Source organism: Halichoeres trimaculatus, unplaced genomic scaffold (genome assembly GCF_033239565.1).
Source record: "Halichoeres trimaculatus isolate MK-OKI-2021-1 unplaced genomic scaffold, fHalTri1.1 fHalTri1_scaffold_16, whole genome shotgun sequence".
NCBI lineage: Eukaryota > Metazoa > Chordata > Actinopteri > Labriformes > Labridae > Halichoeres > Halichoeres trimaculatus.
Window position 1 is genome coordinate 6,670,327 of NW_027437194.1, and position 208,230 is coordinate 6,878,556.

Sequence of the window (208,230 nt, forward strand, 5' to 3'; positions counted from 1 at the left end):
TTATTGTTGGGATTTTTTTCAGAGTGGACATGACCAGAATACAGACTTTTAAATCTAATGGTCAGGTCATTGTTTATCTATATTTTCAAACAGCTTATCTATTACCTCCTAATGGTTTTCATGGTCCCAAACCAATCTCAGATTCCCGCACTGTGTAACTCAAAGAAAAGCTCCAGAGAAGTTATAAATCAATTAAACTATTTTAGAAAAATGAGCCCTGGCTCTTTTAAGATGATTCCCTGCTGGAAAGTGCAGTGCAGCTGTGTGTGTATGTTTATCACTCTGCCAGTTGCTGTTCAAGTTGAACCAGCCTGTAGTAATTGGTCCGTTCCTTTTTGATGGGAACTTCCAGCTTCTGATGTACTTTATCAAACTGGGCTCTTGACGTCCTAAAGTTGTTTTTCTCCAGATTTTTCTCTGCTGTGGGTTCACTGAGTGAAACTTTTCCTGTCTATTTTTCATCTCTAAATTGAGGAGATTGTCACTGCTTGAGGTCTGCTTGTTGCTGAGGGGAATACAAAGCAGAAAAACATTTCTGAGGGGAGGTTTTGATGTAAAAGTACTTCAAATGAAAATTATTTACAAATGTTTGATTGTAACTTGAACTTTTAATTAAATTCCAACCCGAAGAAAACAGACAAAAGACTCCAACCCTGACTGTCGATTGTAAATCACAGGATGAATATACATTTTGCAGGGCGGGACATTAGCACAGCATTATTAATTGTGTTTATCTGTTAAAAGTATAAATCTAGCTGCTACATACATTTTTGACAATTGAAACTTTGCCAATTTGAACACAACAGATAAGTCCAGGGTTTCATTGAACAGTTTACTGAAGATTGGTCTGGACATAAAAAGAAAAGTATAAAAGAAACAAGCACATTATGAAAAAAAATAATCATATTTAATTAACTTCTTTTTGAATAAACATTCAGAACAACTGAGGATTTCTCAAGAAAAGTCAGTGCTTTTTAAGGATTACGCCTCAGTAGATGAATAGGTTGCAATTTATCCACAAAAGCACCAAACATTCAGTCACAAGTATCTGCAACTAAACACTGAAGTATTTTACTCGACAATCAAATTAACTTGTCAGGGTAAGGGAAACATTTTTACTTTACAGTCATCAACAAATCTGTCAAATAATCCTGCCCATTTTTACTGACACACTAAAAGCTAATCAAAGTGGGGTCTATTCAGGAAGAAGTTATCGTCATGCCTTAAAATTGTATAAAATGTATACAAAAAAAAAAAAGGAAATACATTTAAAGAAGTAGGTCAGTGCAGGAACAAAGGGTTTTCCCAAACCAAACTCTTCTTGCAGAAGTCATGCCACAGGTCGGACTGGACCCCTTGATGGGTCAGTAGTGGCTAGGGATAGGTACCTTTCACATCTGAAACCATACAGTACCGATGCCCAGTACCTGGCAATCGGTACTGGTATCCAGTGGTACCAATTTTCGGTACTTTTTTGTGTTTTTGTGGTTAAAAATGTCAATTTGTGTAATAATTAAATATAAATTATTTCGATTTAACATTTCTTCAGTATATAACACTGCAACGTTGTGTTCATGTCCAGCATGGAAAATCTCCTACTCTTCCACTCCTTCACAGTCACAAGGATACATTTAGGTGCCTAAACATGGTACCTTTTGATTATACATGAATCAGTACCCAGTACTTTTGACAGAATTTGGCCGGTACCAAAAAAAAATACCTGATTTGGTACCCATCCCTGGTTGTGGCCCTTGGGCCGTATGTTTGACACTCCCGTTCTAATTGTTTGAAGACACTTTGAATCTTGACTAAGGTTTGAAACAGTCTGAAAACAGCCAAACTGGGCAGAATGTATGCAACACTGCTTAACAAAGGATTCAAGGAGTTTAAAGCACCGTTTCCACCAAGCAGTTGAGTTCAGTTCGTTTCAGTACGGCATGCATTTTGTAGCATTTCCTTCGACTAAAACCAGGACAGGTCTCCAAATTACTGACCCGTACCTTTCCAACTTTGGTACTCCTTTGTTGGGGTGCCAGACACACCAATCTGACCCCAGTAAGTGGATCTAGAAACACTGCAGTCTGTTGATTGGTTGAAAGAATTGTCACTTTCTGTGCAGCAGAAGTAATAAAGACACAAAACGTGATTGTACATTGTAACAGAGAGTCACATGCCAATCACAAAGAAGATGATTTGCTGGATGTCTTCCATCACATTATTATGTAACCAATGCGGCTATTGGCATTTAGCTTACACACTGCCTACCAAGAAGGGCATAGTTGGTGGTGGGAACGCAAACAGGATCAGGCTTTACCAAGGTTTCCTTGGTGGAAATGGGGCTTAACAGGCCCTTTGACCCCCCTGCAAGTTAACCTCCACATGCCAGTGCTGGGTATGCTCCACTTTGGTCAAGCTAACCAAACACAATCCAAACACAATTTTATCTCCATTTAAAGATCAAAAACTGCCAAACTGCAGTGCACTAAGTGATACCATTCATCATCTGTTTACAAAGAGAAAGCAGAGCATTATGGCAGTATAGCCAGAGCAACATTCAGCAGCTAGTTGAATGCTGCATTTAGACATGACTTATGACTGTTATTTCAGGCCAACAATAATAAAAAATATGAATTACTTCATCAACTGACAAGAAATTCTGGAGCCTTATAGCAAGAATTATGAGGGTTTTGAATATTTAGTTGACGTGATGCACACAGTCTCTGTTGTTAAGTCTTAAAAGATATTTGAATATGTTAAGGGGAAAAAAAAAACAATAGAAAACTGTTAAGCAGGCAACAGGTTAATTCTTTTTGGAGTCAAAGTCTTGAAAGAGCTCATAAGAAATCAGAGTTTGACCAAAGAGAAAGCAGCTTCCTTAAAGATGTTATGAGGAGGATCTGTTTTAATTGGACTGCCTCCTCACCTTGTGGCCCCAGAATCTCACGTTAACTGTCATGAATTACTTGTAGCAAGGTGTATTTGTTTTGGAATCGAGTGGAGATCGGATCAAAACAAATTTTCTTTGTTCAAGACAACTTTTTACTGGATACAGTTATGTAGCGCTACGGTTTGAAACGTGACATTGAGCAAGCATTGTAGTTGCTGGCTATACGTAGTGCTATCGGCAGCCTGGTGCTCCGACGTATCTGTAGGCTAACGAGACAACAAGTAAACACTGTCAGTTTGTATGCAGTTCAGGAGCTGTCTCTATTTAGCACAGCTAGCAGCTTGGGGCTCTAAGACAAGTCTGTAATGTGTAACGTTAGCGAATCCTGGTAAGCTATGTCCTGCCAGTCACCTAGCAAGCAGAGCTAACATAACCTCGCTCTTCGTTTTATTGATAGACTCTCAAGTTTGAACAGACCACTGCAGAATAACTGCTGCACATGAGTTGGAATGGACGTTAGCACAAACAGCTAGCCCCTGTGTTAGCCTTTAGCTCAGGCTGTATCACTCTCTACTGTTTAGCTTTCTCCTGCTCTTCTGTCCTTTTTCTGTCTGACAGTTAAGCCGCGTTTCCACCAAGCAGTCCGGGTCGGTTTGTCTCGGTACGGTGCGCTTTTAGCTGCGTTTCCACAGACTCATCCCGGGACGGATCCCTAAAAACCGAGACGAGCTGTCCCACTTTTTTGGGACCCTTTCGTATGGGTGCCAGACTGAACCGATCCGCTCTCGGGAGGTGGAGCAACACACTGCAGACCGTTGATTGGTGTAAAAGAATCGTCACTCACCCCGACAGCGGCTGCATTTCTCCTGGCGGCACACAGACTTCTCTGAAACGAAGCTTGATTGCACTTTGTAACAGAGAGTTACATAAAAATCACAGAGAGGACGAAATGCTGCATGTCTTCCATCCATGCTCTTTGTTTACTGTGTCGCGTTTTCTTCTTTGTTGGATTTAATCGCGGGGAAAGCTGCTACGGCGTCGCACTATTGTTTACCAGTTGTGGCTTCCGGCATGCGGCTTACACGCCGCCCACCACGAGAGGGCACAGTTTGCGGTGGAAACGCAAACGGGATCAGACTTAACTGTCCCAAACCGTCCCAAACAGTACTGAACCGACCCGTACTGCTTGGTGGAAACGCAGCTTTAGGCTCCTGCGTCCACAATTTGCTGATAATTCCACTATTAAGTGTGGATTACAATCAGGCATATATCTGGATGGGATACTTTCTCAAGATCACTTAGAAACTCCTCACTGCCCCTTTAAATGAGGAAAGTCTGCAAAACCTCAAGAGGAATCTCATTTTGGCAACCTGCATCCATGGCCTCATTCTGTTGATCATTACACAAAGCTTATGTCAATGATCGAATTAGTGTCTTGTTTGTGTCTCTCGGCTATGTACCAGCGTCAGTTTTTCTTGCATTAATTGGTTCTTGAAGTGCATTAATCCCTTTAAGATAGCGTTATAGTGTTCTAAATTCAGTGGCAGGAATTAGAGAGCAAGCAGCAGCACCTTGCCTCCTCCCCTGGGACGGGGAGAAACAGTGGGTGCTTTCTCCAGGGAACAGACAGCCGTATTCATTAGGATATTCACTGCTTCAGAGGGACAGCCAAGAGTATCTCCGCAGCATACAGTTTACAAAGCAACCACACAGAAACATGACGTACCTCATCCTCACACTCATTTATTTCTCCACCTGAAAGAGTTTTAGGTTTTCATCCAATGACTGTTTTTTAACCCATGCTCACAATACCTTATCCTGATGTGAATTTTACTTAAGCCAGTAGTCTTTCTGCTAAACTAAAGGTATTCTCTTGAAATCCTCTTGATATTCAGTCAGTAGGAAACACTTTGTGAGTCTCCATGTTTCTCTAACTGCCAGAGAGAAACTGTGGTTTTCACACAGAGTTTCTGTAGATTCATTCTGCGTCCTCCAGCTTATGCACAGCAGCAGCTCAAAACACTGTGAAGCCAAAACAAAAAAAAGAAAAACTGTACAGCACGCTGCTTGTTAGCACCTCCGCCAGTGTAGCCTCTGTGAGAGGATTTCTCTTATTTTTTTACTGGATCGAAACTGAATTCAAGGAGATGTCCTCAATCCTCACAAATGCAGGCACATTAATGCATGTAAGCGCACACACACCCACACACACACGCCATCATCCCCTCCTACATGCCCTCCCCCCCGCAGAAAGTGCCATTGTGGAGTTAGAGCTGCAGCGTGAGTTAAATTCATCCTGGGAATCTAGTACACTGTTCACTAACAACCATCAGCTGCCTGCTGAGAAGAGCGGGCGTGATGACTGTGCATGTGTGTGTGTGTGTGTGTGCAGAGGAAAGAGGTCACACAGGGAGATAACCGTTACTTACTGCATCTGTGAGAGAATTAAAAGAAGGAAAGTTAAGAGAGCAGACACCAGGAGACAAAAGAAGAAAAGGTCAAGAGAGAAGCTTGTTAAGAGAAAGAATGGTTTGATTCAATAAGACTCATACTCAAAAGAAATCTCATCACGTATTCCAATTTGAAATCCTTCAGGGTTAACCACCGAGGTGACTCTGTAAGTGAAAGTCTATCAGGAGTTTAAGTGCTCTGCCAACTTTTATAGGAGCAAAAAAAAGAAAAACTTCTTATTTTAGAAAAATTGGGATCTTGGTGTATCATTGAAAGATGTCAAATGTTTAATTCATTTAATTTGTAAGAAATATTTGGAAAGCAGATTTTGAATACCCAGTTCTGAATCAAACATGGCTTGAATAGGGACCAGTTGTGCAGCCAGAGTCTGCACAGTAAAGACTGTGAGGGATTCTGGGAGAATCTGAGAGGAGCCAGGGGACAAAAATAATAATTTCTTTCTTTCTTTCTTTAGAGAGTCTTATCACTTCTTGGCTCTACCTTCCAACATATTTTACAATCCTCCCAAAAAATACACCACAGCAGCTGTCAATAATCGTTAAACGTGATGTAAAACCTTGTTTTTATCCCCTCTCAACTAATCAAAAAGAAATTTTTCAGAAAAAAGAGGACTTGAATTCAAGGTAGCCAATCTTCAAATTACATCAAAAATTAGATGTAAGACACATTTCTACGAGGTGTTTTAATTTTTTAAATTTTGACTAAAGCCAATCTGGAATGCCTGGAAAGACAGATTTTTTGACCTATACTGCAGCCAGCCACCAGGGGGAGCAGTTTTTGTGGCAACCTCACTTCGAGCCGAGCAAGATGACATCCATTTTATTTACAGTCTATGGCGCAAACTTGTGATCGTCGTGGACTACCGTGTTGTTCTTGTGCTGCTCAATCTGCTGCTCCAATTCTGCTCTTAGCATTCACCAATACACCAGATGACTGGCCCAACTCTACTTCAGTGGAGATCTACCAAAAGCAACTTCTGGACAAGACAGTTACAGAACCAACTACAGGCCTGGCATGCTTACTACAGTCTTCTCAGTCCCTCAGCGTTTCGGTGTAAACGCAGATTTTTTTCACTTCGTTTTCAGATGAAACGTTGTGTAAACAGGGCCTTTCACAAGAACATAAAGACTTACACAAGGTCAATATTAAAGGTCAAATAAAAATAAAATTAATTTTGAATGAATAAAATAAATACCATAATTCCCAGACTAATGGGCGCACCTGAAAATTATCCACACCAACTAATTTAGAAAGAAATAAAAAAAAAGCTACATATATATGCCGCACTTGACTTTAAGCCACACGTTGTAACAAGAGATATTCACACCCATTGTACTTCGTCCCCCGAAATGTAAGGATAATAGACCCGTGCTGATATCTGGCTCCTTTTTTTTTTATCACTGAAACAACGTCAATACATTCCTGTGCAGACGCCAGATGAAACTCGTGGGAGAACTATATCAGAGAGCCCAAGTCCACAAGTGTAGAGTAAATTATCTTAAAAATTTACGCTGTAACTTTCCTAACCTGGGTACTGGGTTATGGCTGCCAAAACTTGTTTATTTTGTGTATAATTACACCTTTGGAACATTAAAGATGAAGTCTTGTGGTTTTTGTTTTTGCTAATTTATTTATTTATTGAAATGTTAAGCAAAATGAAGCAAAAGGGTGATACTGGGTCTAAAGCTCTTTTTTTTTTTAAATTATTTTAATAAGGCATATATGCATTCTGTAGGCTAAAGATAAGCCCTTAATTAGCACCATGCCCAAATACTAATGTCCAAAATATTTTTGTTTGTTTTAAACAAAGGGCCCAACATGAAAATGAAATAGGTTTATGTCTTTTTCCGTAGATTTGAAATAAACTTGCTCAATGAGTACAACCCAAAGATCGCCCCCTGGTGGCCGTAAAAAAATTACTAAATAGACGCACCATTGTGCAAGCTGCAGGGTTCAAAGCCTGAGAAAAAATAGCCTCTATCTATCTATCTATCTATCTATCTATCTATCTATCTATCTATCTATCTATCTATCTATCTATCTATCTATCTATCTATCTATCTATCTATCACACCCCCATCCTTCAGTTCGAACGTTAATTCAACATCCGTTCAACTATTCATTGGATCATTTTTCTCTCCACCATGCATCTTTAACCTATCCATTCCTCCAGCCACCCCTCCATCTATCTATCCAATAATCTATCTTTCAGTCCTCCACCACTCTACCTTGCAGCTTTCATCCCTCCACCCCTTATCTATCCATTCATACAGCCAGCTCTCATCCTTCCATTAGCCCATCCATACATCCATCTCTCAGTCCGCCACTGACCAATTTCCAATCGACCCCCTACCATCTCATTATCCATTCCTCTTTGAAGTGATTCACCCATCATCTATTCATCTACTTGTCCATACATCAGTCCATTTGTCAATCTATCCGTCTCTTCATCTTTAAAGAAATTTTCGAATACCTTTTTTCCATCCGTGTTGTTCTGGATGTCACAGCAACCTCTTCACTAACAGAACCGAGGCGGTCCAGACCTTTTCTGTTCTGAAGTTTCATGACAGAACCTCTTTTTCTGACTTGACAGTATGGTGTTTACTCTGTGGCTGTGGCTTTGAGGGTAGAAATTGTTGAACTGATAAGAAGACTGGAGGTTCGATCTCTGCCTTTTCTTATCCACATGTTGATGCATCCAAAGATACCGAGACCCAAACTGCTCTCACACACACCAAACCATCAGTGGGAGTGTGTGTCTGTTAGATCACATCTTGATTGGCAGGTTTGCAGCCACCACCAGCCGTCAGTATAAAAATGTGTGTGGGATGGGTGAATACTGGCATTTAGTGCAAATGAGAGCAGACCAGACAGGTGGTTGATAATTACCGTCCTTTGACCATTTGCTGTGGAACAAAGCTCTGGACAGATGCTGATTTTTTTTTTTATAATTTCTGGACGACAAACATGGGAAAAATTCAACACTTTGCATTTTCTTAATTCTATCTTCCTCTTAACACCCTGTGCGTCTTTAAAAAAAGGACATAACTTGGTGTGTGAATACATTTTTGCCAGCATCTATTACTTGAACACAGATCAACAACACCTGAATGAGGAAATCAATCTGTTCAAAAAAAGTTTTTTTTGTATTTAATTATCAACCTTGGGGCCTGACTGTTATTGGCCTTAAGTGTTATTGTTGCAAAGAAACCCAGTCAGATGTACAGAAATACTTGTGCAAATCCACATTAGTGGTTAAAACTGTTGTTTGACTAATGAGTCTGTCTGACCTTTAGCTGCTGCCAACCTCTCGAACAAAGTTGTCGGGTGTAATTAGAGTTTCTAGTTCAACTGTACAGCCTCTTAAAGCCTAGGGTTCATGAACACCAGGAATTTGCTTAGAACTTTACCCTAATTATTATCATTCTTGAGAAGCCATGTGTCACTTCCTGTTTTACATTAATAAGGTTATATGGTATGTTACTTAACTTATCTTATCTGTATGACTGTATCCATGGGACAGCAATGTATAAAGAATGACAGTTCATGCTCATTAACTAGGATGAGAACAGGTTGTCATCAGAGAAACATCTCTGTCACTTTAATTTCAACACTTTCTGTCATCACCAGTCCACAGTTTATCATCAGGTCTCACAGGAAAGGTTGGACACCACTGACATGTCAGTGTCTCATGTTAATGAGTAAAAATATCAAGATGTAGCACTGCAACCTAAATGCCATGATTTGACACATGTCTGCATAATCTTAAGCCGCGTTTGCACCAAGCAGACCAGTTCGGTTTGTCTCGGTATGGCCCGCATTTTGTGGCATTTCCACTGACTCATCCCAGGACAGATCCCCAGATAACCAAGACGAGCCGTCCCACTTTTTGGGACCCTTTTGTATGGGTGCCAGACTGAACCGATCCACTTTCGGAAGGTGGAGCTACAACACTGCAGACCATTGATTGGTCAAAAGGTTCGTCACTCACCATGCAACAGCAGCTGCATTTCTCCTGGCGGCACACAGACTTCTCTGAAACAAAGCTTGATTGCACTTTGTATGAAAGAGCTACATGCCAATCACAGAGAGGATGAAATGCTGAATGTCTTCCATCTGTGCTCTTTGTTTACTGTGTCGCGTCTTTCTTCTTCGTTGGATTTATTAGCCGATAACGGTGTCGTGCTGCTATGGAGTCACGGTATTGTTTAACAGCGGCTTTCCGCATTTGGCTTACACGCCACCCACCACGAGAGGGAGCCGTTTTGCTATGGAAATGCTAACGGGATCAGGCTTAACAGGCTTAACTGTACCAAACCGCGCCAAATCGTACTGAACCGGACTGGACTGCTTGGTCGAAACGCGGCTTTATTCTGTGCTGTCTTTTAACTTAAATATGTATATGAAGAGTTCATTTGCAAAAACAGATAAACGCCATTTTGGAAAAAAAAATGAGCTGATGCTTGTGATTTACTGTTTGTGTTGCATTGTTTACGAAGCTGAAATCCATTTTGGTGCAATGCAGATATATCCTGTTGGAAATCGGATCAAAACTCATGTTTTGTTGCAGAAACCGCTATACACCACAGCTGTTTCTTTTAAAAACGTTTTTTTTTTTTTTTTAAACAGAGTTATCTGCTTTTGCAAATGAACTCTTCATATATATTTCTTATTACTCTCTGTAAAAAGTTCTGTTTTATTATCATCGTTACTGATAATAATAATAATAATAATAATAATAATAATAATAATAATAATAATAATAATAATAATAATAAAAATATTTTTTCTCACCACTTGAGATCTATATTTTCTATTTTTGTAGCTGCGTTTATTTACAACTATTGTACAGAGAGAGTCTGATTCTGATTCTGTGGTGAAGGAAATGAAGATGTCGCCAATTTAACATATTCATTCAAGTTGTAACAGAAGATTTGTAAAAGAAACAGGTTTAATCTACAAATTAGAATGTCATGATTTATAAAAGAGAGGATTCAAATTGTAAGATTGACAGTTATTAAAGAGCCCTTGAAGAGACAGACATTTACTAAATACAGACTCTCTGATTATTAACTGGCCATCGAAACTGGTCGATATAGAAATCGGTGGTTAAAGAGATCTTAAAGAGACGGTAGGCTCTGTAACACAGGACAGGTAGACACTGTCATCCATTTTTCTCATTACCTGTCCAAATTGTAAAAAACATTACAGACATGTTTTCCCAAAATGTATAAACATATGCCCTGAATTTCTTAATTTCCCTGAAGAGGAACAGATCCAGGAGATTCTGGGTGATGAGCGCTACTGTTCGGCTGTCAGCCAAATATGTGACAGCTTGTCACAGAGTTAGACAGGCTTCTGTGAAAGACAGATAATCAAGATATTAGGTTAAAAAAAAATAAATAAATAAATAAAAATAAAAATCTTTGACAATGATCTCTCTATAAATCATTGTTGGTTATTTTTTTGTTTCATTATTTTATACTTTTTTTTTAACTAATCTATAATTGAATCATGATTGATGTCACTGTTTTTGCTCTTTATATGTGTTTTTTTTAATTATTATTCTTTCATTTGAACATTGGTTTAAGAATTGTGCTTTTTTCTTTTGAAAGAAAACAACAAAAAAGAGAATTACAAAAAAACTTCATGCTAATGCAGCTTATTTTGAATTTGAGTTTCTTAAGAGTGGACTAAAATATGGACAACTTTCTTTCTGTGGAATCTGAGTGATTCTCTGAGTGGTACAGTTTGAAGTGGAAAAAAAACAGAGGAGAAGATGCACTTGAGGTGCATTAATACCTAAGAATACAGAGCATGAGACAACCATAAGGCTGTGAAAAAAAAATAGAAAAAACATTAAATAGATTTTGTCACATTTCTTCTTATATGATGACTTCTGGAGTTTTAATTCAATTTCACTTTCACTAAGGACACAATTTGAAGCTGAACTGAAAGATTGGTTTTGAGTCTTAAATATTTTCATGAAGAAAGAAACAAGTTGCAAGGTCAAGTTGCATGAAAATCTTGTCTGTTGCAGGTTGTGGGTTTTGCAGCTTGTTTTCCAAAGAGTATTTCTTTATTTGGGCTTGATTCACTGCCTATGTGTACCAGCCTGAATCTCTCCCAACTCTCCACAACAACCAGAAACATGACCACTCAGAGTCAGTAATGATCTATGAATTTTTGTCAATTTGCTGTGATTTATGCAGGATGTTTATGTATTTCCTTAAAATCAAAAGTTCAAAATGAAAATGAAAACAAATGTATTGTTTATAGTGTTATCAAGAGGCCTCTCATTTACTACATCATAGCTCATTTTGGCTTTTTTCCTGAGAGATAGTTGATTTTTTTTTATTGTGAGATCTGGTAACACTGCTTATGCCATGTCCTTGAAGAAAGGAAGTATAAGAAAGACAGAAACCTTCCATATCCAATCCGCAAACATATAAAAAAAGAAATCCTTGCACATCAAAGAGAATCAACCGTAAAATGCTGTTTTGAATCAAACATCAGGAGGTCACACCCTTTTGGTTATTTTCCTTCAATGCTTCTATGGTTAACGGAGAGACAGAATGTACCGGACACATGGAGAACAAAAACAGAAAAGAGAAAGACTCACAAGAGCTTAAGTATAAAAATAACATTCAAACAAAAGGGGGAAAACACAGAGGCAGGGAGAAAATTCTTGTTTCAAGAGCAAGGAAAAAGGAGAAAATCAATCTGCAAAGTATAATTGGAATTGAAATGCAATGCAATTACAAAAATGCTATGTATTTGAACATAACTAGAAAGATTTCTTCGGTAAAACACTGCTGATCCTTGTGCTGTAAATTTGAGCCTGCTAAGCAAAGCTAATGTGTGCCAGGGGTAAAGATCTGTTGGTCTCACACTGTGGTTGAAATGTTGCTCCCCTCTGCAAGGAAACTCTCCAAGAGCAAGATTTTCCATCTGAATAACACAAGACTCTTGGTTCAATAAAGGTTTTGAAAGACCGGCTGATATTGATTGACAAAAAGTCATTAGAACACCAAAGTAGGAATCCCCCGCTGAGATAAATCAACCAACAGCAAAGCAACAAAAAGAAAAATCATTTTAGCAAACAAATGAAAGAACAAATGGTAAATACTTCACAGCAGATTTTCTCCTGGAGAATTGTCTTGTTTGTCTGACAGTTCTGATCTAATGTTACAGATTAATGATCTCAATCACTCTCATTTAAATCTTGTTTCATTGACATTTGTTGGCAAATTTCAGCTGAAGCAAAGAGAACGAAATGCCCAACTTAAAAGACATAAACTAGAATAAAAAAATTAAAATAAAAAAGTCATGTTTTCTTCAGTTCACAACCAGCTGCCCATTAAGTGACCATGATTTCTGTTGCAGATGGTTTATTGACTTGTACTGGAAACTATTTGAAGCTTAAAACCGTAAGGTAGGTAGTTTTTAGTCTCTGCATGAAACATTTTGGGTTTTTTTCTAATGATAAAAAGAAAGACATGTATTGGTACTGCTTTTCACACAGCTTACATTTTATGTAATGACCCCAAATGTATGCCTTACAGATTTGATGCAAAACAGTAGCACCTAGGCTAGCTTTATTTATTTATTTATACATATGTATTTATGAATTTATTTATATTTTATCTCTTTTATTTCATTTTATTCTAATTTAATTAATCATCATCAATGTCATTTTATTATTATTATTATTATTATTATTATTATTATTATTATTATTATTATTATTATTATTATTATTATTATTATTTTTATTTTTTTATTTTTTAATATTGTTTTATTTGAAGGTGTACTTATAAGCATCTTTTTGGGAGATGTTATGGGGACTTTTAAGCAATTAGAGCAACAAACAGGCAAAATAAAAAAAAATAAAAATAAAAAAAAAACAACTGCAGCATTTAAATAAAAAATAAAATAAAATAAAACAATAATTATAGTAAAAATGAATAATAATAATAATAATAATAATAATAATAATAATAATAATAATAATAATAATAATAATAATAATAATAATAATAATGTCCATTGGTTGCCTGTTTTGGAACATTTTGTTCCAGTGCCTTGAAATAAAATGTCATTGAACCTTGAAAACTTCTTCTGCCCACGCTGCACAAATGCTGAATGCTTTTAGAAAGTTCACATATTTTTGTGTTGACTACCAAGTCTTCAGAAAACATGTGTGCCACAATACTCAATGTAATATTTCATTATGCATTCAACAACTTCCACCACTGTCAACATTCCTCACACCATGCTTCCTGTATTTTCTCTTCTTCTTTTTTTTTAAACTCACCTGGAGAGCAGACAACTGCAGAAGGATGTGAGGCGCATAAAGGACAAGAAGGCACAGGCAGAGAATAAACACTGATCCAGCAATGAAAGGAGATCCTGAGGGAAAAGTAAAGAAAGAATAAACAAGAATAAAATATAAAACCCACACAGATAAACACAGTGTTTCGAGACAGTCCCTCCAAACTGTGGTGCTTCTCATACTCAACAGGTTGAAAGTATGATTGAAAGAAAAAGTGTTTGCATTTCTGATGGAAAAAAATATCTGATTAGAAATTTTTAAGGGGGAAAGTTTAAAAGGTTGGTACTCAACTCTTACAAATACCTGACGGGTAAATGAAGGAGGCCTTTAGTGTGCTCATTGGCTCCTTCAGTCACAGTGTTAGTCTTTCCGTGATTAACATGGTGCCACAGTCAAAAAGACTATTCTTGTATAACGTGCCAAGAAGTCGATGCAATAAAGAAGTAGATATGTCACATTTGATCCAAGCTGGCAAGTCATCGGGTGCAAAGAGAGAACAGGAAGAAAGAGAATGAAGTGTGAGCGTTGCCACAAAGAAAGCAAGGCCACAGAGGAGCGCACTGACACATGCGGCTGATGCCTTTATAACTGTTATTTAACATTTGGAGTGCTTTTGAGCTGAGGATTTGTTGTTTACGACAAGGCAAAATCACAAAGACAAAGAAGAATATCTGCCACAGTGGCGATCACAGACTCTTTTCTTCCACTTAAATGGTGACATGAAGCGTGAAAGCAATCTTTGGAGGAAGGATTTATAAGTAAACAAACGCCAGAGGTATTTTTCTCTTGCTTTAAAAGGATGCCTGGCCACTTTAGTTTAATGTACAATTATGCTTTCTATACAGTGGAGAGTTGTGTAAAAAAAAAAAAGGATGAACCGCTGACAAAATTATGTGCCGTCTAGATACTGTCTTCCACAGGAACATAAAGGAAAGGGAAGCTTCTTTTACCATCTGTCTGCCATCTGTGGGGAAGTTGGCCTTGTGTCTGTGCAGCTGTTCGCTAGGATTCCTGTCTGGACTTTGAGAGCGAGAGAATATTCTCAGCAGTTCAAAGTCCAAGAGACCTCGCTTGGCATTGAGAGCATCAGGGCACCCTCTGTGACTGTCAGCACTAAACAATAAACTCTGCCAGACTTGCAAAAAGACAACTCAGAATTCAAAGCAGCGGGTCTGGGACCAGGGCCACAACTAACAAACATTTTGACATGTGAGTAGTCATCAGATACTGAAATGATTGTCCATTCAGTCAGTGATTTAAATCCCTCCTGCAGCTTAAAGATGCTATGAGGAGGATTTGTTTTAAATGGACTGCCTCGTCACCTTCTGGCCCGGACTCTCACACACACTGTTGAAAATTACTTTTAGTGAGGCGTGAGTTAAATGGAGATCAGATCAGGACAAACTTCTTTTGTTCTAGACAATTTTTTATGCGTTGATGTAAGGTATTTATCAGTACAGTTAGCACTCCGGTTTGAAACAGCATTGAACAAACGTAGTAGCTGGCTATATGTAGTGCTATCGGCAGCCTGGTGCTCCGATGTATCTGTAGGCTAACATGACAACAAGTAAACACTGATAGTTTGTTTGTAGTTTAGTAGATATCTATATTTAGCGCAGCTGGCAGCCCGGTGCTCTAATGGCCCTTTTCCACTGGCACGCCTTGGCCCTGCTCTACTACGCCCTACTCGATTTGCAGCGCATTTCCACTGGCCTGCTACCTCCTAAAACAAGCTAGTTTTAGTACCTACTCCGCTCTGGTTCCAAGTGAGCTGGGATGATACTAAAGGATGACGTCATTGACTGCCTGCTACTGATTGGTCAGACAATGTCATCATCAAAATGAGTCATGATTTAAACAACAAATGCAAGAATGGTGTCCCGTCAAGTTTCTCCTCTTTCGGTCGGTTTGCAACAAAAAGCTACAGACCGAGCAGCAAGTATACTATCGCCTCCAAGTCCTCCATTTTTTTGTCGATTGTTTTGTCGCGCTCGAAATGTCGCCCAGCCGTTTTATGGTGACCCCACCTCCCCGGGTAGTCAAAGAACCTATCTGAAAACCATCATAAAATTAGTAGAGTAGGGCCAATGAGTGCTAGTAGAAAAGGGCCATAAGACATGTCTGTAATGTGTAACGTTACTGAATCCTGGTTATTTCCTGCCAGTCATCTACCAAGCAGAGCTAACATAACCTCACTCTTCATTTTATTGATAGATCCTCAAGTTTGAACAGACCACTGCAGAATAACTGCAGACTGTGGGTTGGAATGAACATTATCACAAACAGTTTAGCCCCTGTTTTAGCCTTTAGCTTGGGCTGTATCACTCTCCCGTTAAGCTTTCTTCTGTCCTTCTTCTGTCTGAGGATGCGGTCACACTGGCCATCCAAACCGTGCTGTGCTTAAGCATGATTGCCCCCCGCAGTGCTGTTCCCCAGCTGGAGAGTACGGCCAGCAGTCACACAACCCCTATTTGGACCAGACCTTAGCAGGTATCACACACGGGCATGGCCCTCCTACAACATCGTGAAGCATCTGTTTACATGAAGCGCGATCTCACCAGAGTCAGCACAATAAGACACAGAGTGCACTGCTACAACTTTAGAGACTTTTGGACTTATGGTAAGTCCTGACACAGTCCTCTAACAACCTCGCTTCATTTAAAATGATTGTCGAGATATGTACTCGCAGAGATCACAGGCCATGGATCACATGCCCTGTCCGCATGCTTGTGCTCGTGCATGAAGTAAACCATGCCAAAGCCCATCTGTCCGAAGCGTGCCAAAGCAGAGAAGTGAATTGTGCTCAAGCAGGGCAAGGTTGCGGTTGAACTGGCCGTTCCAAACGTGCTTTGGACTAAAGCGTGCTTAAGCACAGCACAGTTTGCCAGTGTTACCGCGTCCTAACAGTTAGGCTCCAGTGTCAACCATCACTACAAAATTAATCACAGGAATTGTTTTTAGCAGAGAAAAACACAGATATCACTTCTCAATGCTAAACTTTGTCAGCTGGTGTGGTGTTGTAACTTGCATAAATAACTTGTAACCAGTAATATTGGTGCTGATAATCACATTTTGAAGTATGGATTATGATCAGGCATATATCCAGAAGGGACACTTTTTAAAGATCACTTTTAAACTCCTCACAGCCCCTTTAAAAAAAATGGAATTAAAACCTTTTAGGTTTGATAAAGCATTATTTTGAGCAGCAAAGTGTTTAATTTATTTGCCCCAAACATCCCAAAATCAGCCTCTTTAAAAGTTGTGCTGCTTTTCAGTTTGTGACCTCCTGTGTTTGATGATGATGATGATGATGATGATGCACTGCTTTGAATAGCTTCCTGAATTCTTTCTGAAGCAAATGCAGAGACAGAAAATATTGAAGGCCATGTTTTATGCCATGTACCAAACCACTCACATTGTTAACTGTTGCTGTAATTCATCTGGCCACTGAGAAAACATTTAGTTGTGTATTTTTATTTATTTTATTTTATTTTTTTCTCATAACTAGCTGAAGAAAGCCATATGGTATTTCTGAAGGACATTAATCAATGGATGGGCTTGAATGGGGATGAATCGTCACTGAACAGGTCTCTGACTCACAAACTAGACTCTGTGTCGTTCAGTTCGTGCATCTGTTACACACAACTGGGAAGGCAGCAAGCATGGCACAGAGAGAGGACACGGCTGTTACTGCAACTGGGACAGGGTGAGCCTGCACACAAACCCTCTGCAGACTCTTCAATACTGGAGGGAGGGAAGAAGAACCTTGAATTTGCTTGATACTTGACCTGAAACTTAATTACGAGTTTGGTTTGGTCACCTAACTATTCCACCCTTTTCTTTTGCTCAGATAGGGAGCATAGACCTGCGTGAAGCTGGCACCCCACACAAAGTTTCAGGAAAATAGTCTGTTTTCTTTGTGCTTCATTTGTCCTGGTTTGTGCTGTAAAAATTGTCGCATGTGCTGCTACGGTTGTTAGGTTATTGCATATTATTTTATAGATCGCCAGAGTTTACCTAGCCCCCCATTTGCTCCAAAAGGACCTGAAATGGTTCAGTTTGTTTGTGCTGGTTTGCGCTGTTGAAACTTTCATTTGTGCCACTATGATTTTAAAGATATTACACACTTTATTTTCTGGAGATGATGTCACTGCCAGAAATGCTTTGGCGCTATTCTTCTTCTTGTGCTCTTCATTACCTCCGCCAAGGAAGTTGAGTTTTAGGAAGAGTTTGTCAGTCTGTGAACAACATAACTCAAAAAGTAACGAACAGATCTAGATAAAAGTTTCAGGAAATGTTCAACATGGGATAAGAAAGAAGTGGTTAAATTTTGGTTGATCTGGATCACTGTCTGGATCCAGGACTTTTTTAAAGAATTCTTTATCATTGTGAGATGGGGCCATTTTCACCATATGTGTATCTAACTCCATGATAAATGGTCGGATTGCTTTGCAAAACATTACAAGACAAGGTCACCATTATTTCTGACGGATGTAAAAGTACGATCAAGATCCCTCCAATATTCTGGATACTAAGATCTGGAATATGAAATATGTACTGGGTCATCATAATTTTCAACACTGTTAGGTAACAAATTATGGTACAAACCTGCAACTAACACCACATTTTAGCAGACAGTCTGCTAAAGGCAGTATAACATTAAAGTAAGACTGAAGTGTTCACAAAATGCTCGGCGGAGGTCTACGCTTTTTGATTGTTTTTCTAGCTTGTTTTGGCTGCGGTCAACCAAGGTTGGCCTGATGCTACCACGCTGAGTAAAAAAACACACAGTGTAACATGTTCACCTGAAGTTTCCAGCAGTGAAGTCATCTCCAGATAACAAAGTGTGTAGTATCTATAAAACCATAGTGCCACAAACATAAGTTTGTACAGCACAAACTGTGCCATTTCGGGGCCATTTGGAGCAAACAGGGGGCTGGATGATGTCATCGCCAGATATTAAAGTGTGTAATAACTTAAAAACTGTAGTAGGGGAATTGGGCAACACTGAAGTACACTTAGGTTGGGAAAGATGGCACTATCTCCTGCCCAGATAATACTTTTTTGTGTGAACACTTTTCTGTGTACAAATGTGCCAGTGTCTATGATAGTACAGTATATTCTCCAAAATAGAATAATACAACTACTGTAATTGTTGGCTGTATATAATGTACTCTTGCCATGTTTTTTCAGTATAATAAATATAAATTTAACAGAAATATGTAATGTCTGGTGTATGAGAGGATAAAAAGAGGAAGCGTTCCTTCATCCACTGAGACGCTCAGATTCTGACTGTAAACACAGGCATGTGTGAGACACTAGCTGTGTGGAAGTGTGATTTATTTGTGCTACCGGCTGTGTGTGTATAGAAACGTCTGGTAGTGTGATCGTTCAGTATAAAACTGGGTGTGTGATCTAGTTAAAGAAGTTGTACTATAGCATACAACATCCAAGGTCTTTAATAATGGAAACAAAAATAAAAGGGAGAAAGTCGAAGTAGCTTAGAATAAAAGGTTTTAGGGTTCTTCTCACAGCAAATCACAGAATAGATAAACACATAAATAAATACATAATTGTAAAAGTCTGCGAATCCATTTAGCTTGAAAACACTGTTGAGGGGAATTTTCTGATGTGCTTTGTGTCTGTCTGAAACTATCTGATCCAGTCGTCTCTGAGACATTTTGTCAATAATTTCTCTTTGATGGGTTTCTTGCCTTGAGAAAAATAAAATAAAAACAAAATGTGTATTTTGCTAAACATTGTCTCCTTCATTGAAACCCAGACGTGGCAGCTACAGAGATAACTCCTGCTAAGATTCCAGGTGTCAAATATTCAGCAAAGAAAGACAGTTTAAAGAAGATGTCTGAAAGATTGGAAACTGAACTGAGAAAGGGATTCTTGTCGGCCAAGTGGCAAAACTTTCTGTGAGTTTGGATGAGAAAATGAGCTGGCTGTAGACTGCCGTGTAGATCAGAATGTGTCTCTTAGGAGAAAGGAAGTAGATTTATGGCATTCACTGTTCAGATAGCAATATGACATGTTACTGGGAACCAATACATTTTGTTGTAGACTTCTGATGTACTGGGGCTGATGACCAGGGTGCCTGATGTAGATGAGTAGGCCAGCAGGTGGATAAGAACAATAGAAGGGGAATCTATGAGGAAAAAGGGTATTTTGGACCCAAACAATGGGGATAATGAAAATATATATGAATATACACTGCACAATCAAAATGACCGTGTAATGAACTCAGATGTAGACTGCTTTATCTAAAGGGTAAAAAATAAAAATTTAAAAAAAAAAAAAAAACAGCAACAAGCTTCAAGCTTCAACTGTGGTCAGCCAACCATCACCAACCCAGCCTGTCACTCAGTAAATATGCAGCAGTCTAACCAACAACACCAATCCCCTTTGCTGAAGAAACCACTCCAGTCGGGGCATGTAGATGTCAAAAATGAAAATAAAAATGAATAAATATCAGTCATCATATTTTCCATATAGGCAGTGAATAGCTGATGGAGTCTTAGGCTTTATGAAACTGAAGGAAAATGACGATGATGACTGTATTTATTACTGCAGTGACTTTTCCAGTACTAGAGGGACCCCTTATACATTTAGTAACAGACAATGTCAGTTTGATTACATCTGTTCTTTGAAACAACAAACATGCTTGTTTTGGTCAATTAAGTCAGTCAGATGTTAGAAGCAATACCATCTCAACTGATAAATAAATGAATAAATAAATGAATGAATAAATAAATAAATAAATAAATAAATAAATAAATAAATAAATAAATAAATAATAATAATAATAATAATAATAATAATAATAATAATAATAATAATAATAATAATAATAATAATTAGAACAAAAAAAATCATTAAATCAGATGTTTCAAAAGGTGAAAACTCATAATAAAGAAATAATTCCATATACCATGTACCTCTTAAACCAGATTAAAAAATTCTGTGTTAAAAAAAATAGATAGAAAAAAATTCAATCACTAGATAAGATGTTTAAAAAGGTGAAAATTCATGATAAAGAAAAAAAATCATCAAAATGTGTAGCTCTTAAACAAGATTTAAAAAATCTGTGCTGAAACAGAAATAATGAAATAAAAAGTTAAAAAGAAAAAAAAAATGAAAAAAATGAAAAGGTTAAAAATTAATAATAAAGAAATAATTCCATATTATATGTACCTCTTAAACAAGATTGTTAAAATCTGCACTAAAAATAAATAAATAAATAGGAAAGTAACCCACCAACACATCTTCAGTCGTCACATGCAAAGAAACAGAAATGCCTGAAATGCTGTGAAAAGGATCCCCAACTTGGGCAGCTTCAAGCAAAGTTTAAAGAATATGTAAAACAATTACTGCCAAAAAAGGTCTGTGTGTGTGGGTAGGAGGGCAGAGAGCCAGACAGACGGGTCATTCAGTGCCAGAGGATAAGGTCTGCATCGAGGTCTTCAGGTAGACATGCAAAGAACCAAGGCCAGAGGGACCTGATGAGACGGTTTGTGACCGCTGCAGTCGTATTGGTGGAAGGGAGCACAACCTGGCTTCACCTCAGGGGTGCTAAAAGGCACAGCTGATATGAAAATGACCACATTCTACCTGCTTATGGTCAGGTACAGTGTGGTGTTGATGCCACCTGACTCAGCTGATGGAAAGGGCACCAATAAAAACAGATGAGGTTTAGCTACACGTTACACAGAATGGGCCAGGTTCCAGCTTAAACACCTTATTCAGTGTATAAATTTGAGGCAAAGACATGTTGAATACAGAGGCATGAAGAGCAATTAAAAATTTGAAAAAATTGTAGGTATATACGTAAATCACTTCATCAGTTATTCTAAAATCTTTGCCATCTCTTGGTGGTTGTGATGAGACCAAAACATCAGAAGCAGGTTCCCGAGAAAGGCTCCAACACTTCTATTCTGATAAGTGTTAGGGGGGAAAAAAGAGAGGACGCTGCTGAGGAACAGAAAGGACATACAGTGAGTAATTCTGCCAATTCATCAAACATGGTGTCTTTCCCCTGTCCTGCCCCAAAGTCACTAAAGTTGGCTTTATGAAACATCAAGAGTTTGGCAGGGAAAAAAAAAATGAATCACTGATTTTATGAGCATTAAGTTGATTTTATGTTCTTATCTGATACTTGGTTGAATGAGAACATTGCAGCTGTTCTTAACAAGTAGACTAAGGAGCTAAGTGGGGACGTGGACTTTCGGCCTTGTTAATGACTCAATCAAATGCACACTAGTAAAGTAATGTAATTCATTTTGGTGAATTTAACATTCATGTTGATGAAGCCTCAGAACAAAGGGACCAAAGAACTGTGTTTGATCCTTGATAATTCAGAGTGTGACCGAGCTGTTACACAATGAAGGCCACATTCCAGACTTACTTGTCCTCAAACATTTGAACATTTCCAAGGTTGCTGTGACCAGGTTTGTCGTGTCTCATCATTCCTTTTTTTCCTCTGAGAGCACAAGCCCAGATCTAATACAGATACAATTTTTATCTCAGATATTTTTTTTTCACAAGCCTCAGAATCGGCTGTCATCAAGCTATTGTTAAAAAGGAACAATTTAGACAAGACAATTATGAAAATTAGAAACTTTTGCTCATTTTATAAAATATTGAAAAAGCAGTTTTTCAACAGTGAGATGACTTTCTTGCACTGAGCGAACTGAACTGTTTTGATGTTTCCCAGGCAGATTTTTAATCTTATCTCAGCACTGAGACTCCTTTTGCCGAGGTGCATTATGACACCTACTCAAAAACTGACAGTCATAGGCCCCGTTTACACAACATTTAATCCGAAAACACTTCAACATGGTGAAAACGCAGTGCAAAAAAAATGGTTTTACACAGAAACGCAGAGGGACTGACAATGCTGTACCAGGCCTGTAGTAGGTGCTATGACTGTCTTGTCCAGAAGTGGCTTTTGGTGGATCTCCACCGAAGTAGAAGTGAGCTGATCATCTGGTGTATTGGTGCTGAGAGCAGAAGTGGAGCAACAGATGCACATTTCGTTAAAAGACAATCAGCAGATTCGGCAGATTGAGCAGCACAAACACAACATGGTAGTCTGCAACGGTACTTTTGTCCTGTTGTATGCACTCACGCAGAGCGTGACATCAGTATTTCTACTGCAAACTCCAGCCCGCTGTTTACACGGCAGCTTTTCACTCTGCAGGCTGTTTTCATAAGTTTGCGTTTTGGGTCAGCTAAAATGCTGTTTCTGTGTAAATGCAAGGCTGAAACCCAACAAAACTTTTGTGTTTTCCCCTAAAGCTGTTGACGTATAGACGGCCCCAAAGTGCTGCCGGATCTCAGTGCTGCTTTTGACACAGATGACCATGATATACCAACTGGAGAAATGGGTGAAACTATCTATACTAAACTAGTTTAAATCTTACCCTCCCATGTTTTACCACTGATTGCAATATACCTTCTGTTCCCTGGGGTCTGAATGACCCTGGCCTGGTTTGACTGTTATTTTAAGCATGTAGAATACATCATCATCGATTCTGTATCACACATTTAGTCTTAGTCTCTAGTCCAACAAAGTGTCCTTAGATGTTTGTCTAACATGAGTCTGGTTTTGTCCGTGGTTTCTGCCCATTAAAGGGAAGGGTTTTTTTTTTTCCCTTTTTATTGTAACATGCTAATTGCTGTGAAATGCTGTACTCATGGTGGGTTAAGATATGATAAGAATCCTTATCTTGTCTTGATGTTGAGTTTCTGCTAATAAAACTGTATTAACACGAACAAGTCAAGACCTGTTAATTTTATCTGGAAAGTGTCTTGAGATCACATTTGTTATGATTTGGCGTTATATAGATAAAAATTGATTGAATAATTTCTCCAGTCTAACCTATTACCATGTTTGTCCTTTCTTTTTCGCCAACAGACTTCATTAAAAAAGTGGAGCTCACCAAGGCTCCCTTCTGGGGCCTCTTCTGTTTATCATCTATTTGCTCCCTCATAGCCTAGAAAACAACAAATAGATGCTACAATCATGCAGACGACATACTAACAGGCAACCATGGACTCATTAAAACTAAAAGTAAATGTATTAAATCAATGAGTGGATGTGACTCCTTTTTTAAGCTGGACAAAGACAAAACTGAGCCTGTTGAATCCCACTGAATCCTTCAAGGATTGAAAGACTTGCGTTGCGTTAGCAGGACCTGGGAAAACTGGTCCGTGGGTTTGTTTTCAGTCGACTTAATCTACTAGAACACTGACTTTACAGGTTTCTCTGATAAAAAAAATTGAACAGCTGAAGCTGGTCAAGATTGATAATGCTTAAGTCCTCACTAAGACCAAGAAAGTGGAGTCTGAAGTAGTTGCACTGGCTCCCTGAGTGTCAGACAATAGTTTTTAAAATACTGCTGCCAGTTTCTAAAGCTCTGAAAACTCAGAATACACCAGTGATCATCTCATCCAGTGTGCTCGAGTTGTCTGGGACAGGTCTGCTTTCTGTGCCCAGGATCACGACCAAACATCACCTAAATATCTGGAACAAACTCCTAGAAAATACCAGATTGATTTTACATTCTCTCTTCAATGTGTGTTGTTGACCTTTGTAACGGTTACATCCATGAACTGTATGAGGAATCAGATTCGCCTCGTTGATGAAATGTGCTGTATAAAAAAACCTGCCTTGCCTTGACCTTGCGTTATCCTATTACAGATTCTACCTGGTGAAATAAATGTATAAACCAGCAGCATCTCACTCATAATGCCAGACTGAAAAACCTATCTTGAGATTGGTTTTTACTTGAAACTCAAAACTTTGGGAGCTTTTCTGGCCAAAATTGGATTTGTCGAGTCATACCCACTTGCAGAAGTGCACTCACAATCGTTCTCCTGTGACGGATGACTGTGATAGCAACCAATGGGAGGGCAGAGGCTCAAATAGTGGAGATGCTAAAACATCCTAACCTGTAACCCATCCCCTGCTACCTCACAGGAGTGGACACTAAAGGCTGGTACACATTGCAGGATTCTTCAAAATTTCACACATTTAGAGACCACACACTTGTCTGCACTCCGAGGACACCACACAGTAACAGATTCTTCAGCAGAGCTTCAGCTGCTTCACGCTCAATATTCCAAATCTTGCGTGGTAAAACGTGAGTTTCATGGAAACAAACATGACGGATGTTCAGGAAAAAGCAAAGAGGTTTGCTTTCGGACTCAAGAATTAAAAAAAAACCAAAAAAAAAACACAAAAGCACAGGGCTTATGAAAAAGGTTGTGGAGACGGCAGGGACATGGGCTGTATAAATAACAATATGAGTTGGAGGTGAGTAAAGTCGTTTTAATTATTACAAATAGATTTTTACTTCCTCTTTGGTCAGTCAGCTGTGTCAGCTCGCATCTTGATTGGCTTTGCTCTGGTACACGTGACATTACACGCTGTACCTGCTCGACTCCTCTCAGAGCGCCCCACACGCTACAGGATTTTTAGTCGCAAATATTAAACATCTTTATTTTGTCTGATCTCTGAATACGAGGCCTTCTGAGCAGCTCCGACCAGCAAAAATCACTCTTAAAGGTCCCATATTATACAAAAATCACTTAATTAAGTCTTTTCGTGAAATGTGTAGGTGTTTGGCTTTCCTCCCAGCCCACAAAATGTGATATTTAATGACAAAACCTGTACTTAGTAGTGCATGTTAATGTAAAATCCTGACCTAAAACGAGCTGTTTGGATTCTAGGGATTTGCCGACGTCAGCGATTCCCTTTTTGACCAATCAGGAGCAAGTCTGACCTGATTGGTCTACCGGAGCAGATACTCCCGAACCCCCTGAAATTTCTCCAGCAGCAGGGAGGAAAATGCCAAAGTTGAAGAGCCATCACTGCTCTGTTTTTGGCTGTAAACAGCCACATAGTTCCATGCACAAGCTTCCCATCTCAGAAGAAGACAAGACTAAGAGGCTAAATTTCATTTATCAAGGAAATGTTCCAGCTACACTCAGTAAAAATGTGCATGTGTGTGCTAGTCACTTCACGGCTGACTGCTTTTCCAACTTTGGACAGTCCAACAGAGGGCTAGCCAATAGACTGGTCCTGAATCCAGGCGCATTACCAACCATCCACCAACAAACCTGGGACCCTGGAAATGTGAGTATTTGTAAGCAGATGTAAGAGCTTTTCCTCAGTGTCCCCCCTGTCTCTGTGTTAGCTTCAGGATGCTAACTTTACCTGCGGTTAGCCTGTTGTTTTAGCCTGTAATGCTACGGTAAACGAGCTTTGCTGTTTTCTAAACATTGTGCACTCGTGAGCTCGTGGCGCCGCTCTCTGTGATGTGGAAGAGCGGGGCGGTATCAGCGGTGGCTAATTTACATATGAAGGCCACGCCCACTAAATCAGAGCGTTCTGAACAGAGGGGCTATGAGAGCCTGGAAACAATGCTGCTGTGCTTGATTTATTGGCTTTTTGGACCAAAACATGTTACTACCATTTCATGAAGACATCAATGATCCATATTAAACTGCAGAAAAGGAGCAGAATATGGGACCTTTAACTTGGAGGATGTGGGTAAGACGTTGGGAGCAGATTGTTGAGAAGGAAGCAGAGAATTTAAATCTGAAATAAAGATTCAGGAAAAACACCGCCCATGCCAGGAACTTAATTTTGACTTTGATTGCCTATAGAGAGTCTGGGGCTGAAGAAGTGACATTAAGAGTTTTGAAGTGAGCCCATCTCCAGTTATGAAAAGTCATTAAGCTTTGTACTTATTCAATAAGTTATTGATTGAAGAAGATAAAATGATACACTGGTATTCATCTGGGAAATTATGGTCTAGTTAAGTCATCTGAAGTACCAGCTGTTATATTTGGGTTCTGGGACATTATGATGCTGTAGGGACACTTGATTAGTGATTATTTCATTTAGGTTTTATTGTTTCTTTTTTTCTTTTTTCTATTCTCTTGTGCAATCTCTCACTGAGTTCTAAGAAGATGATGGGAGATCACCATGGTAATGCTGAAACCTTAGCGTGCACATGTGCTGGTTATTTTCAGTATAAAAGATCAGTTGAGAAAAAACTCCATCTGCATTCCAATCATTTGCACCAGAGTGAAGAATGAAGGTATGAGGGACAGTGACCAGTAATTACTTAACGCTTGTATGCTTTTCCCACAATGCACTTGAAGAAAGACTACTTCTACTTAATGGTAATGGATGTTTAAAACATCAGATTCAACTGCTGAAGACGAGCATCAGCCTCTCAGTTTTAACCCCGCTGTCTATGAGGGGTGAAGGGACGCCATGGTAATGAGGCATTGTGCTGATAGGCTGCCTAAAGAGCTGTCTAAGAGGGAAAGGTAGCACACCAAATCCAAAGAAAACTGCCCTGGTGAACCAGATCATTTGCCTAACTAGGAAGCTTTGGGCTGCTCGTGAAGGAACGGGTAGAGGAAGAGAAACTTACTGCAGCTGAAGTGTTACATCAAAAGCTTTCATGCAGCCATCAACAGTAAATTAGAGCTAAAGATCAGTATCAAAGATACATACTGCCATTTTTTCACAAGCTCTAATCCACACTGACGGGAAATTGACTAAATAAATTCTAATTTGCACATTGACTTGCATTTATTTTTTTGTCTTGCCAAGGTATCGCTCAAGGAAACAGAGCACTCAAAAAAAGATTTTATGCGAATGCTGCTCCTTCCACCATCATTTGGCCACATTTAGTTTACCCATCACTCTTCGCTTGTTGTTTCACTTGCAAAGCTCCCAACTGAGATTTTAATGATCCAGTGTGGCTCACCCGTCAGCAACAGCTGCTCACAACACAGAGTCTGACTCACTCTCAACATGAAAAGCATCCGTTTATACTATTTTATTTAGCCCTACATTGATTTTTACTTATCTTTATTTTTTTAACACACTGCCAACACTCATAAATAGTAGTTCCTATTCCCCACTATGTTATCAGCTCATATATCCACAGCAAAATGAATAAACAAGAATAAATGTTCAAATATGATCATTATCCTGTTCTCCCAGAACTGTGACCCTGCAAGATAGAGGATATAAGATCAATTTCAAGCATACTACTGGCCAAGATAACCATGTAAACTAGATTTCAATCTGCATGTAATAAGAAAATTACCATTTTATCATTTTTTATCAAATACAAAAAAAAAGGAAAAACCAAAAACAACATAGCACAACAACAGCATAAACCAGCTGTGTGCCCTTTAATTATTGGCATCGGAGCCAGCCACCGAGCAACAGATGATTATTTGGGGCCAGTTGTTCAAAGGTAATCCAATCGGATTTTGGTTACCGGATTGGATCAAATTCTGAAAATGGGTTGTTCAAAAGGAAAAGAAGGATTTCAAAATAGGATTACATCACATAATCCAATCCTAGTTTTAGGATAACCTTCAGTTTGTGTTGTTCAATACTTTTCAGTAGGACTTGGAAAAAGAAAACTGGATCAACCTGATCCCAACAGGAGGCAGGATTTCAAGGTGGGTTTCAGAAAGTAAATGTGGTTAAACTTTAAAAAAATTGTTAAATAATACAACACTTGTAAAATTTAACGTTGATACCTTTGTTTGTATTTTGCACTTGACTGGTTTAGCCATGACGATGGTAAAGTAGATAGAGTTAACTTACGCTACCAATGAAGCCTTTCAGTACAGTAAAGTAAAAACTAAGAGAAACTGAAAGAGCAGAAGAACAGATATTCCTTCAAAGATGAAGAAGAACCCTGAACTTTTTTAAAAATTATTTTTATTATTTTGCTAACTACTGAACAGCCTATTTATTAAATGTATTTATTCATTTACATTTTAGACATTTTCAAAATATCTGCTTTGTTTTTTTTTTTGTTTTTGTTTGTTTTTTTATGTATATTTGTTATTCATTTGTTGTGGCTCAGATGAGGGGTCATAAAAGAAACTAAAATGGAAGTAGATGTTTATTTTATTTTTATTTTTTTCCCATAATAATAATAATAATAATAATAATAATAATAATAATAATAATAATAATAATGATGATGAAGATGATGATGATGATAATAATAATAATAATAATAATAATAATAATAATAATAATAATAATAATAATAATAATAATAAAAATCTACAATGACCCCATGTTGGCTCTTCTAACTGTTGTTCTTCACAGAGCTGGTAGCCCACATTATGATATGCTGTCCCATTTAGAGCACTGGTAATCCAGATTTGGTCATCTTAAAAACTTTGTATCTGGATCAGGGTGATCCAATCCAATGTTGCTTTGAAAAAAAAAAACGGCATAAAACTGAGACGGATTACCTTACCCTGGGTAGCAAGAAATGGGATTTCCAAATCCGGATAATTTTGATCTGGATTAAGTTCTTTGAACAACTGGCACATGGACAAGTCCGAAAATTACAACGTGTGTTTATCAACTGTAGAAGTAGTGAAAGACGCGTTTATTCAGCAAACCAAAAAAAAGAAAAAAAAAAGCGTTGTGAAAAACACCTGAACACCGTCTAGTAGGTTTGATGGTGGATCCAAAGCAGAGCGTTAATTTGTTCAAGAAACTTGCCAAGAATACTTTTGCCGGACAATTTTTGGTTCAGCCTTTTTGGGGAGTAACCACTAACTGATTGCGAGCAGTCTTCTGTCTTTAATCTTAGATAAAGCTACAATTACCTCTGACTTGACTTTGAGGTATCATCCAGTCTTTTTATTTACAGCACATCACTTCTTCTTCATCATGTCAGACTGTTTGGCCATCTTCATATCACATCCTTCCAGAGGCTGGTGCTGGCAAGCAAGGTCATCATCTTGGGACTCTCTACATAAACATAAGTTGGATGTTGCCAGCTTCTGCTTCTTCATGGCTGACTTGCACTGCCCCTCTCCATCGGGCAGGAGGTCCAGGATTTTCCAGACAGACCAAGGTTGGTCGTGGTCAGTAGCGAGGCATTCAATGGGGTGATGATTGAACCAAGGATGGTCCATCGCCTCTGCCATTCAGTGGTCCTGGTCGCAGCTGGAGTGGTCTCCAGGACTTTTGTAGTGTCCAGGAAGCATTTCCTGGAAGAAAGATGTTTCCGGGTGGCAGAGTGCTCATGAAGTAGATGCCAGTTGTCATAGGCCTGGCTTGTGTGGTGACCGCTCTGTGTGAAGGGTGTAGAGACAGTGAACAGGGGAAGTCTTGTTACACCTGTTCAATATCCCATAGGCCTTGATAAGGATGGGGTCAAGTTCATAGGTGCTGGTTTATGTATGTGCTGGTGGGTGCTCAAAATGTTCATGACTGTCACTTTGATAAAGCCGCTAAGATGGGTGTTTAAGCATCGCAAGCGCCTAGGCTGGCACGCAGACAATACAGCAGCAAACCAGCATAAATGCACACACACACACACACACACACACACACACACACACACACACACACACACACACAGTCAACAAGTTTTTTTTTTCCCTTTTTCTGGTGCTATTTAATAAATGAAGGCTATAAGAAAAAATCGGACTTCCCAGAGACTACATTGCTGAACAATGCGCTGCTCTTAAAGCCTTCATTAGGAGCTGTCTGTGTTTCTTAAAGTTAAAGATGCAATGAGGAGGATCTGTTTTAATTGCACTACCTCCCGACCTTGTGAAGTCTTCATACACTGCCGTAAATTACTTTTAACGAGGTGTGTGTTTGTTTTGGAATTAAATGGATATCGGATCGAAACAAGTTTTCTCTGTTCAAGACTTTTTACTTTTTACTGGATACAATGTATGAAAAATAAGGTATTTATTGATCCAGTATGTTGCAATACGGTTTGAAACGTGACATCAAGTAGTTGAGCAGCTGTCTACATTTAGCGCAGCTGGCAGCCTGGTGCTCTAAGACATGTCTGTAATGTGTATCATTAGTAAATCCTGGTTAGCTATGTCCTGCCAGTCATCTACCAAGCACAGCGAACGTAATCTCACTCTTCATTTTATTGATAGACTCTCAAGTCTGAACAGACCACTGCAGAATAACTGCTGACTGTGGGTTAGAATCAACATTAGCACAAACAGTTTAGCCCCTGTTTTAGCCTTTAGCTCGGGCTGTGTCACTCCCCTGTTTATCTTTCTTTTGCTCTTCTGTCTGACAGTTAGGCTCCCGTGTCAACCATCACTACAAAATTAATCACAGAAATTGTTTTTAGCGGAGAAAAACAGATCTTTGTGTTATATCTGTTCTCACTCCTAATCTTTTTCAGCTGGCGTGGTGTTGTCATAGAGACCTAGACATGCCATTTAGACGACCCCAATTGGAAGCTAACAAGTAGCAATTTGATATAACATATAACTAGTAATATTGGCACTGAAAATCTCATTTGAAAGTGTGGATTTTGATCAGGCATATATCTAGAAGGGAGACTTTTCAAGATCACTTTCAAACTCCTCACAGCCTCTTTAATGCCGTAAATCATGAATTGCCATCGTGGAGCTTTGAAAAGAAAGATTAATAAATAAAGTTTACAGCGACACTAAAAAAGTAATGACTGCTGCATTTGCATGATTGGCACACATTGGTGGTTGGGCCTCAAAGCATCCATGGAATCAACGCCTTTAGTCTAGTTAGTCTCCCAACAACAAGCCACAATGTTTGTGTTGGTTGCAACCTCAATCAGCACAAAAGGGCGGAAAATATGAAACATGTCAAACAATTTAACAGATGCTGATATCCAGTTGCAACAAATTCTGTGTGAAACGGCCAAAAGCAAAATAATACGTTATCTTAAATGTTTCCCCAATATAATACTGAACTAGCTAATGACTCAGACGCAAAACAACAACAAAACAGACACACCGCAGCCAGGAAGGCAGGAGGAAAAAAACATTTAGCACAAATGTGTAAACAGGCTTATCACTGCCTGTCATTAAGGCACATTGGGGAAAACTGGCCATTCATACAACTCTGTGTCACACTGAGCCTGGGAGAAAATCTCCTATTCATCTCATATCCTGCAGAGCTGAAGTGAGGGGGATACGAGGACAATCTGTGGCATCAATCACTGTGGGGAATCCAGTGATGAACCTTCAGCACATTAATATGCAACAGTAAACTACATCCATGATTGATAACAGCCGTCAGGCTACCTGAGATTCTAAAAATGTGACCAACATTTCTGATTCAGAGTTTATGATACTATCAATCATTTGGTAAAACAAACAAGCCATGAACTCAGCAGCCTGCAAATAGAGTTTCCCACACAGTTCAAAGGAAATTCATCTTCTTTACTTACTGTATATGAAAGGTTGGTCGTACCAATAACTTAAGGCTCCTGCTGTCTTTGCAATTAAGGCTATTTGACTATTTCTTTTCTTTATTGCTTTAATAACGTTCTGAAAGGGTTCACTGGTCAGGTCGAAGGTCATCACTTCTCTGAAAGATTTCCTTTATAGGGCTTAATGAGGGCTGCACTGTGGTTAAGTTTTATTGTGATAAATCAGTGAATTTCAATAGAGACTGTGCTTTACATGTGTTTAAAATTAAATTATTTTGCATTGAAAAAATTAGTTTTATGAGTCCGTATTCACAGAGTAAAACAGTACATGCAAACCTAAGGACCTCTCTTCTTTACAGCACTGTAGTTAAAGAGAGGGTATGTGGTAACCCTGCAGTAGCTTGAAGTAATTACAGCTTGAAGAGACAGTGAGGAGTTTATATATGATCTTGAAAAAGTCTTCTTTCTAGATCGTAGTCCACACTTTAAAATGAGATTATCTGCACTAATATTGCTGGTTACAGGTTACTTTAAATTGCTACTTCTTAGCTTCCAGTTCGGGTCGACAAGCACTGGATTGATTTACGGCACCTCTAGATCTCTATGACAACACCACAACGGCAGACAAAGTTTAGTTGTAAGAAGAGATAAAATACAGAGATCTGTTTATTTCTCTGCTGAGAATGATTTCTGTGAATAATTTTGTTACTAAATTTGCTAATTTTGCTACTAAACTACTTGCAAACTGACAGTGTTTACTTGTTGTCACGTTAGCCTACAGATAGGTGGGAGCACTGGGCTGCCGATAGCGCTACATGAAGCCGGCTACTACAACCTTTGCTTTATGTCATGTTTCAAACCGTAGAGCTATGCAACTGTACTGATAAATACCTTACCTTGGCGTGTTGTATCCAATAAAAAGTTGTCTTAAAAAGGAAAGGTTTGTTTTGATCCAATCTCCATTTAATTCCAAAACAAACACACGCCTCACTAAAAGTAATTTACGACAATGTGCCGAGACTCTGGGCTAGAAGGTGGGGAGGGAGTGCCATTACAAAAGATCCTCCTCATAACATCTTTAAAAAAAAAAAAAAAAAAAAAAAAAAAAAACTACTTTATCTCAGAAAAACATTATTTCACATTTTGTCTGCTTCATTTTGACAGCCTCCTACCTTAAAACCCCACTTCCCTCTGATTGGTAAGCTCTCTAGATGCCTGGCAAGTGGCAGAGCTAAGGGCAGATTTTGGTGTTTCATTTGATTTCCATTTGATGCAAAGTGTCTATTACTTTTGACCAGTCAAATCAGCTTTCTTGCAGGTTTTTTGAAGTAAAATGGGTGATTCAAAAACTCAGTGGTGTCTCTCTTTATTTCAAATGTGTAATTAAAATGCTTTAAATAGGAGACTACAATGGTATAGTCTCATTGCCCATCTAAACCATAAACTGTATATAGAGTGAACAATGTGGCTTCCCCATTTATTGTTATACAGTTCTGCCACCATTTGCAGCCATTGTGCAGCCAGAGTCAGTGCAGTAGAGGCTATGAGAGATTCTGAGTCAAGCTGGATGACCAAAAAAAAAAAAAAAAAAAAGTCTTATCTCTTTTGGCTCTACCCACAGACATATTTTACAACCCCCAATAAAAACACCCAAGAATGGCAGCTGTCAATCATCAATAAACGTGACACAAAATGTCTTTTTTTAACCTCTAATAACTAATGAAAATGAATCTTAAAAAAGAAGACCTGAATACAAGGCAGCCCAACAATGTCTTCAAATCACCACAACAATCAGATGCAAGAAACATTTCAACAAGGTATATTATTTTCTAGAAAGTTTGACCACGGCCCATCTGGAATGAGTGGGGAGAAGAATTTTTTTACCTTCACTGCAGCCAGCCACCAGGGAGAGCAGTTTTTATGGTGAACTCACTTCGAGCCAAGCAAGATGACGTCCATTTTTTTTACATTCTATGATCCAAATTGTGCCCAATTGTCCTCCTGAGGTGCTGTTACCCAGCTAGAGAGTCACACTACTCCAATATGACTTTAGCAGGTATCACACACACACACACATGGCTCACCTACTTCATCGTGAAGCGTCTGTTTACACGAGGCACCATCTCATCAAAGTCAGCACAATGAGACACAGACAGCACTGCTACAACTTTAGAGACTTTTTGACTTAAGTTAAGTTGCTTTGGTCTGACACAGCCCTCTAACACCCCTGGTATTGTTTAAATTTATCGTCAATATAAGCGGTTGCGGTGATCATGTGTCATGGACCATTCACGCACGCTTGTGCTTGTGCATGAAGGGAACCGTGCTGAAGCCCAACTCCTTGAAGTGAAGGCCTCCTAAAATACACAACAGGTTAAATTCAGATCTTAACCTTATCAAAGATGAAACAACTATGCCGACAGTGATAGTTCATACTTACAAAAGCAAACTTTTTCCTCTCGTCAAAGAAGAAAAAAACACACAAAAAAACCAAAACATGTGAGAAGTCTTCATGCTGCTATTTTTTTCTGCCAAAGGTATGAGAAGAAATGTGTTTGCTCTAAGTGGTCAAATGCCTCTTTTCTCTTTTCAAACTTGTCATAAGAAATTACAAGGTTCAGCAGTGCACATCTTGGCAGGAAAAGGTTATGAAAGTTTTTGATAAAAACAACTCAACTGTGGAGATAAGAACACAAAAAGAAGGTCATGACAATGTTCTTGATGGGAACAAGAGTTTCGATGCTGCACAATGCCTGCTAACCATGCTAACCAACCCAGCCCACTCCCTTTCTTGTATTGTCTTTAATATTAATAGCACACATATATTTTTTTTTATTAAAAAGATAAGTTTTTAGATGCAGCCTCTAGTATCTGCATGATTTAAAGGTACTGTAAAAGAGGAGCAGAAATACATGGCAGTGCAGCAGGGAAGTTATTAATTAAAGTGTCTCAGCTGGGTTCACAATCTTTCCCTCTGAAGAAGTGTTAGACACATATGTCGTTTTGGTTCACACAGCTGCTCTGCTCACCGACTTTAACTTTTCCTTAATTGTAGCTGGATCTCTCAAGGAAATTTGCACATCTGAAGAAGAACAAAATCCCATTTATGATATTGTCAAGGGCATTTTTGTTGTCAAGATCAAGTTCCTTCAATATGAAGAAGTTTAGTACTAGAAGTCTAAAATTAACAAGATAATACAGAAGTGCATTTAGCACAGAGGATAACCTAATAATTCTGATAACAATGTTTTCATAGGATTGTGCTGAAGAGTTTCAGAGTTGTCTGACACTACACTCGATAAACTACAAAGCATTTAGAATCAGACTTGGAGGCAAAGCCCAAAAAATGTATCTGATACAGAGTTATTCAAACAGCTACAGGCTGTTATTCTGATTGTATAATATGCAGAACCAATGATTATTATCTAGAAAATATCAAAATTATAAAAATCTTTCTTTGTGTGTTCATCCCCAACACAAGAGTGTCCTGGGAGAAAGGAAGGACATGTAATCTCCTTATCGATGCTGAGCAAGGCAGCACTTATTGCCTGATAAGACTTTCAAGGAACTGTATGTGATGATGAAATTTCCTGCCCTCCACAGTACAAACCAAAAAACCCAAAAATATAGTTCACCAAAGCAGTTTGGAGAAGATTCACACCATTCCTGGGTACATGTTGCTTACAAACAAGGATCAGTCAAGAAAGATATGACAACACATCAGCTGCTGGAATCTATCAGCATCACTGCTCAGAGCACAATGATGTCTAAAAACACCAAGCAGCTCAGCTAAAACATTTCATTAGAAGGCAGGCCACTTGCTTTCTGGGTAGCCCACATCCAAGGGCATCTATTTGAATACAATCAGTATTAGTGTCTTCACCCCAACCTGCTCAGAGCACCAGGGGTCAGAAATGACAGGGTGTGCTCATGTCCAGCAGTTATAATCAGATAATCATCATAATTGTTAGGACAGTTTAACCGAACTGAAGCTTGGAAAGCTAAGCCGGTCAGTTATTAGAGCATAATATTGTGAATATTCATGACTTAATTTACAATAATTGGAGTGAAAAATTTATCCTGAAGTGTTTTTTGTCAAAGTCAAATCCTAATTTCTGCGCACGTGTACATGATCAGGCCTTTTTCAAACCCCATTTTCTTCTGAAAGTGTCGTGATGGGGCATTGAAAAGGGCAAAAGAAGGCACCTCAAAAAAAAAAAAAAAAATTCAAAGTCTTAAAAGACTGGCATTGGTTATAATCATACTTATATTTTACCCTTCTGGTTTCAATTGGAAGGTCGAGTATGATGAATAATCCAGAGATCGTGGACTGTAAGTACCATTTAAGCGTGAACACAAAGTATCTCACAATCACTTTAATGTGTTTGAATGCCAAAAGTTCATTAAGTCCAAGGCATCTCTCTGTACTTAATCTTTCTGTTACCGTCTCTTTATCACTTTGTTCTGGTCAAGCAGTAACCTTCAAACTTGGCAATATACAAAATAAAATAAAAATAAAAATAAGTATATTACAAAACACCAATAAGGAGTATTATTTTGAAACTCAAAGAGAGCCTTATACACAAATAGCTCCTCTTAAAAAAGCTAAAGTGTTCTGCACAATACAGCAGCCCCCCAAAAAAATTAGAAAAATGAAAAAGAGCCAAGGCATCATAGGTTACAGCAGAAAATAGCTCAAATCATCCTTTTGTATGGAGTTATAGAATAAATAGATAAATAAATTGATAAATACATGAAAAAAATTATGATATTATTATTAATTTTATTATTATTATCATTATTATTATTATGAATAATAATAATAATAATAATAATAATAATAATAATAATAATAATAATAACATCAAGCAAAGAACAAAGCATTTTGAGCAAACAATAATCAAGCTCAAGTAATTATTTTTCGTGCTTACAGAATACTCATACAGATGCTTTAACATCATGTTTTTCCCATATGTTTGCTAACAGTACACCATTCTTGCTTAGCCTTGTTGTCCCCGTGTGCTCAACTCTGCCTCAACATGTCACGGTTATAATCTGCCACATAATCAACCAATCAGGAGTCAGACAAAGCAAATTCTACTTGCCTGTTTTGTATCCAATGGACCATGGAAAGCACAACACGCAACAAAGATACAAACACAAAACTAACATTAAAATCTACATATTCTAAACTGCATAGTCTGTAATTCAAATTAGAAAACCAAAATTTACCAATTCTTTTGTTTTCTTGTATTGTTATGTTTTTCTAAATGTTGTCCGATCTAACTCTTCTAGATTCCCTTCTCTCTTCTTGATTTGTTTTTCTCACTTACTAGATAGGCATGCTGACATTTTTGTTTTTTGAAATGTCTCTAAAGTAGAGATTCTCAAAGTATCAGTGTCTTCAAACCACAGCTTTAATTCCATGGAATAATTTAAAAAATGTGAGTTAAGTCATGCTTAATTGAAAAAGGATATCAATAAACTGAGATCACTTGCAACAATAAAATCTTTTTTTTTTCTGCCCAGTTTAGTTTTGTGCCAGTTTCTGATATGACAGTTACATGTCTATTACTTCATAGTGTGCAATGATATTTAAAAGAACAAAAAAATCTCAAAAAAAAAAAAGACACACAGAAGAAGAAAAATTATTTAAGTTAACAAAGTGAATTACTTGGAAAGTAGAAATGTAGCCAACATTTAATCATGCTAATCAGTGTTAAGATGAGAGAAGGTCCCTTGAAAAAATGTCTCCTCTGAAACGTGTCCATGGTCTAAAAAAGTTTGATAACCCCTGCTCTAAAGGCACTTTCCTCCAAACAAGTAGAGAAAAACGAACAACCAAGTGTCTAAATTTGTCAAAAGTACACTGCAGTTTCTGCCTCAAACTGCTGAGAAATCCTTGAGCGACTAATGGTCAATCAGCTCTGCTATAAAGTTGCAGCCACGGGCTGAGTTCCAGCTGTGGTGTATGTGTTACAGCCTCTCAGACGTATCACCCTGAAAACGGTGTGCATGTGTTTCTACATCTATTTGCTTGCTAGCAGAAACACAAAACAATAACCTCTATAGCAGGTCTATGAATAAACTGATGTATTCTATGAAATTGCCATGTGCCTGATCTGCTTTGCTGGTTTCATCCTCTTAGGAGACAAAAATAGATGAATTCAATGTTAAGTATCCAACAAAGGCTTTTAAATGGAATATGTTTATCCAGATTAACTACAGAGATTACAGCAGTTTTGTCTTTAGTGGTGCGAGCATGTTGCATGTATGAAAAACAATATCTCTGAACAAATCCTTGATTTTTCTTCTTGTATTTTTATAAAAAAGGAAAAAGGAGAGAATCAGTTGCTGTGATGTGTTTCCCACTGATCATCTGATTCCTGGTTAACAGTAAGAGTCGAAATGAGGTCAAAGCATGACTCAGTGTAGTGGATAAGGTTGCCTTAAAGTGGGAATAAATTACCAGGTGGAGAGTTGAAAGTATCACTTCAATGTACATCATACTAGCTGTTGATTCTATAATAGGGGTACATTTCAGGTATACTAACAAGTAAAAAAAAAGTCCTTTTTTTTTCTTCATATTCTGTTTGATTGTAAAGGATATACCTGGAATGTACTAAATTCATTAGTTGGCAAGCTTGAGCTCTAATGAATTCTTGAATATTTAGGTATTGAAATAAAATGTGGAGCATAATTTTGTCAGCCGTGTTATGGACAAAAGTTATATATTGAATGAATTTAGAGTTATTCAACATTTCTATGCAAGACTACACTCCCTAGAAATGTCCCTCGTCATTTCTGTCACAGTTTTGACAAAATTTAAAAGAATTATGGCACAAAAATCTCAGTGACACAGTTGACAACACATGGTAACACGGTTGACATTTCCTCCGTTGTTTGGCCACATGGCTCTATTTTCTTCACAGTTTTTTTTTAAATCTTTTTTTCCAAGTAAGAACAGCAGAACTGTGTCGGTAACACAGTTGACGAACAATTAATGCGCCCCATGTACAGACAATCATTCTGATAAAATATTGATGAGGAAGAGTTAAAATATGCTAGACTTTTTCCATGGTTCACAACAAAAAAGGGTGTGATTTTATTTGATTTAAGTCATGTGACTTAGGAGCAAACCATTTCTGATTTATAGGTTTTTATTTGAGTAGGTAACACAGTTGACTCATATTTCTTGGACACACACAAAGCGAATTATTTAAGCCATACAAATTGATAAAACAGTTTTTAAAACACCTTGGTCATGTTCTAATGATTATTTCAAACAAATAATACTAGACGTGCATAAGGATGGGTACCTTTCACATTTGAAACGATATGGTACCAATCCCCAGTACCTGGCAATCAGTACCGGTACTTAACTGTGCTAATTTTCCGTACTTTTTGTGTTTATGTGGTAAAAAAAATATTGATTTGTTTAATGATAAAATTTTTTTTTTTTTTCAGTTCAACGTATTTGTTCTTCAGTATGTAACCTTACAATGCTGTGTTCATGTCCAGCATGGAAAATCTCCTACTCTTCCATTCCCTCACAGTCACAAGGATGGATTTAGGTACCTAAACATGGTACCTTTTGATTTTACATGAATAGGTACCTGGTACTTTTGACAGAATTCAGTTGGTACTTGATTGGGTACCCATCCCTAGATGTGCACTGATCAGTGCAGATTTCCTTAATTTTGGGGGATCGGTGATTGGCCCATCCTTACAAATGAAACTGATCTTATCTACATCCAGGAAGGTCTAACAGCCAGCCATTGTTACTTTTTGCTTTGGGACCTAAAACTCAGGACACTTTATTAGTTGTTTAAGTTCAACAGATTTTATAGTTTCACAGGTATTGTTCAATGATTTTCAATAAAATAAGATTGGAAAATTAAAGGTATATGCTGTCAGTTATAAACAAAAAAAAAAGTAAAAATTGTTATCGGCCCAAATCGGTAAATTTCAAGAGCAAACTTGACATTTGAGAAATCGCACAGCATAAAAACTGCAAATTTCAACACGATTTGCAATTTTAGCTAAATTAATTGTGAAACCTGGTCACTTTCTGTATTGAATGAAAGTGATATGTCACTCAAATGACCCACTGTAAAACTGGTCATTTCTTAAAAATTAGTATTTAGTAAAATTGATAAGTATATCCCATGGACTTAAAATGTACCCCTAATTATAGAATCACTCAGCTCATACCCTATTCATATGCCACACAGTAAGACCTAACACGGTTTCATCAGGGCATGGTTCTCCTTTCAGCCAATGTCAAGGGGTGAAAAATCAATGCCTGTTCATCCTGGCACTCCTGCTCCTTTCACACCACGGTGACAGCAGTCAGAAGTGTGCCTCCACACACAGCCGCTGAAGCACAGCAGGCTGGGAGTTTTATACTGCAGGGTGTCTGGTCAACGGATTTACTCACCCCCGCAGCACGTGAGATCATTAATGGTTAAACCTCACAAGACAGAGGCAGCACTGTCATTCCTGCCGTCTCCCTCTCGGTCGTCTCTCCCTGAGTCAGAATCAAAGAGAGGCATCGCTGTAGGGGAAACATGAATGAATCACACTGAGCTTAACGAGAAGAGACGTTCCAGGTTTGGGTGACAGTTGAAATGTTGTGGGCACAGCTTTGAGTAGAAGTATGCCTTTAGGGATTTTGCAGCTTGACAATTACCTGCCATTTCGCTGGCTAGTCATCCAGCGTCTCTTACAAAGAAGGAGATATTGAGGATAATGAGCTTAGGATATGCAAGCTGTCTTTCATCTGGTTATAAACAGAGTGACCCAGGCTTCCTCCCACACAGACGGTGATTTAACAAGGTGCTGAGATCACACTATCAATCCAGCCAAAATTATCAGTGTCATCAGCAAAAACTGTCCATCCTCTGTGCAGCTGAATTCAACTATTCTCTTTTTCCTGACATTTTGCTGAAAACTGTAATCTTGTCAAGTGTTTTTGTCTTATTTTATGTAAAGACTGTCTTTATACCTGGTATGAGCAACATTCCACTAGTCAATCCAGAAAAAAAAGTTTTGTTTCAAGTTATTTGAAGGCAAAAATTAGGTCTGAATTTCTTGTAACAAGTAAAAAAAATATCTGCCAATTGAACAAGAAAAAAAAATTAACTTAAATCAGAATAGTATCCTAAAATAAGTTACTATGCCCTTTTTCCTTTAGCATATATATTAACTATACATTCATGTTACAAGCAATTCAGAGCTCATCTTGGTCTTCAAAAAACTTGAAATAAGATAAAAACACTCGGTAAGATTTCTTTTTTTCTTTTCCAGTGTAAGAAGGATTTCTCTTAAAAGCAGCAGGAAAAGCTCTTTTCTCCATGCTATATAAAAAAAACAATTTCTACACTGAACTGAAATCTTAGCAAGTGTTTTTGACTTTTCAGATGAAAATGTTTTTATAGACTTTGAGTCACATTTTACCTGTCAGTCCAGAAAAAAAAAATCTTATTTCAAGTTGTTTAAAGACAAAAATAAGGTCTGAACTGCATGTTACAAGTAAAAAAAGATCTGCAACAGGAGAAAAGATACTTGTATTAACACATCATCTAGTTTCAAGCATATTCTTCTTGTTCCATTGGCAGATTTTTTGATTATTATTTTTTATTAATTAATTAATTATTTTTTTTTATTTTTTTTCTTAGCGATGCAGGATTGGTGTCAATATCATTTCACCTCAGGCGCTCTTTGATCCTTTTTTTCATGATCTCCGTCATCTTTTCTCACGATCATGCCACTCTTTCTGAACTACCTTAACACATCATCTGTGTGGATATATGTATATTTTTTTATTTGAACAAATGTCGATATCGGTAAATGTCGGTTATTGGCCATAGCAGGAATATTAATATGGGTGTCAGCCGATTTTCTTCCTTTTGGTGCATTCCCATTTTTTCTGCTTGCAAGCGATTCAAACCTCATTTCCGTGTCTAAATTACTTGGGGGAGGGGGGCATTTTTCTGGACTGACTCGTTTAATGTGGCTCATATTTGGTAAAATAAAACAAATTTTACTTAAATTTAGACATAAACATTTAATAAGATTTCTTAATTTCTTTTTTTTTTTTGCAGTGTATTCCAAAGTTAATCCAAAAAAATGAAAAGCACACAGAAGGTATCATAAAGTTTCAAAAATACCATGTTTTTTTCATTTTTTTTTTTCTTTAACCTCTTGAAATGCTTTAATTCATTGAGAAATAATATTTCTGTCTGACTTGTAGTAAACACGCAGCATTTCTTTTCAATCCGGTCTTGCATCTGGGTCCCATGAATGATCAAAGAAATTCTTTATATTTCCTTTCACACTTCTTTCTAGCTTTAACTGAAGAGCCAGACATCTAATAAGTGATAAAAGCTGATCAGACAGTTGCTGCAAGAGAGGATAAAAGTGAATTTGATCAGATCCTCACACAGCAACATGCAAACAGACTCTGTTGAGTGCAAATCACATGAAGCCAGAATGAATCCAGCTGCCCCCTAGAGGTGGAGCCTCATAATGACTCAGCCAATCAATGCAGGTCTGAGGTCACTGTGGTTGTATCTGGGCAGTGATGCCATCAAGCAGGTGGCGTGACTGCAACACGACAATAACAGTATCATAAATTTCATCTGTTGGTTCCATGGTTTCTTTGATTTTTTTTTTTTTTTTTGATGTGGTTTTAACAAAAAAATTGTAGTCTTATTTTGCCTTTGTTTCATGGAACATTAAAAGAAACATAGGGAGCAAAGTGAGAAAGTTGGGTTTAGGAATCACAGTCAAATCCTACTTTTTCTTTTGGCGGTCAGTCATGGCACCAGATCTAAAAGGTTTTTATTCATGTTGATGTGTCGACTCACAATGGCTGCGCTCCATTGCTTTCAGGCTGTGTCAGATCCAGCACGCCGGCAACAACGCATCACTTTGCACAAAGCAGGGCAGGAAGTCAGGCTCTGAAATAAAACAAAAAACATCTGGTCGATTTTCAACATAAAACACACAGTGACAAAACCAGATCATGTTTCACTGCATTACAAATACCAACAAACCGACATAAAGAGCGAAGCCAGGCCAGAAGTCAACTGGCTCAAGGTTTAACAACCCAATTAAAAGAGGAGAATGAGGAAGGGCTCAAGAGCTTGCTGTCAAAACACAACAGAGACAGAATCAACACTGACCTGGTGTGAGTCTGGCGTCAGTCTCATGACCAGCTCAGTGCCTGCTCTGCCAACTTAGCTGAGCTGAGTGTTTGATGCTCTTCACTATGCAACCATAAAGTGCTCGAATAAAACTGACACTCATCATTGTTTTTGTTTTTAATACTGACATCTGTCCTTTAACACTTCCATTTGCATCACTGATCTTTAATTTCACATCAGCAGCTCACCCTACATTACGGATGGCAGTAATCACATCCTGCTGAGTATAAACCTTTGCTTGGCAGAGGTAATCTGTGAGGTTTTTACAGTGCAAATGATTCAGAGCTAACCTCATTGAAGGGAGTGGAGTACAGAAAGTGTTACTGGAGTAAATGTAAATGGTCTACGTTTAAAGCACTTTCTCTTGTCTGAGCACTTAGAGCGCTTTAACATTTAGCAAGAAGAAGTGACCATCTCTACAACCAAGCCACGACTATTTGTCAACACATACTGTTGTCTATAAAACTCTCTACTGATCATAAAGGGATTGATACATTTCTCTGAGTCTTGTCACCTTTGCCTTAACAGCAAACTGGAATCCAAAAACTAGTCTCACTTTCATGAACTAGCCATCACACCATCTGCAACTTTCACTTTCGAATGTCAACTACTTAACAGGTAGATAAACACATGTGATGGGTCTTAAAAGGTTGCAATAAAGACTCAGACGTTAAAGTAAAGTTGAGGCTGTTTACTTGTTTGTCTTTGTCGTACAGCTTTCCTTAAAAGTTCAATCCACACACTATCTGTGACACTGAAAGAAGAATACAATAAAAAAGTATTCATAATGCAATAAAGAGCATTGAATATTAGTTCCGTACGTAGGTAAACGTAGAGCAAAGCTGTACACATTACAAAAAAGTTTGAAAGCGAAATCCTTTAAATCTCTTCTATCAAAAACTAAACATCAAAATATATTTCCATATGCGTTCCATAGGACTATGTCAAAAAAACTATATTAAACTTACAAACAAAGCTTTCTTGCGCTCTTCCGGACACAGCCGGATGCAGCGGATTGTGTCAAGATGTTCTCCTGAGCCATATGTCAAATGGAAATGGCTGAACTGTGCTACGGACTTGTCATGTGACATGTCACAACCAATGAGGAGTAAGCAAATCAAGCTGCACCTTACTTCCTTCATGAACAAGGCCCATTACACAAAGAATATCAAGGACAGACTTTTTCTACAGATCTGTGTTTCACAACCAAAAACTGATATATAATCCATACAGTTTTGATATCCAATTCATAAAAAAAAAGAAAGAAAAAAAAAACAAAAACAAAACTTGACTGCTGCGGTTATTAGTGAATACCATATTTATTCATTGTGAACATTATAACCCTAAATCATTGTCCTCTGCACTGGGCACGTTTGTGATCTTGTAAATAAAGACACACAGGGCGTCTGACAAAATACCAGCCGTTACAGTACACCTCTGAAGTTACAGAGCCGATATACTGCCTTCACTCTGAGGATGCTATGCAAGGAAATATTGTGAGATGACAGGAAGAAAATTTGTTCAGAAATTTTGGGAAAATACCAATGTGTATTTGTGGAAATCAATCTGTTGAGTCCCACACAGCTTTGGTGAATCTAGAATCAATATTTGTACAAATATTGGAATTGGAATTTCTTGTTTGTTTGTGCCCAATCCTTCAAAATATTATGAAGGACCTCTTGGAGCCAAGTGGATAGTTGAAATGACTTCTTCATTCAATTTCTGTATCAAATATCAGCTAACGTGCCCACTGATGTTGCCAGGTTTTCAATGAAGTGAGTCCCCAAAGCCCACAGGTGATTTCAGTGGTTTCCGACTGAATTGGTCCCTGATTACATTTTTACCTGAGAAATTGTGATGTTGTTGATGCTGTGTGTTATGCTAACAATTAAAAGATAAAATTATTTATGTGTTACCGTAAACCTAAATTACCTAAATCAGCTGCCCACCTGCTCACCCACACCCACTCCACATCTGTAACAGTCTCAACCTCTCCACGTTCAAAACACCCACTGAAACTCACCTTCTTAGAAATGCTGTATGATTGCCTCTGAACGTACATTGTTTCTTTCTTTTTTTTCATTTATGTTTCATTATTGATTTGACTTCATTTATTTCATGCTGTCAAAAGACAAAACATTTAATATAAAATAGAAATTATAGATATGAATGGAAAAGGAGCAAAAAGAAGAAAGGTTCTTGTTATGCCTCCCCTTTCTCTTACAAAATATTATTTACAAATCACCTTATGCAAAATTTTAAAAGGCTGCAGACCAACATTCCATGTTAAACTTCATTTTTCTTGTTCCACAAAAAAAAAAAAAAAAAAAATCAAACAAAATCAGCAGCAAAAAAAATCTTGCATGCATAAAAGATTACTATGTTGACATCCCTTATTTCCACAAAACAAAATGCAATTGTGTTTCTTTACATGATCTTTTCATTGTCTGTCAACTGTATTGAAGTGTTAAGAAAAGAGCTGTATAAATAAAATTATTATTGTTTGAAACCTTGAAAAAACAATGGTTGTATTTGCACAACATGTTTCTGCAACATAAACAGCACCATAGTAAGGTGACAATTAAAACTGAGAAAACCTTGTCATGACTAATTATTCTTTTTTCTTGAGTAGTTTGTGCACAGTCTGTTTTTCAAGGCTTTGCCACAAAGAACAGGCTCTCACTGGTGACAGGATAAGGTGATGGATTTTTTAAACTTTTGATAAAACAGGAGAGATAAGACAAATTATTTTCTGGGACCGCAAGAATCAAGAATATTTCAGCTTTATGTAGAGGACCTCAATCTGGGGTCCACTAAAGGTTATTGTTCTGTGAACTGACAACAGAGCTTCTGTGAACAGTATCTGTGATAGTCATCCTGATAACCATTAGCACTTCACCTCAGAAAGGTCAGGTTGACAGGAGTTGCCGAGTAACGCAATGAATTATTTACTTTCATTGTGTACTATGACAAAATTGTAGAATGATAGGGCCAAAGTTTATTCTTGGTGTTTTTAAGTTCACAGAATTTGCACCTTTACTTACTTTAACCTTTTAACTGCCTCTCCCTTTAACTTTTTGACTTTCATATTTTGAATGCAAGAGATATGAAGTCTATACAGTCTGAACCCTTCAATGTTCCATCCAAGGAAAATACATAAATAGATTTAAAAAAATAGATACATAGAGAAAGAAAGAAAGAAAGAAAGAAAGAAAGAAAGAAAGAAAGAAAGAAAGAAAGAACTGAATAAATGGATAATAAATAAATAAATAAATAAATAAATAAATACATAAATAAATAATATATAAATAAATGCATTAAGACACAAAATGAATAAAAAATAAATAAATAAATAAATAATTAAATATTTTGAATTTTTTGTTGTTGTTGAAACACTGAGATTAGAATCCACAAAATTCAGAAAAAAAATGTTTCAAGCTGTAGAGACAACCCAGTCAGGTTTTACACAGTTTAACATATTTTCAAGAAGATAAAGTTGCTTAAAAATGCTCTACAGAATGCTTGAGTAGAAAGTTAAAGGGTTAATATGCCTTACCATTACAGGAGGTTAGGGAGATAAAGTTAACTTGAGAGGAAGCAAACTACAGTTTTAATTTAGCACTTTCATGCAGGTTCCACTAATATGGTGTAAGCTAAGTACAGGAAGCAAACCAAAAAGAGCACGTTAAAGACAGCTGTGGTGACATTTCAAATCATTATCTCACAGTGGGCCGACATGAATCATTCGAGCTTATTATATTAGGCCGAGAGTGCACGACAGTCTGGAAGGAAAGGTTTTCCTGTCGTGCTCATTTGCTTGCTCATTTTGTTGAATCCACAGGTTAATCATGAGAGCTAAATACCCCAGAATAATTCGCAACAACATGGTCACTACACCTGCAATGAATAAACACACACACACACCCTGCCCCTAAATACAGGTAAAGAATTTAGACTATGTGATGTCAAACCTATCTACATTACAGATAGAAATCTGCTGCAGTTCAAACCTGACTCTGAACGTGGCATGGCTGTTGGTGCCAGACAGGCTGGTCAGAGTATTTCAGAAACTGCTGATCTACTGGGATTTTAACCCACAACCATCTCTAGAGTTTACAGAGAATGGTCCCAAAAAGAGAAAATATCCAGTGAGCAGCAGTTCTGTGGGACAAAATGCCTTGTTGATGCCAGAGGTCAGAGGAGAATGGACAGACTGGTTGGAGCTGATAGAAAGGCAACAGTAACTCAAATAACCACTGGTTACAACCGAGGTCTGCAGAAGAGCATCTCTGAACACACAACACGTCCAACCTTGAGGCAGATGGGCTACAGCAGCTGAAGACCACACCGGGTGACCCTCCTGTCAGCTAAGAACAGGAAACTGAAGCTACAATTCACACAGCAACACCAAAACTGGACAATAGAAGATTGGAAAAACGTTGCCTGGTCTGATGAGTCTGGATTTCTGCTCCACATTCAGATGGTGGGGTCAGAATTTGGCATCAACAACATGAAAGCATGGATCCATCCTGCCTTGTATCAACGGTTCAGGCTGCTGCTGCTGGTGTAATGGTGTGGGGGAGATTTTCTTGGCTCACTTTGGGCCCCTTAGTACCAACTGAGCATGGTTAAAAGTCCACAGCCTACCCGAGTATTGTTGCTGACCATGTCCATCCCTTTATGAGCACAGTGTACCCATCTTCTGATGGCTACTTCCAGCAGGATAACGCTCCATGTCATAAAGCTGGAATCATCTCAGACTGCTTTCTTCAACATGACAATGAGTTCCCTGTACTCAAATGTCCTCCACAGTCCCCAGATCTCAATCCAATAGAGCACCTTTGGGATGTGGTGGAACGGGAGATTCTCATCATGGATGTTCAGCCGACAAATCTGCAGCAACTGTGTGATGCTATCATGTCAATATGGACCAAACTCTCTGAGGAATATTTCCAGTCCCTTGTTGAATTTACGCAACAAAGGATTAAGGCAGTTCTGAAGGCAAAAGGGGGTACAACTTGGTACTCGCAAGCTGTACCTATTAAAGTGGCCGGTGAATGTATATTTTGGTATCACGGGCCAGTAGTTTTAGTTGTCTATAAAAAGTATGTTTATTGCTTTTTGACTTCACCCATTAAATGTTATATGAACGATTTAACTACTGTTTGACTTTGATTTGACTGTGTAGTTAATTGGTGCATAATGTTAAAGACAAATGAAATGTTTTTTAGACTTATTGAAGAAAAGAGCAGTGGTCAGGAAAGCCATGGTAGAGATTTGAAATCACAAATGCATCAGGTCATATGTTTGCACCACTAAAGTGGACTTCCATGTTTGTCTGGGGAGCCTGCAGAAACAGAAAAAATGAAAATAAAAACTGTCTTTTGCTCCATCTTGAGTGCATCTCCAAAGGTCACTTCGCTTTGCACTTCAATCAAATGTTTTAATGGTCTCGAGGGAAGCTGCGGTGTCTTTGTGAAAACAGGTGAAGCTGTCCTGAGGTTGGGGGCTCTGCTGCATTCAGCATGACGTTAGCTGAGAGTGAGGGCTGCAAGTCAGTCAAGTAAAACCATGACAATTTTCCCCCTTTGGAGCCACTTAGCAAATGGCATTGACATAAAGTACTTCTCAGAACAGGAAGTGCTATGGGGTGCACTGTTTGTTGGATAAAGAACTGTGTTGTGTAAAAATGTTCCTCCATTAACATACCTTTCTGCTTACAAAACAAATATCAAGTCGACAGTTGTTTTAAGCTGGACATGCTTTGTGTGATTGTCGGCTGGTTTTGAGCTAGTTTTCTACTCGTGGGTCTATTATTTGGATTGGGCTGAATTTCAGCTCGAAAATCGCAAGAAAATCAAATATGTTTTTGTGACATCTAAAGGTGGAAGAAGTTAGTCTGAAGTTCAATTTAGGTGCCACTGCAAACCTCCTGTTCTCACTGAAGAATTGAAAGGTGTATTGCCCACGTCTGCCCAGCTAATTCCTTGTCTATGCACGTCATCCTTTTTTTTTTTTTTTTTTTTTTGTTTGTTTCTTCACACAGAACGGCACAGATTGCCAAGGCAGGGGTTTTGTTGAGAATCTTCAGTGTGCGACTCTCACTTCCGTTTTTTTTTCTTCCCCTTCTTTTTATGTTTCAGAGCTAGATACAAGAGTCCAGCTCCCAAATGCCATAGAAGAAGATGGATATGGAGTCCGACGCATGGACGTATGATGTGAGCAGTGAAGTCGCATAAGAGCATCAGGTCGTATCGTGTGAGAACATGATTCATGGGACTGTGATCGTGCTCTTCCTGTGCCCTCAAAAGAAAAACTCAGTCACATAAAAAGGTTTCATTTATCCCTGAAATATGCTCTGAGTGGATAGCTCAGGAGCTCAGAGGTAAAGTATAATGCCAAGGAGGTCCATTATCCAAAAATTATAGATGACCGAGAGTCAATAAATTTCAGATTGTGGACACCTCAAAGGGCATTGTCTCGGGTGTACAGTGGAAAAGACAAAAGAAAGATTTTAATATCCAAACCACTGGAGATCCCTGCAGAACTGATTGTAGAGGAGATGTAAGCCGTGTTTCTGCTCTGTTAGCATGGGCAACGCAACATGTTATAAACTAGTGTTATAAACAACAGTGTTCACATCTTCATTGTGGGATTTCCCTTCAGCTGCTTTACCATACACTAAGAAATGCAAAGGTCTCTCATTGCTGTATTTAGATCTGATCTTAATGAGTTGCATTAATCTAAATATGTGGTTTTGATGGTGACTGACTAGTTTTTACCTTGACGTTTCCACTACAAATGTCCTGAAGTCTTTCATCCTGGTTTTCCTGCCACTTGAGGTAGGATGACAAAAATATCAATAAATCGGCTAACAGCTTAGTCACGACAACATCAGGTGACTCTTCTGAGGAATTAACACTACTCTAGTTACAACAGCTGTCCAACCTCTATAGTACCTTGAGCACGTTTTTTTTTTTTTTTTTTAAGTCTTCCATTGCTTAAGGCTGATTAATGCTTGGCGTGCTCATGGGATCTGCTCAGCTGTCCAGCTACGCCCCCTCGGGTGGTCCTTTTCATGAGGAAAATTTCCGGGCTGCACACACTCGAAAACTTCTAACCTGCGGAGCGGAGATGAATGGACAAGATTGTGGAAGGAGCGATGGTTGAAGTGCAGAAATACAGGCACATGTCTGACTCCTCACACAGAGATCATCGCGATAACCAAGTGGCGTGAAATTGTGGCAGAGAAGAGGAATTGTCTGAAAGAACCTGGGAAAATCTCTTGGATAGATATGTAAATAGATTGTAAACAAAGGCAAACTTCTTCGACTCTTGTTTAATACTCTGGTAGACGTACGTTTGTGATACATTGCCCCCTGCAGTTTGGGAATGGACACTAACAGATACGGCCTGGGGTGCCACGCGCATCCTGTGCGTCGCATTTCCCTGCATCACATTCAAGTAGAAAATATAACACAGCCTTAAGACTTCAGGAATATTTTGACTGAGCATCTCCCATTTAAAGTGAGTGACTATAATTAGACTTCAGTAATACAGCTGTGTAAATACTGGTTGGCAAGCCAGGACATCAATTCACAATGGGTGTACTGGATCTATTTGTGTACATTGAAGCGCAATACATACTCTCTGACTGAGAGCTCTGACACAATAACTACATAATGTTTTTGGGTGAGTTTTTCTGTGAACATAATCCAAAAATAATGAACGGATCTTGATGAAATTTTAAGGAAATGTTCAAATGAGATAAGGAAGTAGTGATTAAATTTTGGAGGTGATTCAGATCACTGTCTGGATCCAGGATTTTTTTAAGGATTCTTTGTCACTGTGAGATAGGGCTGTTTTCACCGTATGTGTATATAACTCCACCATAAATGGTCAGATTGCTTTGCAAAACAATACAAGACAAGGTCACCATAATTTCTGACAGATGTAAAAGTACGATCCAGATTCTGGCAATAGTCTGGATACTAAGATTTGGGAAATGAAATATGTACTGGGTCATCATAATTTTCAACACTGTCAGGTCACAAATTATCGTACAAACCTGCAACTAACACCAAATTGTAGCAGACAGTCTGCTGAAAGGGAGTAAAACATTAAAGTAGGACTAAAGTGTTGGTGACAAACATAATATGCTTGGCAGAGGTTTGCGCTCACTGAGTGCTGTAAACAAGTCCTGAGTCAGTACTAAATATTCCATTAACAAAGATAAATGCAGAGATTCCTGATACCAAAAGCACAGGGTTTCATTAACTCATGTAAGATGTGACAGTTACCAACTTAACACTTGGATACAAAAACAGAGGAATATGACATCAGAAAACTGTACCTCATTTGCATGACTCATCTATCTTAGGGAAAAACTCACAAGGTAAACTGTTGTTGTTTTCTTACATAGCATCCAAGCTTAAGTCAGTCATGGAATAGAAAAAAGTACTTCAATAAGAAAAGAGGGCAAAGATGAAGGGGATTGGGATTGTATCCTCACTTTAAACCTTGTGAGACTCACAGCTTTCCTGGTGCTCAGCTCAGCTGTAGTCCTGACACACTGCAGGGGGGCGAGGCATGGGGGAACAGTGGGACTCCTACCTGCCGACACCCTGTAATCAACAACCTCTGTGATCACTGATTACAGACAGAGGTAACACACAAATATTTAGTCCGTCCTATGTTGGCGTTTTTCTCAAAGATTCATATCGAGGCAGTTTGAGGCAGTAAGATGGTCTTTTGTTGGTCCTAAATACATCATGTTTCTACTCCTTACCATGTTTGCATATTCAACTAGAAAATCTAGTGCATCATTTACAAAAAGACATTTAATTTAAAGCACACATTGGAAGATAATTTGTCTCCACTGAGGGCAAAAATTTAGTGTATGCTTGCAAGGACAAGGACTCCAAAAGAACCTTTCCTGCTGCTTTTGCCATTTCTCTTCTATGTGTAGGGCTGCACACTTATATAAATCAGAAACCCAGCAATCAGAATTGCTGCTCATGCTTCTACTTCATGAACAAGACACACACTTGGGTGCCAGATTAGATGAGCAGTGTGCCTTTGTCAGCCTTTTTAGTCTTCTAAATATAACAGCTTACAGCTCTAAGTTGCAGTCCTTCAGTCGCTGCTTTTCTTTAAGAACAAAGTCTGTTTTTTTCTCACTCAACCAGAGAGAGAAAATAAATGACTTTACAGCTGACCTTTGTGCAAACAGCAAAAGTCAGATATGATGTTCAGCTTGATTGTTAAACTGCACTTAAACAATTTGCCAACGGGGAGCCAAAGAACACACTTTGATGTCTGTCAGCCACAATGATGAGAAGAAGTCTCGATTTCCTTTTCTCACCCCGTGTTCCTCTCTGTTTCAGCTTTTTTAAACACACAAAGAGGAAACGAGCGTACAGTCTGTCTTTTTCCCTAAATGCTCTCTTGCTCTCTGTCCCTTGCACACACACACACACACATGCACATGCACAAACACAAGAGATCCTATTAAGATTAACCTGTGTGAAAAGGTACAAATTGAAAGCCTGAAACTTCATTTTCAGCGACAAATAAAGTACTCTTAGTGAGAGGTTATTTTCTTATCAGTGAGCTGAAAAGTTGGTCCTTGATTCTTTATCCTGAACAGATAAAAAAAAAAGACAAAAAGGAAAAAGAAAATCTTAGCAATCTCTACTTGTTAAAAGATTTACGAATAAGATGTTGTTATTTCATTTATTGTTAAAAAAGCAACAAAAGCATGCTGCAAACCTGAGACTACATTGATGATACACCAGAACAAAGTCAAGGTCAAGTCAAGTCAAGTCAAGTCAAAGTTTATTTATAGAGCACGTTTAAAAACAACCTTGGTTGACCAAAGTGCTTTACAGGGGTGCAAAACAATCTCTCATACACTTTATATCAAGGAGTCAAACATTGAAATATGCATAAAAAACAGAAATAAAATAAGATAAGGATAAAAACAATAAAAGTAGAGTAAAAGATAGAAAAGGGAATAAAATGTAGGGGGTAAAAGATAAAAAGAGATAAAAAGAGAGATAAAAAAGAGATAAAAAACAAGATTACTCATTGCAACTCTAGGTGAATGAGTGAGGTTTATCATTGAACATCCTTAACCAAGAAATACACAAGTAATATCTGCAGTAAAAAAAAAGAAAAAAAAAAACAAAGAAAAAAAAAACAAATAAAATATAATAATAATAATAATAATAATAATAATAATAATAATAATAATAATAATAATAATAATAATAATTTAAAAAATGAAAATAAAATATTTTTACTGAAAGTTGAATAAGTTATTCTCCACAAAGAAAATTGCTTTTCAAAACAAGTATTGAACATTTAACTACCTCTGCTCTGCCTGCTATGACTAAGGTCTGTGGTGGTATTGTGCCACAGCGTGCCTTGAGTTGCATCATCTTCACTACAAGGTCTTGCTTGATTATAGTTCAACAGAACAAAGGCGTTGAAGTGTTCCCGGACGAGTGGTGCTCAAAAAAGGCTGATAAGTCTCATCTAACTTGAGTGGATTTACCAGGAATGGACTGTGGCTGCTAGTGGCACTAAAATAGATCAATCACCCCAAGTTTACTGTCTACTCCACTGGAACACAATGTCTCGTTCAAACAACAGCGGTGTGGACTTACTTTTTTTTTACCAGAGCACTCCAGGTTTATCCAATAAGGTTTTCTCTTCCTTAAACCCAAAGTCCTTTCGAATTCACTCAAAGAGCCTTGAAGTGTATTTCCTGGCTTCTTTGTTTTCTTTCAAATGCCCCTCAGCCTAAAACTGCTTTTGGATTTTGTTTATTTTTCAACTCTTTCTTTTTCTCCATACTTTGTGAGTGCCAGAGGTGCTGCTGCCTCTATGAGGTGCAGAATCTACAGCTCAAGCATCAAAGCACCAAACTAAACTTTAGAATCTTCACAATTGTCAGTACCCAAAAGTTAGACTGTATATCACAATGTACGTCAGCATATTTATTTGAGTATCCCAGGTTATAAAAAAAAAAGTAATTTGTGGAGAGTGTAGGAGCTAATACATTTTCAGTCTGGGGAAAAAGCTTTTATTTGTCCAACACAAACATTTAACTTGACAGCTCCTTTTGGCCTGCGTCCTGTTCCCCCAGTCACAAGAGAATTCTTACACAAAGGGTTTTTGGAGGGAAAGTGCCAAGTAAGTAGAAAGAACAGACACATTTTCGCATGGGAAGAAAAAAGAAATGGGCTTTAAAAGATCTCCTAACTGGTTTATGACATGTAAGGCCTTAAACACCAAGGTCTGCCCATAGCTCTGGCTCTTGACAGGCTCCTCTGGATGCTGGCAAGTAAAAGCAGGGTATTTATGGAATGGATTTCATGAGGAATGGAGTCTTGCGGGCTGAGCGTCCATAGAGGCTATGGCGGTGGAGTGTATTGCCTATTGTTTTCTCTGTAACAATTGTACCTGCTGCCTCCAAGTCTTTCTGGAGCACTTTCAGGGTGGTCCTTGGCTCGTTGAGTACTCTTCTGACTATCTTTCTGACTCCCTGGTCAGAAATCTTCCAAGGAGCTCCTGTGCGTGGCCTGTTGATGGTAAGGTGGTGCTTCTTCCAGTTGCGAATAATGGCCCCAACGGTGCTGACTGGAATGTTCAGGTGCTTTGATATAAGTCTTTAACCAGTTCCATTCTGATGCTGAGCAACAATCAGGTTGTGAATGTCTTTAGAGAGCTCTTTGCCTTTACCCATCATGAGGTGTGTCGTATTTAACAGCTTGATGAAAAAACGACCTTTTATATAGGACCATCAATTTGCTCTAGCCCAGCTGATGTTGGTTTGCTCTAATTGGAAGTTCAAGTAATAATTACTGACAGATTTCAGGTGGTATGGTGTATTTCCTTGCCAAAGTATACAGCCTTACCATGGTGTGTTCAATACTTTTTTTCCTGTGTTATCGTACTTAATTCCACATAATTATTATTTATGGACCTGAACGTTGTGATTTCTTTTCATGTGTGGATTATTTGAGTTAATACCAATGTCTGGTAGAAATTTTGTTTAAATTGTAGCTTTGGAAATTAATATAATGAGAAAAAAGATGTGTGTTTTAACATTGAGCCATCAGCAATTTGTTTTCTTAACATTTTTAACGAAGCTTCTTATTCACTCGATAGTTCTATCCTAAAGGTTAAATCACTAACAGTGTCCATTTTGGTGGATTTTTCATCTCCAAGAACAAAAAATAGTATTTCACATCACTTCAAACTAATGCAGGATCCCAGGTGCTTCAGTTCTTCTTTTGGTCTTGAGTTTTGTCCACACTGCCTTTGAAGCTTACACATATGATTGCCTCAGGACAAACAACAGTGCATCTGTTGTTATTTGACCTGTGATTTTTGAGTGTGATCCCAGATAGTTTTGACAGGTTTACTTTCTATCTTCTCCCAGCATGGTGTGCTTATCCTGGGCACTGTTTGCTTGCCTCTCTCCAAGCTCAAGATGGCCAGGATAGATGCTGCCTTTGTCTTGGTATTGATCTTCTTTTCAGGCAGTACCCAGGGTGCATACATGCACTGCAACGACTGAGTTGGGCTGGTTTGAGAGCGAAACAAATTCAAGACATGAAATAAAGAGCTGTATTTTTAGTCAAGTATGTACAAACAGCAAGTCTGGCCTCAAGGGCAGATACCCCTGAATCAATCAGACTAAATTTTTGCAGCACTTTTCAAACAGTAAAAGCGAACACTTAGTGCTGCACATACAGAAAAATAAATAGAAAGATAAATAAAAAATAAGGACCAGACAATACCCTCCTTTCTCGACACATGTACTCACAGACAGGCACAAACCTCCATCCCCCAAAATCTAAGTTTATATAAAGAACATTAAATTAAAAAAAAAAAAACAGCACTGTCAAACTAAGGAAGCACTATTTAGAGATCTTAATGAAGAAACACTAGATTTGATGCATCAACCCAAAACAAGAAAATAACTCAACAAGATGAACATTTAGAAAAAAAAAAAGTGATCATAATATACTAAAAGATTAAAACAGTAAAAGATTATAAGATTCTACACTTAAGTTTAAAAATAAGGTGTTATAGACCTGAAAAAAGTGGAGTTTGTAAGCCCTCCACCAGCTTCCAGCCACAGTCCAAAACTAGAAAAGCACTCAGAGAGCGCAGAGCTCCTCCAACCATATTGTCATGCAACACTTTAGTCCTACTTTAATGTTATACTCCCTTTCAGCAGACTGTCTGCTACAATTTGGTGTTAGTTGCAGATTTGTATGATAATTTGTTTCCTGACAGTATTAAAAATTATGATGACCCAGTACATATTTCATATTCCAGTCCTTACTATCCAGAATATTGTCAGGATCTGGATCATACTTTTCCATGTGTCAGAAATTATGGTGACCTTGTCTTGTATTGTTTTGCAAAGCAATCGGACCATTAATTTCAATTTCAATTTAGTTTATTTGATAAGGAGGGACAATGTACATTCATACAAACTTTAAAAATATAAAATGTAACTGTACCCAAATCTAGCTACCAAGCTAATTTATTGTGGAGTTATATACACATATGGTGAAAACAGCCCTATCTCACAATGATAAAGAATCCTTGAAAAAAATGCAGGATTCAGACGTTGATCTGGATCACCTCCAAAATTTAATTACCGCTTCCTTATCCCATTTTGAACATTTCCTGGAAATTTCATCAAGATCCTCAGCTCCAAATCTCTAGCCAGACTCTTCTCCTCTGTTGTGCCCAAATGGTGGAATGAATTACCAAACTCTATACGATCCACAGAGTTCCCTTCTCCTTTTAAGAGATGCCTGAAAGCTCATCTGCTCAGGGAACACTTAGGCCTTTAATCTGACCCTTTTCCTCTTTTTCCTCAGGGGCAGAATGAGTCAGAAGATCTCGCACCCAGCTCTTTTAATTTCTTAATTTCAGCACCATTTACTGTTTATTGTTAAAGGTTGAACTACATTGCTGCAGCAATTAATTGTGGTTTGTTGGCTAGATTATTCCACATGGAAAAAAAAAATCTTGCAGCACCTGCAGCCAAATAACTGGTAGCACTTGGTTGCACTAACTAGGCTTCCCCTTCTGTCTAAATTATTGCTTGTGTTGAACGCCCCATTGGAAAAAAAGAGTCTGCTAAATGAAACTTTAGAATGAATAAAAATAGTAAAAAGACTTAAATCAGAACTTGTCAAATAAAAAAATTAGTTGACAAGAGCTGAATTTTAAAGTAAGTGAAGCTGCTATATGTTTTATTTTTTAGGGAGAACAGAAATATTAGTGTTACAATTATTCTGCATATGATAAATGCACAGATTTTACACAGTGATGTTTGGGGTTCAGTTTCTCTTGCTGTGCTCCAGTTCCAATGACTGAAATCTGTATAAATGGGCTCTTGCATTTGTATTTCTGCATTAAGTATCAAGCTTATGGTCGCAGAGGGTATTAGTAACTGTCATAACTAAGAGTCATCGTTTTTGAAGCCTTTCAAAACTTGATTTAAAACCTTCCAAGTCAGTGCAGCCACTGGAGTTAAAGAGCCTTAGAAATGCCTCATTACACACATTTACTGTAATGAAAAAAGGGGCCTGGCAGGCAAATGTCAGCAGTGAGTTGACACGTAAAGCTAGCAGTGTTTTGGATAGTTTGAAATTCAAATTTGGAGAAGCTGTAGAGAGCTGAGTCCAGATTTCTGAGTTGATTTACAACTTTTGTGTTCTGCACTGTTTGCCCCTGTTCAGCCAGTGTTGGTCATTAACTGGAAACACCATTATAAGATCCTGCAAGGACCACATAGGTCCCTGTGCTAATGAACTCTCATGGAGGCTTAAGCCAGTGCTCTTTGGTGGGCTTTTTAATTGGATTTCAGCACTGAGACTTTCTAGTAATTATCTGACATTAAGGTGTCTGTGGTGAGCTTATTTTAGCCCTTGTTTGAACCGGTCAAATGTGTTAGTGAGGCCTTGCTCTGAAAGATGCTCAGTCTTTGTTGCATATTTCGGCAGCTCAGCTTTTGCTCAGTTTGCCCAGTACAGCTGCCTTGGTACTGACAAAGGAACGTAAAGTTTCCCACATGCAGATGGATCCTTTTCATAATGAAATTCATAGGCACACTGCAAAAATACTTAAATTTTATCAAGTGCATTTGTCTTATTTTCAGTAGAAAATGTCTTTTTAGACTTCATGTGAGACACATTCACCCGACCAGTCCAGAAAAAAGAGCTCTGAATTGCTTGTAACAAGTTTTTAAAAATCTGCCAATGTGACAAGAGATAACTTTCTTGTATTAAGTATTTCGTATTGTTGTATTATTTCTTAAGGAACAATCAAAAAAATAATAATAATAGAAATAAAAAATCCAGAATTCTACAGGCTTTTACTCATAGCAGCCAGCACAGGTGAAAACTAAAGCATGTTTGCCAGTTTAAACTTAGCTGCCTGGTGTCCCTCCTGCCCCCTCAGCTTTGGGGCAGGAGTCAACAGAATCGTAAAAAACGAATTGACAGGTGACCACATTGCTTTCAATGTCTTCTAGAGTATAGGGGATGAAGCTGTACACTGCCCAGTGGATGAGCTTGGTGAATGTTGTAATGCTGGCAGTTACATCAATAAGACCTCAAAGGAACTCTGGAGTCTGAGTAACATTTTCACATTTAAAGAGTTCCTCTGTCTGACTGGCAAATGAAGACATCATCATGTCCCGCCAGTCTCCTCCTGAAGTGTTGGCTGACACGCAGGTCCAAGGCAAGCTATGACAGAAATAACACGGACCTCTGAGGACGCTTAACCTGAGCCTACTCCAACTTGAGTTGCAACAGAAATTTCTATTATGAACTCAAAACTGACTAACGAGCCACACCTTTTCACATGTGGACCCAAGAAGGACAGCTTCTGTTGCTCAGAAAAGAACAGCCAATCACTGTGTTGAAAGGAAAGGAATGTCTTTCAGATCACCTGGCACAAGTGTATAAAAGAAGCTGCTTCTGCCTTGGAGAGAAGGTTTTTCTGAAGGTTTTTCTGAGGTCTTTGGGTTTTGGGGGAGGGATTGCTGTTACAGGCCTATGAGGATGGAGTTAACTAATTCACAGCAGACCTAGTGACCTCACTTTGTTCAAGTTGACCTGTTTGGAATAAAGTTTTTAGGATTCAGACTGAACTCCTTGGCTGATTGGACTCATGTCTTCTTCCTCAGTAGTCAAAGATCAAGGTATTAGAAAGAAGACAGAGGAATTAGGGGCCCATCCCTACGAGGCTTGCAGGAGGCCTGAAACACCAGAAAAAGACACTACAGTATCCCATTGGCAGATTTTTTTACTTGTTATAAACAATTCAGACCTCATTTTTGTCTTTTAACAACTTGAAACAAGACTTGTTTTCTGGACTGATGAGTTGAATGTGGCTCATATCAAGTGTAATAAGACAATTTGTACTTCAATAGGACAAAAACACTTTATAAGATTTCAGCTTTTTGCAGTGCAGTCACAAAGACTGAACCCTTCAAGTACAATCATGGGACTCCTGAGATTAAAGGTGACTTCCACGAAGCTGGCTTAGCTTAAAGCCTAGCCTATTTCAGTCAACGAGGCTTAGGGCTAGCGTGGCTTGGTAACCATGGTAAATCAGCCAGCGCGACAAGCCTGGTTCCAGGCAGGCTTACGGTCAGGCTTACCCTTATCTGCATCTTAGAGAAGGTCCGACGGGCTTCTAAAAGAAGCCTTGTGAGCTGCATGTGTCACATCAAATTAATCTTGAACTGTAATGAATGATGTTCTTGTTTGGAAATAGAAATTGAGACCTTTTGGTAACTTTTCTGACACCTCCTGCTTAAAACCCCAAAAGTCAGAGGGATCGTGAGGCCCCGCTTTCATGGTCCGTATTCATACTGAAAGTCAAGATCAAGCGAGCTTTTGCCCTTCGGCTCCACGGGAGGTTTCTGTCCTCCCTGAGCTCGCCCTAGGAAACCTGTGTTATCCTTTGACAGGTGTACCGCCCCAGTTATACTAGACTGGAATAACCATGAATCAAGACATGTCAGATACTAGACTGTCCGTCCTTGATGCAGGGAAGTTAGTGGTAAGTTAGAGACTCACAGTGATTTGTGTTTAATTTCGGCATGGGTTCAATCCCACCAGTGGTAACCATTTGAAAATATCTGATTTTTTTTCTTCCATCACCCTCAAAGTACAGTAAACATATAACCGAATAAAGGCAGAAATTATTCCAAAATATAAAAGGTGACAACAGCCACAATATTCATCATAAATACCTTCTTTTTACCAGTGGTCCATTCTGATCATGATGATAATGTAAAGGTGATTCCAAATGGTGAGAAAACTGTCTTTCCTCTTATTCAAATAAAGAGCCCTGTATCACTATCATCTCTGATAAAAAAAAATGACATCTCATCTATACATTTTTTTAGATTGATTATACCCTTATAGTCATGATACGACTCAATGATGAGTTTTTTCTCCGCTGAAGGAAATGTCTCCACTCTTGGTTTTGACATGATTTCGTCATTTCGACAAACGATATGTCGGGCCTTTTTATGTTTATCTTTATCTTCAGCGTGGATCAGCCTGGCTTGAATAAGCGTCTCTGAAAATCAGCTGAGCCTCATTAGTGGAACAAGTTGCAGCTAAGATTAAAGTGGCCGCTTATTCAAGCCATGCTTACCAGCAATAGCCTGGCCTTTTTTAGCCAGCTTTGTGGAATACCCCCTTGGACTCTTAACTTTCATCAACCAGTGACGTCCAAAGTAGTAGCTTGTGTCCAGAAACCAAAAGAGCAGAGTGACATTTCATACGTTTGCTTTCCAACATGCTAATTCTAGGTCATGGACAGACATTATCTTTGGCTGTCAATCCTCAATATCGATAGAGCTTCAGTGGGCAGGATGAGTGCTTGTTGATTATGGTAATGTGACCTTTTCTGCATGACTACCCTCCATTAGAATTATTGAATAATTGATATGCATTTCCACAATTTATGTCAAATTACACATGCATCATTTAATCTAACGACAAAAAAGTAAACCCTAAAGCCTCAAGCCATATATCTAACTGATTTACTAATAACAGCAACCTCCCTTTGTTGCCACGCAGACTTTGAAATGACATTATTTAGACATGCCTCCAGGATCCTGGTGACACTATTTCTTCCTTCTATAAACCTGGATCTAAACGTCTGAATTTTGGTGATTTTATGCGAAGAATTATGAGATCTGTTGTTAAGTATATTTCCTTTTCCTTGCTGTAATGTGTTTGATGCTCCCTTGGCATTAATCATGACTGTTTATCATCCATTTCCCTCCCTTATCTTTGGCTGAGTGGCAGTAGCAGCAGGCTAAGCATGTCAGCACAGACGTCCATCATCATCTTTCCTTCTGGGTCCACCAGTTGGTTTGAAAAATTGTCCAGATGAAGCTATACGAGAGGAATCCTAGCCACACACCCAAGCTATGGATGGCTGTAATGGTTTTACTCCTTCTTAACTGGAAATATGACTGTGCAGAATTATTGAGAGGCGATGTCTGGAGATTCATAACAGCATTTAGAGTGACACAATATCTATCCATCCATCATTTGTTTCAGATATACTTTCCCCATGCAGAGCTCCATTAAGCTTTAATATTAGCTTTTTTTTGGTCATTTTTTTATTTTCACAGCAGTTATTTCATTTAACTACCTAATAGGAACGTGGCGTACCGAAGAGCTTGATAAAGTTATGATACTTCCTCTTAGTAATGGCTTTAGTCAATCACAACTTGTTTCATTAAATGTGACCTGCTAATTAAGGGCTGCGATTTTAGACTTCCAGACAAAAGTTATTATCGACCCAGTGGTAAACCAGTGGGAGGCTGCATGTTGGAGGCTGTGACTAAGGAGCACTGACATTAACACAGAGCTTTAGACATGTCATGTAATTAAAAAATTATGACAAAAATAGGCACTTCACATGCTTGGAGAAAGCATAGGCCAAGATTGTTTTGGCAGTGCTTCCCACACAACAACACAGGAATGGGGAAGTCATTGTAGTGGTAGTGGTGGTGATGTACAAATAAAAGCATTCACAACAGTCTTCTTTGGTCAATTCCATTGCTAGGTTAAAAAATATGGTAACACTTTACTTGACGCACCTCTGTATAACACATTATAAGTGCATTATAGTGCTGTATAACTACAGTTGTAAACAGAGTTGGGTATATAACTACAAATAGTTAAATTACTTTTAATAGGAACTAGTGAAACGGCACTACTCCTCCTAGATTAGTAGTTAAACTAGAGTTACAAATGAAATCCAGAAAGTACTGCGCATGCGCAGTTGGCTCTCCAGAGAGTACTGCGCATACACAGTACTTTCTGGAGAGCTGACTCCTTTCTTTGAGGGGCAAATGTAAACAAAGTCTTTGTCAGTTCAGAGGTCATTACAGCCACACAGCGCTGTCTGAAGTGACACAGACTGCAACAGAGGACTAACTTGGAGCGGACCATGATGGAATATTGGTGAAAAACATGAGTTTTTGGATGATAAATGCAGTTTTAGGAGCCATGCTGTCTATGCCCTGATGGATCCCATTATACGGACATCCGCTGCACGATTTTGGATCTAAATATCTCCCGAAGCACTGCTTGGATCAGGAAAGCCTTCTGGGTGAGTATTTTGTTCTACTTCATGCTATAAACAATGTAAAAGCTGTATAAACCGAAATTATCCTTTAAAAAGGGGCATTTACAGTGGGAGGGAGTGCAGTGTTGTCACACAGGTTTATATGAGGCAACCAATTTTACTGTGACAGTTCATATGCACATTATTTGGATTTTGTAGAGCAGAAGGAGAAGAGCGTGACCGTTTAATGCAAGTTATGCCCAGGAAATAAGAGGCTGAATACTGCATGGAACACAACCGCGAATCTCTTGAAGCATATAGAGATGCATCAGGGGGATAAAGTACTGTAACAAGTAGCGTAACTTCTTTACTATTTCCATGGAGTAATCAAGTAGTGTAAGGCACTACTTTTTTCAATAGTAACGAGTAACGGGTAACTCTTTACTTTTTTGAATAACGGACCCCAACTCTGGTTATAAACACTCATAAATGATCATAATGCTTTATAACAATAATCATAACACACTATACAGCATTTTATCATTGCTTACAAGGTCAGGCATTATAATACATTAAAACTGTTAGCAACTCACTGAAAATGCCCACAAACATATTTAATTATACTTATATTCATGATATTCTTATAAATGAGTATATCCATCAATATAAACACCTATAAATCTTAATAAGTCTTTATAAAAATGTGCTTAACACATCATAGAGCATTTTATAATGGCTTATCAGATCAAGTACTATAAACCTTTATGACAGATGGTCCCTTGCTAACCGATTTTTGTTGCAAGGATCAAAGGGTATTATGAATATCATACTTGTTATAAGTTAAAACTCTTTCAAATGTCTTATAATCACTGCTATGATGCATTATAATCACTGGTTTAATGCATGATAATGTGATTATAAGTTACTCTAAATGCTCATTGGGTGCTTCAAGTAAAGTGATGAAACTGTTCAGGTATAGGCTAATGTAACATAATACAAGCTGGTCAAAAGCCAGTAGAAGTGGTTTACTTGAAGAAAAATACACATCTTTTAATCCATGCAAGAACAACACAAAACTTTGCTAAACTTCTTTTTTTATCATCAAACTTAGAATGATTTATAATCACTGCTATGATGCATTATACTCACTGGTGTATTATTTATGGGTGTTTATAGTGATATATATAGACATTTATAAGCATATCATGAATATACGTATACTTAATTATGTATGTGGGCATTGTCAGTGAGTTGCTAACAGTTATAATGTTTTATAATACCTGACCTTGTAAGTGATTGTAAAATACTGTATAGTGTGTTATGATTATTGTTAAAAAGCATTATGATCATTGAGTGAGTGTTTATAATTGTAGTTATACAGCGCTATAACGGCATTATATTGCTTTACAAATGCACTTATAATACGTTATACAGAGGTGCGTCAACTAAAGTGTTACCAAAAAGATACTTGCATAAATGTGTTTTCTTTATCAAACTTTGGTGCAGGAGTGAAGCCCATCCCGTAGATTTCATCTTTCCTGCGTGTGTCCGATCTTTTGTCAATTATCAAAATCTTGTTTTCTAAAGACACCAAAATAACATGACACACGTATTGAAATGTTTCCTTTCATGTAACATTCTCACATCAGGGACCAACGTGAGGAGAATGATTGATTATGACACTGTATTGCATCGATCCAAAACTGAGAAAGTGTGGTTTGACATCAGCAGCAACCCGATGGACACTACTTTAAAGACAGCATCATTACTCAGTGAATGCATTAACTAGTAGTGAGACATGCTGAAGGACCTCTCTCGCACAGAAAACAGAGGTGCCCAAACTTTACTATACCAAAGCTCCTCCAAACGGCCAGGGACAGCCAGCTTTCATTCACTTTTCACTAATTAGTTGATTGGTTTAGAATGGGAAATTATTACCAAACAAAAGCTAGACTCACACATGTAGGTTGTTGCAAAAAGGGGAGAAGGTATTTCAGAGCTCTGTCAGCCAAGGTAGGATACTCCATTCTTACATGTAGCCAGTAGTTACACACCGGGGAGAGCCTGGGAGCTGAGTTCAGTTTTTAGACGGCTCATTAACAGGCTCAAACCACCATCATCATGCCCAAGTTGCAGCTGTCACAGGAGATGTGGTTAGGTACAATTGGACACTTGAGAATGCAACAATTATGGCACGTTACATGTTCTATGTTCAGGACAAATTGCTATTTAAAAAAAAAGAAGAAGAAGAAGAAAAAGATTCTAATTTCCCTTCCCTACAATTTTCTAAGGCCCCCTTAGTGCCTCCTGGCAGCCCTGTAGGGAGCCTCAGCCCCCACTTTGAAAAGCACTGCTCTAAATCACTTATTATAATTGCCTTAATAAGCCATCTAATGTATCAAGTCTTTTATAGGGGAAAAACAGGAAAGAAGAGTGACCTGCCTGGATTAAACTCACAAAATTACAAAATAAATTGAAAGTTAGAGAAACTATAAAGTGGCGCATTTGTTTGCTTGTTTGTGCTTCAAATGGCTGAATATGCAGCAAGGTGCTGTCCATGGTGCTGAAACAGAGCAGAGTCACAGCAATCCATCAGCGGGTTAAAGTCGTGATCTGGTTAAGTGGAATGTATTACTTTATTTTTGTGACTTTTGACAAGAGTAACCTGCACTGCAAAAATCCAAAACCTTATCAATTATTTTTGTCTCATTTTTAGTGACAAAAAATTGTACTTTTAGACTTAATGTGAGCCACATTCACCTATACAGTCCAGAAAGATGTCTTATTTCAAGTTATTTAAACATGAAAAATGAGGTCTGAATTTCTTGGAACGTTAAAAAAAAAATCTGCCAATGGAACAAGATAAAAATTACTTGTTTTAAGACATTGTGGTTTCAAGCATATCTTTCTTGTATAATTGGTAGATTTTTTTCTACATGTTACAAACAATTCAGACCTCATTTTTGACTTCAAATAGCTTGAAACAATATATTTTTTCTCAACTGACCTGTTGAATGTGGCTTATATCATGTATAACAAGAATTTTTTTTTTCTTTAAATAAGACAAAAACACTTGATTAGATTTCAGTTTTTTGCTGTGAGAAACTGGACAACTTGGTTTGCTCAGGTGAACAACATCTGAGATCAGAAGAGCAATTCACTGTCTCTACTCCTGACATCGAGGCTGTTTACACAACAACGGTTCTAGGGTGAAATGCAAAAGTATTGTTGAGTAAGTCCTTGCATTTACATGGAAATGGTGTTTTAGCCGACCTAAAATACTAACTTTTGAAAACAACCTCCAAGGTGGGTTTTTTCTGTCACACTGCAGCCACCATTGCCATCTTAACAGCAGGCCGGTGTCTTTAGTGGAAACGCTGACGTCACACTCAGACATCACCATCTTGTGCTGACTGTCTTTCAACAAAATGTGCATCTGTTGCACCACACTTGAGAGCTCCCAAAACCGCTTCTGGACAAGACAGATATAGCACCAACTGCAGGCCTGGCATGCTTACTACAGCATTTTCAGTCCCTTAGCGTTTCCTTGTTGCAGATTTTTTTCTCTGTGTCTTTGCATTTTGGGGTGAAATGTTGTGTAAATAAGAACTCCTTGAATGCTTGCTCTTCTATAAGCTTTGTTGAAATGTGTACAAACTAACTACTAGACTAATTCTGCATCACAAAAACTGTGCTTCATTGCTAGCTTAAGCAAGCAGCAGCATGAGCATCCCCCAGAGTAAAGTTAAGATCCAGCCTTAGATTTAAAAGGCTATAGTTATCGCAACTGTGGACTGAAGTGGGATTCAACCAGAGGCATATTGCATCTGAATGAACCATTCCAGACTCAGATTGTAGCCATCAAGGTTAAAATCAAATTGGATCCTTTTGTGAAGGAGAGATACACATCCCTACTCTCGACGTCCTCACAGAAAACAAACCACTCCAGGATTTTGAATGATCGCCTCTTTGAAGTTATTTTGGTCTGTTTATTTTTTTCTGCACTGGAGCGCAACTGCCGAGGAGCCTCTCTTTTTTCCAGGTCTCCCTCCCCCAGTTTTTTTTTTTTTTTTCAAGAATTTGGTGAATGATTTCTGTTCAGGGTTGAGAGACAGTCCTTGGGATACTGATAGTGTTGGATAAGCCCTTTTTTTTAAAATTCTTTTTTCCTCTTTTTTTGTTTTCTTCAACCCTATGCTGAGCATGCAGCACATCCAAAAGCACAGACTCACCTTTTTGCAGCCTCTTCCTGCTTAGTGAGTGTTTTCACCTGTCCTTCTTGTGTTATCACACTGCAAAAGAAGTGAAATCTCATCAAGTGTTTTTGTCTTATTTTCTGTAAAAAAAAAAAAAAAAAAAAAAAGCCTTTTTAGACTTAATACGAGTCATATTCACCTGACTACTTCAAAAAAATGTCGTACAGGTTATTTAAAGACAAAAATTAGGTCTGAATTGCTTGTAAAAAGTAAAAAAAAAAAAAAAAAAAAATCTGCCATAGGATTAAGACAAAAGGTTTTTTTGTGTTATGATATGATTTTAGTTTCAAGCAAATTTTTGCGCAAGTTTTTCTTGTTCCATTGGCGGTATTTTTGACTTGATACAAGCAATTCAGACCTCATTTTTGTCTTCAAAAAACTTGATAAAAGACATTTTTTCAGGACTGATGAGTTGAATGTGACTTACTTAAAATAAGACAAAAACACTTGATAAGATTTCAGTTTTTGCAGTGCACTGCTCACCTTTCTCACGGTGGCCCTACTCCTCTTCCTTTATTTCCCTGATGCTCCTTCACTGCCACTTGCAGTTTGATCCTCCTTCTCCTCCATAGCAGCATCAAGACCCTATCTGTGGTCAGGAAGGAGGACGAGGGAGGGGAGGCATCTCCACAGCGCTGCTGATTTACGGCCTCTCCTCCTTGACTGTGGCTCTAAGCGACGGGGCCAATGCCAAACCTCCATTGGGTAACACCTTGTGCTTGTTAGATTAGTTTTATGGCCCTTGTCACTTCAAGTCTCAAGTGTCTTTCCTGACTAAGCTACACTCCACCAAGGGCTATCACCAGATTCACTTTTACAATATGTGCTCAGGTTTGGAAAATACAGCAGAATATGATTGCCTCAAAATAGAACTGTCGGATATGTGAAGAGCTGTAGGGCTGAATCTGGCACACAGTGAGATGAGAAGAAGTGGTCGGCTTGTTAGGTGGAATTCATGTAAAATAAAGTAGTGCCGTTGTTAGTGCATGCAGGCTGAGAGACTTTAAACAGGTCTGACATTCAGCGGGCTCTGACCCATAAACATTACCGTGATTCTGTCAGTTTGACCACACAAAGCTTGATCCTGCACCTGCTTTGCACACAACAAGAAAAAAGACAAACTTTTAGGTAACCAGATGTTTTGTAACACTGTTGCTCTTACTAAAAATGTATCTGCACATTTCCTTTTTTCATTAGTCACTCTGATGCACACACATGTACACACTGCTAATTAGAATTAGCAAAGTTGATTGAAAAACCAAGGATATAAACAAAACAAAAAATCCTTTAGAGACAAAGTTCAGAGTCTATAGGTGAACTGAAATTTCTGCCCCAAGGACACAAAAAGCTAAGTTTTTCTTGTTCCGTTGGCAGATTTATTTTACATGTTACAAGCAATTCAGACCTCATTTTTGCCTTTAGATAACTGGAAACAAGACATTTTTCTGGACTGATAAGTTGAATGTGGTTTATCATGAGTATAACAAGACATCTGTTACTTAAAATTAGACAATAAGATTTTGTTTTTTTTGCAGTGTGAGACTAGACAACTTGGCTAGCTTAGGTGAACAAAATCTGAGATCAGCAGGGCAATTCACAATCTCTACCCAAGACACTGAGTCATTCAACAGGGGAAGAGACTCAAAGTTGAGTTTTGTTGTTTTAGATATAGCTCATTAATAGGCTCAAACCCTCATCATCATACTGAAGTTGCAGCTGTCATAGCAGGTGTGGTTAGGTACAATTGGAAACTTGAGAATAAAACAAAGGCACTTAACGCGTTCCATGTTCAGGAGAATTTGTCATTAGAAAAAAAAAAAAAAAAAAAACTCTACATTTTCCATTTCCTACATTTCTAAAGCCCCCCTAGTGCCTCCTGGGGACCCCTTGGGGGGCCACATACCCAAATGTGAAAAGCACTGCTCTAAATCACTTATTATAATTGCCTTAATAAGCCATCCAATGTATTAAGGCTGTTAAATGGGGGGAAAAATGGGTATGAGGAATGACCTCCCTGGATTAAACTTACAAAATTCCAAAATTAATTTTTTGTGAAATTATAAAATGGCAAATTTGTAAGATTATTGCAAATGAAGCAAATTTTGATACATGTGCATCCATGGTGTAAAAATGGAGGCAGTTTAAGTTATTGCATGACTGCAGCCTCACATGCAAATGGCTGAATATGCAGCAAGGTGCTGTCCATGGTGCTGAAACAGAGCAGACTCACAGCAGTCCATCAGCGGGTTGAAGTCATGATCTGGTTAAGTTATTATTAAATTGTTTATTTATTTTTGTGACTTTTCACAAGTGTAACCTGCACTGCACTGCAAAAAAAAAAAAAAAAATAAATCTTGTACAGTTTTTTTTGTCTTATTTTCAGTAAGAGTAAGAACATGTCTTTTATAACTAATTATGAGATATGTTCACCTGACCCGTCCAGTAAAATGTCTTACTTCAAGTAATTTAAAGACAAAAATGAGGTCTGAATTTTCTGGAACAATTAAATAAAATCTGCCAATGGAACAAGAGAAAATTGCTTATGTTTAGACATTATTCTAGTTCCAAGCAATTTTTTTTTGTTCCATTCGCATATTTTTTTTTTTTTACACATTACAAGCAATTCAGACCTCTTTCTTGTCTTTAGATAACTTGAAACAAGACATTTTGTCTGGACTGATAAGTTGAATGTGTCTTTTACTTAAAATAAGACAAAAACACTCGATTAATTTCTTTTTTTTTTTTTCAGTAAAGACAGAGTTTATCTTCTGTGACTGCTCATTTTCAACCCCAGGGTAAGACTATCACAACACTTCTCCAAGCGCTACTACAAAGAGTGACAGTCTTAGACTTGTAGACTGGATGATTTCTTTGATATTTTTTTCTCAGCTCATTTTTTCCATCTATTTTTCTTAAATTATCAAAAAAAAAACAAAAAAAACAAAAAACCATGAAACAAATGTTAGACCAAACACAATCCTGGAACACAACATGAGGTAATTAAAGGAAATCTGGGTCTTCAGCAACCTGCAGATAAGCCAGATCTGCCACTGAGTCTCCACAGTGAGAGGCAGCATTAACTGTCACTACAACCACACGGTCTGTACAAACACAAACAAGTCTTCTTACAATTGACTGGAAGTCTCCCAGGCTTTCATTAAGTTACTTGGATCAAAACTGAATTCCAACTAGCAACAGAACGGCCTGATTTGTGAAGATATGCATATCTGATAAGGTCCCTAAAGCTCTTATAGAACATACTGTATAATAGTCTTATTATCAAGCTTTGGCAACACATGTGCGCTCTTCAGCATGCAGTGCAAGGACGAGCTGTTTGGGTCTGAGGGCTGCTACAGAGAAAAGAAAAACAATCAAATTTCAGAAAGAGTGGTTCAGACTCAACAACTCAACAATGGCACGCTGTTTACTCCTGACACCAGAGGAGGGACTTTTATGTAGTGGAGTAAACTAAGGGAGGAAAGAACCAGCATATCAAAGGAAACAGAGGAGAAACTTTGGTGCAAACTGAGAGCAGAGGGATCCCGAGTTACCTGGTGGTGCAGGTGTGCAGGACTGGGTTCTCCAAGTATGTTTTTTCCTACTCAATGACACAACCCAAAGTGCTATTAGAAAACACTGTATTAACTTTTGAAAGCAAAGACAGAGAAGAAATAAACTCAAATAAATAAAGTGTTTGGCTTTTGTTGCTGGGAATGATGTCACACTGAGGTGCAAAAAATAAATTTGGTTGGGTTTTCTGGCTAGTTGCTCAAAAAAAGGGCCAAGCTCACTGGTATCCACTGAGAGTAGGTACACTTACTTTGTATGTATTTTACTTTGTACTTTGTCATTACTTTGTATGGGTCATTTGTTGGTCATGGACACCAAACTGGTTTTGTCTTCAGTGATATTTTTACTATTTTTGCTCCTGTGCTTGTCTTAAGATATCTATGTAATGCCGGCTGCATTGTTTACATGTGATATCAGCTGTTAGTAGCCTGTAGCATGACAGTGCTAACTGGTGCAAGGCCTGATGTTTACCCACAAATGAGGAAAAGGAGGTGAGGACGACGTGCTGGTTTTCAGGTGTGAGTTAAGAAGTGATGACATCGACCTGTTCTTCTACCCATTTTTATTGGGAATGTTAAATCTATCTCCAGTAAAATGGACAAGCTAGCCATGCTAACCCTAGTAGAGGGAATACCAGAACGCATGGTAGCATCATGCTATTCACAGACATGGCTAACTGAGCTAACATCCGACACCAACGTCGCATTAAAATAGCTTCACCTGCTGTGAGCAGACAGGATCCAAGAGACAGAGACTGAACAGACTGCTGAAGAAGCTCAGTCCTGGACCCTGTGGAGGTGGAGGCTGGCTGACTGGACAATGATGGACAAGCTGTCAGCATCTATTTTCTTATGGACCTTTTTGCACTTTCTCTACACTTTCTTACTTTAGTTTACCTACACTTTTTACTCTCTTTTTTGTTTTCTCTTAGAGAAGGATGAAAGAGGGGCAGAGCTGCTTGATGAGGCTAGATGTGCGTGAATGCCCGTGTAAGTATATTAACACGTGTGTGTGCCTATGTGTTAGTGGAAACGGAAAGCACCCTTCAATACAAGTATCTGCCATTAGGGTGTTAATGTGGTGTGAATAGGTGAAAGAGAATGGGCGTGTTAAGGTGCTTGAGTGTTCTGAAAGACCAGAAAAGCACTCCTTAAGCACTTGTCTATGTACTCCTTACCATAATGAGACGCCCAATGCATTCATGCTCGTGTGAACTGTGAATGACGTGGTTTTAAGTATGGAAATCTTGAAGAAAAAAAGTAAAATGAGCAGAACTTAACCCAGCAGGCCCACATCATCACCTCCTTTCTAGTAGTAGAAGTAGTCACTATTTGCCTCCATAGTTATTTTTGGTTACTGTCACCACACTGTAAAAAGTAAATTTGCACATTTGTTGTCCTAACATATTAATTTAAGTAAAAAATTACTGAAGTTGTTATAATAACACATAATGATAAGTGGCACTATCTCAAAATATGTTTCAACTTAAAAACATACTGCTGCTATATTGATATGTTGCACTGCGGGGGGGAACAGGCCGTCTGTGCTCATCTGCACTGACCGGCTCTCTGTGCTACACGGCACGGACGGGCTATATATAATCCACAGGGCATCAGCCCATGTACCCAATGATTTTTACAGTGCATTTAGTGTCTATGCCAATACACAAAACGTGGTAGGATTAGGACAGATAACTCAGCAGGTCATAGCCTACTCACAATAAAAAATCTTAACGTTACTTATGCAACTTTTTTTCCAGTTATATGCTGGAAAACTAACCTGACACACCAGACGGACAGTTTCATATATCCGCCACGGAAATATTTCACTAGTCCATCTGGGTAGGTGCTCTTCAGATTTGTTTTCAGAGGCGGGACCTTCAAAAAGATCAGCAGCTGGTGATTGGACGACCGTTCTGATGGACACACTCACCACAGAACAATCCACATCAAGCCACGATAGACGAACAACTTCAGGAACACGAGAAACAGCAATTTTTGTAGAGTAAACTCAAAAATTAAAGGAATGCTGACAAGTTCAAAAGTCTCTCTTCCCTGATTGAGTCGTTAAGAGTTTAGCCAAGTGAATTCATTGGTCAATGGAGCCTGGCAAGATGGATCTGCAGGATTTCAGAAACTGAATCAGGCAGGTCCATCTGCTCTGCGAGGTTACTAGAAGACAACTTAGACAACAAAAAAAAAATAGTTTGTAAAAACAGTTTCCAAGTGGTTCCTGTCACATGACATCATCTGCTTCCTGCTCCTTCTTGGGAAAGACATGGCGGATGCAAACAAAAGAGCCAAACCATATTGATAGTTATTTAATCATTCAAGTCTCTAGAGTAACCTGTTGAGGATTCATTCTGAGTGGATGCATTTAGAGTGAGCTGTAGAGCAGCCTGCAGAGGTCCAGGGGCCTGCAGGAGCTAACCTTTGACCCTTTGACAAGTTTAGCCTAGCCGTGTACTTGAGATGACTCTTCATTTCGCCAGGATTGAAAGATTTAGTGCCCACAGCGGTTTTGACCAAGGTGTCTTGACCAAGGTCTGCCCGGCGACTACATGTTACAGAAAAACAAGCTACAGACACAAAGTCTGTTTACCATAAATGGTTAGTTGCATGCATTCAGGGACGCCCCAGTAGTATAAAGGGGGCTAGGAAATCAGGTTTCGGAGAGAGGAGAGGAGGGTTTTTTGTCTGTGTGCCATCGTTGTGTCAACTTCAAATAAAGATGTTGGACTGAAGCTGCCATTGGATCTCCTCTTCTTCATTGAACTCCGTCTCTTCTTCATGCCAATATTAGGGAAGTGGCCCACAAATTTATAATGCAGTCAGATCAAGGAGACCAGGAGTGAACCTCACTCTAGGAAAGACACATCAAACCCTCCAAAAAAAAAAACAAAAAAAAAACTGTACCTGGGATTTAACTTTTGTACATGGGCTTATTTCTGCAAGTAGCAACAAAAGTTGACTATATTTTATATGTTTTTCTTTTTTTTAAATAATTTTATTGTTATTATAATTTCTAAATAATTATTAGGTGACCTGGTGACAAGCTGTGTGACCACATAAATACATAACATGATTCAGAGGGACTTGACTAATAAAATTATATGCCTTACAACTCTGAAGTTTTTTGGCATAAACGGGTTTACCAGAACATTAGAAATGTCCAAAATCAAAGACGTCAAAAATAAAGGAGAAATTAAACATACCAGAGGTCTGACCTGCACTCGTCTGATTATACAGTGGATTTTCATGAGCTATACTTTTGTCAGTTAAATTCTAATATTATTAATGTCCACAGCAGCCTGATGATACTGTAAAACTGACCAAATGAAGTTCAAGAAACCAACCCCTGGGGGCTTCGCTCACTAAGGAAACACAGATTAAAACACAACAATGCGTGATGAATTCTAAAAATCTTGGAAAGCCTCTCCATCCTTATCCAGGCTCCAACATAACTACATTTAGCTTCCCAGCCGCAATAATTATGCAACAGGAGGTGGGATAAAGCTGGCTTCCCACTCATGCTATAAAGATGACCACATATAGCCTTCAGCATATCCTCCACAACACCTGCATAATAGAATTAGAGGAGAGGAGCATGGAAAAGGAGGAGACAGCTCCCGCAGTTGTTTGTTTGTGTTTCTGCTGATGGAAATGGGAAAAAGCCGAACAAGAAGAAAACAGAAGCAAATCTCACATTTGACCAAATCTGCCTGCAGCTGTTAAACACTGCATTGAATGCTCCCTCTCTCGGTTCCCTGCTCCCACACGCGCGCGCCAGCACACGAGCGCAGCCACGCGCGCTCCCGCGAACCTGCTCGCCGATGCACCGCACAGGAGCCCCTGACAGTGCCCGAGCTTCTGCCTGTGATCACTGCCTGGCGTCTCCTCCGCTCCGCTGGATGTTTGCGCAGGGGACACCTGCCTCCTTCGGTCGCTGTTCTGACATCCGCACAGACTCCCGCGGCAAAATCCAGCCCGTTTTCACCTCCTAACTTTTGCAGCGTTTGACGGTTTTTTTCTTCTTCTTTTTTTTCATCCATTGTTTCGCACACCCGTTCCAAGACTATGCTTTTATCGGATAAGAAGACCCTGTAAAACAGAGCGTTTCACTTCCAGTTTTGGGCTGAATGGAACGGTTATTTGTGACAGATCTGGAAAGTTGCCCTGCGCCAGGGAGCATGGGCGCAAACTTCAAAAGCTTTTTATAATCTAGAGACTTTTTAGAATGAAGGCAGGTGAGTCAACCCCAGCGTGAGAGGCGCGCAGAGCACCGGGGGCTCCAGGTACTGTCAAGGAAAAACGGAGGAAGTCGTGATCTGTGCGGCGGATTGCGCCACGGAGGACGGAGGGAACGCACCGATGAGACATCATGGGTAAGTACGCGGAGGACCCTCTCCTTCTAAAACGATCACCGCCTGAGTGAGAGCCCCGGGAGTCTGCAAATCAGCACTATTATTAGTTGAGCGCACTCGTGGTCCTTGCAAAGGCAGCAGGGGCTGTTTCTCCCTCCTTGGCGCATCTGTGATTGTGTGGATGTTTCAAAATTCCTCCAAATCTTTCCGGGCTGATATCTCGAGTGTTTCAGAGCAGTCCTCTTTCTGTAGTTGACTGAAATATGTCCTGCGATTTTCTGCTTTACAGACTAACATGATTGCTAAAAGGGTTTTGGTCTCTATTCATAAATTAAAAAACAAACTGCAGGCGGATATGTGCGTGCTTCTGAATATGAGAGGATGAGAGGAGACAAAAATACTCTGGTAAATATGTGAAATTGAAAAGCCATAGAATCAACGTGGTGCGAGTGCTGCATGAGTTACGGCTCAATAATAGCTCATTCCTCCTCACACGATGTCCTTGTTACTGAAGCTGAAATGTCAGGTTTATTAACAAAATCACAAATCTGACTTCACATGGGGGAGATCTGGTGAGCTGTCTCTCAGAGATGTGTCCCCCCCTTCCTTGCCTCCTCGGGTGCTTCAAATCACAGATCTGACATGTTTTTGACTCCTTCCTATTTCTTTTGACTTCCTCTCCTCTCCTGACAGCTCTGGGCACCTACAATCTCATCCCACACTGCCTATGCCTATCACCTCCTCCATTTTACTGACTGTGGGTGCTCCAAAGCCTCACAAACCCACACTGCTCCTCACCGTTCCAGCGAAGGCTTTGCTTCTTTTTTTTTTCTTCCTTTTTTTTTTTTTGCTTTTTAATATTTGGGGGGCTGTCAAAGGAGCTGTGGGTGTTCAGAATTGTCACTAAATTTGCAGTGGAACGATGAGAACTTCCAACCAGTCTCACGACGTTCAAGCCTCGTCTTTCAGTGCAAGTTTAGCTGTTGAATATCATTTTAAGGGATCATTATTCATCGGCACGCGCAGCCCTGCACCCTTGCACACGCATTAACAGGACATGTGTGGCATCAGATGCAGAAGGAGGCAGTGAAGTTGTTGTTATCCTAAATGCTGGCGCCGTTTTGTTGCATTTGTTCATCCCTGAGTATTCCAAAAAGCTGACACGCTGCAGGGATGCATGCGGCCCACATCTGTGCAGAAATGAGGCATTTCCCAAATAATGAGCAGCTTAGTGCAACTAATGAGCAACTACTGTAGCAGTTGTAATTATGTCCTCACCATTATAAAGCAAAATAAGTGCTTGCATTTGTTAGTTTACCCTCCTCTTCGACAGTGAGCTATTTTGGACCATGCATCCAATCTGAGGCAAAGCATTTCGTTCATTGTACTGCCACAAAAAGAAAACAGATTCAATGCAAAATTGAAGTTCATACCCCCTTCAGGGCTGTAGATTTCCACTTTGATGTGACAACCAAACTCAAAATCAAAACCATGCTGCTAAACTGTTATCTTGACTTCAGGGCTGAACCAGCTTTGGCAATGTGTCAGAGCAGCAAGGACTTGCAGCATTATTGATAAATCAATGCTTGACCTGTGCTTTAAAAGATCACTCAAGGAGCAAATGGTACTCAACATATTTTTCATGCTGCTTGTTTTGCAAAACTTGAACCTGCAACCTGAAAAGAAAGAAAGAAAATCCTCACACGAGAAAAAATCTGAAACATCTTTGGCATGTTTGCTTCAAAATACCAGCAAGGATGCCAACTATTTCTTCCCGTCAGTTTGAATACTCCTTTATAAGCATGATCTAATTAGGTTCAAGTACAATGAGACACACTTTGAATTCAATGTGCAAGGCTGATGTTTTTTTGTCAACTATTAGAGGGCCAGGGTGTGATGCCTATGACAAGCCGTGATATCCGCACAACAACAACAACAGACCTCTGCAGTAAGACCCAACCAGTAATGATCTGACAGGAAATAAAGGGCAAACTAATTCAGGAGTTATTGTGCCTACAACATTACAGAAGCCCCGTGGTCTCTGACTGAACTCACTCGTTTTGCTGTTGCAGAGCTGCTTAGGCAAGAGCAACAGGACAATTACGCTCAAATAACCTTCAATTTATTCCATAATCCATCAGTTTCTTAGAGCAGCCGGAGACAGTAATTGGTCCACGGAGCTCGTTCCTGCAAAAACCTAAGCTGAATTTGTTCTCTTTTTTTTTTCAAAGAAGTAACCTGTGGACACACTTTCCATTCCACTTCTTAGGGCTTATAACTGTGCAGATAATTAGAGGATCCAATGGTATTCACTACCGGCAAAAAAAAAAAAGCTTCAACTTTTCTTACAGCTGTGAGACCATTATGCAGTCTTAGACAATAGATTCGGAGCAAGTCTCTGAGCTTTTTTAAATTAATTACCATATCGTCAAACTGCCAACTTTTAATTAGATTCAAAAGTACACTCGACTGAAGGGTTCCTCTGTCATACAGGAGGAAGATTCACTAATTTGGTCAAAAAATAAGACTTTTCCGTAACTTTTTACCAACCTGTGCTGCTGTTTGCGTTATAATGAGTAACAGTGAGGTAATTATCAAACAAATGAAGACAAAAGGAGGAAACTAACTAACCTTGAACAGTCTAAATGACTCTGCTGTGGCTCCTTCACAAAAGCTGAAAGGATCGATAAGCATTTCTCTGCGAGTGTGAGGCATGTTTCCGGATTCTGAGCCTGACTGAAAGTCCCCATCAGGCACTTTGCAACAGTTTAATAATATTCATTTCACCACTACCCACACACGCCATCAAACCGTCATAACACAGAACATCACATCACACTCCCTCACACACTCTACCTCGCGGTCATTCAGTTTCACTTTTCCTTTTTTTGTGTGTCTCAGTTGTTGTGCAAAGTGTCGGGCCATCATCGATACAGACACTTCTTACAAGTTTCCGCTTTTCTCCCATTCTGTTTCGTGTTTTCCTTGAATTTCATCTGAAGGACTTCCCCAAACAATGAGCCCTGCACACTGAACTCGCGCAGTGAAATATGGGCAGAGACACAAAACCGAGAACAAAGTCTGGCAGTAAACACAGGGAGCTGAGCTTGCACAAAAAAAGTGTCAAAAGAGACCGCAACGAGAAGGACATGATATTGTATTATCTATTTTTATTCTGGGAATCATGCTGCAGCCCATGTTTCTGCAGGATGGTTGTTTTTGAGATTATGCTGTCATTTCCTTTTTTCTTTTTTGAATAGATATTTTAATACAGTCTCTTCTCTCTGAACGACAAATGATCCCTCATCCTGGTGTGTGTGCTTTTTAAAGCTTTAGAAATATGGCGTGCTTGAAAACAGCTTAACTGGCTTCTGGCCAGTTAGAGCTGACTGCTCACAGCAGTTGTCAATCAAATTGTAATCTATTTTTCAACAATCAATCAGGCAAACTCAACAAACTGCCTTTATATTAGAGTCCAAATGCTGCAAAGTCCTAATTAGTACATTAAAGTGTGTGACACCCCAATCCTAAAAAGAGAGCTAAGACAAGAGCCAAGACAAAATACAGCAACGCGCTGCTCGCTAAATGTAAATCCATGAAGTAGTCCATCAGTTGATGATGACTGCTTTTAAATTTCTGATGAGAAATGCCTTTGAGTTTTCAGTATGGAGGCCAAAAAGGGACATTGATCTTCATTTGCTTTTTCATTTATTTGAAATTATACAAGATGTCCAAGTTTTTTTTTTTTATAACACATTTCACAAAATCAAATGAAGAAACAAACATTTGGAAATTGTTACAGAATTAGAAACAGTTATTATTAATATATATATATATATATATATATATATATATATATATATATATATATATATATATATATATATATATATATATATATATTTAACTAATTTATTACAAGAACTAATTTTTCCTTAGATTTTCTCGATCGTTCACTCCTCTTTTTTAAACATGTAGGGAAGGCTGAAAAGTTCCTAGCCTGACTTGGAAGGAGTTATCCCATGGTGATAAAACTTGGCATGCATTCAATTCAACAGTTTCTGACACGTACGGCATGGTTTATTTTCAGATAAACTGACGCTAATTCAAGGATTCATGGTTTTTTAATCGCCATTTGTAGATGAACCAACAATCCAGACACATTGCAAATCTTGTGCGGGGCTCTCTCAGCATCAAAGATAAAATATATTAAAGATATATATATAAAAGATTTGAATAAGGAATACAAAATGTTTAAAATAGAGAAGATTAACACTTTGAATAAAGAAAATGTAACAGTTTAAATAAAGAATAATGATTAATAAAGAATCACTACATTGGAAAGTAGAACTAGAGACATTTTGAGAAAATTGATCAAATTTGGCACCATGGTGTTATCAATCTGCAGAAAAAGGGGTTAACCCCTGAAGGACATTCACACACGGTTGCTAAATTAGGGGATGATGCTCCAGCTTCAACTGTGAAAAAGTGGGCAGCTGAATTCAAGAGGGGTAGGGAGAGCCTTGAAGATGACCCAAGGTCTGGACATCCTGCTACAGCAACAACACAAGGAAACATGACAGTGTTGAAGAATAAACCGTGCTGTAAGTGTCAGAAAATATTGAATTTTATGCATGTCAAGTTTCATCACTACAAAGGAATGGATAACTCCTTTCTGGTCAGGCTATGAACTTTTCAGCCCTCCCTTGTACAGAGAGACGTGACTGGATCTCTTCCATACTTAGTTCTGTAGTTTCTCAGTGTCTCTTGTTGGAATAAACCATGACACACATTGAGCCTTTTCTTGAGGAGTAGCCATTTTTTAGGAGTTTGTTTAACAGTACCACTTTCATCAACAGGGTACCTGAAATACACAAACGCAATGTGATTAATATAGTGTGATAACTAAGATATCAATTAAGATATCTCATCAATTGCTTTTTTAGTATCTCTTATAAAATTGTTAAGAGACTTTATGGACACCCTATATGTTAAAGCATGCAGGCTATTATTAAGAGGGACTATTACAAAGGATAAAACTGGGAGAGACAGGAGAGACTGCTGTTAAGCTGCTGTTTGTAACATGTGACCAAACCACTGGGCCATCTTGTGCACTGATATTAAGTTAATACTAAAACGTAAAAAAGAATTCATGGAGAGAAAAGAAAGTTCTAGTTTAGATTTTGATTAAAAATGCATTTACTGAATGTTGGAAGTCCCATAAGGTAATAATTTTTGACATGAGCTGAAAAAGACGAACCTTAGGGATCGTAGCAGGCGTGATACTCTGCTTTAAATAAGCTGCTGTTATAACCCCTACTGCCTGAATTAATTAAGAATTATAAGAACAGATTGTTTTTATGCGTCTTTGAAATTCTTAAAGATGTTAAAGTGCAGATAGTAAATTTGGGTATAGAACACACAATAGTTATAACTAAGTTGCAAATTATAGTGGATAAGCGGCAATTATATTGAGAAGCTAATTTCCCTCTGAATCAATAGGTTCCTTTCCACGAAAATGCTAGCTTCCTTATGAAAGAGAACAGGCAAATCATATTCCTTATTAAAAAAAAATATTCTTAACAGCAGGGAACAACACATTCACAAATGAAACAATGCCATGTCAAGGCTTTTTTAAGGCTACTTAAAACATGAAAGTGCACTATCTGTTAGAAGCAAAACAAACTTCTCAAATAGTATGTTAATAAGTAGAACAGAAATGAAAGTGACTTTAACTTAAAAATAAAATAGTGCACGTTATCTTATATAGCAGTATAATAGAATATAAAGAAATTAAGGTGTCACAATTGAACTATTAGCACCATTAATCCTCTTTTACCTTAAAATACAGGATGCCTGTAAACAACTAAAAAAACATCCCTGAGAATAATGGACGTGCCCATATAAACAAAACAAAACAAAACCATCCATGCCATTGAGTCAAGGAGTAGTAGTGGATCTCTAAGAAAGTTGTCCACTTCTTTTGTATGGTCCCTGTTTATAATGTGTGTTTTTGTGCACACAGGGATTGAAAAATTGCAATCAACATTAGTGCCCTCTGCTGGACAGAATTCAAAGGTGTGATGTTTGCTATCAGCTACAAAATGTCAAATTAAGGTGATTTGGTTTCTTGATGAACAGTTTTTTCTATCTATATGTTTGCAGAGAATCTCTGAATGTAATACTAAATGCTTTGCTAGCCTGAAAATAGCGACATCTATCTTGATGGTGTGACTGTGCTTTCCTGCAGTTAACTTTATTAATGCTTTTTACATGCTTTAGCTTATTAATACTATAAAAGATGCTGTAATGAACTTAATCTGATCTGGTTGCATCAGGATGAATGACATGTTGGATTCAGGAGTCAATTCTTTGCACAAGTTATTTCCTTGAAAATGTTCTATCTTAAGATGAAAATGATCATTTTTTGCACTCCTGGGCTTCCATACATTTGAGAGCCCTGTGATTTTATAGTGAAAGATTCAATTCAGGTATGAAAAGGACTTGAAATTGAAGCCTTTTTTACGTCCACTTGTAATGATCCCACTCACACAATTTCTAAGAGCGTCACACTTAGGAGCAGTATGAGGGCCATTTGCATGTTTAAGATATGAATGTCAAATAATAAAATTACCACCCTCTAATTTTTTAAGGTGACGACACGGTTTCAACTGTGAAATTCACACTGCTACAACAGGATTGACTTCTCACTGATTTCGAGTCCTGAAAGTATTTTATTTATTTTTTACTCATGACTGCCTCTGCTTTTGTCCTTCACTATTTGCATGCCACACACACACACACAGCGGCTCATGCTCACCATCAATGATGAAGGTCCCCCAGCTCGAACAACAGGCTTGCCTCACAGTGGCCAGCCCGAACCTCTCAGTTTGTGCTGATCTTTTGACATCAGCTCTCATATCGATCAATGCAACTCTCTGCCTCCCTGCACAGATTTCTAAGCATATAACTAGTGTGTGTGTCTGGGTCTAAAGGAAGGCCAGCATCAGTGGAGTTCTTGATAAGGGGGATACTGTTAGCCTGTGAAGGGTTTCATCTGTCACTGTTTGACATGCTGAGTCTGGATGCTGCGCTCTGTGGGGTCAGGGGGTGAAGACAGCCAGTGATATGGCTTATTTATCTAATGCTAGTGAGACTGTCCAGTGTACACATGAGAACAGCAAGTCCTTATCAAATGATTTTATTAGACTGGACATATTCCACTGGCGCTGATAAAGTGTAGCAGCTCTGGGACTTGTTTATGATGTGGCACTCCGGTCTTACCTTGCTGTTGACCCACACATTTAAAGTATTGTGTATTTTTAGGATTTAAACTGTCTATCTGCTACCCCCTTAGAAACTTAACAGGATTTCTTTTTTGGCTCCAAAAAATCTCTTTTCTTCTCACACTGTATTTTAGGAAACCCTAATTGTATCCTCTGTCTAAAAGACTTCTTTGTAGTTGCTGTCTCTTTAAGGCTCAGTGCTCCTTCAACAAGTCATGAATCAGTAAGAAGGGGGGTCGTTCATACCACAACAGTTTAAGGGTAAAACGCACAAGTATTGTTGTGTATTGGCCTCGGGTTTACACAAAAATGGCGTTCAAGCTGACCTAAAGTGCAAACTTGAAATTCTGCCACCACCATTGTCATGTAAACAGTAAGCCCCAGTTTTCGGTGGAAGCGCTGATGTCCGCTCTGATGATAGAAGACACACGAATTCATCCTAGTGTTTCTCCTTTTTCATATTTCTACTTCTTTTTCTAAATAATAAATACCTTACGGACTGGTTTCATGACAGTAATAAGGTGTTGGGATAAGTAATGATGAGTCACTGTGTTGACTTGAGTCTTTGAATGCATCATTCCGGGAGCGGGAGCTCGGTTCCCTTTAAGACGTCACCGTAATCTAGAGAAGTGGGTCCAGCTGTGAAGAAAGGGGGGAAGTGATTTACCATGCTAGAACGCAAAAACTTGGCAGACTGGGGAGACAACAATTTTGGATTACTGGTGTGAAACCACTTAGCTTTTTGTTAAGACTCAGCTTCTTTTAATAATCTGAGCAGTGTCAACAACGCTGGGGCTGGCTGGCTACCTGACTCGAGAGCCCAGATGAGGTTATCCTTGCTATGTATTTCTCGTTTATGAAACCAGTCCCTAAAATTGGTCTGTCCTTCCTATATTGTACATGTTTGGGTTAGCTTCCTGGGTAAAGTGATTTTTATAAAACTTTATCCAACCTGTAACGGCATAAAACAGTACAACAGTGTCGGGTTTTGCTGCTGTCTTTCAACAAAATGAGCATCTGTTGCTCCACTTCTGGTTTTAGCATTCACCAATACACCAGATGATCAGCCCAACTCTACTTCAGTTGAGATCTACTAAAATTTGCTTCCAGACAAGAAAGTTATAGCGCCAACTACAGGCCTGGCATGCTTACTACAGCGTTTACAGTCCCTCAGCGTTTCCATGTAATCACAGATTTTTTTTCACTGCGTTTTAAGATGAAACTTTGCAAATGGGGCCTTAGTGATGACCTCATCATTTCAAAAAGTCTCGCAAAGATCTTATGTTATTTCAGGAATGGACTGTTTGGAGCAATTTATAGACAGTTGCAAGGATTTACAAAGTAGAACATATTAGTTTGTATTGGGTTGTGTGTTAAGTATGAACTCTACTTTATACCCATCTTTAAACTTGAGAAAGCATAATACCCCTCTTTAAGTGAGAAAACTGCAGATGTCATAAATCACAAAAAAATGAAGTCTATATCCTGTATCATCACTTTAATTCCTTGTTGTTAAAGTGACTCTGTCAATCACAGGATTAAATCAGCAGGCTACACACACACATGCTTACACAGCACACTCATGAAGCTCAGCGTCACTGAGAAATGAGACGGAGCAGTTAGCAGCAGGCTGGAATGCTTTGGCAGACACTCATCTAAAAAGTCACTTTTCCGACTGACCCTGCATCGCACTCTGCAATTACAGCAGCCTTTTTTCCACAGCGAGCAGGCATGATGGTAACACAAGTCTTGGTGGTGTAAAAAGGGGCATTCACAATAACCAATTAGCCTTTTTTGAAAGGTCTCCGTCCTTGTAAATTATATTTTACACCCTTGACATTTAAACTAAGTGGCCTCTGCAAGTAGGCTGTAACAGGTACTGATTGCTGTGAAACAAGTGCTTGTGATTGAGCTCCAGTGTTTTATTTTTTGTTCCGCTTTATAATGTCAAAACAATTTGCTTCATGTTCAGTCAACAAAAAATAATAGATGATGAAAATTTTTGTAATTATTACCTTCTTCCTCTTCTTTTTTTCTATTTCTAAAGCCTTTTCCACTTCTTGCTCTTTAAGTGTAAGTGTTTACTGCTTTGTTTCTTTTCTTTTTCTTTTTTTTAAATGATATCCAGATTTCAGACTGTTTTTTTTTCTCCAAAGGATAAACAGAGAGGTGGAAAAGTGTGGGCAGGGAATGAGGAATGGATGCACTAAATGCTGATGGGTGCCAGAAATCAATTACCCTTCACCCTGGGTTTTTTGTTTCATGATAAGTCAAATATATTTTATGTACTACCATATCTGTGGAGGAGAATTCCTTATTGTGATACATTTGATAGAAATACAGCTTCTCTTTTTGCATAACTCAACATCATTTTTATTAATACTTTTCAAAAGGCTCAGCCATGTACGAAGTAAAATCACTGATTGCTTTTCATCTTGAACATTTCCTAACCACTGGGGAAACTTACTCTCACACACTCAGACAAGACAACTTTTTCACTTTCAAACTTGCAAATTCTCCAGATGTCTCTATTTTTTTTTCTTTTGGGTTTGACAACTTTTCCACATTTCAGCTGCAGCTGTCTGAGACCTGCCAGCTTCGCTCCTGCTAACATTAAAACAGCAGCCTGTTTTTTAAAACAAGGGCTGTGGAGTACTCGTTGAAATGACAGTCAGACGCTGAATTTAAGAGTTTAACTGTAATTAAGTTATAGTGCTATAACTTTAATGTTTGTTGGGAGCTGAAGAGTGTGAGGTTAAGACAAAAAAAAAAAAAAAAAGAATAAGTCATCTTCCCACTAAGCCTTGCTCTGAAAACCAAACAAGAAAAATCCTTCTGTAATCAAAACAAATATATCAAGATGTAACACAAAAGGACAATTTGCAACTGGCTCACACAGAAATGTCAGCGGTAATGAAACAGGCGTCCACAGTTTGGTATCTGTAACATTTTCTGCAATTTCACAATGCCAACTGACCCACAGCTAAGCCACACACCCCCACTCCCACCCACTCACTCACTCAGACTAACAGTAAACATTCAGTGACAGAAGGTGTGGTAGGTGTCACAGTAGGAGACATTTATCAGGAAGGTATTGATGATTTTTGGAGACAGGAATATCACATATCATCTAGAAGTCACCAAAAGGCTCTTGACAACTGAGATGGTATTTGTGTTTTCATGGTGAAAATCTGCCTTCTTAGGCAAAGTACTTTGACCCTGAAGGTCAAAAAAGCAACACTATTTCAGAAAACTCAACAACAATTTGGGGTTATGGAAAAGGGAGGGACAACATGTTTTTGGTTGTACAGAACCCAGCACTGCTTCATCACAGTTGTTGTTTTCATTACAGTTGTGTCACTTCAAAAAAGTTTAACTGCTACAAAGAACGGTGGACTATATTAAAATTAGGCATGGTCACCAAATTAGATACTTTTGTGGGTACTGACCAAATTTCATCTGTGGTAACAAATAAACACCAAGAAGACATGCACCGATAGGTCGGCCCATCCTTGCATATGAAACTGATCCTATATACCTCCAGAAAGGTCTGAGAGCCAGCCATTGTTACATTTTGCTCTGAGACCTAAAACTCAGGACACTTCATTAGTTGTTTAAGTTAAAACATAAAGGTTTTATTGTTTCTCAGGTATTGTTCCGTGATTTTCTATAAAATAAGATTGGAACATTGAAGGTATATGCTTTCAGTTCTTGAAAATAAAAATTGGTATCGGCCCAAATCGGTTTAGGCAGGTTAGGCTTTTTAAAGATAGGATAGAAAATTGTGATTGGTGCGACCCCTAGTACCAAGTCATGATTTGCATAAAATCAAACTGTACCATGTTTAGGTACCTAAACACATCTTTGTGACTGTGAGGGAGTGGCAAAGTAGGCGAATTCCCATGCTGGACATGAACACAACATTGCAAGGTTACATATTGACAAACAAATGTTAAGTTGAAAAATTTGAGATTTTCTTCTTCATTCATTCATTCATTTTCTGAACCACTTATCCTGTTCAGGGTCGCGGGTGGCTGGAGCCTATCCCAGCTGTCATTGGGCGAGAGGCAGGGTACATTGTGGACTGGTCACCAGTCAATCGCAGGGCCGACACAGAGACATACAACCATTCACGCACACTTACTCCTATGGTCAATTTAGAGTGCTCAATTAACCTGGTGAGTATGTTTTTGGACTGTGGGAGGAAGCCGGAGAACCCAGAGAGAACCCACGCATGCACAGGAAGAACATGCAAACTCCACACAGAAAGACCCACCGGCCAAGGTGGGAATCGGACTGGTGACCTTCTTGCTGTGAGGCTGCAGCACTAATGGTTGCGCCACCGTGAAGCCTGAGATTTCATTAAAAAACAGTTAATATTTATTATTACATAAATACAAGAAAAAGTACAGAAAATTGGTACTGTTGAGTACCGATACCAATTGCCAGCTATTGGGGATCAGTACTTTGTCATTTCAAATGTGAAAAGTACCCCTCCCTAATGGAAATAAAGAAACATTTCAACAAGGGATGATCATATAATGTAATTCCTGACATACTTTCAACATTATTTGGTACAACACAACTTTTTTGCATTCAGGGCTGTATGTTTAGCTTTTCTTTCCTCATCTGAGTAGAAGGTCAGCGGTGCTTCAAATTTATTTTGAGCTTAGACTTGGGAGATAAGACGCGTTGTCCCTACCTTCTCCTTACCTGAAATGTTTTTGTGTTTTGTGAAATGTCATTGTTCTCTCTAAAATGTGCTCTGTGAGAAATTGTTGTGTTTCTTGAGATGTAGTTTTTTTTGTAAAATGTTGTGGGTTGACCTTCAGGCCCACTGTAACAAAGTGGAGTAGTTGTTTCCCATCAATTCTTAAAGGAAGCAGGAAAATACTTCAGCTGCTTAACTATAGTGTGCTGACAAGTAAAAATGGAGAATAACTGTATTGAATCATGTCAGTCGTTAGGATATCTGATAATTCCTTGTGGTTACAGAAAGTTCATCAATACCTGACAGCCAATCAGGACTAAGAATTCACCTTAGCTTTGTGTATGTGAGATGATAAACATGTGAATCAATAGACATGGTGTCCGGCAGGGCTTAAAGTGAGAGGCTAATAAAAGTAACAGGCAGTTACTCTTGTGGATAAATAAGAATTCTATAAACCTTCTGTAGCTAATCCCATCGATCTGCAATGTAAATGATTACGGTTAGAAAATCAATGCACCTAATCATGGCCCTAAGTCTTTAAGAGGTAATACTTTATGCTGTTCCCTGTTTTCTATAAAAGGGGGAGCAGGAGAAGCCAGAACAATCTGTCACTCCTTTCCCTGATGCGCTTGAGTGGGTCATGGACTCAGCAGACCTCAGGAACTACATCTTTCACGAGTCCAGACAGAATAACTGAGCTAATAAAACGGACTTCATTTCATTTGTATGTTGAATGGATGAATACCACCTCATTTAAGCCGTGTTTCGTCATTACTGGAGTCATACTCTAATGTTCCATATATCTCAGTGCTGTTGTGCTTACAGAACTGCTCCTCCTATCTACACAGCCCCAGAAGTAGTAAAATAAGCTTTTATCGTAAATCACCTCTTTTATAGCGCTTCACGCTTTTTTCTGTGCGTTAAAATTACAGCTGCCTCCAATTTTCAAATTAATGGGCGTAAAATAATGGGTTTTAAGTGTGTAAAAGGTACTTCATTTCAATATTGTAAAGCCAATGTGTTCAATTAATCACAGTTGCATGATGGGCCTCGTGACTAGTAATATGTCACGTACTTCTGTGCCCTGAAAGTATTTTTAATTTTATGTGCCTTAAATCTGAGTGAACACACTCAATAATGTAATATATCACACAAGCAGTAGTGCCCTAGAATTTGCTTGCCTAAGCTCGATCACACATCACACACTTTAAAACCCTTGGCACTCGTGTCAGAGAGGACGCGAGAGGAGGGAATGGGGGAGGAAGGAGGTTGAGTTAAAAGTATCTAAAGCTCTAAAGCTCCCGCAAGGAGTTTCAGCTGGTTATGAAAGAGACTCAAATTAATACCAATGCCCCTGTTTGACCTACAAAGCAAATGAGACCATCAGCACCGAGATTAATTATTTCTTTATATTAATTTTTCACATCTGTAACCACTGCCACTATGTTAGCGTCAGCGTCAGAGGAGGTGGTTGTGCAGAGGCAGCCTTGGTTCTCATTTTCCCTAACAGGGTCACAAAGCAAGAACATCTCGCTTAGTAAAGAAAGAGATTATTTTTTAATGAAAGACAAGTACGGGGGGAATGTATAGAGTGAGATCCTCACAGATAACAATTCTCCTTTATCTCAAGAAGGCTGTAAAATCAACAGAAAGTGAAACTAAGTGAAGCTTTGGAGTCGGTGAAAAGAAATAAATATATTACAGGCTCCTTTTGTATTAGTCTTTGTCACAGATGTGCTTTTGGTAGTTTTCCAAATAGTCCATAGCAGTGGTTTTATTGATTGTTTAAAACATGTCCTGATTGTATTTCTAAGGACGTTTTGAATTCAGGTGCCAAAACCATCACAAATTCTCTTTCTTTGTGTAATTAGCAGTCTCTCAGTTTCTACCTCATTATCCAAGCAGGTAGGGATGCTGTGATAATAAAGCACTAGACTTATTGACTGATAGAGGCACGCAGAGGCATGCAGGTAGATACAAAGGCCTAGAAGCATTAAGGCCATGTCCACACGCAGCCAGGTATCTGGGAAACTGCATGTATTTTTATACATTCACCCCAAGCAGCAACCAGTCTAAGAAAATGAGACAATGCGGAAAAAGTTGTTTCCACAGCAGAAATTAACCTACTTACAGCCTGGTTAAAAAAAACAACAACAACAAAAAAAAAACGTCTCCTGTCTGAATCGTTTATTTCACTATTAGCACACACTGTACAGGGGGTGACCTGTTTTTCTAACTTGGCAGTTTAGAGTATATCATGATTGCAAGCTCGGCACAGCTCTGGTCACGTGACTGACTGGCGCCCTATGACTGTACTCGAAGCCCTTGCCAGTTCCAGTATAGCCATGTTAGCCGATTTGCTTCAAAATCAGTTTCATAAACAGACGGGTGACATCAGGGAAAATATTTTCTGAAAACTCTAGCCAAATTGAAGATTTTGGAAAACTTTGGCTTCATGGTTTCGTGAAGATACTGGGAAACAGAGCTTTTGGTTCTCAAACATCACAGCTGAATGATGGGGGCTCATTTTGATTGGCTGGCAAGGGTTTTCCACCTGGGCTGCACAGCGGCGCAATGGTTAGCGCTGCAGCCTCACAGCAAGAAGGTCACCGGTTTGATTCCCAGCTTTCTGAGTTTGCATGTTCTCCCTCTCCGGTTACTCTAGCTTCCTCCCACAGTCCAAAAACATGCTCATCAGGCTAATTAATCAATTTAAATTGTCTCTAGGTGTGAGTTTGTGCGTGATTGGTTGTCTGTCTATGTGTCAGCCCTGTGATTGACTGGCGACTGGTCTAGGGTGTACCCTGCCTCTCGCCCAGTGACAGCTGGGATAGGCTCCAGCCACCCTGAACAGGATAAGTGGTTCAGAAAATAAATGAATGAATGGGTTTTACATCCCAAAAAACACTGCCCAATATGGGTTTGGCATGCCTCTTACTGATTTCCCTGTTGGGTGTGGACTAGAGCTGCACGATTTGGGGAAAAGGTGCGATTTGCGATTAGGTGGACAATATTGCGATTGCGATTGTGCTTGCGATTTAATTAAAAAAGTTTTGTCATGATGAGTCTGCAGACTTGCTTGGTTATCATGGAGAAAAATCTGAATTGCATGTGCTGACATTGCGAATGCGATTGCGATATCCTCTTTTGCGATTACGTAATTGCATGTGCTGACATTGCGATTGCGATTGCGATTGCGATAATCGTGCAGCCCTAGTGTGGACTTAAGTATCTTTAAAAACAAATGAGAAGGGATATTTGTTTTGGAAAATACCCGGCTAAGTGTGTACAAGGCCACCAAGCGGTTCAGTTTGGTTTGTCTCGGTATGGCACGCATTTTGTGGCGGTTCTTTTGACTAAAACCAGGACACTTCCAAATTACCGACTTGTAATGTCCCACTTTTCTCTCGGGGTGCCAGACATACCAATCTGACCCCAGAAGGTGGAGCTAGAGACACTGCAGTCCGTAGATTGATCAAAGGAATAGACATTTATTGTATGACAATGGCAATAGAAGACAAAACATAACCCTGCCATTTCTAGATTTTTGGAAAACTTTGTGAAGATAACTTTATCTTTGTTTAAAAAATGGCAGTGTTTTGCGAGGTACTCTGTGTTGCACTGCTACGCCGTCACGCTATTGCATAGCTGATGCAGCTATCAGCATCTGGCTTACACGCCGCCTACCAAGAAGGTTGGGGTTGGCTGTGGAAATGCAAACAGGATCAGGCTTCTAGATGTTCCTGAACCAGCGTACTTCAATCTAAGCCTGGGAAGAGTAGTGAGGGGTATGCTAAGATATGAGTAAACTTCCAGTTGACATTTCCGGCCCCAACTTTGGTCATCTTCACTTTTAAAGTACAGTGGAGTGGAGCTGTTTTGAATGCTTGCCTATGAAAATCATTCCTGTTGTTTTGTCACCACAGGAGCCATCTATATGGTCTTGTACTTTTTTATTTTATTTACTTAGTTTTTCACTAGGTGGCTAAAGAGAAACTTTTCTGCAATTCTGCATTTTCTCAGGGCTTCTAAGCTGGGTGATGACTGAAGTGTGTTTTTGCAAGATTAAATGGGACGACCTTTGGGTAAGAGTAAAATTCTTAACTCAGGATTTTGACTTGCATAAACCTGTACAGTATATAACCTTGAAAGCTGCCACAAGGAAAACCTGCTTTTTAATGTGCACAACCTGCACTACAGGAGACCATTTAATAAGAAATAGCAGATATATTTTGTTTTCAAGTGCACTTTTCATTTCTTTGAAGTTCCTCAGCGTTCGGTCCTACACTGTTGGCCAACCCACTTGGGCACTCTGGGTAATAGCCTTTGCATCAGTGCTCAAAGCTCTGTGCATTTAAATGAAATATCAACTTGTCGCACAGCCAAGGAAGACGACAGCCGACTCTGTTGGGCCTGCCAGAAACTGCTCTGTCTTCAGTGGGGGAGCACTCTCACTTTATGGGATTTCAGCAAGGTTGCCTTTGGAGCATGACTATAGGTGAGGTAATTGGGGAAAAGATATATTTTAGGATATGATGTCATCATTTCACTATGGCTGTTTTGTGCTTTTGCAGACCCATTTTAGTTAACACAGAAAGCAAAAGAGGACAATTTCAGCCAACAACTCCCAGTCTGAGAGTAGTTAAGCCCAGAGGGACAGTTGAGCACAAGGCCTGTGCTTTAATTGATATTTATTGGCTGCAGTTGCATCTTTAGCAGACGCAAATTGTGTTTAAGCATTATTTGTAGCACACAATTAAAGAAAGAGCAAGGTGCTTTAGTTGCCTTGTTTGTGCAGTTATAACACAATTACCCACCTCGTTCTTGTGTCAGGCATGGATCTACTCACTGAGGCATTAAAATGTAGATTTTAACCAGAAGAAGTGAAATTCAAATGTTGGTCTACAGAGTGCAGTAAACGCTATTTATAAGAGAGGGGACATTGTGTGAAATGTTGAACATATTTTTATGTTTTGCTCATCAGTTCAAGCCTCTTTTTAATTGGAAAAAAAATGCAAAGACATCACATCAAGTTTTGAAAAATTAAGAAAAATATATAAATACAAACAATAATAATATTTGCTAAGTCTGAATCTAATAAGTCAGGGGGTGTTTTTACAGTTTTGCTAATTTACTGACTTTTCAGACCTCTTTTTTTTTTTTTAAATGATTAGCAACAAATCTGGTAACTTTTCTGGACTTCCAGGTCTGATGTGAAAGCATGTATTAATCTCCAGCACCTGCTGGGCCCCTACCCTGTTTTGAAGACTCTCGGACAGACAAGTCACTCGCAGCTGCAGCCAGAGCCAGAGTCTCTTTACGGTGACTTTTGCCAGTCCCAAACCAGGATAAAGGAGGAGGATAGATATCGTGACATAAAGACACAATCTGACATAAGAAAATTCATTTATGGTTGTAAACATATTTACATTGTTTTAACACACTTTCCATCTCTTTCACGGCCGTACAGTCTATGCCCACAATATTATTTTTCTCTGCTACGGCTACCATGATAAAGATGTTGCAAACAGCATTTTATGCAGATTTAGGCAATGATATCATTAACAACTTTCAGCAACTTCTGGGACAGTGAATAGCAACTTTCTTAACTGAGCATTTGGCAACACTGGATGTTTACCATTGTGTTGTCTCTCATATTCTTTCAATAGCACTCTGTGAACATTTGGGAGCTAATGGGACCCCCATCTGGAATTTTAGAGCAATTGTTGTTTTTTTCTCCTCTACAGATAAATGGTTTCAGCTGCTCAACAGCATAGGGTCTTGGATTCCTTGTTGTATTTTGGGTCATTATGCACCAAATGTTTTCAATAGGTGTCAGCATGAAACAGAAGACAGACCAGTTCAACATCTAAACTTTTCCAAAACCCTGTTTCCACCAAGCAGTTCAGTTCAGTTAGTCTCAGTAGGGCAGGCATTTTATGGCGTTTTCATTGACCAATCCTGAGACAATTCCCCTAATAACTGAGATAAGCTGTCCCAATATTTGGGATCTTTCCGTAGGGGTGCCAGACAACACTGATCCAGTCTCGGGAGATGGAGCTACAACACTGCAGACGGTTCACTGGTTGAAAGAATCATCACAGTGCAACAGTGGCTGCATTTCTCCTGGCAGCACACAGTCTTCTCTGAATCAAAGCTTGATTGCGCTTTGTCACAAAGAGCCACATGTCAATCACAAAGAAGACAAATTGCTGAATGTTTACCATTGGTGCTCTTTGTTTACTGCGTCGTGTTTCTCTTCTTAGTTGGATTTATAAGTAGGGTACACTGGTAAAAACAGGACCAGACTTGACTGAGCCAACCTGTACCAAACAGCACTGATCTAAACCGGACTGCTTGGTAGAAATAGGGCCTAATATAGAGCACACCTTTTTTTTTAAGAATGACATTTTTCAATTTCAACATTTGATGTGTTTGCTTTGCTCCTTTTCTTAATCAATTATACGCTTTTAAATTATTGGTAAACCATTATGTCTGTGTTTGTGAATTGACATGTTTCATCAACAAAGTTTTCAGTTCCCTTGAAAAATATGGGGTTGTATTTTTGTCATATGACATCTAAACTAAGAACTTTAAAGCTTTACTCTGAGAAACTCTGTGGTTTTATGTTGATGTGGAAAGAGCTGCGTCTCTTTAACCTTTATAATTTTTTCCAACATGTGTTGGTTGTTATAAGTCAGAATATATTCTGCTTTCTTTCACCATGAAATGAGTCAAACTGTTTAAGGCTGATCCTTAGCATGCTGCACATCACCTCACAGTGGTTACAGGAAGTAAAAAGCACAGTATGGTAGCTGTCAGACTCATCTTAGATGATCTGGTTTCTGTTGGTAGTTGGGGGACATTATTGTTTGTAAACTTCTCATGAGGGCCTGGGTTTAAACTCCTATCTACATCAAACTGAGCCACCAAAAGTAACACCCCATTTATAACCAGGAGGAAGTAGATGTTGTATTTATACAATAAATAAATAAATAAAAAAATCTGAGTGCTCCATTTACAAAAAGTATGTCTAAAGTATGTAAGGGAAAGAAAAAACTTGCAGCCATCTGGAGAATCTGCTTTCATCATTAAAACTAGTGGAAAAAAAAAAAAACAGGCTCAAGACATGAAAGTTTCCTTGAAAGATTAATCTTTGTGATAATTACACAAGTGTAGCATACACTTTACTGCTGCATGGCATGTTTTCTAAATCTACGAGATAGAACATCTCTGGGAAAGATAATATCTTAGAAAACCCAAGGCTCGGATTGGTCATGCTCTGCTAAAAAGAGAGGGTCAGGTAAACAGATGTGCGTAGCTTATCACAGAAGATCAAATCTCTTCTTGGAGGGATAGAAAAGTCTGCCTGAAGCGTTGCTGCAGCATTTCATTTGATTTTTAAGGTTTGAGCTTTGAGTTTTCCCTCTTCTAATTGATGATGTAAAGGCTTCTTGCTATTAACCTCAATAGCAGCTGAGCTGAATGAGATGTTGTAGGGAATGCAGAATTTAGGGATCGGCAATGATTTTTGAATACATGACATGAATAGTCATTTACATCCCAAAACTTGATTAGTTCATGTGATGAAGGCTTTGTCCCATCTGGGGGAAGGTCCCTAGACTCTATAATTAATGGGCGTAGTCTCCCTGGCGTCACCTGTCTGTTTTATAAAACAGATTTTGAAGCAAATCGTCTATCGTGGCCAAATTGGAAGTGATGGGGGCTTTGAGTACAGCTTCAGGGCACCTGTTAGTCACGTGACCTCAGCCGTGCCTCTGATTGGGAGGGCTTGTGATCTTAATGTCCTGTGAACTGCCAAGTTAGAAAAAAATTCACCCCCTGTACAGTGTGTGCCGATACTAAAATTGGTGATTCAGACAGGAGAGGTTTGTTGAACCAGGCTGTAAATAGGTTTATTTCTGCTGTGAAAACAGCTTTTTTTTTGGCTTGGTGCATATGTGACTTCCAGTACTTCTGGGAAGTCTTCTGAGCAGGAAGTTGTGCACGAAAAGCCCATTGACTTCCAAAATAACATAAACCCTGTCCAGACCGCATCGTATTTAACTTGACTACAGTTCTACAGTTTCATTTAGCAGATGCTTTTGTCCAAAGCGACGTACAACACAAGCAAGAATTTTGACAGAAGGAAAACCCAGTTAGTGCGACAACATCGCTACAAGTTATTTGGCTGCAGGGGGGGGGGGGGGGGGGGGGTGTTGTAGTATAATCAAGCCAACAAACCACTATAATTGCTGCAACAGTATACTTCAGTCCTTAACGACATTCAGTAGTAGCACTGAAAAATCAATAAGAGCTGAGTCTTAGACCTACTGACTCATTCTACCCCTGAGGACAAAGAGTGGGAGGGTCAGCGGTCAGTGGGACTACTGCAACAAACTGACATAATGAACTGAGCCAGACCAGAAGTCAACAGGTTGGTGGATTTCCAGCCAAAACACAGACAAGGAAACATTTAAATATGGATTGGGAAGTGCGGGGAGTCCTTTAAAAAAAATTAACAAAATGAGGTGTGGTACAAGCACTGCAAGTAGGGATGGGTACCGAATTAGGTACTTTTATAGGTACCAACCGAGTTCTGTCAAAAGTACTGGGTACCAATTCACAAAATAAGAAGAGTAGATTGTCCATGCTAGACACAAACACAGCATTATAAGGTCATACATTGAAGAATAAATGTGTTAAATTGAAAAAAATAAAATAAAATAAAAATATATATATATATATATATATATATATATATATATATATATATATATATATATATATATATATATATATATATATATATATATATATATATATATATATATATATATATCAGTGGGGAACCTTCAGGGACTTCTAGGCCTTCAGAGAAGGCCTTAAAAAATCTGGACCCAAGAATATACGTATCATATATCCATATAAATATATATTATTTCTCATTTAGTTAAATAAAATACATTTAATACATCATGTAAGTTTTGAAATTAAGTGTACTGCAAAGTTCACTTCAGCAATGAAAGGGTTACTGTCTTGAAACATGTTATCTCTATCGGAGCCCGGTTTGCTGGCTCGTTAAGTGGTTAGGACTTCACGAAGGCCTGGCTATGTGTTTTGGTTTGGAGAGAGACAGGAAAATTGACCAATCACGATTTGATATTTTGGGGGGCGGGACAAAAACAGACGAGCATAGGCCTTCGTGAAGTCCGAACAGATAGCAGAGCGGTGAAAAGAATGGCAGAAGACAAGAGCGAAGTTGTGGCTAGCTTGTTAGCATTTTTTCAGCGTGTGCGAGTAAAAATTTCATCTGGTCGCGCTCGTGCGAGTGCATATGTCTTAATACTTCATCTATCACGGGCACTGTGTAAGACATTGTGGTTTTAATTCTCCCTCTCTTCCACTGGCTCAGTCAGTCTCCTCCACCTGAACTCTCTCCTGTTTGGAAGACAGAGCGCTGTCGCGAACACACGCAGCGCGTATGTGCATCACACACTGAGGACAGACAGAACTTCACAATGACACGCGTTTCACTAGCCTTCTTACTATATGATTCACGCTGCTCTAAACTCTCCTGATTGGAGAGGATGCTGCGTTAGAGCAGAGCTACAGTTTAACTCACGACATGTCAACACCAAAAAAGAAAGATAGAAAACAGATAAGGCTCTGATAAACTCTTCATCAACAAGTGCAGCACAGTTATCTGTCTCAGTCTCTGAGGTCTCCTGCAGCGTCTTTGGATCAAACCAACTAAGAGTGGGGGGTGGATGGTTTTTGAGTTTTCGATATAACGCCCAAGTACGGGACTTGATTCACTTTGAAAAAATATTAGCGATCACAGGAGCAAACTATAAGTTGAGGAACAATCAGGAGAAATCACAAGCCAGGAGAACAGCCAGAGAAGGGGTTAAAAAAATGGGAGACTCCCTCCATATTCAGGAGTGTTGGCAGCCTGCCAGTACTCTCGATGGGTAAAAGTAACGAGTTTATGTATGACACAGATTGACAAAGATAAAAAAAAACATTTTCTTCATCATTTTAGGTTATTTTAGTTAGTTTTGTACACTCAATGTTAGTCATTTTTTTATGTAAAGCCTCTTTTTTATTTTTATCTTATTTATTCAATGAAACTGTTTTTTGTTAACTACTTTTCCCGCGATTATTTCTTTTCTGGGCTGTGAGGGCTGAGGTGAAGGCCCAGCTGTAGTACTCACGGTTCGCCACTGATATATATATATATTTTCTCATTGAACAAATTTATATTTATTATCACATAAACACAAAAAAGTACAGAAAATTGGTCCCGTTGAGTACCAATACCAATTGCCAGGTACCGGGCATCGGTACCATATCGTTTCAAATGTGAAAGGTACCCATCCCTATCTGCAAGGCTAAGCTGTCATATCACCAGTCGTCAACAACTATGCACAGCCATCTAAGATCAAGTCAAGCAATGGTCAATGGTAGGCCTCATCACCCAAGAAGTAAGTTTGATGATGGACGTACACAGAATAAAGCCCTCTCCATCTTTGTCAAAGTGTAATGTTGGCAGGTTCATGTACGTGGGTGGGTGGGGGCCGCTTCTGGGGGTGCTTTATAGCTTTAGCTTTTTAACCTGATGCTACACAAATTTCAAGTTTACATCCAAGTCAAACCAGAAACTGAGAAGGACAGAATCCACTTGGAGCTGATAAAACCACTCACAGCACAGAGATCAGCTTCCCTGCTGCTCTGACCACTTGGCATTTCCATGGCACACATGTTGCTGAAATGTCAGCTGTATTTACATTGTGATTGAACAAAGGATAGCAGAGGATAATTAACCAGCAAAACACATTGGCAGAGTATCAAGAGCACTATCATTACAATGACTACAAGTCTCGTAGTCATTTAAACAGAACACAGACAATGTGTTAATCAAACAGAAAGAGGTACTAAAGGGATGAGAGCAGAAAAGACCAGGAAAAAAATTGGTGCAGCCCTCCTCAGTTGGGAGGAAAACATTGCTGAACAAATGTTTTATAGTCATTTATATGATAGCCAGCTGGTTTTGGCACAGCTTGCATTTCTGTGTCCTACCCTTGGCTGCTTCCTAATGTTTTGTGTCTTCTTTCAGATTCTGGTAGGCAGAGACCGTCGGTACATCTGCATGCAACTGGCCACTTCACCCAGAATGCATTTAGGATCAGCCTACTATCAGTCTCTGAAACTGGCTCTTCCCATTGCAAAGTATCTTTTGTTTGGCTCTGTGTCTCTATCTTACACCACTCAGCTTTCACACATCCACTCACTAAAGCCACTGGTCTACAGATGGACCGTGTTCCACATTTAGACAGTGTATTCTGCTCCTGCTGCCTGTACACAAATATGATAGCTTGTGCTTTCCAGTACAACTGTGTGGGTTCCCCCTCTTTTGTTATAGCATGAGAGCTGATTCGTGACACTTAATATTACTGTCCTCCAGCAGACTTTATTTCACCTCCCTAAAAATCGAAGGGGAAAAAAAAAAAAAAAGACTGTGGCTGTCTGAATCAAAAGGTCAGCTCTCCATACAGCTAAAAGATGAGATAGGAAAATAAAAAGAATGTGACATGTGCGAGGGTCAACTTGAAGACGAAGAAGCCAGTTCTTATTTTCTGGAGTCGCAAACATGAAAGGATGAAAACTGCACAGCGTATTCGCCGGAATTGTCGTATCAAGCAACTTAAAAACTTGCAGGCTCTCATTTGCAGCCATTTCTCTTGCTTAACAGACTTATCCACAGCTTCATGCATGAGAGGTTGGAGTTGATGCAGTTCCCTATGTAATAAAGCAGTGGTGCAGTGATGACTGTTCCAGGACTCTTTGTTTACCGTCAGCGTCTTGACACAACCATCTGAATAGATTCATCTAGAAATAAAGCAGACTGAAAAAAGCTTTGAGAGCTCTCTCCAGCTTCACCCAGCATGTATTTTTCTCCAAAATCCATCTTATCTCTTAAAGATGAAGAGAACTAACTCAGTGAGACCCAAAGAGCCGTAATAGCACTACAGCAGAGTAAAAGCCAAGGCAAGTAATCAATATGTACTAATGCGAAAGGTTCTTTTCATTCTGCTTCATAATACCTCACCTGGGAGGGCACTGTGCATAGATCCAAAAGTTCTTCATCACAGTCCTTTTACTGCAGAAATGCTGCTGCTGAACCAATGTGTGTAGGCTGTCACAAAATCAAAACTTCACCTCACGATTATCACGGCCAGAAGGATGACGCGAAGAGATATTATTGCGCTATTTATTGAAAACTCAGGGGGTGGACAACGTAATCTGTTGGAGGAAATTTCAGCTATGCTGTTCTTCTCTTTTTTTGGCAAAATACTCTGAACATGAGCAAAAGGAGTTGAAGAGAGAGTCTGCCATTATTAATGTGCAAAAGAAGAAGAAGAAAGAACGAGGACACTGATGGTGAAAAGGTTAAAAACTTGAAGTGACAAAAATTTCCAACTAATATCAATTTAACTTTGTATAGGGATGGAGAGCAAGTGTGTGACCACAGGCAGCTTACCACCATCTATAATATGTGGACATGGGCTGTTTTACTAACCACATACTAAACAAGTGCCTATTATTTTGTCACAGATCCAGTATGTAGTAGGCAGCATGCAAAAAAACTTGCAAAAAGTCCCAGGTTGTCCTACTGATCCAGTAACATTTCTCAGTATCTAACAAACCAGTCTACCTGGCATACTGTTTCCCACAATGCACGGCGCTAACGCTGTTTGTCCATGGCCGTTTTCGAATTCGCATACTATGCTAGCAGTGCCTACCTCGTATGACGTACTGAATCGGGAAAAATCCACAGTATGCATCGGACCAGTCTGCTTCGCATACTGTTATCCACAATGCAACGTGCCTGGTCCCATATCAGAAGTAAAAAATGGCAGAGAGCGGAGCAACAACAACCGGAGCAGCAGAGGAATATAAATATAAGAGCCATTTCTTTTGTTATCTTTAAATCCTCATCATCTCCACCACTGAAAGTTAATATAAAATGCTCTCTCTTGCAATATATTTGCAGATAAGTTACTCGTGGTTTGTTTATTTTGTACATTTTCAATAAAGTTTTTTTGGGAAAAAAAGTCAGCCGTAGCCAACTTCCATGTTCTTCGAACTGAAGACCAGCGTAGCATACTACAAAAATTAACCCAACTGAACAGTCATACTACATACTACTTATGAAAGTAGTATGTAGTAGGCAGTGCCTACTACATACTACTTTAATAAGCAGTATGTAGTAGGCGAATTCGAAAACAGCCAACGTCTGTGGTAGGTTTTGGTAAATTACTGCCATCTACTGGAATGATTTGGCATTACAACTACAATACAACAACAGTAATGTTTGACAGTCTGTGAGATAAAAGTGAAGTGACACGAAAGAAACACAAGTAAATCTTGTCACTTCTAGTTGTAAAAGAGGAATTCACTCATACAAATTCATTGAAGTCCATTTAAACCAAAAGTTACTTTTTTTAACCATACATGGACAATATGGAAGTGTTTTTTCTGTCAGGTATAAAAATAAAAAGTCAATCCCTCCCAGACCTTTTCCAAAGATTAAAAATCAAACATGATGATTCTACTATCACATGATCAAGAAATAACTGTTTTCATTTTTAATTCAGGCAAAAAAAAAAAAAATCTATCACCTGTAGTTATGAAACTGAAAAACCAGAGTAGTATGCTACAAAACAGACCCCACAGAACAGTCGTGCTACACAGAAGTAGGCAGTATGCAGTGCCTACATACTACATTCACATGTGGGTGTTTGGGAAACAGTCATAGTCTCTGTGACATCACCCATCTGTTCCTGATACAGAGTAATGAAGGTTTTCGTCAGCGGAGGACATATTGGAATTTCTGACTCAAGAAATGGGCTTTGAGCTTCCTCACAAACAGCAACAGGGTGCAACACCTGTCAGTCACGTGAGTTGGACTTCTAATTGGGCAAAGCTGTGATCTTGTATAGTAAACAGATGGTAAATGAAACCACACACCCGACCAACAGTGGAAGTAATTTTGGGTTTAGCATCTTGCTCAAGGACACTTTGGTATGTGACTGCAGAAGTTGGGATGGAACCATTGATTTACCAATTGAAAAAGTCCACTTTTTTGGCCTGGTGTATGTGTTCCCGGTCTTTCTGCAGCCAGCCTCTAGTGGACACCTGCTGAACTGCAGAGCTTGTTGCTTCCTAACCACCCTGATGAGTTATCAAAGTGGTCCAATGATCATGTCTTGGGCCTTTTCTGCTTTTATTCCTCACTTTCTCCCTATTAGAATATATATATATTTTTTTCTGTTTTTAGGAGTGTCTATAAACAGAATCATGTCTAAACTGATGACAAAAACATTTACGAGGTTGGAGAAGTTCGTATGTTGTCTCTTCTGACACTGCACCTTACTACTGTGAACAAACTGGTTACACTGTTTTCCTCTAGGCTCATTTCTGGCTTAATATCAACATTTCATTGTTTTCACAAATGGGTATCATCAATAACGGTTATTGCCACAGTGAACTAAATATGCTAAGGTATCATTTTAAGCTTTAAAACCAGAGTGTATCCCCCTCCTTAGTCATTAAGGGTTCAAGCACACAAGATCCCAAATTTAGGTTTAGTGATACAATACAGTGAAAAGTCCCTAAGGGTTTCACAACAGAGGCTTGTAAATGCTCCAGCGGGATTATCATTCAGGGAACTGATGACTGTGCACTGTGCTATGGGTCCTTGGCTTGTTCACAGAGTACCTAGTGATGGAAGTGGCGGTGCATTTATTGCTTGGAGGACTTGGGGGATTTATTTATAGCTCATATTTCCACACAGCCAGTATCTCCAGTCATTCTCAGATACTCACTATAATGAGTATTCTTTTTTTCACTCTCTATTGCTTTTTCTGCTTTTTCCACAAGGGCTTTTTCCGCTTCCTTTTTTTTTTTCTTTTTTTGGAATGCAGCCCAGCACACAAAACCTCCCGTCACCTCTCTACTCCTATATTTCACCCTTATTGAATCTTTAAGTATATATATGAAAAATGTGATGTTTTATTGCCTGCCTGGTTGTTAATTCACAGAAAATAGAAGACATCCGAACTCCCAACAGAGACCAATTTTTAAACTTGAGGTTTTTTTTGTCCATTTATCAGAAATCCTGTTGCTGTGTATTCTGTGGTTTATATGTTCTACCTTAACCCCTGCCACTGGGACAAGAACTTAACATTTCATCTCAGGTACAATCAGAAAAGTCATACTTGCTAGCATAGATTCTGTATGTTTACACCTCTGTCTTCATCCAGCTCTGCCTCTGAGAGCTTTGCGGTGACAAAGCTTCAAAATGAAAAGAGGCATTTGTCACAACTTTCTATGTATCCTTGCTTTTTGGGGCAACTGCCTGCTGATTCATAATAAGCAACAATCAGCTCACAACAAGGAAGGAATCACGCTTCAGAAATACTACAATGATCAAATTATTGAAAAGCCATCATGAAACAATAAACACTGATATCTGATTAACTGAAGATTGCAAAGTGGCTCTTGAAAAGAGAAGAAAATCAATTTATTCTATCACTGCAAGATGTTTTGGTTGAGTGTAGTCCATAAATCAAATTGACAGAATTTCAGGACAAAATGCTCAATACAAAGTAAATAAATGTAAAAATGTTCCCATTTAATGCTTGAACTTTAATACAAAGACTTGTGTTTATCTTAACCTGAATGAGTGTACCTTTAAGAGCTATAGTCCCTGAGTTTGCAGTGATGTCATCCACTACACCAGGGTATATGTCAGTCCTACGTCACTCATCAATTCAATTCACAGTCATCGTCACAAAGAATACACAGGTGTAAGAACTCTCTGCAGGCTGGAGTGCGTCCTCCATCTTTCCTCTTGCATGAGGAAAAATTGCACAAAAAGCTTTAATTCTCTTTTTTCTTTTTTGTTTGAAGTGCTGCTAATGCATCCAATAACTTCTTCTCACTGCTGTCATCAGGCGTCTTTCTCCTGTTATAGCAACTCAGGTTCTTCCGTGGGGTAAAAGGTGCCATGGCAAGGCTAATTGGAATGCAGGACTATTTAAAATTCAGTATTTCTTAAAGTGTAATTTTTTGCCCTGAGGACTGAATTCAGGTCACAAAGGTCAAGGTAAAAACATAATGGTATGGATTAATCATCCCACGCTTAGTTCCTGTGATTATTACTGCTCATGAGGAGGATGTGTTTTAATTGGACTGCCTTGCCACCTTCTGGCCTGGAGTCTCACCACACTGTCGTAAAGATGTGACTTTTAACCAGGAGTGTTTATGTTTTGGAACTAATTTTCTTTGTTCAAGATAACTTTTTACTAGATCAAACGTGACGAGGTAAGGTATTTATAAGTACAGTTATAAAGTGCCGTTGTTTGAAACATGAAAACAAGCAAACATTGTAACTCTGCACCATACGTCAGTAGCTGGTTATATGTAGCGCTACTGACAGCCTGATGCTTTGAGACGTCTCGGTCATGTGTAATCTTTGTGAATCCTGGTTATGTCCGGCTAGTGCTAATCTACCAAGCAGAGCTAACGTAAACAACTGAGCCCTTTAAGCCTTTAACTCAGGCAGTATCACTCTCCTGTTTAGCTTTCTTCTGCTCTTCTGTCCTTTTTCTGTCTGACAGTTAGGCTCCATTGTCCACCATCACTACAAAATTAATCACAGAAATCGTTTCCAGCAGAGAAAAAACACAGATCTCTGCTCTTACTTGTAAACTTTGTTAGCCGCCATGGTGTTGTCAAAGAGACTGAGACGTACCATGAATAAATCAAGGATTCAAGGTTTTTTTATTTGCAATTTTAGACCCACAGTCCAGACACACTGGAAATCTTGTGCTGGGCTCTCTCAGAGTCAAAGATAAAAGATATAAAGATATGCATAAAAGATTTAAATTGTGAATTTAAAAAGTTTTAAAATAGAGAATATAAACACTTTAAATAAAGAATATGGAAAAATTTCAATACAAATATACAAAAAACACTGTACACAGAGTAGAAAGAGGATATACAGAGTATTGCACCTATGGGAGGGAAATGTACTCCACAATCTAGTCCTGCTTAACATGATTGTTAAGCTATGAAGTAGCATTCCAAAGTAACTTTTATTAGTGCTGATAATCTCATTTTAAAGTGTAGATTAGGATCGGGCATATATCTAGAGGAGAGACTTTTTTAAGATCATTTAGGAACTCCTCACAGCTCCTTTTACTTAGCGATGCAGTTTTCTGTATCGCTGGACAGGATCAGGGATCTATGTCTGGTAACTGTCATTATTTTATGGTTCTCAAGACCACTTAAGATGAAACCCACAATCTGCCACAGTGTCAACAGGCAGAGATAAACAACTCTTTCCCATTTATTGATTCATTGATTTAATATGGTGTGTGGGATCACATTGCATTCAGCATCACTTAAGCCGTTAGGGTTTTCACCAATGAGAGCAAAGTATTTAATACAGGTAGGCGAGATGAGATGAGATGGTTGATTTTATGCCCAGCATGATTTTTATTTTTTATTTTTGAGTTTTAACAAACTTATTGGAAGCATGCTGCCAACATTAATTTATGCATCCTGAAAAAAATGCAACAGAAAATGTCAAGTCAAGATGACTCTGAATGATGTAATTTGTGTATTGTTCCACCGCCATCTAACACAGGAAATTTCAGAGGATAGACAAAAGATGTTAAATCTGTTGAAAGTACCAATTTATTTCACCATATTTATTCTTGTTTTTGTCTTTTTTTGTGCTTTAAATAGCCAAAAACAAACCATCTGCGGAGGCAGAGCACGGTGACAAACCTGCAGTATGTGATTAGGGCAGCTGACGTGATACAGTGCATGTTTGCGCCCCACTTTGCCATGAAACTGTCACAGTGCTGTGTGACACTCTGCAAGTAATGGTATAATGATGCATAATAATGTGTTCTGTGAACAACATGCCAGACTATGCAGAAACAGCTGGTTGGCATACACACAAGAAGCCATTAAAATGAATAAAACATGTCTGTCGTGAAGCTTTCCTGTAAATTTAAATAACGTATCAAGACCTGCAACAGACATAACAAAATGGTTAAAGCAACACTTCGTTTACCGTTCATTTGAAGCTAAAAGAGACGTGACAACAATACAGACAGTGGGGGAACGTATAAATTTGCATCAACAATTCATGCACTTTCCCATCTTTGTTATTCCTGGGTCTGTTTTTGTCTGTCTGTCCCTCCATTCTCTTCGGGGAAGCAATTTGTGTTTCTAAAACTTATGTATACTGACTTGCACACTCCACCAGTGCCATGATGACTTCCTGTTTTAGTATTCATGCGATTCACTGGCTGTTTTTTATAAAAAGTTTGTCCAAAGTTAAACAACTGCTTGTGATAAAAATGTGGGTCAATGACTTCACACTTGATCTTTGATTTTGATGAGGGCCAGCTGAAGTATTGGTCCTCAAATTTATGAACATTTTAACCAAAGCAGGCCAGCGATATAGGGAGGGCATTTATCAAGGGCTGTTTTCAGGATTGAGGTTTGTTGTAATGACTTCCATTAGAATAAAGTTTATGTAAAGTTAGGGACAAGTGTTTATGTAAGTTTACAGCAGTGAATGATACAATCAGGAGCCAGGGATGCATTAAATGTAATGGCAGAAATGCTTGAGTGAAACCAAAGTAAACACAGGTCCTTCTGCAGCTTGCATAGAGTCAACATTTATGGCCATAATAAATTTACAGACGTTAATAGTATTTCTTAACATAGGTATGTAGATTTCTTAAACAACACTGGGAACAATTTGAAAATAAATTCTGTTGAGTTAGATTTTTATGCTGATTAAAACTAAAATGCCATGCTGATTCTAAAATTGCGGTCAGTTTTTTTCTGGCACGTCAAGTTTTTTTCTCCACAGCTTCCCTCCAGATGAGCAAAATTCTACTGATTAGCTGTAGTAAGACCTGCCAACTGGTTACAATTGGACTCATCTACAGCTACTTGGCAGCTTGTGTGTGCAGCTCCCAATAGGTCAGTACTATCAATATCTGCTAACAGAAAGCTAGCACCGTAGGAGTTAAGAGGATTTGCGCTGGCTTTTCTCTGAACCTTGTAACCATGGACAAACTGTTGTAAGTTGTATTTCATTTCATTCTGTTCTTTTTTTTTACGTTTTCAAAGCTTGTAACTTTTCCATCTTATTTTTTTAATTTATACATGTGTCCTTTGTTCCAGACCATCCCTGCTTCTGTAGTCTCTCCAGTAGCCATATCCTTTGTAAAAACATAATAGTGTTAAATAAACATTGCAGTCATTGCAGGGATCCTATAGTTCAAAAACTTGACATGATAGAGAAAAATCTGAGATCAGTTTTGGATTCCACACCCAAAAAATAGTTAAACAGCCATAAGATCTAACTTAACAAAAATTGTATTCCCCAGTGTAATTTTTCTTAATTTTTTTTTTTTTGCAGATAGATGGATAGCTGCCATGATAGATAAATTTACTATATTGAGTCAAAACTGAGAAAATATGGTATAGAGCAAACAAAATCCGTACCAGAAAAAAAAAAGTGTCCTGTTAATAACTTTTAACACCAGGAAAAAAATAAAGAAATAAATTGTGAATTAAAAAAAAAAAAAAAACACCTGGATAAGCGGCAGAAAATGGATGGATGAAAAAAAAAAGGAAAAAAAAAAAGAAAAAAAAAACTTAGCTCTAAAAAATATTTTTATTCTTAATTGGTATTAAAAAGTTTTGTTTTCATAGTGTTGAGAGCAACAATATGGCCAACACAGCCCTCCACACAAACAGATTCCAGTCACCAATCAGGACTTCAACTCCTGCAACATCCCTGATGGTCAAACAGTAACTTTGGAGAAAACAAGGAAAGGTTACACAGATATCTCTATCGTGGTTGCCATTCTGTTCAACTCCTTTCCTTGTCACGTTGACATTATTCTTTTATTAATGTAACCATTAGTGCAAAAAAGCCATGGGTGCTTTTAATGTGTTTCTGTCTGTCGGCTTGTCTCGTTATTTTACGTGACAATATACAGAGGGTGTGCACAGCTGGATGGAACAGCTGTGGAGAGACAGGGATGTAGGGTGGGGGAAATCATGCAGTAAATGATCAAGGTCAGGGGTTGAACCCACTGCTACTGCGACTATGACTATAGCCTCTGTCCATGGTGTGAGCATAAGACTCCTCTAAATATGTGTTTTAATGATTTTGAATGTGGAAAGTTACACTGGTCTTGGTATACCTCGCACTACAGGAGAATCACAACTTCACGATGTAGCACTATAAGCAATATGTTAAGACCCTTGGAGAGTGAATACCAGTGGCAAACTGCACTATCCATGAGGGGGATCCTTACTCAGTGAACTCTCCTGAGAATTCACTAATACCAGCACAAACAGAGCAGTTAAAGGAAAATGCTCACCATGCTGAGAGCTGGTGGTGACTGCATTTTAGTTTCCATAAGCATCCTCACTCTTTAGTTCTTCAGCAATTGTGACAGTTTCAACTCTGGGTTATGTAGAGATAACATACCCACACAGACAGTCTGTCAGTGTTACCTTGATTATAGTCTTTGGACCAATCTAGGGCTGTCTGTGGCTCAACCCCCCAGACGTCTTACGAGCTGGCCGTTATTCACTTGCACCAGGCATGATCTCAGCCTTAATAAGGAGCCTGGTTATGGATTCAATACATGTATTTGCTTGAAGACTTACTCTGTTATTAAAACCTAGTATGTCTTATTTTGGAACTTACTGCTTACTTTATCGCTCATTTCACTGTGTTTCTATCACGTATTTTATTTTTATGACCTTTTGACATCTTATTTTCCAACTGCTGGGATACAAAATTCTCCCCTGGGATTAAATATTTCTGATTCTGAATAAACAGTAAATAGTCTCCATGGAGCAGTAGAGATGGTGTTATCCAGTGCAGTGTAAGTGTTGTAAATGTAAACTGAGTTTCTTTCTTTCTTCTCTCTTTCTTTCTTTCTTTCTTGCTTTCTTTCTTTCTTTCTTTCTTTCTTTCTTTCTTTCTTTCTTTCTTTCTTTCTTTCTTTCTTTCTTTCTTTCTTTCTTTCTTTCAATTTAAAAGTACAGCAATCTTAGCTGCAATAGAGAGAACAGGTGTTTAACTCTTTAAAGTCTGATTTAAAAAAATAATGATAAGAAGAAAATGGGGAATTCCAAAGTTTTGGTACTGAGATGTTTGACTCTTTTAACAAAACACACAAGAATATTGGTATCTCATTTTTTTTTTTTACGATTTTTGTTTTGTATCATATCAGATAATATGGGCAGTTAGGCAACTGACATTAAGTTTTTTAATAGATACACATTATTATAATGTAAAAATATTTTTTTGAATTATAATTTAGTTGTTTTTCTTACCACAACTTGAAAATTAGCAGTGTAAAAAAATAAATAAATAAATAAAAAAAACTTAAGCTGCATGTTGTCGAATGATAATTCTCAAGGGGGAAGAATTCATATTTCACATCTTTGTAACATATTTCTAGGGATAAGGTAGAGGAAACTCATGTACCAAAAATGACACATTCGGCATGTCAAAGCACATCATATTGAAAGTGCAAAGAGATTTTTTACAGTGTTACTGTGCTGCCGAGTCATTTTTGCAACATCTTGTTCAATTTCTCTCTTAATTTGTTTTGTAAGTTTCAGACTTGAAGAATTACATCTGTCTCTCACACAGAATACTACACACACATTCATATAACTCTAGCAATTAACCAGAGACTAGCTCTTCCACCACCTGAAATTACTCACACAGTACCTGTGGCAGTATTCATTAATAAGACCATTAGACTTTGAACCTCCATAATGTAAAAAGTCAAAACTAATTAGATTCGTGTTTCGACTATGGCTTTATACATCTCCACAAAGCTGCTTGTCATCTCTGCCTTTGCTTAATTCCTACTCAGAAAATTTGCAGTATCAGCCTGTCCAAACAATTACTATCTCCCCTCCCCTTATGTCTTTGTAGAATAGCTTCTCATTGTTAATAGACAATTCAGATGCTGTTAACAGCAAAGCAGCTGCCATGAAGTGAACATGAAAGCAGGAAGAGGCCTGCAGGGGGGTAAAAGTACATTTGAAAGCAGCGTTGAGATATGAACATCCTCAGCCTGATCATTACTCACCGTGAGAGCAGATGGGAGCCCTGGGTCAAGGATTTGTCCCTTGACATATAGAGCAGCCAGAGTGCATCAGAACAGTGATACATCTTTTAGTGCCAAGGCTCTACACAGCTGGATGAAGAATTTAAAGTCAAACAGGATGATAAGGTGAAAGGACAAAAGGTCAACAAGTGCTTCCATCAGGTGACTGACTTTTGAGTCAGTCAAAGAGTCAGAAAGTCTCAGATTATTAAGAGTGTGGAGCCATGCTGCTTCTTACACTAGCCTGAAGTTCCTAGTGGGTGATTAAACATAGTTTACTATGGTTAGTTCAGTAGCCATCTTTTAGGATTGTCAACAGCAAGCTGCAGTGGTTCAATAGGCAGGTGTAACTCTGAGACATTTCAAAATAAGAGCGTCATCAGCGTAGATGTGTACGTGACCGGTACATAAAAACACTGTTACTAGGGATGCACCAATACTGATTGGTTATCGGTGTATCGGTGCCCCTCAAGGCTTGATCAGTAGTGCTCTTTGCTACTTTTTCTTGTTATTTTGCCTCTGATGCACTTGCTTTGTTTTTTGCTACATTAGCAGTCTGCAGGGTATAAAAGTTTGCATTTGGAAAAAAAACTTGTTTACATTTTGAAGAATTGTTTTGATGGTAAAAATTTGGAATATTTTATAGTTTAAATATATATTAACGTCAGTAATTCCATGAACTCATTTTTTGCCTTTTAGCCAAAACATTACCAGTCTTAAAAGGGGAAGAAGAGAAGGAAGGAAGGAAGAAAAGAAGGAAAAAAGGGGATAATTGGAAAGTCCTCAGGAATTATTTATTTATTTATTTATTTATTTATTTATTTATTTATTTATTTATTTATTTATTTATCTTTTGTATTTGCATCTTTTATATTTGCTGCTGTCCTTTTTTGGATATTTTCTTTTCAGTTCTTTTTGGGGTTATTAATTATTCATTGGTTGTTGGGGCTGTGTTGCTTGACTTTTTGTTTTGCTCTGGTTTAAATGTTGTGCAGTAAGAAGGTTAGGCACATATAGACCAAGGAGCTTCAGCCTAAACCTTTTTGGTCAACATGGTTTTCAGTGGTGTCGCTTTGGTTGGTATACTTTTAAATATGATTGAAATAAACCGAACTAAACTAAAGTTATCCCACAGTAGAGCATGCAGGTTATTATCTAACACTGGTATCGGACCAGTACCAGCATTGGTCAATACCAAAGTCCAGGTACTGTGATTGGTATTGGAACCAAAAAAGTTGGATCGGTGCATCCCTATATGTAAACAATAATAGATGAAAGCTGAGAAACATGACCTTGAAAGTTCAAAGGAGAAGAAATGTTAACTGTAAGACCAGGGTGTTTGAATTTTGATATTTGTTGCATTTTGGTCCGACTGCACTGCCATTGCCTTAGTTTGCTACTGTAATAAACACACTTTAATTGATTTTTTTTCCATCAATAAATATCCATCATTGCCTTTGCCAAGGAGGATATGTTTTTGGCAGAGTTTGTAAGTTTGTCTACGAAAAACACAAGTCAACATAACATAACTCAAAGACATGTTCAAAATAGGATAAGGACCAATTTTGGAGGTGATCTGGATCACTGTCTGGTTTCAGGCCTTTTTTTAAGTATTCTTTATGATTGTGAGATAGGGCCGTTTTCACCATATGTGTATATAACTCAACGATAAATGGTCAGATTGCTTTGCAAAAGAATTCAAGACTAGGTCACCATAATTTCTGATATATGTAAAAGTATGATCCAGATTATGCCAATATTCTGGATACTAAGTTCTGGAATATGAAATATGTACTGGGTCATCATCATTTCCAACACTGTCAGGAAAAAAAATAACGTACAAACCTGCAACTAACACCAAATTGTAGCAGACAGGCTGCTCAGGTTCACACACCTTTTTCTCTTCACTTTAACAACCTGTTAATCAACTTTGCTGCTTCCTGATTCATGAGCAATCAAATTCACAAGTGCAATGAGAAAGGAGAAACATTTGCACAATCGAAATCCCCGTTTTATGGCTGACCACTGTAGCTGTGCTAACATTTATTTTGCTGTCTACTTTATATTACATTAATTGGCCAACAATTTGATGCTTAAGTGCTTTACGGGCAGACATCAACGTTATGGTTTTATCAGTGACCCTGTTAAGTGGTGACTCTCAGCTTGCAAGACTGATGATGTTACTTTCATCATCAGAGCCATAAGCCTCAGTCGAGTAGCAGGAGTTATATTGCAGTAATTCCTTTCAAAGAAATATACAAATGGCAAATTTCCCTGTCATTATTCCCAAACAATATTAAAGATTGGGTTTTAAGGTCTTAATAATTTAGGTACTGAGCCATAAATTAACAATACTTTTTTATTGCTTTTGTAAATTTGAAAGTTGACGTTCAACTCGGACAGAGCTGAACTTGGTGGATGGGCTCTCATTTTGATTTTTTACTTTGAGTATGGTTTAATCTTTTTGAAGATTTCCACTACTCATTGGCTTTGTGACTGCTTATCAAGGGAGAGGTGAAGTGACCCCAGTTTGTCTGACTAGCAAGACCTAAATGACCCAGTGACCTAGAACTCAGTAGAACAACGGCATCTTAACATGTGAAAACTTGACTTGATCTTTATGAAATCAACTCATTTTTCTCTCTGTCTTTTTCCCCCTCAGGTCCATTGTTGTCTGATGGCCGACTGACACGCCTCCTCTTTCCTCTCCTCCTCCTCCTGCGGGCTCCCCTGTTGTTCAGCTTTGTTGAACGCACGTGCCCGAATAGCTGCAGATGTGAAGGGAAAACTGTCCATTGTGATTCAGCTGGTTTCGTAGATGTCCCTGAAAATGTCACAATAGGCTGCCAAGGCCTCTCCCTGCGCTACAATGAGTTGCACACCCTGTTGCCATACCAGTTTGCCCACCTTGGCCAACTTCTTTGGATATACTTGGATCACAATCAGGTCTCGACTGTTGACAGTAGAGCTTTCCAGGGGGTACGCAGGCTCAAAGAGCTAATACTGAGCTCCAACAGGATCAAAACCCTGCATAATTCCACGTTTCATGGAATTCCCAATCTTCGCAGTCTGGACTTGTCCTACAATAAACTGGAAAACCTGCAGCCTGGTCAATTCCATGGCTTAAGAAAATTACAAAATCTTCATCTACGCTCTAATGGTCTCTCCAACATCCCAATTCGAGCATTTCTGGAGTGCAGAAGTTTGGAGTTTTTGGATTTGGGCTACAATCGAATAAAGGCTCTAACCCGCACTACGTTTTTGGGGCTACAGAAGCTGATGGAGCTGCATCTGGAACACAACCAATTCTCACGGATCAACTTTTTTCTTTTCCCACGTTTAGCGAATCTGAGATCACTTTATCTGCAGTGGAACCGAATCAGGGTGGTCAACCAGGGCCTTCCATGGACATGGTACACACTGCAAAAACTTGATCTGTCTGGCAATGAAATACAGACTCTGGATCCTGCTGTGTTTCATTGCTTGCCGAACCTTCAAGTTCTCAATCTGGAATCTAACAAGTTGTCCAATGTGTCTCAGGAGGCGGTGTCAGCATGGATCTCGCTGACTTCCATTAGCCTGGCTGGGAACATGTGGGATTGTGGAACTGGTATATGCCCCTTGGTGGCTTGGTTGAGGCATTTTCGGGGTACTAAGGACACCACTATGATATGCAGCAGCCCAAAGTTTCTCCAGGGAGAAAAAATCATGGAAGCCACAAGGGACCATGGCATCTGTGAGGAAACTGATTATGTCCTCACTGAAACCCCATCACCGATGTCAGAGCTCATTTCTGAAGCCACAGCTGAACCAACCTTTCCCCCTACGAGCGGCTCTCCACCTTTCCCACCAACCCATATGTATGGTCCTTTACCGCCATACAGACCTCGGCCTATTCCTCATCCGACCTTTCCAGGTCACTTGAGCAAAGATCCAAGAGACTCAGTTGCTCGCACTAGACCGACTCACATACCACCCCCAGAGATTGAGCACATGACTCTGCACAAAGTGGTGGTGGGCAGTGTTGCCCTCTTCTTCAGCATGTCCCTACTCTTGACAATTATCTATGTGATGTGGCGGCGCTATCCAGGTGCAACCAGGTTGCTGCAGCAGAGGTCCATGGTGGGGCGGAAGCGTCGCAGAAAGAGTCCAGAGCCAGAGCAGAACCTGAGCACCCAGCTTCAAGAGTATTACATGAGCTACAACCCCGCTGCCACACCAGAGGCATTGGAAGTGCTAGGCAATGGCACAGGTTCCTGCACTTGCACAATTTCTGGCTCCAGGGAGTGTGAGGTATGATCCATCGCATCAGCCTAAAAATAAAAACTCAAAATCAAAACACAAAGACTCAACAGAGAGGTAAATCTTTTATCAAATATGCCCCCTGTAAAAAGCCACTGTTGAATCACAGTTGAGCTCCCCCTGACACTTGGTTCATAACATGCTTGACCTCAAATGTTAGATGTCTCCAATTATTCGGAATAATCTACCAAACGAATCAGAGGAATATGTTGTAACCGTAATCTAAAAATGACGAGTCTTCTCTGGACATTTAAACATCTGTTTCACAACACTGTGTTGATCTCTTGCTCTTTATCTAAATTTATTTTTCAAGGAACAAACAACAAAACACAAAAACATTTTTTGCATTGACTCTAAGGAAAAGTGAATAATTGGACCGTATCTAACTATTTTGTAGAAACCTCTCACCTCCTGCATGCCTTCGCTCATGCATGTTTTAAGCTGTGCTTCAAGCATGTGTTTCTCTGGGTGTGTGTTTGTGTGTGTGTCTGGTTTCTCTCTGCTTAAATGCTTTTGGGAAGGTTGAGAATGAGAGAATGCAAATTCCAGCTTGCTATGACTCTAATGAGTTTGAAACATGCAAAATTATTAGTTTGTTTATATTTGCAGTGAAGGTGAACTAAGTGCTTTTGTATCAATTATGCTTTTCCAGTTTTCACTTTCATACTCCAAGAGAGATGTTGCTTGAGGGGGCTTTGCGACAACTAAAAAGAGTTGATGCATTCATTAAAAGGTTAAACATCTCTAATAGTTAATTAAGGTTTTTGATCTCCATGGTCTTGCCCTGTAACTGCCCTTCGATGGGCTGTTTCTCTGAAGCTGAGCACACTCCCCTCGCTGTGTGGGGAGATTTATGATAATCTGCACAGAGGCGAGGCACTACGGTAATCCTGTAGCTTATGATGTGGCTTAAATCTGGATCCTTCTGCTGTGATAAGGTGTATATTTATAAACCAGGGGAAATTATGATCACTAACTTGGAAACTCAGATGCAGGTAGTGCTGATTACTCTCAAGTTGCATGCTTTTGAAAGAAATTGCAACAGACCCTTGTGAGATCCTCTTTGATCACTCGGTTCACTTTAAATTTATACTGAGTTAAAGCGTATAATTTGGGTTTTGTGTGTCTTTTTTAGTTGGTTTTGTTCAGGTAGATTTGTGTAGCTCTCACCTCTGCTTCAAACATCTATTAATAAGGGAATTGACGGCATGTCAAACTAGGATTAACCCAAACTGCTGAAATTGGGACCGATTTAGAATAGAATACAAAAGAAAAAACTTTATCCCTGAGGGGAAAGTCAGGAGAAGTCACAGCAGCAATCAAGAAAACAAAAGTAGGAAAGTGTATAGGAAATGCAAAATGGTTCATAAGAAAATAGATGATGATAGCTTGTCCATCATTGTCCAGTTCAGCAAGCCACTACCTCCACAGGGTCCAGTGTTATCTCTGTTAGCCATGTCTGTGAATAGCATGATGCTACTCAGGTATTCCCTCTGTTGCTGGGTTAGCACAGCTAGCTTTTCCATCTCATTGGAGATAGATCTCACCTTCCCAATATCGATGGATAGAAGGGCAGGTCGATGTAGTTACTTCTTAGCTCACACCTGAGCACCAGCACATCATCCTCACCTCCTTTTTCTCATTTGTGGGAAAACATCTGGCCTTGCACCAGTTAGCATTGACGTGCTACAGGCTGATTTCACATGTAAACAATGCAGCTATGGTTACATGTAGGATCTCCAGACAAACACAGGAGAAAAATTAGTAGAAATATCACTGAAGACAAAACCAGTTTGGTGTTTATGAATAAAAAATGAGCAGCATAAAGTAATGACCCAACCCAAATTCAAAGATGGTGAAAAAGAGACCAAAAAAATTACAAGAAACAAAGACAAGAGAGCTGCTGCAACAGGCAGCCACAACAGGGTTGGCCCCATATTGACCATACATCAAAATGCAATATTTTGAATTCTAAATGTGATGTGTACTGTAAGTGCGTAGTGCAAAATAATTGTAAATTATTGCTTTTAAGATGAGGTCATTCAAAAAACATTTAAATTGCATCAGTATTTATCATAAAGAGAGGATTTTGTGAATGTGCACTGAAAACCCCAGGCTGAAAAATGAAGTGATGGATTATCTTCCATAATCCCTGTTCACTATGCAAAACTTATCATTACTTCTTTATAATTTATTGATTGAAATGATGAAAAACGAAGCTTTACAGGTGAGTCAGGGTTAATTATTTACATCATGACCTTCAGCAGTGAGAGCTTTTTGAAACAAGATGTTGTTGATTATGATAACATGTCATCTATATACAGTTTCGAAAGGTGACGGTGGTTAACAGCATCAGGAGACCAAATTGATTTTAAGGCTTCTAGGAAATAAATACATGGCTTCTTCTACCACAAGGGCATACTTCCACGCATGAAATTGCAATATCAGGTTGCATTCTTTGTGCATTAAAAATCTATTAAAGCAGCCTCTTATCGAGCAAAACCCGACTGGGCTCAATTTGATTACACGAAGCAATTCAGCCGCTACGGGCCAGCAGCAGTTAAGTGGCCAAACCAGAACTATAACCCTATACAATCTGTTTCTCTCTATAAACCCAGCCATTCTTCCATAGTAAGTGCTCCTTCACTTAACATGGTGCTCATGTTTTCTCAACATGTTACAGAAGACTGTATTTTACAATATGAGCAGCTGCTAAATTTAGCGTGTGCTGTTGAATGCTACTTGAGTTGTCATCGAGAAATTGCTTCAAGCAACACAAAAGAGTAATACCTTCATGTGGTGAGCAAACAACAGGCTTTTAAAACATAGTCAGGGTCATCTGCCCAGTGTAAAGCTAATCTCTAGAGATCAAAATTGTAGTTGCAGAGTTTTCTTTGAAAAACCAAATCGAGTGCTTGTATATTGAGTGAAACAAGTACAAAGTCTCGCTGCAGATTGAGAGCCCTGCTTGAAGACTGAGCAAAGCAATGTGTTCAACTTATTATTTATTTGTGTTTCATGGGCTTTGTTAAGTTTAACTTTGACCTCTGGTATTTTCCTCTTTGCATTCATTTTATTACTCCCATATGGACATTGGTTAGGCATGGGCAAAAAAACCATAAAGATATATATACCCAAATAACTTTTCCTCTTCAGAAATATAAGACATGGTTGATATATTTTCAATAGAATTCATTTGTTCATGTTTTGACAGACGTGTGAGTACCCAATTGTATCTGCGATGAAGAGGAGATGCAAAGGCAGGTGCAAACTGGCACAGTGTTACACACAAATGGCTGTGGTGATAGGGACGTGGCAATAAAAGAAAAGGAAGAAAGTGAATCTTCCATGTGAATATCATCCCAGTTGGACCATCGGAAGTATAAAAAAAATTGAGACATATTGTCTATCCAACAATGCCACTTCTGAGCTTGAATTGTTTTCAACTGAGGTTTTGTGTTATCGCTGGCTGCACTGGTCTCCACTCATGCGTAGTGGACGCTCTTTGGAGAGCGCAGGAGATGAACCTCCCTCTTCATCCACCAGCGGCTCAGTTGAAGGATCACTGCCCAGACACAGCACCAACCAGTTGCTTCATGTGCACAATAACAGCCCAGGTGTCATGGCATAGGCGCACACCACGTTGAACACAGCTCTCACTGCCTATGCAGTAGCCTGTGACCCATACATTTGAGTTTTTCAATTCCATGGCTTCAAACTTCACTTTTCATTTATGGCCACTCTGCTCTCCCAAATCCTCCTTTGAAAAGGGTGGTTTGTACCCATTATCACTTGCGCAGTTCTTGGAAAGTCTTTGTAGATCACCTGCAACATGCCCACTAAAAAAGTAAAGTAGATTTACCTGTTTGATCTGAAGCCTGGCACACATTACAGGATTCTTCAAAACGTCACACATTTAGAGAGCACGCACTTGATGATAACAAAAGACGGCTCGCACAAGATTTCTCTGTTCTGATCTTATAGTGTGTGGTGTGCGCTGATTCTTCAGCAGGGGATCAGCTTCTTCATGCTCAATATTCCAAATATTGCGTAGTAAAACGGGACTTCCGTGTAGACAAACAGGAAAAAGCAATGACTGGTTTTTATCGGCCTCTAGAATTTAGAAGAAGACACAAAAAGTCAGCTTCGGTCAGTCAGCTGAGTCAGGTCGAGTCTTGATTGGCTTTGCTCCGAGACGCGTGACATTACATGCTGTACCTGCTTGGCGTCTCTCAGAGCACCCTACACAGTTCAGGATTTTTTGTCTCGAATATTAAACATGTTCACTATCTATGATCTCTCAATCAGAGGCCTTTCGAGCAGCTCCGGCCAGGAAAAATCACTCTTAAGGAACCCCCCACCACAGGAAAATCACACAGGATGTCATTTGCAAACATCAGACACTCAGGCCTTTGCTGGCTTTGATTGTCAGCCCAATTATCCTGTAGCGTGTCCACGCCTGAAAGTAGTTGTATAGTGTTCTTCAGTACATCTGTCATGTTAAACCTGTGACATAAAAAAAAAAAAAAAAAAAACTCAAAATCAAAAATAACCTTCTGATGTCTTCACAACTTACTCATGAATAATGGGGTATTTAAGCTTGACAAATCATTATTTGATTTATATCACAATACATATTTTGACTGATGTGAAAAAAAATATTGTGATAGGGTTTTTTCTCATATCCCCCAGCTCTAATGTTGGTGGCCTCTCTGAAAACAGTTTAAATAGAACTTAGTATCAGGCATTTGAGTAAGCTGCTTAGTTTAACCTTAAAAAGTTATTTTTTTTAACGTAGTAAAAAAAAAAAACATTAGATGTGTTTTATGACTGTCAAGCATGTATCATCAGTTTGAGATTGCTGTGCTCTGTAAATAAAGTGTGTCAAAGATAAGTTCACATGCTGTTATGCTGGTTTATTTTGGGTCCGCAGACAGGCCCAGAAACCGCTCTGAGACCCTGACTCAGGCAGAGGTGTGTGCAGTCATGCATTCGCCGTGTTAATCATACATCTGGCACCAGTGCTCAGCTTGACTGCAATCTCCTCAAAAACAAAAGCAATGTTCTGATTCTCTCCTCTGACACGGCAGCATTTCTGTAGCAATCATCGTCACCGTGTTGTCTCCCTCTACGTAACCTTAATCCAAATCTCATCACCTCAAACAATCTGTCTTTTTCAATACCACTGGAGGGTGTCAGGAGTGCTCTGTTGATCGAGGGAAGGGGGTTTATACACATTTCCTTATTTCAGCCGTTTAATAATTGACGGGCTGGTGTAAGCCTGGTTTAGCTTGATGAAAGGCGGATCTCACTGGCCGACACAGCTGGCTGTGTCTTTTATTGCGGTTCTGTACGGTGCCAGCGGTCCCTGCGGAAGGCGATGTAGAAGAACAAAAGCCAACTCAACCCACTTACCCTGCTGTGGCTCAGATACAGCAAGGTATTGTCAAGACTGATGCTGAATTGAGTCAAAGCCCACCAGGAGGAGGTTGACAGGCTTTTTCCACATTTGTCCTGGAGATTTTGGGGCTGTAACATCAAAACAAAAAAAAGAGCCTTCATAATCCCAGACAGGTGTTATGATGTATTCTGTTTTATTACAATTTGGCTCAGGTTAGATTTATATTCAGCTATCATAAGCTGCTTTCACACAGGCAAAAAATAACTCTTAGAAGGTCTGGGAGTGGCTCATGTGTAAATACAGACAGCTGAATCCATTCACTCTGACTTTACCCAGACTTGTTGCCAGGCTTCTAGTAAAAGTCAGCATGACAATGCAGTGGCACAATGAGCAAACGCAGCTGGTTATGGAGTGGAACATGCACTGCTGGTGAGTGGGCGATATAATGTTCACATTAAGCTGATTTCATCTGCTTTGAAACTGCTCTCATTATTTGTCCGTTTCCTGTTTTCTACTGTTGTGTTGGTATCATGGAAATCTCATTACACATGATGTAGTGATATTAACCGGAGACTGTTTTCAGCGTGGAACACCCCTCCTCCTACGCACTGAACCACATCAGGAGTTCATGTGTAAAAAACAGGCTTTAGTGGGGTGAATGCAAATGTAAACAAATGGGGAAAACAGTTCATGTCTTCCTTTGAGAGTTTTTGGGAATGTCTCATAGCTGAAATAGCTTTAGCAACAAGACAAAAAAAACACAAAAGTGGGGACAAAGTAGTCCCCGGTTGACTATCAGCCCTTGCAAACAGAGATTGTTTTAATGAGCTAATTAAAAGGGAGCTTACAGTGAGTTTTTTTACGTCTGGTAGGTCTGAAAAGAGACGTTTTACAGTTAAAAATTAGGGCAATTCTCAAACCAGCAGTGTAACGTGTATAATTAACAAGCTGTGACATGTGGGGGTGAGGAAAAGAAAATTGAGTTTCTTGTCATCTTTGATTTTAAATCAATCGAAGCATTTCAAAAGAAGCTGCGTTAATCTTCAAAGAGGGACAGTGTTTGTGCACTTTTTGGATTTGAGGGCTTGATAAGTAGCTTTCCCCTGATGAAAGTGCATTATCACCCAGAGACGAAACATTAGAGAGTGGTTCGCTGAACTCCGGCACTGGCTAACAGGCCAACAAAAGAACACAAAAGGCTCAGATCATGAGACTTCAGCCATCTCTGAATGGGCGAGGAAATAACCCAGTTTCGCTGACTCACGTCTGCTTCAATTTGACAGATTTTCAACCGTATAAAGTTGTGGGTAATGATGCATTTCCCTAGTGGAACCCTTGAAGCAGAGAAAATCTTTTGGCAGAGATTTTTTACTATTTTCCTCTGCTTCAAAAGCAGAATAAGCTCATGTTCCACTTCAGAGTTTTTTTTTAGAAATTGAAGAAAGCCTTTCTATTATATATTATTTACTTTTATGTAATAGATAACCTCGTAGGGATATTAAAATGAGCAAGGAGTAGATTGATAAGGAGGTCAACCAATTTGAAGAAAACAGACACAAAACAACTCTCAAGCACAACATGAGTTTGAACTATGGCAATTTACAGGACTACTTGACTGAAAAAATATTAAGTTAAATTTCCGTTTATTTCAATTACTTTCAAAGTATCTGATATAATTTCATTATGTGGACAAATAATTTTGTTTTAGTTTTATAATGATTCATTTTTGCTTAATGTAAATTTTATCTTCTAGATGATTTGTCACTTTGGTTGTTTAGCGTCCTATTTTATTTTATTTTTATTTATTTATTTATTTATTTTTTAAGGAAAAACAAACAAAAAATATTACCTCAACTATATCTTCTTTAAGACTGAATAATAGCATTCCCTCACCTCAGAACTTTTTTTTTTTTGAGTCTTTTATTCTGAAAGATTCCTCCACATGTTAGTATTCATGACTAGGGATTACTTGCTAATTTATTTAATCATTTATTTATTGATCTATTTATTTATTCATTCTTGTTCGTGTTCAACACTTTGTGTTATACTGTGTTTTATGAAAATGTGTATAAAACCCGACTTATTAGTTATCTGTCAAACCAAAGACTACCCCAATTTGCAGAAGGTCAAAAGCTCGCTTGATCTTGATTTTTAGTATGAATACGGACCATGAAAGCAGAGCCTCACAATCTTTCTGACTTTTGGGGTTTAAAGCAGGAGGTGTCAGAAAAGTTACCACCCCCACAGCGCCGTTCCCCTGCTGGCCAGTAGAGCCTGCGGTTACACTACTTCTGTGTGAGCTAGACTTGAGGCACAGACATGGCCCGCCTACATCATCAGATAAAGCATCTGTTTACGAGTAGCGCAGTCTCATCAGAGTCCGCACGATGGGGAACAACAAGAACACTGTTTCAGTTTTATTGACTTTTTGGTTTATGTTATGTCATTTTGTTTCAACGCAGTCCTCTAACACCCCTGTTACTGTTTCAAATGATTGGAAAGAGTAGCGTAGCAGTGATCATACGTCATGGATTATATGTCAAGTCTGCATGCTTGAGCTCAAAGCAGAGAAGTGGGCTGCGTCTTTTATTTAAGTAGAGGGCATTATGGTTTCCAGTGTTTTTGGATGTAAAGTAACGATGCAGGATGTCCCTACAAAAGTATGCAAGAAAAAAAAAAAAAACCTCTACATGTTGTAAAAATCTGTCTGTAAGCTGCTCAAAAAGGTTCGTTTTAGAGATTTCCAGATTTGCTGTAAGTATCAGGATCATTGCATGAGAACGTCCGAACTGGTTGATTACACATTGGAGGAATGGGCCTCAAACACCAAGGCCTCCAGGACTGGTCAACCAAAGGGCAGTTAGCAACTAAAGCAAAGTCAGTCAGAGGCTGAAATAAGCTTTTTCAAAAACACCAGTGTGAGACAAAGAGACTTTTGAGAGCAACATTTTATATACCTGATGTTGAAGGAAAGAGATTGCTGTTAGGCATGAATTTTCAAATGTACTTTTGCAACAAAGCATAAAAATAGAGAAGCACATAATCATAATTTTTAATATTCTACCACTGATTTCTACTTCATATCCCCCAAGTGTTTCTGTATGGTCAAGTTGAAGCTCCCATTCATTCTTTTATAAACTTATTGAGCATAAAGAAGTGCACTTGTTGAACTCACTATGAAAGTTAGTAGTAAAATAAAGACTTTATAAGAAAGTATCTTACAGAGAATTGGTTCCAAGAGAAGCTGCAGAGAAAAGGAAAAAGGGAATAGTTCTTCAGCGTGACCAATACCAAAGGATTTTATTTCTTGGCATCGACCCTCGTATTGGTATTGACTAATTTCAAGATGGCACTTGAATGAAGTGTTTTGTGTGAAGTTCTATTTGACTCCTGTCACATTCTTAACAGCTAAGTGTTGAGCAAGAAAGACAAGTCATAAGAGAGAGATAATTTATTGTGATCTTTTAAAGACTGAGTGAAAGTGTTTTAGTTGCTTTTTGTTGAAAATTAATTACTAGTGATTTTGGGTTTTCAAGTTCAAGAGTTAAAGAGCTCGTTAAAAGGGAGAAAGCCTTGTTTAACTTACATGTGAAGTTGAGAAATCAGTTATCAAGCTAACATTTCCTGTCTCCTATCCCTTTAAAATTCAGGATGATTGTTCAGAAGCTTCTTTGAGGAAAGGGATCAATCATGAGGAAGGAGATCGTTAAAGATCCTGTGCGAAGGATCTGTTTTAATTGGACTGCCTCGCCACCTTCTGGCCCGCAGTCTCACGTACACTGTCGTAAATTACTTTTAGTGAGGTGTGTTCTCATTTAGGGCTTAAATGGAGATCAGATTGGAAACAAAATTCTTTTTTCAGGTCAACCTTTTACTGTATACAACGGGACAAGATAAGGTATTTATCAGTAAAGTTATGTAGCGCTGTTTGAAACGTGACAACTGGCAAACGTAAGTTTGTACCAGATGTCAGTAGCCGGCCAAAAACTGTAAAAATAAAATGGACATCCGCTTGCTCGGCTCGAAGTGAGGTCTCCACAAAAACTGCTCCCCCTGGTGGCTGGCTGCAGTATAGGTTAAAAAATCTGGCTTTCCAGTCATTCCAGATGGGCTGTGGTCAAACTTTAAAAAATTAATACTCCTCATTGAAATGTTTCTCACGTCCGATTGTTGTGGTGATTTTAAGGTACCATTTGGCTATCTTGTCAATCAAGTCCTTTTTTTCTGAAATGTTTTGTTTTCATTAGTTATACAAGGTGAAAAAAAAGGCTTTACGTAACGTCTAATGATGATTGACAACTGCCGTTCTCATGTATTTTTTTAGGGGATTGTAAAATTGCTGCTAATGGCTGTGCCTGTGATGCCGTATTTTGGCTTCAAAACCGTACAATGATAAATGGTGGAGCAACAGTCTATGTAGCCAGCCATATGTAGTGCTATCGGCAGCCCAGTGCTACGACGTACCTGTAGGCTAACATGACAACAAGCCAACTGGCCGTTTGTACAGTAGTTTGGTAGCTGTCCATATGTAGCACTACTGACAGCCTGGTGCTCTGAGACATTTCTGTAACCTGTAATGTTAGCAAGTCCTGGTTAGCTATGTCTTGCCAGTCATCTACCAAGCAGAGCTAACGTAACCTCACTCTTCATTTTATTGATAGACTCTTAAGTTTGAACAGACCACTGCAGAATAACTGCTGACTGTGGTTCAAAATGAACATTAGCACAAACAGTTTAGCTCCTGTGTTAGCCTTTAGCTCGTGCTCTATCACTCTTCTGTTTAGCTTTCTTCTGCTCTCCTTTTTCTGTCTGACAGTTAGGCTCCTGTGTCAACCATCACTACAAAAAATATGCAATAAAATATTCATTTTCAAGCAGAAAAACACAGATCTAGCTAGGTTGGCGCTGATGATCTCATTTTAAAGTGTGGATTACCATCTGGCATATATTTAGAAGCGAGGCTTTTTCGAGATCACTTAAAAATTCCTCACCGCTCCTTCAAGTTCTTATGATTTCCATTCCTCCTGAACAGTTATAAGTGAGATAAATGGTATGAATTGATTCACAACATCTATTACACTGCAGGGATGGTTAATGCATGGAGATACTGTATCTAAATTTGACATTACAAAACCAGCACTGGCTGTAGATGTCATTGTCTTGTTGCAGAAAAATTGGATTTGTTCTCTCAGTTCACTCCTTCTCTTTAGTCTTTTCTTTAAGCATTCAGTTCCCTCTTGGAAAAAAAAAGTGCCTGAACTACTCCTCTCCCTCACACAGTTTTGAAAAGGAGAGAGATGTCACACATCCAGCCTCAGCACTCACTTTGCATGTCCCCTGGCTGATTTCCCCCCATCCAGTTCCGTTCCACTTGACAGGCGTTCGTCCAAAAAACATTTAGAAGAACACTTTCATTTTCCGCTCCCTCTCCCCTTTACCTCATCAGTCTTACAGAACCGTTTAAAGCTTAAGTGCAGGCACGCGGAGAGAGATCTCAATGAATATACAGTAGGTCTCATTCCAGTTGAGTCTCCCCCTCCACCCGCTACCCTGACTTTCTCCCTTCCAGGCACAGAGAAAAGCAGCTTTTAATGTGTGTATCATGAAATCCTCACTGGTCCTAAATTATTCAATTCATCATTTCTGTGATCAAACTAGATAGAGTTTTAAAAGACTGAATTATTCAGAGGTTTTTATAGTTTATTGAACCCTTTCTCTTCTTGTTCAGTGCAATACCTAAACTCCCAGTGTGTAACGCTCAAGTGTGTGTGTCACAGTGCTGCTGACAGCCAATAAATGAATTGCTATTAATGGCAACATGGGGCTAATGAGGCCAAGACAAAGGTTCCTCCATGCCTGGTTCAAGTGTTTTTCTGGTTGAGGAAAGCAGGAGAAACAATTTTCATCGTTTAAAAACGCACACATGAGAACAGCTACTGGGATGACAGCGACGGCTAAAACCCCCTTGGTTAGAAACTGTGTCCACTTAACCAGTGCAACAACCTCATAACTATCCCAGAGGGGCAATTTCATGCCCTCTTCCCTCGATTGCTGGGTCATCCTCAAAATGACTCCTCCCTGCAGAGGCTGAGCTGGGTGATGATGCACGTACTAAAACGCTGTAAACGTTGCTCTTCACCTCCGGCACTTCTCCCCATCACACATGCGGAGATACAGTCATACCCGACTCAAACCCCAAAGAGCGGTGTATTATTAGCAGCATCTAAAGCTCGGCTCGGCCCTGCAGCTAAGACAAACAGGGATCTCTTGTTTTACTGGATTTCACAACAAAAACACAAAGGACGGATTCTACAGCATGTTTTGGAAAGCGGGTGTGTATAGATGTGTGTTTGTGTCTTCGACTGAAAGGGGAAGAGAAGCTCTGTGGCACCTTATATAAAAGATCCACCCCCTCCATCGCCCTAAATTGAATTTTATAATCTTCTATCTGCCCCCCACCCCCACCCCTCATTTCTCTTGCCACAGGCGTTGGCAGTTGCTGTATACTTCATCTGCAGATAACAGTAGCATCAACCCACCCACCTTCACTTGTTCTGTCAAAAAACACACAAACATCTTATTCTGCTACAGTCTTAATAACTGCAGCGCTGGCAGGAATGCACTCAAAAGTGGAGATATTGAAGGGAAACTATCTGTACCATGAATATTGCAACACAGCATGGTGAAAGTAATTAAAACGAACAACACACCTGCCTACACACTCTCGCAAAGTCACTTAAAAAGCATCATTACAACTCAGAAAACAAGGAAAGTACATTATGGACTCCAAACACTTACATCTGTTTCAGTTGATGGACAGAAAAGTGACATTTTGCCAACTTCAACAGATTTCTTGCAGGAAATCAGGCAAGTGTGTACTTTTGCTGTATTTTTAGGTGCCTGTGTTTCTGGACACCGTAATACAAAAAAAAAAAAGGGCTCTGAACTTCAAGACAAGCAAACAAGCTGGATACAAAACTGTCTGCCCTTAGGAACTGACCTGGGTAGAGCAAGATGTGGAGTGACAGGCCACAAAGGTCTCTGTCCTGGCTTGAACGGAAGACACTGCTGTTACATGACCAACCCTCCCACTAATTTGACCACTATGACTTTACTAGTATGTTTTTGTCTCTAGCAGAAAAAAAAAGTTTAGGGTTATGTTTTTTTCCTGACTATTTTTTCCCTGATTCATGTCATGTCTCAGCAGTTTCTCTGGAGACAATAATATGGATTTAAGGATATTTGGACTGAAAAAAAACAAAAGAAGAAAAATGATTATTTCACCACTGACTCCAAACAGTCTCTAGAGGAATGGTAAAATGCTCATTTTCAGGCACTGCATTGTCCCACTAATACCTCTGGAGCAGCTTTACATATTTAAAAGTTAACAACATCCAATATAATAAAATGAAGAATTTTTATGTTTTGACAGGGGGTATTGATGATTAAAGACACTGACTGAATAAAATCATTATATATATATATATATATATATATATATATATATATATATATATATATATATATATATATATATATATATATATATATATATATATATATATATATATATATATAAACTAAATATGCACCACATCTTGCTATGAAGCCTGTCATCACTCTACTTCACCTCCTACAACATCAAAAGCCCACCAAGAGTCCTTACACCTGTGGCTAACCTCAAGTTTTACAGCCCTGGAAATATAACTAAATCTACAAAAAGAGAAATCTGAAAAAAACAACAACACAGTATTTGATTCTCTGTGGATGGATTTATTTGACAGCCCTAAGCTGGCTTTATATACATGCTTGATATTTGGCAAGACATAAGCAAACAACCAATAATGATGAGTGATATTGTCAATATATGTTTAAAAATCAAATACTCATTCAAAATTGAGCAGTTGTTTTGGAATTTAAAAAACTCCACTTGTTTTTGAAATTTTGCAAATTTTTGAAATTTCTTTTTTTTTTAATTAGTGCATTTAAAAAAATTGCAAATTTTTGAATTTTCTTTTTTTGTAACTACTGTGTGTTTTGTGAAATTTTATTTTCATAACACTTCACAATTTTTGAAATTTCAAATGTTTTTCTATTTTTTCAAAATTTTATTTTTTTAACTTTTTGCGATTTTTTATGTTCTTTGAAACTTTTGCAATTTTTACAATTTCAATTTTATTTTAATTTTTGCAAATATAGTAATATAAAAAAACTAAGAAATTAAATGTACAATTTCAAAAATATTAAAAACTTTTGCTTTAAGTATTGTGAAGATAAAGTAGATATTGTGGCTCCAAAATGACGTTAATCCAAGTGAACTGAGGTAAACAGCTCTTGTTAAAGTAAAGGTTGCAGTCCCCTGGTCTATACAAACCCTTATTTCAGTCTAAGTCTCAAACACTGTCTCTTTAAGGCTTCCATCCTTTGTGCTCACATTCTTCCAGTTGGCTAGCCACCCTCCTTCACTGCTCTCATGGTCTATGCCGTTACCATTAAGTTAATTGGTGTTTCTCTATTTGACCCCAAATCCTACCCAATAATTTCACATGGAAACATGGTACTACAGTATAAGTATTAACAGCAAAGTAATGATTACTGGATAAGCCAAAGGGGGGCAAAAACACCAGCAACTTAATTGTTAACTTTTTCTCGAAAAGAAACAAAAAGGTTACTTCTGGGGGGAACAAAAGTAAAAACAAATAAATAAATAAAGACAAAACAGTTAGCTTATTTTTAACTCATTAAGAAGACTTGCTGTGCAATGTGTGAAAAACAGGCTGTATGAGCAGCGTGGGTTTTATCACTTAGTAGCACCTACCTCCGCTAGTGGTTTTTAGGTGTTGAAACAGCTACTTATGTAGAAAATAGTCACTTTTCCTTTTGATGGCTATTTCTGCTTCTCTTAGTCATCCTCAGGGGCATCAATATTAATCTAAGTCTGCTGTATTGCCTTAAACCCTCCCCATAAGAGCTTTAAATAGCAAGGAGCTTCCTATTGTCTTAAATGATAGTGGACAGCGTATGCAGAGTCAATCTATCAATCTGTCAAAAGCAATCTCAGAAGTCACCGTAGGCGTTAGAGACTGCTGGAGTTTCATTGTATAGACTGAATGATCCATCAGGTTACAAACACTCATTGATTACAGGGGCACTCTGTCCAAAGGCTGTGATGTCTAAATACTTTGACAGTAGTGTGAAAAAGAGTGTGCTGGCTGATCAGACCACAGACTACTGCAACATTTCTGCTGTGACACAGTTACAGCTGAAGCAGAGACGGCAGGAGTGGTGTGACTATGTGTTGTGTTGCCCTGCTCAGCGTCATGCTACATTACATTCACTTTATTAGTTTGTGGTCTCGGTTGGTGAAGTTTACACTGGTCATGCTGCCACAGCAGAGTTGTTCTGTGCTTTACAGCGTCCCCTTACATATATTATAATATTCTGATCAGGCTATTCTTAGAGATAAAAAAAAAAAAAAAAAAGGTGGGCTGAGGCAGCTGTTCTCTTTAACTCTGAGATAGCAATGAATTTCAGGAGTCAGCTGTGGCTAAGTGTATGTTTTCATCGGGTTTTTTAAGGGGCTGTGGGGAGTTTGAATGTGAACTTGAAAAAGCATCTCTTCTGGACATGGTAATCCACCCTTAAAATGAGATTATAAGTGCCAAAACAGGCTGTTTCAAAATGCTACTTCATAGCTTATTGATTAATGGCTGATGAAGTTTTGAAGTAGGAAGAGAATCCTGCGTTTTTCTCTGCTGAAAATGATATTTGTGATTAATTTTGTAGTGATGGTGGACACTGGAGCTTAACTGTCAGAAGGAAAAAGGACAGAAGAGCAGAAGAGAGCCAAACAGGAGAGTGATAGAGCACAAACTAAAGGCTAAAAGGGCTAAGCTGTTAGCGCTAATGTTGATTCCAACCCACAGTCAACAGTTATCCTGCAGTGGTCTGTTTAAAATTGAGAATCAATCAATAAAATGAAGAGTGAGGTTACGTTAGCTGACAGTTTGCTTGTCATCACGTTAGCCTACGGATATGTCGTAGCACCGGGCTGCTAGTAGAGCTACATTTAGCCGGCTACTGACGTACAGTACAAACTTACATTTGCTTGTTGTCACATTAAAACAACAGTGCTACAAAACTGTACTAATAAATACCTTACCTTGTCACGTTGTATCCGGTAAATAATTATCTTAAACAAAGAAAATTTGTTCCAAAACACTACGTATAACATAACACTACGGGCCAGAAGGTGGCAAGGAAGTTCAGTTAAAACAGATCCATCTCACAGCATTAAGCAAAGAACTTAAACCCAAACTAACATTGTTAAAGGGGACATATCATGCTGATGCCTGATTTAATACTTACATATAATATAATAAATTTGAAAACAAGACCTATCACCCCCTGAATTTTCAAAAAATGAGATATTGTATTTTTTCTGATATCCTAGAACGAGATTTGATGCCTCTGAAAATAGGTCATTGCCAGTTGGCCGCGAGATTTCGAACGTCGTGAAGACACGAGGATCCTTTCTTTTTATTGGAGTAATCTGATAAAGCAGCTCCTCCTCTGTGATGTCAGTTAGTCACACAACCGCCACCGAGGGATACACCCATCATGAGCCGAGTTTAAACGTATAAACTATACATGTTACAGTACCGGTTTGACTCACCACACTGAAGCGTCCTGAGATGATCTGTGTCGAGGTGGATTTTTTTCCTCCTGAGCTGCAGAACCATCCGGGTCTGACTCGGGGTCCAATACAAAAGGACGTATCCTACACTCTGCCATTTTATTAGTGCTATCAATGCCTTACGGTGAAGTTTTGGCAAACAGCAAACTCGCTCGGTCTGCCCCATCCAGTATAGCGATTTTGTAAATACTGCCATGCTGCAAAAACCGCCCCCTGGCTCTACCCCCTCCGCCCCTCTGATAGAACTGACCAATCAGAGCACAAAGGGCTGTGACGTTGCGATGTTACTGGAGGTCATTCTAGAAACGAAGCGTTTCAACGAGATCTTCAGAATGGCCTAAACTGAGGATATTGAGAACGCTATTGTGGGGCAATGAAAGAACTAAATGACTTGTACTGAGGGCAGAAATGCTTTACAGGCATCCTAGTCTGGCATAGTGAAAAGGAGAAACAAGCATGATATGTCCCCTTTACACAAATGACCAGCATATTTATTTGGAAATCAAGAGTGTGATGAAATTTTCTTTGTGATCTTAACTTTTAGATTTTGATATTAAATGAATGCAGCTCTACTGCACCAAGCTATAAAGTGTGTGTTTGATTAAATCAATTATTTCACTGGTAAGGTGAATACTACCACTGGGACAGATTAGGGTTTCCCAAAAGATTTTTTTATTGCAAACAAGATGTTTATGATTTTCTCTTTCTATGTAAATATAAATTTAATCTTCCCTGCAAATCCCTTTTCAATCATAGTCTCATTTCGCTTATTGACACCACTTTTTTCCAAGAAACCAAATTGTGTTGGCATCCATGTACGGATGCTCTGTGGAGCTGTTTGGTTAATAATGGTAGGACATAAACCAAAGGAATGAACAAAATTAAAATCTGAGCTGATGATTGCTTGCATGAATAAATAGAGGGAGTTTTAGGTTTATCCTGAGGGGAACAGGAATGCTCTGACACCAACGCTCATAGAAATCCATGGAATTTATAAAGAAGTGTCAGTTTGCACCAAATGGCAGAGCAGTCAGCTGACAGAAGGCTGAAAAAGGTAACATGTTGATTCCTCTTTGTGTGATCTGGTTAACCCTCAGGTTGAACCGAGGAAGAGCTTTCTGTCTCTCCAAGGAGCTACCAAACCAACGGGCAATAATCATGGTGTGTTATAAATTTTAATGTTAGAAAAAGTCCTTTTCTAACATGCAATTCTAACGGAGACTGAGCACACACTCAGTGACCCATCTGTCTTATTTAAGCTTTAGTGTTTGCACATTTGATACCTCATTTGCAATTTTATGGCCGACTGTGAGCCAACCAGGTTTAGACAATGAGGGGAAATAAAACCTGCAGGAAAGCAGCTGGAATCAAAAGAAGAAAGAAGGAAACACTGTGCCATTTCAGGTGACATTTGAATAATTGTAAAGTGTAATCACAGATATTACCTTCACACAGAGAAAGGGAGAGAAAGCAAGTGAGCAGTGCTGCAGTTCCCATATGAATACTTTGTATTTTGTTATTTTAATAATCCATCTGCCATTGGATCTATGATAAAGATGTGCATTTGGTTTGTACTAAAATATGCTTTCAGGCTCTTATTTTTTTATTAAAAAGTGAAATATAGATTGGAATATGAATTAATAAAGGTGGCTGGAATCCCTCTATCCCACATGGCACCAATACTAAAGCATTAATTGGACGTTAACCAATCATATGGCTCGAATGCCTCTACTGCCTCACACTGATTAGCATAAGGTGACCTGAGCTGCCACAGGGCACAAGGAATTAAGTCAAAATCAGCTCTTCAGGAAATCATTACATTAGTATTGAAACTTAATAACCAAGTATAAACCAATTGTTTTACCTTTATAATCATGAATAAAAGTCAATATTTCAAATAATATGACTTAATGTCTTGCTCAGGCACCACCGGTCAAATGATTGGGAATAATCTGAAGGTCAGCTACAATTTTAGAGTTTGTCGTTGCTTAGTTTTCAGAGGCCATAATGACTGAAATACACCCTTGATGGCAAACTGATCAAATAGGTTTCCATTCAAGTCAATGTGTCAAATTACACTGGATCTGTTCTGTTGCAGTCGGTCTGACTGGGACAGAGAGTTAAGACCAGAAACTAGCTAAAAACGCCAACTGACTTTCAAAATAAAACAGTGTCAAAATCAGTTTGTATTTAGCTTGACTATGATGACCAATGGACATACTGAGCGGAGCCAGGCTAGGAGTCAACAGGTTTGAGGTTTTACAGCCCAACATGAATGAAGAGAGACTTATTAATGGAGCGGTAAGCGTGGGAACTCCTTGGTCTGTGACTCCAGCTGTCTGCAGCTGGTGCAAGTTGCATCACAATGGAGTCGCACCACAGACTATATTATAAAACACAAAAAACACTTCATCCACTATTTAATGAATAAGGATTTATTGACTACAAACCATAGACTGTAGAGAGTGGACAGCGCGGCAAGGCCACTAGCAGCCATTGTGCAGTCAGAGTCTATGCAGTAGAGCAGGGATGTCAAACTCATGCCATGGAGGGCCAAGAGGCTGCAGGTTTTTCTTCCAACCAAGAACTCCACCAGCTGGTTTCACTGATTAGTCCCTGCTCTCTGCTTGAAGGTGAGGTAATCAGTGGAATCAGCTGGTGGAGTTCTTGGATGGAAAGAAAACCTGCAGCCTCTTGGCCCTCCATGGCACGAGTTTGACATCCCTGCAGTAGAGGCTAGTGAGAGAATCTGAGTGAAGCTGGTTGACACATTTTTTTTTTTCTTTCAAGAGTCTAATCTCCTCTTGGCTCTCCCTCCTGACATATTTTACAATCTCCATAAAAAATAGACAAGAACAGCAGATGTCAATCATCGTTAAGCGTGGCGTAAAGCCTCGTTTTTAACCTCTAATAACTAATGAAAATGAAACTTTGGAATAAAGAGGACTTGAATACAAGGCAGCCAAATAAAATCTTCAAATCACCACAACAATCGGACGTGAGGTGTATTAATTTTGTAAAGTTTGACCACAGCCCGTGTGGAACGACTGGGGAGATTGACTTTTTTTACCTATACTGCAGCCAGCCACCAGGAGGAGCAGTTTTTGTGGTGACCTCACTTCGAGTCAAGCAAGATAACATCCAAATTTTTTGGGGGGAATAAGCAAATAAGGTGAATATATAACAAAGAAACACTGCAAAGAACTGAAATCTTATCAACTGTTTTTGTCTTTTTTTTTTAAGTAAAAATTGTCTTATTATACTCGATATGAGCCACTTTCAACTTATCAATCCAGAAAAATGTCTTGTTTCAAGTTATCAGAGTACAAAAATGAGGTTTGAATCGCTTGTAACCAGTTAAAAAAATCTGCCAATGGAACAAGAAAAAATTGCTTGAAAATTTCCTTGAGACTAGAACAATGTCTTAATACAAGTAACTTTTCTCTTGTTCCATTGGCAGATTTTTTTACTGGTTACGAGCAATTCAGACCTCATTTTTGTCCTTAAATAACTTTAAACAAGACATTTTTCTGGATTGGTCATGTGAATTTGGCTCATATTGAGTCTAAAAAGGAATTTTCTACTGAAAAGAAGACAAAAACACTTGATAAGATTTCAGTTTTTGCTGTGAATATTAAAGTGTTAAAATAATGAGATCTGTAAACCAAGATAAAGCAGCATTTGAAATCTTAGGATATACATTCTGATCTACCTGGCTTAATAATGGTCCAGTACATGCCTGAGGCTGCTTTGATGAATGATTTCTTTACTCAATAGTTGATGAGAGGAGCTCCTGCTGCTGTTTTAGTCTAGTGCAGTAACGGAGGGCTGAATAGCTTCTTTGATGCTGTTGGAGCAGTCCTGGTGGGCCAAGAGGCCCAAGAGCTGAGTCCAAACCTCCAGTGAGGATTTGAAGAGCACTCAGAGACGAACACAAGCTAAGGTAGTTTTTAATGTTTGAAAGTTTCTGAGCTTTGGAGCAGGCACAGTTGCAACTCCTCCCAGTCATAAACTGGAAGACTTAGTGAAGTTGTTTGATTCAGACTAATACTGATATCTAATACTCAGTCTCAGACATTTATATTAAAAACCAGTGGATTAAAAGCTGCAGTAACAGTTTAGAACCATCACATGACCACACATGTGTTGGCAGATAAATATTTATACAACCCTGACCCTCTTGTGTGTCCTTGACCGGCCATTGACTCTTAATTTTCTGCTTTTTGGCTCCATATTTACTATATTTCCAGTTTCCTCGTTTTTCTTCTTGTCACATTCATTTTAATTTAACCATGCTCCAGCCCTTTTTTTCTGCAAATGTTTGAATTATTAAAGTCTGGTTTTCAGAAGGGAGCAGAGACATTTGTGAGGATCAAATATTTTTCAATGGTGCCCTATAGGCATGTTATTCGTTTGCGGGAATCAGGCAGCAGCCACGGCCACCCACGGAGTCCATTCCTTTTTGAAGAGCAGTGTTATGCTGCTTAAAGTTGCTTCTCTACTTGGAGTGACCCCTGTTAGTCTGAAAAGTTTGCATTGCTGCCAATTTTGTATTGGAGGGAAAAATGGAGAAAAAGTTGTATTTTTTCCTCGACAGTTCTGACCAGTGGGACAGAAATCAGACGAAGAGTGGAATGGAAAAAAGGCCTGAACAACAAACTTGGAGACTCTTAAAAACAATACTATTGAATAAATAATCCAAAAAAAACAAAAAACACATCATTGCATGCTACATCAACTACAACAACTTATGCATCCTCTGGCAAGATACATTTTATATGTGCAGTCATTTCCTATTATTCAGCAGCAACAGCAGTCATGGGTACAATGTTAGTATGAACACAGCTCCAGTTTAGAAATTATGGGAATAAATACTGCAATTAATTCTGATTTAATGGAACAAATCCAATATATAGCCGAGAAGACAAAGTTAAATTATAGCAAACATAATTTCTTGGTTGTACAGTCTGTTGTAAGATGCCAGTGAGTGAGCTATCTTAAAGTTTAACCTTGAAATTGCCATGGGCATTGCAAGATGTGGAACTAAATGGAAAAAAAATGCTGCGAAGGCTTCTTCTAAATTCCTCTCATGCATTGATGACAAAGGTTGAATTAATGGCAATTGCACTAAGGATGAATTAAATTAAAATGAAAGTCAATGTAAACAACAAGGACAAGTATAATACAGTACAACTCTACATCCCAGCTGACAGTATCACAAGCAAAAAGAGAGACAGTCAGAAAGAGCTAATAATAATAATAATGCAGTTGTGGTTTAAAGGAGTTTCTAAGTGATCTTGAGAAAGTCTTCCTTCTAGATATATGCTTGATTGTAATCAACGCTTCAAAATGAGATTATCAGCACCAATATTACTGGTTACAGGTTATTTTGAATTGCTATTTATAGCAGACAGAAAAAGGACAGAAGAGCAGAAGAAAGATAAATAGGAGAGTGATACAACCCAAGCTAAAGGCTAACACAGGGGCTAAGCTGTTTGTGCTAGTGTTCATTCCAATCCACATGCAGCAGTTATTCTGCAGTGGTCTGTTAAAACTTGAGAGTCTATCAATAAAATATAGAGGGAGGTTACGTTAGCCTACAGATCCATTGTGCCACCGGGCCACCGATAGCACTACATATAGCCAGCGACTACAACATTTGCTTGATGTCACATTTCAAACTGTATCACTACGTAACTGTACTGATAAGTCCCTTACCTCGGCGCATTGTATCCAGTAAAAAGCTGTCGTGAACAAGGAAAATTTGTTTCAATCTGATCTCCATTTAATTCCAAAACAAAGACACGCCTCACTAAAAGTCATTTACTACAGTGTGCATGAGACTCCAGGCCACAAGGTGGCGAGGCAGTCCGATTACAACAGATCCTCCCTCAAAGCATTTTCAAGGAAGAGGAGACTTTTGTGCTCTCTATAAATCCTTGTGAGAATTTTTTGAGCCCGCTGGTGTCACATGCTAATGTGCTACATGCACTTAGGATGCAAAACACTTCAACATGCTGTGGTAGAGAGATGTCAGAGTAAGAGGGCTGGATGTGGACGGGTGCCCTCAGCAGGTGGAGGTTTACTGCCTTACTCAAAGACACTTTGGCACCACCCAGAAAGCAAACTTACATCTCTCCTGTACCAGCTCAATGTCCAAATTTGGTCTGTGGCTGTACCTTTGCTGGCCGGCCTGATAGGGAACCTGAGAAATAGCATTTAGAAGTAACCTAGTTTGGTGCAGACAATCTCATTTTAAGTTGTGGATTATGAGACATGTATCTAGAAGTGAGACTTTTTCCAGGATCATTTAGGAAGTCCTCATGGGGACTTTAAGCACAGAGTTGTCAATTTGTGCAGTTGCAGGGTGCTGGTTTGGTTTAGTAGTTTAACTGTGCACCAAATTTGTGGAGGCTAAAATCATCTGGGCAGGCAGCCTGGGTTGGATTCCTGCCTGTGTCCTTTTGCTGCATTTCAGTCCCAACTTTCAGTTTCTTACTCTCTCAGTTATAAGCACAAAACCTCACTGAGGATAGTGGAGTCGTTATGTTGTTGGGTGATTTTGTGTAAGCTGTGAGCAATTTGTTTGTGATCTTTGGTTTTGACTTGAAGTCAAAAACGGCAATATAGAATCAAATACCAAAAAACAGAACTCACTGAGACACAGTTTGTTTGCCTTGTTGTGTCTTGGTAAAAGAAAGCATGGAGAGAGCAAATAAAGGCATGATGCTTGACTAAGTCATAGTTTTCAGATTCATTTCATTAACAAAAATGTATTCAAACTCAGCCACTCCATTCACCAAAGGAAAATTGTTGAATACCCTGAATGAATCAATAGACCTAATAGGAAGTGACAATTTCCCCAGTTAATAGGCTAATGACTTACTATCATGACCGTCTGTTGAAGTATCAACTTGCTGTAAGCAAACTGACAAGGCATGCTCTCATGTGTGACATGAAGTGACAGGCAACAGAGTAAAGCTTGACAGCTACTGATCTCTGGACTGGGACAGACATTGAATACCAATGTGGGCTCTGAATAACAGATCTGCAGTTGAGCCCAGGTCAGTGGAAGGTGCACACTGCAGCACAGCACTTCACTTCACTGAGTCCTGCTTTTGGGGGTGTGGGGATGCTGTTTGACAAGGTCAGCAGTAACGTTAAGATGAATGGAAATTAAATGAGTTGACTTAATGCCTCAGTGGAGCAGTGGAGGGGCTAAGGTGGGGCTGACAAAAAAATAGCTGATAGGACAGCCAGCACAAGACTCCACTTTTTCAAACTGCAACATCCGTCCTTCACGAAATCTTCACAAGATTGTTAAAATTGTGTGGTGATCAGACTGGTTCATGACACCTTGGAGGGTAGAGTCTCAAACACCAAGGTCTGCTCTTAGCTCTGCCCCTGACAGGCTTTCAGAAGGCTGGCCAATCAGAGGGAAGTGGGTTTGTGAAGCAGGGAGCCTTAATGAGACAGGCTAAAAAAAGCTGAAATCTTATCAAGTGTTTTTGTCTTATTTCAGTAGAAAATGGCTTTTCAGACTTCATATTCACCTGTGCAGTCCAGAAAAATTACTTATTTCGAGATATTTAAAGCCAAAAATGAGGTCTGAATTGCTTGTAAGAAGCAAAAAGAATCTGCCAATGGAACAAGAGAAAAGTTACTGGTATTAAGACATTCTAGTTTTACTCAAATTTTTCTTGCTCCAGATTTTTTTTAACTCGTTAGAAACAATCCAGACCTCATTTTTGTCTTTAAAAAACTTGAAACCGTATTTTCTGGACTGACCAGTTGAATGTGGCTCATATCAAGTATAACAAAACAATTATTACTCAAAACAAGACAAAAACACTTAATAAAATTTATATTTTTTGCAGTGAAGTGGCACTCTAGCCATGGACAGAAATAGGGGTTTTCTAAAACAGCAGTAGCAGAGAAAATAAGGATATTATTATCACTAAGACCAGGTAAAACCACTACCAAGGTACTAGTGGAGCAGTAATGATACTTAAATAAGAAGCAAAATACCCCTTCTTGAAGCTGAACCTGTGGGACATTTTTTTTTTACTTTAAAAGATAAGATTATGGGTTGAAACACAGGAACTCTGTGGTAACTCTGCAGGGCCTAAGTGAGGACAATTTAAGTAGCAATTGTCTTATTATACTTGATATGAGCCACATCTAACTGAGCAGTCCAGAAAAATGTCCTGTATGAAGTACTTCAAAGACAAAAATGAGGTCTGAATTGCTTGTAATGATGGAAAAAAAAATCTGCCTATGTAGGAGCTAGAAATAAAAAAAAAATGTTCTTTTGTTCTAGTGGCAGATTTTTTTTTTTACTTGTCAATTTAGACCTCATTTTTGTCTTTTAATATCTTGAAATAAGATGTTTTTCTGGACTAGTCGGGTCAATTTGGCTCATATTTAATATAAAAAGACATTTTCCACTGAAAATAAGACAAAAACATGTGATGACACCTCACAACAGATGAAAATCCAGTGTTGCTGGTGAAGAGGTGTTGACAAAAAGGAGCAGAACTTTGCCTCAGACAATTTAGCAAGAATTATGACAAAATACTTTCACACTTAAATGAAAGTTGATGCTTCAATGTAGGGATTGATCGATTATGGGACGGGCTGATATTTGGCATCTTGAGGCATATCAGCATCTGCTTTTTTTAATCTGACGGCTGATAAACAAATTTAAAACTGTGTTGTTGTGGCTCTGATGCAGCCGCTCAGCTGTCTGCAGTCACTACTCAGTCCCCAGCAGTGTCCCACCCACAGTACCATCTGATTGGTTACAAGCAGAGCCATGGCTTGGGTAACAGCCAGTCAGCAGTGCAGTAATTACAGTTATTGCAGTTGCATTGAAATTTTGAAAAACTTTATTTACTGAAAACTTTGGCTATTTACTTTTTATGTTTTCATTGAACTTTATAAAACATGCTGCTGAGCCTGGGAGCTGTTTGATAAACATATGCTTGAAGGCATTTGAATGCAGTTAAGTGTTTGAGTTTGTATTGTTCAAAATTTTGACACCAATATTTTCACATTGACTGCAAATTAATATCAGCTTCAAATATCCGTTATCGGCCTCCTTCACTACAAATAATCTGTATCAGTATCAGTCAGGAAAAATCCATATCAGTCTATCTCTACTTCAATGTACGGGTGCTTTCTGATGGGTGTTTAGCTCCTGTTACTGTTTAACAAATGTAATGATTAAGATGATTTTAGGCTATAACAGCCAAACAATTAAAAAAAATAAAAATAAAAATAGGTCAGTAAATTTAAAAAGGGTTAAAAGTATCACATTATTTTTGGCATTGATGTACTTTTCTAGTTACAATAGGTTTATAATGGTCAAATGGATTAACTGTAGATCCCATTTGCACCCAATTTTCTCTTAAATGTTACATGACACCTGCTATTTGGTGACAGCTGAGTATTACACTGTCATTAGCAGTTGCAGTAGGAGTGCTAATTACTCAATTACACCCACCGTCTGTGTCAACAGCAACTTCCTGCCACTGTTTGGCAGTTCTCCAGCATCAAGTCCTCTTGTATCACAAAGTCACAGCTGATTTGGGGCAGAAAAAGAGGATCTGAATTCTGCACAAAAAAATAGCTAGACAGCAATTACATGTCTGTTGTTCTCTGATGGTTCACATGGATTTAAAAATCTCAGCATGACAGGAGCTGTGTTACTGAGACTGTCTGAGCTTGTCAAGGTTTTAAACAGAATGCAGCAAATGAATTCATCAGCTCAGCAGTACATTATTGAAAAACTTGTTTAGACATGTTTGTCCCTTTGGCCACAGAGCTGGAAAACTAAAGGCCTTGAAGCTCAAATTCAAAACTGTCTTTCTTTTGTCGGATTTTGAGCTCTCAGCCAGAGTCCTGTTATATTTGGATGCATTTTAATTTCCGTACCATGTTTCCAGAAGCCCTAAGAGTCATCCAATTTTGCATAATATGAGCTTTTATGATGTCATGTTTTATCCCCAGTGATCCAACCCTGGAAGCTAATGCTGGATCATGAACATTTGGCCCCTGTGGTCTAAAAAACATGAAAAGTGACACATCTATTTTTAGAGCACTGAGACAGGAATTATATATCATCAGATTGGAGGGCAATTTCATGAAATCATTCAGAGAATCCAAGCCTTATTCTTCTCAGGCTGAAAGAAAGAAACAAAAAAGATAAGCCTCCTTTCTATCAAAAGGTCAGGGTTGTTTGAGACCAGGAGGGTTGGAAACAGTATTAAAACGCCCTCCTCCCTATTTCAGTAAGCACACAGCCACACCTGAATGACACAGTATTCAATCTGAGCCTGGTCCCCTGTGATTTCAGATAATTTTCACCATTGTGTTCCAATGCAAATGCCTCGTCACAGTATGAGAAAATTGTTTTTCCTCAGTGAAAGGATTACATGAATGAGATGAGTGGATACCGGTTGTTGTTTGGAAAATGAAATAGTGCTTTTCATGGGTACAAATTTGACATTTGGCCCCATTCCACTAGTCATTTCATGTGTCTGGTATTAGGGATAAAATACGGATGGGATTTAGTACACTGTGCCACATAAATATGTGTCTCTGTCGGCTGGATCATAAATGTGATCAATGCAAGTTTCCGTGGGATTTAGACAAATCAGGGTTGGCTTTGAGCCAAATGGGAATGCACCTGAATCTGCTTTGTCCCTGCCACAACAGGAAAAATAACATCTGTGCTACAGCTGCACAAACTCATGAATGAAGTAGTCGGAAACTACAAGAGACAAAATCTCTGATATTTTAGATAATAACTGTCAAAGGTTTGTATTTTAATAACAATAAGTCAAGCATGTGCAGTTACAGAGTCTCTGGGTTCAGTTACGCGTCCCTGACAACAACATGTACTGGGTCAGTTCACGGAGCCTGACATACTCAGATGTCCCTTGAACCTGATATATAGGCTTCAATGGCTGGCTAAGGGTAGACTGAGTCTCTTTGGGTGTCTGCTCTTCGTCATTGGCTGTTGGCATCCTTCTCTGCCTCCAGGCAGTCTGAAACCTACATTCCTCATCTGTTTACCCAGCCTCCTCCATGCATCACGGTCTTTAGCTGTGGTCACCTCTCATCCTTGCACTGGGTGATCTATAGCTTCCCAGAAGCTTTTAACCTTCCATTAAATGTCCAACAATATATTTTACTGCGATGAGCACATTTGTATAATATTAATTGCAATGTACATGTGCATAAGCTTTATTTTCTAACACCATGCAAAATATGTTAAATCACAGTAGGAAGGTACAAGTCCTATGCCAAGAAAGCTGGGATCGTCATCCAATGGTCATACAGGGTTTGATGGTTGTCAAGCATTCAAACTCCATATTTAATTTGAAATCCTATTTGTACAAAGATTTCTCATTACCAGAATCCTTTTATACTATGATTAAAATTGCAATATTAGCGAGAATAATGTTGTTGGGTTTTTTTATATGTATACAGTGCTCAGGAAAGATGCTTTTCAAGGCAGAAGGATAAAAGTGCAGGTTAAAAAAATACAAATATACAATAAAAAGGTGAAAGCTGCAGCAAGTAAATACAATGCCAACAATCCAAGAAAAAAAGATTGAGATTTTTGACAAATTTAAAAACAGGATGCTCCTGTTTTTGAGTTTTTCATACTTGTTTCATTGGATGTACACAATTATATATATTTTTTTATTTACTTGTGTTTGGTAATACACAAAAACAGTATAAGCATATGGATAGTATGTTTTTTTTTTTTGTTTGTTTGTTTTGTTTTTTTGTGTTTTTTTTTTTCTGTATGTCTATATTGCATATATGCACAAATGTGTAAATTCATATAAGTATTTAGGATCTGGAGATGGGTCGAAGGGGTGGGGTTAGTGGGAGGGTGTTTTTTTTTTTTTTTTTTCTTTTCTTTTTTTTTTTGTCTGACCGTATTGTATTCTTTTATATTCCTGTGTTATGGAACCCCCTCATGACAAGACGCAGCATCTCAAGGGGCTATCTCTTAAGAAATTTAAATTAAAATGCTTGGCTTTTTTTTTTTTTTTTTTTTACTGATTATGTAAATTTTACAGTGTTTTTGATATGGTCTTAAAGGGAATAGTGTCTACAGTGTCATGGATGTGCTGCTGAAAGGGGCAGCAACAGAAAGAAGGTACTGTCCCCCCCAGGTTTGATGCGTGGTGCTTTTGGGAGAGTTTGTCTGTCTGTCTATGAACAACAAAACTCAAAAAGTTAAACGAATCTTCATGAAATTTTCTGGAAATGTTCAAAATGAGATAAGAAAGAAGTGATTAGATTTTGGAGGGGATCTGGATCGCCATCTAAATTCAGGACTGTTTTAAAAGATTCTTTATCATTGTGAGATAGGGCTGTTTTCACCATATGTGTATATAACTTCATGACAAATGGTCGGATTGCTTTGCAAAACAAAACAAGACAAGGTCACCATAATGTCTGACAGATGTAAAAGTAGGATCCAGATCCTGGCTATATTCTGGATACTAAGATCTGGAATATGAAATATGTACTGGGTCATCATAATTTTTAACACTGTCAGGAAACAAAAATGCTTGGTGGTGGTCTGCACTCTCTGAGTGCTTTTCTAGTTGTCTGAGGAATTGAGGATACAGGAAGGAGAAAGGAAGGCGTTTAGAGGTGTACTGTGTCTTTAAGGTAAGATTTTCCACCCAATGTGATCATGTAACTACCCTTTTACAAATTACATCATGGGTTTAGAGATGTTCCTCCAGATGTTTTCTTTCCTTTTTATTTTTTATTTAACTGTAGCTGTCCCTGCTCCAACAGTCCTTTAAATGTCAAATTTAAAATGGTCACTTTGAACCAGAAAAGCTCTGGTTTAAGAGTTTGACCATCAAAAACACAAAGTAAAAAAAAAAAAAGTCTATTATCACAAAGCTTTTCATTGCACATTGTAACAGAAATAAACAATGTTAACCACTATTGGTTAATGTCTTATCCCAGAAAACCTTTAAATAAGTGTGACAGGGACAGCTCTTAAAATAAATATAATCAGTTCTCAGTTTGAACTGAGGCCCTTTGAGCTTCACTTTTTCTTCTTCTTCACTTTTATCCAAAGGCAGCTACACAACAGTCACCCAAAAGCTATCAATATGAAGTATCCCTCCCTCAGTCAGGAGGAGTTTCAAATGGCCAGCATCAATTATTGACAATGGGTGCATATACAGTACAATAACTACCACAGAGCTGCATTATGTACAAACCACAGCCATTTGAGAAGCTAAATTTGCGCTGACTGAATCCAATTTTATGCTGATCAAATTCCTTCCCATTAACCAATGGACAAAATCCTGTCCAGCGGAAATAATGGAGTGGTCCAATTGTTTACAACACTACTGTCATACTTCATCATACCAAGATGTATTGCATTGCATCAAGACAAGCCTGGAGTGAATTCCATTATGTTAACAAGCCCATATTTTGATCCCAAACATAATCCAAGGGAGAGACAGAGAGACACCGATGCAGCAATCTTTTCTCACATCCTCAGTAAAAAATGTTTTTCAAGACTGGGCAGACTCGCTGCTGCACATTTCTGCACTCAGCTTTATGAAATCACAAAGCTGACTCTTGGTTCCCTTGTGTGTCTTCGGTAATGAGTTATTCATGCTTATAAAGTGATGATTAATTGAAATGTCTCTGACCACAGAAACTAGAATTCTCATTAAAAACTCTGTCCTCAATAAGTTTTTTATTGAGCTACTTCACACAGAAAGTCGTTATTGTGTGTCAATGAACTACCAGTTTGATTTTCCATGTAAAAATAAAAGTCAAGAACGGTAAATTAGAATCATTTACTTTGATATTGATTACCTTTACAACTAAAATCAATCTCATCATATTTACAGTGTTTAATTGACCCAGTATTCTTACGTCTAACTTAGATGGCGTGAAGAATAGAAAAACTAATGTTTTATCAAAATGTGCACCAACTGCTATCTGCAGGAGCTGTGAGTTAGCCGCAGAGGAGATCTGAGTGGAAGTTCAACGCACACAGTATGGAAGCCACTTTTCCAATCATTTGCTACTACTACACAAGCTTGAAATGTAAACATAGTAAGTTGGTCAGATCCAGAGGAAATCTGACGTTTCGGGGGAGGAAAAGTTAATCTTGCAGGTGAAAAACTTTATAATTCTCTATAACACAACACATTCTTTCTATAAGGACACCAACAGGAAGGAGAAGGCGTGGACTGAATGTGCTGAAGTTTTGGGAGGACCAGTTAGGCTTAACATGCTAATTAATTATCATAAAAGTACATTGTCATGGGTGGGATTCCTGCAGGAACATGTGGTTCTCCTGTGATCTTGTGATCTCAGGTAACTAGCTGGTATGGGCGCTACCCTCCGCCAAGCAGGGCAACGCTCCAGAGATGCATCCAGTATGATTGGCATGCACCCAAAATCCGCAGAACTGCACTGCGTAGCGCTCACGCTTTAAGTGTGAATTAGGGGTAAGGCCAGGGTTTGAATTACGGGGGAGCTAAGGGCCCCTGAAAGGTTCAGGCGCTCCCCTGAAAGCGTTATCTGACACACCTGAGCTGAGGCTACGTTTGCACTGGTGAATTAACTTACTACAAAGCTTTGTGGGGTATTTGCCTAGCGGTTTGAGCCATACCTGCTGACTTATTTCTTTTAAACTTAAGTGAGGGGCAATTCAGAGATTTGGGAGCCAGAAAAGCTGTCACTGCCACATTGATCTGAACAGTTGACATGATCTTGTTCAATAAGTTGCAGAGGGATGTCCTCTGGTATTTTTATTGCTTTGAACTGATAGTACTTAAGCCAAAACAACTGTTCTATCTGTACAGGACACTTTTCAGAGATCTTCTCCCCATGCAGCATTTGTTAAAGGATTTGATTCATCACATTGTGATTCGAAGTTACTGTGAATTTTAGCAACTCACTTTTTGGATTGGTGCTATGGTGCTATGGTGCCTCTATAAAATTTTCAATACAGTATTAGGCGATTGCTGTTGTTATAGTGGAAACCTGTTTTTAGGCACATACAGGTAATAAAACATGTGCATACATGTGAGTTAAAAGGCCATGGTGCACATGGTAAAAAATAGGGCTCTCCCAAAGCCCACTGCATAATTTGAACCCTGGGTAATGATATAGGGTTGGGCTCGACCACACATCTGTCGCAGAGTCAAAAAAGTCCAGCAATACTAATGTAGCCTTCACGTCCTCCTCACATGTCTTCATAGCTTGGTTGTATTCAGCCGTGTGTTTCAGCCATAGACTGTATAAAACATGGACGTAGTCTCGCCGACATCACCCATCTGTTTTTGAAACGGAAAATGAAGCACATCGGCTATAGCGGCCATATTGGTAGTGGCAAGGGTTTCGCCTTCAGCCATAGGGCGCCTGTCGGTCACATGACCCTCAGCTGTGCCTATTATTGGGGGAGCTCAGGATCTTAATATCCTCCGAACGGCCGAGTTAGAAAAAAATTCACCCCCGTACAGTGGGTGCCAGTAGTAAAATTAGCGACTTAAACAGGAGACATTTTAGAACCAGGCTGTAAGTAGGTTAATTTCTGCTTTTAAAATGGCTTTTTTTGACTTGGTGTGTATGTGACTTCTGCCACTTCCAGAGCCAGCCTCAAGCGAACACTCAAGAAACAGCAGATTTTAGCACTTCCGCATTGTCTCATATTCCCAGACTGGAGGTTGCCGTTTGTGCCACCCTTCGCTGTAATAGTTATCCTGCACATTTTGAATTTACTGCGTTTTGCTGCATGTCTGATCTTTGGTCAGCCAAACCACCTTCACATCACTGAGGCAGCTCTTCTTCTAGGTTCTAAATCCTCATGCCAGGATGAAGTTAATGCTGCCGTGAAGGGAGCATCATACATCATTGCATCTGCACTGTAAATATCGCGAAATGACAAATTTATATTGTCAAAAAAATATACCAGTATTATAGTAGATGGTATGGTATGACATAGCACATTCCTGCTAGGCAAATGGCCATGGCATTGTAATGTTGTGTGTTGTGTAAAGATGGAAACTTTCCACCAAATCAGATTTATCTAAAGCCTATCTGGCGTCAAAGCTGTCCTTGAAGTCTGTCTTGCATTTGTCTATTTAGCGTATTGTTCACCAGTGACTCATAAACACTCTTAATAAAGACGACATTCTTTACCAGGGTTTGAAAGCACATTTTATTACGTTGAACCCATCTCATCAAAACCTGTGCCTACTATAAGTAAAGAAAAAAATGCTAGTTTTTCTTTTGTGAAATAAAAATGTGTAACTCACACTTACTTATGTAAAGAGACAAATGAAGCAGTGTTGTCCTTGGTGCATGTTAATAATCAATATGCCTTTTCAATATACAGTGGTTAACTCTGTATATCAACACCCTTAGAAGAAAACTATTGCTTCTTGATAACTTGCTCCAAACACTGCAAGTTTGTAGTGAGCTGAAAAGCAACTCAGCTTTATTCAGACTAAATGTTTTAAACCAAAAACAGGCGCTTCAATTCAGAGTGAAGGAATAAAGGAAATAACCAATGTCCAGTCTAAGAGGGAGACTTCTGCAAGGGGTAGGAAACTTGTCAGGGAATTTTTTTCAGGATAAACAAGCTGGACTGATTTCTCATAATCATATTGTTCATAATTACTGTTTACAAAAAGCCAAAATAAAGTTTAAAACACAGTTTCTTATTGAATATTTGTCTTGAAGGATTTAAAGCTTTCTTAATTAAAAGTGACAAACTCTTAGGGCTGTGCCAGAAATGTTGGCAGAGTAATGTCCTTGCAAAGATGGTATAAAAAAAATAGACTTGATGCTTTGGCAGTTCTTTTATCAAACATCCATACTCATTAAAACATTAAATTGAAATGTTTAAAGGATAAATAAGTAAGGAATTTAGGAGTTTAAACAGCACAGTCAAAATGTGATAGTATGTGATGCAACCAAACTAATTCACAGCATACAATGTGTTTGACACCGTGAAGGACAGACAGAGGTCAAAGTTCATGTTCCATGTAAGAGGTGAAGCCAGAGAGGCATTTGAAAAATCACAATAGGATTGCCAGGGTTGTCAGAATCCTGCGTAATCCTCCTTGGGCTGACTCTGCAACTCCTGCTGTGAATTCCTACTGTGTGGTGATGATGAACCCATGTGTAGGGCGAACCAGACCGAGCAGGGATTCCCTGTGAGGAGGTTGTCCATGCTCTGATGCCTTAATCCTTCAATTCTCAAACTAGATCTTTTGTACTAAAGTCCATTTCACATCACCGCTCTTCTAAATAGACCTCACCGTGACTATTGGTTATCTAAACTCACTAGTACTGTATAATGGTGCAACCTATCACCACTGGATGGATAAATGGAGAAGTCATTATGGTGGCAATTGCGAGCTTGATCTGATAACAGAAACTGGACTGGGTAGAGTTCTTGGAAACACTTGACCTCTACTCCAAAAGGTTCCTCCAGGTCTTTAAGGACAGCTTAAGCCTCAATACAGTGAAAGTTTATGAAAGAATTAGTATCACCCTGTGGATACCGTAATGTTTTTAATAGTAAGTGGTAAACTGCTGCTGCATTTTAACCATTTGTGGAATCATAAACAGCAGCTTTGGCAAATAAAAACTGTTGGAAATAAGAGTACTTTTTTTTAAAATTACTTATCAATTTTATTCTTTTTTTTTTTAAATTCAATCCTTTCTGTCTTGAGCCATCAATATGATTTTTTTTTATTTAATTTTAGTTATTTATTATTTTATTTTTACTTTTTAAAATCCAATCTTTTCTGTCTTGAGCCCTCAATATGATTTTTATTCATTTATTAATATTTATTTATTTTTATTTTTTTTTATCCAATCCTTTCTGTCTTGAGCCATCAACACGATTTTTATTTTATTTTATTTTATTTTTTGTATTTAATTTTATTTTGTTATTATTATTCTAATCCTATCCTTTCTGTCTTGAGCCAACAATATAATTTTTTTAATTAACTTTTTTTAATTTTATTTTATTTTTAAATCCAATGCTTTTTGTCTTGAGCTAGCAATATGAAAATTTTTTGAGAAAAAGTTTCTGCACAGCCTCATTCAAGCATGCTTATGTAAGTTCCCTTTTAAATACCAATGTACCATTCCGAGGGTAATAGCAACAGCGGTTGACTACGTTTTTTTTTTTGTGCTATTGAGTTAATGAAGTTCCCATCAGATTAATAAAACAGATTTTGAGCATGTGTTTATGATTTCCATTGCTCTCAGCAAGGGGAACCTGAGTTCTTTGGTGTGTTTTATCACAAATAGTGTTCTGCCAACTCTTGATCCAGCATACATAGTCCAGGCTTAAAACTTAGAGTACTTTTGTTATGACCATGTTAATGTATACAAAGCTTAATGCCAGCTAGAGAAAGTTGCCTTTTTGTTGTTGTCAGCTCTGTATTGTATAACTAAGGGGAGCCAGGAGCATAAACACACATTTATTAGCCATATAATGAAAAATAAAGTCTGGATTGTGAGTATGCGCTCACTCAGTTAACACCACACTATACTGAATGCGGCAGGACTATACAAAGTACACATTAAAAAGTTTCCCGAATATGCCTTCTAGATAAGGAAATGGGATGGACAGCTTTGCCATTTACCAATTTAAATTTACTTTGTTCTGTGTTTGTTCTCTTCTCATCTGAGCCAACAGTCAAAGTCAGTGTATGACTTCTCAAACACACACACACACACACACACACACACACACATACTGCTGTACTAAAACAGCAGCAGTGATTGATTGTAAATTGGTGTTATCCCCATAGACTACTGTAGACACTGTCTGTCAGAGCACAAAAGGCATCAGACAAAATTAGAACAACCTACAGGAACTAAAAGCACAAAGCATCAATGTGGTTAATGTGAGTGGTCCATCAGGTTTTAATGCTGAGAGTTTGGTTATGACTGAAACTCTCCAAGGATGTCACAACCTGTCCCAGTTCTCAGTTTTGGGACAATGAACGGATTTGTGCTGGGGATAAACAATTCACCCAAAACCAACACTTCACACATACTGTGAAAGTTTTAACTGGTTATGAAACCGCTTCATTTCAAGGCCTCTGTATGACCTGTAAAAGCTAAACATGTCGTTTAATAGGGGTCAGATTCCAAAGATGCAGATATTTCTTTATTGAAGTGGTCCAAACCCGAAATCACTCAGCACTTAATGCTCTGAGGGTGATCTAAAAATGGTTAGAGAAGGAAAATACTTGTAAAAATAAATGCAGTCAAATGGGCATTCATAACCACACTGCAAAAAAACCCTGACATCTTATCAATTGTTTTTGTCTTATCTTCTCTTGCTTTTTTTAAAGACAAAAAATAAGGTCTGAATTGCTTGTAAAAAGAAAAAATAAATCTGCTAATGCTACAAGAGAAAAGTTACTAAGATTAGGACATTATTCTAGTTTCAAGCATTTTTTTTCTTGTTCCATTGGCAGACATTTTTTTTTTTTTACTTGTTTCAAGCAATTCAAAACTCAATTTTGTCTTTAAGTAACTTGAAATAAGACATTTTTTCTGGACTCATAAGTTAAATGTGGCACATACCAAGCATGACTAGACAACTTTTTACTTGAAATAAGACAAAAATACTTGGTAAGATTTCTGTTTTTTGCAGTCCTGGTCTTCCATCCCAGACATCCAGCTACACTGAAAAAAGAAAGAAATGTTGTCAAGTTTTTTTTTGTCTTATTTCACGTAAAATTTGTCTCGTTTTACTCAATATTAGCCATATTCAACTTGTCTGTCAGGAAAAAAAAAAAAAAAAAAAGTTTTGTTGTGAAGTTATTGTAAGACAAAAATAGGGTCTGAATTGCTTGTTACTAGTAACAAAAAATCTGCCAATGGAATTGGAAAAATTTTATTGAGACTTGAATAATGTCTCATACAAGTGAAGATTTTCTTTTCATTTGTTAAAAGCAATTCAGGAGGAGGAGGAATTCTGGAGTCAGGGGGTTGTGGCTCATATCAAGATAAAAAAAAAGGACAAAAACACTTGATAAGATTTCAGTTTTTTGCAGTGTAGAAAGACCAAGTTGACCAGCTCCTGAATGTGTCTCCATTAGCGATCACCTCTAGAGGTAAACCTCTCCATACTGGCTGTCTGTCCTGACCACTGCACCAGTGCCAGGCTGCACCCTTGATTAATATGTACAATACCTGCTTCAGGCGAGGGCTGAGTGATTGCAGCGAGGTGGGAAAGCATGAACGGACTAGGAACTGCAATGTACAGAAATTAATTATGGGAAATCGCCCAGCCTTGCTGTTGAGAAATGAACATATGTGGTCAGAGGGGAAATCAAGTAATTTCAGGGGGCTCTGGGTGATGTTTATGAAGTTATTGGGAAGTGATTTGTTATAAATAAATTAAATGAGGGCAGCTTGTATTGATATATATTATTTACTTGGTTTATTTAATGCATAAATAAATGTGCTACCATGTTCTTTCTTGTCTGAGTCTTTAACATTTAGGATGCAAGGGGGATGATAATTAACATAACTATTTGCAGAGAGTATTTGATAAAACCAGACAGTTTGAAATATCAGCACATTCGTGCAGGATTACTCCACAGTTTAGAGACATCTGCAGCGAAAAGGCAAAGCAAAACACGCCTAAAACTGCTGCGGCCATGTTTTCACCTTCCCAGATAATGAAGAGAAGAGCTGAGGTCAGAAGTTCGAGATGGAGAGAAAGAGGAGGGAGCAGGAGAGGAAGGAGAAAAAGGCTTTTTCTCTTGTGTATGTGATAATGGAAGACAGGCGGAAAAGGTGGGAAAAGGGGATGAAAAGGGAGTGAGGTGATGTACCTCGATCACAGAGTTCCTCTTTATACCCTGCTGTGTGTGACATGACATTTTTTTTTTTTTTTTTTTCTGCTTTCTTGTTCCTTTTGTTGTATTTGTGACTCGGGAGGAAAAATGACTGAAGATTTGTTGGATGACACCAGATTCAAAGCTTATCTTTGCATGCAGTGCCGTGAACAGATCAAGGTGATTTTTGCCCTGTAGTGTGTAACGAGGCTACTCGTTACCTAGCAACACAAGCATTGTTCGACAAAAACTGAAAAAGGGAGGTAAATAAAAGAAAGTTACATAAAAACAAAACCACACAGGAGGCCTGATGGGATAATTTGGATTCATTACATGTCGGTGTGTGAAGTGATAGTTGGTTAACAGTAGTAATGTGTTTGCACAGCATACCTTTATGGGTATAATCCATTAAATGATACATGTGTTTCAACAAGGGTAAGAAATTAGACCTAGCCTTATTGATTTATGTATTTCGACTTCCAGACGTGAACAGAATTTACAGTGCACTACGTGATATATACCAGGAGTGAGTTTGGGGGAAGGGTTGGACCTGCTGCTCCTAATGTGGCCATCCATTACCTGCATAAATCACAATCATCATAAATCTTATCACTCAAGCACAGATAAACACCCATGCTTGTGCGCTTACATAAATATTGCACAGGGACACAGGGGTTTCAGCAGGGTCATGCTCAGTTTGCTAGCAGACACAGCTCATTGGTTCAGACGCCAGCAGGAAGAAACTCCAGCTCCAACTTAATACTACAGTTTGCATCGCCTGCATAATGAAAACACATTTTAAATCCCTCCCTGTTAAACTTCAAATAACGTCCTTGTAGAACGGCCGTGTAATTTACAAACAGTTCATGAAGAAATGTACACTCTACACTTTCCATAAAAGCTTATGTTGAGCACATTTGCTTCCCTTTATTTTCTGTGGTTACTCCACACACATAATCATTAAAGCCACTACACATGGATAGATATAGAAAATTCAAAAATGTATCAATTATTAAAGTATTTCTGTACCCCGTTTTCACCAAATGGTTCAGTTCAGTTTGTCTCATTTTGTGGCGTTTCCACTGACTAATCCCAGGATAGATCCCGAAATAACCAAGACCAGCCGTCCCACTTTTTGGGACCCTCCCACAAGAGGTGCCAGAGTAAATTGATCCAATTCCCAGAAGGTGAAGCCACAACACTGCAGACCGTTGATCAGTTGAAAGAATTGTCACTTACGGTGCAACAGTGGCTGTATTTCTCACACACACAGCCTTATCTCAAACAAAGCTTGATTGCACTTGGTAACAAAGAGTCATGAAGAAGGCAAAATGCTGGATTTCTTCCATTGTTGCTCATTGTGTACTGTGTCGCATTTTTCTTCTTTGTTGGATTTATTAGTGAGTACTCTGTGTCGGGCTGCGACGGTGTCATGCTACTGTGTAAGTGATGTAGCTATCAGTATCTGGCTTACACGCTGCCTACCACGAGAGAGCACGGTTGGCTGTGGACACTAGGGGTGGGTAAGAATATTGATGAATCGATGCATCACAATATTTCCTCGCCGGATTCAATATTAATTCAGCAAATCCTCTGAATCATATCACCTCCTGACAGTCGGGGGCACTGTGCCTGTTATTCTTGTTGTAAGGATGAGGGCCCCACGAGACCAAGTGGCAGCCAAAGCAGTAGCAGTAGCCAAGTAAAGCCAGCTTCCTGAGCTTTAAAATCTGACGTTTGGTTTGTTTAAATGCATGGGTGTAAAAATCAAAAATCCAAGCATTGAACTCAATATCAAATCAAACCGATATTGAATCGAATCACAACATCAACAATTGAAATATCGAGTTGGATTGAATCAAATCATGTTCTTAGTAATACCCAGCCCTAGTGGAAACACAAACAGGATCAGGCTTAAACGATCCAACCTGTACCAAACCATACTGAGTTGAACCGGACTGCTTGGCGGGAATGGTGCTAAACGGTCTGTTCCTGATGCACTACAACAGCAGGCCGGCATTAGACTATCACCCTGCACCACAAATGGGTTTTCCTCATTCAACGTGAATATGTACACAAAATTTTTATCAGCATGTCTGAACTTATGACCACATCTATGGGGTAAGGTTACTTTCAAAAGATTCGTGTGTTTAAGTCTGACCTAGTTGAAATCAAATTTGTGGCCTCTTAACTTGGTTTTGACTCCCGTGTGACCAGTTGTATGCTGTTTAAAGAAAAAGAAAAAGCACTAGTAAAAACAGATAGATTGAAGTACCTTGAAGCAAAAACTAAGGCCTGAACCACACGTATATGGATATATTCCTAAACACGCATTTTTCTGTCCGATTGGGCCTCTCAACCACACGAACACGGAGATTTCACCCACGTAAACAGAGATTTTCAAAAACGGATAAAAAAGTGAAGAAATAAAAAAATATCCGGTTGAGTATATCCGTGTAGCGGTGTTAAACGGAGCTGGTGTTGACATGATGACGTCAAGCGCCCAGCAACAAGTCACTGTGTTTGACTGCGCATGCTCACAACGTTCTTCTTCTATGGTTTTCACATTTTGCTAACCTGCCACTTATTGGCCAGGCATGGCCTTGCAGGCTTCAGAGGCGATCGTTTTCAGTTTGGCCTCTTCGTATGGACAGAGATATTTCTGTGGTGTGGACGGATATTTTTTTTTTAAACGAGGGAAAAGATATCCGATCAAAAAAATATCCATATTCATGTGGTTCAGGCCTAAATCAGAGAGATAAAGGAGCTACTTCAGTGCCACCACTTAGTTATTCAAAAAGAAAAACAAATAAGTCTACGCTTAGACTTCCTGCGTAGATGCAGTGTGACAATCCAGTGTTTCCACCTGGTGCATAATGCCTTTTACTTCATGATGTAACGTTGACAACTATGACTTGGTTGATGAAGGGAGCTAGGGATGGTTACCAGATAAGGTACTTTTATAGGTACTGACTGAAATCTGTCTGTAGTACCGAGTACAGATTCACATAAAATCAAACGGTACCATGTTTAGGTATGTAAACGCATCCCTGTGACTGTAAAACAATGGGAGAGTCTGCATTTTTCCATGCTGGACATGAACACAACATTGAAAGTTTAAATAATAAGAAATAAATATTTTAAATTGAAAAATTTGAGATTGTAAGATCAAACAATTCATTGTTTATCACCAAGTAAACCAAAAACTGGTACTCTTGAGTACCTCTATGGATTGCTAGGTACCGGGCATCGGTACCATATTGTTTCAGATGTGAAAGGTACCCATCCCTCAAGGAAACACAGTTGCAAAAATGCAACTTGTATTTGTAATTTTGTTAAGTTGTAACTTCACAAGTTGTATTCTCACAGGAAAATTTCAAACAATTCACCTTGCAATTTTTTTTATTTAGGCACAGCAACAGACAAGCATGAAAACATTTTGAATATATGCATAATTTTGTTTGTGTGTACGCACCAATCTTTTGACAGTAACCTTATCCCATCAATATCCCAGTAAAACTGCAGTCTTTACTTTTACCTTAAATCTGGACCAAAGTTAAATGTTTGATTGTTTGATTTTAGGATGCTTCTCCACATGCTCTGATATACCAAACAGCCAACAGCAAGAAGGGTTTTAAAAGCATCCTGAAGCAAAACACACTTAGAAACACTGCTCTCTTAACTGTCTCCAGCCAGCTATCACCTTATTTAGATTACAGACAGATAAGTCCCTGTCTAAATGAATCAGGCTAAAATATGCAAAACAGGAGTGTCTGCGAGGTGGTGATGACATCATTAGCTTGTAAAAGCAGCAGTTAAGGACGCTAGAAAGTATTGAAGAAAAGATAATCACTAAAGCTTCATTAGCAGGGCTGGGACCTTCCCCTGGGAGACTTATCACTGATTCTTACTTTTTCTTTCACTGCTGGAACCATGGTTGAAAGAAAGTCTCATAGACTGTATTTGGCCCCGACCTTAAATAAAAAAGGACTGGTATTTTTTTCCTTTATTTGTCAGAAAAGAGACAAGTAATGTCAGGAGCAGAGATTAGGAAGGTCAGGATATGATTGTTGCTAGGAGTCATACAACTAACAGCCTCAGTGACAAGGACTGTAGCTTTGGGTGCTACCAGCCTTACCTTTGTCAGTCTTTTAGTCATGGTCCCAAGGACCCTTGTGAACCCTGCACGAGGACTTCCTTGGGCAAACAGTCCCAGGCTCTTTGGTGGCATAGCCACTCAAGCAAACCATTGTTTTCTAAGTGCTCACTGTGGTTTACTGGTGTATTGGCAGGTCAGATTTGACAAGCCAAACTCTAAAGCTTCTATTTTATCACATTTGAACAAAGCAGTCCCGATGTGACTTAATGCAACACTTTTATTGAGAACAGAAAGTGAATCAGGACTCCAGGTTTATTTGTTTGTCAGTGGATTGCCACTGAGCTGAGGAAATGTGAAGCAGTAGCTCTCACTTTTGCCTCTCAGATCAAACACTGTTCATAAGAGAGTGCCCCTTGGCTTCAAATGGAAACTAATATAGAGCAGCCCCCTTTTCTGTTTTTCCCAATGATCTGCTCATGGCAGCTCTGCCATCTGCAAAACAAAGTCTGACAGACCCAAAGACGTTACTCTGGTTTTACGATTTAAGGTCCTGTTGTGAGAAAATTTGATAAAACAAGAGCCATAGGTTTGTAAATGTTTGACTTCATAGACTCAAAGGGAGTTGTTAAGAGTGCTGTTCTGTGAAATCAGAGAGAATCAATCACATCACAAATGCACAGTGCCTTGAGCTCACTGGATTATTTACATTAATTACCTATTGGATAATTTCTGCATGGGTGATTATCTTTCAATTGGCAACAAGTTATTTAACAACAACTGGTGCAATGAGTTGTTTCACATTTCTTAAACAACCATGTGTAAAGACACAACCCGTGGTGGTGGAAAATTTGTTAGTCTGTTTGAGAAGGGTCAAATCATTGGCATGAATCGAGCAGAGAAAACATCTGAGGCAGTGGTTTAAAAAAAACACTGGCTCATTGTGTCAAATTGTAATGAAACACCCCGCTCTGCCATATTTTAATCCATATTTTAATCCATATTAATAATGTCAAGCAAAAAAAAAAAAAAAAAAAAAAAAAAAAAGAAAGTGATTGGACGAATATGTACAAATGTATAACAAGGATTCACATGTATCAGCGTCCTATCTGCATGATTTGCAATGCCAAGTTGAGGAACTCTTGTCTCACAGCAGCAAAACTAAAGGAACTGGCACTTGCCAAGGTGAAGCCACACATATCTGAACTGGTCTCTCAAAGGCAGTAGCAGAAGTCAAACTGCTTTGCAGGTATTTAATTTGTTGTGAGTTCATGCACGGTGTTGGTTGTGTTCTTGGAACAAGGTAATGTTCATGCATGGTTCATTTTGTGCACCAGTTAAAAAAAAAAAAAAAAAAAAAAAGGAAGAAAAAGAAACATATAACTATGTCTTGAATTTAAATAAATGCATATCATATTTTTCACTGATGAAGGGTTCAGTGAATGCGCATATGAAACTGGTGGGATTCGGTACCCCCAACAAGGTTAAGAACCACTGATCTAAGGCGATTGCAGAAACTGCTTAAATTGGGTTGAGAACTGTCCAGCCCACATTAAAAAACTGGAAGGATAGTGGGGACCCATCGTCTTCAAGGAAGAAAAGAAAATCTCGAATGATCGTTATCGACCATCATCTAAACATTTGGTGAAATCAGATCAAAGAAAAGCAACAGTAGAACTCAGGGCTATGTTTAATAGTGACAGAAAGACCATTTCTACACACACAATGTGAATGGAACTCAAGGGATTGGGACTGAACATCTTTGTAGCCTTAAGAAAACCACTAATCAGTGAGGCTAACCAGAAAAAAAAAAGATGTCTTCAGTTTGCCAGGGAGCATAACATTGACTCATGAGCAATGGGAGAAGGTCATGTGGTCTGATGAGTCCCGATTGACCCTGTTCCAGAGTGATGGACCATCAGGGTAAGAAGAGAGGCAGATAAAGTGATCACCCATCATGCCTAGTTCCTACTGTCCAAGCCTGTGGCGGCAGTGCTATGACCTGGGATTCGTGCAGTTGGCCAGGTCTAGGTTCAGCAACAGTCTGTGCTCAAAGAATGAGGTCAGCTGATGACCTGAATATAGTGAATGACCAGGTTAGTCCATCAATGGATTTTCTCTTCTCTGATGGACCGGCCATATTCAAAGATGACAATGCCAGTATCCATTGGGCTCAAATTGTAAAAGAGTGGTTCAGAGAGCATGAGACATCATTTCCACACATGGATTGGCCCCCACAGAGTCCAGACCTTAACACCATTGAGAATCTGCTTTGCACAGCGGTCAGACTCTACCATCATCAATGAAAGATCTTGGTCAAAAGTTAATACACTGGATGGAAAAAAAAATCTTGTGACATTGCAGAAGCTTATCGAAACAATGCCACCACGAATGAAAGCCGTAATTAAAGCTAAAGGTGGTCCAAAGAAATATTAGAGTGTACGTGGTAAGAAGCACACAGAATCAGCTGTTGATGGTGCACCTCAGTGCTCTTCACTCTTCCTCTCACAGCCACTGCAGCCACTGCTCAGCTCTATGGATAGAGTTGTGTTGGCCCATTTTGTCCTTTACAGCACAAACAACAATTTCACCTTTAACAGGAGAAAGAAAATAGTTGTTGTATTCCAACTTCTTTGACATTTTACTGTTTCTTTTTTTTCTGTGATGTGCTCAGAACTTCCACACTGCAGGTGTCCCCACATTACCTGGCCAAAAACTCACCTCATGCTTTCTCCCTTTTCTTTTCAGAAATGCATACAGATAGACAATCAGTGATTCAAGTCATGAGTAAAAGAACTGGTGACACAAGATGAATTTAAATTTTATACTGAAAAAAATAGATGTAGGAACTAATCAAAGAGTTTTCAGGTGTGCCTATCTGTGATTAATAAACTTTCAACCAAAGCACACTATCAAGGATGACAGAAAAATAGCAGAGTGGATGCAAACTCATCCAAATTGTCACTTCTAGCTTTTAACATAGATAGGAGTGCCAAAAAAATAAAGTATAGATGAAAGCTATTCACAATTAAAACAGTTCAAGGAGTTTTTATACATTTATAGAGATGAATAAGACATCTTTTCAGTGCACATCCTGTAGAAAACTCAGGTTGGAATAAATAAATTAACCCGAAGCTTAACTGAAGTCGCATCTGGGCAGAGAATTTCTGGCTGCTGTCATTGCAAAGTTAGCATTTTCAATCTTAGTCATAAAGTATGGCTGGGGGCAAAGTATTGCACTTGCGTTGTCAGGATTTATATATTCATACATTCATGCTCTCAGCACCAATATTAATCTTGGTACATGTTATTTATGTATTTCAAAACAGATGCTGGGGCATTTCAGCAGAGCTAATATTTGATATGCATATCATTCCCTACTTTATAAATTATTTCGGAGGTGACTGAACCTTCCAAATGCTAGTGGAGGGCTGGATTTAAAAAAAGAGAAAAAAAAAGACTATTAACTTAATGAACTTTCCCTTGATAAACTTATTGCATCGTTAATGTGTTTTTGTTAAACGTCAGGCATGACTGCTTTGACCTTTCTGAAAACACAATGAGGAGCCTTTAATGAATGCTCCATTCTGTCAGACCATTAGCATCAAGTGCATTGGTTTACCTTTTATGATCACTAGAGACTCTTTTGTTTTCAAAGAGGGGGATCTTAATTAGCCCAAACCGACTTCTATAGATGTTTCCAGATATCTTTGTTCTCTGCGCCCTGTGTACGGTCATGTTTTTTATTTATTTATGAATCAATACTGTTTGATAAGACAGAAACATCACTTTGTCCTGACTGATCAGAGGCTTAAATGTGTGTCTGTGTCTTAGGGAGCAGGACAAAGGAAGAGATTACAAAGGTGATTACAACATGATGGGCTGTTGGATACATGAGATTATTGGCACATGAAGTGTCGCTCCTATTATTTGCCTTGCTTTTTATGGTTTTACCTGAATGAAAGGAACACACAACCTCACATGGACACCTCCACATAAGCGTACAGACAATAGGAAGCTAAACAGGGTAATTGGAGCCCTGAGTGGAGTAAGAGGGCTTGTGATCCCTTTGAGAGTGGCTGGCATATGTCTGTGTTACTTCCAGCTGTCCGACTGAGAGCAAGCTAATTACACCATGTTTGCATCCTACTAATTAGTATCCTAATTAAAAACACATAAATGCTTTAGAAGGGGGTGGATCAAAGTGTAGACGGCTGTGGACATGGAACCGCTTTTCATGAATAGACGAGAGCTTTACTTTCAGAAATTCAATAGGAAGAGAACAGCATGTCTTACCCTCTACCTCGTAATTATGGTTATTGGTGTTGTTACGGACACATGTATATACTGTCACGTGTATAAGCCTTTTGTTTGCAGTCTGCTGGTTACTGCATTGTTTGGTTGTTTGCAGAAGAAACACAACCTGACACTTGGGACACAAGTTATGTAGGATCATGCTTATATGAGGATTATTTTCTATATGATACAGTTTTAAGCAACATTTGTGAATGCAGAAACGTTTTTTAGATGTGATTTTGAACCAATGCAGTGATTTCCAATACAGAGTCATGTCTGTTACTAATGCAGTGCTGCAGATAAAACAAATACTGGGCCTCCCAACTATTTATCTAAAGTTTGTCGTTACTATTCGTAAATTTTATGCAAATCCAACAAGGAAACGTACGACACCCCCATATTGGGTGCCATCACACTGGTCATCTGTACTGGCTGTACTCAAGCACGATTGCACACTCCCGCAGCTCAGTTCACTGACTACATCCCACAGTCACTTTACCTTAGTATGAACTAGACTTCAAAAATTGTCTTCTTAGACTTAATCTGAGCCACATTCACCTGACCAGATGAGAAATGTCTTATTTCAAGTTATTTAAAGACAAAAATGAGGTCTGCATCGCCTGTTACAAGTAAAAAAAGAAATATTAATAAAAATCTGCCAATGGAACAAGAGGACAATTACTTGTATAAACACATTTTTCTAGTTTTAAGCACATTTTTGAGCAAATATTTCTTGTTCCATTGGCAGATTTCTTTTTTAATTGTTACAAGCAATTCAGACCTAATTTTTGTCTGTAATTTACTTAATGTATTTTTCTTCACTGACCAGTTGAATCTGGCTTATTACTTATTACAAGTAGAGTCAGCACAATGGAGAGCACAGAGAACACTACTTCAACTATAGTGACATTTTGGCTCATGTTAAGTCGTTTGGTCCAACACAGCCCTTTAACACCCTTGTTGTTTTCTAAAATAATGGTCAAGAGAAGCGGTTGCAGTGATATTACGTCGTGGATTATGTGTCATGCCCTTGGTGTGTACAGATGCTTGTGCTCATGTATGAAGTGTACCATACCGAAGCACACCTCAGTGTACCGTGCCTTGAGAACAGTACACTTGGGATCACTCTGGCCAAACAAACTAGACTTTAGGGTTGAAACATGCTTAGGCACAGTATGGATGGCCAGTGTAACTGTGCTCCAAAACTTCCCTCAGTTCGGCCAGAGTGACTGCAAGTGTACCGTGCCACGGTACACTTCTCTGCTTTGGCATACTTCAGAGAGGCATGCCTCTTTTCTAAACTGTATTTCTGCTGCCCCTTTTCAGACACTTGGGCTTTACTTTGGAGGTTGTAATGGTCCATTCAGAAGTTCCCTTTCAGTGCACTTTGGGGGCGGCTGTGACTCAGTGGTAGAGTCATCATCTTTCAATCGGAAGGTCAATGGTTCGATCCCAGCTCCTGCAGTCACATGCCAAAGTGTCCTGGAGCTAAAGTGTAATCTAACCAAGCACACCAAAGCATGCCAAAACAGAGAGTGTGCCGTGTCTGGGAACGGTACACTCTGCCATCACTCTGGCCAAACAAACTGGAAGTGTCTTGAGCAACCCACTGAGCCCAAAATTTCTCCCACTGTTGGTCAGTGGTGTGTGAATTGGTATGACTGTGTTAGTTAAACTGATGGTTCCTACCACAGTAGTTAAGGCCATCAGTGTGTGAGTGTGGTATCGATGGGTGAATCAGACTAGCAGTGTTAAGCACTTTAAGTGGTCAGTCAGAATAGAATACTAATAGTTAATATAAGTACTGGTCCGTTTGCCATTTACACTGACCTTTACCAATAGAGTTAAAAAAGAATCACACATGACTATTGTCAGATCACAAGACCAGTTGCTGCATACCTTGTAAGTGAGGCATTTCTGTTGCTTGGAGGAAGTTGATATCATTAAGTTTTAACTCTACTCTCTAAAACAAGCCTGAATTTCAGTTGTAATGCAAGCATCAATAATCATGAGAAAGTTTTCCATGTTTCCTCTTTCAAGGGCAAAGAAAAGTTAGAGGATGAAGAGTTCATGTCTAAACTTGGAGGCTGTGTATGCTAATCAGTGCAAAAACACAGTTTTCTTTGTCATCCACTGTGACAACATGTCAGCAGACTGACCCTACTGATAGCTACATCAGCCAAGTTAACTTGGCCCAACAAAAGTAAAATGTCAAGCCTGAAACTTCCTGATTTGCCATCAGAGTTTAAATTTTCTTCAACAAACAACCAGAACTCATGCTCGGGGAAGAAACTGAAAGAGGGTTTCCCGGGGGTTGATTTTTATTGGATGGAAGGAGATTTCTCCAAGAGCACTGGGTTATACACAAGGCAAACAATCATCCTTTCTTTGCAAAGTTTGTTCATCAAATTCAAAATTTCTGGCAGGCTACATGCTTGTCTCTGGATATAATGTTAGCACTAGCTAAAGGGATTTTGGTGTGGTGCGGTCTGAACGTTTTGGGCTCTGGGCTAAAGGAGATTTGTCTGGGCCCACTGACAAAGGTTTTCCAAGATTTTGAGCAGTTTTAACTAACAGCTAAACTTCTTCTCAAAAATGATGGACGGCAGCATGTGTTGGAGGGACCCCTGACCACGATGATTGCCAAGTTTATCCTGGGCCTTTGCCAGCTTGTCATAACTCCCACTTGGGCTAAAACAGAGAAAGTTACTTTGGCCTGGACTTGGAAATGAAGCATTTGACAATTTAACTGGATGTTCGTGTAGGTAGCATGATTTTTAATGGCTATATAAGAAGGTGAAGAAGTGCTTTGTGCTTATTTTTTTACACCCTATTAAGACTCCTACTCTTGTTTCAGGATGTGAAGTCCTGACAGAAATGTTTGTAGTCTTTTTAGCCCATGGAAAGTAACACTTCTAAGGGTGCAAAAGAGAAGTTCATGCCTATGGTGACAGATAACAAATCCATCTGTCTCCCTCATGTCACTTCTGAGCAAGGAGGAAGTGCAGTGTTGAATGCCAGCAGCAGAAGTGATGAGAATTGGCAAAATCTGCAGACGTTATGTCCTATAATTGAAAGTGATGGGGGAAGTACTGTCTCCAACTTAAGACTGAAAGCCATCAAACATCCACTGCCTGTTTGCAAAGTAGTGTTTAAAGAGGTGTGAGCAGCAGAGGGAAATTCAATCTAATTCAACCACACACTTGAATGAAGTCATTTTGAAGGACTGTAATGAGTTTTTGCAAGCAAAAGCTCAGATGTCTGTGCCCATGACAAACATTTGAGCTTTGTGGGAACGGCAGCATAATGCAATATGACAACAATTAAACTGCCGGAGACCTAGAAACAAACAATTAGGTAGAATGACCAGTGATGGTTTTCTCACAGCAGCAGAAATTTTTAGCCTAAACAATTAAAGAGAATGATCCAAAGCAGCTGGATTTGTCACTCATATCTTATACGCAGTGCACCCCTGCAGTCATTCAGCTATGAGTATGGACACCTCCTGAATTCAGATATCAGAGGTATGCCTGCACACTGCACATTGCATCAGTCAGCTTCTCTAAAGAAGACTATAAAACAGTTTGAGCTGCTGGATAATGAAAAGTAAGCTCATTAGAGGAAAATGTGTCAAATAACGTGTCGAAAACTGGAACCAAATGCCAAAAAATGACTTTGTTGTTGTGCAAGGAGCTGCTTGGAAAAACTGGGTAAATGTCTGCATCTTCATCTCATAACAAGTCTCCCATTGGTTGCTAAAACTAAACTTACTTCAACATCATTGATTGTTGAAAAGAATTCAGTGCAAGGGGGAAAGTTTGAGTATTATTTTTCAAAGTTTAAAGTGTGGCGTCAAACAGCAGATGCTCTTTCAAGCGGTTCAACAGAGAATTTTCACTTGTGAAAAAATCTCCAATATGAATTGATTTTTTTTTTTTTTTTTTCGTCAAATTTCTTGTGAATGAGTTTTAGGTTGAGGGTCTTCTTTAACAATTACATCAGTGTAGAAGAGTCAGTTTGACTATAGTGCACAGTGCTTTGAAAACCTAAAAGACCAAAAGAGACAAAAGAGAATTAAAAAGTCACAATTTTGGGATGTGCAGCCTCTTAGTTTCTAACCTTATTATCAATGTAGTGATCTCTAAGTGGGCAGGGATATGAGGGGGCCCTGATCAGCTCCATTAATGCTTTCTGAGGCTGCAGGGAGGGTAAAACAGATGCAAAAGCATAAAAAGGAAAACTTAATAAATATGGCGAGTGCTTTAGAAGAACCTGTTAGTGAAGAGATGGCTCTAAGAGAAAATGCTTTGTACCACATCAGAAGTGCCGACTCCCATTGAGTGAGAGCAGAACATTTTACTTTAGAGGTCCGCAAATTTCACCACACTTAGGTAAAAATTAGACAAAGTTTTTTTCTTATTTCTTTGAAACTATCCTGTAACTTCATGAGAATTTGTTGAAAATTAGCATATAACTTCAGGCCAGATTCTGTTTTGCAGTGGGCCTGTACTTGCAGTGTCTATCACAGTCAGGTAATGCTAATTTACAACCCCACTCTTGGTGAATATCACATCTGAATCCTTCAGTTGTATCATATAAACATTATAGGCTTAATCATAAAGGTTTATCATTTTGCATGGGATCTCAATTATGTATATCAACTAACTGGGTACTGAAGAACTTGGTGAAATTAAATAAATAATTATCAACTGCTTATTGGGGAGATGAATTATTAACTTAACATTTCAAAGGTAATTGTCAGAGGAAACAATGAACCTGACTTCTATATTCAAGAACTAAGCAGCTATTTATCACCTGCTTCTCTGGAAATAGCAGAACATTGGGATACTTCTAAAAACATTTTGTGGTGGGTTGTGATTTAATTTCAAATGAAATACTTGCTAATCATCACCTTCTTACCTTGCATTTGGAGTAAATTTCAAAGAAACTGAAAAAAAAAAACAGTAACCTACCAATTGTGACTTGTGACAATCACAATATTGGGCCAAAAAAAAAACACAATTGGATTATTTTCCAAAATCGTTCAGCCCTAGCAGCTATGCAGCCAATCACATGTGAGGATATAGGATCATACCATTATGTGCAGAGAGGGGAACAATCGGTTAGGTTTAGCTCCCTTTCCCCACTCAGCAGAGAGCGATGAGGGGGAGAGTGTCACGAAAACATGCTAAATATAAATAACACCTACAAACAAAGCAGCATCTGGCTTCAGTTTAAACACATTATACTGTTTGAATACAGAGTTTGCTTCTGTTTCTGTTCTGTGGGTGCGGTGTTTTGTTCTAATGACAAAAAAAGAAAAGGAAAAAAAAATAGATTATTAAATAAATGTAAGACTACCTGCTCTTATCACAGAAAAAATGCACAAATTGAGGCAATTATGAGGCTCATCATAAAAGCACAGAATCCAAAAGGTTTAATCAGTACACAAATCAGTCATATTTGCCAGGTTAGGCCAAAATATCAGGCTACAAATTATAATGAATTAGGCACCGTTTGGGAGGCCCAAAGAGCTGGCTTTTTTTAGGGAGGAGTGCCAAAAGAATGGGCTCTCTGAAAAAGGACAAAAATTCAATAATTGGTGTTAGTTTAAAAATCATTTGTGTTTGTTTTAAGGTTGAAAGAAGCATGCTGGCGAGAGATTAAGTGAAATCCCGTCACCCTATTAAAATAATGGCTCCAAGTCATTTTTTTCAATACAGAGCATATGATATTTATTAATCATTTCAATCTAAAAGGCTTTCACAGTGGATGACTGTTGACATGCAGTGAACATTGTCTGTCAATCATGTAACATTAAAAAATAAAGCGGCTTGGGCCAATTTTTCTAACAGTTTATAGTGACTTAGGCCAACTTTAAACCTGGCTCAAACTGCCCTTTCATTCCATAGTGCAAAACTCAAAACTGAAATGACCCTGAGTTAAATCTAACAAATGTCAGGTAAATCAAACTGGTCAGGAGGCAGTCCCTTTCCTCACTTCTCCAGGTCTTCTTTGCTGGGTTGTTGTTTTTGAACTTAACCCATTTCCAAAATCCAGTTTTGACAACTTTTGAACCCTGACCATTAACTGTCCTTTAATTACATTAAGCAAACTCAAAATGTACATAACTCCAACCTAAACTGAACAAATTTCAGGTCAATCCTACTCTCAGTAGGCATACTCATACATTGCCTACCAAAAAGCAAAAAACATTTCTTTAATTTTAAAACTTTGAGGGGTATTTGAGGGGTATTATTGCCTTGTGCTTATTTATGTTTGGTTACAGAAATAAGTGGGTTAGCCAAGAATAGGTAGCTAGCTAGGAGTAGCTAAATTATAACTATTTTAACTGTAACTTGACAATTTAGACCAAAGTACTACACAACATTATACCCTTCCCTTTATGATAGTGAACCTAATCACTCACCAGTAGAAACTGATTCAAGAATCATGTTTACAGCTTCTTCTGTACTTAAGTTTCAGTTTCTTCTTAAAGCAGCCACCACCATGGAAGCTTGTTAAACCGCCCAAGTCACACATTTTATCTTGAGTAATCTAATTTTTTGACTTACCATATTTTCTGCACTACAAGGCGCTTCGGAATATAAGGCGCACCTTCAATGACTGGCCGATTTGAAAACTGTTTTCATATATAGGGCGCACCGCATTATAAGGCGCATAGAGTAGAAGCTATAGTAGTGGCTGGGGTTGCATTATGCATCCACTAGATAGAGCTGCGCTAAAGGGAATGTCAACAAAACAGTCAGATAAGTCAGTCAAACTCAGGCTACATCCACACAGAGCCGCACATTTTCCTATCCAACTATTTTCTATGCTGTTTTAAAAAAAAAGTGCGCTGTAAAGACGAAGCCGTTTCCAGAGATCAGTTCAAATGCCAGACCTTTGGGGGGCGCTGTATTGCTCTAACAATAAACAAGAGATGAAACCCGGGCCAGCCTGTGAGCTAATGTTAGCACTTAGCAGAATTCCTCTTTACAGGTTCTTACTGCTTACCCCTGTTACTCCGACGACGCCCCCTGACCACAGTAGCCATAATTAATCAATATCGATCCATATATAAGGCGCATTAGATTATAAGGCGCACTGTCGGCTTTTGAGAAAACTGAAGGCTTTTAGGTGCGCCTTGTGGTGCTGAAAATACAGTAGGCTAGAAATAAAATGGCCTAAGTCACCCTCTTGACACAGTTCATTGTCCTAAAGAGCATGATCCTCTTAGCCAAGGCTTTAAGCCGTTTTACTAGAGATGGTCAGCATTATCAAGAGATGATTGAAGCCAAAAACTTATTTTGGTCAAAAAATGACTTGGCCATTATTTTAATAGGGTGGGGATATACATCCCTCCATCTAAGTCTCCAGCCGTACAGCTTTTAATATAAAGAACTTCTAGTCTCCTCCATTCTTATGATCACAGCATGTTCCATTACCACTTGTGGTGTGGCAAAGGAGCTCAATAACATCGATGGCTCTTTGTGATGATAAATATTGAGTGGATAAAAAATCCATACTTTTTTTTTTTCCTCACACGTATCTTGTATTAAATCATATCTTTCATCAGGAGGAGTGTGCGTGCGTGTTTGCCTGTTTTGAGCCAGTTTGCCTCTGAGTCTGTTTGCATGACTTGCCTCAGAGTTCACGTTTACGTGCATGTGTTCCCTGCACAGCCTGAGCTTTTTCTGTGAGCCGTTTTCTGTTTTTTTGTGCTCTGTTGAAATTGTCTAAGGCATGACAATTTGTGCAGCTGTCTCCACATCACTCACATCCACCTGAGAGGTAGATAAGGAGTTGAGTGAAGTCTTATCGGCCTGTTTGATAACATTTATATAAAAGTTCCGCTCTGGGCATACGCGTCTGAGCCCTGTGTTACAAAGATCTTCCTTGCACTGACAACAATCTCAGCTTGAGCAGCAGAAAGTTGAGCTGGGATAAATTTGGGCAGATGCTGAAAGCTTTGGAAATTGCTTAGCCTGGCAAAACTCAAAGCATTTGTGGTATTAAAGTGATGTGGAATTACCTGTAGCCGAGCTGCAAATAGGCCATCTTAAAAGGTTAAGTCATAAAGCACAGGGTTTCAGAGCGCCAATGCCCGGGGCCATACTTAGATATGTGAGTGGGGTTTGACTCTGCTTGTATTTAGAGGAGAGATCAATTCAAAGCTTGTGCCTCTTAAACCGAAGTGAAATGTCAAAATTCCCCCCTAATTTGCAACAACATCTCAACAAGCTGGGGTTGACCCGGTGGGAAAGCACTGACATTTAAAGGTCCTTCGTTCACTTGCCATGATTTCTAATGTCCTGTTTCTACCGACACATATATTCCATGTGACGGAGCCAGACTGTTCATTTCAAACACACGTGTGTTTCTAATTATACTTTTGAGGAGGAGGAAACCACCTTACATTTAATTCAAAGTGAGATTTTCATGTACTGCACCTTTTACAGTGAATAATCCTTCATGACCTACCATAATAAGTCTACCAGACCATATCTTTCTAATGTCTTTTTTTGCATTAAATGTTTGTTGTGCATCAATACAACCTTTATATCCCAAACTTTAGTAAAGCCTATAGACCAATTTACAGTCAACGTCATCAAAAATGTGCGCATGCATTTTGGCAACGGAAGCAGCGTGATGCTCCATTAATTTAGTTGAGTAATCAGAATCAGAAGAATCGGAATTCAGATTAATTGCCAAGTACATTTGCACATACAAGGAATTTGACTTGGTGTGCTGGTGCAACAATTGACAAGACAGAAAACTCTGTAAAATAGAATATAGATATAAAATATAAAAATATACAAAAATATATAGAGAAAAGAAATAAAGAGAAATAAATACAGGTTTCCTTCAGCGTAAAGTTTGTAAACAGCCCCTCAGTAGCCACGTTTACATGGACCCAAATATTCCGCTTGAATTCGGTTTATTTGCTCAAATGGAAAGAATTTAACCTTTGTACACACCTCATTCCAAAAGAAAAGTGCCAATCCAAATGGACATTTAATCGGTTTCACAGGGGTGGAATATTCCTTTCCCCAAACCGATTGAAGTTTCATGTATCCACTCAAATGGAAAGTTGTCGGGGTGCTTTCTTTCAGCGCATGCTCAGATATGTTGTAAGACGCAACCAGAGACGTTCCTCAACTTTAAAAATAGCGGCGAGCGGTCAGCACTGGACTGCTGCGGAAAGTTTGTTTTTGATCCAAACTATGGAAGAAATGAACATAATTTCAAGACTGGACGGACGACAAACTGGCAATACAAAGTATTGAAATACCGTGATAAACAAACTGTCATCCTCCAGCTATGATTAATCTCATGATGTTTATGTTTTTCCACGCATGCCCCATTGACTATTCTGTTTGATTACAGCGGCGCATGTAGAACAGAGATTGGAATATTTCCCTTTCCATATATACTATTGTTTTCGGAAAAGTCATTCGGAAAGATTCCATTTGGAAAGACGAAAAACTCCTCAAGTAACCGTGGCTAGTGTTAACAGATAATGCAGTCATAAGCATCGAGTGACTCAAGTGTTTCTCTGGGGTACACGCTGCATTTGTCCACTAAATATGTCTGTTCTCTGGAAGTCTGTTCACTTACTATTTTCTGTCCCCTCAGTGATTTCTCACAAACCTGTGGGTTATTTACCATCCGTCAAATTGGTGCTATTTAGATTTGAAAAAAAAAAAATGTGAATGTTAGTGGTTAACACCATCACATCTAGGGATGGGTATCTTTCACATTTGAAACCATTTGGTACCAATGCCGGGTACCAGTACTCAAAGGTACCAATTTTCTGTACTTTTTCATGTTTATATGTTAAAAAATATATGTACAAATTTGTTTATTAATAAAAGATAAACATTTTTCAATTCAACATATTTATTCTTTTAATATAAAATTGCAATGCTGTGTTCATGTCCAGCATGGGAAATCACCTACTCTACCTAAACATGGTACCTTTTAGTTTTACATTAATCGGTACTTGGTACTTTTGACAGACTTTTGTGGGTACCTATAAAAGTGCCTAATTCGGTACCGTCCCTACTCACATCCCTTCACAAACTATTTTACTCTGTAGCACTTCTGTTGCCAAGATGCGCATGCAGCCATAACTGTTCATGAACAGTAAATTGGTCGATAGACGTTATTTTCCAGATTAACAAAATGAATACTTAAAAAGTGCTATAAACCTTATACGAGTGAAAATTTTACACATATTTTTACTAAATAGAGAAATGTAATGGCTGTATCCCTCAAATATGTAAATGCAAAAAAAAGTGCTTATGTGTATTCAGTTTATAAAGCAATGTGAGCAACCACATTCTGGACGGTAACGTTTTTGTTGCTTACACTAGATTTCTGCAAAGACATTAGTGGAAGGAAACAGCACTCTGGGAAATGTTAAAAACACAATATGAAGGTATAACTCCCCAATTTCACATGCAAAAAGAACAATCTATCCATCTTATCTGTTTCAAATCTACCGTCAATCAAAAGTCAATATCCAAACCTTAGCAAATGCACTACTCTGAGCTCTATAGGGTTAAACCAACGTTGCATTTTCCTTTCCCACTCATATTTACACTACCTACAGATTTGTTTACTCCCACTGCAACATTTCACAAAGCTGGAACCCAAACAGGTGATTGGTCCACTTTGCCAGCCTCGGTCTGTCAATATGGTCAGTGTGTAAATAAAGAAAAAGCTGTTGGAGCTGCAGCCATTGTTCAGCTGCCAATCAATACTGGACTTGAGGGTAATTGGAATATCCATTTTTGCAAACATCTAAATATAGCCATGACCAAATGTTACAAAATGTTAAGTTTCCAGGGAGAAAGTAATATATTTAATTAAATAATAATCTAAATTGTAAAAATTACGCCTTGTCTCAGCTCTCTGTCTTTGGCTTTAGTTGAATCCCTGCGAGGCATTAGTGGAGTCAGTCCACCTCAGCTTCCTAAGCTATAAAAATATGTGGGATTTCATCATCCGCTTAATTGCCTACCCTAATTTGCTTTGCTGGCACCGTCACAGCCCCATTGTACTCTTATCAAATCACTGGGCACTGTAATTAACTTTACATTGTAACCACCACCTCTGTAAGCGGCACAGATCAGCTGTTAAATTGTTCTAACTTTATCTTTTTTTTTCTTTTTTCCAGCAGAATGAGTATACGTGTCCACGCCCCCTACCCGGTGCCTGGCTGGGAGATGTGCCTACCATCCATTAACCCCCCTAAAAAGGAAGTGCTTTGGATCGGGTTCAACAAACCCTGCAGGGATACAGGAAAGAGTTGTATGCAGAGGACTCATCAGGATCCTACCACTATATTTCACATTCGAGGATGCATTTGGGATGTTCCTTCATGCTACTGAGGGCAACCACAAACTAAGACACAGAGCAGACCATACTGTCTTTTAATTTTTCTTAAGATTTTATAAAGTCTTATATCTGGCCTGTGGTCTTTGGTCATAGGCTTTGCTGCATTTCATCATCCTGCTTCATCACCTCACAGATACTCACACGTTTGTGGACATGCTGTGAAAGCAGAGGCTTGGAGGAAGGATAATGAGCACTGATGGATAGCTCTAACCAACATGGGAGTGCGTCATAAAGACGATGTTTGTTGTTCTGGGAGACAAGGTGGTGTTGATTGAACACAGAAAAATACTGTGGGAGTTTAAAAAAAAGGCTTTAAAAAGTGAAAACTGAGCAGTGAGTTATCGGCGATGCAATCTGACGTTCGGCAAACACGACAGTGTGTAATTTAAAGTGGGTTTCCATATTTTGATTCACAGGAAGCATTGTGTTCTTCATCTTTCAGTGCTTTTTTTATTATTATTACCGTCATTTTTTTTTTCCTTTTTTAACAGAAAGACTTATCAAAAGGGGAGGATGGTGTAAATGTGCCTCACTGGAGCAGAACATTTCTGAAAGGAGTCACTGAGCTTGTGTGCACCTGACAGTAATGAGGACTCTGCTTCATCAGGTGGAAATCAAGTCAGCAGCTGGAAGATTGTTTGACGTCTGAGAAAACTTGCCTGAGGAAACAAACTATCTCCCAGCCAATGACATGGTGAATTTCGTTGCTTTTTTTTTCCTTTTTCTTTTTTTTTCAGTTTCTAAGAGTAATAATTTTTCCTTTAACTGCTTCTTCCTGCAACCAAACCTTTGATGTCCAGTTTGATTCCAAGGTTTGAGAAAGCAGCCAGAAGCAAATAAGGGAAAAAGAAAAAAAAAAGCTCTTTTTAAGGGTAAAATGTAATTTTCTGAAATGATAATGTTGTTAATGTTGTACTTAATGATATGTGTTCCTGCCATTTTCAACACCAAATACCAAAGAGTCAAACGGTTTTGGCTCTTGGCTTTCCCAAACTTGGATTCTTACAAATCCACGATTTGTGCCCTAAAAAGAAACCCACAAAAGATAAACAAAGCCTCAACTTTCCTCACATCCAGCAGTGCCCCCATTCCAAATTGGCTTTTTTTTTTCTTTCCATGTGTGTAACGTGTACGTCTTTGTGAATAAACAACCTTTGCAAGGACAGTCTTTGTTCAGAAGATCCTGTCTGAGAGAGCACTGCTTACTTTTAACGACTTCTGTCGGAAAACATGCTACACTTTCCTTAAAATAATCTGCCCGAAACCTCCCCCCCTCGAAGAGATTGCTGTTGTTGTTGTGCGCAGTTTCACGTGTGCTTGTGTTTCATACGTTAGGAGTTCCTTATTATCCTTCGGACGCATTGAGTTGTGAAATTGTTTGTTTCAAACCTTCTTTCTACACAGGAAAATGCTAATTTTCTATTGTAAATTTCTGCTTTCCCCCCTTGAATTTGTTGATATTTAGTAAGCTGCTGTATTCTTTGTTCACTTTCAACAGTATGTTTTTTAATGAAAATAACAACTTCATTGTTGAACAATATGAATTGGTCAAATTAAAATATTCATCAATCGTTTCTCGTCTTTAAGATCCCTGTGATATATCTCCCTTTCTGTGTGTTTTTGCACGTCGGCTTGCTTTCTACTCGGGTTTAATGAGCTTGTACCCTCCTCCAGGTCTTCATTCACGCCTGCTGGGGTTTGTGGTATTCCCCATGGATCCAGTGTGACAAGGCTGTTACATCAACATTAGCCTCATTAAATTAGAGAGCAGGACATTGATCTCTTCTGGACCGTTCCATTCATGGTGTGAGCCTCACCAGACCTCTAATTATGCTTCTTGTGTAATGTGTTGAATATCTCAGGAGGGGGCCACGCTTTGGTGAATTTTCTCCACATTCCCCTGCTCTCGAACGTGTCAAGCTGTCAGCTGAAAGGTCCAGATGGCCAATACGCCCGACTCTCCCTGTGGTATTTTTGCATACCGCTCCCCTACCTTTCCCCCCCTGCTTTGACGTGTCCTTCTCCCTCCACTCGTCTTCGTCACTGTCGAGTTCCCGTATCTCACTCACCCTCAGTGTCTTCCTATAACTTATGATGTTAACAGCGACATTATCTGCCTCCTCCCCATCTGTTGGAAGAGCTAGTTTCACCACTATGTAAGGTGGGAATGTTCTTCTTTTACCTCATGTTATCCAGTTATCAGGATACCTCACACCAGGTCACCTGTGAGAGGTAAGATATAGGCAGACTTTGAGCAAAAGAAATCACCATTCACATCATGAAAATGGGATTTCTTCTTCTTTTTTTTTTTGCTTCTTTTATTCTGCCGAACTTGGCTGGCTGCATTTATATTTTTCAAGGTTCCCATATTTCTGCTTCCATCCTTGTACAGTGAGAGTAAATGAACCTTATGTGCTGATATCTTCAAAAGAGAGCGCTGACAGGTAAATCCGTAGATTATACCCAAAAAACCACAGCTTTATGTCTAAAATGAAAACACTGTGCGTTTTTATTTTTCAAAGTTTATTTTCCTTCTCGAGTATCCATTTACCTGCCCTGTGTTATGGTCAAAACAGGGATACTGTACTACAGGCAGCTATTACTGTTGCATTATAGAGACTTTGAAGAGGTGGACACAGCGCCCTGGATTGAAAAGTGACACTAGTTTTAAAGTTTGGTTATCCTGTTCCTCTTTAACAGAGGAGGAGATAAGTTGGCTTTGATTTTTAAGACAGAAGTAATGTTTCTAGCATGATTCATTTCTTCAGTGAACACTTGCGCTTTAGTTTCACGTATCATATGTGGTTAAAGGACAACAGAACAGGCCAGCTTTAGAGAGCATTTACTATGTCTGTCATTAGGACAGTTACAAATAGGGGTTGGCAGCTTAAACTTGTTAAAAACATAGTGTGGCTCCACCATTTACCATTGTATGGTTTTGAAGCCAAAAATTTCCCCGTCACAAGCGCAGCCATTGGTAGTAATTGTGCAGCCAGAGTCTGCGCAGTAGAGACTGTCGGGGATTCTGGGAGAATCTGAGTGGAGCCAGGTGACAAGCAAAAAAAAGTTTTTTTTTTTTTTTTCACTTTTGAGAGTCTAATCACTTCTAGACTCTACCTCCCAACATATTTTACAATCCCCGAAAAAAAGTACACAAGACAACAGCTGACAATCATTGTTGAGCATGACGTTGAGCCTCCTTTTTAACCTCTTATAACTAATGAAACTGAAACTTTTTAGAAAAAATAGGACTTGAATACAAGGCAGCCAAATGATAAGTCCAAATCACTTTAACAAACATTTCTGCCAGGTGTATTAATTTTCTTAATTTTGACCACAGCCTATCTAGAATGACTGGGTAGCAAGATTTTTTTACCTACACTGCCACCAGCCACCAGGGGGAGCTGTTTCTGAAGCAACCTCACTTCCAGCACAGCAAGATGATGTCCACTTTTCTTTTTTTTACAGTCTATGGTTAAAACAACACATTGGATGTGTGTTGAAATGTGTAGTTTGTATTTTGTTGGTGTCAGTGTTTTAAATGAAATTTCAATCATTTTTAACCAATTAAAGAATTAGTCCCATTTGATTGTTGAATGGTGTCACCATAAAATCAGGATAACTATTAAATGATTCACCTTGCTAGAAGTTATGCAAGTGTTGCGATGAAACAATTCTATGTTATGAGTTTTAATTTTTAAAGTGTATGCAAAATATTTCATGTCTATGCTTGATAATATGGGCTTTTGTTGTACTGAGCAAGTCAGTGTGTGGTAGACATCAATGCTTTTGGGTCAGTTGGTTTAAAATACCTTTAAATGCCATTTTTGAAGTGTAGCAGACTGCTTGAATCATATTCATTGTAACTTTTTTTCTGCACAATATCTTTTTTTTTTTTTTTAATCTGGTTACACCAATAGACATTTCTCTGTTAGACCAACTGGTCACGTCTTTTACCCCACTGACAGATCATGAACATGGCCTGGAAAATGTACATACTTCACACTGAAGTACATCTCAATTTGAAGTGTTTGGTTTTACCAGAACCAACTATTTACAAAGCATATTTTTTTCTTAGAGCTGCATTGTTACTGTGACTTTCAGAGGCACCTTGTCAACCAACCCCTATTTCACATATACACATTGTGAGCACCCATAACAGCTGGATACCCAAGATCACAGGCAAACCACATGATCCTGCAGAAATCCCACCCATGGCAACATACTTGCATGGTAATAAATGAGTATGGGAAGCTCTGGCCTTCCCAAAGCTTCAGCACCGTCAGTCCATGCCTTCTCCTTTCTGTTGGTGAATTATAATGTTTTTCATTGGATTCCTCTGGATTTGACCTGCTAATGACTTCTGGCCATGTGCAAGTGACCAGATATTCATTTTTGTGCCTGATTTCATGTTTGTTACGATCTGCTCTGCAGAGATTGACACGTTTCTGCAGCGCACTCTGGCAAAAAATAGACTCACAGCTTAATAGCCACATACAGTGGTTGATGAACACGACATCGTTGGAGTAAAGTGTGTGCTGAATGAATGCAATGATTGACCAGAGTGTTTTTTAAAGTACAGCATACTGCGCAGCACTCCTGCTTTATGTGTGAATTAGGGCTAAGGTATCACTTGTATCACAATTAAGTTACAACTGACACTATTAAACTCAACTTTGCAAGTGGCCACCAGCAACCAGTGAGTAACTTCATGTTCTACATTGAGCTGATTAAGAGATGTCATTTTGATTCACTGATATGTTGGATCAGAGACAAGCAAAGAAGGGAGAGCAAAATACATCAAAGTAAGACTGCAGGCAATTGTTATGATGAATGACCCCAAAATTAGCTAAATATTTCAGTACAATTGTTGATATCCATTTCGCAAACATGAGATAAGATGACATTCTTCATTGTCAATGTGCAGAAAAACATACAAAAAAAAAAAACAGCTAAAGTTTGCTTCCAGCCACTTCTTATTTGACACTTTTGAACAAATTCACAGATATGAATGTGAAAGTGAAACCTACAGAAGCAAAGTCAGTGTCTCCTTGTAATGGATTTTTTTTCCCTTCTACTTAACAAACCAACAGCACTAGATAACATCCGGCAACAACATGACACTTCTCAAACCGATATCAAACTTTCCTTCTGGAAAATGCAGCTTAAACAACAAAGTTAATGCCAGGAGAGAAACAGCACAGAAAGTTCAGAGCCAACAGTCTTCATCCTGTAGGTTAAGCTCTAATGTACACAGACCATCTTCGATTTCTAAGAGGATAAAGAAAAAAAGTAAACGTCTTGATCCACTTCAGTGAAAACATGGCCTCACTTACTTCATAACTTCGCTTAGACGAGACATGTGAGTGGGCATCAGCTTGCAGCAAAGGATGAGCAAACACTACAGTAGAAGTGGCTCAAGGTTATCTGAGAACATTCAGCAGGTAGAGAGAAAGCAAGCAGAACATTGCATGCTTGAGAATTTGAAACGAGGACAAAACTTGGACAGCCTTAAGCTACTTTTACAGCAGATATGACAAAGGGGCAACATCTGGATCAGAAATATGAAGCCTATGCGAAATGCTTTAAGTTACACCGCGTTAAATACCTATTCACAGCCTGGTTCAAAAACGGCTTGGGTCTGAAACGCTTATTATGCTATCGGCACACACTCTAGAGGGGTTGAACATTTTCTTACTCAGCGGTTTAGGAGATACCAGGATCATGAGTTTGCCCAATCAGAGGCCCAGCTTAGCTCATGTGCATCCTATAGCTGTTAGAAAAGAAAGCTCAAAGCCCACGTCATATACAATATGGCCCCCACCGACGATCAGGTTCTTTACTCTGTTCAGGAAACAGGCGGGTGACATTGCAGAGACTACATCCATATTTCATGCAGTCTATGCTATAACCTTGTACCAAACAAAGTGTAATAAATAAGTAGATAAATGTAACAAAAAATAATTAAAAATATTAATGTCTAAAGAAACAGAAAAAACGTCCTCCACTTATGAAGCAGGGGTCTCAATCTCAAATATCTGATTTCCAAGTTGACCCTGAATGCAGCGTTTTCACCCAGGAACCTAACCAGGAAAAAAAAAAACCCCTATTTTATACAAACTTTTGGCACATTTTCAACATCCTCAAAACCTTAAGCAAGATGTCTTATTCATATCAAAGGTCAAAAGAAAGGGTGAAGTTTCAGGAGTGTGGGAGTACCATACCTGTCTCATATGCAAAGAGCTGTCGATGCAACATTTTGTATTTCAGAAAGCAAGAAAGAAGTTAAATGAAAGAACAGATAAAGATTTAGAGATGTTCATCTTCAAGTCATATTGGGGGTTTCAAACTACCACCTCCCTCAGAGCAAATGTAGCCCAGCTGTTTGAGAAGAAGAGCTCTCAGGTGTCTAGCAGCAAGCATTCAGCAAAAAAAAAGTCAAACATGGCTGTAAAATATTTTGTGTTGAGAAGTACAGTTGTTCAAATGGTTCAACATTTTTTATCTAATGTTATATATTTTTCTGAATTTTCTTTCACTGATTTATTCATTTTGTGGGACACCTAAAGTGACCCGCTTGTCATAAGATTGGATGCTCATTGGCCCTCAGGTAATTTGAGTTTAGCCCTATTTCAACCAGGTGGTTCAGTTCAGATTGTTTCCACTGACTAATCCCAGGACAGATCCCCAAATAACCTAGGCAATTCGTCCCACTTTTTGGACCCCCCAGTAGGGGTGCCAAACTAAATCGATCCAACCCCTGAAGGAGGAGCTACAACAGTGCAGACCAATAACTGGTCAAAAGCATTGTCACTTACTGTGCAAAAGTGGCTATATTTATCTTTACGGCTCACAGCCTTCCCTCAAACAAAGCTTGATCGGGCTTTGTAACAAAGAGCCACTTTCCAATCACAAAGTAATCAAATTGCTGGATGTCTTCTATTGTTGCTCCTTGTTTACTGTGTCACGTTTTTCTTCTTTGTTGGATTTATAAGCAGGGTATAGTGTGTTGTGCTGCTATGACATTGTTCTATAATTTAGCTGGCGTGGCAATCATCGTTAAACATAATGTGAAACCTTGTTTTTAACTTCTTATAACTAATGAAAACATTTTTTTCAGAGAACAGAGAATTTCAATACAAGGCAGCCAGATAATATCTTTAAATCACCAATCGCAATCACAATCATAGGTGAGAAACAATTTTAAGAGGCGTATTAACATTTCAGAGTCTGTTCACAGCCCATCTGGAATGACTGGGGAGATGGATTTTTTTTTTATCTATACTGCAGTCAGCCACCAGGGGGAGCAGTTTTTGTGCGACCTCATTTCGACCCGTGATCAGCGTCCATTTTAGATGCCGCCTTCCATGGGGGGGGCTTTACTCTTTCACTGCCATTGACGTATATAGACGTCATTTCAGTGCGGAACGTTGCCCGTTAAAGAACAGAAAAAGGTAGAGACAATCTTTTTTTTTGATGAAAGCAGAGAGTCTACTCTTTATTTCGGTAGTTTCTGTGTTTTCAGAGTCATAGAACTCAATATTCTGTGGGTCTTGAAAGATAGGTCAAAATGCGCTAAAACGGCTGACAGTGAATGAGTTAACTGGGCCAACCTGTACTGATCTAAATTGGACTTGGTGGAAACGGGGCTTTTGAGACCCCCTGTTGTAAAGTCATCCTATCTCTTAATAGTTTCATCACTGTGTTCAGATCTCATTATTACTCTAGTGTGTCATAAATTCAGATCAGAGAAGCTGCAGTTGTGTTTTAATTGAGTTAAAACCACATCCCTGAAGTCTCAAGCGTTGTCAATTGGATATTTTTTAGCAGCTGTGTAAAATCACTGTAGAACAGCTTATACATACTTGAGTAAACTAAGCCTTTAAATGTCAAATCTTTCATTCTCATCAAAGAGTCGAACATACTGTAAACCTCATGCTTGGTATTGTGTTTGCTCTGTCACCCTTTTGTCTCTCTGTGTGTCTGGTTTATCCACCACAGCTCCCTGTTACTCAGTCTCCAGCGCTGCATGTGCAGTGGCAGCACAGACAGGGCTGTATGCCTGGGAGCAGACTTCATGCATAATTCATGCAGCTTGGGCTCCCTGTTGACCCAAGTCCAAACAGTTGGCTGTCTATAACACTTCCACAGAAGAGCCCCAAGAAGGAGATGTTGAACTAGAAACAAAATACACTGATGTAAGATTTATCAAGCTCCTCACATGATGATGTAGACAACATATCTAGGCGATATTTCTCTATCTGCCATCTCGGATTAGACGAGGCCAGCTTTAAGTGTGAAAACCTTTGAAGCAAAGAGTTGTGCAAACAGGCTCAGCAAGAAAAGTGCTCTCCAATATCCCAATCCAGGAGCTTAAATTTAGACAGGAACATTTTACAACGATGAGATAATCTTATAAATCAGTGATGAGCTGAAGAACGGTTGAAATTTATGGCACACTACAATGCACGGAAGAAATTCAGGAAGCAAAAGCCTTTTAAAGACACATTTGTGCAGCAGCAGGAATATCAGATTGTATCATCAACCTTCCATCTTTGTGCACACTCAAAAAAGGGGGAAAAATAACAAAAACATAACCAACCACTCTGAGCTGTGTTCCTCCTCGAATCATTCCTTGAGACAAATGTGTCAAGAAGAATTTTGCCGAAAGTGGTTGTGACTCACCGAAAAAAATGAAAACCCTTCATCTAACATTCAGCTTGTTAATTTGAGTGAGAGATATCGTCTGTTCCTCTGACTTCTGATCACACACAAGCTCTTATAGCGTGTATCAGCTCACTGGGTTTTCATTTTCTGACTTGGGGAGAAATTAGTCAGCGACTGCTTGAGTGAAAGTTATGAGCGAAAATGCCACATTGATACCCGTCATGTAAAACACCAGCTATGTCAAAACAGTCTCATCACTGTTTCTGAAACCCACACCAGGAGCTGCGTTCAACAGATCATGTGCTTGAGCCATCTGCTCCTGACTGGGGACTGCAGGGTTCTCATTGAGATCATCCTTGCTACCATCATCGCCAACTGCTGGTCTGATGATTTCTCATTTCTCTCTTTTCTCCTTTTTTTTTTTTTTTTTTTTAAGGAAAAAAATACCCTACACTGCCATGGAAACGAAGGAAATGTCTGCTTCTGCCCATGTACTATTGATTCTGAACACACAGCCTGTGAAGCATGTCCCAATGTTCAGCATTCATCGGAGAACATTTTCAAACCCCATAAGAGCTGAGCTGTTTGGAAGAAGGGAGTAATAATGCAACCTTTTTGTACATTTCTACTTCTCATATACTTGTAGTACATGAAAATAAGATTTCAGACATTATGAAAGCTGAGTGAAAGATTGCTAATTTCAACATGCCAACTCCTCAGTAAGGAAAATCACTATTGTCTGTCCCAGAAGCCACTATAAGCCATTAAATAGAATAGAATAGAATAGAATAGAAAATACTTTATTTATCCTCGAGGGGAAATTCAGGAGTCACCGCAGCATTTAAGAAAACAAAAGTAAGAAAGGGTATAGAAAGTGCAAAAATGTCCATAAGAAAATAGATGACGACATCCCGTCCATCACTCGTCCACCACTCTCCAGCCCAGCCAGTCTCCACCTCCACAGGGTCCAGGACTGAGCCTCCCCAGCAGTCTGTTCAGTCTCTGTCTCCTGGATCCTGTCTGCTCACAGCAGGCCAAGCTCCTCCAATGTGTCGCGGCGTCCGATGTCAGCTCCGTCAGCCACGTCCGTGAACAGCACGATGCCGCTGGGTTAGCACGGCTAGCTCGTCCATCCCCCGGAGCGAGATCCCACGTTCCCAACAACTATGGATGGAAGGACAGGTCCACGTCGTCACCTCTCAGCTCACATCCGAGAACCAGCACGTCGTCCTCACCTCCTCCTCCTCAGCTCGAGGGAAATCATCAAGCCCTACACTAGTTAGCATTGACATGCTACAGGCTGCTAACAGCTAATTTCGCATGTAAACAATGCAGCCATGGTTACATGTAGGATCTCCAGACAAACACAGGAGAAAAGTAGTAAAAAATACCACCGAAGCCACAAAAAGTTTGGTGTCCGTGACCGACAATGAACCATACAAAGTGATGATCCACTCCAAATACAAAGATGACGAAAATGAGACGAAAAAATTACAAGAAACGGACAAAGACGAGAGAGCTGCTGCAACAGGCAGCTACTTGGGTAGCGCCTAGCAACCGTAATGACCGTAATGATAAATGACACTGCTGTCTAATTTGCATAATAATCCATTTGCATGTAATTGTCATGGACTCTGTAGGAGAAAGAAATAACATGGGAGAGACAGAAAGCAGGTAAAACACAACATCATCTTGTTTTTGTTTTTTTTATGTCTAAATATCAACCCTCCTCCTTTATCTGAGTTGGGGACCGACCGAAGAGACCGTAATGAGACACACACTTGAGGGATTCATGTGAATGCAGTTGTCTGCTCTGGAGCAGCAGGAGGAGACTGCTGGGAGTGAGGAGGACTGTCCGTGTGTTTTGGATAGGGGAGGGGCTCACACACGCTGACCACTGAGGAAATCAAAACGTGCTTTAACCTCAGAGTCTCCAAACTCCAGAAAAGTCACAAGAATTATCATCTTTAAAAAAAATCTCGCCAGAGAGGTCTGAAAAGTCATTGAATGTAGCAACTCCAAGTCTCTAAATTGGCAACACTCAGTGCTTTCTTACTGCCGTCATCAGAGCTCTCACTGAATCTAAAGTGCTCCCAGACAGCGGAACCACACAACACCACAGGTACACCCTTTAACTCTGTCTTCTCTGCTCATCATATAAACAACACACACGCTTCCCCACAAAGTGTCCTGCTGTACTCCTTCACCTTCAGTTGCTCATGTGTATGATCGGAGCTACATACTCGCTTCAAACTGAGTAGTAAAATGAAGAAACAAGAAAAACATGAATTACACTCGCCCCGAACCGTTCCATCCCTACTAGATGGTACTGCGTACTATTAAGAAAGAACATCAAAATTTTCTTCTTTCCCTAAACCCAGGCAGAATAATACAATTGGAATCCAAGATCAGCAATGATGTCAGGTGGGACCAGAGCCCAAGCTTCTTAAAAAAAATGAGTGCAAGAAAGGGTTCAAGTAGAGAAGAAATTTTCCAAAGAAAAAAAACAAACAAAAAAAAACAAGGTAAAGATCACCCCTCACACCTATCATCAGTGATCACTGTTTATCATTAACTTGACTATGAAATTACAGCCCCCTTGGAACAGATCCCAACTTTTTATCAGTTCAAGTGTAGCCAGTGGTTGATGTGATAAATCGCTAGCATCATCCGTCTTATTTTAATGATTAAGAACAAATAAAATAGAAAGAAACCTCCAGGCTTTTTGTCGTATAATTAAAGGTTCCCTAACTTCATCGAAATAACCTTTTTTTTGTATGTACAAATACTACATGCCAGGCAACCTGTAACTCAGGTGTTTCCCTCCTTTAACTTGTGTCAGGCAGTCGAACACGTACCTGTGAACTTGTACCCCAAGTTACAACTTGTGACATTACATCACCGCCTAAACAATAGTATAATATAATATTATAGCAATATGATTGCTCTGGGGTTAGCTGGTTTTCTGTGCATTAATCAATACAACATATGTTTCAATATAACAACAAATACTGAAAATAGCGTCCGTTATATAATGCAATGTTTCCCCTCCTCTGTTTCATTTAATAAGCAAGTTGCAGACTTCTTTGGTGAAATGATTAGGTATTGTACTTTTTTTGCCATGCTGGTTTGTTTTTCATACCAGAATTCCTTACACTCAAACTGAGGTCATAATTTGCCAGGAACTCTTTCAGGTCCAAACTCAGAGAGCTCAACTGGGAAATCTCCCAGTTTTTTGGGTTGCCTGGGACGCAGCATACGTATTCAGTCATAATCAAGTCTGTCTTTAGGAGGAAAACAAGCCAACTCTTGAGTGTGCCACAGAGGTGTGATGAATGAATGTGATGTATTCTAGTGGGGCTGTCAAGCACTTACTTTGACAAATTACAATTAATCACTTAATTTCAGCAGTTAATCAGGATTAATTGCATGCTTGAAATTGCATAGTTTAAATTACAAAACTGCTTCAACTGCGTAATAATTCAAAGTTGGTCCAATTCGAGCCACTGTGCTTGCTATTGACTGCTGGTACACAATTTGCCAAATTGGCAACAACTACACACTTACAACATAAAAACCAAAACATCTCACTGACTGAAAAATTCAGACTGCTTTAGTAGGGATCCTCTTTTGACCAATTCAAAACAGGGTTGAAATTAAAAAAAAAAAAAAAAGATCAAAGACATAGAGCCAAAAAGCACAGCAAAATCACACTTTGGTGCAGCAGAGCATTCAGTTCCACTGTCCTTCTTTAAGATCAAGCTTATAATGCCCAAAGTAGCATCTGGGGTTGGCAAAAGGGAACAGACCTAGACATTGTGCACCTCTAAATGAAGGGATACCATGCTATCCTGTATTTTAAACATGGATTTATAGCAACAAAGTTGGATTTCTTAAGTAAATGTGTGCAACATTTCAATAAGAAATTCTTGGATCTGACTTAAAACTGCAAAAAAGACATCCAGGGCTAGCCAAAGCTGTGATACTATAAAGCTGTGATACTATAAAGCTGTAATAAAGGTACCAGAATGACAGTATAAACCCTTAAAGAAGCACTGCATTGGCTCTTTAAGTCACCAACCACACATCATAATACCAAGCAAAACCACTAAATGTATTTTCAAGCAGTTTCATGCTTTACCTCAAAGTCACAAAGTGGATTAAGGCAAAAATGCTTTTTTCTTTCTATAAATTGTCCCCAACAACTAAGTGATTGTTCAGTCTGTCAAAAGAAAACCTGTCCTCCAAAGTTTAATCAATTAGCCCTTTAAGTCTTATACAGACCTCCAATCAAACAAACCAAAGCAACTCAAAATAAGTGTCTTAGTGCCAGTATATGAAGGGCAGTGCTTTTGCTGCTTTGCAGGATTTGTTTTGAGTTAAACAACAAAGAAAACAGCCTTCTCTTCTCTTCCTTTCAAATAGTAAGAGGTAACTTCGGTTCAGAATTGGTGGTACACAAAGACTGATTGATCGATTTATGAGTGAGCAAACACTCTGGAGTCTAAGGCACCAACATAAAGCAGAACTTTTATTCAGTCCAATTAACTTTGCTTGGAATTGAATACAGGACCTTCAGAACTTGATGAAGCTGATTTCAAAAGGACCTACATTTAAGGCAGACCTCCTTACTTTATCTTTGATGTTTTCACAAGCTTTTTTAAAATGAACAGCACACAACACAACAGTGTTCAGTGTAAAGTCACTAAAACTGAGGGCAATTTAAGCAAGTCGAGTTTCCACCTTGAAAAGCTAGTAGCACTTCCTGTAAGTATGTATGGTGCCTTAGATACAAGAAGACAAACACATAGAGAAAAAATTAGCAATAGAATGAAAGACCCTTTTTAATCACAATTAATCAGCAAATAATCTTAATTAGGAGATGTTTCAAAAAAACTAGGATTACATCTTAATTGCTGTTTAAACAGTCAACAACCCTTCTACATGAATGTACCAAAAGTGTCAATAAAATGAAGAAGGAGGTTACGTTAGCTCTGCTTGGTGAGGTTTGAGATTGTAGATCAGCGCTGGTAGGACATAACCAGAATTTACTAACGTTAGATGTTACACTCACATCTCAGAGCAAAGGGCTCTCAGTAGCTTGTACATCAGGGAAACTGATTATTTTTCCCAGAAAAACACTAGCTTTCTAGGGTGTAGATGGGCAAGCTGCCTAGGTTGCGCCCCATGAGGTTCGCCCTTCAGCAGGTGACAAAGGGTTTAAGTCGGGCCTGCGGCCTGTTTCCCAAATGTCATTCCCCACTCTCAACCTGTTTGCATCTCGATCCACTGTCCTATCCTCTTCAATCAAAGGCATGAAAAAGTAAGAAAAACTAACTTAAAAATACACTAGGTTTGGCAGATAGCCCTCACAGGCTCTTTGAATAAAACCCCTACCTACTACTAACAAGAATGTGTTTGTGCAACATCAAACCTGACACGTTATTTTGGAAGCAAGTTTTGCAGGGATAAAAAATGTCTTTCAATATTGTTGTTGGGTTATCAAAATATTTTTCTTTCCAAAATAAATACATAGAAAATAAAGTTGGTGTAAACAAAATGAAGCAGTTCTTACCAGGATATTCATGTAGGATTCAGATAAACCCAAACAACTTCTTTATGGTCTAAACTTTTCGGTTTAGTCGTATAAAATGTTCAACATCTGAAAATGTCTTTACTCTCAAGCAGAGGTAGAAACAGCTTTGAAGTGCTTATCCTGTGAGATAAAGTTTATTTTCCATCATAAATGTAAGAACAGCAAGTAGTGCTTTGCTGGCTTTTGTGATAGGGTTGCACTGACATCCATCTGCTTCTAGTGTTGGAGCTCTGGCTCAAAATACTTTGGTGATTTTTTCAAGCCTTTTGACATTGACTGGATATTACTTTTGACACGAGTCAGGGTTTTTTACTGAGTCACTGAAGTGTGCCATTCAAATGCCCTGTGAAAGGTGTTCTTTTCCAAAACAGCAGCAGTAGAAAACAGGAAGATGCTGCAGTGCATTAGCAGAAAGGAACAAGTCTAATAAATAAGAAAAAAAGAAACCACTGACTTTGATTTGGTTGAAATTAATGAGTTGGTATTGACAGCCCATCCAGATAAACAATGCATAATTATCTCTATGTTAAAGCAAATGAAGACAATGTCCTAAAGCATCTGCAAGGCTCTTTGCTTCAAAGGGATGGGTATTGATAAGATTTTAATCGTTGCCCTCAAAATGTATTGGTCCTGTGAATTTTCTCTTTACAAAAAGTGGCTTTACAGGTTTTCTTGGCCAACAACATAAAACTGGGTTTATAAGTGAATATATATATATATATATATATATATATATATATATATATATATATATATATAGATAGATAGATAGATAGATAGATAGATAGATAGATAGATAGATAGATAAAGATATATAAACTACATGTTTGACATTGATGTACTGTTTTGAAAAATATTATAGACCTAAGTAGGTCATCTAGTGTCTTGAAGTGGTAATAGCATTATTTTAAGTTGTTTAGATTCTTGCAGTAGTTATTTTTTAAGTTATTCGTTTTTTTTACAATATTGTAGCCAACTAACCACAATGAACAGCTGCAACTGCTGCAACAATATACTTCAACCTTCAATGATATTCAGTAATTAGTAAGGGTGTTACGGTACATGTATCTGTGCCGAACTGCTTCATAAGGCCGTTTGGTTCGGTACAGTGCAGTATTCAAACAAGTACAGTAAGTTTAAGTTAGCCGCTGCATATGGCTCTTTAATATTCATGTGAGTACTTGTCTATGATTGGCTGAGCTGGGAAGGCGTTTTAATATTCATGAGGAAAGTGGTCTGTGATTCCATCGTGTGCATATCATGTGGACGTGACGTCTCGGTGAGCCAATCAGAAGATGGATATCAAAGAGCTTCCGTAGCCACAGGAGCTTGTGTCTGAATTGTGCATCATGGCTGCTGCTAACGACCAACCGGAGCCTGAAGAGCCTTTCCCGTCGCTGTATAGTGGGAAGTTTTTGGTTTAATAAACATGCTAAACAAGCAAATAGTTTTGCGGTGTTTCATACTGTAACGAAAATGTACCGAACCGTGAACCTAAAACCAAGGTACGTACCGAACCGTGATTTTTGTGTACCGTTACACCCCTAGTGATTAGAGCTGAAAATTCACTAAGAGCTGGGTGTTCGACCTTCGTTAGAGTTAGGTAATTCATTCCACCATTTGGGCACAACAGAGGAGAAGAGTCTGGCTAGAGATTTGGAGCCGCGCCGGGCATGGAAGCACCAGGCGTCTTTCACAAGCAGAGCGTAGAGAGCAAGAAAGAGTATAGACCTGGATGAGGAACCCCAGGTAAGAGAGAGTTGTTCCTGTCAAGCTCTTTAATGAGCTTTGAATTTGATTTGAGCTGCCACTGGAAGCCAGTGACGAGAGATTAACATCGGGCTGACATGCTGCTGCTAAGGGAATCCTCGAGTACAAAGCCAAACAGTAGCAATGGATTAAAATATTTCATATTGATTCTCAACTGGAACCGGTTTTTGATACCTATCCCTATAGCCTCATCATGTTAGTGACTCAACATCAGGAGGAGCAATGGAATATCCCAGAAATCTGATAGGAGTTCTAAGAGATTAAGGAAAACCTTTTTTTTTAAATAAAACTGAGATGCCTTATCTTGAACAGAAAAGTGAGTAACATATCTTCACACTACAAACTAATAAAAATGATAACCACAGTTGTTGCTTCTTTAAAAAAAAAAAAAAAAAAACTTCTGACAGGCAGATTTGACCAAAGAAAATCCACCATGACACCGAGCAGGCCACTGTTTCACATTGGAATATTATGAAGCTAACTTGTATAACCTATGCAACTTACATAATCTAAAAAGCCAACTCAACAGTTAAGCAATGTACTGGGAGCTTACGTAGTTCTAAAAACTGTACAAAATTTGTATATTTACAAAAACAGAATCTACCAAGGGTCCACAGCAGGGTTCAAGCATGGTCAAAGTATCCCAGGCTATGACAGGGAATTCCCTGAATGAAGCATCCTGAACCCTAACGGTTCAGTCTGTACGGAAGAATCCACCTGATAAGCAGCAGCAGGCTAAGACATGTCAGCAGGAGATGATAATCAACTTACGGATATTAAAATATGAAATCCATGCCTTTGAGCAGATAGCCTCTTTTTATGAAACACCATGCAGCTAGGGAATGTGACAGATGACCTTGAGTACATGGATATGAATTTATGATAAGAGAGGGAATGTGGAAGAAGAAGCAGCGAGGCTTAGCAGTTTAGATTGAACAATGATACAACGGATAAAGTGGCATAAGCTGTCACATGGGAACACTGCTCCAGCTGAGTTCAAACCCTATTATAAGACATGTGAACCTTCAATGAAGCCAATTGAGCCATTACAAACCACAAGAATCTGTTTTACCCACAGCGGTCAAAAATGACTGCTTTCGCAAACAGCTTGAAAGCATCATTATGCAGCTAACAGACAGTAAACGAAGAGAAATATGGACCCATAAACACAAAGGCCATACTTTGTTTCCTGGTTACAATACACAGGCAGAAACACAGCACAACTTAGTGACCAGCACACACACAGCAGCAGCGACAAGCTGATACACACTGTCAGAACACAGCAAAGGAGAAAAGACTCCAGAAGCAGGAGTGCTTACCTTGTTGAAGTGGAGCTGGGGTTTCTGGCATTTTTGCTTATACTACTCAAAGAAAAGAAAAAAAAAATGTTGTGGCTCCAGCCGTATGGTTTTGTTTGTGTGTGGTTGTGTGTGTCTTCTTCCTGCTCTCTTCTTCTACAGGTGCAGCCCTGGCCTCCACTGCAGCTCCATGTGATTGGGCACACCTGTAGCTGTTTGCTAATCAGCAACACACATGTAAAAGCAGGTGGGAGGCAGCAGTTGGAGGCCAGTGGGTCTTAGACTGCATGCATGTTCTGTCTGCAACCTTTACTATTAAGAGTCATTTGCCCCCTCTTCCACCAAATTGGTCTGCACCTGCAAAACATAACACAGAAGTGTTGTGTCTTTGCCTACTTTTAAATTAATTCAACATTTAAATATGTAGGCCTATTTGAGTCATTTACATATTTGTGTAAAACTAGTAAAACAAAAACCAGCCCACTTTGATATATATTTGAAAAAAAAACAAAGTAAAAAGTAAACTTCATTAGGAATATTTGTGACTAAAGTCAGGGCTGCAAGATGTGACTTTGATCTCAGTTTTCCATAACCGTTTTGAAACCGATCACTTTTGTTCCTCTTTGATTTGGTACTTAAGGAAAATTCTTTGAGTTCAAGACACTAGAGAAGCACTCAGAGAGCGTAGACCTCCGCCAAGCATACTGTGATTTTTATGCAACACTTTAGTCCTACTTTAATGTTATACTCCCTTTCAGCAGACTGTCTGCTGCAATTTGGTGTTAGTTGCAAGTTTGTACGATAATTTGTTTCCTGACAGTGTTGAAAATTATGATGACCAGTGCACATTTCATATCCTGGATCTTAGTATCGGGGAATATTGCCAGTATCTAGACCGTACTTTTATATCCGTAAGAAATTATGGTGACCTTGTCTTATATTGTTTTGCAAAGCAATCAGATCTTATATCGTGGAGTTATATTCACATATGGTGAAAACTGCCCTATCTCACAATGATAAAGAATCTTTTAAAAAAGTCCAGGATCCAGACAATGATCTGGGTCACTTCCAAAAATAATCACTTCTTTATCCCATTTTGAACATTTCCTGAAAATTTCATCAAGATATGTTACTTTTTGAGTTATGTTGTTCACTGACAAACAAACTCTCGCAAAAACATAACCTCCTTGGTGGTGGTCAATAATGATAACCTGTACCATTCATGATTTTAGAGAAAACAACCAAAGGACAGAATACATTTTGAAGAAATACTCTAAAATTATTCTTACTGCCATGAAAAGTCATGTAAGCACAGTTTGCGAACCAAAACTCTAACTAATAAAAAATTACCACAACTGGTAGTACAACTCTATATTTAGTAGACGGGCCACTAACACCCCAGCTGCTGAGGGTGTTCCTTATTTTTCAGCCTAAAACGTGGCAACCCTAATTCCAGGTAAAATGTTAGCATGCTAACTTGCCAGCTAGCTGGGCCACATGCTACCTAGCCATCTACCTCAGACCGCTCCTTTGAGTATACCTACATGTATGTAGAAGTCAGTGAAAGGTGTCATGTGACTTTAGCAGGGCCTTCCCTGCCTCTGATAAAATGCAGTCTTACCTTTAGGTGTCTATCACATTATGTACTTCTTCAACTCATTTCTTGTTTATTCACAGCTGTATTTGGGAATGAGTTATCACTTCCCTTAAAGAAAACATTTTCTCAAAGTGGTTTTCTCACAAATTGATTTTCTGGAGACCTATCACAGTTTAAGTGGAAGAGCAAGGTAGTTTGGAGTAACGATAGAAAGCATTAAAACTGTCTGAGAGATATGTTTCCTCAAGCACTGATAATGATTTGAATCACTGTTGAAATACTGATAAGTTCTGCTTAAATAAAACACAGATACAAAGAGAAACTCATGCTGCTCATTTCGTGCTATGATCCAGGGCCTATACTTTTTTATGCCCCCAGTTGTTTATCTTCATTTGATACTGAAGCCGTTATGACTGAATCAACTAAAATGACCTCTTTCTCTTCATCCTTTTGACTGCTGCTATTTTATCTTGCATATGTGGGGTTGGGATTAGCATGAGCATTGGAACTACAGTTGTTAGTGCCTCTGGACAGTTTTGCGTGCCAGTGTGTCTGAGTGCTGTAGTGCCCTGTGACATTCTTGTTACTCTCCAGAGTAATGGCTGTCGCAAGCATTTCTCCATAACAAAGTGATTGAAATGTTGACTCAATTAACTTCAGGGCCGGATTTCAGCAGGGAGGCTGGGATGTTTGAATTGAGAGCAGCGTTATTAAAATATGTATGGAAACCAAGAAAATCCCCTCTTAATAACACTGTTGATCTGTTGTTTTATAAGGATCAAAACAAGAAATCCAAGCTGCGTATTGATTTATTTTTTTATGCCCATATAAACCCTTTTTTAACCATTAAACCAACACATGGTGATAAATGGTTATTATTTAAATCCTACATTTGCAAAGAAAACATTTAATCTTTCTAATCTGATGAGAGACAAGGTTCACCCCTGACAGTTTTTAATAAACATGCTTATGTGAAATTTCATGCAAGGAAAACATTAAATAAAAAAAGGATTTGACATGTATCACAACCCAGCTCTCAAGCCTGACAAAATTCAGAAATGAACCATTTTCAAAAAATGTTAAAGATTTTATTGTTTCATTGACAAAGGACTGCATTAATTTTTACACATTTATGCCTGCTGTCCACACAAAACCGCAGTTTTCTGTCACTTAAATTGATGTTTTCTGAAAACTCTGGACAAAGTGAAGATTTTGGAAAACTCCAGTTTCATGGTGTCGTGTAGATGCCGGGAAGCTGAGGTTTTGGTTGTCAGACGTCACAGCTGAATGATGGGGGTTCATTCGCATTTATTGGCAGGTTTTCCTGGTCTGTGTGGAGGAAATTATTTTTTAAAACTGAATGAGGGGGAGATTTTTGAAAATGCCATCCTACGTGTGTACAAGGTCAACGAATGAACATCAAACAATAACCAACAACATGGAGGGTCGCGGCTATGAAACGCATGGGTTAACCAATAGATCTTAGGATGCGGTCACAATGGTAAACTGTACAGTGCTCAAGCACGCTTCAGCTCTAAAGATGTTTCAAATTTTACAGCATTAAAAAACTTGCCTGGTTCAGAAAAAGGCTTGAGTCTGAATCACTCATTTCTTTACTGTTACACACTGTACAGGGATCGTATTTATTTGTTTATTCATTTATTTATTTTTTGTAACTCAGTTTAGAACATATTACGTTTTTGAGTGTTTCCAATAAGGGCGCAGCTCAGCTCACATTTACAGTGGCTGGTGGGTGTCAGACAATCTGCAAAAGCTACAACCAAAAGTAAAAAAGTGTACTGTCCTTAAAGCCCAGCCACTCCTTTTAATGTCCATAGTTGGAGAGTGCGCTTGGTCGGTGATCGAAAGGTTGCAGGTTCAAGCCCAGCTCTGGGCGATGTGTCCTTGGGCAAGACACTTAACCCCAGTTTGCTCCCACTGCTGCGTCAGTGGTGTGTGAATGGGTATGAAAGGGCGTGCATGTGTTAGATATACTGATGGACATACTGATAGTAACACTGTGGTCCATCAGTGAGTGAATGTGAGCGCGAATGGGTGTGAATGGGTAAGTGTGACCTGCGGTGTAAAGCAACTTTGAGTGGTCCATGACTAGAAAAGCGCTATATAAGCTCAAGTCCATTTACCATCCATTTACCATTTATTCCCAACATGGCCACGGTAGCCAATCTGCTTCAAAAGTCTGTTTCAGAAACAGACGGGTGACATTGAGGAGACTATGTCCATTAATTATACAGTCTATGGTTTGGATATTTTCCACTCCACTTTCCACTTCAAGTTCTGTGATGATTAGGAAGACAAAATGAGTTGGAAGTAAGTCTTTTTCCTCCCAGAGAAACCGCAGGGAAATTAAGTAGAACTCATATGAGTTGCAGAAACATAGAGATTACTTTCACTTTTGCCAGTGTGGGTACTGAACGGAGCACAAGGTCAAAAGTCATTCATGTGTGTGTGAGAGATTAATGAAGTTAAAGTGGTTAGTTACCCCAAAGGACACAGAAAAGTTGCAAAAGTAAGTAACTATGTTAAATAAAGCGCCATAGAGGTATCACCTTGTAATATCCTTCATGGTACGTGTTTTTTTTTTTTTTTTATTTACTGGAAAATATGTCATGTTAAATTTAGCTTTATAAATCACAAATATTAGCATTTAAGCTATATTTATCATAGCTGAAGGAATGTAAGAAAAAAAAAAAAAAACACATTTACCCACTTTCACAATTTGTCTGTGTCTGTTAGGATAACTGACCTCTTAATGTCCGTTGTGGCTGCACTTTCATTTTGTTGTTGCTTTTGCAAATCGGCGGACATCTACCAGCCACCATTGATTGTTGGGAGCTCAATAAAGAAATTAGAAACGAAGTTAAAAAAGGAACTTCAAAACCTGCATCCTATCCATTATGGCCCCGCAACAAAAATCAGCCTTATTACTCTGCATCAGAAACATACAGGTGACGTAGCGTAGACTCAACCATATCATATTAAGTCCATGAGCAGCACCTTTCTCCTTAAAGCTGAGCACCACAGACCAGTTTTTTAAGTTTACCCCAGCATTGTTTTAATTAAAGTGTAATTTCAAAGGGTTAATTAATTGATTAGCAAACCAACATTATTTTTATTCACATTGTGCACTGTTTCAGAATATTTTGTGGATTTACAATCAGCTTTTTGGTTTTCAAAGACCTGATCCAATAAAAAAAATTAATACTTTTAAAGCAATTCAACCCTGCAGAAAGGAGAACATAATGAGTTTTGCATATTGTATTCAGCGCACTTCCACAGGTCAGGGTCCGGCCCTGAACTCTCTTTGGAATTTGAAAATAAAAATCTTTATGTGAGCTCAACTCAGAGGTCTCCAAGCCTCCCAGCCCATTAAAGCCTTCAAAACAAGCAACCGACACGGAGTAAAATGGGGAGCCCAGCGGGAATAAAGCAGAAGGATGAGGTCGTGTCATCTCTCCAGCTAGAGCGACTTTGACATGCATGTTCTGAGGCTTCTATAGACACAAACTTAAAAGTAAGATCTTCTTAAGGGGGTTAACTTCAGATAGGAAATGATGCGAGTGTGGGCGCTGTTATCCAAGTGATTCACAAAAGTAATTCTGCTTTGAAGACTGTCAGAAGTGAAAAATAATACGCTTCACCAGCGTTTGATTTCCTTCTCACAGTTCAAGATCAAACCAATGTTTTTCAAAGCTTTATGTATTTGTGTCTTCCATGACGTCATCTTAAAAATTGTATGCTCAAATATCAAAGGCTTATAAAACGGAGGAATGGGAATTTCCTGTGTAAAATAATAAGTCATCAAAACAGTATGAATCACAGGGTATGTCAAACATGACGCTTGTGTTTTGAAGTATGAATTTGACCTAGAATTGATGAAGGCTACAGATAATATGAGATGTTGGAGATAAAGGGAGTCACTAAATCCCACTGTCTGTTGAACCACAAAGTGCTATTAACAATATAAATCCAAATGAGAAGATCACTGACATACAGATGCTCTAATTTGGAAGCACGTCTTTTTTTTTCCCAGAGAAAACACAGTACAATTGAGTAGAACTCATATCAGTTGCAGACACATAGAGATTGTTTTCACATCTGCCAGTGTGGATACTGAACGGAGCACAAGGTCAAAAGTTGTTCATGTGTGCTTTGGGAGAAAGAGATCAGACCAGGGAACGCTGGGCCCAGGTGTAGCTCAAGCAGCTAATGACCCTCAAACAAGCTCACAGCACCTAAAACAAAAACAAATGAGCAGAGCCCAGACAGAAAAATGAAGTGAAAAGGTTGAGGGCTTGTCGCAGTGCATCTGTGTATTCCTCACTTGTATCTTTTCCTTGCATTTTAGCTGCTCACATACAGTACACAGAGAGACATGAGGAAATTAAGCAGAGAAGAGATGGAATAGGGAAACATGATCCAGGCAACATCTGACACCCTTTCCTCCAAGGTGTCATATGAGGCGACACGAGTGACAGCCTGAGCGAATCATTGCTAGTTCAGCTGTGTGTAATGACTCTTATAAAACAGAAAATGAGTGTGTTTTCTCTGCATCCTGTGACCTGTTAAACACACACCTCAGCAGAAAATAAAAACTGCAGTCAGGTATGGTGTCATGCTTAAACCATGTGGACCAATTGACCTATGGCTAAGTCCTGCCCTCAAATGCAATGAGCCAATCACAGTGCATAGAGCCTTTCGCAGACACTCAGACATTCTCTGCTAAGATCTTCACTGAAATGCATTGCAGAAAGTCAGCTTTTATTGGGCCTCAGCTCTACTAAAAAAAAAAAAAAAAGTGTCTTATTGGGAGAAGAAAGTTATGAAAGAGTATAAGGGCCATTGAAAAAAAAAAAAATAAATAAATATATATATATATATATATATATATATATATATATATATATATATATATATATATATATATATATATATATATATATATATATATATATATGTGTGTGTGTGTGTGTGTGTGTGTGTGTGTGTGTGTGTGTGTGTGTGTGTGTGTGTGTGTGTGTGTGTGTGTATATATATTTTATTTTATTTTTCAGAATTCTGACTTTAATCTTAGAATTCTGACTCTTTTTTTGCAGACAAAAAACACAGCAAAAAATTTGGACTTTTTTTTTTGTTAAGTTTCCCAGTGGCCCTTACCCTCTTCCGTACACATCAACTCAACAAAAATTAAACTACAAGCATGTCTACATCTGTTCTGAGGTAAGTCAGCATTGTATTTTTTTGTTTGCTAACGTTAACCTAATGTTAGCTCCTAGCCTCATTGTTCATTATGTCACTTTGTTTGTAGGGAATTCATTGGCCAATTTTGTTCTTTGGTGATCATACATCATTGTTAGTTGTTGTCTAAAGGGCTCTAGTCAAACTAACATTAGCTCCTGGAGTTTAGCTTCGGTTACTTTCTGTAATAGCTAAAACGGGTTAGCAAACATTATGCTGATTGGTCAAATGTAAATACTGGAGCTTTAAAATAACAGAGGCACACTATTGGTAAAGATGGTAAAAATGATGTTATATTTTCCCCATGTTCTGAGCCAAAAACCTTAAATTTGGTGTTGTTGGTGTTAATACTGCAGCTTTTTATCAACCTCTTCATCAATAAAATTATCAATTAATCCCTCTAATGTGTAGTGTAGACATTTTTGGTGGCTTTAAGATGATATGTGGTCTTTCTGTCTCCAAAAATCATCATTGGCCTCCAGCAAAAAGTCCCCTAGTGTGACACTTGCAGTAGCACCTGTCACTGAATGTATGTCGTTTGGAGGAGGGCGTGGCCTAGCTAACAGTTCAGGTGTACCTGCAAACTGTGTCATCAAGTGTATTCCTTGCATGCATTTTAATTTATGATGAACTGAAAGTGAACTCTTTAACATAATAAAATGTAATGGCATGTGCAGCAACTGACACATTCAGTAAAATGACCTTACATTTTTACATCATTGCCATCTCATGTTTAAGAAATGTTATCCAGGAAATAAGCATTCCAATTTCTCTCAGTTTTGTTCTTATTTTTTTCTGGAAATTGGCTCAAAAATCCAATCCTAAGCCAAGCCAGAATCAGAAATATGTTATTTATCCAAGGGGGAAATTAATTAAATCCTTGAGAATTTAGTTGAAAAAATTTATTACCGTTCAATAATTTGCACAGGACAGAAGTGACCTTGCATTGACATTTTTATCATGCTGGGAGGTATCATCAACATTTAGATACCGCAGGCTAGACATGGTATGTTTTAGCACTGATTTAATCCATCTTTTTTATTCATAAGGAACTCAAACAGGTTTACTTTGACCTTACGTTTCCTGTCATTTCCACTGGAATGAGCTCATGCAGGAATAAATTAATATCCAAACATCAACAGTTTCTCTGCTTACATCTGTTCAGTGTCTCAGGGAGGCGGGAGTCTGTCCCAGCACACACGTAGAAATGAGTTCAGGGGTCAGTGGTCACAAGCCAAAAATAGCTGTGATACAAAATTTAGCAGACATACTCGAGAGTGAAGAGATGAGCAAATGGTGGCTTCGTATCCTGGTTACAGATTCACAGGGCTGCTGAGGATCACACAATCCTAAAACAGATGATTAATTAATCTACAGTGTCACAAAAAGGTTGGAGGTTAACCTTAATGTCTGATGCAACATCCAGACATTTTGCTCAATGAGTTGCTCTTTATCATCCATCCGTAACACTAAACATGATGAAAGATGAAAGAGACCAAAAATAAAACTGTGTCTTTCCACAATAATCTTGTCCCATTTTTGTCATTTTAATCTCCTCTCATCGACATCCTCCCAACATGTCTCCTGGGAGGAACAAGATAAGACTTTTTAATAAAATGAAATATAAAGAACAGCCTGTAATTTTGTCGGCAAGTGTTCACTGTTTTAAAGACTGTGTCTGGGTTTCCAGAAAAAGTTGGAGATAATATTTGAGGCAGCAGTTTTACTGTTTTTTACCCTTCCATCTGTTTTAAAGAGCTCAACGTGTGGATTCAGCTCCTCACCTCTCCCCTTTTTCCTCCTTTCCTCTCCTCCCTGCCAACTCTATTTGATTGTGTTTGGAATGTGCCCTGATGTTTTTGGAGAGTTTTCCTCTCCCCACAGTGCAAACAGTTATTTTAGACTTTGTGAAGGATGTGACTGAAATTCAAACAGCATCTATCTTCTCTTGTTAAGCCCTCTACGGTAACATTCAAACAAAGAAAGAAGCCCAATAAGCCTCAGTTACCTCTTATTCACATTGACATCTACTGTTTGGAGTACTATCAGTCTGTTTGTACTTCCAGAGGACAAAAAGCATTCGAGTCTGCATAATGACCAAATGAACTACCAGCTCCTAAACTACTCACACCAGTTAGTTCATTAAAAAAGGGGTACAGACAAAATCTTGAACGTTGGAACTAAAAAATCCTGTTATTTTATGAAAAAAAAAAAAAAAAGTTTCATGTCTAAAAAGGTATAAAAAGGGTTTACACAGTTTCAGTTGTGTGTTCTGTGAGAAACTATGGGAGTAAACGGTTCAGTAAGTTTTAGAACAATGTTCAACAGCATAAGATAGCAAAGAGTACCGGAATGGTATCATCTGATGTATATGATATTCTGGAGTAATCAAATTAGGGCTGTCATAATTGGCGGGATAACATGTTAACTCAAAAACTGAAAAACAGCACACCAGGGGCACCTGGCCATCTGGGAATTCAGAACTTTTTCCAAATGGCTGGTCTATTCCAGACCCTAATCGGCTGGTGGTCGGTGCGTTAATTATTATTATTATTTTTTTTTTAACAAATTAATGATGCTAATAAAACAGAGCCGCAACAGCCTGCCCTGCCAGCACCAACTCCGGCTGCAGATAACCAGAATTGGTGGTGAGACATCACTGGGTCAAGCTAATACGTTTTAATTTAAGGTGGGGATACGAGTTGCCCCTCCCACATATGACTGATCCATTTTTGTGTTTTGTTAAAAAAAAAAAAAAAAAAAAAGAAAAGAAAGAGATGGATGGTATGAGTAAAGTAAGGGGCAGGAAAAGTAAGGGCAAAAAAGAGGAAGATGCTACTACAGGATGCGATGTTTCAGGTGGTGGTTTTCCCAGCTCTCTGTCCGCTATGCCTGTATGTGTGTTGAGGCACGCACGTGTTTGTGTGTCTGTGAACACTTTGGGGCCAACCTTCATTGTGCACGAAACAGCGAGAGGAGAAATATGAACGCGACAATGTACATATGACATCCAGCTATGTAAATTAGATGAATAAGGCTATTTAGTCTGTAAAATAAAAAGAAAAAGAGAAAAAAAACCTGATTTGTGAGAGAGGCAACTCTAAATCACTTCTGCTGTGATCTGGCGCTATATAGAAATAAAATTAACTCAACTGGCATTAAATTCTATACAGTAGTAGGGAAACACTGTTATAATTTTAGGATGTAATAATTTGTGCAAATTCTAAAGTTTGTTGTGTAATGTCACTGAGTTCACAGAGTTTGCTTCACAAGGTTTTATATTCACATAGTTATTTTTACAACTTTGAGTGTAGATTCTCCACTGCGCCGAGGCAAGGTCATTCTACTGATTAGGAGAACAATAGCTTTGTTCATCACCCTTTCACCCCTCCTCTTTCCCTTCTCCTTCTTAGATACATATCTGGGATAATAACACACATACACATAATATAACACATTTTATAAAGAGATGTGTGTCAATTGGCCACACAGGTTTGCATTTTGGCCAATAGCAGACAGTTGTGTAGAAATTTTTCAGCCCAGAAGATAATTGTGAAATATACTCTATGTGTGTGCTCTTTCTACCTAAGGTTAAGGGAGGTGAGCTTCTGTCAGAAATAGACCAGTGCTGATTTTTCAATGTGACCAATAAACTGTTTAACTGAGACCAACAGATTCTCCAGATTTCATCCAGGGCTTACCAGTACAAAGAACTTAAGGTGAACAATTTATATCAGGACTAATTCTGCGCAGAATTTCCCTCATACAATACAGTGTGACTAGAATTGCACATTTTGCAAAAACAATAAATTAAATACCGAACAGGTTATAGTTTGAACTCTTTAGGTAGATTTAGAGGGAGTTCGCGTCCTGATTTTCACTGATTTAAAACTTTTCTGCATTGTGAAATGAAAAACACAAGGGCAAGATCAGGCAAGAATGGCACTACTTTTAATTTTCATACAAAACTTGTCCCTACAGTTTTCATGACACACCATGATCGGAAACAAACCTCTGTCCAAACTTTTGGAACTCAAAAGTGGAACTCTAAAACAGTTCTGTTTAGCATTGCATACGACAACTGAAAGTATTTTATCTCCACTCTCCTCTTTTAATTTAATTAATCATTTTTAATGTTTTATGACGGGATTTTATGCAATGATTTTATTCTGCCTATTGTGATTTTATTTTATGTTAGCTGTAAAGCACTTTGAATTGCCTTGTGTACGAATTGTGCTCTACAAATAAACTTGCCTTGCCTTTGCCATTGCTGACATAAATTTAAAATCCACATACGGTGTATTTTTCATAGAAGAATGTCATTTTTCAGTTTAAGCTTTTAAGTTCAACAGCATCAAACGGCTGCAAAAATAAATACATAAAATTAAATTAAATAAAAAAGTAAATAAATAAATAAAAATAATCATCTATAATTCTACAAAATCTACCATTACAGGGACATTTTTTGGTTCTTGGGATGTTGTGTTTTTTTATGTTTATAAAGCCTCCATAGTCCAGATTGTCATCTGATTTAAGATGTCAAACTGTTGAAAAAAAAAAAAAGAAAGAAAAAAAAAAGAAAAGAAAAGAAAAACAAAATTACACGCCTGAATGATGCGTAAAACTAGTAAACATCAGAATGGAAGGAAGTCCCATTGTTTTGTCAGTCATCTTTCTCTGAACCTTCTCATTCCTCAGCAAACACGAAAGAGAAAAGATGGAGAGTCTTTAACTTTACCAGGTTACTTTATGGCTACATTATTCAGTATTTTTACCAACTATAATATTGACCACTGCAAGAAATAAGTCAGAAGTCCTGGGCATCTCTATCAAAAACACATCTTAGTTTTTTTAAAGGGATCTTATTCTTTAGCATGAGTCATTTTTCTGTACCATTGACTCCGTGTTCATGTCACTTTCTTTTGTTTGCCTAATCAGCAAGTCTGAAGACAAGAGTGTTGACTCACCTTTTCCAAAAGATTTGTTGTACAATCGGCCTCTTAGTCACTTGTACCATACAAAATGACCCCGACCCACACACAGACTAACACATACAAAGAAGCAGCAACTGCTTTGCATCACTCCAAGTGATGCCAACACCAGCTGCTGAGGTGAAGCTCGTTAACTCTCAGGTGAAGCTCGTTAAGCCTCATGTGCAGCTTGTTAACTCTGAGGTGAAGCTCATCAGTTACCTTTTTCGCTTCTAGTAATGATGGTTTTGGGATTGGCAAAGCAGGCCAAAGTAAATCTGCTTCACTAAGTTATTTTAAACAAAGATGATCTCATTTGACAGATTTTTGCTACAATGGTTAGCATCCTCCAAGACAGGTGGTTGTGCCCTTTGTTCTCTAAGCAGACCCAGAGACAAGAGACAATGCTTTAGTTTCACAGACAGAGGCAAAAATGAGTGCCTTCAAATGAAGTTGGGTTTAAGAGAAGTGGTACAGCATTCAAATTCATTAAATTGTGAGTTTTTTTTTTTTCTCTGAAAACCTTGAATTCACAAGTTGACATGTCCATGGCATCCAGTTTCACTTTAATACAATAATTAGGAAAGCTAAGTGAGCTAGCATTAGTACCAGGGGTGCTTGTATAATGCTTTTTAACTCATGTAAGCCACATACAGAATCAAAACAAGCTAAAGATCATGAACTTTATTTTGCCTTTTCTTTCTGTTTCTTTTTTTTTTTCTCCATGCGGTATTTCAGTACAAATATAAATGAAAAGATAATACACTTTGGAAGTATACTAACGTAAATATTAAATGGACATAGAAGTGTGTGGTAAAATATGATTTTAAGATATTTAATCTCCCAACAAATGTGAAAAAATACACGGAGCACAGTAAAACTCTTTGTGGAGGACTAAGCCAGCAAGGAGAAATTAAAAAATTACACCTAATAAGCGGGAGCGACCCACAAGGAGTTAGTATCCTTATCATCATCTACCCAAAGGTATGAAAACAAAGATGTTACTTCTACTACAATTTTCATGGAAGAGGAGGTCCATGGAATAAATTATGTTATTTTGGGGGAGGCACACTAAAAAAACGCCCATGAAAGACACTCAGTTTTACTTATGTACTACAGAAGGTCCTTGACTTTCGTTGTTTCAACTTTACGACGCCAGTAAATATATGTACGTAAGAAAAAAGAGAAGGTTTTGAAGCTAGTCACTCCTTTTATAAGCTCCTACGTTTTTGAGGCTTGTGAATACACAGCTACGCAGTGCTACACGATCATCAGCATCGTCCATGATTGTATTTGTGCTCCGTAATTTTCACGATATCCTCACCTTTTTGGCATCATAGACACAAAAAGGAAAGCAGAATCTGTTTTCCCATGAATGTGAAGTTCATGTATTTGAATAGTTATTTAGAGATTAAGAGGGTATTTTGGGTAAAAATCTGATTTGCGCAGAATTTCAGGTTACAACGCCTCCGAAGACCACAACGGGTTCGTAACTCGAGGACCGCCTGTATTTAGTGCCGTGAATGACCTCTTAATCAAAGTTATACACCATTATAATATATTTACTTTTACTAAAATGTGGTTTTAAGATGCTATTGGGCAAAGGACATGACCTACTTGACAGGAAATGCTGTGAACAGACTCGAAAGTTGAAATAAATGACAGATTATTACCTTGGAAATCCTGATGGAGCTTAGCTAACCACATTGTTCTCTGTTCTTTCGACAACTTTTCATTACGTTACATTCAGTCTGACTGGTAAGTGCAGCAAAAACATGACAGTAATTTACCGTTTTGTGACAACAAGCCTTCTGCTGTGAGAGTGCCTCCAACATAGTCGAGCTCGAGTTGATTGCGTCACGTGAAAACACTCTGGTATAACAATAATAAAAGAATTAGCATTTCCACAAAACAATGAGGACAGGGATTCAACTTTTGGTGTCCATGTTCCTGTTGCCTTGCAAGGCTGTTCCCATTCAGTGACCACTTCAGCTTTGAAACAGTACAGTACCAATGAATGGAGAGACCCACACATTCCCCATCCAGTTTCTCTGTTAGTGAGTGAAACTTGTTTTCTAACCCACCCAATCATTTATTTCCTGCCACTTATCCTGTTCAGGGTTGTTAGTGGCTGAGGGACACAGACAGCCTTTCACACACTCACACACTGATTTAGAATCACCACTTAACCTGATGTTTTTGGACGGTGGGAAGAACCGGAAGTACCCAGAGAAAACATGCAAACTCCACACAGAAAGACCCACCTTGACTGAACCGGGGTCTTCTTCCTGTGAGGAAACAGTGCATACCACTGCACCACTGTGCAGCCCCCTCTTTCAAATAAGAAGATCATGTTTGTGTTGTTTTTCTAACCCATACAATGATGTTGTTCTGTTCAGGATGATTTTTTACACTGCACACATTCACATCACCGCCTCTGCAGTGTTGCTGTCCTTGATGCCGAAAGGTGGTTGTTCTGTGCTTTCTGTATCCGTTCACAAGTTCATTGTGTATTTATGAATGTCCTGTAACGCCCTTGAACATGCAGTGGCTTGGTCATTATTTCTTCTTCACCAGATGCTGACTCTTGTACACATTGTTTTCCTGAGCTGTTGTGTTGCGTGTGTCCCTCACGTGCAAACCTGAGAGGAAATCTGCACCAGAAATCTGTCAGACTGTGCACTGGCACTGATGCTGTTGTGTGTGTAGAGATGATTCAGCCTGGACTGGCTGAAATTAAAAAACACAGGGGGACAGGCAGTTGATCCAGTGCAAGCCAGTGATAACAAAGACAAATAGGAAGCCATGGCACCAACTACTGTTCGACGATCAGTGGGTGCTGGAGATACTCTCCAAGAGTAACACTGGGACCAACAAAAATCCTCTCAATCAACTGTGCAATCAAGTGATAACAATTTAATCTCTTTTTCTGGAAAGTTTTCATCGTGTGAAGGGTTCATGTAGTTATATCTACAAGAGTGAACACAAACAGGACGACCTGTTCTTGCTGATGCACTCAGTTCTCTAATGTCACCCTCAAAGCACACTTGGAAAAAATGATGAAACATAGTGTGCATTTGGTTTTTGTTATTTCCACGTAATAAAAAAGAGGATAATTTTGCAAAACCCTTGATTGAGAATGTTGTTGTTGTTTTTTAAAGGGGCTGTGAGGAGTTTGAAAGTGATCTTCAAATAATCTCCTTTCTAGATATGTACCTGATGGTAATCCACACTTTAATGGGAGATTATCAGCACCAGTGTAGGTTCATTGAAAATGCTACTTTGTAGCTACTTCTTAGTTACCCAATCAACTGAATTCATTAGCAGCACGTCCAAGTCTTTATGCTAACACCAGGCTGGTTGACAAAGTTTAGAAGATAGAATAGAGATCTGTGTTTTTCTCAGCCCTAAAACAATTTCTGTGATTAATTTTGTAGTGATGGTGGACACAGGAGCCTAACTGTCAGACAGAAAAAGGACAGAAGAGCAGAAGAAAGCTAAACGGGAGAGTGATAGAGCACAAGCTAAAGGCTAAAAGGGCTAAGCTGTTCGTGCTAATGTCCATTTCAACCCAAATGCAGCAGTTATTCTGCAGTGGTCTGTTCAAACTTGAGAGTCTATCAATAAAATGAAGAGCGACGTTACGTTAGCTTTGCTTGGTAGATGACTAGCAGGACATAGCTAACCAGGATTTACTAATGTTACACATTAAAGACACATCTCATAGCATTAGGCTGTCAGCGCTACGTATGGACGGCTACTATACTACTGTACAGACTGACAGTTAGCTTGTTGACACGTTAGCCTACGGACATGTTGTAGCACCAGGTAGTGCTAGCTACATGTCCCTGGGGACTTGGTTGCTGGTTCAAGCCCCTGCGTGTACCAAGATTGGGAAATGGGCTAATAGCTGGGGAGGTGTTGACTTACATTCCTGAGCTCTTTTGATGTGCCCTTGAGCAAGGCACCAAATCTCCAACTGCTCAGGTGTGCATGGAGAGTGCAGCACCATCACTCTGTGCGCTCTAGTAAGTGCCTGTTTCTGTGAAAAAAATGCTGTTTGTGCGTTGGTGTGTATGTATAGCATGATTCTGAGTATAAAAAAAAACAGAATTTCCCCTAACACCTGTAGAGATAAAAACCTTACCTCATCACATTATATCTGGTAAAAAGTTGTACTGAACAAAAAAAAAACAGTTCCAAAACAAACACACCTGGTTAAAAGTCACATTTTTACGACAGTGTGTGTGAGACTTCGGGTCAGAAGGTGGCGAGGCTGTCCAACTGAGACAGATCCTCCTCATAGCATCTTCATTTAAAAAAGATATCCCAAACAACAATCTGGAAATAGTGAAACTTTGCACCATTAAACAGTGGTTCCATAGCTGAATAATAGGTTTAAAATGAATAAAAATGTTGCTACCCATGGATTAAATAAAATTCACAGCATCTTATTACAAGTTACTCCGACAAATTGCCTCCCTTAAATTTAACTGTAAAATCAAATGAATCACACTAGATGTTAATTGTTGCTCCAGACTATTACAGTATGAGCATAATCCCAAAGAAAAGTGGCCTTTAACTTTAAAACAAGTAAATCACAGCTGCAAAAGCAGCTGCACAAAATGCCTCATTAAGTTTTTAAAACAGCCCGGAATATTGTGATGTATGTTTGACACAGAAAAACTGCTTTGGCAAAGAGGCGCAGAGGCCTTAAGTTTAACTCGTGCCAAAATTAACTAAGAAACACTTGGTGTATTTGCATAGCAAAATAACAAATGCTATCTAAATGATGATTGCAAAAATCATCCATCCTCTTTCTCTCATAATTTAGAATGTTCTAGTAACAAGCTGCAAAGTGGGAGCTGATGGTTGGTTTGCTCTGTTACTGATATGTATGTTTTCACAATGTCAGTGTAACAGTTTGTGGGTGTAAACTACATTCTGTGTGTAAAATGCTCTGGCTGAAATTATTGCTGTTGTCTTGTTAGGGTCACTGTAGACCCTGTTAGAAAAATAACATTATGAAGCAATAATACTCTCAGCCAACACACTGACAGCCAGCTCCTCTTCCATTCATGAGAGATTTAGGGGATTCTCATTTTGCCTTGTTTTCCCCTGCACAAACACAAAACAAACAAAGATGGGAATGTCCAGACATGAGGTCAGTTCAGTTTAGAGCTGGCGACTTGCAGAGGAAGCATTTCCAGTTTGCAGCCAACAAAAAATGATAAAAAGAATTACAATGGGACAAGTTTTTGACAGTAGATGCTAATATCTGATCAAGCTCAGTACCTCACAATGTACATACCAGAGGCTGCTGCTGCAAATGTCATCAACATAACCCCTGGAATAACAAGGTTTGCCGTGACAAGAATCAGTGATATCCAGACATGTTTGGGGATGTTTATGCCATTGTCACTAAAAAGAATCATCACTGCTGTGACAAACCTTGAAGGGAAAAAAAAGTCAATGGAAAGACACTGATGAGGAATACCTGGGTGCTTGAATTGGCATTCTTGTTGCTGTAGTGATAGTCTCTGGGACACATCGATGGGCATGAATATTTTCAGGGCAACATTGTCACTTCAGACCTTTCAAATGTTATCAAGAGATCTCAGATTTGACAACAGAGATACAAGTGTGAGATCTGACAAGCTTGCCCCCATCAGGGATGTCTGAGATGGATGGGTGCAGCTCCTGCCACTGATGTTCAACCGAAGCCTAGAGGTGACAGTGGTGTAACGTCTTGTCCCTTTTCTGAGGACAATGTCCCTATTTTTTTTTTTTAATTTATCTTTGGTGGTCTTTTCCTTGATATCTATGTTGAATCTGACCCATAAGACCATTGATGTCACCATAATTCCCTAATATTCCTCAGTAATAGTCAGGCAACACAACAACCTCTTTACTAAGACTCTTGAATAAACCCTCTATTGCCAAACATATAATATTTGATATCCAAGTTTGAAAGACCTGTAACTCACCCTTTAATTAAAGAATAATATTTCAAATAAATAAATAAATAAATAAATAATTATGGTTATTATGGTTATTATTATTATGGTTATTATTATTATTATTATTATTATTATTATTATTATTATTATTATTATTATTATTATTATTATTATTATTATTATTATTATTATTATGTTGATAATAATAATCATCATAATAATAATAATAATAATAATAATAATAATAATAATAATAATAATAATAATAGAAATAAAAATTGTGTTTTTTTAAAAGAAAGACAGAAATAAAAGTATTGTACCCCCTTAAGGATTATGCATCTGGATTAAAAATAAAATAAAATGATAAAAAAATAAATAAAAGAGTCTCAGACTCAATGTTTGGTTGCATATCAATGACAGAAACTTTCTTATCTTTTGGTAAAGGCAAGGCAAGTTTATTTGTAGAGCACAATTCATATAGAAGGCAATTCAAAGTGCTTTACAGCTAAAATAAGATAACAAAATCGCAATAGGCAAAATAAAATAATTTATAAAATTATACCATTAAATATTAAAAATGATTAATTAAATTTAAAAAAGTGGAGTGCAGATAAAATACTTTCAGTTGTCATATGCTAAGCTAAACAGAACTGTTTTCAGTCGTTCTTCGAACATTGTCTTAGGGGCATAAAACTGGAATGCAGCCTCACCGTGTTTAGTTCTGACTCTAGGCACAAGCAGGAGACCCATTCCTGAGCCTCTCAGAGACCGAGATGATTCATATGGTTCTAGCATGTCAGAGATGTACATTGGAGCTAAACCATAAAGAGACTTGTTAACAAGCAGAGCTGTTTAAAAATCTATTCTCTTAGCCGCAGGAAGCCAGTGCAGAGGCCTGAGCACTGGACTAATGTGGTCATATTTCTGGTTCTGGTCAGGACTGGAGCAGCAGCATTGTGAATGTACTGCAGCCGTCTTACAGCTCGTTTCATACTGCCCATGTATGTTGATGTTTGGGTTGGTTACAGCCAGAGAAACAAACTGTTTGTGCTTCTTAAGCATCATAACTCAAAAAGTAACAACCAGATCTTGATGAAATGTTCAGAAAATGTTCAAAATGGGATAAGGAAGAAGTGATTAAATTTTGGAGGTGATCCGGATCACTGTCTGGATCCATTTTTCTTTAAGGATTCTTTATCATTGTAAGATAGAGACGTTTTAACCATATGTGTATATAACTCCACGATAAATGGTTGGATTGCTTTGCAAAACAACACAAGACAAGGTCAGGACAATTTCTGATAGATGTAAACGTATGATCCAGATCCTGGCAATATTCTAGTTACCAAGAGCTACTTCCATCTTTACTTACAGGGAGAAATGGTTTTATTTTGGGGAAAAGAGTTGTTTGAGGTAACTGATTAGGGTGGGTTGCATAGTGCGAGTAATTAAGTTGGTTCACTTGTCCCCAGGCAAAGCCCCAACCAAGTTTCACTGCAGGTGCCTACAAAGGCCACAGTAATTATAGCAACATCACAGGAAATAGGAAACAAAAGCAGAAAAAATAACAAAAACAGATAAACGCAGCCTGCTGTGCAGAGTGGAGCATGTCAGGGATGACGCTGATCTGCCGTTCCTGATTTTTAATTTATGTGCCGTATTTTGAGCTTATAAACTTTCAGAGTCTGAAAAATTCATTACTGCCTCTCACCCTCCACTTGGGAAAAACAAAATGTCAAGCAATCTGTCTCCCCTCCTGATTCTACTCACAGTGTGTTGTTGTTTTCTGAACAGTCAGATTTCATCAAGGTGAAAGTGGTCAAAGATTATTTTGCCTAATTAGAAAAATGGCTGGTTTATTTCTCCATGAGCCTTTCGCTGTCTCAAACAGTGCTATCAGTGGCAGATACAAAGCTGACCATCTTTGTTTTAATGTGCAAAGCAGCTGTCTGACATCATGTCAAACACTTCATGTTTTGTGATGTTGTTCATGTGAGTCAGCGAACCACGGTGCTGTCCCTGAGACGAATGTCCCCCTCAGGGAAAAATTAAGTTTACGCTCTCACTCTGTTTCTCAGTGTGGGGTGATAAAGGCTTGGCAAGCGTTTCACAGTTATCATGCATTCATTACAAACCAAAGAACTGGATTGTGTTCAAAAATGACAAAACAGCTTCTGACAAGCCACAGTGACATTCCCCACATGGTATTTTAGTGCATGCCTGAAGCTGGAGATGACATACACCTTATGAGGAAACCTTTTAGCAACACTCTAAAAGGAGTCCCTGTCCTTTCCCCCTGCCTTTGAGGTCAAGTTGGGAGAAGGAAATGCACTAAATGTGTTCAGCATGAGTTATTTGTTTCAGATCCAGATTAAAACTCTGAGCTTTGTGACAAAAACCAGAAAAGACTACATCACTGACCAGTGTAATTCCCCTGATTTCCTCCATACTTGCATTAAAAATAACAGCAGCATTGATCATATATTTTAAGCCCCTCGACTTGCTTTATTTTCACAAACTAATGGATCTAAAAGGTATATCAAAGGAGACTAAAAGCTATAATCAATGAAACAAAACTGAGCGGCCCTGCAGGGGTTTTACTGCATCTTCTAGCCCTTTATAGCACGTCATTCCTTCCTCTCCCCACTGTCATATCTTCTGAGTGAAAGCAAAGAGGGCTCTGATATGAGGATCAGAGGGGAGAATGTTGACAAAAGAGATGAGAGACATTAAACATACCTCATAATTTTCCAGTAAGTACCACCACGTTGTCCTTACCTCCTTCTCCTCACT

General features: G+C 38.7%; 1 protein-coding gene and 1 long non-coding RNA gene across 6 annotated transcripts; one reads left to right on the forward strand and one right to left on the reverse strand.

Moving 5' to 3' along the window:
* Positions 1 to 40,397: 40,397 nt before the first annotated feature.
* Positions 40,398 to 187,847, reverse strand: LOC141805891 (uncharacterized). 2 transcript variants are annotated; one of them, XR_012599741.1, is made up of 3 exons: positions 187,673 to 187,847; positions 42,814 to 42,906; positions 40,398 to 40,472 (listed from the first exon to the last, which is right to left on the reverse strand). It is a non-coding gene; the product is annotated as an uncharacterized LOC141805891 (long non-coding RNA). The 2 variants fall into 2 exon arrangements; XR_012599740.1 differs by lacking the exon at positions 40,398 to 40,472 and adding an exon at positions 42,241 to 42,346.
* On the forward strand, positions 74,268 to 171,858 carry lrrtm4l1 (leucine rich repeat transmembrane neuronal 4 like 1). Of its 4 annotated transcripts, XR_012599725.1 has the most exons (4): positions 74,270 to 75,006; positions 111,892 to 113,522; positions 170,100 to 170,710; positions 170,812 to 171,848. XR_012599725.1 is itself a non-coding variant. In XM_074690921.1 (3 exons), the coding sequence occupies exons 1-3, from the start codon at positions 75,003 to 75,005 to the stop codon at positions 170,166 to 170,168; spliced, it is 1,701 nt and encodes a 566-aa protein (XP_074547022.1). In that variant the 5' UTR covers positions 74,268 to 75,002; the 3' UTR covers positions 170,169 to 171,850. The 4 variants fall into 4 exon arrangements, 2 of the variants coding, with proteins under 2 accessions (XP_074547022.1, XP_074547021.1); XR_012599726.1 differs by having other exon boundaries at positions 74,268 to 75,006; positions 111,892 to 113,588; positions 170,100 to 171,858; XM_074690921.1 differs by having other exon boundaries at positions 74,268 to 75,006; positions 170,103 to 171,850.
* Positions 187,848 to 208,230: the final 20,383 nt, after the last annotated feature.

Bases quoted from the DNA above. Each gene is read 5' to 3' on its own strand.
- lrrtm4l1 (XM_074690920.1), top strand. The intron at 113,523-170,099 runs GTATGATCCATC...TCTTTTTTCCAG, and splicing joins CTGGCTCCAGGGAGTGTGAG to CAGAATGAGTATACGTGTCC.